This window comes from Melanerpes formicivorus, unplaced genomic scaffold, assembly GCF_026170545.1.
Source record: "Melanerpes formicivorus ecotype bairdi unplaced genomic scaffold, bMelFor1.0.p_v2 SCAF_133, whole genome shotgun sequence".
In the NCBI taxonomy this organism is placed as follows: Eukaryota; Metazoa; Chordata; class Aves; order Piciformes; family Picidae; genus Melanerpes; species Melanerpes formicivorus.
This window is the reverse complement of record NW_027142485.1, coordinates 757,711-1,046,068: the sequence shown is the minus strand read 5'-3', so window position 1 is coordinate 1,046,068 and position 288,358 is coordinate 757,711. Positions and strand designations below refer to the sequence as shown.

The following is a 288,358-nucleotide window of genomic DNA, read 5'->3' as shown; positions in this document are numbered from 1 at the left end:
TCTCCTGATGCAGCCCAGGATCTGATTGGCTTTGCGGGCTGCAAGTGCACATTGAGAGCTCATGTTGAGCTTTTTGTCCACCAGCACCCCCAAGTCTCTCTCCTCAGGGCTACTTTCCAGCCAGTCACTGCCCAGCCTGTATTTGTGCCTGGGATTGCCTCGACCCAGATGCAGGACCCTGCACTTGCCCCCATTGAACTTCATGAGGTTGGCCTGTGCCCACCTCTCCAGCCTGTCAAGGTCCCTCTGGATGGCCTCCCTTCCCTCCAGCGTGTCTGCTGCACCACACAGCTTGGTGTCATCAGCAAACTTGCTGAGGGTGCACTCAATGCCACTGTCCATGTCACCCACAAAGATGTTGAACAAGACAGGTCCCAGGACTGATCCTTGAGGGACTCCGCTTGTCACTGGCCTCCACTGGGACATGGAGCCATTGACAGCCACTCTTTGGGTGCGACCATCAAGCCAGTTCCTTATCCATCTAGTGGTCCACCAATCAAACCCATGTGTCACCAGTTTGGAGACCAGGATGTGGTGCGGGACAGTGTCGAAGGCTTTGCTCAGGTCCAGGTAAACAACATCAGTTGCTCGCCCCTCATCTATTAATTTTGTCACCTGCTCATAGAAAGCAACCAGGTTGGTCAGGCAGGATTTGCCCTTGGCTAAGCCATGCTGACTGTTCCAAATCACCTCTTCACTATTCTTTTGAGCGAGTAGTGACTCCAGGAGGATCTGCTCCATGATCTTTCCAGGCACAGAGGTGAGACTGACTGGCCTGTAGTTCCCTGGTTCCTCCTTCTTACCCTTTTTGAAGACGGGGGCAATGTTTCCCCTTTTCCAGTCTGTGGGGACTTCACCAGATTGCCATGACTTTTGAAATATAATAGAGAGGGGTTTAGCAACCTCATCTGCCAGTTCTCTCAGTACCCGTGGGTGTATCCCGTCGGGTCCCATGGACTTGAACACTTTCAGGTTCTTCAGATGATCACAAACCTGATCTGCACTTACAATGGGCAGTTCTTCCTCCCCGTCCCTGGCTTTGACTTCCATAACATCAGGAGTGTGGCTAGAGGCCCTTGCAGTGAAGACTGAGGTAAAGAAGTTATTAAGTACCTCAGCCTTTTCCTCATCACTTGTGACCATGTCACCATTTTCCTTTCTGAGGGGGCCCACACCTTCCCTAGTCTTCTTCTTCCCATTAATATACCTGTAGAAGTTCTTAGTGTTCCCTTTAATCTCCCTGGCTAGATTCAATTCAAACTCTGCTTTGGCTTTCCTAACCAGGACTCTTGCTGCTCGGGCAGCTTCCTTATATTCCCCCTGTTCTACCTGTCCTTCCCTCCACTTCCTGTAGAGTTTCCTTTTAAGTAATAGTGTGTCCAGTAGCTCCTTGCTCATCCATGCAGGCCTCCTAGCATTCTTACCTGCTTTTCTCTTTGTTGGTATACAGAGCTCCTGGACACAGAGGAGGTGGTCCTTGAATACTGACCAGCTGTCCTGGGTCCCTCTTCCCTCCAGGGCTTTGTTCCACGACACTTTGGCTAGCAGATCCCTGAAGCTATCAAAATCTACATTTCAAAATCATCATATGCAATGATATGACTTGGTGTCATGCGGAGAGAAAGAGCTGAATTGGAAGGATTTTATAAATTATTAATCTTGCTTTTTAAATAGCCTCAGTGTGGTTACCTCTTCGATCAATCAGTTGTCTCTTTAGGGGCTTGGGTAGATAGAGTGAAGGATGTGCTTTCTCTTTCATAGTTTCATAGTTTCATAGTTTCATTCAGGGTTGGAAGGGACCACAAGGATCATCTAGTTCCAACCCCCCTGCCATGGGCAGGGACACCCCACACTAGATCAGGCTGGACAGAGCCTCATCCAGCCTGCTCTTAAACACCCCCAGGGACGGGGCCTCGACCACCTCCCTGGACAACCCATTCCAGGGTTTCACCACTCTCATGGTGAAGAACCTCCTCCTCACATCTAGCCTGAATCTCCCCACCTCCAGCTTCATTCCATTCCCCCTAGTCCTATCACTACCTGAGATCCTGAGAAGTCCTTCCCCAGCCTTCCTGTAGGCCCCCTTCAGATACTGGAAGGCCACAATTAGGTCACCTCGGAGCCTTCTCTTCTGCAGACTGAACAGCCCCAACTCCTTCAGTCTGTCCTCATAGGAGAGGTGCTCCAGCCCTCTGATCATCCTCGTGGCCCTTCTCTGGACACGTTCCAGCACCTCCACATCCCTCTTGTAATAGGGGCTCCAGAACTGGACACAGTACTCCAGGTGGGGTCTCACCAGGGCTGAGTAGAGGGGGAGGATCACCTCCCTCGACCTGCTAGCCACACTTCTCCTGATGCAGCCCAGAATCTGATTGGCTTTGCGGGCTGCAAGTGCACACTGAGAGCTCATGTTGAGCTTTTTGTCCACCAGCACCCCCAAGTCTCTCTCCTCAGGGCTATCCTCCAGCCAGTCACTGCCTAGCCTGTATTTGTGCCTGGGATTGCCTCGACCCAGATGCAGGACCCTGCACTTGCTCTTATTGAACTTCATGAGGTTGGCCTGTGCCCACCTCTCCAGCCTGTCAAGGTCCCTCTGGATGGCCTCCCTTCCCTCCAGCGTGTCTGCTGCACCACACAGCTTGGTGTCATCAGCAAACTTGCTGAGGGTGCACTCAATGCCACTGTCCATGTCCCCCACAAAGATGTTGAATAAGATAGGTCCCAGGACTGATCCCTGAGGGACTCCACTTGTCACTGGCCTCCACTGGGACATGGAGCCATTGACAGCCACTCTTTGGGTGCGGCCATCAAGCCAGTTCCTTATCCATCTAGTGGTCCACCCATCAAACCCATGTGTCACCAGTTTGGAGACCAGGATGTGGTGCGGGACAGTGTTGAAGGCTTTGCTCAGGTCCAGGTAAACGACATCAGTTGCTCGCCCCTCATCTATTAATTTTGTCACCTGCTCATAGAAGGCCACCAGGTTGGTCAGGCAGGATTTGCCCTTGGCAAAGCCATGCTGACTGTTCCCAATCACCTCTTCACTATTCTTTTGAGCGAGTAGTGACTCCAGGAGGATCTGTTCCATGATCTTTCCAGGCACAGAGGTGAGACTGACTGGCCTGTAGTTCCCTGGTTCCTCCTTCTTGCCCTTTTTGAAGATGGGGGCAATGTTTCCCCTTTTCCAGTCTGTGGGGACTTCACCAGACTGCCAGGACTTTTGAAATATAATAGAGAGGGGTTTAGCAACCTCATCTGCCAGTTCTCTCAGTACCCGTGGGTGTAACCCGTCGGGTCCCATGGACTTGAACACTTTCAGGTTCTTCAGATGATCACGAACCTGATCTGCACTTACAATGGGCAGTTCTTCCTCCCTGTCCCTGGCTTTGACTTCCATAACATCAGAAGTGTGGCTAGAGGCCCTTGCAGTGAAGACTGAGGTAAAGAAGTTATTAAGTACCTCAGCCTTTTCCTCATCACAGGTGACCATGTCACCATTTTCTTTTCTGAGGGGGCCCACACCTTCCCTAGTCTTCTTCTTCCCATTAATATACCTGTAAAAGTTCTTAGTATTCCCTTTAATCTCCCTGGCTAGATTCAACTCAAACTCTGCTTTGGCTTTCCTGACCAGGACTCTTGCTGCTCGGGCAGCTTCCTTGTATTCCCCCTGTTCTACCTGTCCTTCCCTCCACTTCCTGTAGAGTTTCCTTTTAAGTAATAGTGTGTCCAGTAGCTCCTTGCCCATCCAGGCAGGCCTCCTAGCATTCTTACCTGCTTTTCTCTTTGTTGGTACACAGAGCTCCTGGACACAGAGGAGGTGGTCCTTGAATACTGACCAGCTGTCCTGGGTCCCTCTTCCCTCCAGGGCTTTGTCCCATGACACTTTGGCTAGCAGATCCCTGAAGCGATCAAAATCTGCATGCCTAAAGTCTAGGGTCATGAGCTTGGAATACTTCCTCCTGATTGCCCTGAGGATGTTAAATTCAACTGCTTCATGGTCACTGCAGCCAAGGCCGTCTATGAGCCTCACATTGCTTACCAGCCCTTCCCTGTTGGTGAGAACAAGGTCCAGCATAGCACCATTTCTTGTTGGTTCCTCCGCCATTTGGAGGAGGAAGTTGTCTTCTATGCAGTCCAGGAACATCCTGGATTGCTGGTGCCTTGCTGTGTTGTCCCTCCAGCAGATGTCCGGGTGGTTGAAATCACCCATGAGGACCAGGGCTTGTGACCTGGAAGCTGCTTCTATTTGCCTATGGAGGGCCTCATCTGCTTGGATCTGCTGGTCAGGTGGCCTGTAGGAGACCCCCACAGTAATATCTTCTTCCCCTGTCCTGCCTTTAATTTTGACCCATATGCTCTCAACTAGCTCATCATCCCTCCCCAGTTGGAGCTCCACTGATTCCAACTGGCTATTGACATAGAGGGCAACACCTCCTCCTCTCCTTCCCTGCCTATCCTTCCTAAAGAGTTTATACCCATCTATGCCTACATCCCAGTCATGGGATTCATCCCACCAAGTTTCAGTAACAGCCACTATGTCGTGGCATCCCAGCAGCACAGTGGCACTTAACTCATCCTGTTTATTGCCCAAGCTGCATGCATTCGCATAGAAGCACTTCAGCTGGGCTGGCCCTGTCCTCCTCTTGTGCCAAATCCCCTCGGTTTCCACAGAATGTCCTGGTGGATCATTCGTGGCTTGCCTCAGGGTAGCAAGTTGAGAGCCCTTACCAGCTCTCCTTCTCTCTACTGCTGGTGAGCTGCCCCTCTGTTTGTCACCAGCCAGCAGGAGACTATTAACCCCTTCCCCCTTCAAATCTAGTTTAAAGCCCTATCAATGAGCCCTGCCAATTCCTGCCCCAGGATTCTTATCCCACTCTGGGACAAGTGTGTCCCATGAGTTGTTTTCAGCTCAGGTGCCTTGAAAACCAATCCATGATTGTGGAACCCAAAGCCCTGTCGATGGCACCAGCCCCTGAGCCATGAATTGATCTGTTGGCCCTTCCTCAGTGTGTCCTCATCCATTGCTGACGTTAGAGGGATGGCAGAGAACACGACTTGAGCCCCTGATCCCTTTAGCATTTGCCCTAAGGTTCTGAAGTCTTTCTTAATAGATTGTGAGCCTCTCATTGTTACATCGTCACTGCCCACCTGAAAGACCAGCAGTGGGTAGTAGTCTGAAGGACTCACGAGGTTGGGAATTCTATCTACAACATCTTTTACTTGGGCACCAGGGAGGCAGCTGACCGCTCTATGAAATGGGTCTGGTCTGCATATTGGGCCCTCTGTTCCCCTCAGTAGGGAGTCTCCTATGACGATGACCCTGCGAGGTTTCTTTTCTGGGTAAGTTTTGGTGGCTGGCCTGAGGCAACCTGTCATTGGTGCAGCTTCTGACCTTCTTGGGTCCTCGACCTTACCAATGACCTGTTCCTCCTGCAGAGCCTCATACCTGTTCTGTAACTGCACTGGAGGCAGCGTGCTGCTCACAGGAGCAGACTTCCTTTGTTTGCATTTCTTCCGTCGGGCAGAGACCTGTTCCCATTGGCCCTGCTCATGGGGGTTACTACAGGGAGGTTGAGAGGCTTGCTGCTGGGAAGGTATCAAACTTCCTGTTCCCCTAAGTGTTACCCCCTGTTCTGGTTTAGAAGAGATTACATTATGGGAATCGTCAATTTTCTGCTCGCCATCTCTTCTATCTCTTAGCCTTTCTACCTCTTCTTTTAGTTTGACCACCATGCTCATCAGATCACTGACCTGCTCACACCTGAAACAGGAGCTGCTCCCTCCAGCCTCCATGTCGAGTGCCAGGTTCCAGCACTCACTGCAGCCACCTGCCTGAACATCTGCATGCTTGTGTGTGGTCTCTGTTTGGGTGCCCACTGTCCTTCTGCTAGCCTTTGCTCTAGTGGTGACCATCTTGCAGTAACCACCCTCTCCACACGGCTTTTTTTTTTTTTTTTTTTCCCTGTCAGTGAGAAGGTGAGCTGCGCTCCTCAAGCTGCCTCCTCTCTCCTCAGCCACGCGCTGGGTTCTGTTTGGTTTGCGCGCGGTCTCCGCGGCAACCCCTCCCCCAGCTACGTCACTGCCCTCCGGCAGGTAGGCAATCCGAGCCCGCTGCCCCTCCTCCTCTCTTTGGAAAGTCCCAAGCCACCAGCCCCTTACCGCCTGAAAAGCAAGGGAATCAAAGCCAAAAGCCAAACTCCCAGAGCTGCGCTGCTCAAGCTGCCTCCTCTCTCCTCAGCCACGCGCTGAGGCAGGCCTCCTAGCATTCTTACCTGCTTTTCTCTTTGTTGGTATACAGAGCTCCTGGACACAGAGGAGGTGGTCCTTGAATACTGACCAGCTGTCCTGGGTCCCTCTTCCCTCCAGGGCTTTGTTCCACGACACTTTGGCTAGCAGATCCCTGAAGCTATCAAAATCTGCATTTCAAAATCATCATATGCAATGATATGACTTGGTGTCATGCGGAGAGAAAGAGCTGAATTGGAAGGATTTTATAAATTATTAATCTTGCTTTTTAAATAGCCTCAGTGTGGTTACCTCTTCGATCAATCAGTTGTCTCTTTAGGGGCTTGGGTAGATAGAGTGAAGGATGTGCTTTCTCTTAGTCTTGCTGTTCTGGAAAAAAAAAATCATTCATCTTCTTTCATTGCTCATGAGCATCTAAAGACTGCATAGGCACAAACAGAACTTTTCCAAGCCTTCCTCTTACTTTACAGAGTATTTTTAGGTGTAGGAGCAGAAAGCCAAAAGATTTTAAAAAGCCTTTACTTAAATAACCCCACTGAAAACCTGTCTGGATGGAAGACATGTAAAAATGAGCTAAGTGGTACATTCAGATTGTGATGGAACTATTTTGAGACTCCCCTTGATTTTTTTTTCTTTTTTTCTTTTTTCTTTTTCTTTTTTTTTGAGCTCAAGTTCAAAGATGGCTGCACAGTAGCTCCTCTGAGAAGAAATGAAATATGTGGATGACTTTGAAAACTGAACCTATTCTTTCCTATGGTTACCCTATAAGGGGAAAAAGCTAAATATGACTAAGCCCTTCCATAGCAAAATATAAAGTAACCAAAAAGGAACAAACTTGGAGCAGATAGTCCCTCTGAAAACAAATAATCTGCAAAGAGGGCTTACGCTTGGGTGTGTTTGGTCAGTAACAGTGGTCAAAACACACACAGAACATGAATGCTTGTCTAGCACAGGGAAACCTGGGACTGCTGCAAATTGCTGCGACTTTCCAAAATCAATTGCTTAATGTAAGTCTGCAAAACAATCAGGAAAGTACTGAGTTGTACCTGGGCTGCAGCAATCAAACCCCTGCACCGGGAACAGCTCTAAAATAAGCATAGAATCATAGCCAGCCAATCTGGCTATGAACACTTCCAGGGTTAGAACTTCCACAGTTTCTCTGGGCAACCTGCTCCAGTGCTTCACCATCCTCACAGGGAAAAACTTCATCCCAATGACAAATCTAAATCTAACATCTTCCAGTTTAAATCCATTATAACTCATCCTGTGGCTACATGCCTTAGTAAAAAGTCCCTCTGCAACTATTCTGTAGGCCCCTTTCAAATACTGGAAAGCTGCTGTAAGGTTTCCCTGATGCCTTCTCTTCTGCAGGTTGAAGAATCCCAAATCTCTGAATCTGTCTTCATAGGAGAGGTCATCCAGTACTCTGATCCAGCGGATCCTCTGGACCCATTCTGAGTTTCATGTCCCTCTGGTGCTGGTTGTTACAGAGCTGGACACAATACTTGAGGTGGCATCTCACAAGTGTGGAATAGAGGGAGAGAATACAATAGAATACAGTACAATAGAATACAATAAACCAGGTTGGAAGAGACCTTCAAGATCATCGCATCCAACCCATCAACCAATCCAACCCACCTAAACAACTAAACCATGGCACCAAGCACCCCATCAAGTCTCCTCCTGAACACCTTCAATGACGGTGACTCCACCACCTCCCTGGGCAGCCCATTCCAATGGGCAATCACTCTTTCTGTATAGAACTTCTTCCTAACATCCAACCTGAACCTCCCCTGGCGCAGCCTGAGAGTGTGTCCTCTTGTTCTGGTACTGGGTGCCTGGGAGAAGAGACCATCATCCGCCTGTCTACAATCTCCCTTCAGGTAGTTGTAGGGAGCAAGAAGGACACCCCTGAGTCTCCTCATTGCATGGGCAATTGCCCATTGCCTTTCATTGTGCATAAACATTGTCCAAGATGACTCTTTCAGATGCAGACATCTACACTACAGACATATAAACCCAGAAAGATGGAATCCAATTACTGAATAAGTTGAGATGAATCTCATCAGTGTAAGTCTGTGCCCAGTTAATTCAATTTTCTGCCCTTGGCAACTGTAAATTTCTAGAATGCAAAGACCAAATTCAGTTCAACTGTTATATTACTGACTTCAGATTGCTTTTCCAATTAATGAACCATTTGCAGGAAGTTGTGACTTTTTCATTCTTATGAGTTTTAAATATCCCCCAAATAGTTTCTAGTAACTGTGTGATTTTCAAAGTATCTGTTTCAATCAATCATAGACAGAGGATCACACATCTATATTCCTTTGTTCAGTGTTTGAAACAGTGGCCTGGTTTAAATCCTAACCAAGATAGTGAATACTATTCATTGAATTAAATAGGTTTTGCAGTTTGATCGAGAAGATTATCAAAATATTATTATCAGGGTAGAAACTTTCTAGTATTGCTCAGATGAAAAATGCTCCTCCGGGAATCACCAATGCCTCCTTTGGAGATGTTAGGCAACTATGAAGGCCAGCAAATTGACCATGACATTTTTCTTCAAGAAAATAATATCACTCTCTAAGCCCAGTCCCTCTATTGTTAAAAATATGCAATATCTTCAAATGTTGGATTTTATCAGCAGTGCTACAAAGAAAAAGGAGATCTCCTATAACCCTGGAGATACCTATTCCATAATGGGAACCATGAAATTTGTTCTAATTCAGTTGGGCTGAATAGTCACAATTTTCACTCCAAATATGATCTTTTAAAGACAGTTTTTGTTTCGCACTGTAATGTGACATGAACTGCTGCCAGACCATTGGCTACCTAATTAAAAAGGCAATATTTCTTCTTATCTCTTTCTTTGTCAAATATCCTGTCAGCCCCCTTATCTAACATGTCTAATCTCTTGATATAGCAATCAAACTCTCCATATAGCAACCATCCTTCTGATGTGATACTGTCCATGAAATTACTGAGAGTGAACTGCCCCATCCTCTGGATTATTAATAAAGACATCAAACGGTATCTTCTCCAGTAATTTACCTTCAGGGCTACCTCTAAAATAAACTGCCATTTGGACTTTGCACTTCTGAACATCACTATCCAAAACCTGTAGTCCAGACAGTTCTTCACACCCTTTATCATCCATTTGTGAAGCCTTTATCTCCCACATTTGACCATAAGCTTACATGGGAGATTGTGCCGAAGGCCTTGCTCAACTGAAGGGAAACAACATTGTCTGCTCTTCATATCACAGAAGGTAATCAGTTATTAAGCATCATGCTCTACTGGTATTAAAAATGTATTGTTTTGTTAGATAATTTGTGGAGAGAAGACAGTGCGAATAGCAGTCACAGAAATCTAAGCACCTGAAAACCACTGCAATGTCACTGAAAGCACAAACGGCCTTTTCTCCTGCCTGTTGATAACACTATGTTGTATCAAATGCATATAACACTGGTGAGAAGAGACTTTTGGTGTTCTCTTTTCACTGCCTTAGAGCTGCAAGTGACACTAAGGCACTCCAGCACAATTTCTTAGCACTTCAAATTCTGCATTCCCATCTTGAAATGAAATGAGCAACCTGGATTGCAGGACTCAGCTAATTCAGTGAACACTGGACTATGACGTTCACTTTGTAGTTTCTTTTCAGTGTTGCTACTGATGAAGAAAGAGAACTTTTCTGAGGTGCTGAGCACTAGGTATTAAATACTGATTCACTCAGTCTTGAGGAGAAAAATAAATAAATATTTGTGCTTTTGCTCCTGCACCCTGGGAATGTTATGAGATTAGATCCCTTCTGGACTCTGATCTTCTTTCTTCAGTTACCGCTATTTCTGTACCAGTAAATTTAACACCACCAGGGCACCAGTGCAGGAATTCAGCATCCGTGCTGTTAAATAGATAAATAGCCCTTAGCTGATTTTGGCCTAGAAAATCCAGTAGTCTCCCAAACGTTTTGAGGAGCCAGTTCAGACCAGGGGCCTTTCCTGTCAAGTTCTGGATATTGGAGAAATATTGGCACAGCACAACCTTCTTGTGCCATTTGGTTCCACAGCAGCTCTGTAGCAATGGCCAGTTTGCTACTAGGGATGCAAGAATAAACACTTTCCTGATCAAATCAAAAGCAAATCCAACTTCTTGGTCATAGAATCATAGCATCACTGTGGTTGGAAGAGAGCTTAAAGGTTATTGAGTCTAACTATTAACCCAGCATTGCCAAGTCATTGCTAAATCATCTTCCCCATATTGTAATTAAAACGTCTTCACTCTTCCATTTCCAAGGATGTATAGGACTCCTCCACTGTAACTGAGAGGCCAAGATATTTTTTCCCTACATTTGGGTCTCTCAGTACCTGCACTCAATGTTTCCTCTCTGTGTCAAGCAGAGATTGCTGCTGGTTTTGAAGAAATTCAGTGCACTGGCAGGAAGTGACAAGCTCAGAGGATCAAAGACAGGAACATAAATCTAACAACTTCCAGCTTAGGAACTACCTCCTGCCTCTCCACTGATAAGGAGGCAAGACTGAAAAGAGGTGGGATGATTTATTTGGAACAGAAAATAATGTATGAGGAATGAAGGAATAAGGTCAACTACTTAAAAAAACTTAAGAAATCAAGATGTTTCCCTGTACCTTAATATGCACAGATGACTTTTCAGTCCCTCTGAACCCCTCTATGGTGATTGCTGTGACACTTGACAGGCTAAATAAGGTTACCTTCTCCCTCTACGGTGCATGAACCCTGGGAGCCCTGAGTCAACTAAGAGACCCTCGGAGTCCCTTTTTCCCTTTTCGTCACTTTGTCAGCGAAGAAATAAACTGTTTTCTGTTTTTCTCATTTTCTGATTTTCTTGGACTTTTGAATCATCTACATCTGAGTGTAGCCGGAATGGACTATGAACTTTACTTACGAACTGTAAATATTGCCTTGGATTGGATGGACAGTATGACCAGCCAATGAAATTGTTTAGAAGGAGTGGACTATGACCGTTTGAGGCTGTGCCTTTAAGAAGAGGGACATTGTGACTGAATGTTTTATAAACCAAAGACAGGTCTAAACTAATTTCATTGGTGGATTGGTAGAAAGCAACTTTAAGTTCTGAGTCCGGCAGAGATTTTGGGCAGTTTTTGCACTTTCTCCTCCTTTCGCAGCTTACAGCTTCTGGGCTTTCGGCCAGACTGACCTTGGACAGATAAGGCCTCTACTAACATATTCTGCTTTAATTAACAATTGCTCTTTTTCTCTCTTTCTAACCCTCTTTGGGGAAAAAGGGGAGAAAAGGGGGGGTACAGGGGGGGGAACCCTCCTCAGCAGAGGAGGGAATTTCGTTCCTGTATTACTTTGCTGTATATATTTTTGTGTATATATGTTGTAAATACTGTAAATTGTGTATATATTCCCCTGCATTTCCTAAACTGCTTTGTAAATATAGCACATTCTCTTGCTCATCCGGCTGTGCTTAGCTGTGGTTTCTTTTTCCCTTCACTTACAGGGGGGGAGAAGGCTGAGGCCTTCCCCTCAACCCTCGACAGTTCCTTTAATTTATCAGCCCTACATCTGCCCCATATCTGCTGCAATCAGGCTTTAGTTTTACGTTTCCACCTTAGCTGTAGGACACTGTTACTGGCAAATTTCCTGTGAAACTGGATGTACCTCTGTCTTAGAGTAAATACCTGGGAGGTACTCTCCAGAATTAACCTGTATATGAGTTTCCAAAGATAAATTTGATTTCAAAGTAACTTTGCCACCGAGATGAGTCCACCTATTTGGGGCTCCCTTCTATGAGCTGCTATGAAAGAGTTCTCCCCTTCCAACTACAAAACAAATAGTCTTGTTAATTGTCTTGTATTTTGTTCTTCACTTCATTTCTGCAAACTGGCCAAAAAATTTGCCTGGAAGAGAGGCTGTCAGGCTGAACCTCAGTTTTAGACTAATGGTGAAACAGTTATGCTGGAAGTAAAGATCTCGGTTTCTTGAGTAGCCATTGTCTTGCAGGAGCTGCCTTTGAAGTCTTCCAAAGGGAAATCCTATCTGATATTTTTTGGTACTGATTACTTAGGGAGGTGCAATGTTTCACTGGACATCTGTCAGAAAGATTGGCTTGCCAGGTGCCAGAGAGCAATTAATTTGTATTCCAGGGTAGGACAAATTATCCTCTGCTTCTTAAATTTCATTGAGAGCATCAGGATCTAAATTCTCAATCTAGAGAGATTTATATACCAAATGAGGTCAGAGTAATCTACATCTCCACTGTAGCAGGAGGCAGGTTTAATACCTTCCTTCCTTTTCCATTTCGGTTTCACGAGGCTTATGTGATGATTGTTCCTTCCAAGCAACTCTGAAACCATCTTAACTGCTCCTGTGTATGTGGGAACTACTTGGGTTGCTTGATGTTGTTCCTTTCTACTCTTAGAGTCTGAATCAGATACCTCATTCAGTGCAAATAAGTTGGCTAGTTCTTGTCCAGTAACAGGCACAAACTTGAACATACGAACTGCCATCTAAACACAAAGAGGAACAACTTTTATTTGAGGATGGCAGAAGACTGGAGCAGGCTGCCCACAGAAGTTGTGGAGGCTGCTGTCAGAGACTCACCCACAAAACAAATAACAACAGCCACCTGAAAATGTGTATTTATTGTAGTTACTTGGCACTCCTGATGCAGTAAATTTACAGGTACAGATGACAGTCAGGAGTATGCTGTTCCACATCCAACTAAGCTGTCTAGAGAGAGGTGAACCAAAATGTGCATTCACCCACTCATAAAGGGAGCATCTCCCACTCAGGTACCCAAAAACATATACACTCACCAAAAAGGGGGTGAGAACTCCTTAGATGACATCACAGTCAGACTACTTTGAGGCCTGTAGAGCATTGGAAAAGGCTGCCCAGAGAGGTGGTGGAGTCTCAGTCTCTGCAGTCTTCAATACCTGCATGGATGCCTTCCTGTGCAACTTGTTCTAGTTGGACCTCCTTTGGCAGGGGAGTTGGACTGGATGATCTCTAGGAGTCCCTTCCAATCCCTACCATTCTGTGATTGTGTAATTGCACAAGTGTCCCGTAGGCTTCTTGGTTTTTTTTACTGTCCTAGCTCATATGAGAAATAACTGTCAGTAAATAAAAAGCTGAATAAGAAGAGGATGGCTGCATGGCTCAGATCCTTTTGTGTGTAAGAAACTTTTTATGGTTTACTTTGTGAATGTTCATGTTTTCACTAACTTCAGGTTTGCTCAGGTGTCATAGGGTTGGGGGAAAGGCTGGGCCTTCTCCCCGCCCTGTAAGTAAAGGGAAGGAAAAAAAAATTGAAAGGGAAAAAAAACCACACAGCCGGAATAGCAAAGGAGTGGGTGCTGTATATTTACAAAGCAGTTTAGGGAACACAGGAAAATATATACAGAATTTACAGCATTTACAATATATACAGAAATATACAACAGATTGACACAGAAATGAGATTTCCCTCCTCTGATGAGGAGGGCTCCCCACCCCTGTATCCCCCTTCTCTCCCCTTTTCCCCAGAGAGGGTTAGAAAGAGAGAGAAAAAAGCAAATGTGAAGAATGTTAAAAGCAGTTAGCCGGTTATGTGTTAGAAGAGGCCTTATCTTATTGGTCAGTCTGGCCGAAAGCCCAGAAAGCTGCAATCTGCAAGCCACCGAAGGAGGGGAAGAAAAACAGAGATTAGTCCCACTGGGAATCAAACGTAAGGCAGTGCTTCTGCCTCTCCAGCAATGAAATTAGTTTAGACCTGTCCTTTGTTTATAAACATTCGGCCCCAATGTCCCCTTCCTTAAAGGGACAGCCTCAAACGGTCACAGTCCACTAATGGGGCGACGGAGATTGGGAATCAATACGGCTGACCAATGTGATCGAGCATTGTCCCTTTATTGTTCCAGTGTTGCAGGCCGATGGCGCAGGCCTGAGGTGCAGGCCTATGGAGCAGGCCTGTAGTGCAAGTATAGCACTGTAAAGTGTAGAAGAAACAGGAGACAGGAAAGGCAGAAGAAGAAGTGCGAAGCAAGGCAACTGCTACGACTTATATAAACTCGGAGTGCCTCGTTGGCACAGCTCCATTGGTTCCCTATGAGTGACCACACATTGCACTATTACAGATTATTGGTCCAACTACTAATAACACAACGAGGTTGTTGATGCAGGTGCATATCCTGTTGTCCCAAGATAACTGTCCATGTTTATAGCTACCAGTGTCTTGTTTTAGTTACATGCTGCAGGCACAGCACTGTTTTGCTACACTGCTAGCTAACTCTGCATTTATGGCCTACCACCATGTCAGGCTCTAGGCCTGCACTGCCAGATTGGTCACACTGCTCGTCGCTGGCATTGCCACAGTCCACCCCTTCTAAACAATTTCATTAGCTGCTCATACTGTCCATCCAATCCAAGATGATATTTACAGTTCGTGAGTAAAGTTCATAGTCCATTCCGGCTACCCTCAGATGTAGATGATTCAAAAGTCCAAGAAAATCAGAAAATGAGAAAAATGGAAAACAGTTTATTTCTTCGCCGACAAAGCGAAGAAAAGAGAAACAGGGATTCTCAGGGTCTCTTAGATGACTCAGGGCTCTCAGGGTTCGTGCACCGTAGATTCCTCGTTGATTCTTCCTTTGGACGCGATGTAGTTGTACAACAGTTTGATATTAAACTCTTTCAGCTAAAGTTAAATTTCTCTGTGGAATACACTGGATTTCACTATTCTCTTGCATTACCCAATAAGTGTGACCCGGACCTTCAGCTGAAACCACCCCTCGGACAGCTTTAGCCTCTCCTGAGGCTGAAAATACCCAAACAGTTTTACCTAACAGATTCTTTTCTCTAACAACAGGAACTCATATCGCCTTGTACTTTCTGTAGCAGATCTGAATGTGCAGGTCCAGCTCGGTTCACTGAAACTCTACTATTTACCAGCCAGGTTGCTTGTGCTAAATGTTTTTCCCAGTTTTTCAAAGATCCAGCCCCATGGCTTTAAGAGTGGTCTTCAAAAAACCGTTGTAGCGTTCAATCTCCCCTGAAGCTGGTGCGTAGTAAGGAATATGGAATATCCACTCAATACCGTGCTTTTTTGCCCAGTTCTTTACAAGGTTGTTTTTGAAATGAGTTCCGTTGTCTGACTCAATCCTCTCTGGAGTTCCGTGTCTCCACAGGATCTGTCTCTCCAGACCAAGAATGGTGTTGTGTGCAGTTGCATGTGGAACTGGAAAAGTTTCCAACCATCCAGTGTTTGTCTCTACCATAGTAAGCACGTATTGCTTACCAGAACGAGAACATGGTAGAGTGATGTAGTCAATCTGCCAAGCTTCACCATACTTGTACTTGGACCATCTGTCACCATACCACAAGGGCTTAAGTCGTTTTGCCTGCTTAATAGCAGCACAAATGTCACAGTCATGGATGACTTGTGTGATAGCATCCATAGAAATGTTTATGGATCTGTCACGAGCCCATTGGTATGTTGCATCTCTGCCTTGATGTCCTGACGAATCATGAGCCCACCGAGCTAAGAATATCTCACCTCGGTGTTTCCAGTCGATATCAAGATTAGAGTCCATGTCTACTTGAGAAACTCTTGCAGCTAGATCTGCCTGATGGTTGTGTTGCTGTTCCTCAGTAGCTTTGCTCTTAGGAATGTGAGCATCAATGTGTCTCACTTTCACTGGGATTCTCTCGATTCGATCAGCAATGTCCTGCCACAGGTTGGCTGCCCAAATGGGTTTTCCTTTCCTCTGTGTGACCGTTTGAGGCAGTGCCTTTAACAAAGGGGCACTATGGCAGAATGTTTATTAATAAAGGACAGGTCTAAAGTAATTTCATTGGTGGAGAGGCGGAAGCACTGCCTTAAGTTTTGATTCCCAGTGGGACTAGTTTCAGTTCTTCCTTGCAGCAGCTTGCAGCTTTCTGGGCTTTTGGCCAAACTGACCTTTAAACTGATAAACTGCAAGGCCTGTATTAACTGCTTTCCAATTAACAACTGCTCGTTATTTTTCTCTCTCTTTCTAACCCTCTCTGGGGAAAAGGGGAGAGAAGGGGGATACAGGGGTGGGGAACCCTCCTCATTAGAGGAGGAAAATCTCATTTCTGTGTCAATCTTGTGGTGAAGAGGTTATTAAATTTATTAATATGAAATATGAATTATGAAAAATATAATTTTATTAATTATCAAACTATTAATAACCGATGAATCACCAACTTATATACATGTTCTAGTGCACGTTCGTGAAATAGATTCCCCAACTGGCTTAGTGTTATGATTATAACGTAATTGAACTATCTATAAACCCTTTCGGTATTTATATAACGAAGTGTGCAGTTCCGCCGCTTGGCCACTAGATGGAGACTCGGCGGGACGCGGGCGGCTTCTGGCTATACACAGCAATATTACAATCTTTCTATGCGTCAGCGCTTACTCTGCTAGACGCGGATACTTTGAACTGAGTGCTAGTGGATGGAAAGCACGTGGAAGATATTCAATTCCCTTCAGACAACAGGGATCGGTCCTGGTCGGGGTCGGCTCACACGGCAGGGCGGGATGACAGTGGCTGGTAGGTGGGCTCGGACGACGCAGCAGCAGGCAAAGCTACGGGGGTCGGCCCAACCACGGTGGTTCTCAGGGCTGATGCAAACAGCCTTGGGGAGAGAATGCGGCTGCATTAGGCGGCGGATTCTTGTTTACTGAGCTTAAAGGAGCAGCGGGAGTCTCGGAGTGGTCCCGGGTTCGGTGCAGTATAGGCACGAACAATGCTTTAGTCTTCCCTGAGATTCACAGGGCTCAGAGCGGCACTCGGTGGCTCCTCTCCCTGTCGGTACGACTGGCTGTAGCGAAGCTGGATTCCTCAGAAACATCGAAGGTCCTCCCTCTGGGCTTCTTAATGATGCAGAGGCTTTCAGTATGTGTGCATGTATAACAGAAGCTAACAACAATAAACTCAATGGCAAAGGATGTAGCTTGAGAGTTACTCTCTCGAGCAAGCACAGAGACAAAGTAAAAGAGGGGGCAACTTGTTTACCAACTGGGGTGATACTTATAGATTCCTCGAGGCTCGGCTTGACCAATAGGCACTCTCATAAACAACTGGCTTCAGCCTATAGAAAGCGTGAAGCGAGAATTATGCCCATACTTGGTGTCAGTACGAGCACTGCATGCGCTGGGTGCGTGCAAGCCCGGCTAATGCCTTGGCTTTTGTCTTTCTCCTGGAGGAGGGGGAACTTGTCCACATGCTGGTACAAGATTCAGTATTGGGGCATAATGTGCCTTCACTACAAATGTGTTGTATATTTCTGTATATATTGTAAATACTGTAAATTCTGTATATATTTCCCTGCGTTCCCTAAACTGCTTTGTAAATATACAGCACATACTCCTTTGCTAATCCGGCTGTGTGTTTTTTTCCCTTTCAATTTTCTTCCCTTTACTTACAGGTGGGGGAGAAGGGCCGGGGCTTTTTTGGTTTTATTGGTTTAGTGTTTTATAGCTGGAATAGCAAACATGAAGGTGTTGTGGTTCTTAGAACGGTTATTCTTTTCAATTTTTGGGGCTCTGGTTTACAGATATTGTTTGGGTTCGATTTTGGATTACCTGGGAAAATATTTGGTGAGGACAATTTATTTGTGGAGAGAGTAACTTTAGGTGATGGCTGGGATCCAAAGGTGATTTATTTGGTGTCTGTAATTCTGCTGCTGGTGATAAATATCGTGTACCTGCTGACTTCTCTGTGGTGGGAGAGGAAGATATCCAGACCGTGTTTTGTTCTTAAAACTAGATCAAAGAGAAAACGCCGTGGCTCTGGGACAGTCCCAGAGACTTCTAGTGATGAGGAGTGTGGAGAATCTGTCTGAGTTAAAAAGAAAGCTAAAAAGTCAATTGGAAAAGCTGCTCTGAATGGTTTTGCCGCTGATTCCGGCAAGCTGCCAGGGGCAGCAGCAGATATCAACATGGCGCCTATTCCTTCTCCTCCTCCTTCTTCTCCGTCAGCCATTAAGAGAGCAATGTGAGTTCCGCACACTCTCTCGGTGGGAACAGAAGTCACTGCCCCAGCAGCTGATTTATCTCAGGACCTGTCAGCTTCTATTAAGGTGGCTGTAAATTCAAACACAGTTCCAGTTAAGGTGGCTGTTTTAAAGACTTGAAGTGGAAAGACCAAAGCTGATGGAGAGGAAGAGCAGGGGATTGATCCTGGTGAGGGGCCCTCTACTAAGAAAGATACTGCTGAGGAGGAAAAAAATATTTGTTTTAAAGATCTAGCTGACCTAGTGAGAGCAAAGCAGGATAGAGATGCAGCTAGGACAGGAGCAGGCGAAGGTGGTTCTCAGCTTAAAGAGATCCTTGAAAAAATGGCAGCAGGATTATTACGGCAACAAGCTGAGGGAGAAGAAGATGATGATATTTTAGAATGTTCCTCACCACATGAGGAATTAAGAAATGTCCATAAGGATTATACCAGGGCAGATAAGAAGCCAGTTCTAGCTTGGCTTAGTAGATGTTATGATACAGGTGCTCCAGCTCTAACAGTTGGAGACAAGTCAGCAGCTCAGTTAGGAACTCTCTCGAGGGATAATGGAATAGATAGACATCTAGGCCGGGTTCTCAGTAAGGTTAATCTGTGGATACGCCTTTTAATGGCGGTTGCCCTGAGATACCCTTCCCGAGATGATCTTCCATGGAATCCTAAACCCTGGACTGCCATAGATGAGGGAATTAAGCGCTTGAGAGAATTTGCTGTTAGAGAGCTACTCTATGGTGAACATGAAGCTCTGAATCCTGATGACATTCCTGTGGGTATTGGTCTTGCTAAAAAGATCATCAAACTTGCTCCTTCTAATTATGCAACCATTCTGGCAAGCAGAATTGTGTCAAGAAATTATGGTGGAGCTCCTATGGTTGGCCAATTCAGTGATCAAATGAGACAATTGGAGGATAGCATGACACGTGTTTCTTTGGTTTCGGCCATTAAAACTATGTCTGGTGATATACAGAATTGCATGAAAGAGCTGAAATATTCCATATACCAATTGGCACAGAAGGATAATTTCAATTCTTCCTCCAGGTGGATACAAGTTTCATCTGTGAGGAATACACGTCCTCCAAGCAGGTCATTCCAAAACAGATCAAATCTAAACAGATCACCAAGGCAGTCAAGTAGGACTATTTGGATAACTCTGCATGATCAGTTTGGTGAGAACATGAACCGCTGGGATGGCCAACCAACTTCTAATCTTTTCAGGAGACTGAGAGAACTGCAAAATGGCAGAACCTGAGGTAGCAATACCAGAAGGGTAGCTGTTACTTCCACAGTTCCCCAGAACAACTCTAGTAGCTCCAACAGTGTCTCCAGTTATAACATGCAAAGCAATAACACTGCACACTGTGTGCAATGCACATGCGGGCATGTTCCCCATAACTAGGGGTGCCCTGCCTCCCGCCAGGGGGAGGAGAGGGATAACAGAGGTAATAGAATCTATTGGGATGTGTACATCCAGTGGCCTGGCACTTCACAATTTCGGAAGTACAGGGCCTTGGTTGACACAGGAGCTCAGTGCACCATAATGCCATCAAATTATCAGGGATCAGAGTCTATAACTACTCTGGGAGTCACTGGTGGATCTCAAGAGTTAAGTAAGGTAGAGGTTAATATTAGTTTGACTGGTAAACAATGGAGGAAGCATACAGTTGTGACCGGACCTGATGCACCTTCTATTTTGGGAATTGGTTTTCTGAGAGAAGGGCGTTTCAAAGGCCCTAGAGGTAGCAAATGGGCTTTTGGAGTAGCTTCTATAGAAATTGATGGACAAAAACTAAAGCTGTCTGCTAGGCCTGAGCTTTCTGATGAATCTGCAGTTGAGGACACCATAAGATACAGGACATTAAATTGCCGGTTGCTTCTCAGACTGTGCATCACAGACAATACAGAACCAACCGTGACTCTTTGTTGCCCATTCAGAATCTGATTCGTCAGTTGGAGAGTCAGAAAGTCGTCAGCAAAACTCATTCACCTTTCAACAGTCCAGTGTGGCCTGTGCGGAAGCAGAATGGAGACTGGCATCTGACAGTCGACTACCGAGCCCTGAATGAAGTAACTCCACCCATGACTGCAGCAGTGCCAGACATGATGGAACTTCAGTATGAGCTGGAATCCAAAGAGGCCAAATGGTATGCTACCATAGACATTGCTAATGCATTTTTCTCTATTCCCATAGCAGAGGAATGCAGGCCTCAGTTTGCTTTCACCTGGAGAGGAATCCAGTACACTTTCAACAGACTGCCAATGGGCTGGATCCACAGCTCAAGCATCTGTTCCGGCAGTAATCCAAGATGCTCTGGAGAAAGGCGGTGCTCCAGAACACATCCAGTTCATTGATGATATCATCGTCTGGGGTAAAACTGCTGAAGAAGTCTTTGAGAAAGGTAACAAAATCATTGACATTCATCTGAATGCAGGTTTTGCCATCAAGCGAGACAAGGTGAAAGGACCTACCACAGAAATTCAGTTTCTGGGAGCATGGTGGCAGGATGGACGCCGACACATTCCAGTGGATGTGGTCAATAGAGTCTCTACCATAGCAAATCCCACAAACAAGCAAGAGACCTTACGTTTCTTGGGGATAGTGGGATTTTGGAGACTGCACATTCCTGGATACAGTCAGATTGGGAAACCTCTGGATGATGTGACTCGAAAGAGAAACCATTTCCACTGGGGACCTGAACAACAAGCAGCCTTTGACCAGATAAAGCACGAGGTAGTTCAAGTAATGGGTCTGGGACCTGTCCAAGATGGTCCAGACATTAAGAACATTTTGTACATGGCTGCAAGTGGCAATGGTCCAACCTGATGCTTGTGGCAAAAAGCTCCAGGTGAGACATGTGGATGACCTCTTGGTTTCTGGAGTCGAGGTTACAGAGGTTCAGAGGCTAATTATACTCCAACAGAGAAAGAAATTCTAGCTGCCTATGAAGGAGTAAAAGCAGCTTCTGAAGTGATTGGATCTGAATCACAACTACTCTTAGCTCCCAGATTACCAGTTTTGAATTGGATGTTCAAAGGCAAAGGCTCCACACCACATCATGCCACAGACTAAACATGGTACTAGTGGATGGCTCTGATAACACAGAGAGCTCGAATGGGAAGTCTCAAGAGACCCGGTCTAGTGGAGGTGATCTCAAGTTGGCCTGAAGGCATCAACTGTGCTAAACCTCCAGAGGAGAAAGTAACTCGTGCTGAGGAAGCTCCTCCTTACAACGACCTTTCTGATGATGAAAAGAAATATGCTTTGTTCACAGAGGGTTCCTGTCATCTTGTTGGAAACAAGCGAAGGTGGAAGACTGCAGTATGGAGTCCAACATGCCGAGTTGCAGAGGCGAAGGATGGAGAAGGAGAATACAGTCAGTTCGCAGAGGTAAAAGCTGTCCAGCTAGCTCTCGACGTGGCTGAACGTGAGAGATGGCCAAAGCTTTATCTCTACACCGACTCATGGATGGTAGCCAATGCTCTATGGGGTTGGCTAAAGAACTGGAAGAAGAGTGGTTGGCAGAGGAAAGGAAAACCCATTTGGGCAGCCAACCTGTGGCAGGACATTGCTGATCGAATCGAGAGAATTCCAGTGAAAGTGCGACACATGGATGCTCACATTCCTAAGAGCAAAGCTACTGAGGAACAGCAACACAACCATCAGGCAGATCTAGCTGCAAGAGTTTCTCAAGTAGACATGGACTCTAATCTTGATCTCGACTGGAAACACCGAGGTGAGATATTCTTAGCTCGGTTGGCTCATGATTCATCAGGACATCAAGGCAGAGATGCAACATACCAATGGGCTCGTGACAGATCCATAGACATTTCCATGGATGCTATCGCACAAGTCATCCATGACTGTGACATTTGTGCTGCTATTAAGCAGGCAAAGCGACTTAAGCCCTTGTGGTATGGTTACAGATGGTCCAAATATAAGTTTGCAGTCAAAAGAATTTTAGTTGTTTTGATATTGGGAAACTTTCTACTGCACCAGGCCAGCTGGCAACAGATGGAGTACATCTGTCCCAGAGAAGGGGAAAGATCACTGTATATGAGAACGGCCTGTCCCCCACAGGTAAAAAGATCCTGGGAAGGGAGTTGGCTGGGCTCATCGACAGGGCTTTAAAATAGTTTCGAAGGGGGAAGGGGCTGAAACTAGTCCCCTGAGACAAGAGTCTGGGGGCGACAAGCTAGAGTCGGCGGTGAAACTAGCAGCCCAGCTGAAGTGCATGTACACTAATGCACGAAGCATGGGTAACAAACAGGAGGAGCTGGAAGCCTTGATGCAGCAGGAAAGTTATGATGTAGTTGCCATCACAGAGACGTGGTGGGACGACTCACATGACTGGAGTGCTGCAGTTGACGGTTACAAGGTCTTCAGGAGAGACAGGCAAGGAAGAGGGGGTGGAGGGGTGGCCCTGTACATCAGGGAGGCACTAGATGCCATTGAGATGGAGATTAGGGACGATTGGGTTGAATGTTTGTGGGTAAGAATTAGAGGGAAGACCGGCAGGGCAGACACCCTGGTTGGAGTCTGTTATAGACCACCCAACCAGGAGGAAGATGTTGATGAAGCATTCTATAGGCAGCTTAGGGCTGTCTCAAGGTCTCCGGACCTTGTTCTCATGGGCGACTTCAACCTGCCCGACATCTGCTGGGATCTCAACACAGCAGAGGGGAGACAGTCTAGGAGGTTCTTAGGATGCATGGAGGATAGCTTCTTATCCCAGGTGCTGCGAGAGCCTACCAGGAGCAAGGCTATGCTTGACCTCCTCTTCACCAACAGGGAAGGGCTGGTGGGCGATGTGGTGGTCGGAGGGTGTTTGGGGTCCAGTGACCACGAGATAATTGAATTCTCGGTTTTTGGTCAAGCCAAGAGGGTCAGCAAGAAGACCTCCACTCTGGACTTCCAGAGGGCAGACTTCGGGTTACTCAAGGAACTAACTCAGAGGGCTCCTTGGGATAAAGCCCTTAATGATAAAGGGGTCCAGGAGAGCTGGTCCTACTTCAAGGAAGAACTGTTGAAGGCTCAGGGACAGGCTGTGCCAATGTGCCGGAAGATGAGCTGCCGGGGCAGACGGCCAGCCTGGATGGTTAATGAATTTTTGAATAGAACTAAGGGAAAAAAAGAGTGTGTATCACCTTTGGAAGAGAGGGGACGCAATCCACGGAATGTTTAAGGTTGTTACTAGGTCTTGTGGGAAGAAAATTAGGGAGGCAAAAGCACACTTGGAGCTTAAACTGGCCTCTACTGTGAAGGACAACAAAAAGTCCTTCTATAAATACATTAATAGTAAGAGGAAGGGAAAGGACAACCTCCACTCCTTGGTGGACACGCAGGGGAACATTGTAACAAAGGATGAAGTAAAGGCAGAGATACTTAAGACCTTCTTTGCCTCAATTTTTGCTAGAAGGACAGAATGTCTTCCTGACAGCTGGACTGCAGAGCTGGCAGAAGGAACCAGGGAGCTGCACAGTTTCCCTGCGTTCCATGAGGAGGTGGTTGGAACTCTCCTTAGCAGCTTGGATCCCCACAAGTCCATGGGACCAGATGGGATTCATCCTAGGGTGCTGAGAGAGCTGGCAGATGAGCTGGCCAAGCCACTCTCCATAATTTTCCAGCAGTCCTGGCTCACTGGCAAGGTCCCAGAGGCCTGGAAGCTGGCCAACGTGGTGCCCATCCACAAGAAGGGCCGGTTGGATGAGCCAGGGAATTATAGGCCTGTCAGCCTGACCTCAGTGCCAGGCAAGATCATGGAACAGGTCATATTGAGTGCAATAACACAGCACTTAGAGGATGGCCAAGGGATCAGGCCTAGCCAACATGGATTTAGGAAGGGCAGGTCCTGCCTGACCAACCTGATCTCCTTCTATAATCAGGTGACCCGCCTGGTGGATGTGGGGAGGCCTGTGGATGTAGTTTACCTGGACCTCAGCAAGGCCTTTGACACCGTCCCCCATAGCAAACTGTTGGCCAAGCTGTCAGCCCATGGCTTGGACGGGAGCACACTGCGATGGGTTAGGAACAGGCTGGTTGACCGAGCCCAGAGAGTGGTGGTGAATGGTGCCACATCCAGCTGTCATCCAGTCAGTAGTGGAGTCCCCCAGGGATCAGTGCTGGGCCCCATCCTCTTTAACATCTTTATTGATGATCTGGATGAGGGCATTGAGTCCATCATCAGTAAATTTGCTGACGACACCAAGCTGGGGGCAGGAGTTGATCTGCTGGAGGGTAGAGAGGCTCTGCAGAGGGACCTCGACAGGCTGGACAGGTGGGCAGAATCCAAAGGCATGAGATTTAACACATCCAAGTGCCAGGTTCAGCACATTGGCCACAACAACCCCATGCTGTGCTACAGGCTGGGGTCAGAGTGGCTGGAGAGCAGCCAGGCAGAGAGGGACCTGGGGGTACTGGTCGATGGCAGGCTGAACATGAGCCTGCAGTGTGCCCAGGCAGCCAAGAGGGCCAATGGCATCCTGGCCTGCATCAAGAACAGTGTGGCCAGCAGGAGCAGGGAGGTCATTCTGCCCCTGTACACTGCACTGGTTAGGCCACACCTCGAGTACTGTGTCCAGTTCTGGGCCCCTCAGTTTAGGAAGGATGTTGACTTGCTGGAACGAGTCCAGAGAAGAGCAACAAAGTTGGTGAGGGGTTTGGAACACAAGCCCTATGAGGAAAGACTGAGGGAGCTGGGGCTGCTTAGCCTGGAGAAGAGAAGACTCAGGGGTGACCTTATCACTCTCTACAACTACCTGAAGGGAGGTTGTAGACAGGCAGAGGTTGGTCTCTTCTCCCAGGCACCCAGTACCAGAACAAGAGGACACAGTCTCAGGCTGCACCAGGGGAGGTTCAGGTTGGATGTTAGGAAGAAGTTCTATACAGAAAGAGTGATTCCCCAATGGAATGAGCTGCCCAGGGAGGTGGTCGAGTCGCCGTCATTGGAGGTGTGCAGGAGGAGACTTGATGGGGTGCCTGGTGCCATGGGTTAGCTGTTTGGGTGGATTGGATTGGTTGATGGGTTGGACACGACGATCTTGAAGGTCTCTTCCAGCGTGGTTTGGTTTATTCTAAATTCTAAATATATTTATTCTATGGTGAAGCTTGGCAGATTGACTACATCACTCTACCACGTTCTTGTGCTGGTAAGCTGTCACCGGTTGAGGCTTTCCCCTTAAGAAAGGGAATATGGTGGTCGGATGTTGGTAAACGAAAAGAAGGATCTAAACTAATTTCATTGGTAGAGTGGGAGGAAGCACCTTCTGAACTGGGAGTGCGGGAGGGTATCCTGGGCATTCCGGCACTTTTATCTTCAGTCTTTCTTCTGCTCCTCCGCTGAGCAGCAGCTCTCTCTGTGCTGGGCTTTCGGCCAAGGCTTGACCTTGAAAAACTGATGAACTGCAAGGCCTGTATTAACTGCTTTCCAATTAACACATAACTGCTTCTAACTTTTTCCTCTTTTCTCTCTTTTCTAACCAGCTCTGGGGAAAGGGGGAGAGAGGGGAGAGCGGAGGTGGGGAACCCCCTCAGCAGAGGGGGGAACTCTCATTTCTGTGCTACTTTGTTGTATATTTCTGTATATACTGTAAATATTGTAAATTTGTATATATTTCCCCTGCGTATCCCTGCTTTGTAAATATACAGCGCCCATTGCTTTGCTAATTCAGCTGTGAGTTTTTTTTCTTTTTCCCTTCAATTTTCCTTCCCTTTACTTTACAGGGGGGAGGGAGGAGGCTTTTGGGCCTTACCCTTCCAACGCTCGACATAAGCAATACGTGCTTACTATGGTAGAGGCAAACACTGGATGGTTGGAAACTTATCCAGTTCCACATGCAACTGCACGCAACACCATTCTCGGTCTGGAGAGACAGATCCTGTGGAGACACGGAACTCCAGAGAGGATTGAGTCAGACAACGGAACTCATTTCAAGAACAACCTTGTAATGAACTGGGCAAAAGAGCACTGTATTGAGTGGATATTCCATATTCCTTACTATGTACCAGCTTCAGGGAAGATTGAACACTACAACGGTTTTTTGAAGACCACTCTTAAAGCCATGGGGGGCAGATCTTTGAACAACTGGGAAAAACATTTAGCACAAGCAACCTGGCTAGTAAATAGTAGAGGTTCAGTGAACCGAGCAGGACCTGCACATTCAGATCTGCTACAGAAAGTGGAAGGCGATTGAATTCCTGTTGTTGGAGAAAAGAATCTGTTAGGTAAAACTGTTTGGGTATTTTCACAGTATCACACAGTATCACAGTTTAACTTAGGTTGGAAAGGACCTCGAGGATCATCAAGTCCAACCTATCAACACAGACCCCATGACTAGACCATGGCACCAAGTGCCACGTCCAATCTCCTCTTGAATGCCTCCAGGGACGATGACTCAACCACCTCCCTGGGCAACCCGTTCCAATGACGAATGACTCGCTCGGTGAAGAACTTCCTCCTCACCTTGAGTCTAAACCTCCCCTGGTGCAGCTTGAGACTGTGTCCCCTTGTTCTGGTGCTGGTTGCCTGGGAGAAGAGGCCAACCCCTTTCTGGCTACAACCACCTTTCAGGTAGTTGTAGAGGGCAATGAGGTCACCCCTGAGCCTCCTCTTCTCCAGGCTAAACAATCCCAGCTCCCTCAGCCTCTCCTCATAGGGCTTGTGTTCAAGGCCTCTCACCAGCCTTGTTGCCCTTCTCTGGACACGTTCAAGTGTCTTGATGTCCTTCTTAAACTGAGGGGCCCAGAACTGGGCACAGTACTCAAGGTGCAGCCTAACCAAAGCAGAGTACAGGGGCACAATGACTTCCCTGCTCCTGCTGGCCACACTATTCCTAATGCAGGCCAGGATGCCATTGGCCCTCCTGGCCACTGGGCACACTGCTGGCTCATATTCAGGTGGATGTCGATCAGCACCCCCAGGTCCCTCTCTGTTTTGGAACTCTCCAGCCACTCCGACCCCAGCCTGTAGCTCAGCATGGGATTGCCGTAGCCAAAGTGCAGCACTCGGCACTTGGACTTGTTGAATGCCATCCCACACATATAACACAATAACAGGAAAGGTTCACAAGGGCAAGGAACAAGAATGGATGGGAGTGGAACAGAAAAGAATAATACAAAACCAGTCTTTCTCTGAGGAGGTGCGGAGGCAGCAGGGAAAAGGATCAGCTCCGGCCAAGTGGCTGTTGCAGTTTGAGCTGGGTGCCCCCCTGCAATGCTTACTTCCTGTGTCCAGAAGTCCAGCCCAGAGGGGTGGACACAGGAAATTTTGTAGTATTTCCTACCACAATCCTTTGCACCACTATAAGATCCAGTGCGGAGTCTAGCACACTCTCTTTTCTTCCTCCTCCGTCAGCCAGTAACTGGGGGACATGTCTCCTGGCTTTGGGCCTGGATTGGCCCAAGGCCATGGGGGGATGGGCAGTCTCAGACCTGGCCAGCTGAGACTAGCCTAGCAGTGGGAGGGGGAAGAAGGAGCCCTGGGGGTCTTGGGTGTACCCTCAGGTGGGGATGGGATCTCTCTGGGTCTGTTTTGGGATCTTTCTTTGTCACTGCGCTTTTGGCTTTCTGTAAAAGTTCACTGCTTTCTATTTAAACTTTCCATCATTTTTGCAATCCGTTTGTCTGAGTGTTTATTGTTGCCAGGGGTGGGGAAGGGGGCTGCCTCAACCCAGCACAGTGGCTGAGGAGCAGGAGGGCAGCTGCAGTAGCTCTCATCCAGCAGAGGCAGGAGCCAAAAGGAGATCCAACAGCTATGATGTCCTGCTTTTTATACCCTAGCTGGGCAGGGAGGGAGGAGTGGAACAGACTCAGCTTCCCAGGGGAAAATGCCCTGCAGGGAGGGTAAAGTACCCGCAAGCCCTCCACCCTGCTTTGTTTTTTTGTTTTCAGAAAACGGCGTTAACCCACCACAATAGCATTTTAGCTTGTGAGTTTTTTTTCCCTTTCCCTTCAATTTTCTTTCCCTTTTACCTTACAAGGGGGAAGGGAAGAGGCTTCTTGGCCTTACCCTTCCAACCCACCACAGAAATGCATCTGGTAAATCCTCCATCTGGTCTGGCAATTTTGTTCCATACTTTTTTCTTTTTTTCAGTAGTAACTGAAAAATCAAATTGTCAAGAAGCTGCATTTCCTCCACTTTAGACACCATACATCAATCCATTGAATATTACAAGCTAAGGAGACACAGAAGATGCAGATGCCATAGTAAGGCATCTGTCAAACGATGCTCCTGCTTCTTGGCAGATTGTCAAACCCAGAGGGTGCAAGAGTAAATAAATCTGAACAATCATTTCCTTCCCCCACATTAGATGTGTGCTACTGCCAAAAAAAAAAAATCCTAAATACTGCATTAACAGGTGGAAAATCTATTTATTCTGTTAGAATAAGGCAGACATGGAACAAGTGAGGTCATAAAGAGTTTGGACAAGGGGTTTGTAATAGGTGGTTATCAATTACTAAGCAAATATATATCTCACTGTCTCAAAGTAGAACAGCTCCAACCAGAGAAATAATTCTCTGAGGTAGAGTCTGTACCTTCATTACTTCCTAATCCAGAAAGCTATTTCCTTGTCTTTTAAAGCATTGCTGCTCCTGTTTCCCAAACCCAAGCAGAGGTCTTCCCAGGCTTCAGTGTGCGATATCATGGGAGTAGTCTCCATCTACAGCTGCTCAACCCATGTGCTGGAGAGTCTAGAGAGCAGTTCAGAACAGTAGACACTTCATCAGTAGAAATTAGGACTTGTGCATGTGTCTGGCCTGTTCTGCATCATCTGCTCCTGATGATGATGTGCTTAGAACAGATGGAAGCATGGGCAGCTTGAGGCAAAGCTGGAGTAAAGCAGCCAATTAAATCAATCTTGCTCCCTCTATACATTGATTACACCGGCAGCTGATCTATCATTCAGCTCTGTCTGTTGACACAGGCATAAGCTGTATTTGTTTGGTGAGGTATCACTTTTTTAATAACTCAATCATTTAAAAAAAACCCAACAAGCAAATAAACCAAATCAAACCAACAACAAAACCCCACAACTAAATAGCTTGGCTTTCCACTGCCCTGCACCTTCAGCCTGTTTTTGACAACTACATAAAGCAGATGTGAAGTGGCACCACTTGGGACACAGAGGATGGGAAGGACCATAGCCAGATCCTGAGCAATGGAGGCTGGCATGCTTCAGCTGAAATCAGCATGCAATTCCAACAATGGAGACCATGCCAGCTTACATAAGTTGAGGGTCTCTCTGCAGTCCTAATAGCCAAATTGCTCTGCACATTTCTTATCTGAAAGTGTCTATCCCTAGAGCACTCATCACATGGAATTGCCTTGTGACACAGGTGTAGCTTCTGGTGACACACTAAGAGAGATTTGCTCTCAGCAGGTGGAAACAGGCACCTGACAGGTCCTTTCTCATGGCCATCTTTGGCATCTGGTCATCTTTGTTGATCCTTACACTGGAGATGTTCCACTCGGAATGTGGTATTGTGTAACCCTCTTGAGTGACATTCTCAGGTGATAGCTGACCCTGCTCAGGCCTCTGTGAATAAAGATCATAGCACCTGTTGAAAAGAAAGACCTTATGAGTGTCTCATTGACCTCACTTCTGCTCACTTTTAAGAGCTCCAAGGGGGCACAGACCCCATTGATACCTTCCTCACATGCATAGACAGAACAGCTACCAGGCTAGAGACACTTTGCAGCACCAAGGGAACCTCAGTGAATCTACCTGGGCATTAGCCTCCACAAAGTGATGTGGTTGGCTTTATCCTCTTCAGCTGACAGTGGCAGTTTTAGCAGGTAAGTAAAATTTTAGCTCTTACCAGAGCCTGTAACAGCCTTCACAGGGGTAAGGTGTGAGCCTCAGCATCCTGGTCTGCTCAATCCTGCAGTTTCAGTCATTAAGACAAGAAAATTTCAATAGCTGAAAAAAAAAATAATAATCTCCTAACAGTGTGCAAAAAGAAGGTAAATTCCACAGCAGTTAACTGCTCTGTCCTTATATGGATTTTGTTTCTGTAGCACCATTCCTAGTCATTTGTACCTTGTGTCTTGGTCTGGAGAGGGAAAGAGACTCAGTTCTTATGAATATTCCCGTGTTGTGAAATTAGAGGCACAAACGAGGCCAAAATGTCAACAGCTAGACTATTTATTACATAAATAAAGTAGACATAAGAAGGGGGGAGGGAGAAAATAGAGAGGGAGAGAGAGAAGAGAGAGAGAAGAGGAAAGGAATTATATTACCACACCCCTCACCCCCCCAAGACAGTTTGAGCCTGTGGAGGAAAGGTGCTGCAGGAGATGTTGGGTTGGTACAGGAATGGTGCTGAGGCTTTGGCTGGAGAAGAGATGTGGTCCTCTGGGCAGCTCCACGGCCTCTTTTCTCTGGAGCAGCATTGTCCCGGGCTTTTCCTTCTCAGCGGCATGGCCCGTCTCCTGTGTTTTACTTAATCTCCTGCGCTTTTCTTCTCTTAATCATCCAGTCCGGGGGACACAGTCCCCCACATTTTTCTTCTGTGTTTTTCTTCTAAGTAGCCAGTAGTGGCTCCAGTCTTTTATACAATTTTTAGTCCTTAGGTATGTGTCCAAGTATTGTCCCTCAGGAATTCAGGGGCCAGGAAATCATCCTTAGGTAAATGTCCAGGTATCGTTCCCCGGAAATCTTTCTGTGCATTTCTGTGTGTTTGGATGGGGGGGGGGGGCCTCCGCTTCCTCCATCCTCATCCAGACAAGCCCCCACACTCATTACACATCAGGAAACAGGTGGTGAATCCATTGTGTCACCCTTCCCAGGGTACTTGATGGGTGGAGATTATCTTGCCCTGAAGGTGTGATGGCTGGGTCCTTGGGTCCATTGTTGTAGTCCAGTGTTATCATGATGCATTCGCAAGGTGATTTGCATCCAGGATTGGTAGACAGGATTCCTACATGATCTTTGCACCTTCCTTCCAGTGGCTCTGCCCAACACATATCAGCTATTGTCTGGGCAAGCAGCAAGTGATTTTATCTTTGTTGAGTCACACCAAGAGAGACAAAGTTTTAGTCTCTCACACCTTGGAGCTACAGACCACACTAGGCATGGCTGGCCAGGGCACTCACAGTGGGGATGCAGTGAAGGAATGCAGGCAGTAATAACATTGGCCATGTCCCAGCATAACATCCTAGCATCATTGCTTACATGTCTAGCAGCCAGGCCAGGCCCCTTCTGTGTTACTAAATACTTCGTGAAACCCAAAGGAAAAGACAAACTTTGCTTCATAGCTGCATCTCCACTACCAGTGGTTATCCCAGAAGGTTTGGACACACCAGCATGGGAGCATGAGTGTGGTAATTGTGGCAACGAGCAGTGTGAGCAATCTGGCAGTGTAGGCCTAGAGCCTGACATGGTGGTAGTCCGTGTCCAGCATGGGTGCGGAAGTGGCTAGCAGTGTAGCAGAATAGTGCTGTGCCTGCACCGTGTAACCAAAGCAGGGCACTGGTAGCTATAAACACAGAGAGTTATCTTGGAATAACAGGACGCACACGTGCATCAACAATCTTGTGTGTTATTACTAGTTTAACCAATAATCAGTGTGTGGTCACTCATGAGGGTCCAATGAAGCCATACCAGCAATGCCCTCTGAGTTTATATAAGTTATAAAGGTTTTCTTAATACGCACTTCTTCTACACACTTCTTACTAGCCTGTCAGCTCTACTGTCTGCTCTGTACTATGCTTGCATAATAATAGAACAACGCTGAAGCAATAAAGGAACAACACTAGATCATATTGATCAGTGTCGTAGTTTGGGCTGGGTGCCCTCTGCTACAGGGGTGTTTCCTGTGTCCAGAAGTCCAGCCCAGTGGGTGGACACAGGAAATTAGGTTATTTCCTACCATGATCCCTTGCACCACTATAAGTCTTACAGCGGGGTCTGGCACTTCCTCTTTCCTTCCTCCTCGCCACCTGGTAACTGGGGGAGAGATCTCCCGGCCATGGGCCTGGTTAGGCCCAAGGCCACGGGGGGATGGGCAGTCTCAGATCTGGCCAGCTGAGACTAGCCTAGCAGTGGGGGGGGGGGGGGGGAAGGAGGAGCCCTGGGGGTTTGGGTGCACCCCCAGGTGGGAATGGGATTTCTCTGGGTCTGTTTTGGGTTCTTTTCTCTTGTCACTGTATTTCTAGTTCTCTGCACGCACTCACCGTTCTATTTAAACTTTTCATCACTTTTGCAATCCGTTTGTCTGAGTTGTTATTTCTGCGCGTGGTGGGGAGGGGGTCTGCCCCAAGCCATTACATTTTGGCGCACCAACGTGGGGCTAGCTGTTGTGCCCACTCTGCAGATCGATTGCAAAGGATGGAGAGTTTAAATTTAGTTCTGGGCGTCGGTTTGGGTTTGGCAGTTGGGGGCTCAAGTGATGTTGCCGGGGCGACCGTGTGAGTTCTTGTGGATTGTGGGGGGATAACTGGTGCGCTGCCGGTGGCGCAGACCCTCTCCTGCTATTTCAGGCAGGGGTGGTTCTCGACCATCAGCATCGGGGGACCGCTTGAGAACGCGGAACCTGCCCCTCCTCTGCGGCGGGAAGCAAAGTGGGGGAGGGGCAGTGGCGAGCAGATCAGAGTCAGGTCCGTTCTCGCTGCGGGGATAGAGCCAGCCACTGCGAGCGGGCGAGCTAGCTCCCGACACCCTGAGGGGCCGACGGGGACTCCAGCTGGAAAGCCGTTTTCAAGGGCTCTGAGAACGCGTGCATGGCTTTCACTGGAGAAGCCGTTTGAGTGTCCGAGGGGTGGAGGTGATTTTGATTCTGTGCCGCGGCGGCAGAGGTGGGCGGAGCCCTGCTGCGTGGCGAGCGGCGGCGGCGGCGGACCCGGCCGTGTGCTCGGGCTGCAGCGGGGCCGGCCCTAGTCTCTTCCCCGACTTTTTCGGACGAGTTCCGAAAATGGCGCCGAGCACCTGGCTCCACCTCCCTTCTTCTCAGTGAGCTGTGGTGCAGCCCCTCCCTTTCTAGGGGGGGGTGTGCAGCCGGATGCTGTCTTGCTTTGGTATGGGTACGCCTAGTGGGGGGGCGGAGTACCTCGGACATGCATCCGTGTAGTTTGGACCGCAGTTGGAAGCGGTTGATTGCGGCACCCTGGATGGATTGAAAAAAGCAGTCGTGGGTTGGATTGTTTCGACTGGCCTGCCCCAGGGGTGGAGAATATGCCGCCGAGTGATTATACGTGAAAAGTAGAGGCTTGGCTGAGAAGTCGTGAGGCTTTTCCAGGTGACCAGGATGCCCAACGGATCCATGGAGAACTTGCACCGCAGGAGAATGAGCTCTGCATCGCCGGGAGGTTCCACTGGATGAAGGAGGAAGAACTGGAATGGATAGACACTTGAGCATGACTGAGAGACTGAGTGGACGCCCAGATGAAGACACGGACTTCGCCGGACATGTCATCAGTTTTCTGATTTGATGATGTGTTTGGGTGCAGGGATCATGATATGAAATAAGGGGTGGCTCCTGTCGTAGTTTGGGCTGGGTGCCCTCTGCTACAGGGGTGTTTCCTGTGTCCAGAAGTCCAGCCCAGTGGGTGGACACAGGAAATTAGGTTATTTCCTACCATGATCCCTTGCACCACTATAAGTTTCACAGCGGGGTCTGGCACTTCCTCTTTCCTTCCTCTCTGCCACCTGGTAACTGGGGGAGAGATCTCCCGGCCATGGGCCTGGTTAGGCCCAAGGCCATGGGGGGATGGGCAGTCTCAGATCTGGCCAGCTGAGACTAGCCTAGCAGTGGGGGGGGGGGGGGGGAAGGAGGAGCCCTGGGGGTTTGGGTGCACCCCCAGGTGGGGATGGGATTTCTCTGGGTCTGTTTTTGGGTCTCTCTCTCTCTTGTCACTGTGTTTCTAGTTTTTCTGCACGCACTCACCGTTCTATTTAAACTTTTCATCACTTTTGCAATCCGTTTGTCTGAGTTGTTATTTCTGCGCGTGGTGGGGAGGGGGTCTGCCCCAACCCATTACCATCAGCTGTATTGATTCCAATCTCCGTTGTCCATACATGAGAGTGCTGCTCACAGACCAATATCACAGTACATTAGAGGTTGGAAGGGACCTCCAGAGATCATCAAGTCCAAGTCCCCTGCCAAAGCAGAATCACCAAGGGTAGTCCACACAGGAATGCATCCAGGTGGGTGTTGAAAGTCTCCAAAGAAGGAGACTCTCTGGGCAGCCTGTCCCAGTGGTCCATCACCCTCACTGTAAAGAAGTTTCTCCTCATGTTGAGGCAAAATCTTCTATAGTCAAGTCCGGAGACTCAAAACAACCCATCAAGGTTATCTTCCCTTGGAAATGGGCTGATTCTTGATGGTTCAAGCAGGGAGAGGCTCTCTGTGACTTTAGGAGCTCATTGTATCACATTAACAAAACAAAAGTATCAGAGACTAAAATACCCTGTGCAAGGAGAAGATTTTTGGTACAGAAGGGCTTTCTAGTATCACTGCTGAATGGCTAATCAAATCTCATAGATGGATCTCAGACTTGGAATTTCAAAATGCAAACAACCATATTTTTTATAGTTGACTCAAGTAGAAGCAGTTAACAGGGAAATACATTGAGGTCTCTCCTAGTTAGGGTCCTTAACCTAGGTTCAATTCTGGATTCTCAAGTCACAGATACCATGTCAGATTTTGGACTTATAGACACTTATACTGGCTAATCATCTATCCTTACACATCTTATTAAAGGCTATGCTCTATTTAATCCATAACCTATGGGATTTGACACAGGAATTCCTTGGACGAAAGTCTATGGCCTATGTTGTCAGACTGGATGAACAATCCAAACTTTTCTAGCCTTAAAATATCTGTGGGGCACTTAGTTTAAGTCTGCATGTCTTTACTAAAGTCACTGGAATTAGATGGACTTACACCAGCTGAGAACATATCCTGGGTTCAAACCAGCATGATAAAACTGGTATAAGCAGAGAGTGAGTCAGCTCTGTTGCATCCTGTGGGGCTACTGAGGATCAGCCCTTTCTGATTCAGGTCAAATTCAGCCCGTTTTAGAAGCAGTGGATTTTTTTTCTCTCCCACTTTGATTTAGAATTTGTCAGTCATTGTGGGGAGGACAAGGCTGTGAGGTGGGTGCTTAGAGAACCATATTAAATTATGCACAGCAGAAAGTCTGCAAAATGCACATCAAGAGCTAGAAGCTTACCATGTGTGACTGAAAATTGCAGAGACAGAATCCTAGTTTCCAGATTAACTATTTCATCAATTAAAGCTGCATTTGCAATCCTGTCTGGCAGTCTGCAACTACCGCTGATACAATAATAGAAAACAAGGTGGATGTTTGATGCCATGTGCATATGTGAACCTCCATATTTTTTTTCCAAGCATAGTAGTTCCAGTTAATTAGTTTTTAAATGTATTTGCATTAGTTTGTGTAATTCCATAGTTCCTGTTGAGACAGATAATAAAATGGGAAAATTGAGTCTTGCTGTGTGGTGTGTGTTTACAAAGATGAGATGGCAAGGTTTGCTGTTAAGATAATGTTGTAGCTGCTTAGATAAGAACAAAACATCTCCTGCTGATCCACACAATTCTGAACATATTTTGCAAATGTTCTTCAACTCCCAAATCCCTCATGATTCCAGCTGCCTCCTAAGTGTGCTTTGTAAGATCTGTATGCTCTGTAAGATCTCAGCTTTGTTGTTGCTGTGCTAATCTGTGGCATATTTTAGAATAGAATAGAATAGAATAGAATAGAATAGAATAGAATAGAATAGACCAGGTTGGAAGAGACCTTCAAGATCATCGCGTCCAACCTATCATCCAACACCACCTAATCAACTAACCCATGCAACCAAGCACCCTGTCAAGTCTCCTCCTGAACACCTCCAGTGATGGCGATTCCACCACCTCCCCGGGCAGTCCATTCCAATGGGCAATCACTCTCTCTGTGTAAAACTTCCTCCTGACCTCCAGCCTGAACCTCCCCTGGCACAGCTTGAGACTGTGTCCCCAGCTCCCTCAGCCTCTCCTCATAGGGCTTGTGTTCCAAACCCCTCACCAACTTCATTGCCCTTCTCTGGACTCGTTCCAGCAAGTCAACGTCCTTCCTAAACTGAGGGGCCCAGAACTGGACACAGTACTCGAGGTGTGGCCTAACCAGTGCAGTGTACAGGGGCACAATGACCTCCCTGCTCCTGCTGGTCACACTGTTCTTAATGCAGGCCAGGATGCCATTGGCCCTCCTGGCCACCTGGGCACACTGCAGGCTCATGTTCAGCCTACCATCAACCAGCACCCCCAGGTCCCTCTCTGCCTGGCTGCTCTCCAGCCACTCTGACCCCAGCCTGTAGCTCTGCATGGGGTTGTTGTGGCCGATGTGCAGAACCCGGCACTTGGATGTGTTAAATCTCATGCCGTTGGACTCTGCCCATCTGTCCAGCCTGTCGAGGTCTCTCTGCAGAGCCTCTCTACCCTCCAGCAGATCAACCCCTGCCCCCAGCTTGGTGTCGTCAGCAAATTTACTGATGATCGACTCAATGCCCTCATCCAGATCATCAATAAAGATGTTAAAGAGGATGGGGCCCAGCACTGATCCCTGGGGGACTCCACTACTGACTGGCCGCCAGCTGGATGTGGCACCAATCACCACCAGTCTCTGGGCTCGGCCATCCAGCCAGTTCCTAACCCATCGCAATGTGCTCCCGTCCAAGCCATGGGCTGACAGCTTGGCCAGGAGTTTGCTATGGGGGACGGTGTCAAAGGCCTTGCTGAAGTCCAGGTAGACTACATCCACAGGCCTCCCCACATCCACCAGGCGGGTCACCTGCTCGTAGAAGGAGATCAGGTTGGTCGGGCAGGACCTGCCCTTCCTAAATCCATGCTGGCTGAGCCTGATCCCTTGGCCATCCTCTAAGTGCTGTGTGATTGCACTCAGGATGACCTGTTCCATGATCTTGCCTGGCACTGAGGTCAGGCTGACAGGCCTATAATTCCCTGGCTCATCCAACCGGCCCTTCTTGTGGATGGGCACCACGTTGGCCAGCTTCCAGGCCTCTGGGACATCTTGCTTCAATCTAAGCTACATTTTGCAGGCCCTCAGCTTTTCTGAGGAAGGCCAGTGGCATCAAACAAACTCTAGCAAAGGAGATGTATGATTGTATGCAAAAAACAAGTCTGCAAAGACTGTGAGAGAAGTGAGACTGAGAACAGGACCAACGGTGCAGACTTGTAATCCTGAAAAGCACACCCAGTCCTGCCCTGCTTCCTAATTCAATTACAGTAGCATTTCTGCATCTCTTTAGAGTCATGTCACTGAAATTGTGGCCAGAATTGCATCCTTCATCTCAGGACTGAGCATTTCTGCATCTCACTCATGCTGCAGCCCATTGCCTGAGTGATGGAGCTGTGCTTCACCCTGCTGCAGATACATCTGCAGTATTTCATTCCCAATACAGCCTTTTCCTCAAGGAGGGAAGCAGTGAAAGCAGAACATGTAGTCAGTGCTAGGGGACACTTCCAATATTCATTTGCAATTGGTTTACAGCCCACTTGTACCTGCTGGAAGGCACAGAGATGTCAATCCCAGCTTGTGAAGTCTCCCCAGTGCACACCAAGCCAGACACCATCCAGCAAAAAAGTACAATACTGACAGTAGATCCTGTGAGGCTTTGCACATGCTGACAGTCCAGGCAAAGCTTTAAACCAGACTTCAGTGCCTGGCCAGGGCTGCTGCCCATCAACACCCCCATTGGCAACAACTCCCGGCCTCCCAGCCAGAAGTGAGAATCTTGAAGCATCTCCCAGGGTAGTGTGCTACTATCAATCTGAAGATCAAACCCAAGATTGTGGGAAGGATAGAGGGAGAACTACAGCCAGCTTCTACTGGTAGATGAATATATCATCATCTGTGACACTGAGCTTCTGCTAATTCATCACCCAAGGCTGCCTCTCAGTTCCTTGTGAAGTGCTCTTCCTGATACTTTCTTGAGGCACAGAGTTTTACTCCCATTTTAGCAAATTATTACTTGATTCTAAAATAATCTTCTCTATCCACACTTGTACATGTCTCCCTTTAAACTGATTAATTTTTTTGTTTGGCTCTTGATTTTGATTAACTTCTTTTGAACCTTTTACATATCCTGATCTCCATATGTAGAGAGTTTCTATCTTTGAAGTTAGCATTACATATTCTAATATTACATATTCTACCTTTTTAAAAAGTACATGCTCTTTGGCTACAAGCTAGCAATACTGAAATCTCTGACCTTCTGCCTTCTTCTTAAAGTTAATAAAAAGCATATTGCCTGGAATGGCTATTTTAGGGCTATATATCTAAAAAATTATTTGCAGCTCCAACACGGTGAGGTTTGTTAAGGTTTGGCAGGGGTGGAGGAAAAGTGAGGTTGAATTATTGTCAGAACATCTATGAGAACGGAGTCCAAAATGAACAAAACACTCCCATAAATCTAACCATTTTATATGGTGCATTTGGGAATTTTTATTGTCATTATTGTGATGGGCAGTGTATATAGTACATGGTCTTTTTAATTTCTAGAACAGAATCAGATGACTTGTTTCTTTCTAAGCAAGTAAATCACATATTACATTATTTGAGCTACTCAATACCCCACAGGCTCCTACTGAGATTAAGCCCTTATTGTACAGTCAAGTTGCAAGAGATCATACACATTCTTATGAATTTATGATTTGCATGAGCAAAATGTTAAAGGCTATCAACAGTGAAACTATTCCCATTTTTCATATAGAAATCTATGGCAGTGGCAGCTGAGAGGGTTTGATTTAATTCTCTCTCTGAAGTTTATCCTTATCTTTAAAAACATTCAGTTTTATGTGACCTCATCAGAAGCCATCCAGGGTGCTCTTAGGAGGATTGGGAAATAATCCTGTCTCCTGGATATTATGGAAATGCAGTTGCTGCACTTCTCAGTTCCCTAGCTGAGGTGGTAGTCCTGGTAAACACCAGTTGCAGATGTGACTTATCAGGACTCATTCACTAAGGTCCAGAAAGTATATTGATAACATTTATGGATAGGACCTGTAGAGCAGGGACACTGTCCATTGGTAATCACATTTCTATATTTATTCATCCAAGCTGGCCTATGTGCCCATTCTCTTTCTCAGTAACACCCCACTTACTTCAGAGAAAGTTTAAGAGCAGCCTCAGCTCACCAAGAGCCTGATTTCTGAAATTAATTCACTACTTAATGTGGAATCCGTATCTATAGAGATCTACATTAGAAGTCTCTAAATGCTATCTAGTGATGAAAGCTGTCTTCAGAGTCAGTAGGGAAAAGCAGGCATCAGTCCTGGATGATTCACATGATCTGTTTTTCACCTCATCTATTTTGCAGTCAGACAAATCTTTCTTTAAAAGCATCAGCTGAAGAAACTCTGGAACCCCACCAGGCAATGTGATTCATGTTCTTCCTATCACCTCCTTCTTCTTCACAGAGGAGAAGTGAGCTTCATCTTAGTGAAATGAAACCTGGAGCAAGAAGTCAGGAGAGAGTGTGAGGGATAAAAGTCCAGGGACAGCAGGGAAACAACAGTGCTGCAGTGGTGAGTCTGCTTCAGGTCTGGATGTGAAGAAAGGCTAAGAGAGAAAGGCTCACTGGTGAAGCCTTGAGGGAAGCTGAATATCTCAGAGCAGTAATCATGATTGCAAACAGATGAGGGATGAGCGATTAATGCCCTCTGCCATCATAAACTCTGTCAGGAAGTGCGTTTCTGTACTAACTCACTACAACATTCACTGTACCCACAATCTTTAGCTGTGCGCCCTGGAAAATCTCCTGCTCTGGGTCAGCAGGAGGCTCCCCAAAGGCACTGGGGCTGGTTGGTCACTGAAATGTGTATACAGTGGAGGAGGTATTCATCATCCTGACACTCCAATATGAACTTTGCCATTGATCTCCTATGTGTCTCAGTACCCAAGCAATAATGGAAGGATTGGATTTGTTTTTTTCATGCTTTGTTTGCCTGGGTGATTTAGTTCAGAAGACTTTCAGGATGGTGCTTCCCTTACTTTAATCATTCATACAGCAGCTAACAATGTAAGACCATGGTCTCAGCAGACAGCTTCAGTAATACAAAAAAATCACAATAAACCATAAGGAAGAATTAAGATCAATTTTAGGATGTACAGTCATAGATTTAATATAGAAAAATTGGTTGAAAGCTGTGAGAGACTAAAAGTTGGCTCTCCTGGTGTGACTCAACAAAGATAAAATCACTTGCTTCTTGCCCAGACAATAGCTGATATGTGTTGGGCAGAGCCACTGGAACGACTCTTGGAAGGTGCAAAGATAACATTGCTCGCTGGGCCACAGCTGGCCTGACAACAATGGACCGAGGCCACCTTCAGGAATATGCATGAGACAAGATAATCTCCACCCATCAAGTACCCTGGGAAGGGAGGATGGCGAGACAAGGGATTCACCACCTGTTTCCTGATGTGTAATAAGTGTGGGAGCATGTAGATGGAGATGGAGGAGGTGGAGGCACACCCCCCCCCATCCAGATCCTTGCCTATGGGTGACAGAGATTGGAATCAATATGGCTGACCAATATGATTGAGTATTGTTCCTTTATTGTTCCAGAGTTGCAGGCCTATGGTGCAGGACTGTAGTGCGAGTATAGCACAGTAAAGTGTAGAAGAAGAAGAGACAGGAAAGGCAGAAGTGCGTAGCAAGGGAACTTCTACAACTTATATAAACTCAGAGTGCCTTGTTGGCATGGCTTCTTTAGAATAAACCTTTAGAATAAACCAAACCAGGTTGGAAGAGACCTTCAAGATCATTGTGTCCAACCCATCAACCAATCCAACCCACCCAAACAGCTAACCCATGGCACCAAGCACCCCGTCAAGTCTCCTTCTGAACACCTTCAATGACGGCGACTCCACCACCTCCCCAGGCAACCCATTCCATAGCGCAATCACTCTTTCTGTATAGAACTTCTTCCTAACATCCAACCTGAACCTCCCCTGGCGCAGCCTGAGACTGTGTCCTCTTGTTCTGGTACTGGGTGCCTGGGAGAAGAGACCATCATCAGCCTGTCTACAACCTCCCTTCAGGTAGTTGTAGAGAGTGATAAGGTCACCCCTGAGTCTCCTCTTCTCCAGGCTAAGCAGCCCCAGCTCCCTCAGCCTCTCCTCATAGGGCTTGTGTTCCAAACCCCTCACCAACTTTGTTGCTCTTCTCTGGACTCGTTCCAGCAAGTCAACATCCTTCCTAAACTGAGGGGCCCAGAACTGGACACAGTACTCGAGGTGTGGCCTAACCAGTGCAGTGTACAGGGGCACAATGACCTCCCTGCTCCTGCTGGCCACACTGTTCTTGATGCAGGCCAGGATGCCATTGGCCCTCTTGGCTGCCTGGGCACACTGCAGGCTCATGTTCAGCCTACCATCAACCAGCACCCCCAGGTCCCTCTCTGCCTGGCTGCTCTCCAGCCACTCTGACCCCAGCCTGTAGCACTGCATGGGGTTGTTGTGGCCAATGTGCAGAACCCGGCACTTGGATGTGTTAAATTAGGAGGGCTTTAAACTAGGTCTGAAGGGGGTGGGTGAGGCAATCGGTCCCTCTGCAGAGGTAAGAGTAGGGCGCAAGGTAGGGTCAGTTGAGAAGTCAGGAACCCAGCTGCGATGCATGTACACCAATGCACGCAGCCTGGGCAACAAGCAAGAGGAGTTGGAGGTCCTAATCCATCAGGGCGACTATGATGTAGTCGCCATCTCAGAAACTTGGTGGGACAGCACCCACGATTGGAGTGCTACAATGGGGGGTTACAGGCTCTTTAGGAGGGACAGGCGAGGGAGAAGAGGAGGAGGGGTGGCTCTGTATATTAGAGAGTCAATCTCTGCCACACAACTTGTGGTGGAAGATGAGGTAGTTGAGAGCCTGTGGGTCAAAATCAGAGGACAACCTAACAAGTCTGACATCCTGATTGGAATCTGTTACAGACCACCCAACCAGGATGAGGCGGCTGATGAGTTGTTCTACAAGCAACTGGAGGCTGTCTCAAGATCATCTGATCTTGTCCTTGTTGGTGACTTCAACCTCCCAGATATCTGCTGGGAACTTAATTCAGCAGGGAGGAGGCAGTCCAGAAGATTCCTGGAGCGAATGGAGGACTGCTTCCTGACACAGCTGTTAAGCAAGCCTACCAGGGGACAGGCTCTGCTTGACCTGCTGTTCTGCAATAGGGAAGCGCTGGTGGGAGATGTGATCGTGGGAGGCTGCCTAGGGTGCAGTGACCACGAGATAGTGAAGTTTTCAATATGCAGGGAGATTGGGAGAAGCACCAACAGAACCTCCACCTTGGACTTCCGAAGGGCGAACTTCAGCCTATTTAAAAAACTTGTCTGCAAAGTCCCCTGGGTACCAGCCCTCATGAACCAAGGGGTTCAGGAGGGTTGGACCTACTTCAAACAGGAGCTCTTGAAGGCACAGGAATTGGCGGTTCCCATGTGCCGGAAGGCAAGCCGGCGGGGAAGGCGACCAGCCTGGATGAGCAAGCAGCTCCTGGAGGATTTAAGGGGGAAGAGGAGGCTGTATCACCTTTGGAAGGAGGGGAAGGCTTCTCGAGGTATGTTCAAGGAAGCTGTTAGATTATGTAGGAATAAAATTAGGGAGGCTAAGGCCCAGCTGGAACTGAAGCTGGCCACCTCAGTCAAAGATAATAAAAAGCATTTTTATAAATATATTAACAATAAGAAGAAGGGCAGGAGGAACCTGCACTCCCTAGTGGACCTGGAGGGGAACACAGTTACTGAGGATGAGGATAAAGCTGAGGTCCTGAACACCTTCTTTACCTCAATGTTTAACAGCAAGGCAGGAGTTCAGGACGAGTGGTCTCCGGAGCTGGGCGTTGGGGTCGGGGAGCAGAGTAATACCCTGGAAATCCATGAGGAGTTAGTTCGGGACCTGCTGAGCCACTTGGATATCCACAAGTCCATGGGACCAGATGGGATCCATCCTAGGGTGCTGAGAGAGCTGGCGGATGTGCTAGCTAGGCCACTCTCCATCATTTTCCTCCAGTCCTGGCTCACTGGTGAGGTCCCAGATGACTGGAAACTGGCCAACGTGGTCCCCATCCACAAGAAGGGTCGGATGGAGGAACCTGGAAACTACAGGCCAGTCAGCCTGACCTCAGTGCCAGGGAAAGTGATGGAGCAGATTATCCTGGCAGCAATAACTGCGCACCTGAAGGATGGCCAAGGGCTCAGGTCCAGCCAACATGGATTCAGGAAGGGCAGATCCTGCCTCTCCAACCTGATCTCTTTCTATGATCAGGTGACCCGCCTGGTGGATGTGGGGAGGCCTGTGGATGTGGTCTACCTAGACTTCAGCAAGGCCTTTGACACCGTCCCCCACAGCAAACTGCTGACTAAGCTGTCAGCCTGTGGATTGGACCACTACACTCTGTGCTGGGTTAGGAACTGGCTGGAGGGCCGGGCCCAGAGAGTGGTCGTGAACAGTGCCGCATCCAGCTGGAGGCCAGTCACCAGTGGTGTCCCCCAGGGATCAGTGCTGGGCCCTGTCCTCTTCAACATATTCGTTGATGATCTGGATGAAGGGGTAGAGTCAGTCATCAGCAAGTTTGCAGATGACACAAAGTTAGGGGCAGATGTTAGTCAATTAGAGGGTAGAAAGGCTCTGCAGAGGGACCTCGACCGACTGGAAAGATGGGCAGAGTCCAATGGGATGGCTTTCAACAAGTCCAAGTGCCGAGTGCTGCACTTTGGCTATGGCAATCCCATGCAGAGCTATAGGCTGGGGTCGGAGTGGCTGGAGAGCTCCCAGACAGAGAGGGACCTGGGTGTGCTGATCGACAGCCACCTGAATATGAGCCAGCAGTGTGCTCAGGTGGCCAGGAGGGCCAATAGCATTCTGGCCTGCATTAGGAATAGTGTGGCCAGCAGGAGGAGGGAGGTCATAGTGCCCCTGTACTCTGCTCTGGTTAGGCCGCACCTTGAGTACTGTGTCCAGTTCTGGGCTCCTCAGTTTAAGAAGGACATTGAGACACTTGAGCGTGTCCAGAGAAGGGCAACAAGGCTGGTGAGAGGCCTTGAACACAAGCCCTATGAGGAGAGGCTGAGGGAGCTGGGATTGTTTAGCCTGGAGAAGAGGAGGCTCAGGGGTGACCTTATTGCCCTCTACAACTACCTGAAGGGTGGTTGTAGCCAGGAGGGAGTTGGCCTCTTCTCCCAGGCAACCAGCACCAGAACAAGGGGACACAGTCTCAAGCTGCGCCAGGGGAGGTTCAGACTCGAGGTGAGGAGGAAGTTCTTCACCGAGCGAGTCATTCGGCATTGGAATGGGTTACCCAGGGAGGTGGTTGAGTCATCGACCCTGGAGGCGTTCAAGGGGAGATTGGACGTGGCACTTGGTGCCATGGTCTAGTCATGGGGTCTGCGGTGTCAGGTTGGACTCGATGATCCTCGAGGTCCTTTCCAACCTGGGTGATACTGTGATACTGTGATACTGTGAAATCTCATGCCGTTGGATTCTGCCCATCTGTCCAGCCTGTCGAGGTCTCTCTGCAGAGCCTCTCTACCCTCCAGCAGATCAACTCTTGCCCCCAGCTTGGTGTCGTCAGCAAATTTACTGATGATGGACTCAATGCCCTCATCCAGATCATCAATAAAGATGTTAAAGAGCACAGGGCCCAGCACTGATCCTTGGGGCACACCACTAGTGACTGGCTGCCAGCTGGATGTGGCACCATTCACCACCACTCTCTGGGCTCGGCCCTCCAGCCAGTTCCTAACCCATCGCAGTGTGCTCCCGTCCAAGCCATGGGCTGACAGCTTGGCCAGCAGTTTGCTATGGGGGACGGTGTCAAAGGCCTTGCTGAGGTCCAGGTAGACTACATCAACAGGCCTCCCCACATCCACCAGGCGGGTCACCTGATTATAGAAGGAGATCAGGTTGGTCAGGCAGGACCTGCCCTTCCTAAATCCATGCTGGCTAGGCCTGATCCCTTGGCCATCCTGTAAGTGTTGTGTTCTTGAACTCAGGATGACCTGTTCCATGATCTTGCCTGGCACTGAGGTCAGGCTGACAGGCCTGTAATTCCCTGGCTCATCCAACCGGCCCTTCTTATGGATGGGCACCACGTTGGCCAGCTTCCAGTCCTCTGGGACCTTGCCAGTGAGCCAGGACTGCTGGAAAATTATGGAGAGTGGCTTGGCCAGCTCATCTGCCAGCTCTCTCAGCACCCTAGGATGAATCCCATCTGGTCCCATGGACTTGTGGGGATCCAAGCTGCTAAGGAGAGTTCCAACCACCGCCTCATGGAACATAGGGAAACTGTGCAGCTCCCTGGCTCCTTCTGCTAGCTCTGCAGGCCAGCTGTCAGGAAGACGTTCTGCCCTTCTAGTAAAAATTGAGGCAAAGAAGGTGTTAAGTATCTCTGCCTTTTCCTTATCCTTGGTTACAATGTTCCCCTCCGTATCCACCAAGGAGTGGAGGTTTTCCTTCCCCTTCCTCTTACTATTAATGTATTTATAGAAGGACTTTTTGTTGTCCTTCACAGTAGAGGCCAGTTTAAGCTCCAAGTGTGCTTTTGCCTCCCTAATTCTCTTCCTACAAGACCTAGCAACATCCTTAAACATTCTGTGGGTTGCCTCCCCTCTCTTCCAAAGGTGATACACCCTCTTTTTTTCCCTCAGTTCCATTAAAAGTTCACGAACCATCCAGGCTGGCCGTCTGCCCCGGCGGCTCATCTTCTGGCACATTGGCACAGCCTGTCCCTGAGCCTTCAACAATTCTTCATTGAAGTAGGTCCAGCTCTCCTGGCCCCCTTTGTTTTTAAGGGCTTTATCCCTTTGGTTCCCATCGCACTATTACAGATTATTGGTCCAACTACTAATGACACGCAAGGTTTGTTGATGCAGGTGCATGTCCTGTTGTCCCAAGATAACTTTCCATGTTTATAGCTACCAGTGCCTTGTTTTAGTTACATGCTGCAGGCACAGCACTGTTTTGCTACACTGCTAGCTGGCTCTGCATTTATGCTGAGCATGGCCTACCACCATGTCAGGCTCTAGGCCTACACTGCCAGATTGCTCACACTGCTCGTCGCTGGCATTGCGACACTTGCCCAAACACACAGAAATGCACAGAAAGATTTCCGGGGGAACGATACCTGGACATTTACCTAAGGATGATTTCCTGGCCCCTGAATTCCTGAGGGACAGTACTTGGACTCATACCTAAGGACCAAAAACTGTATAAAAGACTGGAGCCACTACTGGCTACTTAGAAGACAAACGCAGAAGAAAAATGTGGGGCACTGTGTCCCCTGGACTGGATGATTAAGAGAAGAAAAGCGCAGGAGAAAACCGAAAACACAGGAGAAGGACCATGCCACTGAGAAGGAAAAGCCCAGGACAATGCTGCTCCGGGGAAAAGAGGCCGTGGAGCCTGGGAGAAGCAGACTGAACCCTTTCTCTGTGTCCTAGGTTCTGCCTGCTGCAACTCATGGAGCTGAAGAGGCTGCCCAGAGGACCACATCTCTTCTCTAGCCAAAGCCTCAGCACCCTTTCTCTACAGACCCAGGCTGCCCAGAGGACCACATCTCTTCTCCAGCCAAAGCCCCAGAACCATTTCTCTACAAACCCAACATCTCCTCCAGCACCTTTCCTCCACAGACTCAAACTGTCTTGGGGGGGTGAGGGGTGTGGTAATGTAATTCCTTTCCTCTTCTCTCTCTCTTCTCTCTCTCCCTCTCCCCTTCTTATTTCCACTTTATGTAATAAATAGTCTAGCTGTTGATATTTTGGCCTCATTTGTGCCTATAATTTCACAACACGGGAATATTCAAAAGAACTGAGTCTCTTTCCCTCTCCGGACCGAGACAAAAGCAAGTTCAGTTTCTGTACTAACCTTAAAAAATAGAATAAATATCAGGCTTGGAAGCAGAGGCCAAACTTTGCTCACATGCCAATGGGTAACGTGCTCTCAACTTCCCTATGGCAACACATACTGGAGCAGATTCAAGGAAGATGTTGGATCAAAGGATTCAGCCTGAAATAAGTAAAAATTACAAGAGTGTGACCGTTTGAGGCTGTGCCTTTAAGAAAGGGACAGTGCTGGGACACTCTGGCTGGATATTTTGTAAACAAAAGACAGGTCTAAATGAATCTCATTGGTAGATTGGTAGAATGCAACTTTAAGTTTTGAGTTCAGTTGGAACTTTTCTCAGTTCTTCCCTTTCCTTCTCTCTTCCAGCTTGCCTGCTTCTGGGCTCCTTGCCAGAGCGACCTTGAACAGATAAGCAACTAATCCTACTAATAGGCCTACTAGAATTCTGCTTTATTAATAACTGCCTTTTTCTCTCTTTCTAACCCTCTTTGGGAAAAAAGGGAGGTAGGGGGAGAGAAGGGGGTACAGGGGGGGAACCCTCCTCTGGAGGAGGGGATTTCATTCCTGTATTCTTGGTTTATTTTACTTTGCTGTATATTTCTGTATATATATTGTAAATATTGTATAAATTGTATATCTAACCTGCTTTTCCACATTGCTTGTAAATATAGCATTCCTTTTGCTTCTCCGGCTGTGTTAGCTGTGGTTTTTTTCCTCTTTGTGGGGGAGAGAAAGCTGGGCCTTCTCTCTCAACCCACCACAACGAGCCTGTTCTCCTCTGTAAAATGGCAACTCAAATATTTTCTGAATGAAAACACCTTTTGATCTCTGCTATTTGCCTGGATTTGAAGTGGTACTTTCTATGAAGAGTTTGCAACTAAGATCTGTAGTGATGTTTTCAGACTAATGGGAGCACATGCAGTACCTAGTACAGAAAATATCTATATATAGCAATTATAGGAAATGCTACAGGTCCATTGCTTCCTGATGGAGAAGTTAATACAAGCCATTAAGCAACACATTGATCTAATGTTAGCAGAGAGTTCTCATTTTCAGTATGCTGTAGGAATTTGGAACAAAAAATTACTAAGAGATGTCACACCACTGAAACATTATTATAAGGTGCTTTTAACACAGACTTTTGCCAGAAATTATTTTTAACATGAGACACATTGCATATATTTCTTTACATTGATTTCACCTGTCTGCTGGTTTTATGTCAATTCCAAGATACTGTGCATATAAACCATATATTTTAACTTCCTTGTCTGTGATCGCTGTGCACAGATTCATGAAGGACATTATAAATATATATTAACTGGTGCCTGTGTGGTTCTCTTAGTAGTCAATTTTTAAAGCACTGTGTTATTGGGCTATAAATTCTCCCATAACAGAAATTACAGGTTCTGAAAGATTTCCTGTGGGACACTTCTAGCTCTTGTCTGATTAAGTTAATAAATTAGGTAAGTAATAGTCAAATAAGGTAAGTAGTAGTCAAGAAGAGAATACATTGCTGTGTGTAATGGGTTGGGGCAGACCCCCTCCCCACCACGCGCAGAAATAACAACTGAAACAAAGAGACTGCAAGAAGTGATGGAAAGTTTAAATAGAGAACAGTGAGTGCATGCAGAAAGCTAGGAACAGAGTGACAAGAAGAACCCCAAAACAGACCCAGAAAGATCCCATCCCCACCTGAGGGTGTACCTAAAACCCCCAGGGCTCCTCCTTCCCCCCCCACTGCTAGGCTAGTCTCAGCTGGCCAGATCTGAGACTGCCCATCCCCCCCATGGCCTTGGGCCTAGCCAGGCCCATGGCCGGGAGATCTCTTCCCCAGTTACCAGGTGTCAGAGAGGAAAGGAAAGAGGAAGTGCCAGACCCCGCCGTAAAACTGATAGTGGTGCAAGGGATTGTGGTAGAAATACATAATTTCTTGTGTCCACCCACTGGGCTGGACTTGTGGACACAGGAAACACCCCCGTAGCAAAGGGCACCCAGCCCAAACTACGACAGGAGCCACCCCTTATTTCATACCACAATCCCTGAACCCAAACACATCATCGAATCAGAAAACTTCTGATGACATGTCCAGTGGAATCCATATCTTCATCTGGGCATCCATCCAAACAGTCTCTCATTCAGGCTCAAGTGTCTATCCATTCCAGTTCTTTTTCCTTCATCCAATGGAACCTCCCAGCAATGCAGAGTTCACTCTCCGGCGGTGCAAGTTCTCCATGGATTCGTTGGACATCCTGGTCACTTGGAAAATCCTCACAACTTCTCAGCCAAGCCTTTACTCTCATCTATATTTACTCGGCAGCATATTCTCCACCCCTGGGGCAGGCCAGTCGGAACAATCCGGCTCCATGACTGCCTTTTTTCAATCCATCCAGGGTGCCACAACCGACCGCTTCCATCCACGGTCCAAAACTACACGGATGCATGTCTGAGGCACTCCACCCCCCCACTGGGCATTCGTGTACCAAGGCATGACAGCATCCAGCTGTACAACACCCCACACCCCCCCCCCCCCCCGAAAAGGGAGGGGCTGCACCACAGCCCACTGAGAAGAAGGGAGGTGGAACCAGGCGCTTGGCACCATTTTCAGAACTCATCCGAAGATCAGGGAAAGAGATTAGAGCCGGCCCTACCGCAGCCCGAGTGCACGTCCGGGGCCGCCACCGCTGCTCCTCCAAGTGCATGGCTGGGCCTGCCGCCGCTGCCACTCGGCATACAGCAGGGCTCCACCCACCTCTACCACCGCGGCACAGAATCAAAATCACCTCCACCCCTCGAACACTCCAACGGCTTCTCCAGCGAAAGCCATAAACGCGTTCTCAGAGCCCTTGAAAATGGCTTTCCAGCTGGGGCCCCTGTCGGCCCTCCAGGGTTTCAGGAGCTGGCTCGCCCACTCACAGCGGCTGGGTCTATCCCCACAGTGAGAACGGACCTGACTCTGATCTGTTTGCTGCTGCCCCTCCCCCAATTCACTCCCCGCTGTGGAGGAAGGGCAGGTTCCGCGTTCTCAAGCGGTACCCCGATGCTGATGGTTGAGAACCACCCCTACTTGAAACAGCAGGAGGGTCTCCGTACCACCGGCCGTGTACCAGGTGTCCCCCCGCAATCCACAAGAACTCACATGATCGCTCCGGCAACAAAACATGAGCCCCAACTGCCAAACCCAAACCGATGCCCAGAACTAAATTTAAACTCTCCATCTTTTGCAATCGATCTGCAGAGTGGGCAAAACAGCTAGCCCCACGTTGGTGTGCCAAAATGTAATGGGTTCGGGCAGACCCCCCCCGCCCCTGCTAGGCTAGTCTCAGCTGGCCAGATCTGAGACTGCCCATCACCCCGTGGCCTTGGGCCTAGCCAGGCCCATGGCCGGGAGATCTCTCCCCCAGTTACCGGGTGTCGGAGAGGAAAGGAAAGAGGAAGTGCCAGACCCCACCGTAAAATTGATAGTGGTGCAAGGGATTGTGGTAAAAATACATAATTTCCTGTGTCTACCCACTGGGCCGGACTTCTGGACACAGGAAACACCCCCGTAGCAAAGGGCACCCAGCCCAAACTATGACAGTGTGGAAGCCTTGTGCTAATAGACTTCTCATTGAACTACAGAGAACCCTTAGATGTTACAGGCTTCATTCATGCTTGCTTACAGGTGCAAATGTAACTTTTTTTCAGCTTGTCAATCTCCAGCTGCAGCTTGTTCATAGTATCATAGTATCATTCAGGGTTGGAAGGGACCACAAGGATCATCTAGTTCCAACCCCCCTGCCATGGGCAGGGACACCCCACACTAGAGCAGGCTGGACAGAGCCTCATCCAGCCTGGTCTTAAACACCTCCAGGGACGGAGCCTCAACCACCTCCCTGGACAACCCATTCCAGGGTTTCACCACTCTCATGGTGAAGAACCTCCTCCTCACATCTAGCCTGAATCTCCCCACCTCCAGCTTCATTCCATTCCCCCTAGTCCTATCACTACCTGAGATCCTGAGATCCTGTTCCTTATGTACTGCTTCAGCATTTGACCAAAGACACCAGGAGAGTCTCTGCCCAGCAAGAAAATGTATGTTTTTGAACAACAAGACATCTGGATCTCTTTAGGCCACAAGATCAGTACTTACCTGGCCACCACCCTGAATGCTCCTTCAAGTGGTTAAGAAGGACATGGTTGGGCAGGTACTACAGCTCATGACTTTCCATGCAGCCCAGAGCTCTCAATAGCCACAGGAGAGCAGCAGGTCCAATGCTCTAAATCAACCTATGAAATATTGCATTCTAAGCCAATTTGGTGTGCTTGCAGGATCTTTGTATTTAAAAGTCAGCTGCCAACATAGATTGAGAAAATGCTTGTGTCACCACTATGTATTATGAGTACTTCTTATGGTCACATCCAACTGTTCACACTAAGGTGGGCTCACAGACTCCTATTCTACCTTGAGGGAGCCCACAATAACATTGTCCCCACCGCCTTCACTCTGCTGAGGTCTGTAGTCCAGGAACAGTTAGCCCCAGTGCTTTTACTCCTGTAGTGTGGGCACTGCACAGCTGTCCAGACTGCACAGTCCATCCCATGAGCTGTGAGACAGAAGTGGCACCTCCATTAGGATTCTCTGGTGTCTGATAAGGTTCAAGCCTTCACTGGTTTCTCTTGTGATGAAAGGATGTTGTGTGAGAAATAAAACATTTAAATTATTTTCTATTATGAAACATTTCTGCTTCTATTTATTTGAAATTTCTTTCAGACATTTCCAAACCAATATCATCCAAAGTCATGCTAAGTGCAAATGAAACAAATCAAGCAAAATATTCTCATCAAATGTCATATTGTTTTGATTTTTTACAATTTATGGATTTTTTTTTTCACATAAAAACTACTATTCACTCCTTACATTTTTATTAGGTTTTCTGGCTAACAACCCCAAGTATCACAATACCAATTCACAGATACGATTCAGCTTTCTAAAGGAAAAACACCAACAATTTACACCAAATAACATCAAATAAAACATACACTTTGTCACTTTGTCAGAATATACATTTTAATATTTTTAACCCTCAAGTCAATTCACTCTGCTGGTATCAAAAGGCTTAATTCCACTCGAGAATAAATGTTTGGAAATGCTGTAGTATTGCATCGGCTACTGTTGAGTACATGACCTGGACATTAATTTTGCTATGTACAACCAAAAATAGATGCCGGGAGCAACATTATGACCCCAGTCTATGGAGAAAAGCTGAAATCAAAATGAAGGACCTCTGGAGTAACTAACTTTGGAATATCCCACTCACTTGATATTCTTTTTTTTTTTTTTTACCCCATGAACTATTTGCATTTAGCAGTTGTGACCATTTGAGGCCGTGCCTTTAAGAAAGGGACAGTGCTGGGACACTCTGGCTGAATGTTTTGGAATAATAACGAAAAAAAATCAGATATTCTAAACTAATTTCATTGGTAGATTTGTAGAATGCAACTTTAAGTTTTGAGTTCAGTTGGAATTTTTTTCAGTTTCTCTCTGTCCTGCTTGGTTGACACAGGAGCTCAGTGCACCATAATGCCATCAAATTATCAGGGATCAGAGTCTATAACTATTTTGGGAGTCACTGGTGGATCTCAAGAGTTAAGTAAGGTGGAGGTTAATATTAGTTTGACTGGTAAACAATGGAGGAAGCATACAGTTGTGACCGGACCTGACGCACCTTGTATTTTGGGAATTGATTTTCTGAGAGAAGGGCATTTCAAAGACCCTAGAGGTAAACAAATGGGCTTTTGGAGTAGCTTCTGTAGAGATTGATGGACAAAAACTGAAGCTATCTCTTAGACCACAGCTTTCTGATGAATCTGCAGTTGTGGGACAACACAAGATACAGGATATTAAATTGCCGGTTGCTTCTCAGACTGTGCATCACAGACAATACAGAACCAACCGTGACTCTTTGTGGCCCATTCAGAATCTGATTCATCAGTTGGAGAGTCAGAAAATCATCAGCAAAACTCATTCACCTTTCTACAGTCCAGTGTGGCCTGTGCGGAAGCAGAATGGAGACTGGCATCTGAGAGTCGACTACTGAGCCCTGAATGAAGTAACTCCACCCATGAGTGCAGCAGTACCGGACATGATGGAACTGCAGTATGAGCTGGAATACAGAGGCCAAATGGTATGCTACCATAGACATTGCTAATGCATTTTTCTCTATTCCCATAGCAGAGGAATGCAGGCCTCAGTTTGCTTTCACGTGGAGAGGAATCCAGTACACTTTCAGCAGATTGCCAATGGGCTGGATCCACAGCTCAAGCATCTGTCATGCAGTAATGCTCTGGAGAAAGGAGGTGCTCCAGAACACATCCAGTTCATCGATGATATCATCGTCTGGGGTAAAACTGCTGAGGAAGTCGGGACGATCGGGTTGAGTGCCTGTGGGTAAGAATTAGAGGGAAGGCCAACAGGGCTGACATCCTGGTTGGAGCCTGTTATAGACCACCCAACCAGGAGGAGGATGTTGATGAGTCATTCTATAGGCAGCTTAAGGCTGTCTCAAGATCGCCTGACCTTGTTCTCATGGGTGACTTCAACTTGCCTGATATCTGCTGGGATCTTAACATAGCAGAGAAGTGGCAATCTAGGAGGTTCTTAGAATGCATGGAGGACAGCTTCTTATCCCAGGTGCTGCGAGAGCCTACCAGGGGCAAGGCTATGCTTGACCTCCTCTTCACCAATAGGGAAGGGTTGGTGGGTGATGTGGTGGTCGGAGGGTGCTTAGGGGCCAGTGACCACGAGATAATTGAATTCTCATTATTTGGTCAAGCTAAGAGGGGTAGCAAGAAGACCTCCACTCTGGATTTCCGGAGGGCGGACTTCAGGCTACTCAAGGAACTAATTCAGAGGGTTCCTTGGGATAAAGCCCTTAAAAACAAAGGGGTCCAGGAGAGCTGGTCCTACTTCAAGGAAGAACTGTTGAAGGCTCAGGGACAGGCTGTGCCAATGTGCCGGAAGATGAGCCGCCGGGGCAGATGGCCAGCCTGGATGGTTAAAGAACTTTTAATGGAACTAAGGGAAAAAAAGAGGGTGTATCACCTTTGGAAGAGAGGGGAGGCAACCCGTGAAAAATTTAAGGATGTTGCTAGGTCTTGCAGGAAGAAAATTAGGGAGGCAAAAGCGCATTAGGAGCTTAGTCTGGCCTCTGCTGTGAAGGACAACAAAAAGTCCTTCTATAAATACATTAATAGTAAGAGGAAGGGCAGAGACAACCTCCACTCCTTGGTGGACACGGAGGGGAACGTTGTGATAAGGGATGAGGAAAAGGCAGAGATACTTAACACCTTCTTTGCCTCAATTTTTACTAGCAGGACAGAATGTCTTCCAGACAGCTGGCCTGCAGAGCTGGCAGAAGGAGCCAGGGAGCAGCATAGTTTTCCACTGTTCCAAAATGGGGTAGTTGGTGATCTGCTCAGCCGCCTGGATCCCCACAAGTCCATGGGACCAGATGGGATCCATCCTAGGGTGCTGAGGGAGCTGTCAGAGGAGCTGGCCAAGCCGCTCTCCATCATTTTTCAGCAGTCCTGGCTCACTGGAGATGTCCCAGAGGACTGGAAGCTGGCCAACGTGGTGCCCATCCATAAGAAGGGCCGGTTGGATGAGCCAGGGAATTACAGGCCTGTCAGCCTGACCTCAGTGCCAGGCAAGATCATGGAACAGGTCATCCTGAGTGCAATAACACAACACTTACAGGATGGCCAAGGGATCAGGCTCAGCCAACATGGATTTAGGAAGGGCAGGTCCTGCCTGACCAACCTGATCTCCTTCTATGATCAGGTGACCCGCCTGGTGGATGTGGGGAGGCCTGTGGATGTAGTTTGCCTGGACTTCAGCAAGGCCTTTGACACCGTCCCCCATAGCAAACTGCTGGCCAAGCTGTCAGCCCATGGCTTGGACAGCAGCACTCTGAGCTGGGTTAGGAACTGGCTGGATGGCCGAACCCAGAGAGTGGTGGTGAATGGTGTCACATCCAGCTGGCGGCCAGTCAGTAGCGGAGTCCCCCAGGGATCAGTGCTGGGCCCCATCCTCTTTAACATCTTTATTGACGATCTGGATGAGGGCATTGAGTCTATCATCAGTAAATTTGCTGATGACACCAAGCTGGGGAAAGGAGTTGATCTGCTAGAGGGTAGAGAGGCTTTGCAGAGAGACCTCAACAGGCTGGACAGATGGGCAGAGTCCAACGGCATGAGATTTAACACATCCAAGTGCCGGGTTCTGCACATTGGCCACAACAACCCCATGCAGTGCTACAGGCTGGGGTCAGAGTGGCTGGAGAGCAGCCAGGCAGAGAGGGACCTGGGGGTGCTGGTCGATGGTAGGCTGAACATGAGCCTGCAGTGTGCCCAGGCAGCCAAGAGGGCCAATGGCATCCTGGCCTGCATTAAGAACAGTGTGGCCAGCAGGAGCAGGGAGGTCATTCTGCCCCTGTACACTGCACTGGTTAGGCCACACCTCGAGTACTGTGTCCAGTTCTGGGCCCCTCAGTTTAGGAAGGATGTTGACTTGCTGGAACGAGTCCAGAGAAGGGCAATGAAGTTAGTGAGGGGCTTGGAACACAAGCCCTATGAGGAGAGGCTGAGGGAGCTGGGGCTGCTTAGCCTGGAGAGGAGGAGACTCGGGGTGACCTTATTGCTCTCTACAACTACCTGAAGGGGGGTTGTAAACAGGCAGAGGTTGGTCTCTTCTCCCAGGCAGCCAGCGCCAGAACAAGAGGACACAGTCTCAGGCTGCGCCAGGGGAAGTTCAGGCTGGAGGTCAGGAGGAAGTTTTACACGGAGAGAGTGATTGCCCATTGGAATGGGCTGCCTGGGGAGGTGGTGGAGTCGCTGTCACTGGAGGCGTTCAGGAGGAGACTTGACAGGGTGCTTGGTTACATGGGTTAGTTGATTGGGTGGTGTTGGGTGATAGGTTGGACGTGATGATCATGAAGGTCTCTTCCAACCTGGTTTATTCTATTCTAAGTCTTCGAGAAAGGTAACAAAATCATTGACATTCTTCTGAATGCAGGTTTTGCCATCAAGCGAGACAAGGTGAAAGGACCTACCACAGAGATTCAGTTTCTGGGAGTGCGGTGGCAGGATGGATGCCGACACATTCCAGTGGATGTGGTAAATAGAGTCTCTACCATGGCAAATCTCACGAACAAGCAAGACACCCTACACTTCTTGGGGATAGTGGGATTTTGGAGACTGCACATTCCTGGATACAGTCAGATTGTGAATCCTCTGTATGATGTGACTCAAAAGAGAAACCATTTCCACTGGGGACCTGAACAACAAGCAGCCTTTGACCAGATAAAGCAAGAGGTAGTTCAAGCAGTGGGTCTAGGACCTGTCCGAGATGGTCCAGATCTTAAGAACATTTTGTACATGGCTGCAAGTGACAATGGTCCAACCAGGTTGCACTGGGATGAGGCAACCCCCTTCCCCACCCCTGGCAACAATAAACACTCAGACAAACGGATTGCAAAAGTGATGGAAAGTTTAAATAGAAAGCAGTGAACTTTTACAGAAAAGCAAAAGCACAGTGACAAAGAAAGATCCCAAAACAGACCCAGAGTGATCCCATCCCCACCTGAGGATACACCCAAGACCCCCAGGGCTCCTTCTTCCCCCTCCCACTGCTAGGCTAGTCTCAGCTGGCCAGATAGTATAGAATAGAATCTGAGACTGCCCATCCCCCCGTGGCCTTGGGCCTAGCCAGGCCCAAAGCCGGGAGACATCTTCCCCAGTTACCGGCTGACGGAGGAGGAAGAAAAGAGAGCGTGCTAGACTCCGCACTGGATCTTATAGTGGTGCAAAGGATTGTGGTAGGAAATACTACAAAATTTCCTGTGTCCACCCCTCTGGGCTGGACTTCTGGACACAGGAAGTAAACATTGCAGGGGGGCACCCAGCTAAAACTGTAACACTGGTGCTTGTGGCAACCTGGTGCTTGTGGCTCCAGGTGAGAAACGTGGATGACCTCTTGATTTCTGGAGTCGAGGTTACAGAGGTTCAGAGGCAAATTATACTCCAACAGAAAAAGAGATTCTTGCTGCCTATGAAGGAGTAAAAGCAGCTTCTGAAGTAATTGGAACTGAATCACAACTTCTCTTAGCTCCCAGATTACCAGTTTTGAATTGGATGTTCAAAGGCAAAGGCTCCACACCACATCATGCCACAGACTCAACATGGTCCTAGTGGATGGCTCTGATAACACAGAGGGCTCAAATGGGAAATCTTGAAAGACCTGGTCTAGTGGAGGTGATCTCAATTTGGCCTGAAGGTAGCAACTGTGCTAAACCTCCAGAGGAGAAAGTAACTCGTGCTGAGGAAGCTCCTCCTTACAATGACCTCTCTGATGATGAAAAGAAATATGCTTTGTTCACAGACGGTTCCTGTCGTCTTGTTGGAAACAAGCGAAGGTGGAAGTCTGCAGTGTGGAGTCCAACACGCCGAGTTGCAGAGGCGAAAGTTGGAGAAGGAGAATCCAGTCCGTTCGCAGAGGTAAAAGCTGTCCAGCTAGCTCTCAACGTAGCTTAACATGAGAGATGGCCAAAGCTTTATATCTACACCGACTCATGGATGGTAGCCAACCCTCTATGGGGTTGGCTATAGTACTGGAAGAAGAATGGTTGGCAGAGGAAAGGAAAACCTATTTCGGCAGCTGAACTTTGGCAGGACATTGCTGATCGAGTCAAGAGAATTCCAGTGAAAGTGAGACACATTGATGCTCACATTCCTAAGAGCAAAGCTACTGAGGAACAGCAACACAACCATCAGGCAGATCTAGCTGCAAGAGTTTCTCAAGTAGACATGGACTCTAATCTTGATATCGCGTGGAAACACCGAGGTGAGATATTCTTAGCTCGATGGGCTCATTATTTGTCAGGACATCAAGGCAGAGACGCAACATACCAATGGGCTCGTGTCCGATCCATAAACATTTCCATGGATGCTATCACACAAGTCATCCATGATTGCAACATTTGTGCTGCTATTAAGCAGGCAAAACGGATTAAGCCCTTGTGGTATGGTGACAGATGGTCCAAGTACAAGTATGGTGAAGCTTGGCACATTGACTACATCACTCTACCACGTTCTCGTGCTGGTAAGCAATACGTGCTTACTATGGTAGAGGCAAACACTGGATGGTTGGAAAATTATCCAGTTTCACATGCAACTGCATGCAACACCATTCTCAGTTTTGAGAGACAAATCCTGTGGAGACATGGAACTCCAGAGAGGATTGAGTCGGACAACGGAACTCATTTCACAAAAATTCTTGGAAAGAACTGGGCAAAAGAGCACGGTATTGAGTGGATATTCCATATCCCCTACTCTGCGCCAGCTGCAGGGAAGATTGAATGCTACAACTGTTTGTTGAAGACCACTCTTAAAGCCTTGGGGGGTGGATCTTTGAAAAAACTGGGAAAAGCATTTAGCACAAGCAACCTGGCTGGTAAATAGTAGAGGTTCAGTGAACTGAGCTGGACCTGCACATTCAGAATTGCTACAGAAAGTAGAAGGTGATAGAGTTCCTGTTGTTAGAGAAAAGAATCTGTTAGGTAAAACTGTTTGGGTGTTTTCTCCCTCAGGAGAGGCTAAACCTGTCCTAGGGGTGGTTTCAGCTGAAGGTCCAGGTCACACTTATTGGGTAATGCAAGAGAATAGTGAAATTCAGTGTATTCCACAAAGAAATTTAACTTTAGCTGAAAGAGTTTAATTTCAAACTGTTGTGCAGCTACATCGCGTCCAAAGGAAGAATCTACGAGGTATCTACGGTGTGCAAACCCTGAGAACCCTGAGAGCCCTGAGTCAACTAAGAGACCCTGAGAATCCCTGTTTCCTTTTCTTCGCTTCGTCTGCAAAGAGATAAACTGTTTTCCATTTTTCTCATTTCCTGATTTTCTTGGACATTTGAATCATCTACATCTGAGGATAGCTGGAATGGACTATGAACTTTACTTACAAACTGTAAATATTGTTTTGATTTGGATGGACAATATGAACAGCCAATGAAATTGTTTAGAAGGGGTGGACTGTGACCTTTTGAGGCTGTGCCTTTAAGAAATGGACAGTGCTGGGACACTCTGGCTGAATGTTTTGGAATAATAATGAAAACAATCAGATATTCTAAACGAATTTCATTGGTATATTGGTAGAATGCAACTTTAAGTTTTGAGTTCAGTTGGAATTTTTCTCAGTTTCTCTCTGTCCTGCTTTTCCAGCCTGTCTGCTTCTGAGCAGCTGGAGGTCTGACCCTGGATTAAGGTAAGCACTAATCCTGCACTAATAGGCATACTAAAATTCTTCTTTCTTAATAACTACCTTTTTCTCTCTCTAACCCTCTTTGGGAAAAAAAAGAGGTAGGGGGAGAGAAGGGGTTACAGGGGGGGAACCCTCCTCTGTCCAGAGGAGGGAATTTCGTTCCTGTATTCATTTTTTTTTTTTCCCTTGCTGTATATTTCTGTATATATATTGTAAATACTGTATATATTGTATATCTAACCTGGGTTTCCACATTGCTTGTAAAATATAGCATTCCTTCCGGTTCTCCGGCTGAGTTAGTTGTGTTTTTTTCCCTTTTGTGGGGAAGAGAAAGCTAGGCCTTCTGTCTCAACCCACCACGAATGATTGGCATTGCTGACAGCTTTGCTGGAAGAGATCAGCAGAAACAGGTGAGATAGCTGAGGAAAGATGAAAGACAATTTAAATTAAGAATTACACCTCTATGAGCAATAAAAACCTTTTATCTTTCCTCGCTGAATGGTTTTTTTTAAGATGTTAATATATCTTCACCAAAGAATTGTGGGTTTGAAGAAAATTCAGTATTATTGGGCTGATATTTGTAATAGTATCTTTGTGTTAATATCATCATTGCTCAAACTGAAAATTCTGTGACAGGTTGACCTGATAAATAACCAAATAGCTATATTAAAACATGAGCACAAATACTTGGGACACACTAATTTTCACTTCCACTTTCCAAGTCTATTATGCATATGCCAAGTTATCTGACTCCAGTGGAATCTGCCAAGACTGGGTATGTGTAGTGTGGTGGGGTAGAAAGAGCATGCAAATATCTGAACTGCAAAGAGACACAACTCACTAAGAAATGAGACAGCACATGAGATATAAACCTTGTCTGATTCAACACCTCCATAGCAGTTGTCTGTCTGATGAAGTGAAAGCTTCTAATTCAGGCAGGCAAAATTTCCCTCTGGCTGCTTTCCTATGTTTCTAAAAATTTAGGCACGTGTATGTGTCTGAGTGAGTGTTTTCTCTGCCAATTTTGCACATTTTCCCTCCTTAGATAAGCTCTTAATGAAACCTTAATATATATAAATTTATCTTGGGTGTTATTTGTGATAACAACTAGACAATACAATCCATTTCTGTGGCACCAAAGATTGGTTTGTTTAGAAGAAAATTGTATCCTTGTTATCTTTGTCAGCTGTCAGGTCTAAGGAGCTCCTTCTAATAGAGTGCTTCAATGCATGCTTAAGGGTCATTGACAAGGTATGGTGAAGGAAACTTTTTTATCACAGCATCTAGTGCATAAAACTTTGAGCTTAATGGTAGATTATGATCTTCATATCTTCAATTCAGGCCTCCTCAACAATATTTATTTCACTTCTAAATTAGAACTAAAGTATGAAAATAAACACTGCTATCACCTTAGCTCATGTTGGGGCTTGCCATGGACATAAAATTGCACTGAATTGTTATTATTAGATGTAATATGTATGGGATCAATATTTGCAAGATCTCTGGTCAGTGATGTCTTCACTTACTATCTTAATATCCTAATGGAAGTCTTAACAGCATGGATTTCATACTTCTGGTCTGAACCTGGCACACATTCATTCTATTGCAGAAATACAAGAAAAGAATCATGGTTTCCTAGATCAGTGGATAAGGACCTGGGCTGTGTATTAATTGAAATAGCAATTCTGCAAAGTCATCCTAAGAAATGCAGAGAAAAGCTTCTATCTTACTTGGCTTGATGCCTTGCTATTCACAAAAATGGATTTTGTGACTCTTTAAATACTTTCACTTCCTGCCTAAATCTTAAATCAATCCTGTTGCCTTTGAGTGTTGTACAGTTAATTCTTACATCTCCTCTAGAATTTTTCTTGAACCCTTCAACACTGCCTATACAAGCAACCTATTTCTATCTTAGTGTCTGAAAATAAGAGAAACACATTGTCTAGGACAGGTTTCTCTTCTCTGTATAGGGAAATCACTTTAGAGCTTTCCAGCCTGCCCTATGCTGCATGAAACCTCAGCTCGCAATAAATTCTAAGGCTTTTAGAATTACTATGCAGGAGTAGGGCACTTAATCAGTAATGAATCCAATCAGACTGGGAATTGTTTTAGCATATGGCTGCCATTGACCAGTAGCAATACTAAAATATACAGGTAAGGACTGTAAATTGTGGTTAAGTCCAGGGTAGTGAGCTTGCTCTGTGCCCTCCTCACTGTCCTAAAGATTTTGAACTCCACCATTTCATGGTTGTTGCAGCCAAGACTTGCCTTGGGCTTCACATTCCCTCCAATCCTTCCTTGCTGGTGAGAACAAGATCCAGCATGTCACCTCTCTTTGTTGGCTCCTCTATCACTTGGAGAAGGAAGCTATTATCAACACATTCCTGGAATCTCCTGGATTGCTTATGCCCTACTGTGTTGTCCCTCCAACAGATATTGGGGTGGTTGAGGTCCCCCTTGAGGACCAGGGCTTGTGAGGCTGTTTGAGTCTGTCTATAGAGGAGCCCATCAGCTTGTTCTTCCCAGTCAGGTGGCCTGTAGCAGACATCCACTATAATGCCATTGGTGCCTGTCCTCCCTTTAATCTTGACCCATAAGCTCTCGGTCATCTACTCACCCATCTCTAGGCAGAGCACCGCGCATTGCAGCTGGACATTGACATAGAGAGAGGGCAATACCTCCTCATCTCCCCTGCCTGACAGAGAGAACTGAAGCCATTTGCAAATGAAAAGTGGTCCCAGTTTTAGAAACCAACAGAGTTTGAACAAGAGATTGAAAAAATGAAGCAGCAGATGCATAGGGATCAGTGTTGAAGTGGTAGGTGAAAGGAATGATTTTTGCCTGGCATTTAGACTAAAATAACCCTCATCCTGGAAAGACAGGGATTATAGGAGGGAGGCAGACAGAGAAGAGAGAGGGAATGAGGGAGTCAGGAAAGAAAACTATATAATCATTACTCAAAAGTTTTATGAACCAAAAGCCAGAAAACCAAATTAGCTAAGACAAAGTCAGGCCATAAGATGTGCAGCACCCTTCACAGCAGGAAGGATTTAAATCTGGGAATAAGAGATACAGAAATGCACCCAAAAAAGCTGGAGGAGGAAGAGGCAAATATAGGCAAACCAGTGAAAAGGAGTTTTATTGTCACTCTTGAACTAGAATGGAGAATGTGGGCCACAGAGGAAGAAGAAGTGTGTGTGTATGTGTGAGTAAAATAACAAGCATTTCCCCTTTTCAGATCCATTCTTACAGACAAGTAAAAACTGATCTTTTCTACACGGTGCTCATACCTAGCATCAGACTTGATATGGCCCTGGGCAGCCTGATCTAGTTGGAGGTGTTCCTGCTCACTGCAGGGATGTTGGACAAAATGACCTTTGAGGGTCCCTTTCAACCCAATGCAATCTGAATCTGTGTAGCTTCCCTCTACTCAGTGCTGTGTTATCATTACGTGAATGATGCTTTCTCTGTCTTGGGACAGTAGTGATTGTGAGCAGGCTGGGCTCAGCAGCCTGCTGTTATCAGCAAGACTCTTAAGGAAGTAATGGTCATGGGCTGTAAATTAGAGATTTGGTCCAGCTAGGCACCAGTGGATGGATTTTTTCCTTTTTTGTAGTTCATTGCCTTTACAGTTCAGCTGTGGATCCTACACTTCTGTTACCCATATCTCTGTCTGAGGAAGAAATTATTAATACCAAGTGTCTCTTTTCTTCATAAAAGTAAAACTTTTTTCCTGTGCAAGGAGAAACTAAGATGATCCATTGAAGATATATAAAAAGCAGTTAAATCTTCATCTCTTTGGAAAAGTGTTGTGATTCTGCATAGTGACTAACATACTAGCACTCCAAATTCAAGAATGACCTCTGCATTAGCTCTGCATTGAAGCAACAGGTAACCAGAAGGAAGACGAAGAACTGTGAGCTATCCAGTTGCTTGGTTAGCTATCTCAATTTCTTCTGCTCTTTTTTTGTTTCTTTGTTTAAACTGAAAGCTAGGAGTTTCATTTTAGCGACAAATAGCTTTCATGTATTTTCCTTCCCACTGGAATCATTTAAATACCTTGGCATTGCTTGGTTAAGCAACAGGAATGATATGGCTTGTTCTGCAGAAGTGCCCTCCAAACAAAGGAGTCCTTGATAGCTCACTGAGCAGACAAATTGGCATTGTTGTATCTGCAGATCAGCAAAGGGAAGCTCAGCTTCCCCACAGTGAACTAGATGAGACAGGGAGCTCTACAAAGGCCAGGGCAGTGCCCTGTCTTCTGTAAATTTCCTGGAAGGAACTGAAAACACATTAACTTTTTGCTGCCATGGAGAGCTGTCTTTCCTGAAGTTCTTGTAATCCAGTTGTTTCGTTGTCCTGAGCATAACATGCAACAGAATTCTCCTGCTCAGAACTGCTCTGCATCACAAAGGCCACACCCTCACAAGGTCATCATTCCTCACATTTTTAGCCCATGATTTCCCCATGCCTTCTCTGAGCAGTTGCCCCCAGTCATGCCCCCATCCCTGTGTCTATTCCCTGCTCACTGGCCTCGTGTATTGAGGTATCTTTGCTGCACATTGGCTACGGCAATCCCATGCAGAGCTACAGGCTGGGGTCGGAGTGGCTGGAGAGCTCCCAAACAGAGAGGGACCTGGGGGTGCTGATCGACATCTTCAGTGGTCCTGTTGAACCGATGGTCTTTTTCATACATGACATGGTGTGGCATCTCCGGATGTAAGGACAGGTGCTGCAGAGGGGCAGAAGACACAGTATCACAGTGTCACAGTATAACTTAGGTTGGAAAGGACCTCGAGGATCATCGAGTCCAACCTATCAACACAGCCATGACTAGACCATGGCACCAAGTGCCACGTCCAATCTCCTCTTGAACGCCTCCAGGGACGATGACTCAACCACCTCCCTGGGCAACCCGTTCCAATGACGAATTACTCGCTCGGTGAAGAACTTCCTCCTCACCTCGAGTCTAAACCTCCCCTGGCGCAGCCTGAGACTGTGTCCCCTTGTTCTGATGCTGGTTGCCTGGGAGAAGAGGCCAACCCCTTTCTGGCTACAACCACCTTTCAGGTAGTTGTAGAGGGCAATGAGGTCACCCCTGAGCCTCCTCTTCTCCAGGCTAAACAATCCCAGCTCCCTCAGCCTCCCCTCATAGGGCTTGTTTTCAAGGCCTCTCACCAGCCTTGTTGCCCTTCTCTGGACACGTTCAAGTGTTTTGATGTCCTTCTTAAACTGAGGGGCCCAGAACTGGACACAGTACTCAAGGATGTGGCCTCACCAAAGCAGAGTACAGGGGCACAATGACCTCCCTCCTCCTGCTGGCCACACTATTCCTAATGCAGGCCAGGATGCCATTGGCCCTCCTGGCCACCTGGGCACACTGCTGGCTCATATTCAGGTGGCTGTCGATCAGCACACCCAGGTCCCTCTCTGTTTGGGAGCTCTCCAGCCACTCTGACCCCAGCCTGTAGCTCAGCATGGGATTGCCGTAGCCAAAGTGCAGCACTCGGCACTTGGACTTGTTGAATGCCATCCCATTGGACTCTGCCCATCTGTCCAGTCGGTCGAGGTCCCTCTGCAGCGCCTTTCTACCCTCTAACTGACTAACATCTGCCCCTAACTTGGTGTCATCTGCAAACTTGATGACTGACTCGACCCCCTCATCCAGATCATCGATGAAGATTTTGAAGAGGACGGGGCCCAGCACTGATCCCTGGGGGACACCACTGGTGACTGGCTGCCAGCTGGATGTGGCACCATTCACTACCACTCTCTGGGCCCGGCCCTCCAGTCAATTCCTAACCCAACACAGAGTGTAGTGGTCCAATCCACAGGCTGACAGCTTAGCCAGCAGTTTGCTGTGGGGGATGGTGTCAAAGGCCTTGCTGAAGTCCAGGTAGACCACATCCACAGGCCTCCCCACGTCCACCAGATGAGTCACCTGATCATAGAAGGAGATCAGGTTGGAGAGGCAGGATCTGCCCCTCCTAAATCCATGCTGGCTGGACCTGATCCCTTGGCCATCCTTCAGGTGCGCAGTTATTGCCGCCAGGATAATCTGCTCCATCACTTTCCCTGGCACTGAGGTCAGGCTGACTGGCCTGTAGTTTCCAGGTTCCTCCATCCAACCCTTCTTGTGGATGGGGACCCCACTGGCCAGTTTCCAGTCATCTGGGACCTCACCGGTGAGCCAGGACTGGAGGAAAATGATGGAGAGTGGCCTAGCTAGCACATCTGCCAGCTCTCTCAGCATCCTAGGATGGATCCCATCTGGTCCCATGGACTTGTGAGTATCCAAGTGGCTCAGCAGGTCCCGAACTAATTCCTCATGGATTACTGGGGCATTACACTGCTCCCCGACCCCATCGCCCAGCTCAGGAGGCCACTCGTCCTGAACTCCTGCCTTGCTGTTAAAAATTGAGGCAAAGAAGGTGTTCAGGACCTCAGCCTTTTCCTCATCTTCGGTCACCATGTTCCCCTCCAGGTCCAATAGGGAGTGCAGGTTCTTCCTGCCCTTCTTCTTATTGTTAATATATTTATAAAAATGCTTCTTATTATCTTTGACTGAGGTGGCCAGCTTCAGTTCCAGCTGGGCCTTTGCCCCTCTAATTTTATTCCTACATAATCTAACAGCTTCCTTGAACATACCTCGAGAAGCCTTCCTCTCCTTCCAAAGGTGATACAGCCTCTTCTTCCCCCTTAAATCCTCCAGGAGCTGCCTGCTCATCCAGGCCGGTCGCCTTCCCCGCCAGCTTGCCTTTCGGCACGTGGGAACCGCCAGTTCCTGTGCCTTCAAGAGCTCCTGTTTGAAGTAGGTCCAACCCTCCTGAACCCCTTGGTTCATGAGGGCTGGTACCCAGGGGACTTTACAAACAAGTTTCTTAAATAGGCTGAAGTTCGCCCTTTGGAAGTCCAGGGTGAAGGTTCTGTTGGTGCTCCTCCCTATCTCCCTGCATATTGAAAACTTCACTATCTCGTGGTCACTGCACCCTAGGCAGCCTCCCACGATCACGTCTCCCACCAGCCCTTCTCTATTGGAGAACAGCAGGTCAAGCAGAGCCTGTCCCCTGGTAGACTCGCTTAACAGCTGTGACAGGAAGCAGTCCTCCATTCGCTCCAGGAATCTTCTGGACTGCCTCCTCCCTGCTGAATTAAGTTCCCAGCAGATATCTGGGAGGTTGAAGTCACCAACAAGGACAAGATCTGATGATCTTGAGACAGCCTCCAGTTGCTTGTAGAACACTTCATCAGCCTCCTCATCCTGGTTGGGTGGTCTGTAACAGATTCCAACCAGGATGTCAGATTTGTTGGGCTGCCCTCTGATTTTAACCTACAGGCTCTCAACTCCCTCATCTTCCACCTCAAGTTGTGTGGCAGAGAGTGACTCCCTAATATACAGAGCCACCCCTCCTCCTCTTCTCCCTCGCCTGTCCCTCCTAAAGAGCCTGTAACCCCCCATTGTAGCACTCCAATCGTGGGTGTTGTCCCACCAAGTTTCTGAGATGGCGACTACATCATAGTTGCCCTGATGGATTAGGACCTCCAACTCCTCTTGCTTATTGCCCAGGCTGCGTGCATTGGTGTACATGCATCGCAGCTGGGTTCCTGACTTCTCAACTGACCCTACCTTGTGCCCTACTCTTTCCTCTGCAGAGGGACCGATTGCCTCACCCACCCCCTTCAGACCTAGTTTAAAGCCCTCCTAATGAGCCCTGCCAACTCCAGTGCCAGGACTCTCTTACCCCTTCTAGATAGATGCACCCCATCGGGACCCAGCAGGTCAGGTGCAGTGAAAGTTGTCCCATGGTCAAAGAACCCAAAGTTCTGCCTCTGGCACCATCCCCTGAGCCAAGTGTTGATGGTGTGGGTTCTCCCATTCCTCTCAGTGTACACCCCTGCCCCTGAGGGAACTGAGCAGAACACCACTTGAGCTCCTGCCCCATCAATCAATTGTCCAAGGGCCCTGAATTCCTTCTTAATCACCCTGGTGCCCTTCCTGTCAATCTCATCACTGCCTGTATCACCAGCAGAGGGTAATAGTCAGAGGGCTGGATTAATTCAGGGAGTCTCTTTGCAATGTCCCTAACCCGTGCCCCTGGTAGGGAGCAGACCTACTCCTAGTTCTTGAGGAACCAGACAGCTTGGCTGTAATTTGCATTGTGTTGTTCTATGTATCTTTACGACTCATCAAACTTAGATGGCTTCCATAAAGAACCACAGTGAAGTGAATACACAACTTATAAACATCCTAATGGAAAACAAATCACTCACTATGTAACTTGCTTATCTACTCCTCACATATATGTAAAATACTAAGTGTAAGAGTAAGACTGGTAATGATACTTCTACTACTAATATGTGTGTGGTGTTTTATTGCTTTTTTATGATGCATTTTTTAATTTTAAAATGAAAAAAATATTCTACATTCAGACAATGGATATGCATAACACAGATTTCAACAATCTATCCCAGTGGGTAATCCAATGTATCTTGCAGATATATCATTGGAGACTTCTGACTGTCTGAAGTGTGTGTGGGGAGAGGTTGTTTTCGGATAGCTTTAGAAGGCTATAGGGAAGGTTTGCCTTTGTTCAAATTAGAGAAAGCTATGTTTTGTCTTTGACTCTGGGGGTAATGTAAACACCTTGTAACCAAAGGAGAGAAACTAGGCAGAATTTGGTTGGATATGCTAAAATATTGTTTTATTATTTTGACCTATTGTATGCCTTAATTACACGTATGCCAGTAGAAAATGACCAATTGAGATGTGACACATGTGCCCTCTGATAAACTAAATAACTTTGCTGTATAATGTAATAAACATCTTTGCCTGGTTACACCTTGTCCTGAAAGCATTGCTTGAGGTAATTAAAACATCTATACTATTACAAAGATAGTATATGTGTTCTACAAAGATGTTCACATCTGAGATGAAGAATATTCTACTTCATTTAGTAACTCTTCCAAAGGTCAGTCAATCTCACTTCTCAAAACCTAGTGTTGATTTCTAATTTAAATTTCTGAGTTTAATTTCAAGCTGTTGATCTTCAGAAGCAATCTTCTATATTCTACATGCGGCTTTATTGCATTATTCTGAAGAAGTTTAATTTTATCTCTCTGCATATTTTATCTCATACATTATCTGAATTGACACAGTTTAAGCAGGTAATCTAGGGTACTGCACATAACTTTTCACCATAGAGGTTGCATCTACCTTGTCACAGTCAGGAAAAAAGGAACCATATCCAGAGGAAAGTAAGGTGTGTTTTTTTTACTTACAGTGAGTTACAGATAACTTGAATCGGAAAGTGCAGACCATTTTTAATAATCCTCAATGAGTATTTACAGACACAGGCCAAAGAAGAGAGATTCTGTGGAATAATGTTTGTAAAGGTCATCCTGATTTTACATTTTTGGAAATGAAGATTGAAAGTACATTAATTTTTGTGTTCTAAAAAAAATTATTAGTTAGTCATCACAGATTTAAAGTTGCCTTCCCACGTAACGAAGCTGTGTGGAGAGAGCATCCTGAACACTAAACAAGTAAACACTTCTAGTCAAAAGCCAAAATGGAATACAGTGATTGAACCAAGTGCCACAGAAGGAGCAGGAGGAAAGAATAATTTTTTACAATCCCCAATTCCTGAATGAAGCCCTGAATTAGAATTTCACAGTATTGACCTAATTAAACATGGTGTAATGGGTTGAGAGAAGGCCTAGCTCTCCCTCCCCCACAAAGAGGAAAAAAAAACCACAGCTAACTCAGATGGAAAAGCAAAAGGAATGCTATATTTACAAGCAAAAATGAAATGCAGGTTATATATATACACAATATACAGTATTTACAATATATATACAGAAATATACAGCAAAGAAAAATACAGGAACAAAACTCCCTCCTCCGGACAGAGGAGGGTTCCCCCTCTGTACCCCCCTCTCTCCCCCTACCTCCCTTTTTTCCCAAAAAGGGCTAGAGAGAGAGAAAAGGTAACTAATAAGGATGAAATTTTGTTAGGCCTCAAATGCACATGCAGGATTAGTTCTAATCTGGTATCCAAGGTCAAACTCCAGCTGCTCAGAAGCAGACAGGCTGGAAAAGCAGGACAGAGAGACACTAAGAAAAATTCCAACTGAACTCAAACTTAAAGTTGCATTCTACCAATCTACCAAAGAAATTCATTCAGAATATCTGGTTGTTTTCATTACTATTCCAAAACATTCAGCCAGAGTGTTCCAGCACTGTCCCTCTCTTAAAGGCACAGCCTCAAATGGTCACAGTCCACCCCTTCTAAAGGATTTCATTGGCTGTTTGTACTGTCCATCCAATCTAAAACAATGTCTACAGTTTGTAAGTAAAGTTCATAGTCCATTCTGGCTATCCTCAGATGTAGATGATTCAAAAGTACGAGAAAATCAAGAAACAAGAAAATGGAAAAGAGTCTGACTCTTCACAGACGAAGCGAAGAAAATGGAAACAGGGATTCTCAGTTCATTCAGGGCTCTCAGGGTTCTCAGGGTTCGTGCACCATAGATTCCTTGTAGATTCATCCTTTGGACGCAGTGTAGCTGCACAACAGTCTGAAGTTAAACTCTTTCAGCTAACGTTAAATAGAAAAAACTTTTCAATCAATTGTCCAAGGGCCCTGAATTCCTTCTTAATCACCCTGGTGCCCTTCCTGTCAATCTCATCACTGCCTGTATCACCAGCAGAGGGTAATAGTCAGAGGGCTGGATTAATTTAGGGAGTCTCTTTGCAATGTCCCTAACCCGTGCCCCTGGTAGGGAGCAGACCTCCCTGTGGGATGGGTCGGGATGACATATGGGTCCCTCAGTACCCCCCAGGAGAGAGTCCCCAACAACTATAACCCTTCTCCTTTTCTTAGTGGAGCTGGTCGTTATAGCTGGTGGGGAACGCTTGGCCTTAGGCTCCCCTCTGGATGGCTGCTCCTCAGCCTCAGCCCTCTCATCCTTACTGCCCTCAGCCTGCAGGGCCTCATACTTATTATGCAAGGGCAGCGGAGGAGGAGGAGAAGGTCGGGGTGGATTTCTCCTGCAACCCCTGGCAGGGACCTGTATCCATCCCTCTCTGTTTCCAGGGACCCTTCCCTCAGCAGGGGAGATCTGCAGAGCCTTCTCCCACAAATCTAACTCCCTTTCACTTTCCCTTATTGTCCTTAGCCTATCTACCTCCTCCTTCAGCTCAGCCACTTTGTCCTTCAGCTCTGCCACCAGGCTGAGGAGAAAATTCACCTGGTCACACCTGACACAGCTGTCCTCTCCCACCCCCTCTATTCCAAGTGCCAGGCTGAAGCACTCTCTGCAGCTGGCAGCCTGGACTCCAGCATGTTGGTAAAACAGCTCTGTCTGGGCAGATGCTGCTTTTTTACCCTTCGTCCGAGTGACGACCATGGTGCACCGTTTGAGGTTTGGTTTTTGTGTTTGGGTGGGTTGGTTTTTTTTTGTTTTTGTTTTTATTTTTGTCAACCAGCCACTAGGCAGCTACTGAACCAAACTGGCGCTGCGCGCACAGCCCGGGCGGTATTTAAAAGTGCTGCGGCTGATGTCAGGCTCCCCTACCCGTGCAGGCTCGCGTGAGCACGATCCTGCCGGCTCCTCCCCCTACCAGGAGTCCTCCCGACCCGCAAAACCCCGAAAGGAAGGTAAAAAAACCCCGAGAAACTCACAGCTCAAGCGGAGCGGTTCCGAACAAGCGGTCCTGATCGGCTACTGAACCAAAATGGCAGAGTTAGCAGCGCCTGTCTTAGTGGGGAGATACAGGAGGGGGCTATGGATCCAGTGGTGACAGATGCACTTCCTGGGTCTCAAAGGACAGTAAGTCCTCCTGATGGACAAAGTCTGCAGACAGAAGAGAAAAACTGAGCTGAGGCATCCCTGGATGATCTGGTGAGAATGTGGGGCCAGAGGTGTCCCTGCAATGCACCTGCCCTTACCAGGAGCTGCTCTTCTCTGGCATCCCTTGTTGCCTCTTGTGTCAAAGCTTCTCTCTTCCTTTCTATACAGACAGAGAAAGGAGTGGGTGAGAGGGGAACAGTGCCTGCTTCTTCAGTTGCAGCAGAAAAAACCAGACCTCAACCAGTGCCAGGCCTATGCTTGCCCCAAGCCTCCTGGCTCATGTTGGCAGGCAGTGTCCCTTCAGCCAGCCCCTGGGGCTTCTCCTGACATTCATAGTAGAGGTCTGTGTTGCCTGCTCAGTGAGCTATCAAGGACTCCTTTGTTTGGAGGGCACTTCTGCAGAACAAGCCATATCTTTCCTGTTGCTTAACCAAGCAATGCCAAGGTATTTAAATGATTCCAGTGGGAAGGAAAATACGTGAAAGCTATTTGTCACTAAAATGAAACTCCTAGCTTTCACTTTAAACAAAGAAACAAAAAAAGAGCAGAAGAAATTGAGATAGCTAGCCAACCAACTGGATAACTCACAGCTCTTCTTCTTCCTTCTGGTTACTGGTTGCTTCGCTGCAGAACCAATGCTGAGGTTATACAGAATCCACTGCAGTGAGAAATTGATTCTTGAAATTAGAGTGCTAGCATAATGCTAATTACTAACCAAAATAGAAAAAACTTTTCCAAAGAGACTAGCATTTCTTACTGCTTTTCATGTATCTTCATTGGATCTTCTTATTTTATTCTTGCACTGAACTTACATGGAAATAGTTTTATGAAGAATAGAGACACATAGTGTTAATAAATTCTTAGGCAGGGACGTGGGTAATAGAAGCATAAGATCCACAGTTGAATCGCCAGAGTCAATGGTGCCTAGCTGGACCATTTCTCTGATTTATAGCCCATGGCCATTACTGCCTAAGAGTCTTGCTGATCAGAGCTGGCTGCTGAACCCAGCTTGCTCAGAATCACTACTGTCCCCAGACAAAGCATCATTCATGTGATTAGAATAGAATAAACCTTTATTAGAATAAACCAAACCAGGTTGGAAGAGACCTTCAAGATCATCGTGTCCAACCCATCAACCAATCCAACCCACCCAAACAGCTAACCCATGGCACCAAGCACCCCGTCAAGTCTCCTTCTGAACACCTTCAATGACGGCAACTCCACCACCTCCCCGGGCAACCCGTTCCATAGCGCAATCACTCTTTCTGTATAGAACTTCTTCCTAACATCCAACCTGAACCTCCCCTGGCGCAGCTTGAGACTGTGTCCTCTTGTTCTGGTACTGGGTGCCTGAGAGAAGAGACCATCATCAGCCTGTCTACAACCTCCCTTCAGGTAGTTGTAGAGAGTGATAAGGTCACCCCTAAGTCTCCTCTTCTCCAGGCTAAGCAGCCCCAGCTCCCTCAGCCTCTCCTCATAGGGCTTGTGTTCCAAACCCCTCACCAACTTTGTTGCTCTTCTCTGGACTCGTTCCAGCAAGTCAACATCCTTCCTAAACTGAGGGGCCCAGAACTGGACACAGTACTCGAGGTGTGGCCTAACCAGTGCAGTGTACAGGGGCAGAATGACCTCCCTGCTCCTGCTGGCCACACTGTTCTTGATGCAGGCCAGGATGCCATTGGCCCTCTTGGCTGCCTGGGCACACTGCAGGCTCATGTTAAGCCTACCATCAACCAGCACCCCCAGATCCCTCTCTGCCTGGCTGCTCTCTAGCCACTCTGACCCCAGCCTGTAGCACTGCATGGGGTTGTTGTGGCCAATGTGCAGAACCCGGCATTTGGATGTGTTAAATCTCATGCCGTTGGATTCTGCCCATCTGTCCAGCCTGTCCAGGTCTCTCTGCAGAGCCTCTCTACCCTCCAGCAGATCAACTCTTGCCCCCAGCTTGGTGTCGTCAGCAAATTTACTGATGATGGACTCAATGCCCTCATCCAGATCATCAATAAAGATGTTAAAGAGCACAGGGCCCAGCACTGATCCTTGGGGCACACCACTAGTGACTGGTTGCCAGCTGGATGTGGCACCATTCACCACCACTCTCTGGGCTCGGCCCTCCAGCCAGTTCCTAACCCATCACAGTGTGCTCCCGTCCAAGCCATGGGCTGACAGCTTGGCCAGCAGTTTGCTATGGGGGACGGTGTCAAAGGCCTTGCTGAGGTCCAGGTAGACTACATCAACAGGCCTCCCCACATCCACCAGGCGGGTCACCTGATCATAGAAGGAGATCAGGTTGGTCAGGCAGGACCTGCCCTTCCTAAATCCATGCTGGCTAGGCCTGATCCCTTGGCCATCCTGTAAGTGTTGTGTTATTGAACTCAGGATGACCTGTTCCATGATCTTGCCTGGCACTGAGGTCAGGCTGACAGGCCTGTAATTCCCTGGCTCATCCAACCGGCCCTTCTTATGGATGGGCACCACGTTGGCCAGCTTCCAGTCCTCTGGGACCTCGCCAGTGAGCCAGGACTGCTGGAAAATTATGGAGAGTGACTTGGCCAGCTCATCTGCCAGCTCTCTCAGCACCCTAGGATGAATCCCATCTGGTCCCATGGACTTGTGGGGATCCAAGCTGCTAAGGAGAGTTCCAACTACCGCCTCATGGAACATAGGGAAACTGTGCAGCTCCCTGGCTCCTTCTGCTAGCTCTGCAGACCAGCTGTCAGGAAGACGTTCTGCCCTTCTAGTAAAAATTGAGGCAAAGAAGGTGTTAAGTATCTCTGCCTTTTCCTTATCCTTGGTTACAATGTTCCCCTCCGTATCCACCAAGGAGTGGAGGTTTTCCTTCCCCTTCCTCTTACTATTAATGTATTTATAGAAGGACTTTTTGTTGTCCTTCACAGCAGAGGCCAGTTTAAGCTCCAAGTGTGCTTTTGCCTCCCTAATTCTCTTCCTACAAGACCTAGCAACATCCTTAAACATTCTGTGGGTTGCCTCCCCTCGCTTCCAAAGGTGATACACCCTCTTTTTTTCCCTCAGTTCCATTAAAAGTTCATGAACCATCCAGGCTGGCTGTCTGCCCCGGCGGCTCATCTTCTGGCACATTGGCACAGCCTGTCCCTGAGCCTTCAACAATTCTTCATTGAAGTAGGTCCAGCTCTCCTGGACCCCTTTGTTTTTAAGGACTTTATCCCAAGGAACCCTCTGAATTAGTTCCTTGAGTAACCCAAAGTCTGCCCTCCGGAAGTCCAGAGTGGAGGTCTTCTTGCCGCCCCTCTTGGCTTGACCAAAAACCGAGAATTCAATTATCTCGTGGTCACTGGACCCCAAACACCCTCCAACCACCACATCACCCACCAGTCCTTCCCTGTTGGTGAAGAGGAGGTCAAGCATAGCCTTGCCCCTGGTAGGCTCTCGCAGCACTTGGGATAAGAAGCTGTCCTCCATGCATTCTAAGAACCTTCTAGACTGTCTCCTCTCTGCCGTGTTGAGTTCCCAGCAGATGTCAGGCAGGTTGAAGTCACCCATGAGAACAAGGTCCGGAGATCTTGAGACAGCCCTAAGCTGCCTATAGAATGCTTCGTCAACATCTTCCTCCTGGTTGGGTGGTCTATAACAGACTCCAACCAGGGTGTCTGCCCTGCTGGTCTTCCCTCTAATTCTTATCCACAAGCATTCAACCCGATCGTCCCTAATCTCCATCTCAATGGCATCTAGTGTCTTTCTGATGTACAGGGCCACCCCTCCACCCCTTCTTCCTCGCCTGTCTCTCCTGAAGAGCTTGTAACCGTCAATTGCAGCGCTCCAGTCGTGTGAGTCGTCCCACCACGTCTCTGTGATGGCAACTATATCATAATTTTCCTGCTGCATCAAGGCTTCCAGCTCCTCCTGTTTGTTACCCATGCTTCGTGCATTAGTGTACATGCACTTCAGCTGGGCTGCTGGTTTCACCTCCAACTCTAGCTTGTCGCCCCCAGACTCTTGTCTGAGAGGACTCTCTTCAGCCCCTTCCCCCTTCGAAACTAGTTTAAAGCCCTGTCGATGAGACCCGCCAATTCCCTACCCAGGATTTTTTTATCTTTGGGGGACAGTCCGTTCTCATATACAGTGATCTTTCCCCTTCTCTGGGACAGATGTACTCTATCTGTTGCCAGCTGGCCTGGTGCAGTGGAAAGTTTCCCAATATCAAAAAACCCAAAATTCTTTTGACTGCACCAGCCTCTAAGCCACTTGTTAACTATAGCTGCTGACCTGTTCCTTACTGTATTCCCTCCTGCAGTTAAAGGTATTGATGAAAAAATTATTTGTGCCCCTGACCCCTCAACCAGGTCTCCCAGGGCCCTGAAGTCATCTTTGATAGCCCTGGGAGTTCTGGTTGCAACATCATCATTCCCTAACTGCATAACTAGTAAGGGGTAGTAGTCAGAGGGCTGTACCAGTTTAGGCAGCCTACTGGTAACATCATTAACTTGGGCTCCTGGCAGACAACAGAGTTCCCTATGAGATGGGTCAGGCCGACATATAGGGCCCTCCATTCCCCTCAGAAGGGAATCACCAATAACAACTACCCTCCTCTTTTTATTGAGGGAACAGGTCCTGATGCCAGCAGAAGACTGTTTGACCTTAGGCTGCTTTGCCTTAGGCTGTTTAATCTTAGGCTGCTTAGCTTTAGGGAGAACCCCAGATGGTGTGTCCTCCGGCATCAGGACCACCTCACCCTCAATTTCCAGTGCTCCATATCTGTTTTCTAAGAGCAGTGGGGAAGGTGAGGGGAGGCAAGGAGGTTTAACTTTGTATTATAATACAGCACTGAGTAATGAGCACTGTGTAGAAAAGATTGGTTGTAGCTCACAGTAGATATCAAGACCATGGAGTCTAGAGATAGAATTTTGTTTCTGTTCAACAAATCTGTATATACTGAGAAGTGCAGTGCGCTATTTGACCAGCACTGTAGGGGGTTAAAGAGGTGTTTTACCTGTAAGGTGCACAGTAAGTCACCATGGGCTCCTATATAGACATGACATGTATTTGCTACCTGCTGATATCTCTTTGTAACAATAGCTCTTACTGTGCTCCTTAGGCAAAGATCTATTGCTCTCACTGCTTACCTGTTTATGAAGCCCTGGGGAATAAAAATCTTCCTTTTCATAATGTGTTAATGGCTCATTAACTGTCAAATCACTGCAGTTCCTTAACAAAGAATGATGTCATCCAGCAATAAAGGAAAATAAGTTTATAGACAAAGTGTAATTAGAACTGGCAAAGCTGCTCTTTGCTGTTCAGGAATATATACTTTCTTGCTGTTTATTTGTGGTTATTTGTCTGTAAGAATGGATCTGAATAGGGAAAAGGCACAATATTTTACTCAGAAGAAAAAGGGGGTGGGGGAGGTAGGATAACAACAAAAACAGCCTCTCATGGTCACACTGAAATGGAACAAACTGAAATTGCTCTTGAACTCTGCCTGGGGAGCTGAACTGAACTGGAGTAAGATCTGTAACATCTTGGCTTCAGCATTATTTTATTGATTGATGCTCACAAGATGGATCTTTTGGTAGACCCAAGCTCCTTGTCGAAGCCTCATCTACAACCTGAAAGGAGGTTGTAGACAGGTGAGGGTTGGTCTTTTTTCCCAGGCAACCAGCACCAGAACAAGAGGACACAGTCTCAAGCTGTGCCAGGGGAAGTTTAGGCTCGAGGTGAGGAGGAAGTTCATCACAGAAAGAGTAATTTGCCATTGGAATGAGCTGCCCAGGGAGGTGGTAGAGTCACCATCCCTGGAGGTGTTCAAAAAAGGATTGGACATGGCAGTTGAAGCCATGGTTTAGTAGTCATGAGGTGTTAGGTAATAGGTTGGACTTGATGATCTCTGAGGTCTTTTCCAACCTTATTGATTCTATGATCCCTGGAAGCATTCCAGGTCAGCCTGGATGAGACTCTGAGTGACCTGATCTAGTTGCTTACTGCAGGGTGGTTGGACTAGATGACATTTAAAGATCCCTTACAAACCAAAGTGTTCTGTGTTCTGTGGTAAAGATGTAGTAACAGGACTGTGTTATCTGTGAGGCATCAGAAACTGCAGTTTGCTCTCTTCGTTGCTAATCATCACCATCCCTCAGCACATTTGAAAGTCTTAATTCTTCCTGTGGTGAAATAAAAGTAACTGGTAACATCATGGACAATTTACAGAAATTTAGTGTGATGTTAAATATTTCAAGTCAAGATCTGTCATATGCATACTTTTTGACAATGCATTGAGCTGTTAGCCTCCCTAGAGCTTGAACCCTGATGGTATTCTTCTTAGAAAAAGCATTCAGATTTATACATGTTGATTTAGATCTCTATAATGTATGTGTCTACATGTGTGCTAGGTGGCTAATCTCCCTAATGGTCAGTAGAAAAGAGGTATTTGATAAGACAAATCTGTTTCTACACCTCCTACAGTGTCTTAATTGCTTTCAGTTACAGTTGGATCAGGGAGCTGCTAATGACCTGTGAAATCATTAGAATAGAAGTTTCATTTTATCCAAGGGCTGCCTGATGCCCTACCTGAGCAACTGGATTTTAAGGGTGAGCTTAGACATCATTTGGTGTGAGCAGATCCTTTTTGTCTCTCAGCAGACTGCTGGTCACTGAGGTTGCTTGTAAGCATTTTCAGGCATTTGATATACTTTAGCATATCTGAGCCATCTATATGAGAGTGGCAGATATGAGCACATGAGCACAGGATATATATGAGACCTGTGTTTCTATGCAGTCCTCTGGAGGCCAGGTGGGACACTACTATGTCTCAAATGTCTTTGACATGCTATGCATGGGCAGCTGATAACAATCTCCAGCAGAGGTCGTCTACAAATCAGCTGTTCCTGGGGCAATAGGGAACCAAGGTAATTTTTACATCCTTCTTCAGTGTTGTTTATAGACACAGTGAATAATTCTTGCATGGTGAGAATGTTTTGACTGCAGATTAGGTCATAAAGGAAATGGTAGATGCTCTGTCAAATAGACAGTGGATAAGGACTGAATAAAACATCATGAAGAGGGAGGAGTGCTGAGGTTTGCATTGATGAGGAAGAAATTATCTGACCAAGCAGATAACTTCATTTGTCTTGTAACTTTTGTATAATCCTTTCACCTTGTCTTGGTCCTTAGCAATAAAAGAAAGAACATTTTCCCTATTTCACATGCAGCCATCACAGTTTAAGCCAAAAAAAGACTAGACTGATGAAATTCTTCCAGAAAGGCTTCCTGAGTTCAGTGAGACAGCTTCATCAACTGTCATTGTATCTCTCTTGTATCTGTATTCACATTGCACTGGTACAGAACTAATCTTTTCTTCCCCTGGTTTATACACTCACAATCATGTAAATGAATTAGTTAATGATAGGCCAAGGGGTCTTGTTTTTTCAGAAGAAAGAGGGTAGGTTTAGATTGGACATAAGGATGATGTGGGTGGTGAGCCACTGGAACAGGTTTGCCAGAGAAGCTATGGATGCCCATCTCTGGAAACATTCGAGGTCAGATGGGATGGGGCTCTGAACAACTTGCTCTAGTGAAAGATATCCCTGCATGTGGCAGGAGGATTGCACTAGATGATCCTTAAATGTCCCTTTTAGCCCAATGATTCTATGAAAATTAATGTCCTGTGCTGTTGTGCAGTACAAGATCTGTTTCAGTGTGGCAATGCCAGCGACAAGCAGTGTGAGCAATCTGGCAGTGCAGGCCTAGAGTCTGACATGGTGGTAGGCCATGCTCAGCATAAATGCAGAGCCAGCTAGCAGTGTAGCAAAACAGTGCTGTGCCTGCAGCATGTAACTAAAACAAGGCATTGGTAGCTATAAACATGGAAAGTTATCTTGGGACAACAGGACATGCACCTGCATCAACAAACCTTGTGTGTCGTTAGTAGTTGGACCAATAATCTATAATAGTGCGATGTGTGGTCACTCCTAAGGAACCAATGAAGCCATGCCAACAAGGCACTCCGAGTTTATAAAAGCTGTAGAAGTTCCCTTGCTACGCACTTCTGCCTTTCCTGTCTCTTCTTCTTCTACAATTTACTTTACTGTGCTATACTCTCACTACAGGCCTGCACCACAGACCTGCAACACTGGAACAATAAAGGAACAATACTCAATCATATTGGTCAGCCGTATTGATTCCAAACTCCGTCGCCCATATCTGGCACCCGAACATACATGGATTCTCGGGAGCCTTGGACTACAATACTGCTCGACACAGCATAAAGAGGTACGTACGAGCGATACGGAAAGCCGGTCAAAATAGCACTACCCCATTGCTGAAAAAATTAGCAGCGCGCGCGCTCAAAAAGGAAGTGAATCTCACCCTGGCCCGGTTAGCGACCGGAGGACGGGCAAGGGGAAGCACGGCAAGAAACAGAAGAGGCTGTGCTAAACGCCCTCTATCTATCCTCTCTGTGAGAGGTATTACTGGCAATTCTGGGATCTTAAAGGGCTATTAGCCTGAGCCCGGAGTCATCCCCATGGCAAATAAGCTTTTACTTCTGAAGCACGGGATGAAATTGCAGCCCAGCTGTGGGATGAGGTGCAACATACTGTCGAGGGTTGAGGGGAAGTCCAGGCCTTCTCCCCCACCCCTGTAAAGTGAAGGGAAAGAAAAATGAAAGAAAGGAAAAAAAAACCCACAGCTGGATTAGCAAGGGAATGTGCTATATTTACAAACAGGGCTGCAGGAGATATATATATATATATGTACACAATTTACAGTATTTACAATATATACAGAAATATACAACAAAGAAACACAGGAATGAGATTCCCTTCCCCCGCCAGGAGGAAGGGTTTCCCCCTGTACCCTCTTCTCTCCCCTTTTTCCCCAAAGAGGGTTAGAAAGAGAGAAAAGAAATAATTGTTAATTAAAACAGAATATGGTTAGAGCAAATGTGTTAGTAGAGGCCTTATCTGTTTCAAGGTCAGTCTGGCCGAAAGCCCAGAAGCTGTGAGCTGCAGGAAGGACGGGGAAAAGTGCAAGACTGAGTGAGACCAGTCTCACTGGGAATCAAAACCTAAGGCAGTGCTTCTACTTCTCCACCAATGAAATTAGTTTAGACCTGTCTTGTTTAAAAAACATTCGGCCATGGTGTCCCTTTCTTAAAGGCACAGCCTCAAACGGTCACAGTCCACCCCTTCTAAACAATTTCATTGCCTGTTCATACTGTCTATCCAATCCAAGACGATATTTACAGTTCGTAAGTAAACTTCATAGTCCATTCCGGCTATACTCAGATAGAGATGATTCAAAAGTCCAAGAAAATCAGAAAATGAGAAAAATGGAAAACAGTTTACTTCTTCACCGACGAAGCGAAGAAAAGGGAAACAGGGATTCTCAAAGTCTCCTAGTTGACTCAGGGCTCTCAGGGATCTCAGGGTTCATGCACTGTAGATTCCTTGTAGATTCATCCTTTGGACGCAGTGTAGCTGCACAACAGTTTGAAATTAAACTCTCTCAGCTAACATTAAATTTCTTTGTGGCATACACTGAATTTCACTACTCTCTTGCATTACCCAATAAGTGTGACCTGGACCTTCAGCTGAAACCACCCCTCGGACAGGTTTAGCCTCTCCTGAGGGAGAAAATACCCAAACGGTTTTACCTAACAGATTCTTTTCTCTAACAACAGGAATTCTTTCACCTTCTACTTTCCATAGCAGTTCTGAATGTGCAGGTCCAGCTCGGTTCACTGAACCTCTACTATTTACCAGCCAGTTTGCTTGTGCTAAATGTTTTCCCCAGTTTTTCAAAGATCCACCCCCCATGACTTTAAGAGTGGTCTTCAACAAACCGTTGTAGCGTTCAATCTTCCCTGAAGCTGGTGCATAGTAGGGAATATGGAATATCAACGCTATACCGTGCTCTTTTGCCCAGTTCTTTACAACGTTGTTCTTGAAATGAGTTCCGTTGTCCGACTCAATCCTCTCTGGAGTTCCATGTCTCCACAGGATTTGTCTCTGCAGACTGAGAATGGTGTTGCATGCAGTTGCATGTGGAACTGGATAAGTTTCCAACCATCCAGTGTTTGCCTCTACCATAGTAAGCACATATTGCTTACCAGCACGAGAACGTGGTAGAGTGATGTAGTCAATCTGCCAAGCTTCACCATACTTGTACTTGGACCATCTGTCACCATACCTCAAGGGCTTAAGTTGTTTTGCCTGCTTAATAGCAGCACAAATGTCACAGTCATGGATGACTTGTGTGATAGCATCCATGGAAATGTCTATGGATCAGTCACAAGCCCATTGGTATGTTGCATCTCTGCCTTGACGTCCTGACGAATCATGAGCCCACCGAGCTAAGAATATCTCACCTCGGTGTTTCCACGCGATATCAAGATTAGAGTCCATGTCTACTTGAGAAACTCTTGCAGCTAGATCTGCCTGATGGTTGTGTTGCTGTTCCTCAGTAGCTTTGCTCTTAGGAATGTGAGCATCAATGTGTCTCACTTTCACTGGAATTCTCTCGACTCAATCAACAATGTCTTGCCACAGGTCGGCTGCCCAAATGGGTTTTCCTTTCCTCTGCCAACCACTCTTCGTCCAGTTCTTTAGCCAAACCCATAGAGGGTTGGCTACCATCCATGAGTTGGTGTAGAGATAAAGCTTTGGCCATCTCTCACGTTCAGCTACGTCAAGAGCTAGCTGGACAGCTTTTACCTCTGCGAACGGACTGGATTCTCCTTCTCCATCCTTCGCCTCTGCAACTCGGCGTGTTGGACTCCACACTGCAGACTTCCACCTTCGCTTGTTTCCAACAAGATGACAGGAACCCTCTGTGAACAAAGCATATTTCTTTTCATCATCAGAAAGGTCGTTGTAAGGAGGAGCTTCCTCAGCACGAGTTACTTTCTCCTCTGGAGGTTTAGCACAGTTGGTACCTTCAGGCCAACTTGAGATCACCTCCACTAGACCAGGTCTTTCGAGATTTCCCATTCGAGCTCTCTGTGTTATCAGAGCTATCCACTTGGACCAGGCTGAGTCTGTGGCATGATGTGGTGTGGAGCCTTTGCCTTTGAACATCCAATTCAAAACCGGTAATCTGGGAGCTAAGAGAAGTTGTGATTCAGTTCCAATCACTTCAGAAGATGCTTTTACTCCTTCATAGGCAGCTAGAATTTCTTTCTCTGTTGGAGTATAATTAGCCTCTGAACCTCTGTAACCTCGACTCCAAAAACCAAGAGGTCGTCCACGTGTCTCACCTGGAGCATTTTGCCACAAGCACCAGGTTGGACCATTGTCACTTGCAGCCGTGTACAAAATGTTCTTAATGTCTGGACCATCTCGGACAGGTCCCAGACCCATTGCTTGAACTACCTCGTGCTTTATCTGGTCAAAGGCTGCTTGTTGTTCAGGTCCCCAGTGGAAACGGTTTCTCTTTCGAGTCACATCATACAGAGGTTTCACAATCTGACTGTATCCAGGAATGTGCAGTCTCCAAAATCCCACTATCCCCAAGAAACGTAAGGTCTCTTGCTTGTTTGTGGGATTTGCCATGGTAGAGACTCTATTTACCACATCCACTGGAATGTGTCAGCGTCCATCCTGCCACCGCACTCCCAGAAACTGAATCTCTGTGTTAGGTCCTTTTACCTTGTCTCGCTTGATGGCAAAACCTGCATCCAGAAGAATGTCAATGATTTTGTTACTTTTCTCGAAGACTTCCTCAGCAGTTTTACCCCAGACGATGATATCATCGATGAACTGGATGTGTTCTGGAGCACCACCTTTCTCCAGAGCATCTTGGATTACTGCATGACAGATGCTTGAACTGTGGATCCAGCCCATTGGCAATCTGTTGAAAGTGTACTGGATTCCTCTCCAGGTGAAAGCAAACTGAGGCCTGCATTCCTCTGCTATGGGAATAGAGAAAAAGGCACTAGCAATGTCTATGGTAGCATACCATTTGGCCTCTTTGGATTCCAGCTCATACTGAAGTTCCATCATGTCCAGTACTGTTGCACTCATAGGTGGTGTTATTTCATTCAGGGCTCGGTAGTCTACCGTCAGACGCCAGTCTCCACTCTGCTTCTGCACAGGCCACACTGGACTGTTGAAAGGTGAATGAGTTTTGCTGATGACTTTCTGACTCTCCAACTGACGAATCAGATTCTGAATGGGCAACAGAGAGTCACGGTTGGTTCCGTATCGTCTGTGATGCACAGTCTGAGAAGCAACCAGCAATTTAATGTCCTGTATCTTATGTTGTCCCACAACTGCAGATTCATCAGAAAGCTGAGATCTAGCAGACTGCTTCAGATTTTGTCCATCAATTTCTGCAGAAGCTACTCCAAAAGCCCATTTGTAACCTCTAGGGTCCTTGAAACGCTCTTCTCTCAGAAAATCAATTCCCAAAATACAAGGTGCGTCAGGTCTGGTCACAACCGTATGCTTCCTCCACTGTTTACCGGATAAACTTATATTAACCTCCACCTTACTTAACTCTTGAGATCCACCAGTGTCTCCCAAAATAGTTATAGACTCTGCTCCCTGATAATTTGATGGTATTATGGTACACTGAGCTCCTCTGTCAACCAAGGCCCTGTACTTCCGAAATTGTGAAGTGCCAGGCCACTGGATGTACACATCCCAATAGATTCTATTATCTCTGTTATCCCTCTCCTCCCCCTGGCGGGAGGCAGGGCACCCCTAGGTATGGGGAACATGCCCACATGTGCATTGAGCTGGAGCCACTGTTGGAGCTACTAGAGTTGTTCTGGGGAACTGTGGAAGTAACAGCTACCCTTCTGGTATTGCTACCTCAGGTTCTGCCACTTTGCAATTCACGCAGTCTCCTGAAAAGATTAGAAGTTGGTTGGCCATCCCAGCGGTTCATGTTCTCACCAAACTGATCACGCAGAGTTATCCAAATAGTTCTACGTGATTGCCTTGGTGGTCTGTTTTGATTTGATCTCTTTTGGAATTACTTCCTTGGAGGATGTGTATTCCTCTGTGACCGGTTGAGGCTGTGCCTTTAAGAAAGGGAATATGGTGGACGGAAGTTGGTAAACAAAAAGAAGGATCCAAACTAATTTCATTTGTAGAGTGGGAGGAAGCACCTTCTGAACTGGGAGTGCAGGAGGGTATCCTGGGCATTCCAGTACTTTTATCTTCAGTCTTTCTTCCGCTCCTCTGCCGAGCAGCAGCTCTCTCTGTGCTGGGCTTTCGGCCAAGGCTTTGACCTTGAAAAACTGGTAGACTGCAAGGCCTGTATTAACTGCTTTCCAATTAACACATAACTGCTTCTAACTTTTTTTCCTCTTTTCTCTCTCTTTCTAACCCGCTCTGGGGAAAGGGGGAGAATGGGGGGAGCGAAGGTGGGGAACCCCCTCAGCAGAGGGGGGAACTCTCATTTCTGTGCTACTTTATTGTATATCTTTGTATATATTGTAAATTTTGTAAATTCTATAAATTCCCCTGCATATCCTGTATTGCTTTTGTAAATATACAGCTCCACTGCTTTGCTAATTCAGCTGTGAGTTTTTTTTCCCTTTCCCTTCAATTTTTTTTCCCTTTACTTTACAGGGGGGAGGGTGGAGGCTTTTTGGCCTTACCCTTCCAACCCTACGACAGATGAAACTTGTATCCACCTGGAGGAAGAATTGTAATTACCCCTTTGTGCCAATTGGGATATGGAATTTATAAATTCATCCTTTAACTCTCTCATGCAATTCTGTATATCCCCAGACATAGTTTTAATGGCCGAAACCAAAGAAACACGTGTCCTCCAATTGCCTCATTTGATCACTGAATTGGCCAACCGTGGGAGAAGCTCCACCATAATTTCTTGACACAATTCTGCTTGCCAGAATGTTTGCATAATTAGAAGGAGCAAGTTTGATGATCTTTTTAGCAAGACCAATACCCACAGGAATGTCATCAGGATTCAGAGCTTCATGTTCACCATAGAGTAGCTCTCTAACAGCAAATTCTCTCAAGCGCTTAATTCCCTCATCTATGGTAGACCAGGGTTTAGGATTCCATGGAAGATCATCTCGGGAAGGGTATCTCAGGGCACCCACCATTAAAAGGCGTATCCACAGATTAACCTTATCGAGAGCCCTGCCTAGATAGAATAGAATAGAATAAACCAGGTTGGAAGACACCTTCAAGATCATCACGTCCAACCTATCACCCAAGACCACCCAATCAACTAACCCATGTAACCAAGCACCCTGTCAAGTCTCCTCCTGAACACCTCCTGTGACGGCGACTCCACCACCTCCCCGGGCAGCCCATTCCAATGGGCAATCACTCTCTCCGTGTAAAACTTCCTCCTGACCTCCAGCCTGAACTTCCCCTGGCGCAGCCTGAGACTGTGTCCTCTTGTTCTGGTGCTGGCTGCCTGGGAGAAGAGACCAACCTCTGCCTGTTTACAACCCCCCTTCAGGTAGTTGTAGAGAGCAATAAGGTCACCCCTGAGTTTCCTCCTCTCCAGGCTAAGCAGCCCCAGCTCCCTCAGCCTCTCCTCATAGGGCTTGTGTTCCAAGCCCCTCACTAACTTCATTGCCCTTCTCTGGACTCGTTCCAGCAAGTCAACATCCTTCCTAAACTGAGGGGCCCAGAACTGGACACAGTACTCGAGGTGTGGCCTAACCAGTGCAGTGTACAGGGGCAGAATGACCTCCCTGCTCCTGCTGGCCACACTGTTCTTAATGCAGGCCAGGATGCCATTGGCCCTCTTGGCTGCCTGGGCACACTGCAGGCTCATGTTCAGCCTACCATCAACCAGCACCCCCAGGTCCCTCTCTGCCTGGCTGCTCTCCAGCCACTCTGACCCCAGCCTGTAGCACTGCATGGGGTTGTTGTGGCCAATGTGCAGAACCCGGCACTTGGATGTGTTAAATCTCATGCCGTTGGACTCTGCCCATCTGTCCAGCCTGTCGAGGTCTCTCTGCAAAGCCTCTCTACCCTCTAGCAGATCAACTCCTGTCCCCAGCTTGGTGTCATCAGCAAATTTACTGATGATAGACTCAATGCCCTCATCCAGATCATCAATAAAGATGTTAAAGAGGATGGGGCCCAGCACTGATCCCTGGGGGACTCCGCTACTGACTGGCTGCCTGCCAGCCAGTCTATCTATTCCATTATCCTTCGAGAGAGTTCCTAACTGAGCTGCTGACTTGTCTCCAACTGTTAGAGCTGGAGCAACTGTATCATAACACCTACTAAGCCAAGCTAGATCTGGCTCCTTATCTGCCCTGGCGTAATCTTTACGGACATTTCGCAATTCTTCCCTTGGAGAGATACAGTCCGAAATGTCATCTTCTTCCTCTTCCTCAACTTGTTGTCCTAATAATCCTGCTGCCATTTTCTCAAGGACCTCTTTAAGATGAGAACCACCTTTGCCAGCTCCTGTCCTAGGTGCATCTCTATCCTGTTTTGCTCTCACTAACTCAGCTAGATCTTTAAAACAAATCTTCTCTTCCTCCTCAGCAGGATCTTTTCTAGTAGAGGGTCCCTCACCAGGATCAGTCTCCTGCTCTTCTCCTCCATTAGCTCCTGGATCAGCATTGGTCTTTCCACTACTAGTCTTTAAAGGAGCCACCTTAACTGGAGCTGTGTTTGAATTTACAGCCACCTTAACAGAAGCTGACAGGTCCTGAGATAAATCAGCTGCTGGGGCAGTGGCTTCCGGTCCCACCGTGCAAGAAGACGAAATTGATGTTGCCCCGTTAATGGCCGGAGGAGAAACAGGAGGAGGAGAAGGAGGAGACGCCATATTGATATCTGCCACCACCCCTGGCAGCTTGCCAGAATCAGCGGCAAAACCGTTCAGGGCAGCTTTTCCAATTAACTTTTTAGCTTTCTTTTTAACTGACACAGATTCTCCACACACCTCATAACTAGACGTCTCTGGGACTGACCCAGAGCCACGCCGCCTCCTCTTTGATCTATTTTTAATAATAAATCACACTCTGGATATCTTCCTCTCCCGACGCAAAGAAAACAGTAAATATGCAATCACCATCACCAGCAGCAGATTTACACACATCACATAAATCACCTTTGGATCCCAGCCATGATTTAAAGTTACTCTCTCCTCCACTGGGATCTTAAACCCTTTTATCTCAATCGGGAGCGTGCTAGAGGTCACATTTCAGTATCTCGCTGGCAACAAGAAGTCCACACATTTTGCATACCAGAGTCTGAGTCTATACATAAACCACAAATAAATTGTCCGTACCAAATATTTACCCAGGTAATCCAGAATCAAACCCAAACAATATCTGTAAACCTGAGCCCCAAAAATTGAAAAAAATACATGCTCCAATATCCACAGCACCTTCATGGTTGCTAATCTGGCTATAAAACACTAAATCAATAAAGCAATAAATTAAGCTAATTATCCGCCACACATTGGGAAGCCAAGAAAAAAAAAAGTCGTATGGTTGAGGGGAAGGCCAGGCCTTCTCCCCCCCCGTAAAGTGAAGGGAAAGAAAAATGAAAGAAAGGAAAAAAAAACCACAGCCGGATTAGCAAGGGAATGTGCTATATTTACAAGTGGAGCTGCAGGATATATATATCTCTCTCTCTACACAATTTACAGTATTTACAATATATACAGAAATATACAACAAAGTAACACAGGAATGAGATTCCCTTCCCCCGCCAGGAGGAAGGGTTTCCCCCTGTACCCCCTTCTCTCCCCTTTTTCCCCAAAGAGGGTTAGAAAGAGAGAAAAGAAATAATTGTTAATTAAAACAGAATATGGTTAGAGCAAATGTGTTAGTAGAGGCCTTATCTGTTCCAAGGTCAATCTGGCCGAAAGCCCAGAAGCTGTGAGCTGTAGAAGGAGGGGGAAAAAGTGCAAGACTGAGTGAGACCAGTCTCACTGTGAATCAAAACCTAAGGCAGTGCTTCTGCTTCTCCACCAATGAAATTAGTTTTGACCTGTCTTGTTTATAAAACATTCGGCCATGGTGTCCCTTTGTTAAAGGCACCACCTCAAACGGTCACACATACTTACAAAAGAAGCTTTTCGCTATAGCACCATGTGACGGATCGTCACGTGCATCGTAATCGAAAAAAGCAGAGCAGACTACTACCGATTCAGTTTCTGCAGCGTTTAGTTCTAACCGAGATGAAAAAGGGAGACTCGGAAGGCACCCCCCGCCCTCCGCCCCCCCCTCCTCTCTCCCTGCACATTGTCTGCTGCTCCGTCAGCATCCTCCTCACAATTTCAATTGCCCGCTACTCCTTCTACACGAATCGCGGCTCTCTTATTGCTGTCCTTTTGCGCGGAAAAATCTGCTCCTGCCACATCAATAGTGGCAGAAGTGAATCCCAATCGAACAGATAAGGTGCGCGAAATCAAAGTGGAGGTCGCTACGCATTAAGAATGAAGAAGACGGCACGTCCGCCATCTTGGCGAGCACACCATGTTTATTAGACACCACCACAGCTGTCCGCACCCAGCAGAGAAACCCATAAAAAAAAGGCAACACCTGTGGCTCGGCGTTTTCGATCCCCTTCATCAACATCTTCCTCTGATACCGCCAGCAACAGCTTGGACTTGGAAGATGAGAGGACCGATGCTGGGAGGCTGCACAGTGCTGACTCTACTCTGCAACTCCTCTTGGAAAAGATGGAGCACTTGCAGGCTCGCAATCACGGCACTTTTGCACCCCCACCCCGCCCGCGAGCCCCGGCCGCTCCGATGCTGGTCCCACCCTGGCAGTTCTCGTGGCGATGCCTCCCGCAACCCCCCATGGCCCCTGCGAGTATCTGCGGCTCCGATCAAGGCGGCATCGACTGACGCACCGCCGATAACAGCACTGACACCAGCAGCAGCCACCCCCATGGCGGCGGCAGAAACGACCCCCCGGCAGTTTCAGCTGCGCTACACGCCTCCCGCCTCCTACATTCCAGACATTATCAGCAGAGTATAGCACTCCGACGGACGGAGGCTCCAACTGAGTCCCGACAGGGTGATCAGGAGGTGGGAGGGACATGGAACTGTCCCGCTGCGCTGGTGGAAAGGTATTGTGGGAAAAGTAGTCACAGATGGCAGATGAGGTTGCTAAACCCCTCTCTATTATATTTCAAAAGTCCTGGCAGTCTGGTGAAGTCCCCACAGACTGGAAAAGGGGAAACATTGCCCCCATCTTCAAAAAGGGCAAGAAGGAGGAACCAGGGAACTACAGGCCAGTCAGTCTCACCTCTGTGCCTGGAAAGATCATGGAACAGATCCTCCTGGAGTCACTACTCGCTCAAAAGAATAGTGAAGAGGTGATTGGGAACAGTCAGCATGGCTTTGCCAAGGGCAAATCCTGCCTGACCAACCTGGTGGCCTTCTATGAGCAGGTGACAAAATTAATAGATGAGGGGCGAGCAACTGATGTCGTTTACCTGGACCTGAGCAAAGCCTTCGACACTGTCCCACACCACATCCTGGTCTCCAAACTGGTGACACATGGGTTTGATTGGTGGACCACTAGATGGATAAGGAACTGGCTTGATGGCCGCACCCAAAGAGTGGCTGTCAATGGCTCCATGTCCCAGTGGAGGCCAGTGACAAGTGGAGTCCCTCAGGGATCAGTCCTGGGACCTGTCTTATTCAACATCTTTGTGGGGGACATGGACAGTGGCATTGAGTGCACCCTCAGCAAGTTTGCTGATGACACCAAGCTGTGTGGTGCAGCAGACACGCTGGAGGGAAGGGAGGCCATCCAGAGGGACCTTGACAGGCTGGAGAGGTGGGCACAGGCCAACCTCATGAAGTTCAATAAGAGCAAGTGCAGGGTCCTGCATCTGGGTCGAGGCAATCCCAGGCACAAATACAGGCTGGGCAGTGACTGGCTGGAGGGTAGCCCTGAGGAGAGAGACTTGGGGGTGCTGGTGGACAAAAAGCTCAACATGAGCTCTCAATGTGCACTTGCAGCCCGCAAAGCCAATCAGATCCTGGGCTGCATCAGGAGAAGTGTGGCTAGCAGGTCGAGGGAGGTGATCCTCCCCCTCTACTCAGCCCTGGTGAGACCCCACCTGGAGTACTGTGTCCAGTTCTGGAGCCCCTATTACAAGAGGGATGTGGAGGTGCTGGAACGTGTCCAGAGAAGGGCCACGAGGATGATCAGAGGGCTGGAGCACCTCTCCTATGAGGACAGACTGAAGGAGTTGGGGCTGTACAGTCTGCAGAAGAGAAGGCTCCGAGGAGACCTAATTGTCGCCTTCCAGTATCTGAAGGGGGCCTACAGGAAGGCTGGGGAAGGACTTCTCAGGATCTCAGGTAGTGATAGGACTAGGGGGAATGGAATGAAGCTGGAGGTGGGGAGATTCAGGCTGGATGTGAGGAGGAGGTTCTTCACCATGAGAGTGGTGAAACCCTGGAATGGGTTGTCCAGGGAGGTGGTCGAGGCCCCGTCCCTGGGGGTGTTTAAGAGCAGGCTGGATGAGGCTCTGTCCAGCCTGATCTAGTGTGGGGTGTCCCTGCCCATGGCAGGGGGGTTGGAACTAGATGATCCTTGTGGTCCCTTCCAACCCTGAATGAAACTATGAAACTATGAAACTATGGAGAATCTGTAGAAGGTTAATAATGACTAATCTCTGGACTGACAATATTAAGGGAAGCTAGACAAGCCATAGCTACCTATGGGCTACAGTCAGGATACACAACTGCTGTAATCAATCAGTTGTTTTCAACACATTTGTTAATCCCTTTTGACACACGTATGTCAGCAAATGGTGTTTATTACGTGGTCTGAGAGCAATCGATCATGGAGGAGATGGGTGCCGTACAACTTGGCCTCCCAACTCCCAGTCCCCACAAACTGGGACCTGATTATTATTCATTTGAAGGATTGTTTTCTTTACAATTTGCTCACACCTGGAGGATTCAAAAAAGTCTGCATCTACTGAGTCATCGATTAAGGCAGACTCCACCCACCGATATCAATGGGTAGCCTCAAGGCATGCCAGAATTCTCTGGCACTCTCTTCCCACTTAGATAGACCCATTGTGACTTTCTCATCTATAAGTCTATGGATGATATTCTGAGTGCAACAAAAAGTTACATCGTAAAACAGTGCTCTCTGAGTTTCAGCCCCTGTCAGCAAGCAGAGACTTGAAAGTCACACCGCCTCAGACCTTGCAACTTCTCAATTAAGTGGCAATTCACTTGCAAATGCCTTGGAAGCCACGCCCTGGCAGCCAGCAAACTCTTTAAAAGGTGTCACCACTAACCATCTCATTGGGGCGAGATCTTTGCTAGATCATATCAGCAATTGCAGCTTCCTGATAAGGCTTTGCAATTAAGTCAGGATTTAGTGATCAAAGAATGGTCCAGAATCCAGGACAATAACTCTGATCCTGTGCTTTTCACTACTCAGCAGGGTCAAACAGGGCCACTTGGTTCCTTTGTCAATACCATCCCTTACATACGGCATTCAATACATTCAGACCTGACTCATGATATGAAGGTAAAAATGCTGGATATTTTGTCATTTGACAATGCTAATGAAGAAACTAAACAGGTTCTCAGCATTTTATCAACAGGTGCCACTGTCTCATGACTGCTGGACGCCACAACGAATGAATCATCGACAAGCAGTAATGTATCTAGCCATGGCCATAGAAGCAGTCCTGAAACCACCAGTACAACCACCGCACAAAGGAAACAACCTGGGTGGAAGTCATCGTGCCTCTGAGAAACCTATGTACCTTAAATCAAAGTGCCTGAATGTTGGACAGACTCGAAAGTGTCACAGACCTAATCATTTTACTCGAGATTGTTGCAGAAGCTGCTCCCGCAGCACAAGTACACCCCGTGCGATGACACCAAACCAGGGTGCTTGGACCGCACCCCCTTCCCCCCCCCCCCCCGCCCCCCGCAGCCCCCTCTGGCAGCGCATAGCGGACCTGACAACAGCTGCATATAACTTTTAATCCACAAAGCGTTGTCGAGCTCAATTGGTATGGTCCTTTGGGTCACGGTCCCTGTGCTCTGTTAATTGGCAGATTGTCTACCTCTAGACAGGGCATCCTTATAATTCCTGGTTCAATACATTCTGATTATGACTGGGCTATGAAAATTATGCTCTATACCATTGCCTCTCCTGTTAGCACTCTTGTTGGGACAGAAATTGCTCAGCTAATACCATCTGAGTCCCGAGTGCCTAAAACTTCCAACAGGATCCGAGGGCAAGAAGGCTCGGGTTCCACCGATACGCCTAATACCTTATTAGCCCTAGAAATCCAAAAGGGAAAACTGGAACAGATTTTATCTGTCAGACACCCTTGTGGACAAATTATACAATTTTCAATTATTATGGATACTGGAGACGATGTCATCATTATACCTAGTCATAAATGGAATGGTCACTAGCCATTGCTCATGGCAAATGTTGAAGTCATGGGTTTAAAAGGTATCCAAACAACCTGGGTTAGCAAAGAGCCAGTGCAATTAGCTTTTAACTACAGCAAATCAATCACTGTAAGACCGTACGTGTTAACCCTTCCAGTTGCTCTGTTGAGCTGAGATGCCTTAAGTCAGCTAGGGGCAAAACTCGTTACTGCTCCTTCTCTGTAGCGGCTACTAGTCAGCAACCAACCCTCAAATCAAAATGGAAAACAGATAATCCAGTATGGGTGGAACAATGGTCGCTCAGACACGATAGGCTGCAAATCGTTAAGACCCCAATACAGAAACAATAGCAACTAAGAAACACCTTGCTAGCCACCCTCAACCCACCCCTACCCCCACCCACAGAAAAGTGAGGATTTTCTGGTACGACTCTTGCCGACCAAAGCTCTGCTCTGATTTAAAGCTACAGTGCTAATTTCTTCATTTCTGATTGCAATGTCCTTAACAGATTTGTTATTTAGAGATTTGCTAAGTTTTCCTGGTAAGCATGACGAATGGTAAGCATTTGGTATTTACAGATACCTAGTACATAGTAATTGTAGTAAGGTGTAAGTACTTAGTAATGAGTTCACATTGTAAGATTTTCTTTTGCTTCGAACCTTCTTAGTTGTGTGCCTTGGCATTTCAAAGGAGCTCCATGTAATATAGTTAAGATTTGTAGTAAATAGGTATTAATTTTAAAAAGTATTCCTTAGCTAAGGTAATTTCCTTCCTAGACATAGACTAGAAAAAATACAAAAAATGCAAAAAAAAAAGGTAAACAAAAAGGTAACATGTGCAAAGATAAAATGTAAATGTAGAAATGTATAACAAAAGTACAAAAACTCTGGATACAAAACATAGAGTACTAAATAACGGAATAGTAATAAAAAAGAAGAGCAACAATAAAAACAAAATGTTAAAAACAAAATATGACAAACTAAAAAATCATAAAGATTACTAACAAAAAATAGTTATTAACAAAAAAAAAACATAAGAATTGTTAGCAAAAAATAAAAATGAGGATTATCAAGACTACTAGATTAAAACAAACAAAAAATTATACAAAGAAAAAATCAATAAAATTTAAAATGAAAAATTATAATAAACAAGAATTAATATAAAATAAGATGGTTAAAAATATAATAAAAAAGCAAAAATGAAAATTAAAATGGAAAATAGATTAAACAAACATGCAAAATAAAAAATAATTACAATAAAGAATATAAGATAAAAAAAAATTAAACTCTAGATAAAAGAAAAAACAATAGAAGTTACCAAAAAAAAATTGAAAATAAAAAATTGATTATAATTACAAATTAAAATACAGATTAAAAAAATTGCAATAACAAAATAAAAATTATAATAAAGAAGGTAAAAAAGAAATGAAATTTAGAATGGCGAAAAGTTAGTTAATAATAATAATAAAAATGTAAAGAACAAAGAAAAAATAAAACACAAAAATAACAAAAAATAATTGGAAAAAAAAATATCAAAATTAGATTAAAATTAACAAAACAAAAAAGTTAACAAAAAATAATAAAAAGTGCAGATAAAAAAAAATAATAAAATGCAATGAATAAAAAAAACCCACCACATTAAAACAGTATAAAAATAATTTAAAAACAAAAATTAAAATGAATTAAAGATTAAACAAAAGAACTAGATTAAAAGTCAAAATATTAAACATATCAAAATAATAAATTCACAATAGAAAATAATAACTAAAAATGAAATAAAATAACAAATAGAAAAAAAAATAAATACATTCAAAATAAAATATGAAACAACTCAAGTTAGAATTAAAAAGAAAAAAAAATAAAAATAATTTACCAAAAAATGAAATTAAAAGAAATTACAAAATTAAACAAAAACAATTGCAATCTGTAGGAAAGCAGAAAGTGTCTATGGAAGGTTTCAGGAAAAGAAAGAACAACAGGCCACTGATACTGGAAGGATAGCTTGATGATAAAGAAGAGATGACCTGCTAAACAACCTGAAGTGCCAGACAGGAGGACACTTGCCTCCATGCTGAAGAAGATCAATCTGATATGGGATGAAGATAATGGACAGCTGCATATCAAAGGAGAAAACCCAATTAGCAGCAGTGGTGCAAGAATGTCAGGGAATTGCTTACCCTGCTCGATTTTTCCTATATAAGCTTCTTGTTCTGTACCAATAAACGATTCCTGCTTTCCAAAAAAATGGCGCCCGTATCGGGAATTTCAGTGAGGTCTTTCTCCAGACTCACCCTCGGATCGCACCCCCAGTGAGCCGAACGGGAGAAGTGAGCAAATGACGCGTCCATCCCCTACATTTGCAGGTCAGGTACGGGGACTGAGGCCGAGGAAGAATATGGGCCAGGAAGCCACAAGATCACAGCAACTGCACCATGATGTGCTTATGCGAATTATGAAAGAGCAAGGGTACAGACTGAGCTCTCAAAAACTTACCCTTCTTTTGCTGTGGATAAATCGCAGTTGTCCCTGGTATCCTGAATCAGGGACATATGAATTAACAGAGTGGAACAGGGTTGGAGAGATTTGTGCTCTCAGAAGCACAAAAATCCGGGGATGATTTTTCACCGGACATTTTAATAACGTGGCGCATACTATGGCTAGCGCTGACCACGCTAATGAGTAAACCTAACAGCACTTCACCCTCGGGGACTCTAAACACTCCCATTACCTGTGCGGGCCCTCAGAAGCAGGATGAGCTTCCTACAAACAATACAACACAGGCAGAAATAAGAGGAGTGGCTGCAGGGCACACGGGGGGGAGGAAAGAATAGGCACTGATGACCCGCTAATGAGAGCACAGTCACAAAAGCTCCTAGTTCAACAGCGAAAGAGGCCGTTTGACGTGCCCCTTAAGAAGTCTAAGACACTGCCTGATGCAAATGCAAAATACGCGGACAGCAGCTCTGAGTCAGACCCAGAGCCGCATGACCCTTTCGATCAGGGCTCCACCGCTACAGAAAAGCAGCCAGGTTTATATCCACAGGTACCTCCGCTTAAGGCAGCCGTCGCAGCTACAGAAGGAGCAAATCCTCAAGCGGAGCAGAAGAAACAAAGAAAACCAGATGCAAAGTTAAAACCACCAACTCAAGTAACTGATGAAAAACTAATTTCTTTTGATTCTGACAGTTCCGTTACTCAAGAATCGCTCGACAAATCAAACCAGCCACTTTTCCAACCCACAGCACCAAGTTTATCTTCCTCTCTTCCCTTAAATACCACTACTGAAGTTCTTAACTCTGTTCCCTATCCCTTTCCTTTTCCAGCAGGTTTTTACCCTCAGCCTCATTCGGTTCCTATACCCCAGCAGGCGGGGGCTTTGTCTAGCCCCCTGCCACCTTATGGAGGTGTTTGTATACCTCCTGCCGCTACTGTAAGTAATATGGGGGTGAGGGATAACGGGATGCTTTATCGAGGAGGCAATGTGCAGGATGGTGTTAAAATGTCTAATGCATTGTTGATTAATGAACATGTTCCAAGTGTAGCTACACGATTGCAGATTTCATTTTCTGATTTTTTGATGCATAAAGATGATAAGGGTTTTATAAATACAGAAATGTTACAGATGCGTGCGATGCCAGTAGTGGTGGAAAACAGACCGGGAGGTGGGACTGCTCCCGTGTATCAGTCTCTGTCCTATGATATCTTAAGAGAACTAAAACATAATTTTGAATCCCCCCTTTGTCTCCTGGTGGGTCAGAAGAAAGGTATTCCAACAGAAGCGATAGATGGACTATCCACAAGGCAATTAGAAGTGATTGTGAGTTGCTGGCCTGAGCCCAAGGAGAGGGCTGAACCCACAGCTCCCCTCTTGGTAGGACCATTAGGTGAGGGGAGTGGTGTGCCTCCCAGAGCAGCTAAGGGCTTCTCCCCTAGGTGGTGAGTGGGGGGTGAAGCGTGATCCAGCAGCTCACCAAAAAATTGTAAAAGGACCCAGGTGAAATCATTAAGGACAGAAAAAAAACAAACAAAAGAAAAAAAAAAACCACAAACACAACAAAGAAAAAAAGCTGTGTGTGTGAAACCTGGCAGTACCAGTTTTGTATGTTTTGAGGTTGTGTTTCTCATTTAAACTCTAATGTTGAAGATTCCTTGATGTATTGTCAGAAGGACTTGCCTTGTCACAATATAAAAGACCTCTCATGTAAAGGCATTTTAGTAGAACGTGTACTATGTAGCTCCTTTGCTACTGTGTGTACTACCCACCCATATGTATTAGGAATAGGCATTGATTCAAGCACATATCATCAATCAAGCATATATCATCTTAGTTGTAGCAATATTACTTTTAAGACTTGTATTATTGATAAAGACATTGATCAGCGGAGCATGATTATTCCCTTCCGAAGAAGGGCAGAGGTATGGATTCCAGTGAATATGACAAGAGGATGGGAGAGTGAGAATGGATTGGACCATGTTATCAGGCTATTAGACCAGGGACTAAAAGATTCTAGAAAAAGGGCAAAAAGATTTGTGGGATGGTTAATTTTTGCTATAATATCAGCTGTCATAATATTAGCATCTGCTGCTGCTTCAGTTACAGCTTTGACAAAGGGCATACAAACTGCAGACACAGTGAGAACTTTATTAACCAATGTGACAAATGATTTGCAGCTGCAGGAAGCTATAGATGAGGAAATAATGGCAAGGCTATATGCACTTGAAGCCAGCGTTGTTTGGTTAGGAGACCGACAAGCTGCCTTGCATACCCATATGATGCTGCAGTGTGATTGGGAATATCATAAGAAGGACATGTGTGTAACATCCCTGTCTTGGAATGACTCTCAGCATGATTGGAACTCAGTAAGATCACATTTACAAGGGGCCTTCGATAGCTCCTTGAAATATAATGTCCAAATATTGAAGCATCAGCTGGAACTGCAATTAGCAAATATACAACAGGTGCGGATTGATTCAGCATGGCAAGCACTGAACAAAGATCTTAGCTGGTTGAATCCAAAAATTGGTTCTCAGGTCTGAATCTACGAGTGTGGGTTATAGGTGGAATCCTGGTAGTGATTGGTATTGTAATTGTAGTATTAATGGTATTTGTAATCATAGCTTTTAGGAATACGAGGATGGTCAGGACACAAGTAATGGCTGCTGTTTTAAACAATATAAAAATGGGTAGTTGTAGGAAAGCAGAAAGTGTCTATGGAAGGTTTCAGGAAAAGAAAGAACAACAGGCCACTGATACTGGAAGGATAGCTTGATGATAAAGAAGAGCTGACCTGCTAAACAACCTGAAGTGCCAGACAGGAAGACACTTGCCTCCATGCTGAAGAAGATCAACCTGATATGGGATGAAGATAACAATGGACAGCTGCATATCAAAGGAGAAAACCCAATTAGCAGCAGTGGTGCAAGAATGTCAGGGAATTGCTTACCCTGCTCGATTTTTCCTATATAAGCTGCTTGTTCCGTACCAATAAATGATTACTGCTCCACCACCAAGGAGTCCATGCATGCTTTCCGAAAGCAAACATGTAAAAATAATGAAAAAAACTTAAACTTAGAAAAAAAATATATACATCTAATGAAATCAAACAAAAATGAAATAGATTTATTGAAAGTAGATTTCAAAATATTAAAGAAATGAAGCAAGCATTAATTAAAAATGTAAAAATAGTTTACATTAAAAACAAACAAAAAACTGTCAAAATTAGTTACAAAATATGTGGAATCATAGACTCACGGAATGAGTCAGGGTTGGAAAGGACCACAAGGATTATTTAGTTCCAACCATTGCCATGGGCAGGGACACCTCACACTGGATCAGGCAGGCTAGAGCCTCATCCAGCCTGGTCTTAAACACTTCCAGGCATGGGGCCTCGGCCACCTCCCTGGACAACCCATTCCAGGGCTTCAGCACTTTCATGGTGAGGAATTTCTTCCTCACATCCAGCCTGAATCTTCCCATCCTCAGCCTTGTTCCATTCTCCCTAGTCCTGTCATTTCCTGCCATGCTAGGATGTCCCTCCCCAGCATTCTTGCAGGCTCTCTTCAGATACTGGATGGCCACGATCAGGTCACCTCGAGCCTTCTTTTCTGCTAACTGCAATCATTGCAATAAACAACAGCAAAAGAATCAAGACCATGAGGAAACAGCATTTCCCATGCAGTCGAACATCGATCACAACAACTGCTATGATAATCTGGGATCAAACAGCATCACTCAGAAGAATGTACCACAGCATCATGCGAATTAGGACTGAATATTGTGGTTGCTTGATAACTTTGTATTCTCTCTTGTTAACTAAGTGTGCCTCTGAATGTAGACATCCTAGAGGATAAAGTTTCATCTTTACATTTTGCTTAGTAGAGATTATTAAAAAAAAAAAAAAAAAAAAGGGGAAAAGAGAGAATACCCCATAGCAAAAAATTAGCTCATGGCAACCCTAGAAATGCTGTAACCCTAGGGACATCAACTTTGCAAAGTGCTGTAACCCTCTCACCACAAAACAGCACGAACACGGCACAACTGTCATGAAAATGACAATCAGCAAACCTGTTTAGCACTGACCTCAACAACAGTCATGATAAACCAAGATGTCAACAGAAAGCATCTAACTTATAATTGAGTGTCGTGACTGCTTAACTGTTGTGTGAACATTAAGAGATCAGAATCACTAGGATGAGCAAAAACACATTATTCTGTGTAATTTTATATTGGGCAAAGCAATGAAACTCTTTTTGCTCTTGCTGCTTGCCTGCAAGTTTTCTGTCTGTGAAGCTAGAGCCTGGCCGGATCTACCTTTACAGATTAAAGAAATCTTGCTACCATTAAACAATTCATGATTTTTGACCATCCTAGAGAAAATAAAGATGCAACATAATCCTAAAGCAGATTGCAAAAGACAGTGCTAAGGATTGCATTTGTGCCTCAATCTCTGTGTGCAATGCGTTCAGGCATAATCAAGTCTTCTCTGTCAATAAGAGGAGTGAAATGTAAAGATTGGAACTGTTAAGATCTAAGTTCTTCTTTACAATGTTTGTTATCTTTGACCATGTATTATGCCAGCTCTGTAGAGCATTGTAACTAGTTCAACTTAAGCTTTGTGCCTTGTATGGGTTACATCAGTCTGTTAGACATGCTGCACTACAGAACTCTTGCTTTTGCTATACAGCTTAGCTTTACCTTGCTTGCTTCTGTGTTTGCAGTAGCATCTTGTATGGGATGAGAACAACTCCCATGACCAGATTGCTCACAAAAACAAAAAGGGGGATTTGTGGCAATGCCAGCGACGAGCAGTGTGAGCAATCTGGCAGTGCAGGCCTAGAGCCTGACATGATGGTAAGCCATGCTCAGCATAAATGCAGAGCCAGCTAGCAGTGTAGCAAAACAGTGCTGTGCCTGCAGCATGTAACTAAGACAAGGCACTGGTAGCTATAAACATGGAAAGTTATCTTGGGACAACAGGACATGCACCTGCATCAACAAACCTCGCGTGGCGTTAGTAGTTGGACCAATAATCTATAGTAGTGCGATGTGTGGTCACTCATAGGGAACCAATGAAGCCATGCCAACAAGGCACTCCTAGTTTATATAAGTTGTAGACTTGCACAGCAGAATCTTGGACCATGCCAGAACCTCGCTGATGACTTGTGATTATGGTCTGAACCAAGACTTCAGCATCTGCTGTACCTTGTGTTGGTCCTCCTGGGCTTCCACAGCACAAAGGCTTAACCAAGATGAATTGCTCCCATCATGTGGAGCTTGATCAGTGGCAACTACTGCAATCTCTAGTTGAGAATTTCAGGCCAGTGCAAAATCTTCAGGTTGTGTCATGCTGGTGTTTAACACTTTTTTTATCACTGCTGTGGTGGTTTGAGGCAGATCCTCCTTTGCCTTCCACCAGGGCAAAAAAATCTGCTTTGAGCTGAGAATGCATGAGACACCCTCTCCCACAAAGTATGGCTAAAAAGATAACTGGCTCTTATGTCAGCAAACTTCCAGTAGGAGAGCTTTCTAGTGATGTGGGCAATGAGAAGCCCAGAGCTGAGATCATACCATGAACTTTACTTTCTTTACTGGAAAAAGAACTAAAGAAAACTTTTTAGAGAATCTCACATGACAGCACCTTTATCTCTGTGGGTTACTAAAAACATAAGATTATACCATGAAGGGCACATGTTATGAGGTGATCTTGAGACAGACTTTACAAATATAAACCCTACCTGCTGATGTGCATGTCTGAGGGGTGGAAAATCTCTTTGAATATGCTGAATTCAAAAGTACTTTGAGTGAGAATCAGATATCTGATATTCAGATCTGGAAACCCAGCTTCAGTTATATTTTAAAGCACAAATACAAGCCTACTTAAATGCCTCATTCTCACTCCCCCTTTCCAGATCCTGGCCCAATGTTACAGAAGAAATAAAGGAAAAACATCTTAAACTAGACATTTTTTGGACTCTCTCCAGCTAACAAATGGCCAAGCTCATTAAAAAACAGTGTGTGCTGGAGGGAAGTGAGGGATGCTTCAGGGTAGAGAAATTGCTTCAAAATGCCAAATTTGAGATTAAAAGAGGGAAAACTGATTAATTACCTCTTTAAAAGGAGGAATTTTCAGTTGGAAGTGTTAAGTGTTAAGTTAAATGTGTCTGATGTGTGCAGTGCCTTGTCATTATTGAGCACCATGCGAGTGGAAGCTTCTGATAGGTAAGAACACAGCAGCACCTTGCATTCAAATGCTGGCCTTAGTTAAGCCTCCAAACTGCTTAGCTGAAAGTTAACCTCAAAACCATGCTAACCCAAAAATCTTGCAACATCACACTTAGAACTGTCTGATTCTCAGTTGTTTCTTTTCTTGCCTTTGATAAAACATTATCACAGCATTTCAGTACTTTGGCTACTGGTCCCCAGAGAAACCCGGAAGAGCAGAGACGATTGAAAATTAAGGAGATGTTTGCCAACATAAAACATAATTAAAAAAGAAAAAAGCACCCTTTCCTATGTCATTACTGAAACTTTAGATTGTAAGAGCTTAAATGATTCCTGTGGATCTACTCTACTCCTCACTTTTTATTCTCTACTGTTTGTTTTTTAACATTTCCTTTAGATGGAGTTATAAAGTCAGGCAAATCCAATTCCTTTTGCTTCCTGGTAGGTTTCCTTCCTCATGTCTGTGTGTATTGGACTTAAAGCAGTGTAAGGAAAACAATTAGAAAAGGTACACAGTGGGATGCACAGAAAAGAAGAGGGCCTACAAATAGAATCATAGAATTGTTAGGGTTGGAAGGGACCTCAAGGATCATCTAGTTCCAACCCCCCTGCCATGGGCAAGGACCCCTCACATTAGATCACATCGCCCAGAGCCATGTCCAGCCTGGCCTTAAAATCCTCCAGGGATGGGACTTTAACCATCCTCCCTGGGCAACTTGTTCCAGTGTGTCACATGGTGAGGAACTTCTTCCTTATGTCCAATCTGAATATACCCATTCAGATATATATAAATACAACACTGAGAACTTGTGATCTCATACTTGTCCTCCCAAACTTCTTCACCTTGGGTATATGAAGTGTGTGGTGAAATTTGGCAAATACTTTTGTGGCTATGGAAAGAAGACAAGAATGGAGCTTTTCTTGATTTTTAGTGTTTTCTGATGTCTTTTTTATTTTATTTCATGAATCAGGTTCTTTAGTCTTTAACTCCATGGACTTCAAGAAATCTTTAAGATTAGATGTTCTCAAGAGACAGAAAGCATACTGGTGAAATATTGCCCTGTTTACTCTCATTTGGAGAAAGCCAAGACCTTCTTGAACTGACAAAAGTGTCTTGGATTTCACTGGGGCTTTAATTCATTAATGTTACTTACTTTTTGTTGCAAATTTTATTAAAATCCCTGCATTTGGGAGAAGGATTTTTTTTGTTCAAAAAATGAAAAGTTGAATTCTTTCTCTCCCTTCCCAGCAGCTCATAGTTTCATAGTTTCATAGTTTCATTCAGGGTTGGAAGGGACCACAAGGATCATCTAGTTCCAACCCCCCTGCCATGGGCAGGGACACCCCACACTAGATCAGGCTGGACAGAGCCTCATCCAGCCTGCTCTTAAACACCCCCAGGGACGGGGCCTCGACCACCTCCCTGGACAACCCATTCCAGGGTTTCACCACTCTCATGGTGAAGAACCTCCTCCTCACATCCAGCCTGAATCTCCCCACCTCCAGCTTCATTCCATTCCCCCTAGTCCTATCACTACCTGAGATCCTGAGAAGTTGTGGTGGGTGGAAGGGCAAGGCCAAGAAGCCTCCTCCCTTCCCCCTTGTAAGGTAAAAGGGAAAAAAATTGAAGGGAAAGGAAAAAAAACTCGCAAGCTGAATTAGCAAAGCAGTGGAGCTATATTTACAAAGCAGTGTAGGATTTGCAGGGAAATATTTACAAATTTACAATATCTACAATATATACAAAGATATACAACAGAGTAACACAGAAATGAGAGTGACCCCCCTCAAGGCAGAGGGGTCCCCCACCTCTGCTCTCCCCTCTCTCCCCCCCTTTCCCCAGAATGGGATAGAAAGAGAAAGAAAAGAGAGGAAAAAAAAATGTTAGAAGCAGTTCGTGTTAATTGGAAGGGAGTTAATATACCGGCCTTTATCTATCTTCAAGGCCGAGGCCTTGGCAGAAAGCCCAGCACAGAGACAGAGAGCGGCCGCACCGTGGAAAGGCGGAAGCAAGACTGACAGAAAAGTCGTGCAAATGTCCACTTCACTCCCAGTTCAGAAGGTGCTTCCTCCCACTTTACCAATGAAATAGTTTAGACTATTCCTTCCATTTACCAACTTCCGTCCACCATATTCCCTTTCTTAAGGGGGCAACGTCAACCGGCCACAGAAGTCCTTCCCCAGCCTTCCTGTAGGCCCCCTTCAGATACTGGAAGGCGACAATTAGGTCTCCTCGGAGCCTTCTCTTCTGCAGACTGTACAGCCCCAACTCCTTCAGTCTGTCCTCATAGGAGAGGTGCTCCAGCCCTCTGATCATCCTCGTGGCCCTTCTCTGGACACGTTCCAGCACCTCCACATCCCTCTTGTAATAGGGGCTCCAGAACTGGACACAGTACTCCAGGTGGGGTCTCACCAGGGCTGAGTAGAGGGGGAGGATCACCTCCCTCGACCTGCTAGCCACACTTCTCCTGATGCAGCCCAGGATCTGATTGGCTTTGCGGGCTGCAAGTGCACACTGAGAGCTCATGTTGAGCTTTTTGTCCACCAGCACCCCCAAGTCTCTCTCCTCAGGGCTACTTTCCAGCCAGTCACTGCCCAGCCTGTATTTGTGCCTGGGATTGCCTCGACCCAGATGCAGGACCCTGCACTTGCCCCCATTGAACTTCATGAGGTTGGCCTGTGCCCACCTCTCCAGCCTGTCAAGGTCCCTCTGGATGGCCTCCCTTCCCTCCAGCGTGTCTGCTGCACCACACAGCTTGGTGTCATCAGCAAACTTGCTGAGGGTGCACTCAATGCAGCTCATTTCACTTTCTTATTTGTTGAAGAGATGAAAAATCATAATAAGTATGAGACTCCCATAACTATCTTCCAGCCTTGTTATGAAAGACATTGTCTTGGTCTGTCATGGTTTAGAAATGCACAGAGACTGAAAATTTGGCTAGATGGACTATGGACCTCCACTGAAAAGTATTTTTTGTCTTTTTATGCTCTGTAACTTTCTTCCTTTTCACACTGAATTTGAGCTGTGGATGAAATCAGAATTAATATGGAGTATTCATTAATATAAAGTCTCGGTGCTATAGATTCCCAGAGTATGGCAGATATGAGAAATGGTAAATGTGTTCTTCATACACATGCCTGCTTATGTGAGCATGAGTGTTTAACTGTATATATCCAAATATTGGTGTTTGGTGCATCTGTCTTGAGATATGTCTGTCTCCTCAGTGATTCATTCCTACATTTCTCCTTGGCACAAAATGCTTTGGGTTGAAGAGTGGCTGTGCATAAGACCACAGAGACAAACACAGGTTTTCTAAATCACATCTGGGTGATCTAAAGCACTTGGCAGAGGCCTCGATGTTTTCTCTGTTTCCATCTGTGGAGGACCACAGCTGCAGCATAAGTGTAGGATTTCCCCTTCTAAAGCTATGTGGCAACTCCTTGCGAAAGTCTATCATGAAGCATGAATTGACTATATGAAAAATGGGTGCTCTCCTGCTTGGTGATGGGATAGAAAAACATTTTTTGAGGAAATTCCCACACCTCAGTGCAGAGTTCCTGGTTAGCTGAAGCAATCCACTATGATCTGGAGCTGGCCTGCAAACAGCACAGGTAGGAGAATATGGCCTTGTTCAGAAAACTCCAGTAATCATGGCATTTCCTATAAACAGAGTAAGCCAGTGGCCTGTAGACCAAGTCCCTGCCTTCTCCCTCTTCCTCTGCTGCTCACTCTTTACATGTTAATTTGTTAGAGGCCACTGGGAAGCACCCACAGATGGGGATAGGATGTAAACCCTCCTGCCCTGTACAAGTCCCTACACACAGGTCTAGGGCAGCAGAGTACAGTTGTGCAGGGCTTGCCCAGGACTAAAGAGATGCCAACAGGAAGAAATAATGCATGTGCTACCCAGCCTGAAGTGTGACTTTTAGGGTGGAAATGCTTGACATTTCCTGTTCTCTTAGAGTGTTGTGAGAAGGTCCATTTAGGGTGGCTAAGCCCAGCCCTGTGTTGCTGCTCTGCTCCCTGCTGCCACATGGCCAGGGTCCTGTGGGGAGGAAGGTAGGATGCTGGAGAGGGATGGGAAGGCTGTGAGCAATGAAGCAGTGCCAGGTGTACTTGTCTGCTGTCTCTGTCTCTGACACAGTGGCACAAGGCACAGGAGACACAACTCTGCTGTTTGAAGCAGGATTCAAAGTAATTCTGATCCACCTGCTTTCTCCTGCTCTCTTTATGGATGATCAATGTGCAGTGAGAACTGCTTTTATTACTGCTCACCCCATGTATTTTTCCTCTGCTGGCTCCCTTTTTTTCATACTTTGAGATACTTTAGGGGAACCTCACTCCATAGCCCCACTTTTATTTTGCAATCACAACAAACTCCACTTCTTTTGCACTGTTGCAACTTTCTTGCTACACAAATCTACACTCAAAGCACACTTCCCACTTGATTAGTCTGTCCACAAGCATGCACTGGACAAGAACCCTTTCATGGATAGGCAGGGGAAACTTCTGGTCTGTGGTGATTCATTTTAACATCATCCTTCATCTTGGAGCCATGGTGCCAAGACACATCCTGACATTTTGCTCTGTGATACCAAGGAAATTCCACGGTCAGAGCCACGGTGTAGAAAAGCAGAGTGCTAAGCCCATTCTTACTGCTTTTAGGGCTTTTGATCCTGGACAGGACAGAGCACAAACTCAAAGGACAATATATGGTGGGGAGGTAGCTGTGGTTCTGGGTCGGCTGGAAACAAGAGGGCAGCAGTATTTTAAGATCTGACCTGGTAGATTTACACACCCAGGCTTACCTATGACTTGAGAGGTACTGCTGACATGAATCTCCTGTGGAAAATGAACTGTCACCATCAGCAAATTTTGCTGAGCCACACACTGCAGAGATTCTTCTGTCATCTCACCAGTCCCTAGGTCACTGAGCACCAAATGCCGTCTTCACCCTTCATCCTTGGATCTATGTCACAGGACTGGGGTGCATACACAAATTCACCTGCTGCTGCCTGAACTGTAAATGGCAAAACTATTTCACTGCTGTGCCTGTGTGACGGTTTGAGGCTGCGCCTTTAAGAAAGGGACACTATGGCTGAATGTTTTATAAACAAAAGACAGGTCTAAACTTATTTCATTGGTGGATTGGTAGAGTGCAGCTTTAAGTTTTGAGTCCAGCTGAGACTTTCCTCAGTTCACTTTCCCTCCTCCCTTTTAGCTTCTAGGCTCTCTGCCAGACTGACCTTGGACTGATAAGCGTGAGGCCTGCAAACCTAGTAACATTTTGCTCTAATTTATAACTGCTTTTAATTAACAACTGCTCCTTTCCTCTCTCTCTAACCCTCTCTGGGGAAAAAGGGGAGAGAAGGGGGTACCCATTACATTTTGGCACCCAACGTGGGGCTGGCTGTTGTGCCCACTCTGCAGATCGATTGCAAATGATGGAGAGTTTAAATTTAGTTCTGGACGTCAGTTTGGGTTTGGCAGTTGGGGGCTCAAGTGATGTTACCGGGGCGACCGTATAAGTTCTTGTGGATTGTGGGGGGATAACTGGTGCGCTGCCGGTGGCACGGACCCTCTCCTGCTATTTCAAGCAGGGGTGGCTCTCGACCATCAGCATTGGGGTACTGCTTGAGAATGCGGAACCTGCCCTTCCTCCACGGCGGGAAGCAAAGTGGGGGAGGGGCAGCAGCAAGCAGATCAGAGTCAGGTCCGTTCTCGCTGCAGGGATAGAGCCAGCCGCTGCGAGCGGGCGAGCCAGCTCCCAACACCCTGGGGGGCCGATGGGGACTCCAGCTGGAAAGACGTTTTCAAGGGCTCTGAGAACGCGTGCATGGCTTTCGCTGGAGAAGCTGTTTGAGTGCCCGAGGGGTGGAGGTGATTTTGATTCTGTGCCGTGGCGGTTGAGGTGGGCGGACTCCTGCTGTTTGCCGAGCGGCGGCGGCGGCCCCGGCCGTTTGCTTGGGCTGCAGTAGGACCGGCTCCGATCTCTTTCCCTAATTTTTTTTTGGATGAGTTCCGAAAATGGCACCGAGCGCCTGATTCCACCTCCCTTCTTCTCAGTGAGCTGTGGTGCAGCCCCTCCCTTTTCGGGGGTGCGTGTGTGCAGCCGGATGCCGTCATGCCTCGGTACGGGTACGCCTAGTGGGGGGGCAGAGTACCTCGGACATGCATCCGTGTAGTTTTGGACCGCAGTTGGAAGCAGTTGGTTGTGGCACCCTGGATGGATTGAAAAAGGCAGTTGTGGAGTTGGATTGTTTCGACTGGCCTGCCCCAGGGGTGGAGAATATGCCGCCGAGTAAATATAGGTGAGAATAAAGGCTTGGCTGAGAAGTTGTGAGGCTTTTCCAGGTGTCCAGGATGTCCAACCAATCCATGGAGAACTTGCACCGCAGGAGAATGAGCTCTGCATTGCTGGGAGGTTCCATTGGATGAAGGAAGAAGAACTGGAATGGACAGACACTTGAGCCTGAATGAGAGACTGTTTGGGTGGTGTGGTGAAGAGGTTATTAAATTTATGAATATGAAATATGAATTATGAAAATATTATTTTTATTAATTATAAAACTATTAATAACCGATGAATCACCAACTTATATACATGTTCTAGTGCACGTTCGTGAAATACATTCCACAAGTGGCTTAGTGTTATGATTAGGATTTAATTGAACTATCTATAAACCATTTCTATATTTATATAACGAAGGGTGCGGTTCTGCCGCTTGGCCACTAGATGGAGACTCGGCGGGACGCGGGCGGCTCCTGGCTATACACAGCAATATTACAATCTTTCTATGCGTCAGCGCTTACTCTGCTAGACGCGGATACTTTGAACTGAGTACTAGTAGATGGAAAACACGTGAACGATATTCTATTCCCTCCAGACAACAGGGATCAGTCCTGGGCAGGGTCAGCCCATGGGGACGGCCCTCAAAGTCGGCTCACATGGCAGGGCGGGACAACGGTGGCCGGTAGGTGGGCTTGGACGACGCGGCAGCAGGCAAAGCTACGGGGGTCGGCCCAACCTCGGCGATTCTCGGGGCTGATGCAAACAGCCTCGGGGAGAGAATGAGGCTGCGTTAGGCGGCAGATTCTCGTTTACTGAGCTTAAAGGAGCAGCGGGACTCTCGGAGTGGTCCTGGGTTCGGTGCAGTATAGGAACGAACAATGCCTTAGTCCTCCCTGAGATTCACAGGGCTCAGAGCGGCACACGTGGTGGCTCCTCTCCCGCTACGGTGGGGCTCGACATACGTGGACTCGATATCGATCAAGTCCCTTCTCCCCGGCAACTGGGCAGATCTTACCCTCGAGGGTCGGCCCAGTCCTCCGGTGGCATGGTGGGCTCTCCCGTTCGGTACGACTGGCTGTAGTGACGCTGGATTCCTCAGAAACAGCGAAGGTCCTCCCTCTGGGCTTCTTCACGATGCAGAGGCTTTCAGTGTGCGTGCATGTATAACAGAAGCTAACAACAATAAGCTCAATGGCAAAGGCTGCAGCTCGAGAGTTACTCTCTCGAGCAAGCACAGAGACAAAGTAAATGAGGAGGCAACTTATTTACCAACTGGGGTGATACTTATAGATTCCTCGAGGCTGGGCTTGACCAATGGGCACTCTCATAAACAACTGGCTTCAGCCTAGAGAAAGCGTGAAGCGAGAATTATGCCCATACTTGGAGTCAGCACGAGCACTGCATGCGCTGCGTGCGTGCAAGCCTGGCTAATGCCTTGGCTTTTGTCTTCCTCCTGGAGGAGGGGGAACTTGTCCACACGATGGGACAAGATTCAGTATCAGGTCATAATGTGCCTCCACTACAGGTGGATGCCCAGATGAAGACATGGACTTCGCCGGACATGTCATCAGAAGTTTTCTGATTTGATGATGTGTTTGGGAGCAGGGATTATGGTATGAAATAAGGGGTGGCTCCTGTTGTAGTTTGGGCTGAGTACCCTCTGCTACAGGGGTGTTTCCTGTGTCCAGAAGTCCAGCCCAGTGGGTGCACACAGGAAATTAGGTTATTTCCTACCATGATCCCTTGCACCACGATAAGTTTCACGGTGGGGTCTGGCACTCCCTCTTTCCTTCCTCTCCGCCACCTGGTAACTGGGGGAGAGATCACCCGTCCATGGGCCTGGCTAGGCCCAAGGCCACGGGGGGATGGGGAGTCTCAGATCTGGCCAGCTGAGACTAGCCTAGAAGTGGGGGGGGGAAGGAGGAGCCCTGGGGGTTTTGGGTGCACCCTCAGGTGGGGATGGGATCTCTCTGGGTCTGTTTTGGGGTTCTTCTTGTCACTGTGTTTCTAGTTCTCTTCACGCACTCACTGTTCTCTATTTAAACTTTCCATCACTTTTGCAAACTGTTTGTCTGAGTCGTCATTTCTGCGCGTGGTGGGAAGGGGGTTTGCCCAACCCATTACAGGGATAATGGAATAGATAGACATCTAGGCAAGGTTCTCGGTAAGGTTAATCTGTGGGTACGCCTTTTAATGGCAGTCGCCCTGAGATACCCTTCCCGAGATGATCTTCCATGGAATCCTAAACCCTGGACTATCATAGATGAGGAAATTAAGTGCCTCAGAGAATTTGCTGTTAGAGAGATACTCTATGGTGAACATGAAACTCTGAATCCTGATGACATTCCTGTGGGTATTGGTCTTGCTAAAAAGATCATCAAACTTGCTCCTTCTAATTATGCAACCATTCTGGCAAGCAGAATTGTGTCAAGAAATTATACTGGTGATGCCGAATTTTGCCCCAAAAGGCGAGAATAACTGCCTAAGAGACTCAGTTTAAGTCAGATAGACAGGAGGTATTTTTATTAGCAACGCGTTGGAGAAATCACTAAATGGATTTCTGCCTTTCCCGTAACAAAAGCATGCCTTTTATACAGTTTTGGATGTAGTATTACATCAGATCATATACATAATCATATGGGGCGTGGTGTAGGCGGAGCGTGGGCGGGGACATCTCTTTTGAGGATCTCCCTGGTGGTCATTCCGGTGGCCTTCATCATGGGCAGGGGTCTCCTGATGAGTCTTCCTCCTTAAACTTTTGAACTCCTTTCCTAATTTGGTCAATTCCCGGTGTGCCTGGCTTGGTTCCGCTGACTTGACAAGGCTCTTAGGGTCAGTTTGACCTTGTTGGCTCTGAATCATGCTTGCCCTGATAGTTCTTATCAGTCTTTATTCCTTATCTCCTTTTTCTGTCACAGTGTCCCATGCCTTAGCCGATTTATTGCTCTATCTGGTTTATGCTTTCTTCAATTGCTTCACATTCTATGTTTTAACCCATTATTTCTCGAAAGCTATCTGTTTTGGGGCTTCATTTCCCCCCTTTTTCTTATAACTTACGAATTCTTTCGTCAAATTCTAATCCTATAGGGCGCTGATACGTTCGTACCATAGCTCAAACCATTTGGGTCCTTTTCATTATGATTCTTAGTCTCCACCACATACAAATATTTGTGAGAGTTAATAGTAACAGAACTACAATTACTATTAGCATTGGGTGCACCAGATAGTTGAAGACCTGTATAGCTGTTGGGGAGTATCCTGTAAAGAGGTCCCACCAATGATGCTGGCCTACTTGTTCTACTTCGGTCAGGACATCTTTTATTTTTTCTGTATTATGTTCTACCTGCCATACCATTCGTTTAGTCGTTTGATTCACCTGTTGCACCAATTTCTTCACTTTAGGATGTGCGAGCATCGCTTTAAGAATTTTGACGTCCATCCCTATTTGTAATTTCGGTATCTCTTGATATAGGTTAAAATCTGCGTTAATTAGCTGTTGAGTAGTTATTGGGACAGTATAATGAAAATCACAACCCACTATCTTGGTGAAGTTGCACACACAGAAGTTAGTATTGTTAGTCTCCTCTTGGCAATTATCTATAGTGACGTTGTCACAAGCTGTCCTCACGCAAGCACACCCATTCCCTATATAGTAAACTTGTGATTGTGTTCTATTATGTGAGAGCATTTCAAAGGTACATACACTATTTTCGACATCTAGGCATAAATCTTCTGCTTCTACTACAGCGTTGTCGCAAACATAGCCTAATTGTCCTCTAGGAATCATGCCTCTGTGCTAACTGATTGCCACCTATTTTTGGTATAATCATAACTGGCCCAGACATTGTGGTCTATTGGTCTGACAATGACATCTTGATGTATTGTCCCTAGAGTGAGGATAGATACACTGGTGTGCATGAGACCATGGGTCTATTGGGGCAGAGCCTTGGGGAAGAGCTATACTTATCGAGAGTCCAATGATCAGAGTTGTAAAGGTTTGAGGTGGAGTCAGGATCATGAGTCTGCTCCTCTTGTTTGTTCTCCGGAGCTTTCTTGACTCGTGAATAATGGATCCACGTAGGTCGCTCCTTGATCCGAACCGCGGTGAAGGTAGTCAGCAGCACTTGGAAAGGTCCTTCCCACTTCTCTTGTAGGGGTTTTGCTAAAAGATTCTTAACATACACCCAATCACCGGGATTAAACGGATGCAATTTGCAATCAGGTTGTTTAGGTTGGTGCTCTATCACCACAGTAGCATTCCTGTCGAATTGTTTCCCCACCGTAATTACATAATCATAAATGTACTGATCACCGATTTGGCCTATAGCGTCCCCATTCACGTCTTGCATAGCATAAGGTCTACCATACAAAATTTCAAATGGGCTTAACTTTTCTTTTGATCTTGGTTTGACTCTCAGCCTCAGTAGAGCAATAGGCAGAGCTTGATACCACTGCAAATTAGTCTCCTGACATATTTTGGCAATTTGCTGTTTAATAAGATGATTCATCTTTTCCACTTGCCCACTGGCCTGTGGACGGTAAGGCGTGTGTAATTGCCATTTGATTTGTAATGCTTTGCTTATTGCTCTCACCGCTTTTGCACAGAAATGTGTACCCCTATCTGAAGAAATGCTCTTCGGTACCCCAAACCGTGGAATAATTTCATTCAACAGTACTTTAGTTACTTCTCTTTCCTTATTTGTCCTGCAAGGGAATGCTTCAGGCCACCCAGAAAACGTATCAGTTAATACCAACAAATACCGAAACCCCCCTTTTCTTGGGAGTTCAGAAAAATCAATTTGCCATACTTCACCTGGGAATTTACCTCGATTTATGGCTCCTTGGTGTACCTTGGTTCCTGTATTTGGGTTGTTTTTCAGACACCACTCGCACTGGGATGTAACGTGTTTTATAGTAGTAAATAATTTCGGTCCTGCTATCCTGGTTTGCAAATATTGGTAAAGCGGATCTAGACCCCAATGGGCCTTCTCATGTTCTGCCTTTACAAACTGCCACATCACGTTTCCTGGTATTACTAACTGTCCTGTTTCCAATTGACCCCAACCATTTTCTAATATTTTGCCCTTCTTTCTCCGTATCCACCTATGATCTGATTCCTGGTAATCTGGCTGGATGTTGGTATCCAGCTCTCCTGGTATTAGGGCCGTTATTTTCACTTCCCTAGTCCTCGTGGCAGCCAATTTAGCTTCTGTATCTGCCTTCCTGTTTCCTATTTCTGGAATAGTGTTACCTTTCAAATGTCCCTTACAATGCATTATGGCCACTTGTGCTGGGAGTTGGACCGCCTCTAGCAATCGCAGAACCTCCTCTGCATGTTTGACCGTTTTTCCTTGTGTAGTCAACAGTCCTCTTTCTTTCCAAATGGCTCCATGAGCATGTACAATGGAAAAGGCATATTTAGAGTCTGTCCATATATTAATTTGCATGTTCTCCGCCAATTCCAGGGCTCGAGTCAGAGCTATCAGTTCTGCCTTTTGAGCTGAGGTCCCTGCAGGCAAGGGGTTTGACTCAATTACCCTTTCTGTAGTAGTGACTGCATAGCCAGCCATTCTTACTCCTCGCTTCACGAAGCTGCTGCCATCTGAGAACCAGTTATCCGCATCTTCGAACGGCTCTTCTTTGAGATCCGGGCGACTGGAGTAGACTGCTTCAATTGTTTCCAGGCAGTCGTGTTCGATGGGTTCTGCTGGGTCTCTTCCTTCTAGAAATGAAGCTGGGTTCACAATGTTAGTTACCTGAATGGTTATGTCATCTGATTCAGCCAGGATGGCCTGGTATTTTAGGAATCTGGAAGGCGACAGCCAATGGTTGCCTTTCTGTTCCAGCACAGCTGACACAGTGTGAGACACTAACACAGTCATCTTTTGACCCAACGTGAGCTTCCTGGCCTCTTCTATGTTAATTATTACTGCGGCCACTGCCCTCAGACAGCCTGGCCATCCTTTACTTACTTCATCCAATCGCTTGGAAAAGTAGGCCACAGCTCTCTTGTGTGGTCCCAATTGCTGTGCTAGGACTCCTAGGGCCATCCCTTGTCGCTCATGGGAGAACAGCCAGAATGGTTTTGATACATCTTGGAGACCTAAGGCCGGTGCTCTCATTAGCTCCAGCTTCAACTTCTTGAAGGCCCCTTCTGCCTCGGGAGTCCAAACTAGGACGTTCTTAGCTTCCTTCAACAAATCATACAGTGGTTTAGCGAGTATCCCGTACTGGTAGATCCATAGCCGACACCAACCTGTCATCCCCAGAAAGGTGCGCAGATCTCTCACGGTCTCTGGTTTAGGTATCTGGCAGATGGCCTCTTTCCTAGCTGCTCCCAGGGATTGCTGTCCTCTGGAGACTTCGTATCCCAGGTACACCACCTCTTTTTGCACCAGCTATGCTTTCTGTTGAGAAACTCGATATCCACTTAAACCCAGGAAATTTAACAAGGAAATAGTCCATTCAATGCATTCTTCCTCTGTCATTGTTGCTATTAGGAGGTCATCTACGTACTGCAGAAGGGTGCCATCTCCCAGCGGCCTTTCCCACTGTTCTAATTCTTTGGCTAACTGGTTCCCAAAAATCGTGGGGGAATTGCACCATCCTTGGGGCAATACCGTCCAGGTAAGTTGAGTCTTTCTTCCTCTATCTACAGATTCCCACTCAAAGGCAAAAATCTTTTGACTCTCGGGAGCTAAGGGAAGGCAGAAGAATGCGTCTTTTAAATCTAATACGGTGAACCAGGCCAAATTATCCTTCAGTCTAGTTAAAAGTGTGTATGGATTAGCAACTACCGGATGTAATGTCTTGGTTATTTCGTTTACTGCTCTCAGATCCTGAACTAGTCTATAGGCTCCATTAGGTTTCTTTACTGGCAGGATTGGTGTATTAAAATCTGATTCGCATTCTACCAATAACCCCAGTTCCAAAAACCTTTTGATTATGGGCTCAATCCCCTTCCTGTCTTCTATCCTCAGAGGGTATTGTTTTCTTATCACCGGTTTTGCCCCAACTTTAAGTTCAGCAACAATCGGTACTGCTTGTTTTGATTTTCCAGGTATATCAGTAGCCCACACTAATGGGTACGTCTTGTTCAGGATTCGCTCGAAATTGTGATTCTCAGGTTTTGAGGTGGTCATTCCGGTGGCCTTCATCATGGGCAGGGGTCTCCTGATGAGTCTTCCTCCTTAAACTTTTGAACTCCTTTCCTAATTTGGTCAATTCCCGGTGTGCCTGGCTTGGTTCCGCTGACTTGACAAGGCTCTTAGGGTCAGTTTGACCTTGTTGGCTCTGAATCATGCTTGCCCTGATAGTTCTTATCAGTCTTTATTCCTTATCTCCTTTTTCTGTCACAGTGTCCCATGCCTTAGCCGATTTATTGCTCTATCTGGTTTATGCTTTCTTCAATTGCTTCACATTCTATGTTTTAACCCATTATTTCTCGAAAGCTATCTGTTTTGGGGCTTCACTGGAGCTCCTCCTACGGTTAGCCAATTCACTGATCAAATGAGACAATTGGAGGATAGCATGACACGTGTTTCTTTGGTTTCAGCCATTGAAACTCTGTCTGGAAAACATGAGAACTGCATGAAAGAGCTGAAAGATTCCCCATCCCAAATGGCACCAAGAGATAATTCTAATTCTTCCTCCAGGTGGATACAAGTTTCATCTGTGAGGAATACACGTCCTCCAAAAAGGTCATTCCAAAACAGATCAAATCAAAACAGACCACCAAGGCAGTCACGTAGAACTATTTGGATAACTCTGCGTGATCTGTTTGGTGAGAACATGAACTGCTGGGATAGCCAAACAACTTCCAAACTTTTCAGGAGACTGAGGGAATTGCAAAGTGGCAGAACCCGAATTAGCAATACCAGGAGGGTAGCTGTTACTTCCACAGTTCCCCAGAACAACTCTAGTAGCTCCAACAGTGGCTCCAGTTGTAACATGCAAAGCTATAACACTGCACACTGTGCACAATGCACATGCGGGCATGTTCCCCATACCTAGGGATGCCCTGCCTCCTGCCAGGGGGAGTAGAGGGGTAACAGAGATAATAGAATCTATTGGGATGTGTACATCCAGTGGCCTGGCACTTCACAATTTTGAAAGTACAGGGCCTTGGTTGACACAGGAGCTCAGTGCACCATAATGCCATCAAATTATCAGGGATCAGAGTCTATAACTATTCTGGGAGTCACTGGTGGAGCTCAAGAGTTAAGTAAGGTGGAGGTTAATAGAAGTTTAACTGGCAAACAATGGAGGAAGCATACAGTTGTGACCGGACCTGATGCACCTTGTATTTTGGGAATTGATTTTCTGAGAGAAGGGCGTTTCAAAGACCCTAGAGCTTACAAATGGGCTTTTGGAGTAGCTTCTATAGAAATTGATGGAAGCTGTCTGCTAGACCTGAGCTTTCTGATGAATCTGCAGTTGTGTGACATCATAAGATACAGGACATTAAATTGCCAGTTGCTTCTGAGACTGTGCATCACAGATAATACAGAACCAACCGTGACTCTTTGTTGCCCATTCAGAATCTGATTCGTCAGTTGGAGAGTCAGAAAATCGTCAGCAAAGCTCATTCACCTTTCAACAGTCCAGTGTGCCCTGTGCGAAAGCAGAATGGAGACTGGGGTATGACGGTCGACTACCGAGCCCTAAATGAAGTAACGCCACCTATGAGTGCAGCAGTACCAGACATGATGGAGCTCCAGTATGAGCTGGAATCCAAAGAGGCCAAATAGTATGCTACCATAGACGTTGCTAATGCATTTTTCTCTATTCCCATAGCAGAGGAATGCAGGCCTCATTTTGCTTTCACCTGGAGAGGAATCCAGTACACTTTCAACAGACTGCCAATGGTCTGGATCCAAAGCTCAAGCATCTGTCATGCAGTGATCCACGATGCTCTGGAGAAAGGCGGTGCTCCAGAACACATCCAGTTCATCAATGATATCATCGTCTGGGGTAAAACGAGGAGAAAGCTGAGGTCCTGAACAACTTCTTTGCCTCAATTTTTAACAGCAAGGCAGGAGTTTAGGACGAGTGGCCTCCTGAGCTGGGCGATGGGGTCGGGGAGCAGGGTAATGCCCCGGAAACCCATGAGGATTTAGTTCGGGACCTGCTGAGCCACTTGGATATTCACAAGTCCATGGGACCGGATGGGATCCATCTTAGGGTGCTGAGAGAGCTGGCAGATGTGCTAGCTAGGCCACTCTCCATCATTTTCCTCCAGTCCTGGCTCACAGGTGAGGTCCCAGATGACTGGAAACTGGCCAACGTGGTCCCCATCCACAAGAAGGGTCGGATGGAGGAACCTGGAAACTACAGGCCGGTCAGCCTGACCTCAGTGCCAGGGAAAGTGTTGGAGCAGATTATCCTGGTGGCAATAACTGCGCACCTGAAGGATGGCCAAGGGATCAGGCCGAGCCAACATGGATTTAGGAAGGGCAGATCCTGCCTCTCCAACCTGATCTCTTTCTATGATCAGGTGACCCGTCTGGTGGATGTGGGGAGGCCTGTGGATGTGGTCTACCTGGACTTCAGCAAGGCCTTTGACACCGTCCCCCACAGCAAACTGCTGGCTAAGCTGTCAGCCCATGGATTGGACCATTACACTCTGTGCTGGGTTAGGAACCGGCTGGAGGGCCGGGCCCAGAGAGTGGTAGTGAACGGTGCCACATCCAGCTGGCGGCCAGTCACCAGTGGTGTCCCCCAGGGATCAGTGCTGGGCCCTGTCCTCTTCAACATATTCATTGATGATCTGGATGAAGTTTGCAGATGACACCAAGTTAGGGGCAGATGTTAGTCAATTAGAGGGTAGAAAGGCGCTGCAGAGGGACCTCGACCGACTGGACAGATGGGCAGAGTCCAATGGGATGGCATTCAACAAGTCCAAGTGCCGAGTGCTGCACTTTGGCTACGGCAATCCCATGCAGAGCTACAGGCTGGGGTCGGAGTGGCTGGAGAGCTCCCAAACAGAGAGGGACCTGGGTGTGCTGATCGACATCCACCTGAATATGAGCCAGCAGTGTGCCCAGGTGGCCAGGAGGGCCAATGGCATCCTGGCCTGCATTAGGAATAGTGTGGCCAGCAGGAGCAGGGAGGTCATTGTGCCCCTGTACTCTGCTTTGGTTAGGCCGCACCTTGAGTACTGTGTCCAGTTCTGGGCCCCTCAGTTTAAGAAGGACATCGAAACACTTGAGCGTGTCCAGAGAAGGGCAACAAGGCTGGTGAGAGGCCTTGAACACAAGCCCTATGAGGAGAGGCTGAGGGAGCTGGGATTGTTTAGCCTGGAGAAGAGGAGGCTCAGGGGTGACCTCATTGCCCTCTACAACTACCTGAAGGGTGGTTGTAGCCAGGAAGGGGTTGGACTCTTCTCCCAGGCACCCAGCACCAGAACAAGGGGACACAGTCTCATGCTGCACCAGGGGAGGTTTAGACTCAAGGTGAGGAGGAAGTTCTTCACTGAGCGAGTAATTCGTCATTGGAACGGGTTGCCCAGGGAGGAATCCAGTACATTTTCAACAGATTGCCAATGGGCTGGATCCACAGCTCAAGCATCTGTCATGCAGTGATCCACGATGCTCTGGAGAAAGGTGGTGCTCCAGATCACATCCAGTTCATTGATGATATCATCGTCTGGGGTAAAACTGCTGAAGAAGTCTTCGAGAAAGGTAACAAAATCGTTGACATTCTTCTGAATGCAGGTTTTGCCATCAAGTGAGACAAGGTGAAAGGACCTACTACACAGATTCAGTTTCTGGGAGTGCGTTGGCAGGATGGACGCTGACACATTCCAGTGGATGTGGTAAATAGAGTCTCTACCATGGCAAATCCCACGAACAAGCAAGAAACCCTACGTTTCTTGGGGATAGTGGGATTTTGGAGACTGCACATTCCTGGATACAGTCAGATTGTGAAACCTTTGTATGATGTGTCTCGAAAGAGAAACCATTTCCACTGGGGACCTGAACAGCAAGCAGCCTTTGACCAAATAAAGCAAGAGGTAATTCAAGCAATGGGTCTGGGACCAGTCCGAGATGTCCAGACACGGCTGCATGTGACAATGGTCCAACCTGGTGCTTGTGGTAAAAATCTCCAGGTGAGACACGTGGACGACCTCTTGGTTTCTGGAGTGGAGGTTACAGTGGTTCAGAGGCTAATTATACTCCAACAGAGAAAGAAATTTTAGCTGCCTATGGAGGAGTAAAAGCATCTTCTGAAGTGATTGGAATTGAATCACAACTTCTCTTAGCTCCCAGATTACCAGTTTTGAATTGGATGTTCAAAGGCAAAGGCTCCACACCACATCATGCTACAGACTCAACATGGTCTAAGTGGATGGCTCTGATAACACAGAGAGCTCGAATGGGATATATTGAAAGACCTGGTCTAGTGGAGGTGATCTCAAGTTGGCCTGAAGGTACCAACAGTGTTAAACCTCCAGAGGAGAAAGTAACTCGTGCTGAGGAAGCTCCTCCTTACAATGACCTTTCTGATGATGAAAAGAAATATGCTTTGTTCACAGACGGTTCCTGTCGTCTTGTTGGAAACAAGCAAAGGTGGAAGTCTGCAGTGTGGAGTCCAGCACGCCTAGTTGCAGAGGCAAAGGATGGAGAAGGAGAATCCAGTCAGTTTGCAGAGGTAAAAGCTGTCCAGCTAGTTCTCGACATGGCTGAACGTGAGAGATGGCGAAAGCTTTATCTCTACACCGACTCATGGATGGTAGCCAATGCTCTATGGGGTTGGCTAAAGAACAGGAAGAAGAATGTTTGGCAGAGGAAAGGAAATCCCATTTGGGCAGCCAACCTGTGGCAGGATATTACTGATCGAGTCGAGAGAATTCCAGTGAAGGTGAGACACATTGATGCTCCCATTCCTAAGAGCAAAGCTACTGAGGAACAGCAACACAACCATCAGGCAGATCTAGCTGCAAGATTTTCTCAAGTAGACATGGACTCTGATCTTGATCTCGACTGGAAACACCGAGGTGAAATATTCTTAGCTCAGTGGGCTCATGATTCATCGGGACATCAAGGCAGAGATGCAACATACCAGTGGGCTCGTGACAGATCCATAGACATTTCCATGAATGCTATCACCCAAGTCATCCATGACTGTGACATCTGTGCTGCTATTAAGCAGGCAAAGAGAATTAATCCTTTGTGATATGGTGACAGATGGTCCAAGTACACCAAGTATGGTGAAGCTTGGCAGATTGACTACATCACTCTACCATGTTCTCGTTCTGGTAAGCAATACGTGCTTTCTATGGTAGAGGCAAACACTGGATGGTTGGAAACTTATCCAGTTCCACATGGAACTGTGCGCAACACCATTCTCGGTCTGGAGAGACAGATCCTGTGGAGACACGGAACTCCAGAGAGGATTGAGTCAGACAACAGAACTCATTTCAAGGACAACCTTGTAAAGAACTGGGCAAAAGAGCACGGTATTGAGTGGATATTCCATATTCCCTACTATGCACCAGCTGCAGGCAAGATTGAATGCTACAACGGTTTGTTGAAGACCACTCTTAAAGCCATGGGGGTTGGATCTTTGAAAAACTGGGAAAAACATTGAGCACAAGCAACCTGGCTGGTAAATAGTAGAGGTTCAGTGAACCGAGCTGGCCCTCCACATTTGGATCTGCTACGGAAAGTAGAAGGTGATAGAGTTCCTGTTGTTAGAGAGAAGAATCTGTTAGGTAAAACTGTTTGGGTATTTTCACCATCAGGAGAGGCTAAACCTGTCCAAGGGGTGGTTTCAGCTGAAGGTCCGGGTCACACTTATTGGGTAATGCAAGAGAATGGTGAAATTCAGTGTATTCCACAATTAAATTTAACTTTAGATGAAAGAGTTTAATTTCAGACTGTTGTACAGCTACATTGCGTCCAAAGGAATAATCTGCGAGGAATCTATGGTGCACGAACCCTGTGTACCCTGAGAGCCCTGAGTCAACTAAGAGACCCTGAGAATCCCTGTTTCCCTTTTCTTCACTTGGTTGTTGAAAAAATATACTGTTTTCCATTTTTCTCATTTCCTGATTTTCTTGGACTTTTGAATCATCTACATCTCAGTATAGCCGGAATGGACTGTGAACTTTACTTACGGAATGTAAATATTGTCTTGTATTGGATGGACAGTATGAACAGCCAATGAAATTGTTTAGAAGGGCTGGACTGTGACCGTTTGAGGCTGTGCCTTTAAGAAAGGGACACTATGGCTGAATGTTTTGTAAACAAATGACAGGTCTAAACGGATTTCATTGGTGGATTGGTAGAGTGCAGCTTTAAGTTTTGAGTCCAGCTGAGACTTTCCTCAGTTTGCACTTTCCCTCCTCCCTTTTCACAGCTTGTGGCTTCTAGGCTCTCTGCCAGACTGACCTTGGACTGATAAGCGTGAGGCCTGCAAACCTAGTAACATTTTGCTCTAATTTATAACTGCTTTTAATTAACAACTGCTCCTTTCCTTTCTTTCTAACCCTCTCTGGGGAAAAAGGGGAGAGAAGTGGGTACAGGGGGGGAACCCTCCTCCAGCAGGGGGAGGGGAATTTCGTTCCTGTATTACTTTGCTGTATATTTCTGTGTATATATTGTAAATACTGTAAATTGTGTATATATACCCTGCAGTCCCTAAAACTGCTTGTAAATACAGCATTCCTTTGCTCATCTGGCTGTGGTTAGCTGTGGTCAATTTTTTCCTTCACTTTGTGGGGGGAGAAGGCTGGGCCTTCCTCTCAAACCCACGACGGCCTGCGATCCAGCTCCTGGTTGAGCAGAGAGAAGAAAAAAATATAGACCATCTGTGCCCCAGAATTACTTCTTGCAGTCTTTTGTTCTGTTTGTAAATCTCTGTCTTCTGGAAGTACCCTTCCTCATGTAGAGTAGTTCTGTAATCACAGCCAACATGGACATTACTTAGCAGCTTCAAGGTCACCACTGTGTCCTTGGGTGCATGAATGCAGTTCAGGACAATCAGGGCCAAAACTTGGGTGACAGTGAACTATGAAATACATTCATTCTTTTCCCAGAAGAATGGGAATGGAATCTGAGATGGCCTGAACAGGAGTCTGACCTTGAGAGTGAGGGATTCAGTTTAATGATGAAAAGCTTAATGATAGGACAAAGAATACAGGAGGTTTGATAAGGGTGTAAAAGTGAAATACATATTATCAGCAAAGGTTTGGTGTGGAATGAAACTGCTCTGGAAGGAAGGGGGCTTATCTTGTGTTTTCATTTCTGAGAAATATGTAGGAGAAGCAGTAGGTGGAGAGACAGCCTTTTCTGCTTTCCCTCTGGCCTTTACCTCTCTTGACAGCTGAAAACCTAACAGGGTGATGCTAAAGGAACAAAATGGGGAGAATCACTTCTAAATACAGCATGTCCAGCACCAGAAGTTGCTCTACAGGGAAGAGCTCTCTAACAGCAATTATACTTTTCTATTGCACCCTTATGAATTCCTCCATAATTTTATTTACTTGGAAATAATAAATGTGTTAGAGGGATCTCTGTTATTCCTTGTTATTAATCCTAGAGTGTCTTGAAATAAGTTCCTCCTGTTCTTGTCTTTTCTCAAATTAACTGATCAAAACGTAGAAACTGAAAACCGTCTAGGCTGTAGCACAATTTCAGACTCATCAGGGAAGGGTGCCAGATGGTTTTAGTTACCTTTTGGATGTTCTGGGTGCACATGTCCTGCACTTAAAAACTATATTGGCAATCCAGACCCCCCTGAAAGGGGACTCAAGGTCTGTGTGTTTGCTAACCTGCATGCCTGAGAAGTGGCCAGTAATGACAAAACAGGTCAGCTAGTTTTGTGTTTGCATCTATCACTGAAAGTGGGTTACTGTCTCCTAAATTTTTAGCCTGATAAAAGCTAGAATCAAGTCTCCAGTAGTTTTGCACATTTACTGCATGCTGAGAGACAGGCAACTGCAAAGGACAAGTATGATTTTGAACTGTACCTTAGGATAGGGCAGATCATCCCTTTGGTGTGTCTGGCTCTTGCCTCTTACTACAAAACAAATTTGACTAGCTGGTGAGCTGAATCTCATCATTGTCAGATAGCTGAAAATTGCTCTTTATTGCAGCAGAGACCTAGAGGATTATTTCCTGAATAGCTTCCTGTGGATAGTTTCATACATTTAATTTTTGCTGAGTGAACAGACCACATGGCCAGTATTTGTCCCTGTCCCCAGCAGCCAAGGTGCAGTTTTACCTTGAATGTGTTGCCCTCAGGGCTCATTTGCCTTGGACTCTCTCTCACTCTCCATTGCTGAGCTGTACAAAATAGCTTCAGAGGGACCAATATAGCAAGCAGTCTGATGGGTATGCAGGAGCATTGTGACCATTTGAGGCTGTGCCTTTAAGAAAAGGGACAGTGCTGGGACACTCTGGCTGAATGTTTTGGAATAATAATGAAAACAATCAGATATTCTAAACTAATTTCATTGGTAGATTGGTAGAATTCAGTTTTAAGTTTTGTGCAGCTGGGATTTTCTCTCAGTTTGCTCCTTTCCTTCTCCCTTTCTAGCTCGTCTGCTTCTGGGCTCCCTGCCAGAGTGACCCTGAACAGATAAGCAACTAATTCGCATGAGGCCTAACTAAGATTATGCTTTATTAATTCCCTGCCTTTTTCTCTCTTTCTAACCCTCTTTGGGAAAAAGGGAGGTAGGGGGAGAGAAGGGGGGGGTACAGGGGTGAACCCTCCTCTGCCACAGAGGAGGGAATTTTCATTCCTGTATTCTTGGGTTTTTTACTTTGCCGTATATTTCTGTATATATTGTAAATACTGTATATTTTGTGTACATATCTTGTGTTTTCCACATTGCTTGTAAAATATAGCATTTCCCTTGCTTCTCCAGCTGGGTTAGCTGTGGGTTTTTCTTCCTGTTTGTGGGGGAGAGAAAGCTTAGGCCTTCTCTCAACCCACCACATCTACATCTACATCAGAGCATCTACACAGCTCTGAGGGCAATAAAACTGCTACACTGACATAAATTGGCACTATGTGTGACAGTTTGAAAGGGATGCTTCAGGAACTGTTGATAATTGGTGGCTGTCTAACAGGAATTGACTGGTATATGGTGAAGGAAAAACTACACTAGGAATAGGCACAGAGATATTAGTTTGTTCAGGGAGAAAAAACTTCCTCCAAAATTTTACAGTAAGGGTAACTGGAGATGGGAACAACCCAAAAGAGAATACATAGAATAAACCAGGTTGGAAGAGACCTTCAAGATCATCGCATCAACCAATCCAACCCACCTAAATGTTAAACCTTAAATGAATGTACTTTAAAAACTTTGTGTGACCTAAGGAATTGACTGTGTCCTAACATCTATGACTTTAAATGTAACGCTTTCTATGACCAACATTTGGTAGAGTAGGAATGTCTTTATCACAGGCAGGAACAATTGCATTGATTTCATTAGGATATTTATCACACAACATATTTCAATGAACATCCCTGGTCACCTTCTGCTGAGTATTTTTAAGCTCTTAAGAGTTTAATCAGTATTGCATGCTTCATCCTAACTTTTCTGTAATGTAGCTTGATAATTATCCATCACTTCAGCTGATAAGAAATAACAGTAAAGAAAAATAAAAACAGAGATAAAATTGCTGGCAAAGGTCCTGTGAGTGTACTTGAATGAGAGTGATCTGGCACTAGGGTGCAAAGTCTCCTCTCTCCTTGTTAGGGATCTAAAATTGTTTTTAAACCACTTGTCAGACCTAACCTCCACTGAGCAGGGCACAGGGAAGCCATGCTATCTCAAAAATACGTTAAACCATCCATTTTTTCTGTGAGAGGGAAGTCAGTGGAAGTTGAATCCATTCAAAACAGAGAGGAAAAGACAACCTGCCCAGGGCTGGTGTGACAGTAGGCAGTGCACACATTGTGGTGGGTTGAAACCTCGGGATGGGAATTGGGACTGCAGCAACTGCACTGAAGTTATTGATGAAGCAAAAATCATCCCAGATGATTTAATAGCAAGGGAGTATTGTTAGTATCCCTCTGGACTCTATGCAAAGAGGATCTATGCCTGTGCTAAAACCAGCAAAAGGTGTTTAGCTCAGTAGAAGCATATGGTTTTGTTTAAATAAGTGGTCCTGCACTTGGATCTGGAGCATACTCATGCCATTTACAATCAGTAATGAAAAATATCCCTGCTGCAGTGACACTGGAAATACAGATAGTGAGTACTCCCAAGAGTCCTTGAGAAATGGACAGTGAGTTTGGATTTTTAACCACATGCAAGACCAGGTCTACGCAAATGTAAGTGGCAAAGTCCATCATGCTGGGGAGAATGAAGGATGATGCTGCCTACATCTGTCACCTCTCACTCCTCTGAGAGTCCTTACCTTTTGTCCTCATCCCTTTCAGAATCTAAATCTACCAAAAGGCTTTGGGACATCTAGAAAAACAGAACAGAGTACACAGAAAAAAACCAACAATGTCATTGTGTCCATCAAAATAAATACTCTTGCTTGTCTCCAGTTTAATATCAAATAGCACATGTCCTGGCGAGTGATCTGTATTTCATGCCCTTTTTAAAGATGCTCAGATCTGGAGAGAATTGGCTGCCATCAGAATGGACAATGGCTCTTTTTGTAATCTTGGAAAACAGACACTTTGAGTTCTCATTAGAAGAGGAAAAAAAGGAAAAAAAAAAAAGATGCCTGGGAATCTGAAATTCAGGGTCCAACCATACTAGTGACCTTGCTAAAGACAATTATCATCCTGTAGTCATAGATCCTCTGGAGATACATGGCATGGATGTAAAATGGTATACAACCAAGAAGTATTATTACTAATCAATTTTCTGAGTTTGCTACACTCTTCTGTGTAGAAGATCAGAGAGTAGCAACATATGCATGTAAAATGTGTAAGGGATGTGTTGTCTGAAACAAGAAACTACTGCTATAAAATTAAAAATAGAATCATGCAGGCATATGTCAGGAAGGATGTGCTAATTAACAGCAGAAAGTGTTTGGTTGTTTGGGTGTTTTTTTTTTTCTTTTCCATTGAGGAACTAGGCAGAATGAGGGATCTTGTTCAAAACCTGCCTGGTCTTCAGGTCTCATTTATACAAGTCATTGTGGCCTCTTTTCCTTTCCCGAGCCTAAGGCTCAGACCAGAAGTTTAACATTGCCTTCTTTCATCAAGGTGGTCCTGGAGGTCAACAGACAACTTGGGGTGATAAATAATGCCCCTGAAGTGTCCATGAGACAGCAAAACATAGTTTCTTGGCCCAGACACCTCTGGGAGATACTGAAAGTCATCTTGTTAGCACGGGGTCTTCATTTTTCCACACTTCAATCCCCATCTGTAAAATGGGATGAAATGCAATATTTCCCCCCATATTTCTTCTGTCTTCCTTGCTGAGGTTGTAACCACTGCTGTGACTGCCTAGCACAACAGGACCTTTATTTATTCTAGAGCATTTGGCAAAGACAACATAGAAGCTGTATTAGAAAGAGGACCCCATTCTCCCAAATGCTGTTGTGACCATTTGAGGCTGTCCCCTTAAGAAAGGGAATATTGTAGTCGGATGTTGGAAAACTAAAAGATGGATCTAAACTAATTTCATTGGTAGATTGGGCAGAAGCACCTTCTGAACTGGGAGTGCAGGAGGGTTTCCTGGGAATTCCTGTACTTCTGCAGTCAGTCTTTCTTCCGCTCCTCTTTTGGGCAGCAGCCCTCTGTTCTGGGCTTTTGGCCAAGGCTTGACCTTGAAACTGATAAACTGCATGGCCTGTATTAACTGCTTTCCAATTAACACATAACTGCTTCTATCTTTTTTCTCTTTCTCTCTCTTTCTAACCCACTCTGGGGAAAGGGGGAGAGAGGGGGAAGCAGAGGTGGGGAACCCCCTCAGCAGAGGGGGGTACTCTCATTTCTGTTCTATTTTATTGTATATCTTTGTATATATTGTAAATATTGTAAATTGGTATATTCCCCTGCGTTTCCCTGCTTTGTAAATATACAGCACCCATTGCTTTGCTAATTCAGCTGTGAGTTTTTTTTTTCCTTTCCCTTCAATTTTTCCTTCCCTTTACTTTACAGGGGGGAGGGAGGAGGCTTTTTGGCCTTACCCTTCCAACCCTACGACAGCTGTGGTGGCAGGTTCGTGTGCACACACTATAAATGTAGCAAAGGCAAAGCCCTAGCACAGATAGGAAGCAATCTGCCTTTGGAAGGAAAGGGACAGTCAAAATGACCTCAAAGCAATTCAGCATCTGTGATTTCCTTGATTCCATCTGAAAGCTTGCTCTCCATTTTGCTGACATATGAGCTGGGTGCCCTCTTGCACATCACTGTTACAAATAGCTGTTATCTTCTGTTTCATGGGAGATATGGCAGGACATGATTTATTTGTGCCTGCTCTGTTGCCTTTCTTGAAATGTGGCCCTCGTACGGTGCACCTTTTGCAGAGGAAGGCAGATGGTCATCACAAAGTTTCCCATAACCTCGCAGTGTGTGCCGCATAGTGAATCAATGAAACCTGAGTTACAGTCTATTGTCTGAATTTGGAGCTGTGCTGCTAAAGTATCTTGCAGTGTCTGGAAGTGTCTGAATGTCAACACTGCATATATATTGAGGAAATATGACATTTCTCCCTAAAATTTCAAAGCAGTGCCAAACGGGATTTTTAACTGCGAAGTTGCATCTGATGTGAGCAGGGTTTGCATTGCTCAAACCTTAACTACCAGCCTCAAAAGGTACCTTTTCTTGAGTATGTGAATGTTAATGTGTGACCTCTCCTTCAAAACAAACAAACAACAAACAAACAAAGCAACCCTGAATCTAATAAAGATTTTAGGAAGAAATGCCAGACTAGGACTTTTTGGAGTCCAAACAGCAGCTGCTGCCCCTCTGTGCTAGCTGTCTCTGCTTATATGACATCTGCAATGAGGCTTCAGGTGATCTGAGAAGCTCGCATTAGGCTGCAAATCACCTTTCACGTCAATTTGTGCCAGGATGCCTCGCCAGAAACCGTTATTTCAATGGGAAATAGCAACTGGGAATAGGGAAAAAATGAACTTCAGAAAAGCACTTTGTCATGTTCCTTGGGCTCTGGCAGGCAAATGCTGAAAACAGTGTGAAGTCCTGCATGAGCACAGGCATAGGTAGTATATTCTCAGTGGGAGGATTACCTCCTTTATATACAAGAGACAAGGCAGGGTGAGTATACAAAACATTTTCAGTGCTGTCTCTTAATTTTTGATATTTATTTTCCCTCTGAGCAGACAGGCTGGAAGCCATCTATATTTCATAAAGCCTGGTACCTTGCTTCCTTGATTTTTCCTTGGGATGGGAATCATTACAAGGAGCAGGTCTGGCAATTCCAGATAATGACCTGCATGTAGCAGAAGCATTTCTAAAAATGGCTAATGTTGGATGTAATAGATGTTAAAAGTGTTTCCCTCAAGTACCTCTGACCTTTTGCAGATGACTTCTTCTGTGTGTGCATGTAGGTCAGAGCATCTCCCAAATTCAAGCTATCAGACGGTTCATTCCCATAGCACATCTAGGCAAAGAACATTATCTCATGTGAACTTGCTACTGCAAGATGTTTTATACATTAACTGGCTTGAGAATTTTATGGTTTACTAAATACAAGAGGAAAGAAATCTAAAAGTTGTGCTTCAATTTGCAGGCAGAAATAAGCAAAATGTTATTTGGTGTGCAACAGACATTTAATGCCTGGGTTAATGTTTTTTGGTGGTTTTTCATTTGTTTGTTTTTTATTGAAAGATTACTTCTTCTAGAACAGCTTTATCTGATCAACTGAGTCTTCTTCCTCAGTTTGCAGCTGGGTTTGGTCTTCTCAATTCACATTAGAACAGCCACAGTCTTAAAAGCAAGGATCTTCAATTTTTTAGATCCTAGTATACACTGAAATAAGTGAGACCAGAGTAAGGTTTAAATTCTTGAAGTGAAAAAAGAATAAATCCTGGGTAAATCAAGGTGTAAGGTATATTCTTTTCTCTGTGTCACTGATACAAATCCATGAAATCTTAAGCAATTCAAAAAAGTCTGATTTTAATTATGTTTTACTAGAGTCACAGTAGCTAATAAACTTTGTGAATCTGTCTACATTTATATCTATATACTGAGGAGTCAGATCTCATTTTCTGTACATTTCTGTACATTGGCTGAACATGAGCCTGCAGTGTGCCCAGGCGGCCAGGAGGGCCAATGGCATCCTGGCCTGCATCAGGAACAGTATGGCCAGCAGGAGCAGGGAGGTCATTCTGCCCCTGTACACTGCACTGGTTAGGCCACACCTCGAGTACTGTGTCCAGTTCTGGGCCCCTCAGTTTAGGAAGGATGTTGACTTGCTGGAACGTGTCCAGAGAAGGGCAACGAAGTTGGTGAGGGGCTTGGAACACAAGCCCTATGAGGAAAGACTGAGGGAGCTGGGGTTGCTTAGCCTGGAGAAGAGGAGACTCAGGGGTGACCTTATTGCTGTTTACAACTACCTGAAAGGGGGTTGTAGACAGGCAGAGGTTGGTCTCTTCTCCCAGGCAGCCAGTACTAGAACAAGAGGACACAGTTTCAGGCTGCACCAGGGGAGGTTTAGGCTGGAGGTCAGGAGGAAGTTTTACACAGAGAGAGTGATTACCCATTGGAATGGGCTGCCCAGGGAGGTGGTGGAATCGCCATCGCTGGAGGTGTTCAGGAGGAGACTTGACAGAGTGCTTGGTTGCATGGCTTAGTTGGTTGGGTGGTGTTGGGTGATAGGTTGGACTCAATGATCTTGAAGGTCTCTTCCAACCTGGTCTGGTCTATTCTATTCTATTCTATTCTATTCTATTCTATTCTATTCTATTCTATTCTATTCTATTCCAACTTTCTAAAAGCCTTTCCAAAGTGTCAAGAAATCATAAATCTCCCAGAAATTGATCTGCATCTCAAACATTTCATATGCCAGTAATTGGAGCTTTGTTGTTGTCTATCAGAGCTAAAATGTGAGAAAGTGATTGTCTTCTTCAGGACAAGGAGCTTGCATGCACATTTCTGTCCCCGAACATCTGGGACTGAAATGAATACCTGAGCAGGCCCTGAACTGCAGCATGGAATTGCAAATGAGTCTATAATGAGTAAGAAACAGTTGTGGCAGGGAACAGGGACACATCTCAAAGCCCACTGAAGTGAATATTGTGACTCTTATTGACTGCAGTGGCCTTTGAGGGGAGCTTGTGGCTTGTCTGTGAAAAGAAGGTATTCTTGACAGGGTGCTTGGTTGCATGGTTTAGTTGGTTGGGTGGTGTTGGATGATAGGTTGGACTCGATGATCTTGAAGGTCTCTTCCAACCTGGTCTATTCTATTCTATTCTATTCTATTCTATTCTATTCTATTCTATTCTATTCTATTCTATTCTATTCTATTCTATTCTAAACAGTACCACTGTATCACATCTTATGCAGGATAACCAAATGGTCATATTTTTTACTTTCTCTCCCAGGATGGAAGAAGCAGTTTTATTGGCCACCAGCTTGGAGGGGTCATGGAAGTACCAAACAGCAAGGACCAGAGAGTCAAATCAGCCCAAGCCATCCAAATCACTTACTACCTCCAAACATATGGCTCTGTCACCCAGGACCTCATTGGGGAGAAATGGGAGAGTGAGTTCTGTAAACTGATGCACAAGATGCAGCTGGATCACCAAGATCTGCAGCTCTACTCGCTAGCATCCTTTAGTCTCTGGAAGGACTTTCACCAGACAAGTCTCTTGGCCAGGGGCAAGATTTTGGTGAGCCTGATGTTGATTCTCCTGACTGCTACCCTCTCAAGCTCCATGAAGGACTGCTTGCACAGCAAACCTTTCCTGGGACTCTTGGGAGTACTCACTATCTGTATTTCCAGTGTCACTGCGGCAGGGATATTTTTCATTACTGATGGAAAATATAATTCTACTCTGTTGGGAATCCCTTTCTTCGCTATGGGTAATTATTTATCTTATAGTTTCATAGTTTCATAGTTTCATTCAGGGTTGGAAGGGACCACAAGGATTATCTAGTTCCAACCCCCCTGCCATGGGCAGGGACACCCCACACTAGATCAGGCTGGACAGAGCCTCATCCAGCCTGCTCTTAAACACCCCCAGGGACGGGGCCTCGACCACCTCCCTGGACAACCCATTCCAGGGTTTCACCACTCTCATGGTGAAGAACCTCCTCCTCACATCTAGCCTGAATCTCCCCACCTCCAGCTTCATTCCATTCCCCCTAGTCCTATCACTACCTGATATCCTGAGAAGTCCTTCCCCAGCCTTCCTGTAGGCCCCCTTCAGATACTGGAAGGCGACAATTAGGTCTCCTCGGAGCCTTCTCTTCTGCAGACTGAACAGCCCCAACTCCTTCAGTCTGTCCTCATAGGAGAGGTGCTCCAGCCCTCTGATCATCCTCGTGGCCCTTCTCTGGACACGTTCCAGCACCTCCACATCCCTCTTGTAATAGGGGCTCCAGAACTGGACACAGTACTCCAGGTGGGGTCTCACCAGGGCTGAGTAGAGGGGGAGGATCACCTCCCTCGACCTGCTAGCCACACTTCTCCTGATGCAGCCCAGGATCTGATTGGCTTTGCGGGCTGCAAGTGCACACTGAGAGCTCATGTTGAGCTTTTTGTCCACCAGCACCCCCAAGTCTCTCTCCTCAGGGCTACCCTCCAGCCAGTCACTGCCCAGCCTGTATTTTTGCCTGGGATTGCCTCGACCCAGATGCAGGACCCTGCACTAGCTCTTATTGAACTTCATGAGGTTGGCCTGTGCCCACCTCTCCAGCCTGTCAAGGTCCCTCTGGATGGCCTCCCTTCCCTCCAGCGTGTCTGCTGCACCACACAGCTTGGTGTCATCAGCAAACTTGCTGAGGGTGCACTCAATGCCACTGTCCATGTCCCCCACAAAGATGTTGAATAAGACAGGTCCCAGGACTGATCCCTGAGGGACTCCGCTTGTCACTGGCCTCCACTGGGACATGGAGCCATTGACAGCCACTCTTTGGGTGCGGCCATCAAGCCAGTTCCTTATCCATCTAGTGGTCCACCAATCAAACCCATGTGTCACCAGTTTGGAGACCAGGATGTGGTGTGGGACAGTGTCGAAGGCTTTGCTCAGGTCCAGGTAAATGACATCAGTTGCTCGCCCCTCGTCTATTAATTTTGTCACCTGCTCATAGAAGGCCACCAGGTTGGTCAGGCAGGATTTGCCCTTGGCAAAGCCATGCTGACTGTTCCCAATCACCTCTTCACTATTCTTTTGAGCGAGTAGTGACTCCAGGAGGATCTGTTCCATGATCTTTCCAGGCACAGAGGTGAGACTGACTGGCCTGTAGTTCCCTGGTTCCTCCTTCTTGCCCTTTTTGAAGATGGGGGCAATGTTTCCCCTTTTCCAGTCTGTGGGGACTTCACCAGACTGCCAGGACTTTTGAAATATAATAGAGAGGGGTTTAGCAACCTCATCTGCCAGTTCTCTCAGTACCCGTGGGTGTAACCCGTCGGGTCCCATGGACTTTAACACTTTCAGGTTCTTCAGATGATCACGAACCTGATCTGCACTTACAATGGGCAGTTCTTCCTCCCCGTCCCTGGCTTTGACTTCCATAACTTCTTCTTCATAATCTTCATAATAATAGGATTAACGGAGCTTAATGACAGGATTGTAAATTACATCCTGAGTTATAAAGTGCAGATTTTACCTTGAGTGAAAGTCTAAGTCATTTTCATCTTGTTAAATTGATCCATGCCTTGCCAAAAGGGAAAAAAAAAAAAAGGAAACAAACTAAAGCAGTAGCAACAATAAACTCCAGCAATAAAGTTGCTGGAACCTCATCCAATATGAAAGAGGGGCAGTTTTATTGATCTCTGTTACGGAATGAAGGAGTAATTGTTATTGAAAACCAGTCAGTTCAGCACAGAAAATGGATATGTGTTGATCTGACTTTGATGGGAGGCCAGCCGAAAGAGTAAGTTAAAAGAGGAGGGTGCCGAGGAAGGAAAGATTTTAGCATTCTTCTCAAGGAGGGCTTCTCTTCCAGCTCTAAGGGGCAGAGGGGAATGGGTTGGTGTAAGAATAAGATTGATGGACTTTATCTCTGAAAGGAGATTACTGTTGTGGTGTTTGCCAGGCTGTAAGCAAGGGGGCCTGTCACTATCTGTAATGCATAATCCCTCATTTTGTGAAGTCCCAGATCAGCTGCAGAGATTTCTTTTGTGTCACAGCCAGGCAGGGGAAGGTGCAGATGAAGAACAGGCATGAACACCAGCACTTTTAGCAGAATTGTTTTCATTCTTTCTGTTCTCATTTCTGTTCCAAGTGCTTCTAGTGCATCTATGTGGTTAATGACTTTGATGGGAAGGTATATTGGAAAGGAAGAGGGAAGCATGCCCAAAATAACTTGTTGAGACAGCACTCTTGGTGCAATCACATATCAGTTGTCAGAGTTTCTCTGTATCATGAGTCTGAACCCCAGAAATGACCCCCAGCAGTAGTAGCCCAGACCCCAAAACCTTCATTCTGTTTTTTTTTTGACCTGTGAACAGAGGTCTTAATCTTCAACAGTTAATTTTCTAATTCCATTCATATTTCTAGTACTCAAACTCAAATCCTGTGCGACAGTGAGAGATAACTAAATATGCAAAGCCACAAGATAAAGTCAAGGTTTGGAGAAGGATCTTACATTTTTCTTAAAAGCCTTAACCTTTAAAAAATGCCCCACATTTTCTTGCTCTTTCCCTCAGGGAAAGACCTTTAGTTATATACATCCCTCATTCCCCTGCCTTCTATTTTGTCTGTTCTCTGATAATGCATCCATGTCACTAATGAAGGAGGCCAAGCCATGGCTTCTTCAGTCCTGCACCCAGCATCTCTGGATGATATGGGAAGGAGTGGGGTGAGGTGGTTGGTCAAGATTCCAGAAGGAAAAGGGAGGTGTGAAGGAAAAGATGGGTTCATGGTGGGTTCAGCCTCATCAACGTCTCTAATTTAATCTGCACTGCTTAATTGTGACAATGGCCCCTGGCATGGTCTTCCCTGTGCCAACCCTGTCAATGTTATGCACAGCTCTGTAGTTTAAGAGGACTTAATGGAAAGGAAGTGCTGAGAGGGGGAACAGCAGCAGTAGGAGATTGTGACAGGGATGGACTCTGACCTCAGCAAGGGTAGGATTGATAAAAGGATGACAGTGAGGAAGGAGAGGCTGGTGCTGGTTAGTAAATTATGGCAACATACTCAGGAGCCCCAGCACGCAGAGACAAGAATGGGAGCTTCTGAAAGTAGAGTGGTTCACTTTCCCATCTAGGATGGTGGTAATCCAGAAGTTTGTTTTCTGTCTGCAAAAAAAGTCATGTTTGTAACTTTCTGCTGTGTTTTGTGCTGTCATTCTTGTCCCAGCCACTGCAAAGAGCAAAAGAAAAAAACAAACAAAAAAGGCAAACACAACCCCAAACCTGTCTTGAACTGAGATATTTGCACAACATCCTTATATAATTTTGAGTGATCTTCAGGTTAAAAAAGAAGACATTTAAGTAACTGTGACTGGTTGAGGCTGTCCCCTTAAGAAAGGGAATATGGTGGTCGGAAGTTGGTAAATTAAAAGAACAATCTAAACTAATTTCATTGGTAAAGTGGGAGGAAGCACCTTCTGAACTGGGAGTGCAGGAGGGTATTCTGGGCATTCTGGCACTTTTATCTTCAGTCTTTCTTCCGCTCCTTCCGTGGTTTGCAGCTCACAGCGTTCTGGGCTTTCGGCCAAGGCTTTGGCCTTGAAACCGATAAGCTACCAAGGCCTGTATTAACTGCTTTCCAATTAACACATAACTGCTTCTAACTTTTCTCTCTTTTCTCTCTTTTCTAACCCGCTCTGGGGAAAGGGGGAGAGAGGGGGAAGCAGAGGTGGGGAACCCCCTCAGCAGAGGGGGGAACTCTCATTTCTGTGCTACTTTGTTGTATATTTCTGTATATACTGTAAATATTGTAAATTTGCATATATTTCCCTGCGCTTCCCTGCTTTGTAAATATACAGCTCCCATTGCTTTGCTAATTCAGCTGTGAGGTTTTTTTTCCCTTTCCCTTCAATTTTCTTTCCCTTTACTTTACAGGGGGGAGGGAGGAGGCTTTTGGGCCTTACCCTTCCAACCCTCGACAGTAACCTTCTACACAAATTTAATTCAGAAATCTCAGACTGACTATTTTCTGACTTTTGTAAGTCCAAACCATGAAGGCCTTAAGATCTTCATGAGAATGTTTTTTTTTTCCATTGAGTCTATAGAGAAGACTAAGCTCAAAGCCCTACAACACATTGCATATTATTACTAATGTTACAAATAACAACACTGTTAGCATTAGTGTAGTAAGAGATACAAAAGCTTTAGGAAGCAATAGGCTACCTCTTCCCAGCACCAACCCCATACCTGATGTAAGAGTGCAAGACGGGTGACAGTGCAGAATTTTCTGTTAAAGCTCCCAGTTACTTTTTCCCTTCAATTATTCAAATAGAAGAAGGAAGGAAGGCAAAAAGCAGACAGGACTCCAGTATTAGTATTTCAGACAGAAGGAATCTGACCTCTTTCAAATGGCAGTTGTTAAAACAATGGCTAGTAATCTCCTTTAAGTAAATTTGAGATGTCACAGTATTGCCATTAGTGGTAGAGCTGTGGAAAACTACAGAAAAAAAAAAATCCTACTGCAGATGAGGAAATTATAAGTATTTTTTTTTAATCTTAGAAGACAAATGTGAGTGCTAAAGTGCATGCTATTGCTAGTTTACCTGCACATGAAGTATCACAGTATTTCCTATGTTTGCTTCAAGTAGTGGACTTTCTGATTACAACTGCAACTTAGTGTCGAGGGTTGGAAGGGTAAGGCCAAAAAGCCTTCTCCCTCCCCCCTGTAAAGTAAAGGGAAGGAAAATTGAAGGGAAAGGGAAAAAAAAACTCACAGCTGAATTAGCAAAGCAGTGGAGCTGTATATTTACAAAGCAATGTAGGATATGCAGGGGAATATATACAAATTTACAATATTTACAATATATACAAAGATATACAATAAAGTAGCACAGAAATGAGAGTTCCCCCCTCTGCTGAGGGGGTTCCCCACCTCCGCTCTCCCCCTCTCTCCCTCTTTTCCCCAGAGTGGGTTAGAAAGAGAGAGAAAGAGAAAAAAAAGGTTAGAAGCAGTTGTGTTAATTGGAAAGCAGTTAATACAGGCCTTGGTAGCTTATCGGTTTCAAGGCCAAAGCCTTGGCCGAAAGCCCAGCACAGAGAGCTGCTGCCCTGCGGAGGAGCGGAAGAAAAGACTGAAGATAAAAGTGCTGGAGTGCCCAGGATACCCTCCTGCACTCCCAGTTCAGATGGTGCTTCCTCCCACTTTACGAATGAAATTAGTTTAGATTGTTCTTTTCATTTACCAACTTCCATCCACCATATTCCCTTTCTTAAGGGGACAGTGTCAAATGGCCACACTTAGAAATATTTCAGAACTGACTGTGACTTTGGTTTTGTCCTTTTGATGCAGCAGTAAAGGAAATTCCATATGAATCTCATATTATATGATCATCTCCTACCTGTATGAGGAGCAAGACAATGACTCTTTAGAGCAAAGAGAACTACTGCTATAAACTGCCACCACTCCATGCCTTAGAAATAAAGTGAATCAGTCATTTTAGATATTATGGCAGTTCACGTTCCCCAGCGACTCAGTAGATCATTAAAGACTTGAAAATATCTTGACCTTACTGAGAAAATGTCCATTTTTTACTTTTATAGCGAGAAGTGAACATTAAAAAAACCCCAAAACACAAACAAACAACAACAAATCCCAAACAAAAAAACCCAAAACCTAACCAATCAAACAAAACCAAACAAAACCAAACCCCAAAACACCAAACACCTATGGAACAGAAGGAGAAAAAAATGGAGATGTAAAAATGTTTAAAAATTGGATGGACAGATAACATGGATAATCATATGCATGGTTTTAAACATTCTCCATAGTTGATTTCCCAATGACCTGGTATAGTCCCTAGTAAGTCTATTCCTACTTGCAGAGGGCTGGGTGTTTTTATTTCTCTATGAAAGGATAACATCCCCAGAATAGTCTTTACTGTATTTTGAGGAGAAGACAAAAGCATGTCTGGAATAGTCTGTTACACTCAGACCTGGCCCTGCAGCTGTGTCCTGGAGCTGCCATGTTTAAGAAAAGGCAACAGGGCTGAGGTTGTCTTCAAACACAGGTGAGGTGAAGATACTTCTGCCTGAGTCCTTTGGGCCTTCTCATGCCTGTCAGAAAGAGGTGCAAGAAGCACAGCCAGCCTCAGTCCTAACAACAATGTTTGTAGCACCTAACTTCTGGTGTCCAAATTCTCCTCTCTGAACTGAGGTGGCGCCATATCAATTTTATTTGCAAGCTGTAGAAAGAAATAGGCAACTCCAAAGTAATTCGGACCAACACTTAGTACATATTTATAATTAGTCATGTTAATCTCTGTAAGGTCCTACCCATCTCTGAAAACACAAGGGTGACTGCTTAGACTTTAACACATAAGGTTATAAACATAAGCCCTAAGTTTTATATGCATATATGTATAACAGCACATATGCATAAACTGGACTTGAATCTCTTACAGATTGACTTCTAACTCCTCTTTTCAGGTAGAGACTTGCAGAAAGTCTTTTATCAACTCAAATGTCCTCATCCCTTAAGGCAATTTCTCCAATTCAGGCAGTAGATCTGCAGGTCTGTAGGCCAGTGATTATGAGGCTCAGCTCAGGCTGAAGCATTCATCTTAGAATCATTGCCTAAACACTGACTATCAGTACCAGGTTCTCCACAACAGAGCAAATACAAAAGACATTGGATGGGTTTGAGAACAGTCAGCTAAACTCTTCCTCCCTCTGACTCCAGTGGGAACTCAACCCAATTGTCCAAAGTGGAGTCTCCAAATATAGTTGTCTTTAATTGTTATTGTTATTTAAATATCTTCCTCAGCTCTTCATCTGCAACTAACAAACTGGTGGCTGTCATTTGAGATGCTTATTTGCTGCAAGCATTCCTACACTCCTTTGGAAAAAATGATAGAGAAAAAGAGCATGTTTTGAGCAAAAAATGTCAAAGGCTAAAAGGAATGGTTTTCTTTTGCACTTAATTTGTGTTTAGTACTTTTAATCAATACACAAATTCTATTCAGATAGTAAAGGATGTTTCATTTTTAAGTGCCTCACGCATTTGTCTGAATGTCTTGTGCTTTCCTTTTTCTACCCATTCATGGCAGTGCTCATTCCTGTGACTGGGTTATTTAAGGTTCTTTATGGGATTCAACTTTTTTTTTGCGTGTTGATCAAATTCAGCAGGAGTTCTGTTCCCTGCACTTAGTATGTATCAATGCACACCACATTTACATCTGGCTCATTTGGGCTGGAAAGGAGCTACATCACGGCAGAAATGATTTAGCTCCATGTATATCATCCCTAATAGGGCAATGCCAAATCCAGCCTGAATAGCACTGTCGCTAGCAATTCCATAACCTGTCTCAACAGCTTGTTCTGGTGCTTAAACAGCCATACATTTATAAAGGTATTTCTTCATATTTTCACTGCTGCAGCTTATGCCTATAACTTCAGTCTGTCTGGCCTGACTGTAGAGTTTAATTTTTCACAGTATCTATGTATTTGCAAATACTTTTAGGTTACTTTCAGCTGGATATAATTTCCTACCAGATTTTTTCCCAGTTGTTTTGCTGTTGCTATTACTCTTTCCTGTGAGGTCCATCCATAGGGGGAAATTGAGGGCAGCTTCTGGTCTCTTCTGGAACACTATGGAACTATCTGCAGGAAGGAACAGATATGGGGTAGGTTGAGAATATGTCCTGTGGTCTTTGGTGTGGTGGGAAAATGCAGTCTTACATTGTCCTTTCTTTACTGCTTGGAAGCAAAGGTGGGCTCGACTATCGGAGGAAGCATAGAGTTAATGATCCTATGCTCTATTAAGCACATTGTTGACACACCTTAGGTATTGTAGAAAAACTAAATGTGACCGTTTGAGGCGGTGCCTTTAACAAAGGGATACTATGGCCGAATATTTGTAAATGAAAGACGGATCTAAACTAATTTAATTGGTAGATTGGGAGGAAGCACCTTTTGAACTGGGAGTACAGCAGCTTTCTGGTCAGTCTTTCTTCCCCTCCTTCGGTGGCTTGCAGCTCGCAGCTTTCTGGGCTTTCGGCCAGACTTGACCTTGAAGCCGATAAAAGCGTGAGGCCTCTTCTAGCATTCTAACACATAACTGCTTTTTAATTAACAGTTTCTCTTTTCCTCTCTTTCTAACCCTCTCTGGGGAAAGGGGGAGAGAAGGGGGAGCAGGGGTGGGGACCCCCCCTCAGCAGAGGAGGGAACTCTCATTTCTGTGTGACTTTGTTGTATATTTCTGTATATATTGTAAATACTGTAAATTCTGTACATAAACCTGCATTTCCTAAACTGCTTTGTAAATATACAGCACCCACTCCTTTGCTAATCCGGCTGTGCATTTTTTTTTTCCTTTCAATTTTCTTCCCTTTACTTACGAGGGGGGGGAGAAGGCCCCGGCCTTTCCCCCAACCCTACAACACTAAAAAACATGCCTGTGTTTTTAAAGCAAAAATGAAAGGCAGTAAATGCATTTACTTTCTCCTGGAATAGATTTTGTGTGCAAACAGCCCCTGGAACACACTTGCGAGATACGGTTGTGCCTCAGAATTCAATTTGATTCAGACAGGGCTGGACTTCACACCGCTAGCTAGAACAACTTTGTTATTTTGCATAACACTGCAACACTAAAACATAATAGTAAGGAAAGAGTACAAAAATTAATAACCATGGTCAAAAGCCCAGTTAAAAAATGGATACAGAGAGATTTTGCTGGTGAAGAAATTTTCCCATAGCTGCCCTCTTTCAGTCTGATAATTTTCCCCGGAAGAGGTAGGAAAAGGATACAGAACATTTGTCAAATGATCTAAATCAATATTTATCTGCTATATTAATCTACAATATCAAAAACTTTGCATAGAATTAAAGGCTTAAAGAGTCTATTGCAAATACAAAACCAACCAAAAAGACCTGACTCAATATTGTATCATTTATATGTCTTCCTCTGTAAAACTGCTAACCAACTGAGGCTTTAATAATTCCGTTTTATCCTTCCATTTCTGGTCCTTTTTTTCCACTCCATTTCTTTCCCATGAAGACACTTCTCTCTGGTGGGATAACTGCCTGCAGTAATATACAGCATGATGAAGCCACTCTGGCTTGGGGCTCATTACTCCATGAGTGGCAACAAATGATAGCAGCAACCTTCTAAATCTTCCATGTCTTCCATGTCATTGGCATATGCCTGTGTTACTGGCCTTCGGGCAAAGGTATACTGAGGTATTATAGCTGTGACTTTCCAGCTGAAGCAGGTTCTGTCTCATCCATGCTTGCCTAACTGAGAGATGAAGAAAGAAATGTTATTTTGGATGCACAAAGTGGTATCGAGAGATGCAGCCAGATTAGGTGTAGGCACAGGGCTGCAAGTGGGATGAAAACCTCAGGCCTTTGCAGCTTTGGATCACTAAAGGTACTCTTTTTGTTCTGCAAGAGTGGGCATGCTGTCTTCATTGTCTTGGATAAATTTCAGCGTGGATAATTGCATTTCTATCTTCTTCAAATTGTTCCTGCTTGCAGGTGTGGTGGGGTGGAAGGGTAAGGCCGAGAAGCCTCCTCCCTTCCCCCTTGTAAGGTAAAAGGGAAAAAAATTGAAGGGAAAGGAAAAAAAAAAACTCACAAGCTGAATTAGCAAAGCAGTGGAGCTATATTTACAAACCAATGTAGGGTATGCAGGGGAATATTTACAAATTTACAATATCTACAATATATACAAAGATATACAACAGAGTAACACAGAAATGAGAGTGACCCCCCTCGGCAGAGGGGGTTCCCCACCTCCGCTCTCCCCTCTCTCCCCCTCTTTCCCAGAATGGGATAGAAAGAGAAAGAAAAGAGAGGAAAAAAAAAATGTTAGAAGCAGTTCGTGTCAATTGGAAGGGAGTTAATACCGGCCTTTATCTGTCTTCAAGGCCGAGGCCTTGGCAGAAAGCCGAGGAGAGAAAGAGCTGCTGCACCGTGGAGAGGCGGAGGCAAGACTGAAGATAAGGTGCTGGAAAAACCCAGTATACCCTCCTGCTGTCCCAGTTCAGAAGGTGCTTCCTCCCACTTCAGCAATGAAATAGTTTAGATTATTCTTTCCGTTTACCAACTTCCGTCCACCATATTCCCTTTCTTAAGGGGGCAACGTCAACCGGCCACAGTCCACCCCTTCTAAACAATTTCATTGGCTGTTCACACTGTCCATCCAATCCAAAACAATATTTACAGTTCGTGAGCAAAGTTCATAGTCCATTCCGGCTATGCTCAGATGTAGATGATTCAAAAGTCCAAGAAAATCAGAAAATGAGAAAAATGGAAAACAGTTCATTTCTTCACCGACGAAGCGAAGAAAAGGGAAACAGGGAATCTCAGGGTCTCTTAGTTGACTCAGGGCTCTCAGGGATTTCAGGGTTCGTGCACCGTAGATTCCTCGTTGATTCTTCCTTTGGACGCGATGTAGCTGTACAACAGTTAGAAATTAACCTCTTTCAGCTAAAGTTAAATTTCTTTGTGGAATACACTGAATTTCACCATTCTCTTGCATTACCCAATAAGTGTGACCCGGACCTTCAGCTGAAACCACCCCTCGGACAGGTTTAGCCTCTCCTGAGGGTGAAAATACCCAAACAGATTTACCTAACAGGTTCTTTTCTCTAACAACAGGAACTCTATCACCTTCTACTTTCCGTAGCAAATCTGAATGTGCAGGTCCAGCTCGGTTCACTGAACCTCTACTATTTACCAGCCAGGTTGCTTGTGCTAAATGTTTTTCCCAGTTTTTCAAAGATCCACCTCCCATGGCTTTGAGAGTGGTCTTCAACAAACCGTTGTAGCGTTCAATCTTCCCTGAAGCTGGTGCATAGTAGGGAATGTGGAATATCCACTCAATACCGTGCTCTTTTGCCCAGTTCTTTACAAGGTTGTTCTTGAAATGAGTTCCTTTGTCCGACTCAATCCTCTCTGGAGTTCCGTGTCTCCACAGGATCTGTCTCTCCAGACCGAGAATGGTGTTGCGTGCAGTTGCATGTGGAACTGGATAAGTTTCCAACCATCCAGTGTTTGCCTCTACCATAGTAAGCACGTATTGCTTACCAGAACGAGAATGTGCTGATCGACAGCCACCTGAATATGAGCCAGCAGTGTGCTCAGGTGGCCAGGAGGGCCAATAGCATTCTGGCCTGCATTAGGAATAGTGTGGCCAGCAGGAGCAGGGAGGTCATAGTGCCCCTGTACTCTGCTCTGGTTAGGCCGCACCTTGAGTACTGTGTCCAGTTCTGGGCTCCTCAGTTTAAGAAGGACATTGAGACACTTGAGCGTGTCCAGAGAAGGGCAACAAGGCTGGTGAGAGGCCTTGAACACAAGCCCTATGAGGAGAGGCTGAGGGAGCTGGGATTGTTTAGCCTGGAGAAGAGGAGGCTCAGGGGTGACCTTATTGCCCTCTACAACTACCTGAAGGGTGGTTGTAGCCAGGAGGGAGTTGGCCTCTTCTCCCAGGCAACCAGCACCAGAACAAGGGGACACAGTCTCAAGCTGCGCCAGGGGAGGTTCAGACTCGAGGTGAGGAGGAAGTTCTTCACCGAGCGAGTCATTCGGCATTGGAATGGGTTGCCCAGGGAGGTGGTTGAGTCATCGACCCTGGAGGCGTTCAAGGGGAGATTGGACGTGGCACTTGGTGCCATGGTCTAGTCATGGGGTCTGCGGTGTCAGGTTGGACTCGATGATCCTCGAGGTCCTTTCCAACCTAAGTGATACTGTGATACTGTGATACTGTGATAATGTGGTAGAGTGATGTAGTCAATCTGCCAAGCCTCACCATACTTGTACTTGGACCATCTGTCACCATACCACAAGGGCTTAAGTTGTTTTGCTTCCTTAATAGCAGCACAAATGTCACAGTCATGGATGACTTGTGTGATGGCATCCATGGAAATGTCTATGGATCTGTCACGAGCCCATTGGTATGTTGCATCTCTGCCTTGATGTCCTGACGAATCATGAGCCCATCGAGCTAAGAATATCTCACCTCCGTGTTTCCAGTCGAGATCAAGATTAGAGTCCATGTCTACTTGAGAAACTCTTGCAGCCAGATCGGCCTGATGGTTGTGTTGCTCTTCCTCAGTAGCTTTGCTCTTAGGAATGTGAGCATCGATGTGTCTCACTTTCACTGGAATTCTCTCGATTCGATCAGCAATGTCCTGCCATAGGTTGGCTGCCCAAATGGGTTTTCCTTTCCTCTGCCAACCACTCTTTTTCCAGTTCTTTAGCCAACCCCATAGAGCATTGGCTGCCATCCATGAGTCGGTGTAGAGATAAAGCTCTGGCCATCTCTCATGTTCAGCCACGTCGAGAGCTTGCTGGACAGCTTTTACCTCTGCAAACTGACTGGATTCTCCTTCTCCATCTTTCGCCTCTGCAACTCGTCATGTTGGACTCCACACTGCAGACTTCCACCTTCGCTTGTTTCCAACAAGACGACAGGAACCCTCTGTGAACAAAGCATATTTCTTTTCATAATCAGAAAGATCATTATAAGGAGGAGCTTCCTCAGCACGAGTTACTTTCTCCTCTGGAGGCTTAGCACAGTTGATGCCTTCAGGCCAACTTGAGATCACCTCCACTAGACCAGGTCTTTCAAGATTTCCCATTCGAGCTCTCTGTGTTATCAGAGCCATCCACTTAGACCAGGTTGAGTCTGTGGCATGATGTGGTATGGATCCTTTGCCTTTGAACAACCAATTCAAAACTGGTAATCTGGGAGCTAAGAGAAGTTGTGATTCAGTTCCAATCACTTCAGAAGATGCTTTTACTCCTTCATAGGCAGCTAAAATTTCTTTCTCTGTTGGAGTATAATTAGCCTCTGAACCTCTGTAACCTCGACTCCAGAAACCAAGAGGTCGTCCACGTGTCTCACCTGGAGCTTTTTGCCACAAGCACCAGGTTGGACCACTGTCACTTGCAGCCGTGTACAAAATGTTCTTAATGTCTGGACCATCTCGGACAGGTCCCAGACCCATTGCTTGAATCACTTCTTGCTTTATCTGGTCAAAGGCTGCTTGTTGTTCAGGTCCCCAGTGGAAATGGTTTCTCTTTCGAGTCACATCATACAGAGGTTTCACAATCTGACTGTATCCAGGAATGTGCAGTCTCCAAAATCCCACTATCCCCAAGAAATGTAGGGTCTCTTGCTTGTTTGTGGGATTTGCCATGGTAGAGACTCTATTTACCACATCCACTGGAATGTGTCAGCGTCCATCCTGCCACCGCACTCCCAGAAATTGAATCTCTGTGGTAGGTCCTTTCACCTTGTCTCGCTTGATGGCAAAACCTGCATTCAGAAGAATGTCAATGATTTTGTTACCTTTCTCAAAGACTTCCTCAGCAGTTTTACCCCAGACGATGATATCATCAATGAACTGGATGTGTTCTGGAGCACCGCCTTTCTCCAGAGAATCATGGATCACTGCATGACAGATGCTTGAGCTGTGGATCCAGCCCATTGGCAGTCTGTTGAAAGTGTACTGGATTCCTCTCCAGGTGAAAGCAAACTGAGGCCTGCATTCCTCTGCTATGGGAATAGAGAAAAATGCATTAGCAATGTCTATGGTAGCATACCATTTGGCCTCTTTGGATTCCAGCTCATACTGTAGTTCCATCATGTCTGGTACTGCTGCACTCATAGGTTGTGTTACTTCATTCAGGGCTCGGTAGTCTACTGTCAGACGCCAGTCTCCATTCTGCTTCCGCACAGGCCACACTGGACTGTTGAAAGGTGAATGAGTTTTGCTGACGACTTTCTGACTCTCCAACTGACGAATCAGATTCTGAATGGGCAACAAAGAGTCACGGTTGGTTCTGTATTGTCTGTGGTGCACAGTCTGAGAAGCAACCGGCAATTTAATGTCCTGTATCTTATGTTGTCCCACAACTGCAGATTCATCAGAAAGCTCAGGTCTGGCAGACAGCTTCAATTTTTGTCCATCAATTTCTATAGAAGCTACTCCAAAAGCCCATTTGTAACCTCTAGGGTCCTTGAAACGCCCTTCTCTCAGAAAATCAATTCCCAAAATACAAGGTGCATCAGGTCCGGTCACAACTGTATGCTTCCTCCATTGTTTACCAGTTAAACTTATATTAACCTCTACCTTACTTAACTCTTGAGATCCACCAGTGACTCCCAGAATAGTTATAGACTCTGATCCCTGATAATTTGATGGTATTATGGTGCACTGAGCTCCTGTGTCAACCAAGGCCCTGTACTTCCGAAATTGTGAAGTGCCAGGCCACTGGATGTACACATCCCAATAGATTCTGTTATCTCTGTTATCCCTCTCCTCCCCCTGGCGGGAGGCAGGGCACCCCTAGTTATGGGGAACATGAGCGCATGTGCATTGCACATAGTTTGCAGGGTTATAACTTTGCATGTTATAACTGGAGCCACTGTTGGAGCCATAAGAGTCGTTCTGGGGAACTGTGGAAGTAACAGCTACCCTTCTGGTATTGCTACCTCGGGTTCTGCCACTTTGCAATTCCCTCAGCCTCCTGAAAAGATTAGAAGTTGGTTGGCCATCCCAGCGGTTCATGTTCTCACCAAACTGATCACGCAGAGTTATCCAAATAGTTCTACGTGATTGCCTTGGTGGTCTGTTTTGGAATGACCTGTTTTGGAATGTCCTGTTTTGGAATGACCTCCTTGGAGGACGTGTATTCCTCACAGATGAGACTTGTACCCACCTGGAGGAAGAATTGAAATTATCCCTTTGTGCCAATTGGGATATGGAATTTCTAAATTCATCCTTTAACTCTCTCATGCAATTCTCAATTTTTCCAGACAGAGTTTCAATGGCTGAAACCAAAGAACCACGTGTCATGCTATCCTCCAATTTTCTCATTTGATCACTGAATTGGCCAACCGTAGGAGAAGCTCCACCATAACTTCTTGACACAATTCTGCTTGCCAGAATGTTTGCATAATTAGAAGGAGCAAGTTTGATGATCTTTTTAGCAAGACCAATACCCACAGGAATGTCATCAGGATTCAGAGTTTCATGTTCACCATAGAGTAGCTCTCTAACAGCAAATTCTCTCAAGCGCTTAATTCCCTCATCTATGGTAGTCCAGGGTTTAGGGTTCCATGGAAGGTCATCTCGGGAAGGGTATCTCAGGGCAACCGCCATTAAAAGGCGTATCCACAGATTAACCTTACCGAGAGCTTCGCCTAGATGTCTATCTATTCCATTATCCCTTGAGAGAGTTCCTAACTGAGCTGCTGACTTGTCTCCAACTGTTAGAGCTGAAGCACCTGTATCATAACACCTACTAAGCCAAGCTAGAACTGGCTCCTTATCTGCCCTGGTGAAATCTCTACGGACATTTCGCAATTCCTCCCGGGGAGAAGAACATTCCAAAATATCATCTTCATCTTCATCTCCCTGAATTCTTTGCCCATAAAATCCTGCTGTCATTCTCCTAAGGATCTCTTTAAGCTGAGAACCACCTTTGCCAGCTGCCTTCCTAACTTCATCTCTATCCTGCTTTGATCTCACTAGATTAGCTAGATCTTTAAAACAAACCTTCTCTTCCTCCTCAGCAGGATCTTTTAGAGCAGAGGACCCCTCACCAGGATCAGTCTCCTCCTCTTCTTCTTGTCCATCTTTGGCCTTTGCACCTCTAGTCTTTAAAGGAGCCACCTTAACTGGAGCTGTGTTTGAATTTACAGCCACCTTAATGGAAGCTGACAGGTCCTGAGATAAATCAGCTGCTGGGGCAGTGACTCCCGGTCCCACCGAGGGAGTGGGTGGAAGTGACGTTGCTCCGTTAATGGCCGATGGAGAAGAAGAAGAAGGAGAAGGAGTAGGAGAAGGAGTAGGCGCCATGTTGATACCAGCCGATGCCCTTGGCTGCTTGCCAGAATCAGCAAAGTCATTTAGAGCTGCCTTACCAATTACCTTTTTAGCCTTCTTTTTGACTGACACGGGTTCTCCACAGTCCTCGTCACTAGATGACTCTGGGACTGATCGAGAGCCACGGCGTTTTCTTTTTGATCTAGTTTTAATAACAAAACAAGCTCTAGATATCTTTCTCTCTCGCCGTAAAGAAATCAGGAGATACATGTTAATTATCACCATCAGCAGAATTATAGACATGAAATAAATCACCTTTGGATCCCAGGCATTACCTAAAGTTACTCTCTCCTCAGGCGGAATCTTAAAACCCTTTATCTCAATTGGGAGAGTGGTGGAGGTAACATTTCTGTATCTCACTGGCCATAATAAATTAATACATTTTCCATACCATAATTTAACTCTATACATAACCCACATATAAATTGTCCGCACCAAATATTTACCCAGGTAATCCAAAATCAAACCCAAACAATATCTGTAAACCAGAGCCCCAAAAATTGAAAAGAATAATCGCTCCACAAGCCACAATACCTTCATGTTTGCTAATTCAGCTAGAAAACACTAAATCAATCAAGTAATAAATTAAACTAATTATCTGCCGCACGTTGGGTACGCCAATAACAAAAATGTGGTGGGTGGAAGGGTGAGGCCAAGAAGCCTCCTCCCTTCCCCCTTGTAAGGTAAAGGGAAAGAAACTTGAAGGAAAAGGAAAAAAAACTCACAAGCTGAATTAGCAAAGCAGTGGAGCTATATTTACAAAGCAATGTAGGGTATGCAGGGGAATATTTACAAATTTACAATATCTACAATATATACAAAGATATACAACAGAGTAACACAGAAATGAGAGTAACCTCCCTCAGACAGAGAGGGGTTCCCCACCTCCGCTCTCCCCTCTCTTCCCCCACTTTCCCCAGAATGGGATAGAAAGAGAAAGAAAAGAGAGGAAAAAAAATGTTAGAAGCAGTTCGTGTTAATTGGAAGGGAGTTAATACAGGCCTGTATCAGGACTTCAAGGCCAAGGCCTTGGCAGAAAGCCCAGCACAGAGACAGAGCTGCACTGTGCAGGAGTGGAAGCAAGACTGAAGATAAAGTACTGGAAAAACCCAGTATACCCTCCTGCTGTCCCAGTTCAGAGGGTGCTTCCTCCCACTTTAACAATGAAATTAGTTTAGATTGTTCTTTCCGTTTACCAACTTCCGTCCACCATATTCCCTTTCTTAAGGGGTCAACGTCAACCGGCCACAACCATCTGTCACCATACCACAAGGGCTTAATTCGTTTTGCCTGCTTAATAGCAGCACAAATGTCACAGTCATGGATGACTTGTGTGATAGCATCCATGGAAATGTCTATGGATCTGTCACGAGCCCATTGGTATGTTGCATCTCTGCCTTGATGTCCTGACGAATCATGAGCCCACCGAGCTAAGAATATTTCACCTCCGTGTTTCCAGTTGGGATCATGATCAGAGTCCATGTCTACTTGTGAAACTCTTGCAGCTAGATCTGCCTGATGGTTGTGTTGTTGTTCTTCAGTAACTTTGCTCTTAGGAATGTGAGCATCAATGTGTCTCACTTTCACTGGAATTCTCTCGACTCAATCAGCAATGTCCTGCCACAGGTTGGCTGCCCAAATGGGTTTTCCTTTCCTCAGCCAACCACTCTTCTTCCAGTTCTTTTGCCAACCCCATAGAGCATTGGCTACCATCCATGAGTCCGTGTAGAGATAAAGCTTTGGCCATCTCTCACGTTCAGCCACCTCAAGAGCTAGCTGGACAGCTTTTACCTCTGCAAACTGACTGGATTCTCCTTCTCCATCCCTCGCCTCTGCAACTCGGCGTGTTGGACTCCACACCGCAGACTTCCACCTTCGCTTGTTTCCAACAAGACGACAGGAACCGTCTGTGAACAAAGCATATTTCTTTTCATCATCAGAAAGGTCATTGTAAGGAGGAGCTTCCTCAGCACGAGTTACTTTCTCCTCTGGAGGTTTTGCACAGTTGGTACCTTCAGGCCAACTTGAGATCACCTCCACTAGACCAGGTCTTTCAAGATTTCCCATTCGAGCTCTCTGTGTTACCAGAGCCATCTACTTGGACCATGTTGAGTCTGTGGCATGATGTGGTGTGGAACCTTTGCCTTTGAACATCCAATTCAAAACTGGTAATCTGGGAGCTAAGAGAAGTTGTGATTCAGTTCCAATTACTTCAGAAGCTGCTTTCACTCCTTCATAGGCAGCTAGAATCTCTTTTTCTGTTGGAGTATAATTAGCCTCTGAACCTCTGTAACCTCGACTCCAGAAACCAAGAGGTCCTCCACATGTCTCACCTGGAGCTTTTTGCCACAAGCACCAGGTTGGACCATTGTCACTTGCAGCCGTGTACAAAATGTTCTTAATGTCTGGACCATCTCGGACAGGTCCCAGACCCATTGCTTGAACTACCTCTTGCTTTATCGGGTCAAAGGCTGCTTGTTGTTCAGGTCCCCAGTGGAAATGGTTTCTCTTTCGAGTCACATCATACAGAGGTTTCACAATCTGACTGTATCCAGGAATGTGCAGTCTCCAAAATCCCACTATCCCCAAGAAATGTAGGGTCTCTTGCTTGTTTGTGGGACTTGCCATGGTAGAGGCTCTATTTACCACATCCACTGGAATGTGTCAGCGTCCATCCTGCCAACGCACTCCCAGAAACTGAATCTCTGTGGTAGGTCCTTTCACCTTGTCTCGCTTGATGGCAAAACCTGCATTCAGAAGAATGTCAATGATTTTGTTACCTTTCTCAAAGACTTCCTCAGCAGTTTTACCCCAGACGATGATATCATCAATGAACTGGATGTGTTCTGGAGCACCGCCTTTCTCCAGAGCATCGTGGATCACTGCATGACAGATGCTTGAGCTGTGGATCCAGCCCATTGGCAGTCTGTTGAAAGTGTACTGGATTCCTCTCCAGGTGAAAGCAAACTGAGGCCTGCATTCCTCTGCTATGGGAATAGAGAAAAATGCATTAGCAATGTCTATGGTAGCATACCATTTGGCCTCTTTGGATTCCAGCACATACTGGAGTTCCATCATGTCTGGTACTGCTGCACTCATAGGCTGATTTACTTCATTTAGGGCTCAGTAGTCGAGTCTCAGATGCCAGTCTCCATTCTGCTTTCGCACAGGCCACAATGGACTGTTGAAAGGTGAATGAGTTTTGCTGCTGACTTTCTGACTCTCCAACTGACGAATCAGATTCTGAATGGGCAACAAAGAGTCATGGTTGGTTCTGTATTGTGTGTGATGCACAGTCTGAGAAGCAACTGGCAATTTAATGTCCTGTATCTTGTGTTGTCCCACAACTGCAGATTCATCAGAAAGCTCAGGTCTAGCAGACAGCATCAATTTTTGTCCATCAATTTCTAAAGAAGCTACTCCAAAAGCCCATTTGTAACCTCTAGGGTCTTTGAAATGCCCTTCTCTCAGAAAATCAATTCCCAAAATACAAGGTGCATCAGGTCGGGTCACAACTGTATGCTTCCTCCATTGTTTACCATCTAAACTTCTATTAAACTCTACCTTACTTAACTCTTGAGCTCCACCAGTGACTCCCGGAATAGTTATAGACTCTGATCCCAGATAATTTGATGGCATTATGGTGCACTGAGCTCCTGTGTCAACCAAGGCCCTGTACTTCCGAAATTGTGAAGTGCCAGGCCACTGGATGTACACATCCCAATAGATTCTATTATCTCCGTTGTCCCTCTCCTCCCCGTGGCGGAAGGCAGGGCTCCCCTAGTTATGGGGAACATGCCCACATGTGCATTGCGCACAGTGTGCAGTGTTATAACTTTGCATGTTACAACTGGAGCCACTGTTGGAGCTACTAGAGTTGTTCTGGGGAACTGTGGAAGTAAAAGCTACCCTTCTGGTATTGCTACCTCGGGTTCTGCCACTTTGCAGTTCTCTCAGTCTCCTGAAAAGATTAGAAGTTGGTTGGCCATCCCACCGGTTCATGTTCTCACCGATCTGATCACTTTGAGTTATCCAAATAGTTCTACGTGACTGCCTTGGCGGCCTGTTTTGATTTGATCTGTTTTGTAATGACCTCCTTGGAGGACGTGTATTCCTCACAGATGAAACTTGTATCCACCTGGAGGAAGAATTAGAATTATCTCTTTGTGCCAATTGGTATATGGAATCTTTCAGCTCTTTCATGCAATTCTCAGTTTTTACAGACAGAGTTTCAATGGCTGAAACCAAAGGAACACGTCATGCTATCCTCCAATCGTCTCATTTGATCAGTGAATTGGCCAACCGTAGGAGGAGCTCCACCATAATTTCTTGACACAATTCTACTTGCCAGAATGTTTGCATAATTAGATGGAGCAAGCTTTATGAGCTTTTAAGCAAGACCAGTTGTCTCTGTCCAGAGACACAGTTCTTTTAAATAGTCCTGTGTTGTGAAATTAGAGGCACAAACGAGGCCAAAATATCAACAGCTAGACTATATATTACATAAATAAAGTGGACATAAGAAGGGGAGAGGGAGAAAATATAGAAGGAGAGAGAGAAGAGAGAGAGAAGAGGAAAGGAATTATATTACCCCACCCGCCTCCCCCCCAAGACAGTTTGAGTCTGTGGAGGAAGGGTGCTGCAGGAGATATTGGTTTGGTACAGGAACGGTGCTGAGGCTCTGGCTGGAGAAGAGCTGTGGTCCTCTGGGCAGCCTGGGTCTGTTTTCTCTGGAGCAGCATTGTCCCGGGCTGTTCATTCTCAGCGCCATGATCCGTCTCCTTTGTTTTCCTTCATCTCTATTTTTGTCCTGCGTTTTCCTTCCTTTAATCATCCAGTCCGGGAGACACAGTCCCCCACATTGTTCTTCCGTGTTTTTCTTCTAAAGGAGCCAGTAGTGGCTCCAGTCTTTTATACAGTTTTTAGTCCTTAGGTATGTGTCCAAGTATTGTCCCTCAGGAATTCCAGGGCCCGGAAATCATCCTTAGGTGAATGTCCAGGTATTGTTCCCCCAGAAATCTTTCTGTGCATTCCTGTGTGTTTGGGCAAGGTTCTGGATGGAGGGGGGGCCCTCCACTTCCTCCGTCTCCATCCAGACAAGCCCCCACACTCCTTACACATCAGGAAACAGGTGGTGAATCCATTGTGTCACCCTTCCCAGGGTACTTGATGGGTGGAGATTATCTTGCCCTAAAGGCGTGATGGCTGGGTCCTTGGGTCCATTGTTGCAGTCCAGTGTTATCACGATGCAATCACATGCTGATTTGCATCCAGGATTGGTCTTTGCGCCTTCCTTCCAGTGGCTCTGCCCAACACATATCAGCAATTGTCTGGGCAAGCAGCAAGTGATTTTATCTTTGTTGAGTCACATCAAGGGAGACAAACTTTTAGTCTCTCACACCAGTACCCACAGGAATGTCATCAGGATTCAGAGTTTCATGTTCACCATAGAGTATCTCTCTAACAGCAAATTCTCTGAGGCGCTTAATTCCCTCATTTATGGTAGTCTAGGGGTTAGGATTCCATGGAAGACCATCTCGGGAAGGGTATCTCAGGGCGACTGCCATTAAAAGGCGTACCCACAGATTAACCTTATCGAGAACCTTGCCTAGATGTCTATCTATTCCATTATCCCTTGAGAGAGTTCCTAAGTGAGCTGCTGACTTGTCTCCAACCATTAGAGCTGGAGCACCTGTATTATAACATCTACTAAGCCAAGCTAGAACTGGCTCCTTATCTGCTCTGGTGTAATCTTTACGGACATTTTTTAACTCTTCCCTTGGTGAAGAACAGTCGGAAATATCATCTGACTCCTCCTTTGCCTCCTCTTCCTCAACTTGTTGTCCCCATAATCCTGCTGCCACTCTCCTAAGGATCTCTTTAAGCTGAGAACCACCACTGCTAGCTCCTGTCCTAGCTGCATCTTTATCCTGTTTTGATCTCACTAACTCAGCTAGATCTTTAAAACAAACCTTCTCTTCCTCCTTAGCAGGATCTTTTCTAGTAGAGGGTCCCTCACCCGGATCAGTCTCCTGCTCTTCTCCTCCATTAGCTCCTGGATCCTCTTTGGTCTTTCCACTTCTAGTCTTTAAAACTGCTACTTGCTGAATTGGAGCTGTGTTTGAATTTACAGCCACCTTAACAGAAGCTGACAGGTTTTGAGACAAATCAGCTGCTGTGGGAGTGGATTCCGGTCCTGCCGTGCACGGAGGCGGAAATGACCTTGCCCTGTTAATGGCCGAAGAAGAAGAAGGAGAAGAAGGAGGAGGAGCCGCTATGTTGGCATTGCCACCACCCCTGGCAGCTTGCCAGAATCAGCGGCAAAACTGTTCAAAGCAGCTTTTCCAATAGACTTTTTATCTTTCTCTTTAACTGACACAGATTCTCCACACTCCTCATCACTGGACGTCTCTGGGGCTGACCCAGAGGAAGGTCCAGCCTTTTCCCCCCACACAAAGAGAAAAAGGAATAAAATACACAGCTAGCCACAGCTGGAGAAGCAAAGGAATGCTGTATTTACAAGCAGTGTTAGGGAATTCAGGATATATATACACAATTTACAGTATTTACAATATATACACAGAAATATACAGCAAAGTAATACAGGAATGAAATTTCCCCCCCCCCCCTTTCTGGAGGAGGGTTCCCCCCCTGTACCCCCTTCTCTCCACTTTTTTCCCCAGAGAGGGTTAGAAAGAGAGAAAAAGAGCAATTGTTAATTAAAGCAGAGTGTTAGTAGGCCACGCTTATCTGTCCAAGGTCAGTCTGGCAGAGAGCCTAGAAGCGGACCAGCTGGAAAGGAGGAGGGAAGAATCAAAACTGAGCAAAATCTCAGTCGCACTCAAAACTTAGAGTTGCATTCTACCAATCTACCAATGAAATTCGTTTAGACCTGTCTTTTATTTACAAAACATTCAGCCATAGTGTCATAGTACTGTCCTTCTCTTAAAGGCACAGCCTCAAACAGTCACACCTCCTCAGCAGGATATTTTCTAGTAGAGGGTCCCTCACCAGGATCAGTCTCCTGCTCTTCTTCTCCATTAGCTCCTGGATCAGTTTTGGTCTTTCCACTTCTAGTCTTTAAAACTACTACTTGCTTAATTGGAGCTGTGTTTGAATTTACAGCCACCTTGACAGAAGCTGACAGGTTTTGAGACAGATCAGCTCCTGTGGAAGGGGCTTCCAGTCCTGCTGTGCAAGGAGGTGGAAATGACTGTGCCTCGTTAATGGTGGCTACAGCCGGAACCGGTGGAGCTGCCATGTTGGGAGCTGCCGCCGCCCCTGGCAGCTTGTCAGAATCAGCAACAGAACCGTTCAAAGCAGCCTTTCCAATAGACTTTTTAATTTTATCTTTAACTGACACAGATTCTCCATTCTCCTCATCACTGGACGTCTCTGGGGCTGACCCAGAGGTACGCCTCCTTCTCTTTGATCCATGCTTAACAATGAAGCATGCTTTAGACATCTTTCTCTCCCGACGCAAGGAAAATAGCAAATATGCAATCACTATCATCATCAGCAGATTCACACACAGAGAGGGTTAGAAAGAGAGAAAAAGAGCAATTATTAATAAAGGAGAATATGTTAGTAGGCCTTAGTTTGTTTATCTGTCCAAGGTCAGTCTGGCAGGGAGCCCAGAAGCGGACGAGCTGGAAAGGAGAAAGGAAAGGAGCGAACTGAGGAAAGTCCCAGCTGCACCTAAGCTTAAAAATGCCTTTTTACCAATCCACCAATGAAATTAGTTTAGAATATCTGATTGTTTTTGCTAACATTCCAAAACATTCAGCCATAGTGTCCCAGCACTGTCTTTTTCTTAAAGGAACAAACGGTCACAGTTTGGCAGATAAAAATAAGGAAAATGCAGGGCAAGCACATTGTCAGGCAGGCATTCGTTTTGTCAACATGTGCTTCATCACAGCTAAGTGCTAGATTATGCACTGAGAAACAAAGAATGTGTTCACATTTGCAAGACAAGCAATTGTGTTCCCGGAAAGCAAAACAATGTGATCGGGGTGGATAATGCGATGAATATGACTCCCTAGCGTGCTGCTCTTGTTAACATGGCAGGATGAAATTGCAAATGTGTGCTAGAGAAAGAACAGGAAGGTGACAACAATTAGGTAAATGAGTTTAGGAAAACACTAACTGGTATTTTGATTTGAATTCACCTGATAAAATGTAGATATCTGTCACACATGCAGTATCTCCATGGCACTGCTGAGCCCTTTCTGGATTATGCTTCAAAATGGACTGCAAAACCCGAGTCCTTCACTGGAAGGAGTACAATGTTCATGTTGTTTTCAACAGCAGGCAGTTTTATAGGGCACATGGAGATGACATAAAAGATCCATTGTCTGGAAGCTGCAGTTAAACTACTTCACACCAGAATAATGGTGCAATTCTTTTGCGCCAAAAGCAATTAACCACTATGATAATTTTTCTGGGTTTGATGGAATCTGCATGACTAGAAACTCTCAGGCTAAGACTGTATTTCTTGGTGTACAGGCTATACCTCACAGACTGGAGTTTGATACAGAAATGATAGGTTACAATCGCCTTTTGACCAGGTGATCATAGTAGTTTTCCTTAGTCTTATGTAACAGAAGAGCAGAAACTTTTCTCTCTGTGGGGGGAATAAGCTTTGCCTTCAATTACCCTAAATATTCATCTTCTCAACATTATCCCATTATTTGTTTTTTATGTCTATCTTTAGGCAACTTCAGATAATTTTCTTTACTCATCAGACTCGTACAAATATTCTTACAAAAAAATCACATATTCTTAATGTTCATAGCTCCATGTTATGTAACTTTTTTTTCCAAGACTGATAATTAAAAACCAATCTGTTACTTAATGTAATTTGGTAAGACTCTCACAATACTACCAACATATCAAAAATCCAAAGTCACATAAAAACATTCTTCTTAATACACTTTATTAGATGCCTGAGCTCCACCAATCCATTTCATAAATACAAAGGTGTTGCTGTTTTGCTTCATCTTTTCCAGAACATTTCTAGCTTTTAGGCTCTTTAGAGCAGCCGTTACTCATCTGGCAAATTCTTTCCAGGCCTGTATGTCTTTTTAATCACATAAATCCAATGCATGTAAAATCACTGGAAATCTATTATTGTTTATATGTCTCACTGGCTTTTAGTAACTCCTATAACAGTAAGACTGCATGAGATGTTGCATCACAAGGATTTTCTCTAGCCAAGACATGTTGTTTCTTTTCTGATAGTTTCATTTTCATATTACCTCTAGTTATATATCAGTCTTATCAACACTGTTCTTCCATAAACCCACCCAGTGTCTCTACCTTGCAGCTACTGTGGAGTCCCAACAAAAAGTCAGTGGAATGCTCACATCTATTAAACTGCTGTCGTAGTTTGGGCTGGCTGCCCTCTGCTACAGGGGTGTTTCCTGTATCCAGAAGTCCAGCCCAGTGGGTGGACACAGGAAATTAGGTTATTTCCTACCATGATCCCTTGCACCACTATAAGTTTCACAGCGGGGTCTGGCACTTCCTCTTTCCTTCCTCCTCGCCACCTGGTAACTGGGGGAGAGATCTCCCGGCCATGGGCCTGGTTAGGCCCAAGGCCACAAGGGGATGGGCAGTCTCAGATCTGACCAGCTGAAACTAGCCTAGCAGTGGGGGGGGGGGGGGGAACGAGGAGCCCTGGGGGTTTTGGGTGCACCCTCAGGTGGGGATGGGATCTCTCTGGGTCTGTTTTGGGGTTCTTGTCACTGTGTTTCTAGTTCTCTTCACGCACTCACTTTTCTCTATTTAAACTTTCCATCACTTTTGCAATCTGTTTGTCTGAGTCATCATTTCTGCGCGTGGTGGGGAGGAGGGTTTTCCCCAACCCATTACATTTTGGCGCACCAACGTGGGGCTGGCTGTTCTGCCCACTCTGCAGATCGATTGCAAAGGATGGAGAGCTTAAATTTAGTTCTGGGCGTCGGTTTGGGTTTGGCAGTTGGGGGCTCAAGTGATGTTACCGGGGCGACCGTGTGAGTTCTTGTGGATTATGGGGGGATAACTGGTGTGCTGCCGGTGGCACGGACCCTCTCCTGCTATTTCAGGCAGGGGTGGCTCTCGATCATCGGCATTGGGGTACCACTTGAGAATGCGGAACCTGCCCTTCCTCTGCGGCGGGGAGCAAAGTGGGGGAGGGGCAGCGGTGAGCAGATCAGAGTCAGGTCCATTCTTGCTGCAGGGATAGAGCCAGCCGCTGCGAGCGGGCGAGCCAGCTCCCGACACCCTGGGGGCCGACTGGGACGCCAGCTGGAAAGACGTTTTCAAGGGCTCTGAGAACGCGTGCATGGCTTTCGCTGGAGAAGCCGTTTGAGTGCCCTAGGGGTGGAGGTGATTTTGATTCTGTGCCATGGCGGTAGAGGTGGGCGGAGCCCTGCTGTGTGCCGAGCGGCGGCGGCGGCCCCGGCCGTGTGCTTGGGCTGCAGTAGGGCCGGCTCTGATCTCTTTCCCCGATTTTTTTTCGGATGAGTTCCGAAAATGGCGCCGAGCGCCTGGTTCCACCTCCCTTCTTCTCAGTGAGCTGTGGTGCAGCCCCTCCCTTTTCGGGGGGGGGTGTGCAGCCGGATGCTGTCATGCCTCGGTACGGGTACGCCTAGTGGGAGGGCAGAGTACCTCGGACATGCATCCGTGTAGTTTTGGACCGCAGTTGGAAGCGGTTGGTTGCGGCACCCTGGATGGATTGAAAAAGGCAGTCGTGGAGTTGGATTGTTTCGACTGGCCTGCCCCAGGGGTGGAGAATATGCCGCCGAGTGAATATAGGTGAAAAATAAAGGCTTGGCTGAGAAGTTGTGAGGCTTTTCCAGGTGACCAGGATGCCCAACGAATCCATGGAGAATTTGCACCGCAGGAGAATGAGCTCTGCATCGCTGGGAGGTTCCATTGGATGAAGGAAGAAGAACTGGAATGGACAGACACTTGAGCCTGAATGAGAGACTGTTTGGGTGGACACCCAGATGAAGACATGGACTTCACCGGACATGTCATCAGAAGTTCTTCTGATTTGATGATGTGTTTGGGTGCAGGGATTATGGTATGAAATAAGGGGTGGCTCCTGTCATAGTTTGGGCTGGGTGCCCTCTGCTACAGGGGTGTTTCCTGTGTCCAGAAGTCCAGCCCAGTGGGTGGACACAGGAAATTAGGTTATTTCCTACCATGATCCCTTGCACCACTATAAGTTTCACAGCGGGGTCTGGCACTTCCTCTTTCCTTCCTCTCCGCCACCTGGTAACTGGGGGAGAGATCTCCTGGCCATGGGCCTGGTTAGGCCAAAGGCCACGGGGGAATGGGCAGTCTCAGATCTGGCCAGCTGAGACTAGCCTAGCAGTGGGGGGGGGAGGAGGAGCCCTGGGGGTTTTGGGTGCACCCTCAGGTGGGGATGGGATCTCTCTGGGTCTGTTTTGGGGTTCTTCTTGTCACTGTGTTTCTAGTTCTCTGCACACACTCACTGTTCTCTATTTAAACTTTCCATCACTTTTGCAATCTGTTTGTCTGAGTCGTCATTTCTGCACGTGGTGGGGAGGGGGGTTTGCCCCAACCCATTACAACTGCACATTGCCTCTCAGCACAGAGATTAATTTCACTTAGTTCTCTTTAACACTTATCTGTCCTTTTGCCTAGACACAAAAGCTAGTTTCCATGGTTAACAGTTGCCATACTCTATCTCTTTTAAGATGAGCATCATGATTAGTTTTTCACTTTTTCAGTCCTTTGACACCCCTTTTTGTCTTTCCAGTACCAACTGGCAGCAATTAAGTGAAACTAGTCCCAGCCATCCTTCCCTTTACACTGGTATGGTAGAGACTGAGGCAGAGTATTTTGGCTTTATGAAATGCATTGAAGGAAGACATCTCAGTAAGAGTTGCAATTCAAGCTCTTCTTATCCAAGTCATAGCCCTTGCTCTTTAGCGCACCCACTGGTTCTGTGATAATCACAATGTGGATTTCACAACAGCATAAAGCCCATATGCAGTGTTTCACATTGTAAAATAGGGCAAAAATGGATGACTTAGAGTTTTCTGTCATCACCAGCTATCCCTTTATGGTTTTCTTTTTGTAGCTTGCATTCCTCAGATCATGGCTGGATACTGAATTTCCGGTATAGCCGTTTATAACCATTCCAGTATAACCATCCAAACCATTTGGGAACCTAGCACTTTCTGGAAATTGGAAATGCTGCTTCATGCAATCTGTGTTTAGAATTACCAGCAGAAGGGAGCAATTTTTAAGGAAAATGGAAATAAAGCAGTCATATTGCTTTTGCCTTTTTTTCTCTATTAAAGCAGTTTGACTTGCTGCTGGACATCTACAGATATTGTCATATGATTTCCTTGCTTCCACAGATTTATCTAATCATATATTTTTCTTCCACTCTATTTTTGCCTCATATACTCCAGGATTTCTGTGGTCTGTGTAGTTCAACCGTTTTTCTTTTTCCTGATTCTACACAGCCTTATATGACCTTACTGTGGTCTTTCTTGTTTCTCTGTTTCCAGTCACAGTATTTGATTCCTATTTTCATCAAACATGACATGTGACCACAAACTTCCTTTAACTGCATTTCAAATCTCTTCTTTGGTTCCTAAAGGATTCAGGATTACAGTATTCCCCCCCCTACCTTTTCTTCTTAGAGGCAGTATCACTGTAAATCCCTCTGTGCTAGCTGCATGCTGCATGCTCCAATAATCCCCAGACGAGATGACATTGTCAAACCATAATCCATAGTCTCCTTGTTGCCTTTTCATATTTGCTAACTCTGTTCTTTTGATAGTCAAACACAATAATCTTCCAACTGACAACGAAGGCCTCAGTTTATCTGCAGAGAGTGGCAGAGGATGCAAGCATCAAGTAAGGCTGCAAGGGAGATTTGCTCCAGATTCATCCCAGTAACCCTGCAATGTCTGCTACCTACTTGCCCAGGTACTGCTTTGTACTGTCTGCTCACACCAGATACTTGGATCAGGCTGATATAGTTCAGGAGTGTTGGGATGAAGCTGGGATTGGGACCATGATGAAGAGCACTCAAGGACCTGACTAGGTGGTACTTTGCTCTCAGCTTCCTGTCACCTTTTACCACATCTTTTGAAATTATCTCATTGCTCTTCAGAAAGTACATTAGTAAGATGACCTAGGTTGCACTGTTCATCTGTGCTTTACTTCTTGGATTTTGATGGATTAAAATCCACCATGGGCTGCAGTAGCTGTGTTGCTAATTGACTAGGTGAGGTCTTTTCATGCTTTATCAGGGAGAGTTCAGCTCTTAGGTTTTACTTCTCTCTCAGATCCTCATCTTTGTCATTCACAAATAGCCAAGTGCCTACAAGCAAGGACCTCCATTGACTAGAGGAGGCTCTGATAAGCCCTACAATGCCTGTGTCAGGAAGGACTTGTTGTTTTGGTTCTGGTATAAGCAGAGAATCAGAAGACTCAATAAAAAGGAAAGCTTCTTGTACCAGATACTGCCAAAGAAAGATGCTTGTAACTCTCTGTTTAAAAAAAAACACAAATAAAATATAGGCTTTATAGTGAGACAAAATATGTATGTAGTGTGCCAGAGAAGGGGCTTCTCTAATTCACCCTTTATCAGTCTTCCCTCTTCCCAAAATTCTTCTCAATAAATTAGTGTGGATATGGAAGAAACTGTTGGCTTTTCTCCCTGGTTTTTTGTTGTCATGGCTGAATTCACAGCATGAGTCTATCAAAGTCTCAGAATTGCCTCAGAAATTAATTTGTCTGGGATAGCTTGCAACAGATGTGCTGTTGGCTTCTACATTTATTATTTCCTCTGCTCATAGCAGGGGGGTTGGAACTAGCTGATCCTTGAGGTCCCTTCTGACCCTAACAATTCTATGATCACAGTATCACAGTATCACTTAGGTTGGAAAGGACCTCGAGGATCATTGAGTCCAACCTATCAACACAGACCCCATGCCTAGACCATGGCACCAAGTGCCACGTCCAATCTCCCCTTGAACGCCTCCAGGGTCGATGACTCAACCACCTCCCTGGGAAACCCGTTCCAATGACGAATGACTCGCTCGGTGAAGAACTTCCTCCTCACCTCAAGTCTAAACCTCCCCTGGCGCAGCTTGAGACTGTGTCCTCTTGTTCTGGTGCTGGTTGCCTGGGAGAAGAGGCCAACCCCTTCCTGGCTACAACCACCCTTCACCCCTGAGCCTCCTCTTCTCCAGGCTAAACAATCCCAGCTCCCTCAGCCTCTCCTCATAGGGATTCTATGACAGCATGGCCCTGTTGTGTATGATCCATTCCAGGCCCTGAGGAATTTGCAGCACAAACTCGCTATGGAGACCGAGAGAAAGTATAACAGAAAGATTTGATCAAATTCACAGAGAAGATCTAGCTTTAGAAATTTAATGTGACTGTTGTGTCTTCTTTGCATAGTCTGATTTTGCACCATGCCACCGAACAGATATAAAACATGGGTAGGGGTAACCATGGAAGAGACCAGATGTCTGCTTGGGAAGACATCCAGGACTTTCTATTACCACATGAAGAGAGAAGAATAAGCCACTCAAACTACTTTCTAATTCAATACTTGTGAATAAAACATTTTATCCCACTATAAAGCATTTATTTTTTGATAGATGCAACTGAACTCTGTTGGAATCGGGCCATGAGTTACTTGACTAAAGAGGGTGTTGCTGCATAGGTGGAGGTTCATTGTGCCAGTGGGATGTAGCTGTTTGCTTCATGTTTGGCCATAAGCCACCACAAAACTCTGTGAGAGGACTGAGACAGCTGCTGTAATGCTATATAACTCTATGCTATGCACTCTGGGACCTCCCTTCAAGTGCAGATTAGCATTTAAGGTGAAAGAGGATAAAGAAGGGAAGCCAGCTTGCTCATCTGCTGGTCTGCAACCAGACATACCACTCAAAGAGCTACAAGCAAGTAAGAATATCTATATCCTCTTAGGAGAGCCATAATGATATTGAGAAGGTCACAGTCTTTCTGAAAATCTCTCAAACATCCTAGATGTTTGGCTGATAAAGGAGTAAAGAGGAAAACTCTTTTGCTCAATGAAAAGATAAATGAACAAGTGTATCAGACACAGTGCCAACAGAATTGCTACAGGCGCCACCTTCACCAGAGAAATAGCATGAGCAATGACAAATAATTTTAATTATCCCTGACTGATATTGTCATTCTTCTGTTCAAGTATCTGGCTGAAGTCACAGCACAATTAACCTTGGCTGGGTTATAAGATCAGCAATGTCCTGAAGAGACACATGTGAGTAGGAAAATGATCTGAAAATCTTACCAGAAATTTTGCATATGGCATTTCACAGCTAAATACGAGCATTTATAAGAATAAAAAAAAAAAATTGCAGAAGGTGAGCTATAAGACCTGAGCCTTTGTAAGAGAACTTACTTTTGTATCGCAGAAGTACATCCAGAGTCATAAGCAGAACGAGGCTCAGGTACATACACGTTCATGGTTACAAAGTACTGGTGTATTATGTAATTAATCATGATTATAAAAATACTGTTGATTTGGTGCATTCTCCCTTAATGAACAGTTCAGCTATTGTATCCTTTCACATCTTTGCTTTCATGAAATCCTACTGGCAACCCAATACTGCTAGATCACCAAGAAACCATGTCCATAAGCACCACATCTATACGTCTTTTAAATGTATCCAGGGATGGTGGCCCCACCACTTCCCTAGACAGCCTGTTCCAGGGCTTGACAACCCTTTTGGTGAAAAAGTTTTACCCAGTGTCCAACCTTAACCTCCCCTGATGCAGCTTGAGGCCATTTCCTCTTGTCCTATTACTTGTTAATTGGGACAACAGACTGCCCCCACTTCATTATGACCTCCTTTAAGGGAGTTGTAGAGATCCGTAAGGTCTTCTCTCAGCCTCATTTTCTCCAGATGAAACAAGTCCACTTCTCTCAGCTGCTCTTCATAAGATTTATTCTTATACAAGCCAGAATGCTATTTGCCTTCTTGGCCACCTGGGCACTTGGCTGGCTCATGTTCAGATAGCTGTCAACCAACACTCCCAGGACTTTTTCTGCTGGGCAGCTTTCCAGCCACTCTTCCCCAAGCCTGTAGTGTCACATGGGGTTGTTGTGACATAAAGAAGACATTGCCCTCCCAGAAAACACCATCAGGAAGTTTTACACAGCTCTTCCTGCATTGCATAGTTATTTAATGAAAATACTCTCTCTCTTTTATCTGTCTTGGTGGCTGCCTGTCCCAGCAGACTGTTGATAAGGCTTTATCCAGTTTCATCCTTCTGCATTGCAATGTATTTAGGTGATGAAAAGCTTTAAAGTTACCTCTTAAACATGGATTGAAGCCAAATTTTCTCCTTTAAACATGTTTTGTTGAGTAGATAAGGTTAAAACCTGGAAAACTACTGATGAGGTTTTTGATCTGAGAACCAAGCCTGGAACAGAACAAGCAATCTTTATGTAGTTCTGCCAGTAGCAGCATCTTGCACAAAAATGGAACATCTAACTAATACAGAGGAAATGTGGGAAGAAATAATTTAGATGAATATGTGTCTTTGGATGGGTGAAGAGAATCAAGATTTTTTTCCTTCTTAGGACAGAAAAAAATAACAACCAACCACTGGTCCTAAATCTTTTATCCATTCTGATGAAGTTCTGATGACTTAAGTTTCTTCTTTGTGTTAGTTAAGATACTTTTAATATCTTTCCATAAAAATAAATTTCTACTCTGACAGGAGAAAAGGCATAAATGGTATATTCTATGGAGCAGCTACTATAATTACACTGAAGTTATGATGAGACTACAATATAAGCTGCATTGCAGTTAACATTGAGATACTTTTCATGCCCATTTTCCACATAACTGACAGTTCATCTGTGTGATGAAGTGATTGATTTTTTCTCCTCTATTTGTTTCTTTCTTAATAAGCACAGTTTGGGGCATAGGAGTAGTAACAAAAGCATTTTAGCCTACATATAGTTATACAGAAACAATGTCAGACTCACAGCATAAACAAAATGCTTTCACTCTCTACAAGCAGTTATACATAGCAAAGTGTATGACCATGAATGTATAACTGGTAAGTCTCATAGCAATCAGATACTACAGTGGCAGATGTCATAGGGAACCAACGTCAGAGAGCTTAAAAAAGATTAGTGAGTCTTCCTTCAGCTGGCATATCAGCTCCATGGAAGAGCCTGTGCTCAAAAGATGCAGTTCACTCATTCTGATTTGTTTTAAATAGAATACTCAAAAATGCAGATCACTATGCATCATATGGCCTCTTAGATCATCTGAGTATTTAACATAATTTCAACTTTAGCCTTCTGTCCTTCCAACACACCCTTAACTCCAGTTAAAGGAGCTGAGCAAGGAACAAGCTGAAAGCAGGAATCTTTGACTTGCAAATTATAAATTGAGTCTGATAATCGATGAATTACAGTATCAGCATTGCCCTCTACTTTGAACCAAAGGAAATAAAGATGCTAGGGTGGGCTTTTTTAATAACAATAAACATGGAGATCTAATTCTTTTTATGCTCTGTGATCACATACAAAACACCTAATAAAAATAATTGCATTAGACATTTTTGGAGAAATGCATAGCTAGTATTTAGGAAGAGTCTCATTGCTCTGATTTATCTATTAATGAAGCAAAACCTAGTTAATTACCTAATTTGCATGATATTTTGCATCTACATAGATGCTAGGATGAGCACTGGGGAGAGGTTTTTCATCAATCCATTTGTAATAAGTTAATGAAGTTGGCCAGGCTGATCAAGTTATCAGATGTTTTCCTCCTGTTGAATTGAGAATTTGCAAATCAAGGTGCAGATCAAACAAGCTTGTGGCCTGGGGAAGGCAAGAGCTTTCCTTTTCCAGTACCAAGGTGTTGTTGCTACACAGGAGCTGCAAATTGGCAACCTGCTTGGGGTCCCCAGTTATTGTTCCATTTGTCTTGAGTGGAGACAGTGAGAAGTAGCTTGTAGCTTCCTATCTCTTACCTTCTTCCTTGCCTACTCCACTGCACCATTGCTCTAAGGCAGGATATAAACTTGAAAACTGCAAATCAGAGCTAGGTCAGTAATACTAAGACAGAAGATGATAGGTCTACTGCTGCTTTTGTCTCCTTTTTACCTCACTCTTTCTGTGCTCCATGGCGTTTCCTACCACTCTTTGCCACTCTTTTGTTCCCTTGCACAGGGATGCCTTCTTTCAACCTACCTATCCTCCTGTCAGTATGTGCTTGATGTTTCTGTACCACATGTATCTGTCAGGAGATGTTGCCTCAAGAAAAAAAAATTATACAATTTTCCCTGAGGCTTTCCCAAGCCCTGTGCAGTGTGCTAAGGTAATTTGTACAAGAATGAGTCTTCCCTTGCATTAACTATTTAAGGTGTCCAGTCTAAGCCAGTTATCTGTCCAGGAAGTTGTTCTTCCTGTCTCAAAGTGTGAGCTGAAAATAGTTTTGAAAACCTGTTGATATTCTCCTCTCTTTGTGTTGACAGAAGAGGGAGCCAAGGACAACAAATTTAGCTGATACACAAAACTCTACATGGTTAAAGTTAAGAAAGATTAATTTCATCTTGAGGGTCTTCTGAAAAAATCCTGCAAGCCTTATGCCAGCACAGAAAAAGTGCTATTTAATACAAAAGCTCATTGAACAAACTAGATCTTAAAATGTAAGCATCTGCTATTGCAGAAATTAGGGGATTTGGCAGGATTTTTCCAAAGAAGAGTCCATAATCTTCCAATGTCTGCTGCTTCAAGTAACAGCTACAATGTATGGGCCATTTAATACTGAGAAGAGAGCAGGTTCTCATCTCCAGAGAACAGTGTGGCCAGCAGGAGCAGGGAGGTCATTCTGCCCCTGTACACTGCACTGGTTAGGCCACACCTCGAGTACTGTGTCCAGTTCTGGGCCCCTCAGTTTAGGAAAGATGTTGACTTGCTGGAGCATGTCCAGAGAAGGGCAACAAAGTTGGTGAGGGGCTTGGAACACAAGCCCTATGAGGAGAGGCTGAGGGAGCTGGGGCTGCTTAGCCTGGAGAAGAGGAGACTCAGGGGTGACCTTATTGCTGTCCACAACTACCTGAAGGGGGGTTGTAGACAGGCAGAGGTTGGTCTCTTCTCCCAGGCAGCCAGCACCAGAACAAGAAGACACAGTCTCAGGCTGCGCCAGGGGAGGTTCAGGCTGGAGGTCAGGAGAGTGATTGCCCATTGGAATGGGCTGCCCGGGGAGGTGGTGGAATTGCCATCACTGGAGGTGTTCAGGAGGAGACTTGACAGGGTGCTTGGTTGCATGGGTTAGTTGATTAGGTGGTGTTGGATGATAGGTTGGACGCGATGATCTTGAAGGTCTCCTCCAACCTGGTCTATTCTATTCTATTCTATTCTATTCTATTCTATTCTATTCTATTCTATTCTATTCTATTCCTAGATCTGGAGACAGCATAAAAGTAACAATCTACAGCATAAAAGTGAGAACCAAGTAAAAAGAAAAAACAACTATTATCCTAATTACACTGGTTCATATATTGTTGTATGGTAATTTGAGTGCTGAGTCACCAAGAGTGCTGAGGAAAAAGTTTCTGCTATAAAACAAAATTGGTGAAGTCTATGTTTTCTGTTTTTAAAGCCATTGTTAGGAATAAGATAAACCACATGGGATTTTGATCTAATCGGTGTAATTGTACTTGATTTTAATCCACCACTGAATTAGTAGATTTGGAGCTTTATTCAGATTATTTACTTTGTGTCTAACATTAACAACTAACATGACATCAAACTCAAAAAGCAATGTGTGGTCTTTATAATCCAGAGCACAAAGACTGTGGCTGGATCCAGTGGAGAGAGGTTCATCTTGTGTACATTAGCAATTCAAAATTCATGTTTATAGACTTGTGGTGGGTTTGGAAGGGTAAGGCCGAGAAGCCTCCTCCCTTCCCCCTTGTAAAGTAAAAGGGAAAAAAAATTGAAGGGAAAGGAAAAAAAACTCGCAAGCTGAATTAGCAAAGCAGTGGAGCTATATTTACAAAGCAACGTAGGGTTTGCAGGGGGAATATTTACAAATTTACAATATCTACAATATATACAAAGATATACAACAGAGTAACACAGAAATGAGAGTAAACCCCTCGGCAGAGAGGGGGTTCCCCACCTCCTCTTTCCCCTCTTTCCCCCCTTTCCCCAGATTAGGTTAGAAGAGAGAGAGAGCGAAAGAAAGAAGTTAAAAGCAGTTTTGTGTTAATTGGAAAAGAGTTAATATACAGGCCTGGTATCTTGTTTTCAAGGCCGGGGCCTTGGCAGAAAGCCCAGCACAGAGTTAGCTGCAGAGCTGCTGCACCATGCAAAGGCGGAAACAAGACTGACTGAGAAGTACTGGAAATGTCCAGTATAGTCCCAGCTCAGAAGGTGCTTCCTCCCACTTTACCAATGAAATAGTTTAGACTATTCCTTCCGTTTACCAACTTCCGTCCACCATATTCCCTTTCTTAAGGGGGCAACGTCAACCGGCCACAAGACTCTTTTTAAAAATTACTGGTGACAAGCAAGTAACTTAGGAAGTGACCAATTCTGCATATTTTGCCTACTTAGTGGTATGATGAGGTGCCTGTCTCCTGCCACTGACTGTAGATGGACTCTGACAGCTAGTTTAAACTAGATGCATAATTTTACAATGTCTAAAATTAGTGAATCAAATCCCACCTCTGCAGTAGATGATCTTTTTACATGCTCCTAAATTTAAAAACTCATTGCCTTTGGAGTAGGCAAATGATATATTTTTACCCCACTATTCTATGGCTCTCCATTTATTGCTGGGAGGGGAAGAGTGTGATTTGTTTGGCCTATTGTTGAGGGAAGTTACAAAATCACAAGTTGCTGAGATATTGACATTTCTAGCTCCTTGGGCATTAAATGTAAGTGCCATTAAAAAAATGATACCTGCCTCAAAGAAATCACAAAAATTACAGAGTAATACCAGTGGAAGCTGGTAGAAATCCTATTAACTTCAATTAAAATTTGCATAAAGATAGCCATAATTCAAGGTAACCTCTCTGTTTGTGGGAGTATTTAATACTGATGTTAGATATGACAAAAGTGAAGAGTGTGTCCAGCACATACATAGTGACTGAGATGAATCAAGGCATTCTGGATGACACCAGAAGATGGGAGATCTGTGAAATGATCATTCTTATGAAAAGCTGTTACAGTGTACCAAGGATATGCCTGAACTCCTACTCATCCAGACTTGCTTTTACATTCATCAGGAAGAAGCAGGGAGCTACAAAGGGAAATAATCCTGCATAGGATTTTGAAACGACACAGGGCATCTGCTTCTCCTTTGCTGCAAAATAGAAGTCTGTCCTCAGTGTAGACATCTCACCCAGGGGTGTCTGTGAGGGCAGAGGAGTGTCACCTCCAACTCTAAGTGCTTCTGGTAATGTCCATATCAGAAACATACAAACAATATTTTCCTGTTTGGATGAAGATGTCCTCCTTCAATATTTTTACCTGGATGTCTTTTCTGAGTTTCAACTCTGACAGAGTGTGGGCTAAATAGCCTGGTTTGTACCAGGTCTTTGTTCATCTGTGGCATCTCTGAGAGTAATGTGAGATCTGTGTAGCTCTCATGCTCATGGGATAATCCTCTCATGGCATGCCATGTAAATCTGATGGCACATAATTCATGAAAGATAAAGAAACTTCAAAATACAGGCTTTAAAAAGTACTTGGTTTCATGGAAAAATATCCTGGCAGTCTCAGTTTCCCTCAAATTGTGCAAGAGAGAACAAATTACATTTGATAACACAAAGAGTAAACAGGATGATAAAAGCATCCACTCAGTTCTGAGGGTAATCACTGATTTTTGCTGTTTCTAAATGCCACTCTGATCTTAGTCCAATAATTGCCTGTGGGCACCCCTGAGATCTTGATTTGAATTTCCTACTTGCCAAAAATTCAATGAAGTAAGGTTAGATAATGACAAAAAATGGAAATGCAACCCAGAGGATTTTAGTATCAGCCTGACCACTATTATCATGATATAGAAAACATAATACAACATTGGGACAAAATATTATGCAGAACTGTATCTATATTCTCCTACCCATTCTGATGCTCTTGAGGAACAATATAAAAATTTCCAGTTTGATTAGGCTAAAATTTCCACTTTCACATCCAATTGCACTCAGATGTATGGTAGAGATAACATAAATCAGTCTCGGTCCAGTGAAGCTTACAATTACTTGAGCTCTGCTGTTTTACACAAGCATTTTTCCTTGAGCGTTATTTTCATTCCTTGGTGATGCACCAATGGAATCCTTTGCTTTAGACAGCACAGGCTTACAGATACAAGCACATATATCAGCACTGTGTCCATATTTGAATCAGGGTGACATCACTACCAAGTATTGCTGGACTCCATTTCCTAGCCACAATGCTGGAAAATTACAAAGGAAAAACAGTTAGTAGAAAAACTGCCAGTTTCAGTATGTAATAAGAAATCATCTGGTGACTTAAGAAACCTACTTTCAGAAAACAGATATATGAGAATAAGAAAGAATAAATCATTAATTAAGTCTCCCCTCTTCTCCCTCTCCCTCTCCCCTTTTTTACAAAACTCTTCCTTATATCTTAAAAATCACTGTAAAAGGCACTCCTGAGCATAAGCTCTATTTGAGAGCAAAATAATGTGATTCCTCTCTAATTGCCATAAACTTAGCACACAGTATTCACACACATAGCACTTAGCACATAGCACATAACAGAGCACTAGATGTCAAAATTTTGAATTCCCTAATCAGGCTGTATTTAGTTACTCTATCCAATGAGCTGGGAAAATGATCTCGAAATAGAAGTAAGTATATAAATATATGTTTGTATTTTTGAGGATAGAATTAAAATATCTTGCAAATTTTTTTCAGATAAATCTGAGGTCTGTCACACTAAGAACATGATCCCTGGGCTGGTGAAAATGAATTTCACAGCCTTGGCAGATGAGACTTGAAAGTCTCCTGATACAGTAATCATGCACATTCCACTCCCAAGAGGTGGGAGAAGATTACTTGAGGTTTGCTGAGGGCTGTTTTTTTATGAAGGGTTTATTGCTACATTTCATTGGGCTGTACTAAAAGATCCTTCATGAGGAAAAGTGCTGGCAGTTTTTGAGTTAAATTCATTGTAGGATAGAATAACAACAGAGACTGTTGTGATTTTCTGGTGTGACCTTCCTTCCAGGATGGACAAATTATTGCATTTCTGGAATAAAGTTAATAAAGCATGAAAAGAAGAGGCTCTCATCCTCTCTGTGCTTTTACTTACTTTAACTCCCCTGATTTTGGTATGAGGTCTAGAATCATAGCCTTTCTGAAAATCACAAATGGAGATTTTTTTCAAGATGATACCACAAAGTTAGTGAAAATGTCTGACAATGTAGGCTACAATCTTATTTTTCCCCAAGTCCATTGCATTGGGTCAGCCAAAAGAAAAACAGGCACTAGACAGAGTATCTGGGAAGAAATATAACCAGTAATGACAGCCCAAAGGAAATTTGGCTTTTGCAAAGGGGGAAAAAAATGCAAAATGAAACAAAAAAAGAGAAGGAACTTGCATAAAAAAGGAAAGGGCCTATGCCAAAGGGAAAGCAAGAGTGAGTTTAAGGACTGGTCATGGTGCTCAAATAGATAGTGATGGAAACATTTTTCTAGTGAGATGAAGATGATGAAAAATGGGAATACACATTCCAGGCTTCTCAAACACTGCATCACCTGTAACAGTGACAATCATCAGCCTCATGTTGAAAAAAAAACATCACTGTCATTGCTGTTTGCATATTTTCCCACTTCCTGTTGGTACAAGCATCCCCCTGGCAGTCCATGAGCTGTAGAGTGTACGGCTGCATGTCAATGATATCCTAGTAGCTGCTGGGAAGTGAAATTATTCTTTCTGTTGTGATTTCATTTCTCATTAATTCCTACTTGCACAGAGTTACACCTCACTTCTCTAATAATTATACAGTCCTCACTCAAACAGAAAGCACCTCTTCAAAGAAATTCTTCCCTGCAGCACAGGGAAAATAATTGTGAGGTTAATTTACCAGAGCAAAGTTGATATGACCAGATGTTATTCCTTTCCTGATGTGCATGCCCTTCTGATATTTACTATTGCATTCCCTTCATCTCTTTTTTTTAGTTTTTCCTAAGAGCATGACATACAAACATCCTCCTCAACTGGGTTTTGAAGACAAAGTTGTCAGGAACTGCCTCTGAGTTAGATTCCCTTTCTTCAGATCACAGTTAGTTTTCTGGAAATCACAGTATCGCCAAGGTTGGAAGAGACCTCGAGGATCATCGAGTCCAACCTGTAACCACAGACCTCATGACTAGACCATGGCACCAAGTGCCACGACCAATCTCCTCTTGAACAGCTCGAGGGATGGTGACTCCACCACCTCCCTGGGCAGCCCATTCCAATGACTAATGACTCTCTCGGTGAAGAACTTTCTCCTCACTTCCAGCCTAAACCTGTTGCAAGAAGGGGCCGCTATACGATCAATGTGATCAGCGAAATCCAACTTTATTGAGCATCAGACACATCTTATATACAGTTCACTACAATTACGTCCACTTGGCAACATACTATTGGTTACTCTCTAAAAGGTTACATCATTGTTTTCACAACTGTGGAATTTTCTTCTGCTCAGTCTAATTGCTCTTTTTCCCAGATCTCGCCTCCTCCTTATCTTGCTTGCCTCCCTTCTCAGGGGCAGCTGGACTTCAGCATACCAAGCAATCAGCACTTTCTCACATCTCTTACTCCTCCACTATATTATCAACAGAGAATTCTTCAAGGCCTGAATTGTACAGGTGCTCCTGGGACCCACGTCCCTTCTTGCTCAAAACAAACCCCAACAAATTCCCCCGTTTTTCTTTTGTGCAAGTAAGGCCTTGGAGGTTATCCTTAGAACACTTTGCATAATACAATTATAAACAAGTTTAACAATAATCAAAATTAGTACAATAATACCTAAAAACCTTAAAGCTTACTACTATAATTAACAAACATATTTACATCAAATCTGGGTATCCCTATCAGACACGTCTGAAAAGGTTCACCCACAGTCTGAAGGCTCAATCAAAATTCATTATTGCCTGTTATGTTGCATCTTTATTCTCTCTAGGATGGTCAAAAATCATAATTTGTTTAATGGTAGCAAGATTTCTTTAATCTGTAAAGGTAGATCTGGCCAGGCTCTAGCTTCACAGACAGAAAACTTGCAGGCAAACAGCAAGAGCAAAAGAACTTCATTGCTTTGCCCAATAGCATTTTTGCTCATTCTAGTAATGCTAATCTCTTATTGGTACCATTATATATATATAATCCTTAAAAGCTATTACAAATACAAAATAAGACCAAAAATCTCATTCCATAATATACCTATAACAAACCCTTAACTTATGCTAATACCAAAAATCCTTAAAACCTTAAAAAACTATGTTAAAATTAATTCATCAAATCAGTGTCTAAAAAGAAATAAAATTGTTACATTAACTAAAAAACACTTTCCAAAATTAAAGCCTGTTCATATATTCCTTAACTATATTACATGGAGCTCCTTTAAAATGCCTATAGGCACACAATTAAAAAGGTTCGAACCAAAAGAAAATCATACAATGTAAACTCATTACAAAGTACTTACACCTTACTACAATTACTATGTACCAAGTACTTATAAATACCAAATGCTTACTTATTCATTATGCTTATTAGAAAAACTTAACAAAACTCTAAATAACAAATCTCTGAAAGACATTACAATCAGAAATGACAAAATGAGTACTGTTGCTTTAAATCAGAGCAGAATAGTGCAGCTGAAGCCGCTGCGGTGAAAAGAGGTGGGGGCTGCTGCCGTGGCAGCTGCTCCGCTGCTGCTCCGCTGCTACTGTCGGTGCTGTGTCAGCCGGTACCGCCTTGGTCGGAGCCATCGGTATCCACGGGGGCCGGCAGGGCTCGCGAGAGGAGTGTGGTGGTAGGAACGCTGTAATCGCGAGCCTCCAAGCGCTCCATTTTTTCTAAGAGGGGCTGTAAAGCAAAGTCGGCACTGTTTGAATTCCTCGCTGCTGGTGTTGTCTTCCGAATCCGAGCCGTCGCTGGCGATGTCAGAGGAAGGTGTTGATGAAAGGGGTCGAACACACTGAGCTGCCTTTTTTCGGCTTTTTCCCCGCTGTGTGCAAATGGCAGTGGTGACGGCTGGTAAACGCGGTGTGGTCGCCGCAAGATGTATAGGGGGCGGCCCCGGTCGATCGGTTGACAGTTCTCAAACACATCTTTCAGCTGCAACTCAGATACACCTGGCGCTGCATCTCGTCCTGACAAAGTTGCTCTAGCTGCAGCAGCCATTCGCTGTTCCAGTTCATAGGTTTTAACACAGTTCATGCATTCTCACCACGGCTTTTGCAGCTTGATGGTAACCCAGTCCCACAGTTTGTCAAAAAGTTTATCTCCTAACTTACACCATTCTCCTTCTTCAAAGACACTATTAGGGTCCTGAAAACACCCTTTAGCAATACCATAAGTAAACAATCCTGGTAATTCCTTACTAAGGTCTATATCATTAACACGTTGCTTTTCTAAGGGGGTCGACATATAGATCAATGTGATCAGAAGACCAGACAGTCCTGCAGGCCTTTTTCCTTTGCCCATTCTTCTACAATTCCCCCGTTTTCTTTAACAACTACAAATGCTTCCATGGTGCGATTAACTTGTTTCATAATACAGTGAAAAACAATTCTTGCTGCTATTAATATCAAAAGTCCAACTAACAAAAGGCGTAAGCATTCTTTAATCAAAGGCCCTATCCACCTAGACCACCCGCCGAACATTGATTGTAGCCAAGAATCAAAAACACTAGTATCTTTCTGAATTTGCTGTGAATGCTTTTCAAGCCAGCTCAATTTGGCGTGAATAGATTCACTGTGATCAGAAAGATTAAAACAACACATACCCTCAATATCGTTACATCCATGGCCTTGAGCTAATAATAAAAAGTCTATGGCGGCGCGGTTCTGTAACAAAGCATGTCTAAGGCTATTTTGATCCATTAACAACTGTTGTATAACTTCATCAGTTATGTTGGCCTGCTTAAGTGACCAACAAGCAAGTTTTTCTATTTGCCTTAATGCTTGAGCGGCAGCTACTCCTGGTGCTACAATTGAAGCAAATGCATTGGCTGCAATTGACCATAACTGTACATTATCATTACAACTATCAGTATCTAAAACAGTCAATGCTCTTTTCTGTCGTTTAGTAGGCTTTGATATAGCCAACCAATCCCGATATTTTGGCATCAACATTGTTAGTTTGCCTAGATAACATGGACCACCTCGTGGTGATACAGGAATGCCTTGCCAGGCCCTATCTCCACAAATTAAAAATATACCTTCAGGCAATGCTCTGGGCTTTTTATATTGGCGTAGGGCACTTTCTGACTCTTTTGTCAGATTGCCACAATAATATGTCCAATTATATTGATTCTTATTAATGGGAAAAACATGGTTTTTCGTCCGATTCCCAAAATTTATAAATTGAAAACAGGTTCCATTGCTACTTCGATTATTAATTTGCATTGAACCTAATAATTGCAGTTCTTGTGGGTCCCATGTCAGTGTCTTATTTAGACCTCTTATCAATTCTATTGAGCATTGTCCAATAGAATTGCCTTGACAGTTCTTAGTATAATTGGTAAAGCCTTTAAACCGACTTATTTCATACTTGGGAATTCCAATTAAACATGTCTTAAAGGGGTCGGTAGCTGATTGCAAGCTTAAACAAAAATCAGTATTACCCGTTTGATTTGCCCATGTTACCCACATGTTGACACGATCATTAATCTGATATACAAGTGACTCACAACTAAACATCATTAGCAACATCACTATCGTCAACAGAAAAGGCATCACTGGCATCATTGTTGTCCGCTTCCTTCTGCTCAACTGGAGGAGATGGTGCAGGCTTCGTCCAGCGGCTGGGCACCCAATGAGGTCCTTCAGAGGTAGAAACACAAATGTAACCTCGACCTATAAACAATACATCAACAGGCCCAACCCATTGTCCAGTTTTTGCGTCTTCATAAAATACTTTCATTCCTGCTTGTGGCTTCTCCTGCCTATTCTGATGCTTAGCAATAGGGGGTTTATCTTCAGATCCAAAAATACATAGATAGTTTAGTACAAAAAGTACCATATGCAGGCGTTCCCTGGGGTCTCCTTCTTTGTGTTTCTCTAAGTACAGTTTCAAAGACCAGTAGGAGAGTGGGCTATTCCAGTCACATGTTTTATGTCCCACTGGATACATAGCTGTTGCATACCCTTACTCACATACGCAGGTCCATTGTCTGTTTTCAACAGTTGAGGTACTCCCATAACTGCAAAGCATGACAATAGATGTTTTCTGACATCTTTCATCTTTTCCCCTGGCTGAGGGGTAGCCCATATCATGTGACTATATGTATCTATAGACACACGAACATATTTTAACCTCCCAAAACTGGGCACATGAGTCACATCCATTTGCCAAATCTGATTGCTAGTTAAACCTCTTGGGTTAACCCCTATTCCCAGTCCTTGACCTTTGTTATGAAAACTACAAACGGGACACGCTTGGACAATGGCTTTAGCGTCTGCAAAAGGTATGTTGAAGCCCTTAGCCAGTCCTTTTACATTTTGATGAAAAACGGCATGACTCTCCCTCGCCTTCGCCATGGCAGATACTGGTACACTCAAAGATACTAATTTGTCTGCTCGATCATTGCCTTCTCCCAAGCCTTGAACATATAAATGACTTCTAATATGTATGATACAATATTCAACAGACCTCAATTGTACTGCTCTTTGCAGCTGTAACAATAATTCCCACAATCTCTCATTCTCAATTCTTTTTATCATTGCACTTTCAATTCTTTGCACTACTCCTACAACATACAATGAATCAGACACTATGTTGAGTGGCGTCTCTATCCATTCTTGTAGAGCCCAAACTACTGCTCTCAACTCCAGTGTCTGCAAAGAGTCCTTGTCCTGTGCATATAACAATCTATGCTTCCAGGTTCCCGTTTCTTGCCAGGTGACCACAGCTTTTCTTGACTTTTTTCCAGCATTTGTATAGACAGTCAACACATCTTTCAAAGGCTGAAGGGAAAGTTTTGGCTTATATAACCAATGTCGGTTTTGCATCCACATAAGTCTTTTGTCTTTTAACGGTGTTGTTACTATTCAAGCACCATTAGCTAAACATGCATCAGCTAAGGCCTCGCAATTTTGCAAATACCACTCCAAGTCATTTTTTCTTATTGGCAAATATATCACGCCGGGCTCTTGCCCCGCAATACTCCACAACCATTGTCTACACGCCTTTATCAAATCTGCCAAAATTAAATTTTTTTGTTGTATAGTTGTTTTTGGTTGTAATGATGGGACAAGTGTGGCTCAGTTGGTAGCACACAAAACCCCTAATAAGAAGGTTGTGAGTTCAAGCCTGCAGTGGGCAGTATTGTCTTCCCTACTCTAGTCCTGAGGTCTGTGGTGACAGGTTGGACTCGATGATCTTTGAGGTCTCTTCCAACGTTAGTGATACTGAATACTGAATACTGAGTAATGGTGGAAATACCCATTCTAACACTCTGGTGTTCTCCCCCGTTTCCTTTAAAACTTGAGTAAGTGCCCCCAAAAAGTGTTGTGAACCACATAACACAGTAATGTCTATGGGCACATCAAAGTTTCTTCGAGAGACACATCCTTGTGTTACTTGCTCTGCAATTCGCTGAATGGCTAGGTGTTGGTCAGACAATACTTTCACAGGCCGGGCCGGATCGGATCCCTTCAACAATGGCTTCAAGGGATCTATCATGTCATTAGTGATTCCTGTCACAGATCGTACCCACTGTAAGTCTCCCATAAACTTCTGAACATCATTTAAATTTTTTAAGTCCTCTTTCAGCTGTAACTTCTGGGGACATATCTGACTTTCTGTAATTTTCCAACCAAGGTATTTTATTGGTGGGCAATTTTGAATCTTTTCTTCAGCAATTTCCAGTCCCTTTTGTTGTAGTTGTAACTGCAGTTTTTGTATCTGTGCGACACTAAATGGTAGTCTTTGACATAACAAAATGTCATCCATATAATGATATATTATTGTCTTAGGCCATTGTTCTCGTATAGGCTTTAGGGCTGCAGTCACATAGAGCTGGCACAATGCTGGAGAATTTTTCATGCCCTGAGGTAACACTGTCCATTCATATCTATCTGCAGGTGCCTGTCGGTTAATAGATGGGACTGTAAACGCAAAGCGACGGGTATCACGAGGATGTATTTGTATAGTAAAAAAACAATCCTTAAGGTCAATTACTAATAAATTCCATCCCTCAGGCAACATTGCTGCTGCTGGTGAACCTGGTTGTAAAGCTCCCATTGCTATCATTTGGTCGTTCACTGCCCTAAGATCGTGTAACAGCCTATATTTCCCAGATTTTTTCTTAATTACAAAGATAGGAGTGTTCCATGGGCTTGTTGATGGCTGCAAATGTCCTTGTTGTAACTGTTCCTGTACTAATTTTCTTGCAGCTAACAGACTTTCCTCTTTCAGCGGCCATTGCTCAATCCAGATTGGGCTGTTATTATGCCATTGCAGCTGGATTGGGAAAGTCCATGCAGTGACCGCTACTACCTGTTTTTTGTAGTCAGTACTGCTCCTATTTGTGCGAGAACGTCTCTGCCTATCAACATCTGAACTGGAGGTGGCAAGGGCAAAATTGAACATCTCAAGTAACAGCAACCGGGGGTGAAGTTTCAGCCACCCTCATGCCTCCAACACCAGCTAGGGAAGATGCCTCTGCAGATGTCGGCCAATTGGTCGGCCATACAGCTTTTGAGATCACTGTCACATCCGCACCGGTGTCCAACAGTGCCTTCACACTGATGGACTGCCCTTGGAAAGTGACAATTACTTGTGTCTGCGGCCGTTCTTCCAGACTGGCTGTGAGCAGTGTCAAAGGAGCCGTGGAGGAACCAAAGCCCCCATCCCCTCTGAACTGTCTGTTGTGAGGCATCATTCCCTCCTCTAGATGGGGCAAAGGGATTAACTGTGCTATTTTGCTCCCCTTTGGCACCGTTACTGGAGGTAACAATGCCTGCACCATTATCTGAATTTCTCCTGTAAAGTCTTTGTCAATAAGCCCTGTTACCACCAACAGCCCGGACATAGAGGCAGAGGATCTACCTATTAAGAGACACCCTACTGCTTGACCATTGATCTTTACGGGTCCCAGGACCCCCGTGGGTACCCTTTTTACTTGTTTATCCAACAAGGTCACTTCTACTGTGGCTGCCAGGTCCAGTCCGAGGCTCCCTGCTGTGGCTGGCTGTAGTCGTGGCTCTCGCCCTGCGTGGTTGCTACTTGTGTCATCACGCGGCGACCATTCGCGCTCCGCTTGCCATTTCCCAAATCCTGGTCTCTGCAGGCTGAGCTGTTGTGGCCATCGCTGCGACAACTTTGACACCACACCTTTACCGCTCTACAGTTCCTCTTTATGTGTCCTCTGTTGCCACATCTATAACATTGTGGTCCACCCGAAGGTCGTCTTGGTCAGGCTCTGGGCTGGTGCAAAGGTACTAAGGCAGCCATAACCTGCTGGTTTTGATTAGCTAGGGCTGCTGTCTGTTTTGACATAGTCTCTGATAATACCTGAACCTGCTGTTGTAACCCTTTATCAATGGTCCTAACTGCCTCTGCTAACATTGCCATGGGGCCAATTGGCAGGTCTTGAGCCTTTTGTAATAGGTCTGCTATGGTCCACCTTGAATCTGCAGATGTAATAAGTTGCTGTGTCTGCTGGTTTCCATTCTGAATCAAACACTGCTTTAATATTGCCTCCTTGATGTGCTCTCCCACTTGGGCAGCTCTTAACGCAGCTAATAATTTATCTACAAGGTCACCAAGGGGCTCATTTCGTCCCTGCTTAATTCCCATATAGTGAGGATTTGCAGACCCATCTTTCTATTTATCAAATGCTGCTCTAGCTATTTGTCTGGCAGCCTGAACTATAGCTGGAGCCATGACTGCCTGGATATCTACCCTGTTATATGCTCCTGTTCCACATAGGTGGTCTACCGTTACACCTTGCAGTGGATCATTAGGGGGTCTCGGCACAGCAGCTGCTTGTCTGGCTAAGTGTTCCCACTCATTCAAAAATGTTATAAACTGCGATGATGACAATATTAGCTTCATAATATTATATGAATCTCTTGGCAACATATTATAATTCATATAAATAAATTCAACCATTTGTCTAACGGGCTCAGACTGGATTCCAAACTGAGACGCAGTCTGTCTTAGTTGAGATAACAACTTCCACGGCAGATGCGTAACTTCAGCCTGTACCCTATTCGGCTGACTGGGTAGCTGGGTATAAATTACAGGGAGGGCTACTCTGTCAGACGCTGCCAGCCGACTAAAACCTTCTTCATCTCCCTCCTCGTGTAAATACTCTGCAACCCTTCTCCAATAATCTCTGTTTCTTTGTCCTAAATCATTGTTAACCTCTTCCCTCTTTACTTCCTCTGTCTCCACAACTTCTTCACCCTTCGGCAACTCAGAAGAGTGAGGCGACGGAGGAAATTCCCCCTCTTTGCTAATGACACCGCTACTTTCACTCGTACCTGCCACCATGCCACCCAAACCTCTAATACATGCAGCCTTCTCCGTTAACAGTTGTTCTTGAACTTCCTCCGATAACTGCAACCCACTATGCGTTATTCCTGCACCATTGGGGTCTGAATATTCCAAACGTAATCTAGCTTGCCGCGCTGCTACCCGCTCAGCATGGTGCCTATCTAAACACTCCATTACTGCCTTCCAATACTTCCCACATTTTCGTGCTTGCTTATCTTCATCTAGCCCGCGCAACCATAAATCTTGGCCAAACTTCTTCCACTCGCTCCTTTCAAATACCTCATTAGGATCCTTCAAATACCCTAATTCCTCTGCACATTCTAATAATGGCATTAGTTCCCTTTTAAAATCTAACTTACATCCTCGCTTTTCTAAAAAGCACTTAAATAAATCATACGCCGCCTGCCTATCCATTACTATCTATTATGCGTTAATACCTGTGCGCACAGACTCAGAGCAGTATCGGCTTACGGCGTCCTCGGTCTCTGCTGCTTCCTCCGCCTCTCTGTGGGTCGGTAAACACAGCACCAGTACTGCTATCCTGGACCGGAAAACTTCTTGCTTTCCACGCTCTCGAACCCTGATAGTCCTCTTCGGAACGGCACGGCTTCCTTCTTCACCGCGACTCCTTTCGGAGATTTGCAGAACCCTCCTTTTTGGGTTCAGGACCCACTCTGTGGGGTCCCTCATTTGGGCACCACTGTTGCAAGAAGGGGCCGCTATACGATCAATGTGATCAGCGAAATCCAACTTTATTGAGCATCAGACACATCTTATATACAGTTCACTACAATTATGTCCACTTGGCAACATACTATTGGTTACTCTCTAAAAGGTTACATCATTGTTTTCACAACTGTGGAATTTTCTTCTGCTCAGTCTAATTGCTCTTTTTCCCAGATCTCGCCTCCTCCTTATCTTGCTTGCCTCCCTTCTCAGGGGCAGCTGGACTTCAGCATACCAGGCAATCAGCACTTTCTCACATCTCTTACTCCTCCACTATATTATCAACAGAGAATTCTTCAAGGCCTGAATTGCACAGGTGCTCCTGGGACCCACGTCCCTTCTTGCTCAAAACAAACCCCAACATAAACCTCCCCTGGCGCAGCTTGAGACTGTGTCCCCTTGTTCTGGTGCTGGTTGCCTGGGAGAAGAGGCCAACCCCTTCCTGGCTACAACCACCCTTCAGGTAGTTGTAGAGGGCAATGAGGTCACCCCTGAGCCTCTTCTTCTCCAGGCTAAACAATCCTAGCGCCCTCAGCCTCTCCTCATAGGGCTTGTGCTCAAGGCATCTCACCAGCCTTGTTGCCCTTCTCTGGACACGTTCAAGTGTCTCAATGTCCTTCTTGAACTGAGGGGCCCAGAACTGGACACAGTACTCAAGGTGCGGCCTAACCAATGCAGAGTACAGGAGCACAATGACCTCCCTGCTCCTGCTGGCCACACTATTCCTAATGCAAGCCAGGATGCCATTGGCCCTCTTGGCCACCTGGGCACACTGCTGGCTCATGTTTAGGCAGCTGTCACTCAGCACCCCCATGTCCCTCTCCATTTGGCATCTCTCCAGCCACTCTGACCCCAGCCTGCAGCTCTGCATGGGGTTGCCATGGCCAAAGTGCAGCACCCAGCACTTGGACTTGTTGAATGACATCCCGTTGGACTCCACCCATCTGTCCAGTCAGTCGAGGTCCCTCTGCAGAGCCCTTCTACCCTCTAACTGACTAACATCTGCTCCTAACTTGGTGTCATCTGCAAATTTGCTGATGACTGACTCAATCCCCTCATCCAGATCATCAATGAAGATGTTAAAGAGGATGGGGCCCAGCACTGATGCATCATGTCATCTGTTTGGCACCTTTTTCTGACACACCTTGAGGCTCCCTCTGCTCTCTCCTAATTTCAGGCGTTTTGTTTTGTTTTTGTTTTTTTAATAAAGAAATGGTACACTTATACCTGGTTGCAGAGAGGGAGTGTGGAAAGAGCAGGTTATGATGTCTTTGGTTTTAGCATTTAAGTGTCAAACACCGCTTATTTTGTGGCTTGGTTTTTGGTAATTTATAGTTTTGCCAAACTTGAGCTGCTTGAGTTGAAATTTCCTCTGTTATCTCTTTGCTATAGTGAATTTTCTGAGAAACCACTGAGCAGTTTCAGGCCAGTAGTACTTGCAGGATACCAACAGATATTTCCTACCTTCAGAAGAGCCTGTAATGAAAGAGAAACAGTTCAGATATGTTGGGAAGAGCAAATCCTGTTCTAGTTGCAGTGAGTAGGGAAAGCCTTCTGTGTTCATGCAGGACCCAAGACAGGCTCATGGTGCCTACTGGTGGATGCAGAAGTAGACTACAACACATAGAAACTTGTGTGGTAGACATTTCTCTGAGTAACAAATGAATGTGTTACTGGCAATGAACTGCAAATGAACAAAGCATTTTAGTCCAAAACTTAGAGATGGTATTTACTTGAGGGAATTTGCTGTAAGGGTAGGAGTGCAGTTTGGTTTCGGGTTTTTTATTGGTACTAATTCAGGCACTAAAGGCATGTGCTTTGAAGCATGTGCTCCTACTCAACATATGAGGAGAGGTTAGGTTGCTTCTTTCCAGATTAGTCATACATTTTGTTAGAGTGGTAAAGCCAACTGTCCTCAGTAATCACGTAAAATCCACAAGGAAGCAGATAAACCCATCAACCTGTTTGTCCCTTGCTGAGTCCTTTAGTAAAAGTGTTGGTGGCTTGAGCAATGAAAGTTCCCCTATTGCCTTCATCAAAGACAGGAGGTCACTCTAACAGTTCATTAAACAAGGGACTGCTTTTGTCTTTGTGGCGCAGCCAGGCAGTGAGGGAAATCCACCTTTTGAATGGGGGTCTGTTCAGGCAAGTCATGCATTTCTGGCTGTGAATCTGGTTTAATATCTCAGTGCCTGGAGTTTGCTTTCTGTGGTAAATCCTAACATGGGAAAATGAAGCATGTTTTGCTTCTTCAGAGAAGCAGCTGAACTCTGGAATGTCATGTGAGGTGAAATTAAGACCCCAAAAAATTTGCATCACTCGCATTTTCTGTTTCAGTTTTGTTTTCTTACTTCTTTCATTCATTTTTTCCAGTGGGTTGGATTGAGAAAGTTCCCAAGAGCTTTTTCTGGTTGGTGATGGTGTATTAATAGTCTGTTGACAACTCTGTTTTAACTAGTTCTTGAAAACTGGTATTTGGATTCCCATAGACATCAGCCCCTAATTATATTTTTAAGGGTGAGATTGAAGTAACTCCAGGAGAGCACATGGAAAACTGAAAGGCTCCAAGCTGTTTTCAATTGAAAATCAAGTTTTAAGGCAAATAACTGAAAGTCATGATGCTACACTTGGTCTTAGATCATACCAGGTTGGAAGAGACCTTCAAGATCATTGCATCCAACCCATCATCCAACACCATCCAATCAACTAAACCATGGCCACCAAAGCACCCCATCAAGTCTCCTCCTAAACACCCCCAATGATGGCAACTCCATCACCTCCCCAGGCAGCCCATTCCAATGGGCAATGTAAGTCCAGTCCAAAAGGTCACAGACATGGTGCTCAAACAAAATGGCCCCTAATATGCATTTTGGGGTCAGTTCACTTCTGTGATGAACCCTTTCATTAAACTCTGAGGTACCAAAACTTCTTGCTGCATCTAATGAGCCAGTGGCCTAAAGAAAACAAGGTAAGACAGGTAAATGGGGGTTGAAGGTCATCAAAAATTCCTGATACATGGCAGAGGGATCTGAAACAGTCCCTGTACTGTAAAAATGCAGTCCCCTCCAGATGCATAATCTGTTTCTCATGAAAGACGTGGCCCAATATAGAAGTTTTAGGTCAACTGATTCAGTTGAAGATTAGCCTCAATAATCTGAAAGGGAAGACTGTAGTTACTTAAGGACTTTAATTCTTTCTAAAGGATTATACTGGGCACCACACTACTGCTACAGTGTCAAATCTTTTTTGGGAGTTTGCTAAATTAACCTTCATAATAGAAAGGCTTCTTAAGCGCTTGCAGTCAAAAGAGATAGTTTTGAGCCTGGAGAAACTTTAAATGCCAGTGATTTGGATCCTTATCTAGTTTTTTTCCCCCCCTCTATTCTTCTTAAATCATGTTCTTACTGTTTTGCAAATGAGTTACAGCAATGTGGGTTGCTCTGATTTAACATTGTGTGTTGGACACTTTTAATGGAAAGCTCCATCAGAGGGGCAGAAATAAGTGCAGGTGAGGGGGAAGATACTGCAATTAGAGGCAAACTCATTTATAATTTGGAAAAGTGACTTTAATGGATGTGATGTAAATCTTACAACTATACATAGTGCGAGGAAAGGCTTCAGTTTTAGGTAACAGCAAGATGTTTTCATGCAGTAAGTGTGCATTTTAGGCTGTATTGACAGCTGCACACATTCTTCTGTGAGGGGAAAATCATGGTCTGTAAATGAGGCACAAAAGCAGAGACTTGTTGAATGATGAGAGCAGACTCAAGGGGCATCCATGTAAAAAGAGTGTAATGAGCATAATATCATATGACTAAACAGCTTCTGCTTCACCACCACCATTTTTGCACCCATCCCAGAGCCAGGAGCAAGACCCTCACAAGCCAAGCTACCACACAGAGGAACTCAGCTCCAGTAAGGAAGCCCAGCAACCACCCGTGGATGATACTGGAAGAGTCATCAATCATCGCCCTACCTAACCAGGGGGCCACCAGGCCCCCCCAGCCTTTGTTGCCGCCACCACCACCATCAGCCAGTGTGCACCATGGGCACTCACCAGCAATAAGAGGAAGACCCCTCAGCCCAGAAGGGCTCAGCTTGGAGCTTCTGCCCTTCATGGGGGGGGGGGGGGGGGGGGGGGGGGGGGATTAAAAAGGGGAGTGGGTGGGGAGGGCCAAGTGGCCACACCTGGGGTGGGAGGAGACTCCAATAGAGCCCAGGTGCTCTGGGATTTGAGGGGAAAAAGGGGGGAAATAAGGCAGGTGAGGGACGTTTAGAATGTCAGGTAATGATAGGACTAGGGGGAATGGAAAAAAAAAAATAGAAATGGGTACTTGAAACAAAACAAACTCCAACCATTTAAAATGTGCTCTAGAATAATATTGGTCTCCTCTAGGATGTGTCTCATGAGTGTTTTACCTCCAGTTTCCACCATAGGCATGTCTGAAGAATTCTATACAGAATTAGTAAAAATGACAGCGTGTTTTTATATCCTAAGGGCTGTGACAGAAAAAAAACCACCCCTTCCCTAATTTCCATTAGGATAGCCTCATTCTTGGTGCAGATTCTTAGATGATTAGAGATTTACTGTGAATAAAATGAAGCTGAGCCAACAGAGCTCATTTATACAGGAGTGAATCCAAAGCTATTTAAAAAATTTTAGCAGATATGTTTGGGTTTAAGGCAATATAATGAAGATAGCAATTCAGACAAGTATTTAAGCACAGACATAACTCCATCTCCATTCATTCACAGATTTCAACATGCATTTAAATCAAACCATTTAAGTACATGCTTAAGTGTTTTCCTGAATGGGATGCTTTCCTGAATCACAGCCTAGACTCTAGGGTGATGTTCACATTTTATGATGTGCAGTATATTTAGGTAATGTCACACTTCACAGGCCTCAGAATGGGAAGTCTAAAGTGACAGTGATGTTTTAAAATAACCTTACTCTTTATTATGCAGACTTGGCTTGTGACTCTGTGTTTAAGATTATTTTGACTTCTTTTTCTACTAAACCAAATAATTTTGTTTCCTTTGAAACATGCAATCATTTGGGTTGAAAAGAACCTTTAAAGATCACCTAGTCCAACTGCCCTGCAATGAGCAGGGATGTCTTCAACTAGATCAGGTTGCTCAGAGACCCATTCAACCTGACCTGGAACGTTTCCCAGGGACATAACCTCCAGCACCTCTCTGTTCAACCCTCATTTTAAAAAAATTCTTCCTAGTCTAAACTGACCCTCTTTTAGACTTTTTTCTTTCCAGAGAGCTTCAGTTGCTTCCTTTAGGAAGCAGGTCTGGACAGCACCATAAAAGATGGTGAGGAAAATCAGGCGATACGTGTTATATGGCAAATAATGTATGTGAAATTTCAAAGCTCCATTGGAGTAGTTTGAGAAGTGAAAAAATGTTAACTATTGAGATACCTACATTTGTTTCACTTCCAGGCAGTTACAAAGCTCTTGAAACACACACTATACCTAATTATTTTTTCTCAGACTCTGAATGACTAGATTTATAATACTTAAAAATTTTAGATCTTGCCCACACATCAGCCTTCATAAAGACTCCTTTGAGAGTTTAATCTCTTTAAGATCAATCATTACAGGGAAGAGGATGAGGAACTTTAAAAGTCTCTTTATATCCTATGTATTATCTAGCACAATTAAATTGTCGAGGGTTGAGGGGAAGGCCTCAGCCTTCTTCCCCCCCGTGAGTGAAGGGGAAAAAAAATGAAAGAAAACCACAGCCGGATTAGCAAAGGAAATGTGCTGTATTTACAAGCGGTTTAGGAAATGCAGGTTTATATACACAATTTACAGTATTTACAATATATACACAGAAATACACAACAGAGTAATACAGGAACGAAATTCCCTCCTCTGCTGAGGAGGGTTCCCCCCCCGTACCTCCCTTTTCTCCCCTTTTTCCCCAAAGAGGGTTAGAAAGAGAGAAAAAGAGAGCAATTGTTAATTAAAGCAGAATATATTAGTAGAGGCCTTATCTGTCCAAGGTCAGTCTGGCCGAAAGCCCAGAAGCCGCAAGATGCGAAAGGAGGGGGAAAAAGTGCAAGACTGAAGACAAGTCTCTGCTGGACTCAGAATTCAAAGCCATAATCTACCAATGCACCAATGAAATTAGTTTAGACCTGTCTTTTGTTTATAAAACATTCGGCCATGGTGTCCCTTTCTTAAAGGCACAGCCTCAAACGGTCACATAAATATATATTATTTTAAAAGAAATTAACCATAATTACTATCATCAAATCACTTAATATTTCTCAGTATAAAGAGGTACCTATTTCAGGGACCTGGAGGGTCTCTTTTCTCCATGCAGTGACCAAACAGGAAGAAGTGATAATTTTGGACTAGATTCCTTTCCTATTGGCTGAAGATAGCGAAAATTATTCCCAAACACCCTTGCTGTCCATAATGTTATTTTCTTTATGGACCGATCCATTACTGCAGTAGGGGAATCTCTATTTCCAGATACTCCTGGATTCTGTGAGGCCACAAGACAGTGGCTGAGGAGGAGTGTTATAAAGTCATACTTCATTATGGCATTTATACAAAGCAGTCTGGGATATCTGCATTTATGTTTCCTGACTTTTTCTTTCTCAAGCATAACTGATCAGAAAATAATTTGTTGAAAGCATTTTCAACCAAAGAATTTCTATGTGAAAGCATATGCTTTCACCCTGTGATAATGCTTGTTTGACAAAAAAACTAAAGAAAATCGTTGACTGCTTTCAGCAAACACTTGGTTTCAGGCAAAATGCAGCACAGTTTGATCATTAGACATCTGCTGGTTTCTAGTTATCTGAAATTAGTTAAAAGTTCCAGCTACCTCAAACTGAAAACAGTAAAAAAAAAAATAAGACATCCTTTTAAAAACTTAACCAAAAGATGAGCTTTCTGACAGAAAATTACTTGTTTTTTTAAATCACTATTATTCTGAACTGTTATTTATAAGCACAGCTTCTTGAAATACTGTACAGTCTTATTCTGATTGAGATTTTCTGTGAGTGTGCAGATGATTTTTTTTTTTTAAATATACCTACTGTGTTCACCTACATCTGTTTAGATATCTTGCCTATGAAAAGTAAGTGGGCTGATTTTTTTTCACCCTTCAGACTCTTTGTGTTCTCTACACCTCCACATTTCTGAACTGATATCATTACTGATGACACTACTGCAACACTACAGCTAGATACTCTTGGCTGTTTCTGCAATTAGATTTTTGTTTAATGTCATAGAACACACTTCCTTCCCCCACATTTGAATCTCTTGAAATAACACATATTATAGTCTTCAAGCTGTAAAGAATCTATGCTAATGCATTTCTAATTCTGGCAGATGCCTCTGGACAATATTTTAGTAACATATATTTATGCCAAGTGGCTATCAAAAATTAATGGTCCATTGTTAAAAATGGTATCTCATGGTAATGAGAATTCTTTCTGAATTCAAGATACTTCACTGTGCAAGAATGTAACCCCAACAAAAGGGAAAATTCATTTATATGAGTGGTATCCTGCTTTAATCTCTGATTTATGCCTTCTCATCCAGTACAACTAGATCTGTTTTGCAGAAGAAATGAACAGTGAAAGAAAAAGATGTTTAAATCCAAATCCTATGTTTTCCAAGCTCATTTTTATTAAAACTTGCAATATGTTTGATGGCATTATATCTGAAAGAGAAATGGTTTGTGGCTTCCTCATCACCTGTGGTATAAAAAATACTGGCAATCTGATCCAACAGAGTGGCAAAAGGGAAAAGCACAAGAGCGGCTACAATGCTTTGCCTGCCTCATGTAACACAATGCGTACAGCAGGTTATACCATGGTGTTGGTAGGACATCCTTGGTCACCTCTCCTCTTCTCAAACTGCACTCTCTGTAGTAACTTTGTGACCTTTTGTGATTTGAAATCACACTAAAGCAGACTACCAGTATAATGTGCTGTAAATTCACCTCCAGTCTGAACCATAAGTTTAGATCAAAGTAAATTCTTGTAGAAGATGTGAAAAAATCATATTCACATATCCATCTCATCTTTGGAATGATACGAAGGAGAAAAATATTCTTTGATCACTTGTTTTCCACAGTTACACATCATGCAAAACCTGAGTTTCCTGAATTAAAGTTTTCCATTTATATTTACTTTTATTTTTTGTTCCTCCTGATGTGTGGAAGACTCTGCCACTGTTTGCTGACCTCACAAAAAATGTTTACTGAACACTGATTGAAAAGCTTGACTCACAAACATCTTAGTTAAGATAGTTTTATTACAAGTTATATGATTTTGGGTAGTTTTTAAGTCACCTTGGGAGACTGTCACACTGCAAGAACTTATTCTTGCAGCTTATCCTGATACCGTTTATTTCTAAGAGCATACTGCAGTAAGTAAAATTAAATATTTAAGATGAAGGGCAAAATCCAGGGGGAGGACAGTGGAGGAAGACATTCTTTCCTAACTTTTGGGGAAAACGATGGGCCAAATTTATTGATTTTCCCTGAGCAGCAATGGAAAAGAAAGGTGAGTAGTGATGGATAGATTGCTGTGACCATTTGAGGCTGTGCCTTTAAGAAAGGGACAGTGCTGGGACACTGTGGCTGAGTGTTTTGGAATAATAATGAAAACAATCAGATATTCTAAATGAATTTCATTGGTAGATTGGTAGAACGCAGTTTTAAGTTTTAGTGCAGCTGGAATTTTTTCTCAGTTTGTTCCTTTCCCTCTCCCTTCCAGCTTGCCTGCTTCAGGGCTCCTAGCCAGAGCGACCTTGGATAAAGATAAGCACTAATACTGCAGGCGCTTTTAAGGCTTAACCAAATTTCATCCTTATTAATTACCTTTTCTCTCTCTCTAGCCCTTTTTGGGAAAAAAGGGAGGTAGGGGGAGAGAGGGGGGTACAGGGGGGGAACCCTCCTCTGTACAGAGGGAATTTCATTCCTGTATTCTTTTTTTTCCTTGCTGTATATTTCTGTACATATATTGTAAATACTGTATATATTGTGTATATCTAACCTGCCTTTCCACATTGCTTGTAAAATATAGCATTCCATCTGCTTCTCCGACTGAGTTAGCTGTGTTTTTTTTTCCCCTCTTTGTGGGAGAGAGAAAGCTAGGCCTTCTCTCTCAACCTACTACATTTTTTAATTGGCGCCCAAGGTGGGGCACGAAAATAGCTTGATTTATTGCTTGCTCGAGTCGGACTGGCAAACATGAAGTTGTTTTGGATTTTAGAGCATTTGTTATTTTCAGTTTTTGGGTTTCTGATTTACAAATATTGTCTGGGCCTCCTTGTTGATCACATAGGTAAGTATTTAATGCAGAAAATGTATGTATGGTTTATGTATAAAATCCAGCTTCTATATGACTGCTGTCTGGGATTTTTTCGGCTTAGTAAATATGGAAACATACCTTTGAGCACTCTCCCAATTGAGATAAGGGAGTTTAAGATTCCAGTAGGTGAAAGAGTAATTTTAAGTGATGGCTAGGATCCAAAGCTGATTTTTTCGATGCGTGTAATCCTGCTATAGGTGATAATTAATGTGTATTTGTTATATTCTTTGCATCGGGAGAGAAAGGTATCTAAGGCCTGCTTCATTATTAAGCATAGATCAAAGAAGAGGCGGCATACTTCGGGCTCAGCCCCAGAGACGTCCAGTGATGAGGAGAATGGAGAATATATATCAGTTAAAGATAAAGTTAAAAAGTCTATTGGAAAGGCTGCTTTCAACGGTGCTGTTGCTGATTCTGGCAAGCAGCCAGGGGCGGCGGCAGCTTCCAAAATGGCGGCTCCCCCGTCTTCGGCCGCCATTAACAAGGCAAAGTCATTTCCACCCTCCTTCTTGGCAGGACCGGAAACCCACTCCAAAGCATCTGATATGTCTCAAAACCTGTCAGCTTCTGTTAAGGTGGCTGTAAATTCAAACATAGCTGCGATTAAGCAAGTAGCACTATTAAAGATTAGAAGTGGAAAAGCCAAAGCTGATCCAGGAGATGATGGGGGAGAGGACCAAGATGCTGATGCAGGTGAGGCACCTTCTGCCAGAAAAGATCCTGCTGAGGAGGAAGAGAAGGTTTGTTTTAAAGATATAGCAGAGTTAGTGAGATCAACACAGGATGGAGATGCAGCTAGAACAGCAGCTAGCAGTTGTGCTTCTCAACTTAAATACCTCTTTAGGAGAGTGACAGCAGGATTATTGGGGCTACAAGTTCAGGAAGATGTGATAGAAGGGCCAAAGGAGGAAGGAGATGATATTTCTGAATGTTCTTCACCTCGCGAAGAACTTAGTCACGTCCGTAAAGATTACATCAGAGCAGATAAGGAGCCAGTTCTAGCTTGGCTTAGTAGATGTTATCATACAGGTGCTCCAGCTCTAATGCTTGGAGACAAGTCAGCAGCTCAGCTAGGAAGTCTCTCGAGGGATACTGGAATAGATAGACATCTAGCCAAGACTCTCGGTAAGGTTAATCTGTGGATACGCCTTTTATTTGCAGTTGCCCTGAGATACCCTTCCCGAGATGATCTTCCATGGAATCCTAAACCCTGGACTATCATAGATGAGGAAATTAAGCGCCTCAGAGAATTTGCTGTTAGAGAGGTACTCTATGGTGAACACGAAACTCTGAATCCTGATGACATTCCTGTAGGAACTGGTCTTGCTAAAAAGCTCATCAAGCTAGCTCCTTCTAATTATGCAAATATTCTGGAAACCAGAATTGTGTCAAGAAATTATGGGGGAGCTCCTCCTACGGTTGGCCAATTCACTGATCAAATGAGACAATTGGAGGATACCATGACATGTGTTCCTTTGGTTTCAGCCATTGAAAATCTGTCTGGTGAAATAAAGAACTGCATGAAAGAGCTGAAGGATGAATTAAAAAACACCATATCCCAATTGGCGCAAAGGGATAATTCCAATTCTTCCTCCAGGTGGATACAAGTTTCAGTTGTGAGGAATACATGTCCTCCAAGGAGGTCATTCCAAAACAGATCAAACCAAAACAGACCACCAAGGCAATCACACAGGACTATTTGTATAACTCTGCGTGATCAGTTTGGTGAGAACATGAACAGATGGGATGGCCAACCAACTTCTAATCTTTTCAGGAGGCTGAGGGAACTGCAAAGTGGCAGAACCCGAGGTAGCAATACCAGAAGGGTAGCTGTTACTTCCACAGTTCCCCAGAACAACTATAATAGCTCCAACAGTGGCTCCAGCTCTAACACTGCACACTGTGCTCAATGCACATGTGGGCATGTTCCCCATAACTAGGGGTGCCCTGCCTCCCGCCAGGGGGAGGAAAGGGATAATAGAGATAACAGAATCTATTGGGATGTGTACATCCAGTGGCCTGGCACTTCACAATTTTGGAAGTACAGGGCCTTGGTTGACACAGGAGCTCAGTGCATCATAATACCATCCAGTTATCAGGGATCGGAGTCTATAACTATTTTGGGAGTCACTGGTGGATCTCAAGAGTTAAGTAAGGTGGAGGTTAATATAAGTTTAACTGGTAAACAATGGAGGAAGCATACAGTTGTGACCGGACCTGATACACCCTGTATTTTGGGAATTGATTTTCTGAGAGAAGGGCGTTTCAAAGACCCTAGAGGTTACAAATGGGCTTTTGGAGTAGCTTCTATAGAAATTGATGGACAAAAATTGAAGCTGTCTGTTAGACCTGAGCCTTCTGATGAATCTGCAGTTGTGGGACAACACAAGATACAGGACATTAAATTGCCGGTTGCTTCTCAGACTGTGCATCACAGACAATACAGAACCAACCGTGACTCTTTGTTGCCCATTCAGAATCTGATTTGTCAGTTGGAGAGTCAGAAAGTCGTCAGCAAAACTCATTCACCTTTCAACAGTCCAGTGTGGCCTGTGCGGAAGCAGAATGGAGACTGGTGTCTGACAGTCAACTACCGAGCCCTGAATGAAGTGACACCACCTATGAGTGCAGCAGTACCAGACATGATGGAGCTCCAGTATGAGCTGGAATCCAAAGAGGCCAAATGGTATGCTACCATAGACATTGCTAATGCCTTTTTCTCTATTCCCATAGCAGAGGAATGCAGGCCTCAGTTTGCTTTCACCTGGAGAGGAATCCAGTACACTTTCAACAGGCTGCCAATGGGCTGGATCCACAGCTCAAGCATCTGTCATGCAGTAATCCACGATGCTCTGGAGAAAGGCGGTGCTCCAGAACACATCCAGTTCATCGATGATATCATCGTCTGGGGTAAAACTGCTGAGGAAGTCTTTGAGAAAGGTAACAAAATCATTGACATTCTTCTGGATGCAGGTTTTGCCATCAAGCGAGACAAGGTGAAAGGACCTACCACAGAGATTCAGTTTCTGGGAGTGCGGTGGCAGGATGGACGCCGACACATTCCAGTGGATGTGGTCAATAGAGTCTCTACCATGGCAAATCCCACAAACAAGCAAGAGACCCTACATTTCTTAGGGATAGTGGGATTTTGGAGACTGCACATTCCTGGATATAGTCAGATTGTGAAACCTCTGTATGATGTGACTTGAAAGAGAACAACAAGCAGCCTTTGACCAGATAAAGCAAGAGGTAGTTCAAGCGCTGGGTCTGGGACCTGTCCAAGATGGTCCAGACATTAAGAACATTTTGTACACAGCTGCAAGTGACAATGGTCCCACCTGGTGCTTGTGGCAAAAAGCTCCAGGTGAGACACGTGGATGACCTCTTGGTTTCTGGAGTCGAGGTTACAGTGGTTCAGAGGCTAACTATACTCCAACAGAGAAAGAAATCTTAGCTGCCTATGAAGGAGTGAAAGCATCTTCTGAAGTTATTGGAACTGAATCACAACTTCTTCTAGCTCCCAGATTACCAGTTTTGAATTGGATGTTCAAAGGCAAAGGCTCCACACCACATCATGCCAGAGACTCAACATGGTCCAAGTGGATGGCTCTGATAACACAGAGAGCTCGAATGGGAAATCTTGAAAGACCTGGTCTAGTGGAGGTGATCTCAAGTTGGCCTGAAGGTACCAACTCTGCTAAACCTCCAGAGGAGAAAGTAACTCGTGCTGAGGAAGCTCCTCCTTACAATGACCTTTCTGATGATGAAAAGAAATATGCTTTGTTCACAGACGGTTCCTGTTGTCTTGTTGGAAACAAGCGAAGGTGGAAGTCTGCAGTGTGGAGTCCAACACGCCGAGTTGCAGAGGCAAAGAACGGAGAAGGAGAATCCAGTCAGTTCGCAGAGGTAAAAGCTGTCCAGCTAGCTCTTGACGTAGCTGAACGTGAGACATGGCCAATGCTTTATCTCTACACCGACTCATGGATTGTAGCCAATGCTCTAAGGGGTTGGCTAAAGAACAGGAAGGAGAATGGTTGGCAGAGGAAAGGAAAACCCATTTGGGCAGCCGACCTGTGGCAGGACATTGCTGATCTAGTCGAGAGAATTCCAGTGAAGGTGCGACACGTCGATGCTCACATTCCTAAGAGCAAAGTTACTGAGGAACAGCAACACAAGCATCAGGACGATCTAGCTGCAAGAGTTTCTCAAGTACACATGGACTCTAATCTTGATCTCGACTGGAAACACCGAGGTGTGATATTCTAAGCTCAGTGGGCCCATGATTCGTCAGGACATCAAGGCTGAGATGCAATATACCAATGGGCTCGTGACGGATCCATAGACATTTCCATGGATGCTATCACACAAGTCATCCATGACTGTGACATTTGTACTGCTATTTAGTAGGCAAAGCGAATTAAGCCCTTGTGGTATGGTGACAGATGGTCCAAGTACAAGTATGGCGAAGCTTGGCAGAATGACTACATCACTCTACCAAGTTCTCGTTCTGGTAAGCAATACGTGCTTACTATGGTGGGGGCAAACACTGGATGGTTGGAAACTTATCCAGTTCCACATGCAACTGCACACACCATTCTTGGTCTGGAGAGACAAATCCTGTGGAGACACGGAACTCCAGAGAGGATTGAGTCAGACAACGGAACTCATTTGAAGAACAACCTTGTAAATAGCTGGGCCAAAGAGCACGGCATTGAGTGGATTTTCCATATCTCCTACTATGCGCCAGCTGCAGGGAAGATTGAACGCTACAACGGTTTGTTGAAGACCACTCTTGAAGCCATGGGAGGTGGATCTTTGAAAAACAGGGAAAAACATTTAGCACAAGCTACCTGGCTGGTTAATAGTAGAGGTTCATTGAACCGAGCTGGACCTGCACATTCAGATTTGCTACGCAAAGTAGAAGGTGATAGAGTTCCTGTTGTTAGAGAAAAGAATCTTTTAGGTAAAACTGTTTGTGTGTTTTCTCCCTCAGGTGAGGCTAGACCTGTCCGAGGGGTGGTTTCAGCTGAAGGTCCGGGTCACACTTATTTGGTAATGCAAGAGAATGGTGAAATTCAGTGTATTCCACAAAGAAACTTAACTTTAGATGAAAGAGTTTAATTTCAGACTGTTGTACAGCTACATCGCATTTAAAGGAAGGATCTATGGGGAATCTACGGTGCACGAACCCTGAGAACCCTGAGAGCCCTGAGTCAACTAAGATACCCTGAGAATCCCTGTTTCCCTCTTCTTCGCTTTGTCTGTGAAGAGACAAACTGTTTTCCATTTTCTTGTTTCATGATTTTCTTGGACTTTTGAATCATCTATATCTGAGTATAGCCGGAATGGACTATGAACTTTACTTACGAACTGTAATTATTGTTTTAGATTGGATGGACAGTATGAAGAGCCAATGAAATTGTTTAGAAGGGGTGGACTGTGACCGTTTGAGGCTGTGCCTTTAAGAAAGGGACAGTGCTGGGACACTGTGGCTGAGTGTTTTGGAATAATAATGAAAACAATCAGATATTCTAAACTAATTTCATTGGTAGATTGGTAGAACGCAGTTTTAAGTTTTAGTGCAGCTGGAATTTTTTCTCAGTTCGTTCCTTTCCCTCTCCCTTCCAGCTTGCCTGCTTCTGGGCTCCTAGCCAGAGCGACCTTGGATAAAGATAAGCACTAATCCTGCTTGTGCTTTTAAGGCCTAACCAAATTTCATACTTATTAATTACTTTTTCTCTCTCTCTAGCCCTTTTTGCGAATAAAGGCAGGTAGGGGGAGACAGGGGGTACAGGGGGGGAACCCTCCTCTGTCCAGAGGAGGGAATTTCATTCCTGTATTCTTTTTTTTCCTTGCTGTATATTTCTGTACATTTATTGTAAATACTGTATATATTGTGTATATCTAACCTGCTTTTCCACATTGCTTGTAAAATATAACATTCCATGCGCTTCTCCGACTGAGTTAGCTGTGTTTTTTTTTCCCCTCTTTGTGGGGGAGAGAAAGCTAGGCCTTCTCTCTCAACCCACTACAATTGCATGTGAGTGAGTAGTGGTGGATACATTGCCTTTGAGTGGGGAGGCTAAAGAAACATCACTTATGAAACCTAGTCCTTGCTAGTGCTGTTGAGAGTGGCTTTCAAACATGTTCAGATAAAAAAGAAAGAAGCAAACAAGCACCAAAATAAAACAGAAAGCAAGTAGCTCACTTACCTGTATTTCCTGGTTGAGAACTGATGCTGTTGATATTATCTACTTTATCTACATCTGCGTCTGTTCTTGACACTTTATCTAGTCATTGTTATACATTTTTCTCTTACATATTTTCCTGACCCTAAGTATTAAATTTAAACATGGAGATTATATAAATTCCTCCTCAATATCAAGTTTGTCATGATAGCCCTGATAAGGAAACTTGTACTCCAGCTGGGAGGAAGGCTTTTAGTTCTGTGATTTCTTCCTGATGGCAAACAATCCAAATAATTCAACAGTTTCTGAAACTCCCCAGTCTGGGATTGAAATCATTCCAGGAGTCCTAATTCTAGCCTGATAAATGTTGTAATATATGGTGTATAAATTCGAAAGTTTCAAGCAACAGGCAAAGAACTCCATACAGGGCTTTTTCCATAGAGGAGTACCTGATATTGGAGACCTGGAGAGGGGTTGTGAGGTTGTTTGGCTATTAACCAGCCAGGTTGCTTGTGCTAAATGTTTTTCCCAGTTTTTCAAAGATCCACCCCCCATGGCTTTAAGGGTTGTCTTCAACAAACCATTGTAGCGTTCAATCTACCCTGAAGCTGGTGCATAGTAGGGAATATGGAATATCCACTCAATGCCGTGCTCTTCGGCCCAGCTATTTACAAGGTTATTCTTGAAATGACTTCCGTTGTCTGACTCAATCCTCTCTGGAGTTCCGTGTCTCCACAGGATCTGTCTCTTCAGACCGAGAATGGTGTTGCGTGCAGTTGCATGTGGAACTGGATAAGTTTCCAACCATCCAGTGTTTGCCTCTACCATAGTAAGCACGTATTGCTTACCAGAACGAGAACTTGGCAGAGTGATATAGTCAATCTGCCAAGCTTCTCTGTACTTGTATTTGGAACATCTGTCACCATACCACAAGGGCTTAATTCGTTTTGCCGGCTTAATGGCAGCACAAATGTCACAGTCATGGATGACTTGTGTGATAGCATCCATGGAAATGTCTATGGATCTTGTTGCAAGAAGGGGCCGCTACAACGACCAGTGTGATCAGCGGAATCCAACTTTATTGAGCATCAGACACATCTTATATACAGTTTACTATAACTATGCCTACTTGGTAACATACTATTGGTAACAGATTACATGTCAACCCCACCTCTTGCAGTTTTAACATCCTACTTCAGCAGGCCACACACATCTTGTTTGGATAAGCCCCCTACTTGTTTTACGACCCTCACGATTACACGACTACAGTGCCCTTGTGACACTTCGTGATAATTCAGCTACATCCATCATGTTCTGTGGCATTCCTTATCTTGGCAGGGTGCCAGGCAGTCCTGCAGGCATCCCTTATCTTATCAGAAGACCAAATGGTCCTGCAGGCCTCTTTCCTTTGCCCATTGTTCCACAATTCCCCCGTTCTCTTTAACAACTACAAATGCTTCTATGGTGTGATTAACTTGTTTCATAATACAGTGAAAAATAATTCTTGCTGCTATTAATATCAAAAGCCCAACTAACAAAAAGCGTAAGCATTCTTTAATCAAAGGCCCTATCCAACTAGACCACCCGCCAAACATTGATTGTAGCCAAGAATCAAAAGCACTAGTATCTTTCTGAATTTGCTGTGAATGTTTTTCAAGCCAGCTCAATCTGGCGTGAATAGATTCACTGTGATCAGAAAGATTAAAACAACACATACCCTCAACATCGTTACATCCATGGCCTTGAGCTAATAATAAAAAGTCTATGGCGGCGCGGTTCTGTAACAAAGCATGTCTAAGGCTATTTTGATCCATTAACAACTGTTGTATAACTTCATCAGTTATGTTGGCCTGCTTAAGTGACCAACAAGCAAGTTTTTCTATTTGCCTTAATGCTTGAGCGGCAGCTACTCCTGGTGCTACAATTGAAGCAAATGCATTGGCTGCAATTGACCATAACTGTACATTATCATTACAACTATCAGTATCTAAAACAGTCAATGCTCTTTTCTGACGTTGAGTAGGCTTTGATATAGCCAACCAATCCCGATATTTTGGCATCAACATTGTTAGTTTGCCTAGATAACATGGACCTCCTCGTGGTGATACAGGAATGCCTTGCCAGGCCCTATCTCCACAAATTAAGAATATACCTTCTGGCAATGCTCTGGGTTTTTTATATCGGCGTAGGGCACTTTCTGACTCTTTTGTCAGATTGCCACAATAATATGTCCAATTATATTGATTCTTATTAATGGGAAAAACATGATTCTTCGTTCGATTCCTAAAATTTATAAATTGAAAACAGGTTCCATTGCTACTTCGATTATTAATTTGCATTGAACCTAATAATTGCAGTTCTTGTGGGTCCCACGTCAATGTCTTATTTAGGCCTCTTATCAATTCTATTGAGCATTGTCCAATAGAATTGCCTTGACAGTTCTTAGTATAATTGGTAAAGCCTTTAAACCGACTTATTTCATACTCGGGAATTCCAATCAAACATGTCTTAAAGGGGTCGGTAGCTGATTGCAAGCTTAGACAAAAATCAGTATTACCCGTTTGATTTGCCCATGTTACCCACATGTTGACACGATCATTAATCTGATATACAAGTGACTCACAACTAAACATCATTAGCATCATCATTATTATCAACAGAAAAGGCATCACTGGCATCATTGTTGTCCGCTTCCTTCTGCTCAACTGGAGGAGATGGTGCAGGCTTCGTCCAGCGGCTGGGCACCCAATGAGGTCTTTCAGAGGTAGAAACACAAATGTAACCTCGACCTATAAACAATACATCGACAGGCCCAACCCATTGTCCAGTTTTTACATCTTTGTAAAATACTTTCATTCCTGCCTGTGGCTTCTCCTGGCTATTCTGATGTTTAGCAATAGGGGGTTTATCTTCAGATCTAAAAATACATAGGTAGTTTAGTACAAAAAGTACCATATGCAGGCGTTCCCTGGGGTCTCCTTCTTTGTGTTTCTCTAAGTACAGTTTCAAAGTCTGATTAGCTCTCTCCACTATAGCTTGACCAGTAGGAGAGTGGGCTATTCCAGTCACATGTTTTATGTCCCACTGGTTACATAGCTGTTGCATACCCTTACTCACATACGCAGGTCCATTGTCTGTTTTCAACAGTTGAGGTACTCCCATAACTGCAAAGCATGACAATAGATGTTTTCTGACATCTTTCAATTTTTCCCCTGGCTGGGGGGTAGCCCATATCATGTGACTATATGTATCTATAGACACATGAACATATTTTAACCTCCCAAAACTGGGCACATGAGTCACATCCATTTGCCAAATCTGATTGCTGGTTAAACCTCTTGGGTTAACCCCTATTCCCAGTCCTTGACCTTTGTTATGAAAACTACAAACGGGACATGCTTGGACAATGGCTTTAGCGTCTGCAAAAGGTATGTTGAAGCCCTTAGCCAGTCCTTTTACATTTTGATGAAAAACGGCATGACTCTCCCTCGCCTTCGCCATGGCAGATACTGGTACACTCAAAGATACTAATTTGTCTGCTCGATCATTGCCTTCTCCCAAGCCTTGAACATATAAATGACTTCTAATATGTATGATACAATATTCAACAGACCTCAATTGTACTGCTCTTTGCAGCTGTAACAATAATTCCCACAATCTCTCATTCTCAATTCTTTTTATCATTGCACTTTCAATTCTTTGCACTACTCCTACAACATACAATGAATCAGACACTATGTTGAGTGGCGTCTCTATCCATTCTTGTAGAGCCCAAACTACTGCTCTCAACTCCAGTGTCTGCAAAGAGTCCTTGTCCTGTGCATATAACAATCTATGCTTCCAGGTTCCCGTTTCTTGCCAGGTGACCACAGCTTTTCTTGACTTTTTTCCAGCATTTGTATAGACAGTCAACGCATCTTTCAAAGGCTGAAGGGAAAGTTTTGGCTTATATAACCAATGTCGGTTTTGCATCCACATAAGTCTTTTGTCTTTTAACGGTGTTGTTACTATTCAAGCACCATTAGCTAAACATGCATCAGCTAAGGCCTCGCAATTTTGCAAATACCACTCCAAGTCATTTTTTCTTATTGGCAAATATATCACGCCGGGCTCTTGCCCCGCAATACTCCACAACCATTGTCTACACGCCTTTATCAAATCTGCCAAAATTAAAATTTTTTGTTGTATAGTTGTTTTTGGTTGTAATGGTGGAAATACCCATTCTAACACTCTGGTGTTCTCCCCCGTTTCTTTTAAAACTTGAGTAAGTGCCCCCAAAAAGTGTTGTGAACCACATAACACAGTAATGTCTATGGGCACATCAAAGTTTCTTCGAGAGACACATCCTTGTGTTAATTGCTCTGCAATTTGCTGAATGGCTAGGTGTTGGTCAGGCAATATTTCCACAGGCCGAGCCGGATCAGATCCCTTCAACAATGGTTTCAAGGGGTCTATCATGTCATTAGTGATTCCTGTCACAGATCGTACCCACTGTAAGTCTCCCATAAACTTCTGAACATCATTTAAATTTTTTAAGTCCTCTTTCAACTGTAATTTCTGGGGACATATCTGACTGTCTGTAATTTTCCAACCAAGGTATTTTATTGGTGGGCAATTTTGAACCTTTTCTTCAGCAATTTCCAGTCCCTTTTTTTGTAGTTGTAACTGCAGTTTTTGTATCTGTGCGACACTAAATGGTTGTTTTTGACATAACAAAATGTCATCCATATAATGATATATTATTGTCTCGGGCCATTGTTCTCGTATAGGTTTTAGAGCTGTAGCCACATAGAGCTGGCACAGCGCTGGAGAATTTTTCATGCCCTGAGGTAACACTGTCCATTCATATCTATCTGCAGGTGCCTGTCGGTTAATAGATGGGACTGTAAACGCAAAGCGACAGGTATCATGAGGATGTATTTGTATGGTGAAAAAACAATCCTTAAGGTCAATTACTAGTAAATTCCATCCCTCAGGCAACATTGATGGTGCTGGTAAACCTGGTTGTAAAGCTCCCATTGCTATCATTTGGTTGTTCACTGCTCTAAGATCGTGTAACAGCCTATATTTCCCAGATTTTTTCTTAATTACAAAGATAGGAGTGTTCCATGGGCTTGTTGATGGCTGCAAATGTCCTTGTTGTAACTGTTCCTGTACTAATTTTCTTGCAGCTAACAGACTTTCCTCTTTTAGCGGCCATTGCTCAATCCAGATTGGGTTATTATTATGCCATTGCAGCTGGATTGGGAAAGTCCATGCAGTGACCGCTACTACTCGTTTTTTGTCGTTAAGATAGCGCCTAGTTGACCCAAAATATCTCTGCCCAGCAGCATTTGTACAGGTGAGGGCAAGGGCAAAACAGAACAAACCACAGTCATTGTTTTCCCATCACAAGTCACCCGCAATGGGGGTGAAGTTGCTGCTACTTTTACACCTCCAACACCTGCCAACGAGGCCGTTGCAGTAGTTGTAGGCCACCTAGATGGCCAACAAGAATGTGATATCACTGACACATCAGCTCCCGTGTCCATCAGTGCCATAAGGTGTATTGTTTCATCACCATAGGCAACTTTTGCTTTTATCTGTGGCCTTTCGTCCATAGCTGCGGTGAAAAGAGTCAAAGGAGCCGTGGAGGATCCAAAACCCCCATCTCCTCTATTCTGGCAATTATAGGGCTGCAATCCTGCTGCCAGGTGGGGCAATGGAATTAATTGTGCTATTTTACTTTGTGATGGGACAACAAGAGGCAGAAATATTGTCTGTATCATAATTTGAATTTCTCCAGTAAAGTCTGCATCAATCAGTCCTGTTAATACAATAATTCCAGCCATAGAGGCTGATGATCTTCCAATCAATAAACACCCACACGGCTGTCCATTAATCATGATAGGTCCAAAAACCCCTGTTGCCACTCTTTGCGGCTCTTTGCTGGTTAATGTCACATCTACTGCGGTTGCCAGGTCCAAGCTGAGGCTCCCTCCTGTGGCTGGTCGGAGCTGTAGTTGCTGTTGTTGCCTCCTCCGGAGCTGGTCACCATTTGTGTCATAGCGCGGCGGCCTCTCGCGCTCCGCTGGGAGTTTCCCGATCTCCGACAGACCACCGTGTTGTGATTGTTGGCTTGGCATTTCTGGCACCACACAGAGCGAATTTTACATCTTCTCCGTACATGTCCCATTTCGCCGCAACGATGACACTGTATTTCGTCTGATGACTGCTTATAGGGTCGGCCTTGCCCTTCCGAGTTTGTGCGCAAAGGTACTAAGGCTGCCATAACCTGTTGACTATGCTCAAGCTGTTTTGTCATTGTCATTGACAACACCTCAGCCTGTTTTTGTAATCCCTTATCAATCACCTCCGTCAACATGGCCATCGGATTGCTTGGCAAGTCCTGAGCCCTCTGCAACAATTCGGCTATCGTCCATCTAGGATCTGCTGATGTAATAAGCTGCTGCGTCTGCTGGTTCCCATTCTGCATTAAACACTGCCTTAAAATTGCCTCTCGGATACCTTCTCCTACGCTTGCTGCTCTAAGTGCGGCAAGCAACTTATCTACAAATTCACCAAGAGGTTCCTGTCTACCTTGCTTAATTCCCATATAGTGAGGATTTGCATTTCCATCCTTCTGCCTTTCAAAAGCCCTCCTTACTATCTGGGCTGATGCTTGCAAAACAGGCGGCTGTAAAAGTGCCTGTAACTCTGGTCTCTCATACTGTCCCGTTCCACACAACTGATCTACTGTTACATCAAATAATGGATCGTTCTGCTGTCTTTGTACTCCAGCTGCTTGTCTAGCTAGGTGTTCCCACTCATTCAAAAATGTCATAAATTGAGATGCTGTTAGGATCAGCTTCATAACATTATAAGAATCTCTAGGCAACATATTATAGTTCATGTAAATAAAATCAATCATCTGTCTAGCTGGCTCAGATTGAATCCCAAACTGACTCGCAGTCTGTCTTAATTGAGATAACAATTTCCATGGCAATTGGGTTACATCAGCCTGAACAACATTTTGCTCCCCAGGGACCTGTGTATACATTACTGGAAAAGCTTGATGTGAAGCAGCCAGCCGGCTAAACCCTTCCTGATCTCCTTCGGCATTTAAGTGTTCTGCAACCTTTCGCCAATACTCTGCGTGCTTTCTTGCATGATCTTTAACACCACCTCCAGGATCTACTGCCCTGTCTGTTTCCTCTCCCTCACCTACTTTCTTCTCCTGTACAATTTGCTCAGCTAAAAGAGACGGGGAAGGCTCCTCACCAGAGTCCTGTGTTACAGATTGTAATTCAACTCTGCCACCTAGCCCTTTTACACACGCAGCCTTCTCCTTTCTTAAATAATCCTGAACCTCTTCTGACAAAGGCAACCCAGCATGTGTAACACTTGCTCCATTTGGGTCCGTAAGATCTAATCGTACCCTGGCTTGATAAGCTGCCATTTGATCAGCATGATGCTGATCCAGTGCTGTCATAACCATCTTCCACCATTTTCCACACTCCTTTGCTCGTTTCTCATCATCTAACCCATGCAGCCACAAGTCTTGTCCAAACTTTTTCCACTGCAATCTTTCAAACACCTCATTTGGATCCTTAAAATATCCTAACTCTTCTGCATAGCTTAACAGCGGCACCAACTCCTTTTTAAAATTTAACTTACACTCTCGCTTTTCTAAAAAGCATTTAAATAAATCATACGCCGCCTGCCTATCCATAACCATATTTAAATGTTAATACCTGTGCGCACAGTCCTCGTTTATTAGAATAAACCTTTATTAGAATAAACCAAACCAGGTTGGAAGAGACCTTCAAGATCATCGTGTCCAACCCATCAACCAATCCAACCCACCCAAACAGCTAACCCATGGCACCAAGCACCCCGTCAAGTCTCCTTCTGAACACCTTCAATGACGGCGACTCCACCACCTCCCCGGGCAACCCGTTCCATAGCGCAATCACTCTTTCTGTATAGAACTTCTTCCTAACATCCAACCTGAACCTCCCCTGGCGCAGCTTGAGACTGTGTCCTCTTGTTCTGGTACTGGGTGCCTGGGAGAAGAGACCATCATCAGCCTGTCTACAACCTCCCTTCAGGTAGTTGTAGAGAGTGATAAGGTCACCCCTAAGTCTCCTCTTCTCCAGGCTAAGCAGCCCCAGCTCCCTCAGCCTCTCCTCATAGGGCTTGTGTTCCAAACCCCTCACCAACTTTGTTGCTCTTCTCTGGACTCGTTCCAGCAAGTCAACATCCTTCCTAAACTGAGGGGCTGTTGAAACTTTTGAAAGGTGAATGAATTTTGCTGATGACTTTCTGACTCTCCAACTGACGAATCAGATTCTGAATGGGCAACAAAGAGTCACGGTTGGTTCTGTATTGTCTGTGGTGCACAGTCTGAGAAGCAACCGGCAATTTAATGTCCTGTATCTTATGTTGTCCCACAACTGCAGATTCATCAGAAAGCTCAGGTCTAACAGACAGCTTCAGTTTTTGTCCATCAATCTCTACAGAAGCTACTCCAAAAGCCCATTTGTAACCTCTAGGGTCTTTGAAACACCCTTCTCTCAGAAAATCAACTCCCAAAATACAAGGTGCGTCAGTTCCAGTCCCAACTGTATGCTTCCTCCATTGTTTACCAGTTAAACTTATATTAACCTCCACCTTTACTTAACTCTTGAGATCCACCAGTTACTCCCAAAATAGTTATAGACTCTGATCCCTGATAATTTGAGTGCAGTATGGTTCACTGAGCCCCTGTGTCAACCAAGGCCCTGTACTTCCGAAATTGTGAAGTGCCAGGCCAATGGATGTACACATCCCAATAGATTCTATTATCTCTGTTATCCCTCTCCTCCCCGTGGCGGAAGGCAGGGCACCCCTAGTTATGGGGAACATGCCCACATGTGCATTGAGCACAGTGTGCAGTGTTAGAAGTGGAGGCACTGCTGGAGCTATTAGAGTCGTTCTGGGGAACTGTGGAAGTAACAGCTACCCTTCTGGTATTGCTACCTCGGGTTCTGCCACTTGGCAATTTTCTCAGCCGCCTGAAATGATTAGAAGTTGGTTGGCCATCCCACCTGTTCATGTTCTGACCAAACAGATCACGCAGAATTATCCAAATAGTCCTACGTGACTGCCGTGGTGGCCTGTTGATTTGATCTGTTTTGGAATGACCTCCTTGGAGGACGTGTATTCCTCACAGATGAAACTTGTATCCACCTGGAGGAAGAATTAGAATTATCCTTCTGTGCCAATTGGTATATGGAATCTTTCAGATCCTTCATGCAACTCTCAATTTTTCCAGACAGGGTTTCAATGGCTGAAACCAAAGGAACACGTCATGCTATCCTCCAATCGTCTCATTTGATCAGTGAATTGGCCAACCGTAGGAGGAGCTCCCCCATAATTTCTTGACACAATTGTGCTTTCCAGAATGTTTGCATAATTATAAGGAGCAAGCTTGATGAGCTTTTTAGCAAGACCAGTACCCACAGGAATGTCATCAGGATTCAGAGTTTCATGTTCACCATAGAGTAGCTCTCTAACAGCAAATTCTCTGAGGAGCTTAATTCCCTCATCTATGGTAGTCCAGGGTTTAGGATTCCATGGAAGATCATCTCAGGAAGGGTATCTCAGGGCAACTGCAAATAAAAGGCGTATCCACAGATTAACCTTACCGAGAACCCTGCCTAGATGTCTGTCTATTCCATTATCCCTCGAGAGAGTTCCTAACTGAGCTGCTGACTTGTCTCCAACCATTAGAGCTGGAGCACCTGTATCATAACATATACCAAGCCAAGTTAGAACAGGATCCTTATCTTCTCTAGCTTAATCTTTATGGACATTTGTTAATTCTTCCCTTGGTGAAGAACGGTCGGAAATATCATCCCCCTGTCCATCTACCACATCTTCCTCAACTTGTTGTCCAAATAATCCTGCTGCCACTCTCTTAAGGATCTCTTTAAGCCAAGAACCACCACTGCTAGCTCCTGTCCTAGCTGCATCTTTATCCTGTTTTGGCCTCACTAATCCAGCTAGATCTTTAAAACAAATCTTCTCTTCCTCCTCAGCAGGATCTTTTCTAGCAGAGCGTCCCTCACCCGGATCAGTCTCCTGCTCTTCTCCTCCATTAGCTCCTGGATCCTCTTTGGTCTTTCCAATTCTAGTCTTTAAAACTGATATTTGCTTAATTGGAGCTGTGTTTGAATTTACAGAATAAACCTTTATTAGAATAAACCAAACCAGGTTGGAAGAGACCTTCAAGATCATCGTGTCCAACCCATCAACCAATCCAACCCACCCAAACAGCTAACCCATGGCACCAAGCACCCCATCAAGTCTCCTTCTGAACACCTTCAATGACGGCGACTCCACCACCTCCCCGGGCGACCCATTCCATAGCGCAATCACTCTTCCTGTATAGAACTTCTTCCTAACATCCAACCTGAACCTCCCCTGGTGCAGCCTGAGACTGTGTCCTCTTGTTCTGGTACTGGGTGCCTGGGAGAAGAGACCATCATCCGCCTGTCTACAACCTCCCTTCAGGTAGTTGTAGAGAGTGATAAGGTCACCCCTGAGTCTCCTCTTCTCCAGGCTAAGCAGCCCCAGCTCCCTCAGCCTCTCCTCATAGGGCTTGTGTTCCAAACCCCTCACCAACTTTGTTGCTCTTCTCTGGACTCGTTCCAGCAAGTCAACCTCCTTCCTAAACTGAGGGGCCCAGAACTGGACACAGTACTCGAGGTGTGGCCTAACCAGTGCAGTATACAGGGGCAGAATGACCTCCCTGCTCCTGCTGGCCACACTGTTCTTGATGCAGGCCAGGATGCCATTGGCCCTCTTGGCTGCCTGGGCACACTGCAGGCTCATGTTCAGCCTACCATCAACCAGCACCCCCAGGTCCCTCTCTGCCTGGCTGCTCTCCAGCCACTCTGACCCCAGCCTGTAGCACTGCATGGGGTTGTTGTGGCCAATGTGCAGAACCCGGCACTTGGATGTGTTAAATCTCATGCCGTTGGATTCTGCCCATCTGTCCAGCCTGTCGAGGTCCCTCTGCAGAGCCTTTCTACCCTCCAGCAGATCAACTCTTGCGCCCAGCTTGGTGTCGTCAGCAAATTTACTGATGATGGACTCAATGCCCTCATCCAGATCATCAATGAAGATGTTGAAGAGCACAGGGCCCAGCACTGATTCTCGGGGCACACCACTAGTGACTGGCTGCCAGCTGGATGTGGCACCATTCACCACCACTCTCTGGGCTCGGCCCTCCAGCCAGTTCCTAACCCATCGCAGTGTGCTCCCGTCCAAGCCATGGGCTGACAGCTTGGCCAGCAGTTTGCTATGGGGGACGGTGTCAAAGGCCTTGCTGAGGTCCAGGTAGACTACATCCACAGGCCTCCCCACATCCACCAGACGGGTCACCTGATCATAGAAGGAGATCAGGTTGGTCAGGCAGGACCTGCCCTTCCTAAATCCATGCTGGCTAGGCCTGATCCCTTGGCCATCCTGTAAGTGTTGTGTTATTGCACTCAGGATGACCTGTTCCATGATCTTGCCTGGCACTGAGGTCAGGCTGACAGGCCTGTAATTCCCTGGCTCATCCAACCGGCCCTTCTTATGGATGGGCACCACGTTGGCCAGCTTCCAGTCCTCTGGGACCTCGCCAGTGAGCCACCTTAACAGAAGCTGACAGGTTTTGAGACAAATCAGCGGTTGTGGGAGTGGCTTCCGGTCCTGCCGTGCATGGAGGCGGAAATGACCTTGCCCCGTTAATGGCCGAAGAAGAAGAAGGAGGTGAAGGAGGATCCGCCATGTTGGCAGTTGCCGCTGCCCCTGGCAGCTTGCCAGAATCAGTGGGAAAAGCATTCAAGGCAGCTTTTCCAATAGACTTTTTAGCTTTCTTTTTAATTGACACAGATTCTCCACACTCTTCATGACTAGATGTCTCTGGGGCTGACCCAGAGGTACGACGCCTCTTTTTTGATCTAGGCTTAATAACAAAACACGCTCTGGACACCCTTTTCTCCCGACTCCAAGAATACAGGGAATACACATTAGTTATCACCAGTAGCAGGATTACACACATCAAATAAATCACCTTTGGTTCCCAGCCATCACTTAAAGTTACTCTTTCTCCTACTGGGATCTTAAACTCCCTTATCTCAATCGGGAGGGTGCTAGAGGTCACATTCCTGTATCTCGCTGGCCAGAAAAAATCCACGCAGCGTCCATACAGAAGCCTGACCCTGTACATAAACCACAAATAAATTTTGTGCATCAAATATTTACCCAGATGATCGATAAGGAGGCCCAGACAATACCTCTAGACCAGAACCGAACATATTGAAAATAGCAATTGCTTAAAAATCCAATGCACCTTCATGTTTGCTAGTCTGGCTCGAGCAAGCAATAAAGCAATAAAGCAATAAATCAAGCTAATTATCCTCAAGCCCCGAGTTGGGCCGCCAAGAAATGTCGCGGGTTTGGTATAAAGGCCTAGCTTTCTCCCTCCACAAAGTGAAGGGGGAAAAAAAAAAAAAATTACCACAGCTAACCACAGCCGGATGAGCAAAGGAACGCTGTATTTACAAGCAGGTTTAGGGACTGCAGGGTATATATACACAATTTACAGTATTTACAATATATACACAGAAATATACAGCAAAGTAACACAGGAATGAGATTCCTCTTCCCCTGCTGGAGGAGGGTTCCCCCCCTGTACCCACTTCTCTCCCCTTTTTCCCCAGAGAGGGTTAGAAAGAGAGGAAAGGAGCAGTTGTTAATTAAATGCAGTTATAAATTAGAGCAAAATGTTACTAGGTTTGCAGGCCTCACGCTTATCAGTCCAAGGTCAGTCTGGCAGAGAGCCTAGAAGCCACAAGCTGCGAAAAGGGAGGAGGGAAAGTGCACACTGAGGAAAGTCTCAGCTGGACTCAAAACTTAAAGCTGCACTCTACCAATCCACAAATGAAATTAGTTTAGACCTGTCATTTGTTTTCTTAAAGGCACAGCCTCAAACGGTCACAGTACTGAAAATGACTTTAGCGGACAGATTTAAGAATTTGGGCTTTGATAGCCTATAGCACACTTCAATAGAGAGTATACCGCAGTGCATATTGAATCCAGTTCCAAGTTATCTTGTCTCTATTTTCAATAAAATATAAAAAGAAATTTAAAAGCTATAAAAAAAGGTGGTAATACAGTGAAAATGAAAGACAGCTGGTGCTAATAAATGGGAATATTTGCTGAGTAACCTAAGTATATCTGGATATAGGAAATATGGTGAATGGGAGAGTGGCATTAAAGTGATCAATGGCAAATAACTGATGTCAAAGCAAATCAAAAGAACAGAAAATTACTGCCTGGTTTATTTCTGATCACTTCATATAGGAACATGAAACAATCACAACATAGAGTTAAACTTACAGCTTGTCTTTTAAGCCAAGAAAAAGATAAATCTGGAGTTCCACAATATTACATATCAGTAAATGAGTAGCAAGTGGTCCAGTCTAACAATGAGTACATCCTGACAACTCACACTTGATCTCAGTGGAAACAGGTAGAATAACAATGTCACCAGCCATAACACTGACAAAATATAGAAGTCAGCCTGAAAATACAGGCTTTCAAAGGGAGTGCCAGCTTCAGCTTTTGGGGAAGAATAGAGAAGATATGTATGGTTACCAGCAGGCTTCACCTAGCATCACCATAATTTTAAGTAAGTGATGCAGTAGGAATATTGCAAAAGATAAACTTTCTCTGTGAAGGAATAGTATTACAGTGAAAATGGTATTTCAAGATTCAAAACAGGAGAAAAAAAATTTACCTAGAAATAGTAGATGTTTGCATGTCTTCTGTAATACGAGTTGATTCAGTTAAGCAAATGAGGTCTACAACTACTTGAATCATGCTAAGCAACATTACTTTAGATATCTATGGGTGTCACATGCTTTTGTAGAATCACAAGTAGAAATCATTAGGTTTTTATACTCTATGACATCTTTAATGGCATGACATGCCTATCTAGGGGCACTTGAATCAAGATAAGGCTCCCCTGGATCTCACTGTGTGGCCGGTTGACGTTGCCCCCTTAAGAAAGGGAACATGGTGGACGGAAGTTGGTAAACGGAAGGAATAGTCTAAACTAATTTCATTGGACGAGTGGGAGGAAGCACTTTTCGGAACTGGGAGTGAACTGGACATTTCCAGCACTTCTCAGTCAGTCTTGCTTCCGCCTCTTCTTCAGGCAACAGCTTTCTGTCCTGGGCTTTCTGCCAAGGCCCCGGCCTTGAAAACAAGATACCAGGCCTGTATACTAACTCCCTTCCAATTAACACGAACTGCTTCTAATTTTTTTTCCTCTCTTCCCTTTCTCTTTCTATCCCATTCTGGGGAAAGGGGGGGAGAGAGGGGAAAGAGGAGGTGGGGAACCCCCCTCTCTGTCGAGAGGGGTTCACTCTCATTTCTGTGTTACTCTGTTGTATATCTTTGTATATATTGTAGATATTGTAAATTTGTAAATATCTCCCTGCAAACCCTACATCACTTTGTAAATATAGCTCCACTGCTTTGCTAATTCAGCTTGCGAGTTTTTTTTTCCTTTCCCTTCAATTTTTTTTTCCCTTTTACTTTACAAGGGGGAAGGGAGGAGGCTTCTCAGCCTTATCCTTCCAAACCCACCACATTTTTTTTTATTGGCGTACCCAACGTGCGGCAGATAATTAGTTTAATTTATTATTTGATTGATTTAGTGTTTTTCTAGCTGAATTAGCAAACATGAAGGTATTGTGGTTTGTGGAGCGATTATTCTTTTCAATTTTTGGGGCTCTGGTTTACAGATATTGTTTGGGTTTGATTTTGGATTACCTGGGTAAATATTTGGTGCGGACAATTTATATGTGGGTTATGTATAGAGTTAAATTATGGTATGGAAAATGTATTAATTTATTATGGCCAGTGAGATACAGGAATGTTACCTCCACCACTCTCCCAATTGAGATAAAGGGTTTTAAGATTCCGCCTGAGGAGACAGTAACTTTAGGTGATGCCTGGGATCCAAAAGTGATTTATTTCATATGTATAATCCTGCTCTCAGTGATAATTAACGTGTATCTGCTGGTCTCTTTGCGGCGAGAGAGAAAGGTGTCCAGAGCTTGTTTTGTTATTAAAACTAGATCAAAAAGAAAACGCCGTGGCTCTCGATCAGTCCCAGAGTCATCTAGTGACGAGGACTGTGGAGAACCCGTGTCAGTTAAAAAGAAGGCTAAAAAGTTAATTGGTAAGGCAGCTCTAAATGACTTTGCTGATTCTGGCAAGCAGCCAAGGGCATCGGCTGGTATCAACATGGCACCTACTCCTTCTCCCACTCCTTCTCCTTCTTCTTCTTCTCCGTCGGCCAGTAATGGAGCAACGTCACTTCCACCCACTCCCTCAGTGGGACCGGAAGTCACTGCCCCAGCAGCTGATTTATCTCAGGACCTGTCAGCTTCCATTAAGGTGGCTGTAAATTCAAACACAGCTCCAGTTAAGGTGGCTCCTTTAAAGACTAGAGCTGCAAAGGCCCAAGATGGAGAAGAAGAGGTGGAGACTGATCCTGGTGAGGGGCCCTCTACTCTAAAAGATCCTGCTCAGGAGGAAGAGAAGGTTTGTTTTAAAGATCTAGCTAACCTAGTGAGATCAAAGCAGGATAGAGATGAAGCTAGGAAGGCAGCTGGCAAAGGTGGTTCTCAGCTTAAAGAGATCCTTAGGAGAATGACAGCAGGATTTTATGGGCAAAGAATTCAGGGAGATGAAGATGAAGATGATATTACGGACTGTTCTTCGCCAAGGGAGGAATTGAGAAATGTCCGTAAAGATTTCACCAGGGCAGATAAGGAGCCAGTTCTAGCTTGGCTTAGTAGGTGTTATGATACAGGTGCTTCAGCTCTAACAGTTGGAGACAAGTCAGCAGCTCAATTAGGAACTCTCTCAAGGGACAATGGAATAGATAGACATCTAGGCGAAGCTCTCGGTAAGGTTAATCTGTGGATACGCCTTTTAATAGCGGTTGCCCTGAGATACCCTTCCCGAGATGATCTTCCATGGAATCCTAAACCCTGGACTACCATAGATGAGGGAATTAAGCGCTTGAGAGAATTTGCTGTTAGAGAGCTACTCTATGGTGAACATGAAACTCTGAATCCTGATGACGTTCCTGTGGGTATTGGTCTTGCTAAAAAGATCATCAAGCTTGCTCCTTCTAATTATGCAAACATTCTGGCAAGCAGAATTGTGTCAAGAAGTTATGGTGGAGCTTCTCCCACGGTTGGCCAATTCAGTGATCAAATGAGACAATTGGAGGATAGCATGACACGTGGTTCTTTGGTTTCGGCCATTAAAACTATGTCTGGTGATATACAAAATTGTATAAGAGAGTTAAAAGATTCCATATACCAATTGGCACAGAAGGATAATTTCAATTCTTCCTCCAGATGGGTACAAGTTTCATCTGTGAGGAATACACGTCCTCCAAGGAGGTCATTCCAAAACAGGACATTCCAAAACAGGTCAGTCCAAAACAGACCACCAAGGCAATCACGTAGAACTATTTGGATAACTCTGCGTGATCAGTTTGGTGAGAACATGAACCGCTGGGATGGCCAACCAACTTCTAATCTTTTCAGGAGACTGAGGGAATTACAAAGTGGCAGAACCCGAGGTAGCAATACCAGAAGGGTAGCTGTTACTTCCACAGTTCCCCAGAACAACTCTTATGGCTCCAACAGTGGCTCCAGTTATAACATGCAAAGTTATAACCCTGCACAATATGTGCAATGCACATGTGCACATGTTCCCCATAACTAGGGGTGCCCTGCCTCCCGCCAGGGGGAGGAGAGGGATAACAGAGATAATAGAATCTATTGGGATGTGTACATCCAGTGGCCTGGCACTTCACAATTTCGGAAGTACAGGGCCTTGGTTGACACAGGAGCTCAGTGCACCATAATACCATCAAATTATCAGGGATCAGAGTCCATAACTATTCTGGGAGTCACTGGTGGATCTCAAGAGTTAAGTAAGGTAGAGGTTAACATAAGTTTAACTGGTAAACAATGGAGGAAGCATACAGTTGTGACCGGACCTGACGCACCTTGTATTTTGGGAATTGATTTTCTGAGAGAAGGGCGTTTCAAAGACCCTAGAGGTTACAAATGGGCTTTTGGAGTAGCTTCAATAGAAATTGATGGACAAAAATTGAAGCTGTCTGCCAGACCTGAACTTTCTGATGAATCTGCAGTTGTGGGACAACATAAGATACAGGACATTAAATTGCCGGTTGCTTCTCAGACTGTGCATCACAGACAATACAGAACCAACCGTGACTCTTTGTTGCCCATTCAGAATCTGATTCGTCAGTTGGAGAGTCAGAAAGTCGTCAGCAAAACTCATTCGCCTTTCAACAGTCCAGTGTGGCCTGTGCGGAAGCAGAATGGAGACTGGCGTCTGACAGTAGACTACCGAGCCCTAAATGAAGTGACACCACCTATGAGTGCAGCAGTGCCAGACATGATGGAGCTACAGTATGAGCTGGAATCCAAAGAGGCCAAATGGTATGCTACCATAGACATTGCTAATGCATTTTTCTCTATTCCCATAGCAGAGGAATGCAGGCCTCAATTTGCTTTCACCTGGCGAGGAATCCAGTACACTTTCAACAGGCTGCCAATGGGCTGGATCCACAGCTCAAGCATCTGTCATGCAGTGATCCACGATGCTCTGGAGAAAGGAGGTGCTCCAGAACACATCCAGTTCATCGATGATATCATCGTCTGGGGTAAAACTGCTGAGGAAGTCTTCAAGAAAGGTAACAAAATCATTGACATTCTTCTGAATGCAGGTTTTGCCATCAAGCGAGACAAGGTGAAAGGGCCTACCACAGAGATTCAATTTCTGGGAGTGCGCTGGCAGGATGGACGCCGACACATTCCAGTGGATGTGGTAAATAGAGTCTCTACCATGGCAAGTCCCACAAACAAACAAGAGACCCTACGTTTCTTGGGGATAGTGGGATTTTGGAGACTGCACATTCCTGGATACAGTCAGATTGTGAAACCTCTGTATGATGTGACTCGGAAGAGAAACCATTTCCACTGGGGACCTGAACAACAAGCAGCCTTTGACCAGATAAAGCAAGAGGTAATTCAAGCAATGGGTCTGGGACCTGTCCGAGATGGTCCAGACATTAAGAACATTTTGTACACGGCTGCAAGTGACAATGGTCCAACCTGGTGCTTGTGGCAAAAAGCTCCAGGTGAGACACGTGGACGACCTCTTGGTTTCTGGAGTCGAGGTTACAGAGGTTCAGAGGCTAACTATACTCCAACAGAGAAAGAAATTTTAGCTGCCTATGAAGGAGTAAAGGCATCTTCTGAAGTGATTGGAACTGAATCACAACTTCTTCTAGCTCCCAGATTACCAGTTTTGAATTGGATGTTCAAAGGCAAAGGATCCACACCACATCATGCCACAGACTCAACCTGGTCTAAGTGGATGGCTCTGATAACACAGAGAGCTCGAATGGGAAATCTTGAAAGACCTGGTCTAGTGGAGGTGATCTCAAGTTGGCCTGAAGGCATCAACTGTGCTAAACCTCCAGAGGAGAAAGTAACTCGTGCTGAGGAAGCTCCTCCTTACAATGACCTTTCTGATGATGAAAAGAAATATGCTTTGTTCACAGACGGTTCCTGTCGTCTTGTTGGAAACAAGCGAAGGTGGAAGTCTGCAGTGTGGAGTCCAACACGCCGAGTTGCAGAGGCGAAAGATGGAGAAGGAGAATCCAGTCAGTTCGCAGAGGTAAAAGCTGTCCAGCTAGCTCTCGACGTAGCTGAACGTGAGAGATGGCCAAAGCTTTATCTCTACACCGACTCATGGATGGTAGCCAATGCTCTATGGGGTTGGCTAAAGAACTGGAAGAAGAGTGGTTGGCAGAGGAAAGGAAAACCCATTTGGGCAGCCAACCTATGGCAGGACATTGCTGATCGAATCGAGAGAATTCCAGTGAAAGTGAGACACATTGATGCTCACATTCCTAAGAGCAAAGCTACTGAGGAACAGCAACACAACCATCAGGCAGATCTAGCTGCCAGAGTTTCTCAAGTAGACATGGACTCTAATCTTGATCTCGACTGGAAACACCGAGGTGAGATATTCTTAGCTCGGTGGGCTCACGATTCGTCAGGACATCAAGGCACAGATGCAACATACCAATGGGCTCGTGACAGATCCATAGACATTTCCATGGATGCTATCACGCAAGTCATCCATGACTGTGACATTTGTGCTGCTATTAAGCAGGCAAAACGACTTAAGCCCTTGTGGTATGGTAACAGATGGTCCAAGTACAAGTATGGTGAAGCTTGGCAGATTGACTACATCACTCTACCACGTTCTCGTTCTGGTAAGCAGTACGTGCTTACTATGGTAGAGGCAAACACTGGATGGTTGGAAACTTATCCAGTTCCACATGCAACTGCACGCAACACCATTCTTGGTCTGGAGAGACAGATCCTGTGGAGACATGGAACTCCAGAGAGGATTGAGTCAGACAACGGAACTCATTTCAAGAACAACCTTGTAAAGAACTGGGCAAAAGAGCACGGTATTGAGTGGATATTCCACATTCCCTACTATGCACCAGCTTCAGGGAAGATTGAACGCTACAACGGTTTGTTGAAGACCACTCTCAAGGCCATGGGAGGTGGATCTTTGAAAAACTGGGAAAAACATTTAGCACAAGCAACCTGGCTGGTAAATAGTAGAGGTTCAGTGAACCGAGCTGGACCTGCACATTCAGATTTGCTACGGAAAGTAGAAGGTGATAGAATTCCTGTTGTTAGAGAAAAGAATCTGTTAGGTAAAACTGTTTGGGTATTTTCACCCTCAGGAGAGGCTAAACCTGTCCGAGGGGTGGTTTCAGCTGAAGGTCCGGGTCACACTTATTGGGTAATGCAAGAGAATGGTGAAATTCAGTGTATTCCACAAAGAAATTTAACTTTAGCTGAAAGAGGTTAATTTCAAACTGTTGTATAGCTACATCGCGTCCAGAGGAAGAATCAACAAGGAATCTACGGTGCACGAACCCTGAGATCCCTGAGAGCCCTGAGTCAACTAAGAGACCCTGAGATTTCCCTGTTTCCCTTTTCTTCGCTTCATCGGTGAAGAAATGAACTGTTTTCCATTTTTCTCATTTTCTGATTTTCTTGGACTTTTGAATCATCTACATCTGAGCATAGCCGGAATGGACTATGAACTTTACTCACGAACTGTAAATATCGTTTTGGATTAGATGGACAGTATGAACAGCCAATGAAATTGTTTAGAAGGGGTGGACTGTGGCCGGTTGACGTTGCCCCCTTAAGAAAGGGAACATGGTGGACGGAAGTTGGTAAACGGAAGGAATAGTCTAAACTAATTTCATTGGACGAGTGGGAGGAAGCACTTTTCGGAACTGGGAGTGAACTGGACATTTCCAGCACTTCTCAGTCAGTCTTGCTTCCGCCTCTTCTTCAGGCAACAGCTTTCTGTCCTGGGCTTTCTGCCAAGGCCCCGGCCTTGAAAACAAGATACCAGGCCTGTATACTAACTCCCTTCCAATTAACACGAACTGCTTCTAATTTTTTTTCCTCTCTTCCCTTTCTCTTTCTATCCCATTCTGGGGAAAGGGGGGGAGAGAGGGGAAAGAGGAGGTGGGGAACCCCCCTCTCTGTCGAGAGGGGTTCACTCTCATTTCTGTGTTACTCTGTTGTATATCTTTGTATATATTGTAGATATTGTAAATTTGTAAATATCTCCCTGCAAACCCTACATCACTTTGTAAATATAGCTCCACTGCTTTGCTAATTCAGCTTGCGAGTTTTTTTTTCCTTTCCCTTCAATTTTTTTTTCCCTTTTACTTTACAAGGGGGAAGGGAGGAGGCTTCTCAGCCTTATCCTTCCAAACCCACCACACACTGTATCAACAGAGATCAAAGGGAAGATTAGAACATTTAAGGACATGAAGAGACTCTGTGTCATTCTGCCCTACATTTATCTGTGCCAGATGCTCAGAGGTATCTGAAATGTCAGTGAATGCCTGTGTTTCCACAAGTGGATTTCATCACTAGCAAACAAACATAGTCAAGAGAGATTTTCAGTTATCAAATATATTTATGTGCTTCAGGATGTGCTGAATACTCTCATAGATTTCATTGACTATTGAAAGGGCTTCCACTGACTATGATGAGATTATTCATACTAACATCCACAATGCGTACCTGCTCTGCAAATACCGAAATTTATGTGCACAAATCTGCATCTGAAACCTTACTCTTTCTGTGGGCATCTCAACCAACAAGTAAACCCCACTTTCAGGGCTCCATTCCATTTTCTAAGAGTATGAATCCTCTCAGCCATGTTTGAATATCTTGAATGGGAGTCTCTACTGATTTGAGGTAACCTTACATTGTCAATTACGACAGATGTCTCCAAGCCAGCAGACTCTGATGGATATTTTTTCCCAAAGGTTTAAGAGGCTTCCAGAAATAACCTTGTAAACTTTAGCAATCACTTTCTTAGAACTTGTTGAGGCCAGGGCAGGCCCCAGAGGATGGGGTTGGGAAACATAATACTTATCTTTAAACAGCAATCAAAACAAAGAAACCAGAAACTTACAGACTGGACAATCTAACTGTGAAAATCAGAAAGATAGAGAAGAGAATTATTGAGCAATGGCTTTACAAATACTGGCAGGATAATGAAGTGATAAGAAACAGCTAACTTATTTGTCAGGAAAAGGTCACATCCAACCAAACTGATATACTTCCCTGATGGAGTTGAATCATGAAGTTTAATGTAAAGACATATAAAGCAATTTATTTCAGTGATACTTGTATCTATTTTAATTTTCCCATACATAATGGATGCCAGATCATCAGTCTCTCTCCATGTGCTTTTTATGTCTTGCCCATGATGAGTGCCTCTGTTTAATGTGTGGTACATTTCCTAGGAAAATGTCATATTGTTAACTGACATTCTGCAGTAATTGCCATACCTTGGCAAGAATGATATCAGGCATATGTACAAGAATTTTTGATGGAAGTATTGCCACCATGAGAAATTACTCATGTCCTTGAGGGATTCCCTTTCTTTAATCACAGTTCTGTACCTCTGTCTTTCATAGTCAATATTTCTCAGTTAATCACATTCTTCATTGATGCTATCAGCCCGATTTCCACAACACTTGCACTAGTACTCACAATGTCATGATCATTAAACCACACTGATGTAAAAGAGATATGGATTAAGTTCTTGATTTACAGAAACAACACTAAGTTCAAAAGCCCTTTTGGAGCAAAAAGAAACTCTCTGTAAAATGACTTAGAAAGATCAAAAGTCCTTAGGATTTATTATAAGCTTTGTTGACCAGTATTTTTAAAAATCCAAGGCTTCACTCTTAGTGACTTTTGGTAAAGTGTGATGTGGTAAATGTCTATAGGATTATCTTTTTTCTTTCTTTCTATTCTCTCCACTACTACCATGGTGGACTTTTCAGTATGGGCTCCTGTTCATAGTATTTTGTTATGTGAAACCTGCACTGAATTATAAGTTAGCTTCCAGTAAAAAGTTGAGCAGCTAGAAAGCTGTATAAATAGTAAATAAGCTTGTACAGTACTTTCTCAGGGTTTTTTGTTTAGTTTAAAATAGTTCTCAGGAAATTTGTCAGGGTGACATTTGTGAAGTTGAGCACAAATCAAATCTCAAAAGTGTCTAAGGGGAAACTGACAAATGTTAGTCTGTCTACACACGTATACATATCAGGATTTTCAAAAATGCCTTTGAAGTAGATGGAGAAATTACTTAGGTGCCTACCAACCAGTTTAGATGCCTGCATACATTTTTAATTGCCTTTTTTTAAATGGTATGAGTGCCTAAATTATCTTTTTTATCTCATGCACAGTTAGGTTCAAGGTGGGGAGTCTCAGTCTGAAAAAAACTTGCATCTAACTCTTTATCCTTTTCTTGCCAAAATGATGAAAAAAATCTACTTTGACATAAAATATTCACTCTAGCTTGAATCAAAGCACTTTTTAAAGGCCTATTGGGAAAGGAAAAAGAAGGCAAAGGGAAAAAACTACCCCTGTATTCATAGAATCATAGAATTTTTAGGGTTGGAAGGGTCCTCAAGGATCGTCTAGTTCCAACCCCCCTGCCATGGGCAGGGACCCCTCACACTAGATCAGGTTGCCCAGAGCCACATCCAGCCTGGCTTTTAAAACCTCCAGGAAAATGGTGAAAAGTATCCCACTGCCCCTCCTGTCAGCAGATGAAGTGGAAAAGGGACCTACACTTGCTTAGATACAGAACCAGGGTTAAAATCCCCTGTCTACCTAAAAGCACAAATGCCCACTTGGTTAAATAGTTCAGCACAGTCTCTGCATCACCATGCAGTAGGAGCACTGTGGGTGTAGCAGTGCCTATCTAGGCACCATTAGACTGCCTGGACAATATTTGTTGAATCAGTGATTGAATTAAGATGTTCCTGGATTCAGTCCCAGATAAGTGACATAATCCTCAAATAAGACAGTCATTCTCTGTTCTCTCATTTTGTCTCATCTCACTTTGTTTATATATTTAAAAGGCACTTTTAAAGCCAACTCCTAAGAGCAGGGTAGGAAAGAACTCTGTGGGGTTTTTAACAAAAGAAAAAAAATAGTTGGTAACATTTATACTGTATAGTAAGTCAACCCCAAAATTTATGATACAAAACAGTAAATAATGTGAGATATAATGTCAGCAATTCAGTTCTGAAAGAGTAAGAATCAGAAAAAAAAAAAAATCCAGCTGAGATTCCTCTTGTTCCAATAGACTTTCAAATAAACCTGAAACACTCCTATGCAGCCAAAGAGGCTGAAGTGCTGAAGAAGAAGAAAATAACAGGCATATAGAAAGGATCATTGAGATATGATGGGATACTTCAAGAGCAGTGATAAAAATTACTAAGTATAACCACAACAATTTTGATTTTGCTCATTAGCTGCATCTTCAAGTAGATATTCAAGTCAAACTGTGCCTGTGCAGATCAGAATGTCTCCAAGATCCTTCTTCAAGAGGGATTGTTTGTGCAGTAAATTACTTTGTGAACAAGTTCCCTGTGTAACAAACCTGAAACAATACCTGAAAGAGGATCCCTGCCTTAACTCCTATATCCATATTTTTCAGTTTAGATTCTTCACCAAAGTAGCCAAATAACTTAAAGTTGTTGTTTTCTTTGAACAAAATCTTGTGAATTCCATCAGTTTGTCAGGATTAACTGACCAGTATCAAGCTTATTGCATTTTCAAGACAAAACTAGGAGCTGACAGAAGTGTAATCATTCACAGCAAGGCTGGGGTTTCAGCACAGCTGCAAGAATCACTGCAATGGGAGTCACCAAGTGCCACAGCACACCAAGCACCCTTCTACCAGTGAGAAGACACTGGAGAAGATTTTCTACCTGAATAATCTGTGAAGAATAATAGGAGAATGAGCATTTTGTTTTCTGATCTACTTAGCTCATATTTGAAAGCCCAGAAGGCAGACAGAGAGAAGATACATGAGCACAACCTGCCTGGACTGCTGTCAAGTCTGCTTGGACACACCTCTTCTGATTCTGCTGTTCCAGAAGTAATAAAATCTGACATCATCGTTCTGCTAGTGCCAAAGGCAAAGAGTTTTCTGCAGGATGGTCTATAACCCTACGGTTGGCCAATTCAGTGATCAAATGAGACAATTGGAGGATAGCATGACACGTGGTTCTTTGGTTTCGGCCATCAAAACTATGTCTGGTGATATTCAGAATTGCATAAGAGAGTTAAAAGATGAATTTAGAAATTCCATATCCCAATTGGCACAAAGGGATAATTTCAATTCTCCCTCCAGATGGATACAAGTTTCATCTGTGAGGAATACACGTCCTCCAAGGAGGTCATTCCAAAACAGGACATTCCAAAACAGGTCATTCCAAAACAGACCACCAAGGCAATCACGTAGAACTATTTGGATAACTCTGCGTGATCAGTTTGGTGAGAACATGAACCGCTGGGATGGCCAACCAACTTCTAATCTTTTCAGGAGGCTGAGGGAATTGCAAAGTGGCAGAACCCGAGGTAGCAATACCAGAAGGGTAGCTGTTACTTCCACAGTTCCCCAGAACGACTCTTATGGCTCCAACAGTGGCTCCAGTTATAACATGCAAAGTTATAACCCTGCACAATATGTGCAATGCACATGTACGCATGTTCCCCATAACTAGGGGTGCCCTGCCTCCTGCCAGGGGGAGGAGAGGGATAACAGAGATAATAGAATCTATTGGGATGTGTACATCCAGTGGCCCGGCACTTCACAATTTCAGAAGTACAGGGCCTTGGTTGACACAGGAGCTCAGTGCACCATAATGCCATCAAATTATCAGGGATCAGAGTCTATAACTATTCTGGGAGTCACTGGTGGAGCTCAAGAGTTAAGTAAGGTAGAGGTTAATATAAGTTTAACTGGTAAACAATGGAGGAAGCATACAGTTGTGACCGGACCTGACGCACCTTGTATTTTGGGAATTGATTTTCTGAGAGAAGGGCGTTTCAAAGACCCTAGAGGTTACAAATGGGCTTTCGGAGTAGCTTCTATAGAAATTGATGGACAAAAATTGAAGCTGTCTGCTAGACCTGAGCTTTCTGATGAATCTGCAGTTGTGGGACAACATAAGATACAGGACACTAAATTGCCGGTTGCTTCTCAGACTGTGCATCTTAGACAATATAGAACCAACTGTGACTCTTTGTTGCCCATTCAGAATCTGATTCGTCAGTTGGAGAGTCAGAAAGTCGTCAGCAAAACTCATTCACCTTTCAACAGTCCAGTGTGGCCTGTGCGGAAGCAGAATGGAGACAGGCATCTGACAGTAGACTACCGAGCCCTAAATGAAGTAACACCACCTATGAGTGCAGCAGTACCAGACATGATGGAACTACAGTATGAGCTGGAATCCAAAGAGGCCAAATGGTATGCTACCATAGACATTGCTAATGCATTTTTCTCTATTCCCATAGCAGAGGAGTGCAGGCCTCAGTTTGCTTTCACCTGGAGAGGAATCCAGTACACTTTCAACAGGCTGCCAATGGGCTGGATCCACAGCTCAAGCATCTGTCATGCAGTGATCCACGATGCTCTGGAGAAAGGCGGTGCTCCAGAACACATCCAGTTCATCGATGATATCATCGCCTGGGGTAAAACTGCTGAGGAAGTCTTCGAGAAAGGTAACAAAATCATTGACATTCTTCTGAATGCAGGTTTTGCCATCAAACGAGACAAAGTGAAAGCACCTACCACAGAGATTCAGTTTCTGGGAGTGCGGTGGCAGGATGGACGCCGACACATTCCAGTGGATGTGGTAAATAGAGCCTCTACCATGGCAAGTCCCACAAACAAGCAAGAGACCCTACGTTTCTTAGGGATAGTGGGATTTTGGAGACTACACGTTCCTGGATACAGTCAGATTGTGAAACCTCTGTATGATGTGACTCGAAAGAGAAACCATTTCCACTGGGGACCTGAACAACAAGCAGCCTTTGACCAGATAAAGCAAGAGGTAATTCAAGCAATGGGTCTGGGACCTGTCCGAGATGGTCCAGACATTAAGAACATTTTGTACACGGCTGCAAGTGACAATGGTCCAACCTGGTGCTTGTGGCAAAAAGCTCCAGGTGAGACACGTGGACGACCTCTTGGTTTCTGGAGTCAAGGTTACAGAGGTTCAGAGGCTAACTATACTCCAACAGAGAAAGAAATTTTAGCTGCCTATGAAGGAGTAAAAGCATCTTCTGAAGTGATTGGAACTGAATCACAACTTCTCTTAGCTCCCAGATTACCAGTTTTGAATTGGATGTTCAAAGGCAAAGGTTCCACACCACATCGTGCCACAGACTCAACATGGTCTAAGTGGATGGCTCTGATAACACAGAGAGCTCGAATGGGAAATCTTGAAAGACCTGGTCTAGTGGAGGTGATCTCAAGTTGGCCTGAAGGTATCAACTGTGCCAAACCTCCAGAGGAGAAAGCAACTCGTGCTGAGGAAGCTCCTCCTTACAATGACCTTTCTGATGATGAAAAGAAATATGCTTTGTTCACAGACGGTTCCTGTCGTCTTGTTGGAAACAAGCGAAGGTGGAAGTCTGCAGTGTGGAGTCCAACACGCCGAGTTGCAGAGGCGAAAGATGGAGAAGGAGAATCCAGTCCGTTCGCAGAGGTAAAAGCTGTCCAGCTAGCTCTTGACGTAGCTGAACGTGAGAGATGGCCAAAGCTTTATCTCTACACCGACTCATGGATGGTAGCCAATGCTCTATGGGGTTGGCTAAAGAACTGGAAGAAGAGTGGTTGGCAGAGGAAAGGAAAACCCATTTGGGCAGCCAACCTATGGCAGGACATTGCTGATCGAATCGAGAGAATTCCAGTGAAAGTGAGACACATCGATGCTCACATTCCTAAGAGCAAAGCTACTGAGGAACAGCAACACAACCATCAGGCAGATCTAGCTGCAAGAGTTTCTCAAGTAGACATGGACTCTAATCTTGATCTTGACTGGAAACAGCGAGGTGAGATATTCTTAGCTCGGTGGGCTCACGATTCGTCAGGACATCAGGGCAGAGATGCGACATACCAATGGGCTCGTGACAGATCCATAGACATTTCCATGGATGCTATCACACAAGTCATCCATGACTGTGACATTTGTGCTGCTATTAAGCAGGCAAAACGACTTAAGCCCTTGTGGTATGGTGACAGATGGTCCAAGTATAAGTATGGTGAAGCTTGGCAGATTGACTACATCACTCTACCACATTCTCGTTCTGGTAAGCAGTATGTGCTTACTATGGTAGAGGCAAACACCGGATGGTTGGAAACTTATCCAGTTCCACATGCAACTGCACGCAACACCATTCTCGGTCTGGAGAGACAGATCCTGTGGAGACATGGAACTCCAGAGAGGATTGAGTCAGACAATGGAACTCATTTCAAGAACAACCTTGTAAAGAGCTGGGCAAAAGAGCACGGTATTGAGTGGATATTCCACATTCCCTCCTATGCACCAGCTTCAGGGAAGATTGAACGCTACAATGGTTTGTTGAAGACCACTCTCAAAGCCATGGGAGGTGGATCTTTGAAAAACTGGGAAAAACATTTAGCACAAGCAACCTGGCTGGTAAATAGTAGAGGTTCAGTGAACCAAGCTGGACCTGCACATTCAGATTTGCTACGGAAAGTAGAAGGTGATAGAGTTCCTGTTGTTAGAGAAAAGAATCTTTTAGGTAAAACTGTTTGGGTGTTTTCACCCTCAGGAGAGGCTAAACCTGTCCGAGGGGTGGTTTCAGCTGAAGGTCCGGGTCACACTTATTGGGTAATGCAAGAGAATGGTGAAATTCAGTGTATTCCACAAAGAAATTTAACTTTAGCTGAAAGAGGTTGATTTCGAACTGTTGTACAGCTACATCGCGTCCAAAGGAAGAATCAACGAGGAAATCTACGGTGCACGAACCCTGAGATCCCTGAGAGCCCTGAGTCAACTAAGAGACCCTGAGATTCCCTGTTTCCCTTTTCTTCGCTTCGTCGGTGAAGAAATGAACTGTTTTCCATTTTTCTCATTTTCTGATTTTCTTGGACTTTTGAATCATCTACATCTGAGCATAGCCGGAATGGACTATGAACTTTACTCACGAACTGTAAATATCGTCTTGGATTGTATGGACAGTGTGAACAGCCAATGAAATTGTTTAGAAGGGGTGGACTGTGGCCGGTTGACGTTGCCCCCTTAAGAAAGGGAATATGGTGGACGGAAGTTGGTAAACTGAAAGAATAATCTAAACTAATTTCATTGGAAGAGTGGGAGGAAGCACCTTCTGAACTGGGAGTGAACTGGGCATTTCCAGCACTTCTCTGTCAGTCTTGCCTCCGCCTCTCCACGGTGCAGCAGCTCTCTCTCTGCTCGGCTTTCTGCCAAAGCCTCGGCCTTGAAGACCAGATACAGGCCGGTATTAACTCCCTTCCAATTAACACGAACTGCTTCTAACATTTTTTTTCCTCTCTTTTCTTTCTCTTTCTATCCCATTCTGGGGAAAGGGGGGGAGAGAGGGGAGAGCGGAGGTGGGGAACCCCCTCTGCCGAGGGGGGTTACTCTCATTTCTGTGTTACTCTGTTGTATATCTTTGTATATATTGTAGATATTGTAAATTTGTAAATATTCCCCTGCAAATCTTACACTGCTTTGTAAATATAGCTCCACTGCCTTGCTAATTCAGCTTGTGAGTTTTTTTTTTCCTTTCCCTTCAATTTTTCTTTCCCTTTACTTTACAAGGGGGAAGGGAGGAGGCTTCTTAGCCTTACCCTTCCACCCCACCACACTCCCACAGTTATTCTCTCCATATATCTGCATGCATAATGTCAGTCTACAAATACTGGGCCCAATTCATTCATACCTAGGAGAGGGATACAGATCTCAGAAACTACTGCAATCCTAAATGCTTTGTGAAAATTGATGTTTAGAGAGAAGAAAAACAAAAATCCAGGTTAGTACTTCCTAAAAGAGACAGGAGGCAGAACTCAGATACTTTATATTTTATTGGTAGCATCCAGGTCAAATTAGCACATGCACCTTGAACAACTAGCACAGTAGTATACACCTAGCTGTGAACCTGGGGTCAAGGAGAAGTGTCAGAAGGATGAGGGACACTGGGACTATTCACATAGGAGATCCCAGAAGCAAAGGAAAAATGCATAGAACAAATTTCATTAAAGATGCTACTCATGGACAAACAGTTTCACATTTTGCTTACTTCAGCCATTAAATGTTATTGGCAAGAGTCTGAAACAAACAAAAGCAAGTCCTTCTTTCATTCAGCAAGTAGTGAAGTTAAAAAGCTCCTGGTAGCAGGAAGCTGTGGTGGCCAAAAGTATGAGTGCATTTAGAAATGGATTAGACAGGTGACTAATGGTCCCTCAGAGCCTCCAAACATGAAGTTCCAAACAGAGCCTCTGGTTTTGGCAGGCTTTTGGGCGGAAGTAAGAAATCTCAGAGATTAAAACTGAAAAAAAATTACTCTATATGTGTCTTGCTTCCAACATTCTTTTCTTGAAATTCTGTCCCATGCTTTTTCAGGGGTAGTTGTAGAATAATCCCTAGTTTTGTCCCAGTGTGGCAACTGTCATGCCACATATTAAAGGCAGGTGAGACAAGTTAGAGATGAAAGATGGTCTCAAATTCCCAGCTAGATCCTAAATGAGCGTTCCCAATGTGAGTTTTGTGGACCAAAGACTCCCTTTATCATAAATCACAGCAAGGTACCTGGGAAAGTAGAGGTAAAGAGAGGAAACCGAGGTAGAAAACATCATCTCCAGCTCTGTAAGAGCTATGAAACTCTGCCCTCAGTGGAAGAATCTTGATGGGATGAGGAGATAGGAGGAATGATACCAGCAATAGGAACAGAAATCCTGTACTACTTACTCATCCCTTCAGCCTTCTTATAAGAGAAGAAAGCAAAAAGCTAAAGAAGAGAGATGCCTAAAGCAGCAAGAACAAGGTCAGGAGCTGATTCTGAATAAGAGGACATAAGGGATGGACATATGGGATATTAGCAAGTTTTAAGTGGTAAAGTCATACATTAAAGAGACCTTTTTCAGAAATATCCAGAAAAGAATAATCCAAAATCAATTGGTATATAGGGAGCAGAGATATCTGAGGAGATCACTGTGCTCTACTCTTTCCAAAACAGAATGAACCACCATCACTGAACATGTCCAGAGAAGGGTAATTAAGCTGTTGAAGGGTCCAAAGCACCAGTCTTCTAAGGAGCAGCTGAGGGAATTGTGGTTTAGTCTGGAGAAAAGGAGGCTGAGGAGAGACCTTCTAGCTCTCTACAACTACCTGAAAGGAGGTTGTAGTGAGATGGTGATCAATCTGTTCTCCCAAGAAACAAGAGATAGGACAAGAGGAAATGGCCTCAAGTAGCACCAGGGGAGGTTTTAGATCGGATATTAGGGACAATGTCTTCACTGAAAGCATTGGAACGGGCTGCCCAGAGAATTGAGAATTGGTTGAGTCAACATCCCTGGAGGTATTTAAAAGACACAGATGTGGTGCTTAGGGGCATGGTTTAGTGGTGGACTTGGCAGTGCTAGATTAATGGTTAGAGTCCACGATCTTAAAGATCCTTTCCAACCTAAGTGATTCAATGATTTCTATACCATTAAATTAAGCCAAGATAGGACATGGGCACTGGAAGTGTTGACAAGCCAGGCTGTCCATGCTCTGCATGGTACTTACTCACTTTAAGCATAATAAAAAATTGCATCAAAGTCACTGGCTTCTGCAGCTTTACTCAGCCCAAGGAGCCAATTCTTTGTGCTTGATGGTTCAAAAGTGACAGTGTGCCTTGAGAATTTGAACGGAACTGCCCTAAACCTACAAGATCCTCCTGAGCCAAGATGCTCATTCATAAGATAACAGCATTTCCACACAAGTTTTTTGCTAATTGCAAGACTTCCATAATGCTGTATGTTTATCTTTCACTAGGGACACCAACTTGCAGTAAAACAGGTAACATACACAGAACTTGACAATTTGACAATTGCATTAGGAATGGTGTGGCCAGCAGGAGCAGGGAGGTCATAGTGCCCCTGTACTCTGCTCTGGTTAGGCCGCACCTTGAGTACTGTGTCCAGTTCTGGGCTCCTCAGTTTAAGAAGGACATTGAAACACTTGAGCGTGTCCAGAGAAGGGCAACAAGGCTGGTGAGAGGCCTTGAACACAAGCCCTATGAGGAGAGGCTGAGGGAGCTGGGATTGTTTAGCCTGGAGAAGAGGAGGCTCAGGGGTGACCTTATTGCCCTCTACAACTACCTGAAGGGTGGTTGTAGCCAGGAGGGCGTTGGCCTCTTCTCCCAGGCAACCAGCACCAGAACAAGGGGACACAGTCTCAAGCTGCACCAGGGGAGGTTCAGACTCGAGGTGAGGAGGAAGTTCTTCACCGAGCGAGTTGCCCAGGGAGGTGGTTGAGTCATCGACCCTGGAGGCGTTCAAGGGGAGATTGGACGTGGCACTTGGTGCCATGGTCTAGTCATGGGGTCTGTGTTGATAGGTTGGACTCGATGATCCTCGAGGTCCTTTCCAACCTAAGTGATACTGTGATACTGTGATACTGTAATTTATGCTGTGATTTCCCCTGTTTAGAACAGTTGTCAGGGGTCTGCTCTGGGCAATATAAGCATCTGTATGAGTCCAAACAATTGTAATCCAACAACAAATCCAGCAACAAACTCAGCAGACTTCTTGTTCACCATTGCACAGCTGATTATTTGCAAATCTGTTGTCATATTTCTAGTTTTGTTTCAAGAAAATAATCTTTGTACATGCTTTGCTGCATTTAATTCTTCTGCAGAGAGTGAAGGCACACAACCAAGGCAGGAGCATCTGCAATCTGCTTCTACTTCTTTTTCTGCCCAGCAGTGTATTTTCTTGCATTGTCCAAAGTTATGTCTAAGGCCTGATCTAAAATGAAGATAATTTTCCATTTTTTCATCCAAACCCATTTTTTGACCAAAATTTTAATTGAAAGACAGGCTCTTTTGGCTGTGTTTTTTAATGTAATTTTTTTATGTTTTCCCCCAATTCTCTAATAGAAAATAAAGAAACATGAATGTGTATGTGTATATATGTACACATAAAGTATAAATTGTATTAATAAATATATATAATGCTAGTTAAAACTTTTCCACTAGAAATAGCTTCAACATTAACATTCTGTGCCAAAGTTTAATAGCTATAGACTTCCTGGACTGTGAGTGTAATGAGTAAAATGGAAGTCTGTATTCAGCTTTAATTTATTGCAAAATAATACCTCTAAAATATCTCTCTGGATGGAATAAAGTAAGAACCTGTCATGGAACACTGATGATGTCTGACTTTTTCCTGAATATCCTTGCACATGAGCTAAGGGAATTCTTTTTCACCAGAAGGAGCCCTGGGTAGCTGAGACAGAAAGAGAGAGACACACAGAGGGAGATATAATAGTGAAAAAAACTTTCTGGACAATTAATGTGGACCACTGATTAAGTCAATACTGTACTCTCTCTCCATCATTGCCACCAGCAACATTCTTATAGTGTAGAAAATTGTGTAATAACTCTGAGAAGTTCCAATTTCACTTAGCTGGTAGAGACTATTGTACAAATTTTACTTTGGTGATTTGTACCTAATGTCAGTATATTTTTTCCTTTGTCCAGCATGAAGAATCGATATGTCACTTGATCACACCTAGTCATTTCTCAAACAATGACTCTAATATACACTCTCTGGAAGAAAATGTTATTTGCATTTGTGTTTCAAACTGAATCCTTTAAATCTTGAAAGATGTAACAGGATGCCACAATGAATTTCCAAGATGAAACCCAGACTTGATCTAAACCTTACATTCTCCTTTGTCCTATATATGAAGTCCATTTGAGAATTAATTCCATTAATTCTCAGTTCTCCATTCTCAATTGATTCCAAAATCAGTGTGTGTCTTTTAAAGAGTATTTCTGATCATGGAGAATCACAGAATGTCATGCTGTTTATTTTATCAGCTACATATGAATTATGGTTTCTAGCTTTAGATAGAATTTTCTATTTGTTTAACTGGTAAAAAAAAATGTAGCAAAACTTCTCTGACAAAATGTTTTCACTGCTGGAGGAAGAAAAATCTGGGGAATGACATGACCCCCTTTATATATGCACATGTATATACTTTGTTTTCTCATTTCAGGTCATGGAACCAAAGGAGTGTTTGAACTTCTTTCAGGATGGCGTCGAACCAGAGAGAATCTGCCATTCAAAGACAGAGTAGCCGATGCCTACTCAGATGTCATGGTCTCCTACACAATTACAAGCTCTTTGTACTTCATAGCCTTTGGCATGGGTGCAAGTCCTTTCACCAACATTGAAGATGTAAAAGTGTTTTGTCAGAACATGTGTGTCTTTATCCTGTTGAACTACTTCTATATCTTCTCATTCTTTGGCTCCTGCCTGGTCTTTGCTGGCCAGTTGGAGCAGAATCGTTATCACAGCATCTTCTGCTGTAAAATCCCTTCAGCAGAATACCTGGACCGGAAACCGGTGTGGTTCCAGACCATGATGAACGATGGCCATCAACACACTTCCCATCATGAGACCAACCCATACCAGCATCACTTTATCCAGCACTTCCTCCGAGAACATTACAATGAGTGGATTACCAACATCTATGTTAAGCCATTTGTGGTGATACTGTATCTCATCTATGCCTCTTTCTCCTTTATGGGGTGCTTACAGATTAATGATGGAGCCAACATTATCAACCTTCTTGCCAGTGAATCTCCAAGCGTTGCCTATGCCCTCATACAACAAAAGTATTTCAGCAACTACAGCCCAGTGATAGGTTTCTATATTTATGAACCTCTGGAGTACTGGAATGGCACTGTGCAAGAAGACCTAAAGACATTAAGCCAAGGGTTCAATACAGTGTCCTGGATTGAACAGTACTACCAGTACCTTCGAGGGTGCAACATCAGTGCAACCAACAAAAGTGACTTTATCAGCATCCTCCAGAGTTCATTTTTAAAAAAGCCAGAATTTCAGCACTTCAAAAATGACATAATTTTCTCCAAAGCTGGGGATGAGAACAATATAATTGCTTCTCATTTGTACCTGGTGGCCAGGACTAGTGAAAACACACAGAGGGAGGCAATAGAATTGTTGGAAAAGCTGAGATTGCTCTCTCTTATACAGAGCATCAAGTTCATTGTGTTCAATCCTACTTTTGTTTTCATGGACCACTATGGTTTGTCAGTCACTATGCCTGTCCTGATTTCTGGTTTTGGCATCCTGCTGGTGTTAATACTGACTTTTTTCCTGGTTATCCATCCTCTGGGAAATTTCTGGTTAATACTCAGTGTCACCTCAATAGAGCTGGGTGTCCTTGGCTTGATGACCTTATGGAATGTAGACATGGATTGCATTTCTATACTGTGCCTTATCTACACTTTGAATTTTGCCATAGATCACTGTGCACCCCTGCTTTATACATTTGTACTAGCTACTGAGCACACCCGAACTCAGTGTATAAAGAACTCCCTTCAAGAGCATGGGACAGCCATTTTGCAGAATGTTTCTTCTTTTCTTATTGGGTTGGTTCCCCTTCTCTTTGTGCCTTCAAACTTGACCTTCACACTGTTCAAATGCTTGCTGCTTGCTGGCAGTTGCACACTTCTGCACTGTTTTGTTATTTTGCCCGCCTTTCTAACCTTTTTTCCACCTTCCAAAAAGCACCACAAGAAAAAGAAATGGGCCAAAAGGAAGGAACAAGAAGAGATTGAATGCATAGAGATACAGGAGAATCCCGATCATGTTACAGCAGTCTGAAAGGCTTAGAAAAAATAGTATATTCTCTTTTTAAAAAAGTGTTGCACAGAGATGCAGGGAAAATAGAGCAAAGATCTCAGCTGCTTGTGCTGGCCAGGTCTGACAAGGCAAAAGAAGATCAAGAAGGGGTATTCATGACACATCAAGGTGCAATTTATCTTTTTTTTAAACAAAAATTATGAAAGTAAAAATATTCTCAGATGTTTCTATTGAATCCTCAGTACTCCACCAGGAAAGAGTCTGTTGGCCATTAGATGTTTCTGAATCTCAAACTGTAGCTCTAATGGGAATTTCTTGTTCTGACATATGTAGGAGTGAAGCAAAGGTGGGAAAAAAAAGCTACCATTAACTAAGTGGTAGGGGGAAAGGCAGATTTATTTGATAAAACTGTCATGGGGGGACAAAACAAACCCAAACCCACCACATCTCAAATAAGAAAAAAAAAGAACAAGACTAAGAGATATGAAACAATGTCATGGTATTTTTGTCTTATTTTCTTGAGCAAGTTAGTTAGGATGCAACCTATGCACTTGGGAAGTAGATGTTTAAAACCATCTAATCCAAAGCACTTCCCAATTCTAGTATCATGTATAACTTTAATACTATAATTAGAGTGTTATTATGAATGTGAATGGCAAAGCTATACTGATAAGGGATAAAGGTATTGTCTATGTAGAGGAAGAAATAATCATACCTAATTGGAAGCTTGACATTTAGTTTCTGTCAATGTGACACATGATCTTTCTCCCAAGAGGTCATAGCTGGTAGCTAATAGCATGTACACATTTTGGTGTTTCAGAATCTTAACATTCCCTTCAAACCAACCAGTTGCATGGCACTAACCCATGCCATCACCACTGCAGCAGTATTTACAGTTCCTGCAGTGTAACACTTCTGAATTCTGAATTAGTGCTGACAAGAAATACTGAGTCAAGCAGGCACTTTAAATGTAATGATGGACTGCATATCACAGACATAAGGTGATTGTGTAACAGTCACTTCTGGAGCACCTGCACAGTATTATCTTTATACATTTGGTCCAACGGATGAAGGGTTATGTTTCCTGGTCCCTGCAATATATGCTGCAGGAGGTGGGATTTTCCTCTTCTTTAAGAAAAACAGCAGCCAAATACCCACACACACACACAAAAGATTGTTAACGTTTTCATGGGGCTGAATCAACAGCTAGTTGTAAAAAGACAAACCAGACCCTGTGGGAAGGGAGGGTGAAATACATTATAATTATTTTTTTAATTCTGAACTATTTGACTGTTGATCATCTGCAAGGTAAAGCTTTGTTAGGGCAGCTGAAATTTTACAGGGGAGAGCACTAAATCTGCAGTTACTATGTGATACTAGAAATTGTACTGTAAAGAACTGTGAGTTACTTTCTCTGCTTTGCAAACTACACAGCTTAGTAGCCCAAAAGAAGGGACAAAAGCAGACCTAGCCATTTCAGTTTGCTCTTGGTCCAATTCTGCACTGAAGCTTGCCATGTCCATTTCCCCTTTTAGTAGTTTAAAAGGGCTTGCTTTCTACTCTCTTGAATATGGCATAGTATCACCTACATGAGTAATGTCTTCTGAAAATATAGTATCCATGAGGACACTATGTAAAGATATCACTATATGGACTGTTTATATCTACTTTGTAGTACTTGTGGGTATCTTTAAAAGATATCTGGAATCTGTTTATCTTCCAAAATGTTTATACATATCTATTTGTGGCTGATTAACTCAGCCTCAAACCTGCAGAGCCTGCTGACAAGGGTGTGTACATATATTTCACTAAAAAGCTCTCTGCAAGAAATAGATCCTTTGTTATGTGACATCTCTCTCCTCTTCCTACTGCGTCATGGCTAAGGTGAGCCAAAGAAAATACACTTGCAGCACAAAAAGGCATTTGAATGCCAGTTGTAATGTTCATTAGCTGCTTCTGTTCCCAAAGAACGCAGCTTCACTTCTCTATACTTTCTGTAGTTTGCAATTACCATTTGCCAAAAAAATGACCTCTATGCTTTGGGAGTTTTGTGTGCTTAGGTTAAAGTTCTTGATTGTTAAAGAAACCTTTCACCTGCAATGGGTTTATAGAAAGATAAACTCTATACATAAGTAAACTTTCCAAAATTTGAATCCAGATCTAAACTTCAGGTGTAGCCAGATCAAGGCTACTGGTTTGACCCAAGATCATAGTATCATAGTATCATAGTATCATTCAGGGTTGGAAGGGACCACAAGGATCATCTAGTTCCAACACCCCTGCCATGGGCAGGGACACCCCACACTAGATCAGGCCGGCCAGAGCCTCGTCCAGCCTGGTCTTAAACACCTCCAGGGACGGGGCCTCGACCACCTCCCTGGACAACCCATTCCAGGGTTTCACCACTCTCATGGTGAAGAACCTCCTCCTCACATCCAGCCTGAATCTCCCCACCTCCAGCTTCATTCCATTCCCCCTAGTCCTATCACTACCTGAGATCCTGAGAAGTCCTTCCCCAGCCTTCCTGTAGGCCCCCTTCAGATACTGGAAGGCCACAATTAGGTCACCTCGGAGCCTTCTCTTCTGCAGACTGAACAGCCCCAACTCCTTCAGTCTGTCCTCATAGGAGAGGTGCTCCAGCCCTCTAATCATCCTTGTGGCCCTTCTCTGGACACGTTCCAGCACCTCCACATCCCTCTTGTAATAGGGGCTCCAGAACTGGACACAGTACTCCAGGTGGGGTCTCACCAGGGCTGAGTAGAGGGGGAGGATCACCTCCCTTGACCTGCTAGCCACACTTCTCCTGATGCAGCCCAGGATCTGATTGGCTTTGCGGGCTGCAAGTGCACATTGAGAGCTCATGTTGAGCTTTTTGTCCACCAGCACCCCCAAGTCTCTCTCCTCAGGGCTACTTTCCAGCCAGTCACTGCCCAGCCTGTATTTGTGCCTGGGATTGCCTCGACCCAGATGCAGGACCCTGCACTTGCTCTTATTGAACTTCATGAGGTTGGCTTGTGCCCACCTCTCCAGCCTGTCAGGTCCAGGTCCAGGTAAATGACATCAGTTGCTCACCCCTCATCTATTAATTTTGTCACCTGCTCATAGAAGGCCACCAGGTTGGTCAGGCAGGATTTGCCCTTGGCAAAGCCATGCTGACTGTTCCCAATCACATCTTCACTATTCTTTTGAGCGAGTAGTGACTCCAGGAGGATCTGCCCCATGATCTTTCCAGGCACAGAGGTGAGACTGACTGGCCTGTAGTTCCCTGGTTCCTCCTTTTTACCCTTTTTGAAGATGGGGGCAATGTTTCCCCTTTTCCAGTCTGTGGGGACTTCACCAGACTGCCAGGACTTTTGAAATATAATAGAGAGGGGTTTAGCAACCTCATCTGCCAGTTCTCTCAGTACCTGTGGGTGTAACCCGTCGGGTCCCATGGACTTGAACACTTTCAGGTTCTTCAGGTGATCACGAACCTGATCTTCACTTACAATGGGCAGTTATTCCTCCCCGTCCCAGGCATTGTCTTCCATAACATCAGGAGTGTGGCTAGAGGCCCTTGCAGTGAAGACTGAGGTAAAGAAGTTATTGAGTACCTCAGCCTTTTCCTCAACACTTGTGACCATGTCACCATTTTCCTTTCTGAGGGGGCCCACACCTTCCCTAGTCTTCTTTTTCCCATTAATATACCTGTAGAAGTTCTTAGTGTTCCCTTTAACCTCCCTGGCTAGATTCAATTCGAACTCTGCTTTGGCTTTCCTAACCAGGTCTCTTGCTGCCCGGGCTGCTTCCTTATATACCCCCTGTTCTAGCTGTCCTTCTCTCCACTTCCTGTAGTGTTTCTTTTTAAGTAATAGTGTGTCCAGTAGCTCCTTGCTCATCCAGGCAGGCCTCCTAGCATTCTTACCTGCTTTTCTCTTTGTTGGTATACAGAGCTCCTGGACACAGAGGAGGTGGTCCTTGAATACTGACCAGCTGTCCTAGGTCCCTCTTCCCTCCAGGGCTTTGTCCCACTTTATTCAAGGGCCAGCTGCAAAACTGAGACCTAAACAGTTTAGTAAGGACTAGGATCAGGGCATGGTTTAATGCTAGGTTACGGTTCAGATGCATCTCTACTTGGGAAGTATTTACTTACCTTGATTTGCATCCTGAAGACATTGTGCAATATCCCTCCCTCTCAGAACAATCAGTCATGAATGTCAGGCTTTCCATACCTGTTACATTCCCTCCACTGCCCATGGAAAACCTGGACTGCTACATCAAAACTGTGACTCTTGGATGTGCTATGGGTGAAGTTGCTTGTCTTCTCATGTACTGCTCAGATGTATCCCAAGGATCTTTGTCATGCATTGTGTTGAAGGAAGTTAAGTTTTCCAAAGCTATCAAAAACAGGATTCTTCTCATCTAACTTTGAATGTTGACAATGTAGAAATATATAGGAATTTCCTTTATGGCAACAGGGGAGGGACAGACAGTTCTGAACCGTTTTACAGTTGCAGATCAGGGGCAAATGAATGGCACCTTACAAAAAATAATAATATTTCTGTCCATTGGTGGTAAAGGAAACTCAGCAACAATTACTTCAGACACAGACATCAGCAAAGCAGACTTGTCAAGATTTGGTGAGAATAAGCCCACTTAAAATCACCAAGAGGAAAACAAACAAACAAACAACTTAGAAACGTTCCTCCTAAGCAAGGCACGCACAAACAGACTGGAGTTTGATGAGATGTCAAACCAGCTTCTCTCTCAATATTATGCATCTCAGCGGTAAGCTCCACCGGGAACACACCGAGACCAGGAGCCTCGGAAAAGCCTTTTCAACCTGAGGGACCAGCGCGGAATCTCTACGCTCGGCAAGGATCAGTTCTCACCGATCTCCACGTGTTCGGGATCGTTCGGGCTCCACTGCGTGCCGCGGCACTTTAAAAGCCCGTGGCAGCTCGCGGCAGCTTCCGTTTCAGCCCGGCTTCTCGCTTGGATGCGCGCGCAGCCACACTTTTTTTTAAAACTTTCTCCAGTAGGTCCCGTGGGCAGGGCTAGCCATGGTGGTAACTCGCCGCAATAACTCCTTTAAAAAGTCAGTCTCGATTCAGACTGAGGGGGAGTATAAGCAGGTAGGTAGGTGTCATAAGCAAGAGGTAGGTGTCCAGGCATCTAGCTGCAGACGGTGCTGGAGCCTGGCACTTGAGATGCAGGGTAGAGGGGACGGCTCCTGCATTAGGTGTGAGCAGATAGACTATCTGCTTAGCCTGGTGGCCGGACTGAAGGACAAGGTTGCTAGATTTAGAGATGTAAGCAATTGCAGAACGGTGACGAACCTGAGTAACCAGGCTCTGCAGGCCCCCCCAGCACAGGCCAGTTATACAAAAAGCAGAGGGGAATGGACGCAGGTTCCTCTCAAAAGACGCAAGGTTAAACCTCCTTGCCTCCCCTCACCCCCCCCCCCCCCCACTGCCCTTGGAAAACAAGTACGGGGCATTGGAGGTTGAGGGTGAGGTGATTCTGATATCGGAGGACACACCATCTGGGGTTTTCCCTGTGGCAAAACAGCCTAAGGTTAAACAGCCTAACGTTAAACAGCCTTTCCCCGGCATCAGGACTTGCTCCCTTAAAAAAAAGAGGAGGGTAATTATTATTGGCGATTCCCTCCTGAAGGGAACAGAGGGCCCCATATGTCGGCCAGACCCTACTCACAGGGAGGTTTGTTGCCTTCCAGGAGCTATGGTTGGAGATGTTACCAGAAGACTGCCTGGTATGGTGCAGCCCTCTGACTATTATCCCTTGATAGTTATGCAGTTAGGGAATGATGATGTTGCAACCAGAACTCCCAGGGCTATCAAAGATGACTTCAGAGCCCTGGGATATCTGGTTGAGGGGTCAGGTGCACAAATAATTTTTTCGTCTATACACTCAGTTGCAGGAGGGAATACCATAAGGAAAAGGTCAGCAGCTGCAGTCAACAAGTGGCTTAGAGGCTGGTGCAGTCAAAAGAATTTTGGGTTTTTTGATCATGAAAAATTTTCTACTGCACCAGGCCAGCTGGCAACAGATGGAGTACATCTGACCCAGAGGAGGGGTAAGATCAGAGTGTACGAGAATGGCCTATCCCTCAAAGGGAAAAAGATTCTAGGAAGGGAATTGGCAGGTCTCATAGATAGGGCTTTAAACTAGTTTCGAAGGGGGAAGGGGCTGAAACCAGTCCCCCCAGGCTAGGGTCTGGGGGTGATAAGCCAGAGCCAGAGGTGAAACCAGCAGCCCGGATGAAGTGCATGTACACTAATGCACAAAGCATGGGCAACAAACAAGAGGAGCTGGAAGCCTTGTTGCAGCAGGAAAGTTATGATGTAGTTGCCATCACAGAGACGTGGTGGGACGACTCACATGACTGGAACGCTGCAATTGACAGCTACAGGCTCTGCAGGAGAGATAGGCAAGGAAGAAGGGGTGGACGGGTGGCCCTTTATATCAGGAAGGCACTAGATGCCATTGAGCTGGAGATCAGGGACGATCGGGTTGAGTGCCTGTGGGTGAGAATTAGAGGGAAGGCCAACAGGGCTGACATCCTGGTTGGAGTCTGTTATAGACCACCCAACCAGGAGGAAGATGTTGATGAGTCATTCTATAGGCAGCTTAAGGCTGTCTCAAGATTGCCTGACCTTGTTCTCATGGGTGACGTCAACTTGCCTGATATCTGCTGGGATCTTAACATAGCAGAGAAGAGGCAATCTAGGAGGTTCTTAGAGTGTATGGAGGACAGCTTCTTATCCCAGGTGCTGCATGAGCCTACCAGGGGTAAGGCTATGCTTGACCTCCTCTTCACCAATAGGGAAGGGCTGGTGGGCGATGTGGTGGTCGGAGGGTGCTTAGGGGCCAGTGACCACGAGATAATTGAATTCTCATTATTTGGTCAAGCTAAGAGGGGCAGCAAGAAGACCTCCACTCTGGATTTCCGGAGGGCGGACTTCAGGCTACTCAAGGAACTAATTCAGAGGGTTCCTTGGGATAAAGACCTTAAAAAAAAAGGGGTCCAGGAGAGCTAGACCTACTTCAAGGAAGAATTGTTGAAGGCTCAGGGACAGGCTGTGCCAATGTGCCGGAAGATGAGCCGTCGGGGCAGACGTCCAACCTGGATGGTTAATGAACTTTTAATAGAACTAAGGGAAAAAAAGAGGGTGTATCATCTTTGGAAGAAAGGTGAGGCAACCCATGAAAAATTTAAGGATGTTGCTAGGTCTTGTAGGAAGAAAATTAGGGAGGCAAAAGCGCACTTGGAGCTTAGACTGGCCTCTGCAGTGAAGGACAACAAAAAGTCCTTCTATAAATACATTAATAGCAAGAGGAAGGGCAAGGACAACCTCCACTCCTTGGTGGACACAGAGGGGAACATTGTAACAAAGGATGAGCAAAAGGAAGAGATACTTAACACCTTCTTTCCATCAATTTTTACTAGCAGGACAGAATGTCTTCCAGACAGCTGGCCTGCAGAGCTGGCAGAAGGAGCCAGGGAGCAGCATAGTTTTCCTCTGTTCCAGAATGGGGTAGTTGGTGATCTGCTCAGCTGCTTGGATCCCCACAAGTCCATGGGACAAGACGGGATCCATCCTAGGGTGCTAAGAGAGCTGTCAGAGGAGCTGGCCAAGCAGCTCTCCATCATTTTTCAGCACTCCTGGCTCACTGGAGAGGTCCCAGAGGACTGGAAGCTGGCCAACGTGGAGCCCATCCACAAGAAGGGCCAGTTGGATGAGCCAGGGAATCATAGGCCTGTCAGCCTGACCTCAGTGCCAGGCAAGATTATGGAACAGGTCACAGTATCACAGAATCACAGTATCACTTAGGTTGGAAGAGACCTCGAGGATCATCGAGTCCAACCTATCAGCACAGACCCCACGACTAGACCATGGCACCAAGTGCCACGTCCAATCTCCTCTTGAACGCCTCCAGGGACGATGACTCAACCACCTCCCTGGGCAACCTGTTCCAATGACGAATGACTCACTCGGTGAAGAATTTCCTCCTCACCTCCAGTCTAAACCTCCCCTGGTGCAGCTTGAGACTGTGTCCTCTTGTTCTGGTGCTGGTTGCCTGGGAGAAGAAACCAACCCCTTCCCGGATACAACCACCTTTCAGGTAGTTGTAGAGGGCAATGAGGTCACCCCTGAGCCTCCTCTTCTCCAGGCTAAACAATCCCAGCTCCCTCAGCCTCTCCTCATAGGGCTTGTGTTCAAGGCCTCTCACCAGCCTTGTTGCCCTTCTCTGGACATGTTCAAGTGTTTTGATGTCCTTCTTAAACTGAGGGGCCCAGAACTGGACACAGTACTCAAGGTGCGGCCTAACCAAAGCAGAGTACAGGGGCACAATGACCTCCCTGCTCCTGCTGGCCACACTATTCCTAATGCAGGCCAGGATGCCAATGGCCCTCCTGGCCGCCTGGGCACACTGCTGGCTCATATTCAGGTGGCTGTCAACCAGCACCCCCAGGTCCCTCTCTGTATGGGAGCTCTCCAGCCACTCCGACCCCAGCCTGTAGCTCTGCATGGGATTGCCGTAGCCAAAGTGCAGCACTTGGACTTGTTGAATGCCATCCCATTGGACTCTGCCCATCTGTCCAGTCGGTCGAGGTCCCTCTGCAGCGCCTTTCTACCCTCTAACTGACTAACATCTGCCCCTAACTTGGTGTCATCTGCAAACTTGCTGATGACTGACTCGACCCCCTCATCCAGATCATCAATGAAGATGTTGAAGAGGACAGGGCCCAGCACTGATCCCTGGGGGACACCACTAGTGACTGGCCGCCAGCTGGATGTGGCACCGTTCACTACCACTCTCTGGGCCCGGCCCTCCAGCCAGTTCCTAACCCAGCACAGAGTGTAATGGTCCAATCCACGGGCTGACAGCTTAGCCAGCAGTTTGCTGTGGGGGACGGTGTCAAAGGCCTTGCTGAAGTCCAGGTAGACCACATCCACAGGCCTCCCCACGTCCACCAGATGGGTTCACCTGATCATAGAAGAAGATCAGGTTGGAGAGGCAGGACCTGCCCTTCCTGAATCCATGCTGGCTCGGCCTGATCCCTTGGCCATCCTTCAGGTGCGCAGTTATTGCCGCCAGGATAATCTGCTCCATCACTTTCCCTGGCACTGAGGTCAGGCTGACTGGCCTGTAGTTTCCAGGTTCCTCCATCTGACCTTTCTTATGGATGGGGACCAAATTGGCCAGTTTCCAGTCATCTGGGACCTCACCTGTGAGCCAGGACTGGAGGAAAATGATGGAGAGTGGCCTAGCCAGCACATCTGCCAGCTCTCTCAGCACCCTAGGATGGATCACATCTGGTCCCATGGACTTGTGAATATCCAAGTGGCTCAGCAGGTCCCGAACTAATTCCTCATGGATTACCAGGGCACCACTCTGCTCCCCGACCCCATCGCCCAGCTCAGGAGGCCACTCGTCCTGAACTCCTGCCTTGCTGTTAAAAATTGAGGCAAAGAAGGTGTTCAGGACCTCAGCCTTTTCCTCATCTTCAGTCACCATGTTCCCCTCCAGGTCCAATAAGGAGTGGAGGTTCTTCCTGCCCTTCTTCTTATTGTTAATATATTTGTAAAAATGCTTTTTATTGTCTTTGACAGAGGTGGCCAGCTTCAGTACCAGCTGGGCCTTTGCCTCCCTAATTTTATTCCTACATAATCTAACAGCTTCCTTGAACATACCTCGAGAAGCCTTTCCCTCCTTCCAAAGGTGATACAGCCTCTTTTTCCCCCTTAAATCCTCGAGGAGCTGCTTGCTCATCCAGGCCGGTCGCCTTCCCCGCCGGCTTGCCTTTTGGCACGTGGGAACCGCCAGTTCCTGTGCCTTCAAGAGCTCCTGTTTGAAGTAGGTCCAGCCCTCCTGAACCCCTTGGTTCATGAGGGCTGGTACCCAGGGGACTTTACAAACAAATTTCTTAAATAGGCTGAAGCTTGCCCTCCAGAAGTCCAAGGTGAAGGTTCTGTTGGTAGTCCTCCCTATCTCCCTGCATATTGAAAACTTCACTATCTCATGGTCACTGCACCCTAGGCAGCCTCCCACGATCACGTCTCCCACCAGCCCTTCCCTATTGGAGAACAGCAGGTCAAGCAGAGCCTGTCCCCTGGTAGGCTCTCTTAACAGCTGTGTCAGGAAGCAGTCCTCCATTCGCTCCAGGAATCTTCTGGACTGCCTCCTCTCTGCTGAATTAAGTTCCCAGCAGATATCTGGGAGGTTGAAGTCGCCAACAAGGACAAGATCTGATGATCTTGAGACGGCCTCCAGCTGCTTGTAGAACACTTCATCAGCCTCCTCATCCTGGTTGGGTGGTCTGTAACAGATTCCAATCAGGATGTCAGATTTGTTGGGCTGCCCTCTGATTTTAACCCACAGGCTCTCAACTCCCTCATCTTCCACCTCAAGTTGTGTGGCAGAGAGTGACTCCCTAATATACAGAGCCACCCCTCCTCCTCTTCTCCCTCGCCTGTCTCTCCTAAAGAGCCTGTAACCCCCCAGTGTAGCACTCTAATCATGGATGTTGTCCCACCAAGTTTCCCTAACCCGTGCCCCTGGTAGGGAGCAGACCTCCCTGTGGGATGGGTCGGGATGACATATGGGTCCCTCAGTACCCCCCAGGAGAGAGTCCCCAACAACTATAACCCTTCTTTTCTTAGTGGAGCTGGTTGTTATAGTTGGTGGGGACCGCTTTGCCTTAGGCTCCCCTCTGGATGGCTGCTCCTCAGCCTCAGCCCTCTCATCTTTACTGCCCTCAGCTTGGAGGGCCTCATACTTATTATGCAAGGGCAGCGGAGGAGGAGGAGTGGGTCGGGGTGGATTTCTCTTGCCACCCCTGGCAGGGACCCGTATCCATCCCTCTCCGTTTCCAGGGACCCCTCCCTCAGCAGGGGAGATCTGCAGAGCACTCTCCCACAAATCTAACTCCCTTTCACTTTCCCTTATTGTCCCTAGCCTAGCTACCTCCTCCTTCAGTTCGGCCACTTCATCCTTCAGCTCTGCCACCAGGCTGAGGAGAAAATTCACCTGCTCACACCTGACACAGCTGTCCTCTCCCACCCCCTCTATTCCAAGTGCCAGGCTGAAGCACTCTCTGCAGCTGGCAGCCTGGACTCCAGCATGTTGGTAAAACAGCTCTGTCTGGGCAGATGCTGCTTTTTTACCCTTCGTCCGAGTGACGACCATGGTGCAACGTTTGAGGGTATTTTTTTTTTGTTTTGTTTTGTTGGGGTTTTTTTGTCAACCAGCCGCTAGGCTAGCTACTGAACCAAAATGGTGCCGCGCGCACAGCCCGGGCGGTACAGGGGTCATCCTGAGTGCAATCACACAGCACTTAGAGGATGGCCAAGGGATCAGGCCGAGCCAGCATGGATTCAGGAAGAGCAGGTCCTGCCTGACCAACCTGATCTCCTTCTACGAGCAGGTGACCCGCCTGGTGGATGTGGGGAGGCCTGTGGATGTAGTCTACCTGGACCTCAGCAAGGCCTTTGACACCGTCCCCCATAGCAAACTCCTGGCCAAGCTGTCAGCCCATGGCTTGGACAGCAGCACTCTGAGCTGGGTTAGGAACTGGCTGGATGGCTGAGCCCAGAGAGTGGTGGTGAATGGTGTCACATCCAGCTGGTGACCAGTCACTAGTGGAGACCCCCAGGGATCAGTGCTGAGACCCATGCTCTTTAACATCTTTATTGATGATCTGGATGAGGGCATTGAGTCCATCATCAGTAAATTTGCTGATGACACCAAGCTGGGGACAGGAGTTAGAATAAACCTTTATTAGAATAAACCAAACCAGGTTGGAAGAGACCTTCAAGATCATCGTGTCCAACCCATCAACCAATCCAACCCACCCAAACAGCTAACCCATGGCACCAAGCACCCCATCAAGTCTCCTTCTGAACACCCTCAATGACGGCGACTCCACCACCTCCCCGGGCAACCCATTCCATAGCGCAATCACTCTTTCTGTATAGAACTTCTTCCTAACATCCAACCTGAACCTCCCCTGGCGCAGCCTGAGACTGTGTCCTCTTGTTCTGGTACTGGGTGCCTGGGAGAAGAGACCATCATCAGCCTGTCTACAACCTCCCTTCAGGTAGTTGTAGAGAGTGATAAGGTCACCCCTGAGTCTCCTCTTCTCCAGGCTAAGCAGCCCCAGCTCCCTCAGCCTCTCCTCATAGGGCTTGTGTTCCAAACCCCTCACCAACTTTGTTGCTCTTCTCTGGACTCGTTCCAGCAAGTCAACCTCCTTCCTAAACTGAGGGGCCCAGAACTGGACACAGTACTCGAGGTGTGGCCTAACCAGTGCAGTGTACAGAGGCAGAATGACCTCCCTGCTCCTGCTGGCCACACTGTTCTTGATGCAGGCCAGGATGCCATTGGCCCTCCTGGCTGCCTGGGCACACTGCAGGCTCATGTTAAACCTACCATCAACCAGCACCCCCAGGTCCCTCTCTGCCTGGCTGCTCTCCAGCCACTCTGACCCCAGCCTGTAGCACTGCATGGGGTTGTTGTGGCCAATGTGCAGAACCCGGCACTTGGATGTGTTAAATCTCATGCCGTTGGATTCTGCCCATCTGTCCAGCCTGTCGAGGTCCCTCTGCAGAGCCTCTCTACCCTCCAGCAGATCAACTCTTGCCCCCAGCTTGGTGTCGTCAGCAAATTTACTGATGATGGACTCAATGCCCATATCCAGATCATCAATAAAGATGTTAAAGAGCACAGGGCCCAGCACTGATCCTTGGGGCACACCACTAGTGACTGGCTGCCAGCTGGATGTGGCACCATTCACCACCACTCTCTGGGCTCGGCCATCCAGCCAGTTCCTAACCCATCGCAGTGTGCTCCCGTCAGTTGATCTGCTGGAGGGTAGAGAGGCTCTGCAGAGAGACCTCGACAGGCTGGACAGATGAGTGGAGTCCAACGGCATGAGATTTAACACATCCAAGTGCCGGGTTCTGCACATCGGCCACAACAACCCCATGCAGTGCTACAGGCTGGGGTCAGAGTGGCTGGAGAGCAGCCAGGCAGAGAGGGACCTGGGGGGTACTGGTTGATGGTAGGATGAACATGAGCCTGCAGTGTGCCCAGGCAGCCAAGAGGGCCAATGGCATCCTGGCCTGCATCAAGAACAGTGTGGCCAGCAGGAGCAGGGAGGTCATTCTGCCCCTGTACACTGCACTGGTTAGGCCACACCTCGAGTACTGTGTCCAGTTCTGGGCCCCTCAGTTTAGGAAGGACGTTGACTTGCTGGAACGAGTCCAGAGAAGGGCAACAAAGTTGGTGAGGGGCTTGGAACACAAGCCCTACGAGGAGAGGCTGAGGGAGCTGGGGCTGCTTAGCCTGGAGAAGAGGAGACTCAGGGGTGACCTTATTGCTGTCTACAACTACCTGAAGGGGGGTTGTAGACAGGCAGAGGTTGGTCTCTTCTCCCAGGCAGCCAGTACCAGAACAAGAGGACACAGTCTCAGGCTGCACCAGGGGAGGTTCAGGCTGGAGGTCAGGAGGAAGTTTTACACAGAGAGATTGCCCATTGGAATGGGCTGCCCGGGTAGGTGGTGGAATCACCATCACTGGAGGTGTTCAGGAGGAGACTTGACAGGGTGCTTGGTTGCATGGGTTAGTTGATTAGATGGTGTTGGATGATAGGTTGGACACGATGATCTTGAAGGTCTCTTCCAACCTGGTCTATTCTATTCTATGTCCATCCAGCTACCTAAACACAGGTGTCTAGTGCCATTTAAGATACACAAATATATCCAAAATACCCACACAGTCTGGTAGGTACAAAGATTGGGAGATTACCTCCCTTCTGCAGGAGAGAATGGATTTGAACTGGCCACAGGCACCTGTGTTTTAAGCAGCTGATCCACATCTTCCATTCTTTAGCAACACTACACTTCTTTCAGAAGGTCATTTTGTCCTCACTGACAGGGTAAGGTAGAGTGTTCTGTGTAGCTGTGCTCTTAGCACTGATCATGGGAACGCTTGACTATGACCTGACTGACAGAGCTTTTAAAGGCCTCAATTATACCACCCCAGGAAAATTGTGGAATACTGATGTTATAATTGATGATCACATTGTTGCTATGTTCATTATTTTTAGCTTCTTATTGACTACCGCATTCGCAGTGGCCATCTTCTCCGCCCTGCTCCTCCTCTTTTCTCTCTGGAGAAAAACGCAGGATGCAGACAAACTCAATGAGTAACCTCAGCATGGATGCCCACATCAAAGCCATAACAATCTCTTTTGTCTTTCATCTTCATTTACAGAATTAATGTTACTGAATTCATCTTGACAATGATTTATGCCTCAAAGAAAGAAATTCTTCCAATGTTTCTCACTTCAATATTTCACTATGCTCTTCCTGTTGTTCATTACCTTATTCTGAATTTCCACAATCCAAAACTAGAAAAGATGTTTCTCAGGATTTTCACAAGGGATAGGAGCTATAATAAAAGCTGAAGCCCACTGAAGCTGTTGATATTTATTATTAAAAAAGTCAAGTAATTTGCTTTGTAATTCATAACTCCAGTCACCAGTGTAGCTGATACAGGGGTGAAATCTTTATTTAAATTCCTTGAACTTAATCACTTCATGGGTTAGCTGCAAAAGGGCAATAACACCACTGCAGAGCTTCTAGAAATGCTTTGGTATTTGTTAGCTGAAAATACTTCACATGAATAACATGTTTTTAACTCGCCTGGTTTCCATTGGTTTTCTGCTGTGGCTGTGTCCTTCATAAGGTTGTGAGTTCTGTCACTGTCTTGCTTTATAACTCATGTGGCCATGTGTTGATGACTATTATTCACCAGAGATGGTGACTGACTTGTAAAGACAAATGGAGAATTGGCCTTTGGATGGACAGGTGGTGTTGAGAGCCAACCTCTTACATCAACTTTGAGCCCTCACTCTTCCTTACTCCACACAAAACACAATATCCCCCGCTCTGTCTCACTGTTCTCCTGGTCTGATTTGACTTCCCCCCCCAAGGTGTGCTTTTACCAGTGGACTCTGTCTCCATAAAACACCAGGGAGGTGGTGTTTCTGCAAAGTGTGGTGTGGAATAATGCCATGCTTTCATCTCACAGGGACCCATGGGCAGCTGTATGGGCTGTGTGTGCAAACTTCAGTGATACCAATAGGTCAAGGGGGATCTTCATGGAACAAACTCAATGCTGCTCTGCATCAGGAAGAGTCAGTTCCAACCATCACCATTATACCCACCACAGGACACAGCTCAGCCCATCACTTTCTGTGGTGCCTCCTTAGGAAAACTGATTTAGAAAGGAAGAAGCCCTGACTGGCAGTAAGGAAAACTGTGAGAAAGAATCACAGAATCACCAATCACCAAGAGTCCTGCAACAAATAGTGTCACAGAAGGAAGGGGAGGAGGTGGTGCTCCAGATGCCAGAGTAGAAATTCACCTGCAGCCCATTGAGAGAGAGTGGTGGAGGAAATACCCACCTTAGACTCTGTGAAACATCACATGAGAACAATTAGACTAGACCTGAAGGACTGTATCCCATGCAGACCCCACACTACATCAAACCTGTCCTGAAAGGACTGTCTCCCATCAGAACAATACCGTATTGGAGTGGGAGAAGCACATATGGAGAAAGCAGTGGCATAGACAACATGGCATAGACTGACTATGCCCTTAAAGATACTCAATTGGTCTAGGGGAAGGTGTCCCTGCCTGTGGCAAGGCAGTTGAAACTAGATCATAGAGTCACCAGAGTTGGAAGTGGCCTCTGAAGGTCATCCAGTCTAACCCTCCCCCCTGCGTCCCCCACCCTCCCCCCACTTCATCTTCCCAAAGCAGCTCCCACTCCCCTACACCACCCTCCACCCTGCCTAAACAGCTCTTCCTCCACCACCACCATTTTTGCACCCATCTCAGAACTAGAGGCAAAACCCTCACCAGCCAAGTTACCACACAGAGGCGCTCAACCCCAATGAGGAGGCCCAGCCAGCACCCATAGATGATATTGGAATGGTCATCAATGCTCTTCCTACCTAACTGGGGGGCCACCAGGCCCCCCAGCCTTCGTTGTCACCATCACCCAGTGCGCACCACATAGGACACACCAGTAACAACAGGAGAATTAACCCCAGATAGGCTCAGCTTAGGACTTCTGCCTTTCCTGGGAGGGCTTATAAAGGGGAGTGGGTGGGGAACCACATGGTGGCCACACCTGGGCTGGGAGGAGACTCCAACAGAGCTCAGGTGCTCTGGGATTTGAGAGGGGAAAAGGAGGAAATGGGGTGGAATAGGGGCAGACTGTGAAACCAGTGTTCTTGAGAAAGAATGGATATTAAAATAATATTCAAATATGAATTATTGACTTTTAGTGATTGCTAGATGCATAATATGTCTAGTTTCAGGATGTTCCACCACTATTGGACTGTAGAGAGCATCACATGAGAACAACTAGACTGGACCTGAAGGATTGTACCCCATGCAGACCCCACAGTATATTACTCTCAAGAGAAATTTAATGTCACTCAGTATCATAGTATCACAGTATAACTAAGGTTGGAAGACACCTCAAGGATCATCGAGTCCAACCTATCAACACAGACCCCATGACTAGACCGTGGCACCAAATGCCACATCTAATCTCCTCTTGAATGCCTCCAGGGACGGTGACTCCATTCCAATGACGAACTACTCGCTCGGTGGAGAACTTTCTCCTCAACTCAAGTATAAACCTCCCCTGGCGCAGCCTGAGACTGTGTCCCTTTGTTCTGGTGCTGGTTGCCTGGGAGAAGAAACCAACCCCTTCCCATCTACAACCACCCTTCAGGTAGTTGTAGAGGGCAATGAGGTCACCCCTGAGCCTCCTCTTCTCCAGGCTAAACAATCCCAGCACCCTCAGCCTCTCCTCATAGGGCTTGTGTTCAAGGCCTCTCACCAGCCTTGTTGCCCTTCTCTGGACACGTTCAAGTGTTTCGATGTCCTTCTTAAACTGAGGGGCCCAGAACTGGACACAGTACTCAAGGTGCGGCCTAACCAATGCAGAGTACAGGGGCACAATGACTTCCCTGCTCCTGCTGCCCACACTATTCCTAATGCAGGCCAGGATGCCATTGGCCCTCTTGGCCACCTGGGCACACTGCTGGCTCATATTCAGGTGGCTGTTGATCAGTACCCCCAGGTCCCTCTCTGTTTGGGAGCTCTCCAGCCACTCTGACCCCAGCCTGTAGCTCTGCATGGGATTGCCGTGTCCAAAGTGCAGCACCCGGCACTTGGACTTGTTAAATGCCATTCCATAGGATTCTGCCCATCTGTCCAGTCAGTCGAGGTCCCTCTGCAGAGCCTTTCTACCCTCTAACTGACTAACATCTGCTCCTAACTTGGTGTCATCTGCAAACTTGCTGATGACTGACTCAACCCCCTCATCCAGATCATCAATGAAGATGAGTGCTTGAGACATTGAGAGTTGTTCAAAGCTATTGGTAGACAAAATACTTTCAGAGTCTCAGCTCAGGGAATCTCTTAGAGGTGTACTAAACCCCATTGTTTTCACTGGAACTTGAGTTAAAGCATGACTACTGCATAGAGACTTTCTCTTCTGAATCTGTTTATTTCTTATCCAAGCTGTGCATGGTGTGCACAACACCAGAAGTATGCATTATTAGGCCATGTGACTTTCCCTTTGTAACCCTGCATCAAATCAGGGATTGTATGACTGCAGGAAACTTTGGTAAGGCAAAGCGATGAGAGCTGCCAAACAGAGAGGGACCTGGGGGTGCTGATTGACAGCTGCCTAAACATGAGCCAGCAGTGTGCCCAGGTGGCCAAGAAGGCCAATGGCATCCTGGCCTGCATTAGGAATAGTGTGGCCAGCAGAAGCAGGGAGGTCATTGTACCCCTGTACTCTGCTTTGGTTAGGCCGCACCTTGAGTCCTGTGTCCAGTTCTGGGCCCCTCAGTTTAGGAAGGACATCGAGACACTTGAACGTGTCCAGAGAAGGGCAACAAGGCTGGGGAAGGGTCTGGAGCACAGCCCTATGAGGAGAGACTGAGGGATCTGGGGATGCTTAGCCTGGAGAAGAGGAGGCTCAGGGGTGACCTCATTGCTCTCTACAACCACCTGAAGGGAGGTTGTGGCCAGGAAAGGGTTGGTCTGTTCTCCCAGGCAAGCAGCACCAGAACAAGGGGACACAGTCTCAAGTTGTGCCAGGGGAAGTTTAGGCTGGAGGTGAGGAGAAAGTTCTTCACTGAGAGAGTCATTCATCATTGGAATGTGCTGCCCAGGGAGGTGGTGGAGTCACCATCCCTGGAGGTATTCAAGAGGGGATTGGATGTGGCACTTGGTGCCATGGTCTAGTCATGAGGTCTGTGGTGACAGGTTGGACTCGATGATCTTTGAGGTCTCTTCCAACCTCGGTGATACTGTGATACTTTCCTGAATATAAAGAGGACACGGCCCAGCACTGCTCCCTGGGGGACGCCACTGGTGACTGGCCGCCAGCTGGATGTGGCACCATTCACCACCACTCTCTGGGCTCGGCCCTCCAGCCAGTACCTAACTGTGGTGGGTTGGAAGGGTAAGGCCAAGAAGCCTCCTCCCTTCCCCCTTGTAAGGTAAAGGGAAAGAAAATTGAAGGGAAAGGAAAAAAAAACTCACAAGCTGAATTAGCAAAGCAGTGGAGCTTTATATTTACAAAGCAATGTAGGGTATGCAGGGGAATATTTACAAATTTACAATATCTACAATATATACAAAGATATACAACAGAGTAACACAGAAATGAGAGTAACCCCCCCCGGCAGAGGGGGTTCCCCACCTCCGCTCTCCCCTCTCTCCCCCCCTTTCCCCAGAATGGGATAGAAGGAGAAAGAAAAGAGAGGAAAAAAAAGGTAGAAGCAGTTTGTGTTAATCGGAAAGGAGTTAATACAGGCCTTTATCGGTTCTCCAGGCCAAAGCCTTGGCAGAAAGCCCAGCACAGACAGAGCTGCTGCACTGTGGAGAGGCGGAAGCAAGACTGACAGAGAAGTGCTGGAAATGCCCAGTTCACTCCCAGTTCAGAAGGTGCTTCCTCCCACTTCACCAATGAAATTAGTTTAGATTATTCTTTCCGTTTACCAACTTCCGTCCACCATATTCCCTTTCATAAGGGGACAGCCTCAGCCGGTGACAGTCCACCCCTTCTAAACAATTTCATTGGCCGTTCATACTGTCCATCCAATCCAAAACGATAGTTACAGTTCGTGAGTAAAGTTCATAGTCCATTCCGGCTATGCTCAGATGTAGATGATTCAAAAGTCCAAGAAAATCAGAAAATGAGAAAAATGGAAAACAGTTAATTTCTTCACCGACGAAGCGAAGAAAAGGGAAACAGGGAATCTCAGGGTCTCTTAGTTGACTCAGGGCTCTCAGGGATCTCAGGGTTCGTGCACCGTAGATTCCTCGTTGATTCTTCCTTTGGACGCGATGTAGCTGTACAACAGTTCAAAATCAACCTCTTTCAGCTAAAGTTAAATTTCTTTGTGGAATACACTGAATTTCACCATTCTCTTGCATTACCCAATAAGTGTGACCCGGACCTTCAGCTGAAACCACCCCTCAGACAGGTTTAGCCTCTCCTGAGGGTGAAAATACCCAAACAGTTTTACCTAACAGATTCTTTTCTCTGACAACAGGAACTCTATCACCTTCTACTTTCCGTAGCAAATCTGAATGTGCAGGTCCAGCTTGGTTCACTGAACCTCTACTATTTACCAGCCAGGTTGCTTGTGCTAAATGTTTTTCCCTGTTTTTCAAAGATCCACCTCCCATGGCTTTAAGAGTGGTCTTCAACAAACCGTTGTAGCATTCAATCTTCCCTGAAGCTGGTGCAGAGTAGGGAATATGGAATATCCACTCAATACCGTGCTCTTTTGCCCAGCTCTTTACAAGGTTGTTCTTGAAATGAGTTCCGTTGTCTGACTCAATCCTCTCTGGAGGTCCGTGTCTCCACAGGATCTGTCTCTCCAGACCAAGAATGGTGTTGCGTGCAGTTGCATGTGGAACTGGATAAGTTTCCAAACATCCAGTGTTTGCCTCTACCATAGTAAGCACATATTGCCTACCAGAACGAGAACGTGGTAGAGTGATGTAGTCAATCTGCCAAGCTTCACCATACTTGTACTTGGACCATCTGTCACCATACCACAAGGGCTTAAGTCGTTTTGCCTGCTTAATAGCAGCACAAATGTCACAGTCATGGATGACTTGTGTGATAGCATCCATGGAAATGTCTATGGATCTGTCACGAGCCCATTGGTATGTTGCATCTCTGCCTTGATGTCCTGACGAATCGTGAGCCCACCGAGCTAAGAATATCTCACCTCGGTGTTTCCAGTCGAGATCAAGATTAGAGTCCATGTCTACTTGAGAAACTCTTGCAGCTAGATCTGCCTGATGGTTGTGTTGCTGTTCCTCAGTAGCTTTGCTCTTAGGAATGTGAGCATCGATGTGTCTCACTTTCACTGGAATTCTCTCGATTCGATCAGCAATGTCCTGCCATAGGTTGGCTGCCCAAATGGGTTTTCCTTTCCTCTGCCAACAACTCTTCTTCCAGTTCTTTAGCCAACCCCATAGAGCATTGGCTGCCATCCATGAGTCGGTGTAGAGATAAAGCTTTGGCCATCTCTCACGTTCAGCTACGTCAAGAGCTAGCTGGACAGCTTTTACCTCTGCAAACTGACTGGATTCTCCTTCTCCATCCCTCGCCTCTGCAACTCGGCGTGTTGGACTCCACACTGCAGACTTCCACCTTCGCTTGTTCCCAACAAGACGACAGGAACCGTCTGTGAACAAAGCATATTTCTTTTCATCATCAGAAAGGTCATTGTAAGGAGGAGCTTCCTCAGCACGAGTTACTTTCTCCTCTGGAGGTTTAGCAGAGTTGGTACCTTCAGGCCAACTTGAGATCACCTCCACTAGACCAGGTCTTTCAAGATTTCCCATTCGAGCTCTCTGTGTTATCAGAGCCATCCACTTGGACCATGTTGAGTCTCTGGCATGATGTGGTGTGGAGCCTTTGCCTTTGAACATCCAATTCAAAACTGGTAATCTGGGAGCTAGAAGAAGTTGTGATTCAGTTCCAATAACTTCAGAAGATGCTTTCACTCCTTCATAGGCAGCTAAGATTTCTTTCTCTGTTGGAGTATAGTTAGCCTCTGAACCACTGTAACCTCGACTCCAGAAACCAAGAGGTCGTCCACGTGTCTCACCTGGAGCTTTTTGCCACAAGCACCAGGTTGGACCATTGTCACTTGCAGCCGTGTACAAAATGTTCTTAATGTCTGGACCATCTCGGACAGGTCCCAGACCCATTGCTTGAATTACCTCTTGCTTTATCTGGTCAAAGGCTGCTTGTTGTTCAGGTCCCCAGTGGAAATGGTTTCTCTTTCGAGTCACATCATACAGAGGTTTCACAATCTGACTGTATCCAGGAATGTGCAGTCTCCAAAATCCCACTATCCCTAAGAAACGTAGGGTCTCTTGCTTGTTTGTGGGACTTGCCATGGTAGAGACTCTATTTACCACATCCACTGGAATGTGTCGGCGTCCATCCTGCCACCGCACTCCCAGAAATTGAATCTCTGTGGTAGGTTCTTTCACCTTGTCTCGCTTGATGGCAAAACCTGCATCCAGAAGAATGTCAATGATTTTGCTACCTTTCTCGAAGACTTCCTCAGCAGTTTTACCCCAGACGATGATATCATCGATGAACTGGATGTGTTCTGGAGCACCGCCTTTCTCCAGAGCATCGTGGATCACTGCATGACAGATGCTTGAGCTGTGGATCCAGCCCATTGGCAGCCTGTTGAAAGTGTACTGGATTCCTCTCCAGGTGAAAGCAAACTGAGGCCTGCATTCCTCTGCTATGGGAATAGAGAAAAATGCATTAGCAATGTCTATGGTAGCATACCATTTGGCCTCTTTGGATTCCAGCTCATACTGCAGCTCCATCATGTCTGGTACTGCTGCACTCATAGGTGGTGTCACTTCATTTAGGGCTCGGTAGTCTACCGTTAGATGCCAGTCTCCATTCTGCTTCCGCACAGGCCACACTGGACTGTTGAAAGGTGAATGAGTTTTGCTGATGACTTTCTGACTCTCCAACTGACGAATCAGATTCTGAATGGGCAACAAAGAGTCACGGTTGGTTCTGCATTGTCTGTGATGCACAGTCTGAGAAGCAACCGGCAATTTAATGTCCTGTATCTTATGTTGTCCCACAACTGCAGATTCATCAGAAAGCTCAGGTCTGGCAGATAGCTTCAATTTTTGTCCATCAATTTCTATAGAAGCTACTCCAAAAGCCCATTTGTAACCTCTAGGGTCTTTGAAACGCCCTTCTCTCAGAAAATCAGTTCCCAAAATACAAGGTGCATCAGGTCCGGTCACAACTGTATGTTTCCTCCATTGTTTACCAGTTAAACTTAGATTAACCGCCATCTTACTTAACTCTTGAGATCCACCAGTGACTCCCAGAATAGTTATAGACTCTGATCCCTGATAATTTGATGGCATTATGGTGCACTGAGCTCCTGTGTCAACCAAGGCCCTGTACTTCCAAAATTGTGAAGTGCCAGGCCAATGGATGTACACATCCCAATAGATTCTATTATCTCTGTTATCTCTCTCCTCCCCCTGGCGGGAGGCAGGGCACCCCTAGTTATGGGGAACATGCCCACATGTGCATTGCACATAGTTTGCAGGGTTATAACTTTGCATGTTATAACTGGAGCCACTGTTGGAGCCATAAGAGTCGTTCTGGGGAACTGTGGAAGTAACAGCTACCCTTCTGGTATTGCTACCTCAGGTTCTGCCACTTTGCAATTCCCTCAGTCTCCTGAAAAGATTAGAAGTTGGTTGGCCATCCCAGCGGTTCATGTTCTCACCAAACTGATCACGCAGAGTTATCCAAATAGTTCTACGTGATTGCCTTGGTGGTCTGTTTTGGAATGACCTGTTTTGGAATGTCCTGTTTTGGAATGACCTCCTTGGAGGACGTGTATTCCTCACTGATGAAACTTGTACCCACCTGGAGGAAGAATTGAAATTATCCTTCTGTGCCAATTGGTATATGGAATCTTTTAACTCTCTTATGCAATTCTGTATATCACCAGACATGGTTTTAATGGCTGAAACCAAAGAACCACGTGTCATGCTATCCTCCAATTGTCTCATTTGATCACTGAATTGGCCAACCGTAGGAGAAGCTCCACCATAACTTCTTGACACAATTCTGCTTGCCAGAATGTTTGCATAATTGGAAGGAGCAAGTTTGATGATCTTTTTAGCAAGACCAATACCCACAGGAATGTCATCAGGACTCAGAGTTTCATGTTCACCATAGAGTAGCTCTCTAACAGCAAATTCTCTCAAGCGCTTAATTCCCTCATCTATGGTAGTCCAGGGTTTAGGATTCCATGGAAGATCATCTCGGGAAGGGTATCTGAGGGAAACCACCATTAAAAGGCGTATCCACAGATTAACCTTACCGAGAGCCCTTCCTAGATGTCTATCTATTCCATTATCCCTCGATAGAGTTCCTAACTGAGCTGCTGACTTGTCTCCAACTGTCAGAGCCAGAGCACCTGTATCATAACACCTACTAAGCCAAGCTAGAACTGGCTCCTTATCTGCCCTGGTGAAATCTTTACGGACATAACGCCATTCCTCCCGTGGTGACGAGCATTCTGAAATATCATCTTGTTCCTCGTCTCCCTGAATTCTTTGTCCATATAATCCTGCTGTCATTCTCCTAAGGGTCTCTTTAAGCTGAGAATCACCTTTGCCAGCTGCTTTCCTAACTTCATCTGTATCCTGCTTTGATCTCAGTAGGTTAGCTAGATCTTTAAACAAAGCTTCTCTTCCTCCTGAGCAGGATCTTTTAGAGTAGAGGGCCCCTCACCAGGATCAGTCTCCAGCTCCTCTTCTTCACCATCTTTGGCCTTTGCACCTCTAGTCTTTAAAGGAGCCACCTTAACTGGAGCTGTGTTTGAATTTACAGCCACCTTAATAGAAGCTGACAGGTCCTGAGATAAATCAGCTGCTGGGGCAGTGACTTCCCGTCCCACCGAGGGAGTGGGCAGAAGTGACGTTGCTCTGTTAATGGCCGACGGAGAAGAAGAAGGAGGAGAAGGAGTAGGCGCCATGTTGATACCAGCCGATGCCCTTGGCTGCTTGCCAGAATCAGCAAAGTCATTTAGAGCTGCTTTACCAATTAACTTTTTAGCCCTCTTTTTAACTGACACAGATTCTGCACACTCTTCATCACTAGATGTCTCTGGGACTGACCTAGAGCCACGGCGTTTTCTTTTTGATCTAGTTTTAATAACAAAACACGCCCTGGACACCTTTCTCTCTCGCCGCAGAGAGAACAGTAAATATGCGATTACCATCACCAGCAACAGATTTACGCACATCAAATAAATCACTTTTGGATCCCAGGCATCACCTAAAGTTACTGTCTCCTCAGGCGGAATCTTAAAACCCTTTATCTCAATTGGGAGAGTGGTGGAGGTAACATTCCTGTATCTCACTGGCTATAAGAAATTAATACATTTTCCATACCATAGTCTAACTCTATACATAACCCACATATAAATTGTCCGCACCAAATATTTACCCAGGTAATCCAAAATCAAACCCAAACAATATCTGTAAACCAGAGCCCCAAAAATTGAAAAGAATAATCGCTCCACAAAACACAATACCTTCATGTTTGCTAATTCAGCTGGAAAACACTAAATCAATCAAATAATAAATTAAACTAATTATCTGTCGCACGTTGGGTACGCCAATAAAAAAAATGTGGTGGGTTGGAAGGGTAAGGCCAAGAAGCCTCCTCCCTTCCCCCTTGTAAGGTAAAGGGAAAGAAAATTGAAGGGAAAGGAAAAAAAACTCACAAGCTGAATTAGCAAAGCAGTGGAGCTTTATATTTACAAAGCAATGTAGGGTATGCAGGGGAATATTTACAAATTTACAATATCTACAATATATACAAAGATATACAATAGAGTAACACAGAAATGAGAGTAACCCCCCTCGGCAGAGGGGGTTCCCCACCTCCGCTCTCCCCTCTCTCCCCCCCTTTCCCCAGAATGGGATAGAAGGAGAAAGAAAAGAGAGGAAAAAAAAGGTAGAAGCAGTTTGTGTTAATCGGAAAGGAGTTAATACAGGCCTTTATCGGTTCTCCAGGCCAAAGCCTTGGCAGAAAGCCCAGCACAGACAGAGCTGCTGCACTGTGGAGAGGCGGAAGCAAGACTGACAGAGAAGTGCTGGAAATGCCCAGTTCACTCCCAGTTCAGAAGGTGCTTCCTCCCACAGTATCACACAGTATCACAGTATCACCTAGGTTGGAAAGGACCTCGAGGATCATCGAGTCCAACCTGACACCGCAGACCCCATGACTAGACCATGGCACCAAGTGCCACGTCCAATCTCCCCTTGAACGCCTCCAGGGTCGATGACTCAACCACCTCCCTGGGCAACCCATTCCAATGCCGAATGACTCGCTCGGTGAAGAACTTCCTCCTCACCTCGAGTCTGAACCTCCCCTGGCGCAGCTTGAGACTTCATTCTCACTTCACCAATGAAATTAGTTTAGATTATTCTTTCCGTTTACCAACTTCCGTCCACCATATTCCCTTTCATAAGGGGACAGCCTCAGCCGGTGACACTAACCCAGCACAGAGTGTAGTGGTCCAATCCACGGGCTGACAGCTTAGCCAGCAGTTTGCTGTGGGGGACGGTGTCAAAGGCCTTGCTGAAGTCCAGGTAGACCACATCCACAGACCTCCCCATGCCCACCAGATGGGTTCGCCTGATTATAGAAGTAGATCAGGTTGGAGAGGCAGGACCTGCCCTTCCTAAATCCATGCTGGCTGGACCTGAGCCCTTGGCCATCCTTCAGGTGCGCAGTTATTGCCGCCAGGATAATCTGCTCCATCACTTTCCCTGGCACTGAGGTCAGGCTGACCGGCCTGTAGTTTCCAGGTTCCTCCATCCGACCCTTCTTGTGGATGGGGACCAAATTGGCCAGTTTCCAGTCATCTGGGACCTCACCTGTGAGCCAGGACTGGAGGAAAATGATGGAGAGTGGCTTGGCCAGCTCATCTGCCAGCTCTCTCAGCACCCTAGGATGGATCACATCCGGTCCCATGGAATTGTGAGTGTCCAAGTGGCTCAGCAGGTCCCGAACTTATTCCTCATGGATTACCAGGGCACTACACTGCTCCCCGACCCCGTCGCCCAGCTCAGGAGGCCACTTGTCCTGAACTCCTGCCTTGCTGTTCAAAATTGAGGCAAAGAAGGTGTTCAGGACCTCAGCCTTTTCCTTGTCTTCAGTCACCGTGTTCCCCTCCAGGTCCAATAGGGAGTTCAGGTTCTTCCTGCCCTTCTTCTTATTGTTAATATATTTGTAAAAATGCTTTTTATTGTCTTTGACAGAGGTGGCCAGCTTCAGTACCAGCTGGGCCTTTGCCTCCCTAATTTTATTCCTACATAATCTAACAACTTCCTTGAACATACTTCGAGAAGCCTTCCCCTCCTTCCAAAGGTGATACAGCCTCTTTTTCCCCCTTAAATCCTCGAGGAGCTGCTTGCTCATCCAGGCCGGTCACCTTCCCCGCCGGCTCGTCTTTTGGCACGTGGGAACCGCCAGTTCCTGTGCCTTCAAGAGCTCCTGTTTGAAGTAGGTCCAACCCTCCTGGACCCCTTGGTTCATGAGGGCTGGTACCCAGGGGACTTTACAAATAAGTTTCTTAAACAGGCTGAAGCTTGCCCTCCAGAAGTCCAAGGTGAAGGTTCTGTTGGTAGTCCTCCCTATCTCCCTGCATATTGAAAACTTCACTATCTCATGGTCACTGCACCCTAGGCAGCCTCCCACGATCACGTCTCCCACCAGCCCTTCCCTATTGGAGAACAGCAGGTCAAGCAGAGCCTGTCCCCTGGTAGGCTCGCTTAACAGCTGTGTCAGGAAGCAGACCTCCATTCGCTCCAGGAATCTTCTGGACTGCCTCCTCTCTGCTGAATTAAGTTCCCAGCAGATATCTGGGAGGCTGAAGTCACCGACAAGGACAAGATCTGATGATCTTGAGACAGCCTCCAGTTCTTTGTAGAACAGTTCATCAGCCTCCTCATCCTGGTTGGGTGGTCTGTAACCGACTCCAACCAGGATGTCAGATTTGTTAGGCTGTCCTCTGATTTTAACCCACAGGCTCTCAATTCCCACATCTTCCACCTCAAGTTCTGTGGCAGAGAGTGACTCCCTAATATACAGAGCCACCCCTCCTCCTCTTCTCCCTCGCCTGTCTCTCCTAAAGAGCCTGTAGCCCCCCAGTGTAGCACACGAATCGTGCGTGTTGTCCCACCAAGTTTCTGAGATGGCGACTATATCATAGTCACCCTGATGGATCAGGACCTCCAGCTCCTCTTGCTTATTGCCCAGGCTGCATGCATTGGTGTACGTGCATCGCAGCTGGGTTCCTGACTTCTCAACTGACCCTACCTTGTGCCCTACTCTTTCCTCTGCAGAGGGACCGATATCCTCACCCACCCCATTCAGACCTAGTTTAAAGCCCTCCGAATGAGCCCTGCCAACTCTAGTGCTAGGACTCTCTTACCCCTTCTAGATAAATGCTCCCCATCAGGACCCAGCAGGTCGGGTGCAGTGAAAGTTGTCCCATGATCGAAGAAACCAAAGTTCCGCTGCTGGCACCATCCCCTTAGCCAATTGTTGATGGTATGGGTTCTCCCATTCCTCTCAGTGTACACCATACAATCCATACAATGCTATGGCTTTTGTCATCATCACACTTCAGACATTTGCTGGCTTGTGGATAAATGGTTTCATTGTTTCTGTGCTGTGCGTTGCTTGGGTGAAAAAGAAAATCTCTAGCTCTAATAATAAGATCTTGCTCTTTCTGGGATGCTGAAGGTTTGGGGATTTGTGCATCACATGGGTATTTTCATTTCTTTCAATTATATATCCTCAGTGCTTTTATGTTCACCCCATGCCCCAAATATTTTCAGGTATTAGAACCTTTCTATACTTTTGCAACCTGTGGGTTTCTGCCTGTCTTTGTGGGGTTTATTGTATAAAAATTGCTAATTTCATGCTCACCTTCTTCATCTACCTGAAGGTAAAAATTGACAGGATGGTACCTTGGCTCTTCTTGGTTTCAGTGCTTTTTGCACTGGTCATGGGAATCCTTGACTATGAGATCACTTACACAGCAATTGTTAAAAATCTCAATTCCACCACCCTGAAAAATTTCTGGGCAGCAAGTGTCAAAACAGATGAACATCTCTATACAATGTTTTTAATCATTGGCTTCACATTAACCACCGTGTTCACAGTGGTCATTTTTTTTGCCCTCCTCCTCCTCATTTCTCTCTGGAGACACAAATGCAGGATGCAAGCAAACTCAATGAGGAACCTCAGCATGGATGTCCATATCAAAGCCATAAAATTTATCCTGTCATTCATCTTTCTTTACAGCATCAGCTTCACAGGATCCATCTTGTCACTGATTCATGCCAATAAGATGGAAAATCTTCCAATGTTTTTCATTTTAATATTTCAATATGCTCATCCAGTCACTCATTCTCTTATCCTGATTTTTAGCAATCCCAAACTGGAAAAGACACTTCTAAGGACTCTGCTCTGTGTGAAGTGGTAGTTTCAGAAGGGGTAAGAGCTATACAAAGAGCTGGAACCCATCATAATGCATGATATTTTTATAGAAAAAAGATCAGCTTAACCTCTAATGCAGCTGTAGAGTTTCCAGTAGCTTAGGAATTCTTCCTTAACATTCCTTTAAGTAAATCACTATGAATACATTACTGCTGAGATTATTTCATTTAGATCATTCTTGGAGTTCAGTTAAAGCAAATAACAAAGTCATTCAGACCTGGTACATGGGCTAACTGCAAAAGGGCAATAACAATACTGCAAACCTTCTAGAACTCCTTTGGTATTTGCTGCCTGAAAATACTTCACTGCACAACATTATCCTATCTTGCCTGATTTCCACTGGTTTTCTGTTCTGGCTGTGTCCTTTCTAAAGCTATGAGCTCTGTCACTGCCTTGCCTTGCTGTATAAGTCACGTGCCAATGTCTTCATTGCTATTATTCACAAGAGCTGGTGACTGACCTGTAAGGACAAAAAGAGAAATGGCCTTGAGGAGAACAGGTGGTGGTGTTAGCCCACATCCCACAGGAGCTTTATGAGCCCCCACTCTCTCCACTTCATGCAAAAACATGACATCCCCCACCTATCTATAGTGGTGTGAAACATCATTGATTAACCAAGAGGCTGAAGTGAGTTGTGTGTTTTCAGGCTAAACACAGGGATCCAGCCTTCTTGCCCAGATGGCAAATGTGGAGCAGTTCTGAACATCATCTTTCCTTGCTTCCTTTGTTTTCTTTCTCACAGACCAATGTGCTCACATCACTATTCTCATTTTCTTCCTTCTTTCTCATTAAAGAAAATTAAGTTTCTTTTTCCTGCTCCCTGAAGCTATCTTTCTTCTGCAGCTCAACTTATTTTGTGCTTTAATCTTCTGTGTGTGCTCTCAGCCTCTTCAAAATTTTCCTATTTATTTTAGAAAGCTCTGAGAACATAGCCATGTTGAAATAAATGGAAGATGCTCAGATGCATCAAAGTGTAGACTCTGCTACAGAACCCAAATAGCTGAAAACTTTCTTCAGACAGAATAGTATCTGTAAGAAAACTTGGAAAATAATTAACCCTAAATTTTCTTTTTTTTTTCTGTGCTTTTTATCTCACAAACTTCTACTCTTTTTGTTTCTTTTCACTGTAGTAATTTCTTTCATTTGGCAGACTTTTATCATAGAAGTGCCTAGGGTTTTGCTGGTTTTCTATCTCAGCAACAAAAATTAATGGACATTTCTTCATGCCCTCAAGAAAGAAAACATTGCCCTGCTTGGAGAATTTTGTGCCAAGTTTCTGTTCAGAATACATTTTCCAGGCTGAATTATACAAACCTCTGGAAACAAGTATTGTACTGGAAATGCTGATGTGGCCTTACCTAGAGAAAAAATACTGAATTTTCAACAATATCCTGCTTAATTTCAACCCTGTGTCATCAGCCTGAGGGATACTCCGGACAGTACTATTAACACAGGTTCATAATGGTCTCCCCTTTACTTGCAACATCACTATTTCATCAATATCAGCTGTATAGTTCTCCTGAGCACATATCAGATCAGAGTCTACTCATTTTATCTACTAAAATCATGAACAGATTAGTGCTCTTTTTACTGGAGAAAGGGTATATCCCAAGGCAAGGCAGTGTGGCAGCCCTCTGCTGTAAGGCTGCTTCTCATTTTCCTATCTGTATGTTAGGTCTTGTACTGAGATCCTCTGTAAAGAACAAAAAGCATGAAGATCTTAATCTAGAAAAGTACTCAAGTAGATGACTTAGTTTAGTCAGATTCTCATGGACTTGGGACATCTTTACATTTAAGTATGTGTTTAAAGTACTGAGCTAAATAAGGATGCACTTATCTCTGTGTTTCAAGTTAAATGTGAGCTTTGCATAAAAAGAGGCCTTAAAAGAAAAGGCCTTTTACCCATAACATACTACATCCTACAATTATTGCAGCAATTTCACAATATGTAGAAAGACTGTGCCAAGCTGTGACCGTTTGAGGCTGTGCCTTTAAGAAGAGGGACATTGTGGCTGTGGTTTTCTTCTTTCAATTTTTTTTTCCTCCCTCCACTTACGGGGGGGGGAGAAGGCTGCGGCCTTCCCCTCAACCCTCAACACAAGCACATACATTTTTCAGAGTTTTAATTTCACTGATGTGCGACATCTCAGGGACATTGTAGTGATTTGTTACAGTCATATGACACTCAGGCAAGAACAAAGCCTGGGAAAAATAACAAGATATTTGACTCATAAAAATGCATATAGTATTTTACTATGTTAAAGCTCATTTCTAAAGGAAAAAAATGAAACTTTTCATTTAATGTAATTCATCATTTCTTTCAAGTGATACACTTGAGAAGTGCTAGATATGCCTCTATTATGGGCAAGAGAGGAGTTGCTTCATGAAGCTAACTTCAGCTTTGCCCATAAAATAAAAAGAAAGAAAAAAAAAAGAAAAAAAAAATCAAAAGCTGGCATTGTGCCTAGTGTAAAAATCACCATGGCATCATCTGTTCCCTGTTCCTTCTTAATTACATTAAGTGTGAATTGTAACATGAATGGGAGAGAAGTGGAGAATCACACTACACATGTCCTTGGACTGCATCTGATGAGGAACACATATGTATAATGGGAAAAGGAATTAAGTCAGCACTCCTGCAAAACCAGATGCAACTGACAAGTCATAAACATTGTGAATAATCCCATTGGCTTCAGTGGAGGCATCAGGATGTGTATAAAGATACACCCTCAAGCCTTTGCCAGTTTGAGGACAGGGATAAGCAGATATTCTAATCTGAAAATGAGGCAGAGTCTTAAATCAGGCATTTCCTCAACATCCTTGAAAATCTTCCATGTATCTGATCTCTGTCTCTTACAAGAAAGTGCTTTTTTCAAAAAATTTGCCATAAAACATAAGCTCCATAGAAACACAGACACTCTAAGCATTGCCATGAGGAAAACAGTATCTTTTCATTAACTAAGTCTTCCCCTGTGATGTCTGTAGCTAATATTTCATGGAAGCACATGACCAGATGGAAAAGGAGATGTAAAAATCAGATATCAAAAACCTCCCTTCCTAGGTGAAGCCAAAGGTGAGAAACAGGTACTGCAATTTTTCTAGCTCAGATATCTACTTTAGGACAAAGGTGCTTGCATGCATAGGACATCAGCTACCAGAGCTGGTGAACGGCTTAGGACAGCTAGTACATATGCTGAAAACATCTCTCTAAAGTGAGATCAGATTAATCCCTCTTAGACACCTCTGTTCATTGTAATTGCAATATAAATGTCGAGAAATAATTTTTGGGTGATGGACAATAATCAGTTTGACTCTTCATATTGGTTTTTGGAGAGCAGCTGAGTGACTGGAGCAATGCAAACAAGGCAGCTGTGAGCAGCCAAAAGTCTGTATATGAAGGACAGAAGTAGAAATAAGCAATTACTGTAGGGAAGATGAAGGTCTTTCCACCCACCCCAGCTATTATTTCTGTCCACTTGCATCCTATTTCAATGTAATGCTTCTTCTTTTTGATAGCCCATAATGACCAGCTTTTGTATCTCCCGTCCAGTAGCAGAATTTGCTTACTTTGTGTAATTATTAGAATCTTTCAGGTGTAGGCACTTTTACTATGCTATGAACACCAGAAGTCAATATTGATCTTATTCCCTCATAAAGCTCCCTTGTTGCTGAAAACTGTTTACAAGAATACAGAATTAACCAGGTTGGAAAAGACCTTCAAGAACATCAAGTCCAACCTATCATCCAACACCATCTAATCAACTAAACCAGGGCACCAAGCGCCTCATCCAGTCTCAAACACTTCCAGTGATGGTGACTCCACCACCTCCCTGGGCAGCCCATTCCAATGGGCAATCACTTTCTGTGAAGAATTTCTTTCTAACATCCAGCCTAAACCACCCCTGGTGCAGCTTGAGACTGTGTCCTCTTGTTCTGTCACAGGTTGCCTGGGAGAAGAGACCAACCCCCACCTGGCTACAACCTCCCTTCAGGTAGTTGTAGAGAGCGATAAGGTCTCCTCTGAACCTCCTCTTCTCCAGGCTAAGCAACCCCAGCTCCCTCAGCCTCCCCTCATATGACTTGTGCTCCAAACTCCTCACCAGCTTTGTAGCCCTTCTCTGGACATGTTCCAGCAACTCAACATCTTTCCTAAACTGAGGGGCCCAGAACTGGACACAGGACTCAAGGTGTGGCCTAACCAGTGCTGAGTACAGGGGCAGAATGACCTCCCTTCTCCTGCTGGCCATACTGTTCCTGATACAGGCCAGGATGTCATTGGCCTTTTTGGCCACCTCTTAATATTTTTTCAAGATTATACCATGACCATATTTGTATGTACCCTTTTACTGAGCTTGAAATTCTATACCAAATACTTATGTCTTTCAAAGACTGACATCTACAATAAAATATATTACTTTTCAATATTAGAATTTTCCCTTTCTTCAATAGAAAGGTATTCAGTATAAAGGATGTCCTGGTTTCAGGCCAGACAGATCCTCTCTTGCCCCTGAGAGGGGCAAAAGAATGAGACTCACACAAATGGATTGCAGAAGTGATGTGACCGTTTGAGGCTGTCCCCTTAAGAAAGGGAATATTGTGGTCGGATGTTTGTAAACGAAAGACAGATCTAAACTAATTTCATTGGTAGATTGGGGGGAAGCACCTTTTGAACTGGGAGTACAGCAGTTTTCTAGTCAGTCTGTCTTCCCCTCCTTCGGTGGCTTGCAGCTCACAGCTTTCTGGGCTTTCAGCCAGGTTTGACCTTGAAACTGATAAACTGCAAGGCCTGTTGTGGTGGGGTGGAAGGGTAAGGCCAAGAAGCCTCCTCCCTTCCCCCTTGTAAAGTAAAGGGAAAGAAAAAATTGAAGGGAAAGGAAAAAAAAAAAACAACTCACAAGCTGAATTAGCAAAGCAGTGGAGCTTTATATTTACAAAGCAATGAAGGATATGCAGGGGAATATTTACAAATTTACAATATCTACAATATATACAAAGATATACAACGGAGTAACACAGAAATGAGAGTAACCCCCCTCGGCAGAGGGGGTTCCCCACCTCCGCTCTCCCCTCTCTCCCCCCCTTTCCCCAGAGTGGGATAGAAAGAGAGAGAAAAGAGAGAAAAAAAAATGTTAGAAGCAGTTTGTGTTAATTGGAAGGGAGTTAATACCGGCCTTTATCTGGTCTTCAAGGCCGAGGCCTTGGCAGAAAGCCGAGCAGAGAGAGAGCTGCTGCACCGTGGAGAGGCGGAAGCAAGACTGACAGAGAAGTGCTGGAAATGCCCAGTTCACTCCCAGTTCAGAAGGTGCTTCCTCCCACTTCACCAATGAAATAGTTTAGATCATTCTTTCCGTTTACCAACTTCCGTCCACCAAATTCCCTTTCTTAAGGGGACAACGTCAACCGGCCACACCTGTATTAACTGCTTTCCAATTAACAACTGCTTTTTCTTTTCCTCTCTTTCTAACCCTCTGTGGGGAAAGGGGGAGAGAAGGGGGAGCAGGGGTGGGGAACACCCCTCAGCAGAGGAGGGAACCCTCGTTTCTGTGCTACTTTGTTGCATATTTCTGTATATATTGTAAATACTGTAAATTCTGTATATATTCCCCTGCGTTCCCTAAACTGCTTTGTAAATATAGCAACCCCTTTGCTAATCTGGCTGTGAATTTTTTTTTCCCTTTACTTTACTGGGGGAGGAGAAGGCCCGGCCTTTCCCTCAACCCTATGACATTATACCATGATCATATTTGTATGCAGCCTTTTACTGAGCTTGAAATTCTATACCAAATACTTATGTCTTTCAAAGACTGACATCTACAATAATATATATTACTTTTCAATATTAGAATTTTCCCTTTCTTCAATAGAAAGGTATTCAGTATAAAGGATGCCCTGGTTTCAGGCCAGACAGATCCTCTCTTGCCCCTGAGAGGGGCAAAAGAATGAGACTCACACAAATGGATTGCAGAAGTGATGGAAAGTTTAAATGGAAAGCAGTAAGTGTTTTACAGAAACTACAAGCATAGTGACAAAAGAAACCCAAAGCAAATAGTGTCCCTTACACCACACCCAAAAGCCTCCCAACACTTCCTTTCTCCGCACCTGAGGGTATACCCAAGACCCCCAGGGCTCTTTCTTCCCCCCCCCCCCCCCCCCCCCCCCACTGTTAGGCTGGTCTCAGCTGGCCAGGTCTGAGACTGCGCCTCCCCCTTTTCCTCCTGGCATTAGACATAGCCAGGCCTTAGAGGCATTGAGATACTCCCCCACCACTATCCGATAGGGAGCATCTCCCATGGGAGCAGAGAGGGAAGAAAGAGGAAGAGAAAGACTTTGCCAATAGATTTATAGGGTGCAGAATATTATGGGTATGAAATACACTATTTCCTGTGTCCACCTACTGGGCTGGGCACTCCGGATGCCGGAGGTGTATCTTGTGTGGCAGCAGCAGGAGGCACCCAGCCTAAACTGCTACAAGCATATTACAAGATCATTTGTTCAGGTGTCTGTTCCTTGAATTAAGTTTTAGAGGCAATGAGGAATTTAAAGGGTGGGTTTTTTGGTTTTTTTGAAGAGCAAGTTTGGAGCTAAGATATTGGGCAGAACCAGGACATGCAGGGCATCTCAGAGCTTGGAAAGAGTGGGTCAGGGTCAGGGATCTGGCAACTCTGAGCTGGCATATGGTCCCTCACAGGCTATCACCAGATAAACAATCTACAGCTGCCCAGAAGCTATGCTAAGTGCAACCAAATGTTTAAATTTCCCAGACAAAGCTGACTAGAGAGTAGTCTCTGTAGGATATAATACAGTACCTTTCTTCACCAGCTGCTCAAACCAACAGCTCCTTCCTCACCAAGTTCTCTCTTGCTCTCTCAGCTCATCTTCCCACAATGGCAGTAGAGTTGGAAGTTCAAGCTCTTCCAATGCAAATGCACAGGGCACAGTTTTCTCAGATTTTCTCTGACCATCTCTGGGAAGTCCATAGGAAACTGTCTACATTGTGCTCACTGTTGCCCCATAGCTACAACATCTGCCCCTGCCTTTGTGCTATCAGTTGTCTTGCATTTGATAAAGGACATACCAGCATGGCCATCTTTCAGGCCCTTGAGTAAACACTGAGGTTAGAAGAACATATTAAATTGTACATTTCTGTCACTCACATATACCCCATCAAGTACAAATGGCAACCTTTAGATTTTATCTTGAATGCACCAGCAGTATCCTGAGGCCCTGGTGATCTGTACATTGTCTGGAGGGAACATACTGGACTAAGATTTTTTTCTTTACCCATGGACCTGGTTTCCTTTCAAATAAAAAGGAGGGGAATGGTGCAGGATCAGAGGACATGACCTCATTGGTCATATTGGAGAGGGCACCTGATCCAGGATGTAATCCTGTCCATCTTTTTCAGGTTATTTTCCACAAATAAACTTATTTTCCATTTCTATGTCAATCACCATTTCCCTAAGTAAGTCTTCCAGGTAGTACCCCAAAAAGGCACTGGGGAAAAAAAACAAAAAAGAAAGAAAGAAAGAAGACACTGCTAGAAAACTACCTCTGCTAATTTTTGCTGAAGAAAGTGGCCAGTGGTCATCTCATATGAAGTGGTAACTCTGTTGTGTCTTTGAGCTGCAAAACTACTCCACTGCCAAACATGAGTAATAATTGAGTGCAAAAAAGCCACATGCCATCAGAATAGTACTGTGGGTGTTCAGATGAACTGCAAGAAGCTATGAAATTGCTTCAGTTGAAATACTACTTGTCATCCAAATTGCACAGCTCATACTGCAAATCATGAGTCATATTACAACAATTTTACAAAGTTTCTGCCTAAAATTTCAGAACTACCAGGTACTGCGACCTATACAATAGACACTTAGCTGTAGCAACACAGCTTGTCTTATGTCAAATGCCTTCTTGCACAGACTCTCCTGGAAATCAAGATAGTTAGTTTATCAGAAAGGTTCCTGCACATAAAGCCAAGAATCTCAGCTACCATGTCAGCCTGAATTGCATGGCTGCAAAAGAAGCACACCTCCTTTGAATTCTTTGTCATCAAGTTTCTGTGTCTGACTGAAGGCTGTTGTATCAGAAATGATTAGCTAACCAATTTACTAACACCGCCATGAGTTTCTTTCTTTCTTTAATTTTCCATGTTATGTTCTTATCTGACTTAACTGATTTGATGCAAAGCACAGAGTTTCTGCATTCTCCTTCTTCTAACAGATTTATTTAAAGGGGAAACATAAAATAATTTTCATTGATTATATCATAGCTACTTACTCATTACCGGATGTTCACACTAGCCAGGATAATCGAAGCTTAGAGCTACTGTTATGTCAGAGGCTCTGAATGTGCAGGAAACCAGGGTTCAGCACTATTTCTCCTGACCTGAACAATGTGCTGCCATTCCTACTTGTCTTGGGTCTGTGTTAGTTTCATTTTCATGACAGCGGATGCAGATTTGGCCCAATATATCAGAGCAACCTACAAAAATTAAAGTGCTGTTTGCAGTGTTTTCTACAGAGTACCTAGTCCAGAAATTGAATATGTTGATGCAATTAAGAAAAAGTAGCCCAGAACTGTGTGTGCCATGGAACTCTCCTCTTCATTGCCAAGGACATCAAAAAGTTTGTCAAAGTTTTCTGTGCATGTTGCAAATAAAGTAATTAATCACCCTGCAAGCCTTAGAAATCTGCTGAGCTCCAAGAAACAAGGGTACTATGTGCCTGGTTAAGAGATTTACCACAAAGGCTTGGGAGCAGCAAGAGTCCTGGATAGGAAAGCCAAAGCAGAGTTTGAGTTGAATCTAGCCAGGGAGATTAAAGGGAACACTAAGAACTTCTACAGGTATATTAATGGGAAGAAGACTAGGGAAGGTGTGGGCCCCTCAGAAAGGAAAATGGTGACATGGTCACAAGTGATGAGGAAAAGGCTGAGGTACTTAATAACTTCTTTACCTCAGTCTTCACTGCAAGGGCCTCTAGCCACACTCCTGATGTTATGGAAGACAATGCCAGGGACGGGGAGGAAGAACTGCCCATTGCAAGTGAAGATCAGGTTCGTGATCACCTGAAGAACCTGAAAGTGTTCAAGTCCATGGGACCCAACAGGATACACCCACGGGTACTGAGACAACTGGCAGATGAGGTTGCTAAACCCCTCTCTATTATATTTCAAAAGTCATGGCAATCTGGTGAAGTCCCCACAGACTGGAAAAGGGGAAACATTGCCCCATCTTCAAAAAGGGTAAGAAGGAGGAACCAGGGAACTACAGGCCAGTCAGTCTCACCTCTGTGCCTGGAAAGATCATGGAGCAGATCCTCCTGGAGTCACTACTCGCTCAAAAGAATAGTGAAGAGGTGATTGGGAACAGTCAGCATGGCTTTGCCAAGGGCAAATCTTGCCTGACCAAACTGGTGGCCTTCTATGAGCAGGTGACAAAATTAATAGATGAGGGGTGAGCAACTGATGTCATTTACCTGGACCTGAGCAAAGCCTTCAACACTGTCCCGCACCACATCCTGGTCTCCAAACTGGTGGCACATGGGTTTGATGGGTGGACCACTAGATGGATAAGGAACTGGCTTGATGGCCGCACCCAAAGAGTGGCTGTCAATGGCTCCATGTCCCAGTGGAGGCCAGTGACAAGCGGAATCCCTCAGGGATCAGTCCTGGGACCTGTCTTGTTCAACATCTTTGTGGGGGACATGGACAGTGGCATTGAGTGCACCCTCAGCAAGTTTGCTGATGACACCAAGCTGTGTGGTGCAGCAGACACGCTGGAGGGAAGGGAGGCCATCCAGAGGGACCTTGACAGGCTGGAGAGGTGGGCACAGGCCAACCTCATGAAGTTCAATGGGGGCAAGTGCAGGGTCCTGCATCTGGGTCGAGGCAATCCCAGGCACAAATACAGGCTGGGCAGTGACTGGCTGGAAAGTAGCCCTGAGGAGAGAGACTTGGGGGTGCTGGTGGACAAAAAGCTCAACATGAGCTCTCAATGTGCTCTTGCAGCCCGCAAAGCCAATCAGATCCTGGGCTGCATCAGGAGAAGTGTGGCTAGCAGGTCGAGGGAGGTGATCCTCCCCCTCTACTCAGCCCTGGTGAGACCCCACCTGGAGTACTGTGTCCAGTTCTGGAGCCCCTATTACAAGAGGGATGTGGAGGTGCTGGAACGTGTCCAGAGAAGGGCCACAAGGATGATCAGAGGGCTGGAGCACCTCTCCTATGAGGACAGACTGAAGGAGTTGGGGCTGTTCAGTCTGCAGAAGAGAAGGCTCTGAGGTGACCTAATTGTGGCCTTCCAATATCTGAAGGGGGCCTACAGGAAGGCTGGGGAGGGACTTCTCAGGATCTCAGGTAGTGATAGGACTAGGGGGAATGGAATGAAGCTGGAGGTGGGCAGATTCAGGCTGGATGTGAGGAGGAGGTTCTTCACCATGAGAGTGGTGAAACCCTGGAATGTGTTGTCCAGGGAGGTGGTCGAGGCCCTGTCCCTGGGGGTGTTTAAGAGCAGGCTGGATGAGGCTCTGTCCAGCCTGCTCTAGTGTGGGGTGTCCCTGCCGATGGCAGGGGGGTTGGAACTAGATGATCCTTGTGATCCCTTCCAACCCTGAATGAAACTATGAAACTATAACTTTGGTAGTAGACGTAGCATCAGGGCTTTTGTATTTATATTTGCTACTAAAATTAGGGAGAAGCTCAATATGAATTTTGCAAAAAAATTTCACTTCCAGAACCCTGGTGTGGCCTGGGAAATATTAATGACAAAGAAATATAAATGCCAAGAAAATTGTCTTTCTATCTGTCAGTGGCAGGTCTGACCTGCTGTCTGCCAGATCTCTTGTTTGCAGCTGGCCACTATAAAGAAGCAGCAATTACTGTGCTGGTGAATAAAGTTACTTAGATGAGGATACTGGGCTTTTGCTATTTTAACTTATATTGGTACTTATACTGCCCTCCAGGGATAAAGAGTGTTGTTCAAATATGTATTTGTGACCGTTTGAGGCTGTGCCTTTAAGAAAGGGACATTATGGCTGAATGTATTCTAGTCTGCTGTAGCAGCTTGTTTCTAGTCTTTGCTCAAATTGTACTGAAAATTGCAGATCTTAATCCAGAATTTTAGGCAATTCTAATCTACAAATGATAATACAGTTCTAGTTATTTTTATCTGTAATTTCTGATTTGATTCTGGATTACCTAGGCAAATATTTGATGCAGAATATATATTTGTGGCTTGTGTACAAAATCCCGCTATTGTATGATCACTGTCTGGGATTCTTTTGGCTTACCAGATACAGGAATGTGACCTCTAGCACTCTCCCGATTGAGATAAGGCAGTTTAAGATTCCAGTAGGTGAAAGAGTAATTTTAAGTGATGGCTGGGATCCAAAGGTGATTTATTTTATGTGTGTAATCCTGATGATGATGATAGTGATTGCTTATTTTTTACTTTCATTGCGCCGGGAGAAAAAGGTGTGCAGGGCATGTTTCATTATTAAGCACAGATCAAAGAGGAGGAGACGTACCTCTGGGTCAGCCCCAGAGACGCCCAGTGATGAGGAGAATGGAGAATCTGTGTCAGTTAAACTTAAAAAGCCTATTGGAAAGGCTGCTTTGAATGGTTCTGTTGCTGATTCTGGCAAGCAGCCACGGGCGGCGGCAGCTCCCAACATGGTGGCTTCCCCAGCTCCGGCTGTAGCCACCATTAACGAGGCAAGGTCATTTCCACCCACCTTCTCGGCAGGACCGGAAGCCCCTTCCACAGCAGCTGATCTGTCTCAAAACCTGTCAGCTTCTGTCAAGGTGGCTGTAAATTCAAACACAGCTCCAATTAAGCAAGTAGTAGTTTTAAAGACTAGAAGTGGAAAGACCAAAGCTGATCCAGGAGCTAATGGAGAAGAAGAGCAGGAGACTGATCCTGGTGAGGGACCTTCTACTAGAAAAGATCCTGCTGAGGAGGAAGAGAAGGTTTGTTTTAAAGATCTAGCAGAGTTACTGAGATGAAAACAGGATAGAGAAGCAGCTAGGACAGCAGCTAGCAGTGGTGGTTCTCAGCTTAAAGAGATCCTTAGGAGAGTGACAGCAGGATTATTTGGACAACAAGTTGAGGAAGAGGAGGAAAAGGAGGAGAGAGATGATATGTCCAAATGGTCTTCACCTCACGAAGTATTGAGAAATGTTCGTAGAGATTACACCACGGCAGATAAGGAGCCTGTTCTAGCTTGGCTTAGTAGATGATATGATACAGGTGCTCCAGCTCCAATGGTTGGAGACAAGTCAGCAGCTCAGTTAGGAACTCTCTCAAGGGATAATGGAATAGATAGACATCTAGGCAAGGTTCTCAGTAAGGTTAATTTGTGGGTACACATTTTAATGGCAGTTTTCCTGAGATACCCTTCCCGAGATGATCTTCCATGGAATCCTAAGCCCTGGACTACCATAGATGAGGGAATTAAGCGCCTGACAGAATTTGCTGTTAGAGAGATACTCTATGGCGACCATGAAACTCTGAATCCTGATGACATTCCTGTGGGAACTGGTCTTGCTAAAAATCTCATCAAGCTTGCCCCTTCTAATTGTGCAAACATTCTGGCAAGCAGAATTGTGTCAAGAAATTATGGTGGAGCTCCTCCTACAGTTGGCCAATTCAGTGATCAAATGAGACAATTGGAGGATAGCATGACACGTGTTTCTTTGGTTTCAGCCATTGAAACTCTGTCTGGAAAAATTGAGAATTGCATGAAAGAGCTGAAAGATTCCATATACCAATTGGCACAAAAAGATAACTCCAATTCTTCCTCCACGTGGATAGAGGTTTCATCTGTGAGGAATACACATCCTCCACGGACGTCATTCCAAAACAGATCAAATCAAAACAGACCACCAAGGAAGTCATGTAGAACCATTTGGATAACTCTGCGTGATCAGTTTGGTGAGAACATGAACCGCTGGGATGGCCAACCAACTTCTAATCTTTTCAGGAGACTGAGGGAATTGCAAAGTGGCAGAACCTGAGGTAGCAATACCAGAAGGGTAGCTGTTGCTTCCACAGTCCCTCAGAGCAACTCTAGTAGCTGCAACAGTGGCTCCAGTTATAACATGCAAAGTTATAACACTGCGCACTGTGCGCAATGCACATGTGGGCATGTTCCCCATAACTAGGGGTGCCCTGCCTCCCGCCAGGGGGAGGACAGGGATAACAGAGATAATAGAATCTATTGGGATGTGTACATCCAGTGGCGTGGCACTTCACAATTTCGGAAGTACAGGGCCTTGGTTGACACAGGAGCTCAGTGCACCATAATGCCATCAAATTATCAGGGATCAGAGTCTATAACTATTCTGGGAGTCACTGGTGCAGCTCAAGAGCTAAGTAAGGTGGAGGTTAATATAAGTTTAACTGGTAAACAATGGAGGAAGCATACAGTTGTGACCGGACCTGACGCACCTTGTATTTTAGGAATTGATTTTCTGAGAGAAGGGCATTTCAAAGACCCTGGACGTTATAAATGGGCTTTTGGAGTAGCTTCTATAGAAATTGATGGACAAAAATTGAAGCTGTCTGCCAGACCTGAGCTTTCTGATGAATCTGCAGCTAAAGTTAATTTTCTTTGCGGAATACACTGAATTTCACGTTTAGCTGAACGTGAGAGATGGCCAAAGCTTTATCTCTACACCGACTCATGGATGGTAGCCAATGCTCTATGGGGTTGGCTAAAGAACTGGAAGAAGAGTGGTTGGCAGAGGAAAGGAAAACCCATTTGGGCAGCCAGCCTGTGGCAGGACATTGCTGATCGAATCGAGAGAATTCCAGTGAAAGTGAGACACATCGATGCTCACATTCCTAAGAGCAAAGCTACTGAGGAACAGCAACACAACCATCAGGCAGATCTAGCTGCAAGAGTTTCTCAAGTAGACATGGACTCTAATCTTGATCTCGACTGGAAACACTGAGGTGAGATATTCTTAGCTCGGTGGGCTCACGATTCGTCAGGACATCAAGGCAGAGATGCAACATACCAATGGGCTCGTGACAGATCCATAGACATTTCCATGGATGCTATCACACAAGTCATCCATGACTGTGACATTTGTGCTGCTATTAAGCAGGCAAAACGACTTAAGCCCTTGTGGTATGGTGACAGATGGTCCAAGTACAAATATGGTGAAGCTTAGCAGATTGACTACATCACTCTACCACGTTCTCGTTCTGGTAAGTAATACGTGCTTACTATGGTAGAGGCGAACACTGGGTGGTTGGAAACTTATCCAGTTCCACATGCAACTGCACGCAACACCATTCTCGGTCTGGAGAGACAGATCCTGTGGAGACACGGAACTCCAGAGAGGATTGAGTCAGACAACGGAACTCATTTCAAGAACAACCTTGTAAAGAGCTGGGCAAAAGAGCACGGTATTGAGTGGATATTCCATATTCCCTACTATGCACCAGCTTCAGGGAAGATTGAATGCTACAACGGTTTGTTGAAGACCACTCTCAAAGCCATGGGAGGTGGATCTTTGAAAAACTGGGAAAAACATTTAGCACAAGCAACCTGGCTGGTAAATAGTAGAGGTTCAGTGAACCAAGCTGGACCTGCACATTCAGATTTGCTACGGAAAGTAGAAGGTGATAGAGTTCCTGTTGTTAGAGAAAAGAATCTGTTAGGTAAAACTGTGTGGGTATTTTCACCCTCAGGAGAGGCTAAACCTATCCGAGGGGTGGTTTCAGCTGAAGGTCCGGGTCGCACTTATTGGGTAATGCAAGAGAATGGTGAAATTCAGTGTATTCCACAAAGAAATTTAACTTTAGCTGAAAGAGGTTAATTTCGAACTGCTGTACAGCTACATCGCGTCCAAAGGAAGAATCAACGAGGAATCTACGGTGCACGAACCCTGAGATCCCTGAGAGCCCTGAGTCAACTAAGAGACCCTGAGATTTCCCTGTTTCCCTTTTCTTCGCTTTGTCGGCGAAGAAATGAACTATTTTCCATTTTTCTCATTTTCTGATTTTCTTGGACTTTTGAATCATCTACATCTGAGCATAGCCGGAATGGACTATGAACTTTACTCACGAACTGTAAATATCGTTTTGGATTGGATGGACAGTATGAACAGCCAATGAAATTGTTTAGAAGGGGTGGACCGTGGCCAGTTGACGTTGCCCCCTTAAGAAAGGGAATATGGTGGACGGAAGTTGGTAAACGGAAGGAATAATCTAAACTATTTCATTGGTGAAGTGGGAGGAAGCACCTTCGGAACTGGGAGTGAACTGGACATTTCCAGCACTTCTCTGTCAGTCTTGCTTCTGCCTTTCCACGGTGCAGCAGCTCTGCAGCTCTGTCTCTGTGCTGGGCTTTCTGCCAAGGCCTCGGCCTTGAAAACAAGATACCAGGCCTATATATTAACTCCTTTCCAATTAACACAAACTGCTTCTAACATTTTTTTTTCCCTCTCTTTTCTTTCTCTTTCTATCCCATTCTGGGGAAAGGGGGGAGAGAGGGGAGAGCGGAGGTGGGGAACCCCTCTCTGCCGAGGGGGTCACTCTCATTTCTGTGTTACTCTGTTGTATATCTTTGTATATATTGTAGATATTGTAAATTTGTAAATATTCCCCTGCAAACCCTACATTGCTTTGTAAATATAGCTCCACTGCTTTGCTAATTCAGCTTGCGAGTTTTTTTTCCTTTCCCTTCAATTTTTTTTTCCCTTTTTCTTTACAAGAGGGAAGGGAGGAGGCTTCTTGGCCTTACCCCTTCCAAACCCACCACACACATACACTGCAGCACTCTGGTTTTGTACAGGGATTGGCAGGACAGGACAGGTCAGTACTCCTGTGGTCTGAATCTGAAGGAGATAGCATGATTTTCCCTTGCTGAAGTCAATGAGAAGCAGACATATGTGGGGTGTAACATTAGTTTGGGCTATGCAGCTTTTCAACTACAAAGCAATGGTCAGAGATCCAGTGTGAGGTGCTGCGTCCACAAGATGTCAGTACATGGAGAGAAATGTTTTCTTCCTTTTTTTGTATTAAGCTGGTAATTTTACCAATTGTTTTGGTCTAGACTTTCCTAGAATACTATTGAACATGAGCTTGAACAGGACTGTGCAACATCCATGCAGAAAAACTGGTGTACAGATCATACTTACTGATAGAATTAATATCCAAAAAGGGCTACAGAATATTGTCAGAGCAGGCTGAACTGAGGTTTGGTTTTCAGCAGCCAGTTCAGGAAACAATTTTATGTTAACAGATGGTGTGCCTGAAGGTAGCACTAAAAAACACACCCAAGGATGGAAAAATACAAGACCTAGTACCACAACAGCAGTTTGCCATGGGCTAATTGTAATGACTGAGTGATGGCTTTAGAATTTCATGTCTGTGATGACATTTTATCACATTAAATTGGAATCTCATGATGCTTCTTGATCTGTGATAGACAAGGAGGTCATTTCTATTCTGGATGTCATCCACTTTGTAAGTTTGTGCTCATATTTGACATCTATTACACTTCATTCTGAATCAGTGCAATCTCTTCTGCTCTTCAGTTGAAGAGACTGGAAACCCAGATGATTCCTGAAAGAGGAATACTGAGTTCAAATCCAGGTCACAAGCTATCTATAGATAGTTTCAACATATAGATACTTTTGCTTTTTGTAATGTGGGAGAACTGGATACCAGAGTACTGAGATGCTGAAAAGAAGGAGCCAAGGCAAAATACTCCTTGCATCATTGTTCCTCCATTTCCAAATCCTTGGCATTTTGAGGATTTAGTCAGTGATACTGTGTGGAAATTCTTCAGTTTCCTTGAGCAGAAAGAGCAAGTAGAGGAGCTCAGCCTCACAACACACTTCTTGCTTCTTGCAACCAGTGCTGTATCACAGTTTACAGCAGGTTTTCCCCTGCACTCTGTGATAGAAGCTGCTCTCAAGGCCTTCTAGCAATGTTGCTTCCCTGGAGTAACTCTTAATAGTACTCAAAACTGGATGCCAAGATCCTGAAACATCATGTTTGCTACATGGCCAATAGTTTTGCTGTTTTAGCTGCAATAACTTGGCCTTTGATCCAAGTTTACAACACTGGACATAACTAAGGGCATAAAATAGAAGGAACATTGATGACTAATAGAAGCATTGTTTAGTTAGACTCATCCTTCAGTATGCAAGGTAATACATTTCCTGAATTCAAATTCTGTGCAAACTGATAGCTTTGGAGTGTCTTTCCAAACTGTTGTTGCAATGTGAAGGCAAGGCAGCTTTGCAAGCATAGATGCAAAGCTGTGTCATCATGGCACTGCGCTAGACTCCTGCTCAGAAACAAGGGTATCATGTGAGTAACATCACACCACCAGGATATTTTCAATTCCAAACTAGGACCTTTACATAGGTCCTCTATAACTATCACTGATATCTCTAACCCAGCATAGCTTTGAGAGCATAAATATTCTCCCTTTTGCTCATATCTTTCAAGCACAGGATTACATCTCATGGGTGTCTGTGGGAAAGAAATCTGCTTATGAGCTTTGTTCATTTTGCTCACATGGGATGTGAGGAGTTTATTGAACTGTAAGTAGCGGGATATTTAATTCCTTCTAAGGCAGCAATGAAGACCAATTGAAAAGGGGATTTGCTTTGTTCTTGGATGAGGAGAAAAAAAGCTAAAATTGAAGTTCAGCAATGCAAAGAAACAGCCATATCATAACTATGCTACTGTTTCTTCATGGCTTCTTGGTAGAAGACAAACTGCTTCTGGGTGCAGATGACAAAGGAAATAACTCAGAGCAAATCAGAATTTGTTGAAGTGCCTCCTTTTCATTTTATGTGATGCTGGAGCCTGTTTTACTAGATTTTCAGATAGACTTGAAAATTTGTATTGTTTTGTTTTGTTGTGGAAGAAATAGTGTCAAAGATAAGGTCTGAGTAACTATGACTAATTTTGAAACTAATGTCATATGACTGATTATATGCATAAGGCTTGTATTTCTTCAGTTTGTAAGTAAATATGACTCTGTCTCAGTTCTGTTGTACTGTACAGATCACAGTCTGTAATTCCTTGAGTGCGTGTGGGCCAGCTCAAATTTTACTTGACTTGTTTTAGTTCCTTCTGTGCCAAAGGGCCATGAGATTTGGGGAAAAAAAAAAAAAACCTTTCTTCTGTCAGCTCACAGTCATTTAAGTCACTTCAGGAACAAAGAGTTATGTTTGAAGGTAAACAGTGTCAGCAGAGGTCAGAAGAAAGAGATTTGAACAAATCCCTTAAAAAAATTGCTAAGCATCTGCTTTCTTAAGACTACTCAATAAAATGTGCACCCATGGCAAAACAGAACTGTTGTTCCAGAACACCTCTCCAGGCTCAAGCATTATCAGAAGAGAGAGTTCCAGAGTTATACTGCATTTTCTTTTAAAAGATGCTTGAAAATATCTCTCAACAAAAGGATGGAAATTTGCAGTCCTAACCATTTTCTCAGAGTATATCCAAAAGAGAGTGTCTCCAAAGGAGCCCACAGCCCTTGGCATATTAGTCAATCTACAACTGCAGAAGGCAAGGGAAAACTCACTCCCTTCCTAATTTCTAAAACCAGCGAAGAAAAAGATTAATAGGAATTGAGAGGAGTAGATCTATTTTTAGAGCTTTAATTATTTTTTTTCTTTCCCTTCCTGGAAATTATCCATGTTTTAGAGGTTGCAGTCATTTCTGTTGGCAGGCAAAAATCAATAAAGAATTCAGCTATTTCTTCACTGCCCTCCTCTCTCACCTCTGAGCCATGCATAAAGCCCCTGGTTCACAGGAATTCCCTCTTTTCTCCTGTTTCAAACTATGAAATTTCTCATAAGCATTTTCTAGAGCCACACTCCCAGTCTGGCTGAAATGTTTGTTATTTTTATGTCTCTGCTTTCCTGGTGTCCTAGCTGGCTTTCTGTCGTAGGGTTGGAAGGGTAAGGCCAAAAAGCCTCCTCCCTCCCCCCTGTAAAGTAAAGGGAAAGAAAATTGAAGGGAAAGGGAAAAAAAAACCAAACTCACAGCTGAATTAGCAAAGCAATGGGTGCTGTATATTTACAAAGCAGGGAAATGCAGGGAAATATATACAAATTTACAATATTTACAGTATATACAGAAATATACAACAAAGTAGCACAGAAATGAGAGTTCCCCCCTCTGCTGAGGGGGTTCCCCACCTCCGCTTCCCCCCTCTCTCCCCCTTTCCCCAGAGCGGGTTAGAAAGAGAGAGTAAGAGAAAAAAGTTAGAAGCAGTTATGTGTTAATTGGAAAGCAGTTAATACAGGCCTTGCAGTTTATCAGTTTCAAGGTCAAGCCTTGGCCGAAAGCCCAGAAACAGCGAGCTGCTGCTGAAGGAGGGGAAGACAGAACAGAACTAGAAAAGTGCAGGAATGCCCAGGATACCCTCCTGCACTCCCAGTTCAGAAGGTGCTTCCTCCCAATCTACCAATGAAATTAGTTTAGATCCATCTTTTTCATTTACAAACATCCATCCACCATATTCCCTTTCTTAAGGGGACAGCCTCAAACAGTCACACTTTCCTTCCTACACAGAGGTTCAAACACCCCAACCAGTCAAGTCACCCTTTCCCACATAGGCCCCATATGCCCTCTGGATAATGTCACAGGCTTGTGATGGATGGAGATGTATGGGTTGATACAACTCCTTGGCTCAGCAGGTGAACTGCATACTTCATTTTATTGTCTGAGCTTCCTTTTTCCCTTTCCCTCAAGGCATATCCTGTGTGATTGGTTATGAAATATGGATGAGGTTAAGAAAGGTAGTACCAACAGCATCTCTTACAGTACGTGATGTGATTAGTAATGGTTCCGTTTATTGACAGCATTGTCCTTGGCTCTTAGGTTAGCAGAGAGCAGGGCTTGACCTCTGAGAACTCAAAGCTAAATTCAAGGTTTGATATTTACAGGTCGGAGTTGCATCTGGGAGGTAGTGTGTTATGTGCAGCAGGCAAAATGATTAGTCTTTCATTGAAATCCTTTTTCCTGCTATCAGCAATGGTTTGGCTATTACTGTAAATTAGGGTTATAATTGTGATCATAAAAATGCAGTTACACTGGCACACATATCCCATCCATATTCAGCCACGGATATGGCAGACATCTTTCTATATGAAAAGGTACTCATTTTGATCTAGAATGCACTGTAACACTAAAACGCTTCTCCAAATCAATTTGTACATGGTTGGAATACAGAATAGGGTGACCTCATCATCATTGTTTCTGACATCCTTATAATGGAAATGTGTCCCTTTAAAGAGATTATAATTGGTAACAACTGACAGCTTAGTAGCATATGATTTTTTGGTGTACATCTGTATGCTATTATTCTCTCATTTTTCAAGCATACCATTCACTCCTTGGCATCCAAATATTGGTGGACCTTCATTAAGTCTTCATTGGAACATTTTACAGCAATGGCCTCTAAACAGCACAATTTTTCCGTGTCATCTTGGCCATCCTGTTATAAATAGCTCATCTCCTTTGCATAATTTTAAATGCATGTTCACAGTTAGCCAAGTTTCTATTTTTAATGCTTCTGAAGAATTAACAGAGGAACAAATCTCTTAAGACTGCAGAAGTATAAGGGATCTCCTACTCATGAAGTCTAACAAGCAGTCTCTCAACAGCTGGTTCTTGAAAATGTGATTCATGTGTTCATTTGCTAAAATTAGATGTAGCTGAACCAAAACAGAACTTCTAGTATATCAGAAGTCCCCTTGAAATGCTGTCAAAAGTATAAGCAACAATGACCCAAGGTGGCCAAAGTCTACAAAAGTCAGGAAATGAAGATTTTTTAAAGAGATATCTAAAGATGGTGCCATTGAGGCTCACTGCTTAGGAGCTTATAAAATTCTATCAGGAATGTGCTTTTATCATTCTAAAGTCTTTGAAAGGTGTAGCTGTACAGCACCTTTGAGATTACCTCGTTAGTGGAGCTGCCTAGACCGAGAGCTTCAAGAGGCCCATTTCTCAGAGCTTGTATTTTCATCACTTCTGTACACTGTAAGGGATATCTAATCAAGGCCTTAAAAATCCTTAGATGTGCTCAAAGATCCTGGCCATCCTAGTGTTAATGGAAGAGCCAAAAAAACTGAAACCACCTAGTCATAAATCTGAAACAGACCAAATACATTTCATTGCTTTTGAAGAGTGTGTTGCAGAAGGAAATGAGAAGTAAGGATGGTTAAAAAAAAAAAAAGTACTAATCCTTTAAAAAGTAATTCATTTTTAATAATGTAAGGCATAGGTTCCACTACTGATGCAGATAAAGTCAGCTTAAAGAAACTTTTAATAAAATCTTGCCACAATTCCTTTGATGTCTCAACCCTCTACCTGCACTTAATGGGCAGGAAAAGATCAATCCTGTTCCCTAGATCCAGACATAGACTCACTGAGATCAATCACATTGCACAGAGCTCTACCCAAGCTGACCCACTTGCATGATTAGCTACTCAAAACCATTAAGTCTGTACTCTGGAAGATAAATCCAGGGGAAGAAAAAGTAGTTATTGTTACAACACATTTTAAGTATTCAAAAGGAAAAGGCTTTGGAAAATGGACAGGATGCATCAGTGAAAATTGCATGTAAGTGAAGGCAAGGTATATATATGGTTGAGAAGTAATTAAATTCCTTTACAAATGAGGGTTTTTTCTATCCAGGAAACACATTGTCCTCCTTCCTTCTGTTCTGCAGGTGGCCTGCACTGTCCTGACACATCAGGTCATCGGGAATTGTTTCAGAGATTTCACTGATGACTTAAGAATGCTCAGCATGCCTCCATAATCTTTGGATTGCACCCAAAAATTGCAGAATTGCTTGTCAGAGAGAAAAAAAAAATAAATGCATCCATATTGCCATTTAGGTTATTCCCAAGAGTCAATCTGGACCCAGGAATCTGGTTTCCCACATGTAAAAATGTGCCCTCACACGATCTGTGATTTTGACTTCGGTCTTGAAGTTTGGCAGCAACTAGGTCAGAATGCTTGATAACAGCAGCTAAAAGCCTTACAAATAAGAGCAGAACAAGGAATGTCAAGTCACTGAGTACCTTTCAGCTGAGTAAGGCAAGAAAGAGAGTAAATTTTTCACGGTGACCTGAAACTCAATAAAGTTTAAGCAGAGCAAGCAAAATATCTTATTTTTTAATTAGATAAAGCAGACAGGAGAGAGAAATGAGCTCTACACCAACAGCCACTATCAAGAACGTATTTTTACAGAAATGTCTGACATAATTACCATCACAAGAACATTTGAAAAATGAGGGGACTGTGCAGACTGCAGGGATCTGAGAAACTTGATGACACAGTAAATACATCTGCAGGGTTGCAGAGAGAAGACTTAGGACATGGTATATTGCCCTAGGTTTACTATGTGCAGACAGCATTAATTTCACTAAGACCAGTAAGAAAAGGAAAAAAAAAAGAATAAAAAAATTCTGGAGTGTGTGAACAGACAGATCTGTATGCATAAGAGCATATAAAAAATTTCTTTCTTTTAATATAATCTAAGTAGCAGTGATACAGGAATGTGACCTCTAGCACTCTCCTGATTGAGATAAGGCAGTTTAAGAACCCAGTAGGCGAAAGGGTGATTTTAAGTGATGGCTGGGATCCAAATGTGGCAATGCCAGCGACAAGCAGTGTGAGCAATCTGGCAGTGCAGGCCTAGAGCCTGACATGGTGGTAGGCCATGCTCAGCATAAATGCAGAGCCAGCTAGCAGTGGAGCAAAACAGTGCTGTGCCTGCAGCATGTAACTAAAACAAGACACTGGTAGCTATAAACATGGACAGTTATCTTGGGACAACAGGACATGCACCTGCATCAACAAACCTCGTTGTGTCATTAGTAGTTGGACCAATAATCTGTAATAGTGCAATGTGTGGTCACTCAGAGGGAACCAATGGAGCTATGCCAACAGGGCACTCCGAGTTTATATAAGTTGCAGCAGTTGCCTTGCTACGCACTTCTGCCTTTCCTGTCTCCTGTTTCTTCTACACTTTACAGTGCTATACTTGCACTACAGGCCTGCTCCATGGGCCTGCACCTCAGGCCTGCACCATCGGCCTGCAACACTGGAACAATAAAGGAACAATACTCGATCATTTCAAACGATGTCAAGTACCCAGAAGAAAACTGCTGATTGATAGCATCAAGTCAAGACTGTCTTTCTAAGCAGAAATGGAGGATGTTGCAACTTGGAATACTAGGGTGGTTTGATTAAAAGTGCAAGTTTGTAACCTGGGCATTGTTTTACGTCTGCATTAAATGATATGATCATGACTTAACTCAATCAGGCACTGACGTACATGGGTATGGTTTTGGTTGAATGGACAAGGAAATAGTATTGCATCATGGAGATATATGCAAACTGGTCTAGACAAGATGGAGCCTGAAGAAACATCTATTGGATATAATGTAAAAGTGGCAACTGAATTTGTTTTCAGAAGTAAGGAGATCAAGAAGGTGGAGACTATTTTCCCTGTAGAAACCTTACACTTGTAAAAACTGTGAGTGGATACACAGCAAAAACTTAACGTATGTGGATTCACTTTCTTATATTCTTGCCATACATTTCTGCCCTGGCCACCTTTTTTTGAATAAGGTATGTTGTTAGATGCAAGTTTGTTGTAGGCCAGTGCTGTGACTTCATGTTCTTCTGCTGTTAGCAATAACATACACAAACAGAACGAACGAGCTTTTGCCTTAGACAAGATTTGTTTGTATTGTAGGCTGAATTTTTTTGTTTCCATGGCATTTCAGAGAAGAGGATGTGTTGGTTTAGGCCTGGTTTAATAGAATTCACATTAAAGTGTCGATTTTATTTAGTACAATGACACACAGATATTATCTAGTTTATGAGTGAAGAAGAACCTAGAGCAGAGCCAAGAGCAGAATTCTTTAGGATTTGTTTGATCATCTTAGCAAAGTATTGCACAATGAATGACCTTCCTTGTATTCAGAGAATGTGGGTAGCATTTTCTTATAGATTTTGATCAGTGTAATGGAAAAAGTTGAATGTTTCTTACCTTACAAATACAATGTCTTTGAAGAGGAATGGCATAATAGTTAAAAAAGCATTATTCATAGTTTCATAGTTTCATAGTTTCATTCAGGGTTGGAAGGGACCACAAGGATCATCTAGTTCCAACCCCCCTGCCATGGGCAGGGACACCCCACACTAGATCAGGCTGGACAGAGCCTCATCCAGCCTGCTCTTAAACACCCCCAGGGATGGGGCCTCGACCACCTCCCTGGACAACGCATTCCAGGGTTTCACCACTCTCATGGTGAAGAACCTCCTCCTCACATCCAGCCTGAATCTCCCCACCTCCAGCTTCATTCCATTCCCCCTAGTCCTGTCACTACCTGATATCCTGAGAAGTCCTTCCCCAGCCTTCCTGTAGGCCCCTTTCAGATACTGGAAGGCGACAATTAGGTCACCTCGGAGCCTTCTCTTCTGCAGACTGAACAGCCCCAACTCCTTCAGTCTGTCCTCATAGGAGAGGTGCTCCAGCCCTCTGATCATCCTTGTGGCCCTTCTCTGGACACGTTCCAGCACCTCCACATCCCTCTTGTAATAGGGGCTCCAGAACTGGACACAGTACTCCAGGTGGGGTCTCACCAGGGCTGAGTAGAGGGGGAGGATCACCTCCCTCGACCTGCTAGCCACACTTCTCCTGATGCAGCCCAGGATCTGATTGGCTTTGCGGGCTGCAAGTGCACACTGAGAGCTCATGTTGAGCTTTTTGTCCACCAGCACCCCCAAGTCTCTCTCTTCAGGGCTACTTTCCAGCCAGTCACTGCCCAGCCTGTATTTGTGCCTGGGATTGCCTCGACCCAGATGCAGGACCCTGCACTTGCTCTTATTGAACTTCATGAGGTTGGCCTGTGCCCACCTCTCCAGCCTGTCAAGGTCCCTCTGGATGGCCTCCCTTCCCTCCAGCGTGTCTGCTGCACCACACAGCTTGGTGTCATCAGCAAACTTGCTGAGGGTGCACTCAATGCCACTGTCCATGTCACCCACAAAGATGTTGAACAAGACAGGTCCCAGGACTGATCCCTGAGGGACTCCGCTTGTCACTGGCCTCCACTGGGACATGGACCCATTGACAGCCACTCTTTGGGTGCGGCCATCAAGCCAGTTCCTTATCCATCTAGTGGTCCACCCATCAAACCCATGTGTCACCAGTTTGGAGACCAGGATGTGGTGTGGGACAGTGTCGAAGGCTTTGCTCAGGTCCAGGTAAACGACATCAGTTGCTCGCCCCTCATCTATTAATTTTGTCACCTGCTCATAGAAGGCCACCAGGTTGGTCAGGCAGGATTTGCCCTTGGCAAAGCCATGCTGACTGCTCCCAATCACCTCTTCACTATTCTTTTGAGCGAGTAGTGACTCCAGGAGGATCTGCTCCATGATCTTTCCCGGCACAGAGGTGAGACTCACTGGCCTGTAGTTCCCTTGTTCCTCCTTTTTGCCCTTTTTGAAGATGGGGGCAATGTTTCCCCTTTTCCAGTCTGTGGGGACTTCACCAGATTGCCATGACTTTTGAAATATAATAGAGAGGGGTTTAGCAACCTCATCTGCCAGTTCTCTCAGTACCCGTGGGTGTAACCCGTCGGGTCCCATGGACTTGAACACTTTCAGGTTCTTCAGATGATCACGAACCTGATCTGCACTTACAATGGGCAGTTCTTCCTCCCCGTCCCTGGCTTTGACTTCCATAACATCAGGAGTGTGGCTAGAGGCCCTTGCAGTGAAGACTGAGGTAAAGAAGTTATTAAGTACCTCAGCCTTTTCCTCATCACTTGTGACCATGTCACCATTTTCCTTTCTGAGGGGGCCCACACCTTCCCTAGTCTTCTTCTTCCCATTAATATACCTGTAAAAGTTCTTAGTATTCCCTTTAATCTCCCTGGCTAGATTCAACTCAAACTCTGCTTTGGCTTTCCTAACCAAGATTCTTGCTGCTCGGGCAGCTTCCTTCTATTCCCCCTGTTCTACCTGTCCTTCCCTCCACTTCCTGTAGAGTTTCCTTTTAAGTAATAGTGTGTCCAGTAGCTCCTTGCCCATCCAGGCAGGCCTCCTAGCATTCTTACCTGCTTTTCTCTTTGTTGGTACACAGAGCTCCTGGACACAGAGGAGGTGGTCCTTGAATACTGACCAGCTGTCCTGGGTCATGTTCAAATGGATGGAAATTTTGAGCCCAGAATTTTTGAGAGTTGGGGGGGGAAAGAGATCTTGAGAGTTAAAAATATCATCATCCTTCTGTGTATGTTCCTTGTCTCAGCAAGTTCAAAATCTTCTGCTTAACTCCATTTAACTTATCACATGCAGCTAATATTCCTTTCTGTTGTGGCTAAGAAGATGTGGAGAGAAAACCACGGAAGGATAATTCTGTATTTCTAACCAATTATGTTTGCTGAAATTGAAGTCCAGAGCAGCTTTCCTTTGCCTGTTAACAGAAGAGCAAAATTAATATTCATATTTTCCTTTCCTCGTTTTTGTTGCAATCTACCATTGCACAGTATCGTTTCCCTTTTCCTGCAGGTCTGAAAAAGAATTTCTGCTCATTACTACTGACAGTCTCAAGACTCCAAAGTCCTAAGGCTACAATTATTCACAAATCCCTTCACTACAACCTCTAATAGGATCTTAGATATTGTAATGGGTTGGGGCAAGCCCCCCTCCCCACCACGCGCAGAAATAACGACTCAAACAAACAGATTGCAAAAGTGATGGAAAGTTTAAATAGAACGGTGAGTGCATGCAGAGAACTAGAAATACAGTGACAAGAGAAAAGAACCCAAAACAGACCCAGAGAAATCCCATCCCTACCTGAGGGTACACCCGAGACCCCCAGGGCTCCCTCTTCCCCCTCCCATTGCTAGGCTAGTCTCAGCTGGCCAGATCTGAGACTGCCCATCCCCCCATGGCCTTGGGCCTAGCAAGGCCCAAAGCCAGGAGATCTCTCCCCCATGTTACCGACTGACGGAGGAGGAAGAAAAGAGGAAGAGCCAGACCCCGCCGCGAAACTTATAGTGGTGCAAGGGATCATGGTAGGAAATAACCTAATTTCCTGTGTCCACCCACTGGGCTGGACTTCTGGACACAGGAAACACCCCTGTAGCAGAGGGCAGCCAGCCCAAACTACGACAGGGGCCACCCCTTATTTCAAACCATGATCCCTGCACCCAAACACATCATCAAATCAGAAAACTGATGACATGTCCGGCGAAGTCCATGTCTTCATCTGGGCGTCCACTCAAACAGTCTCTCAGTCAGGCTCTAGTGTCTGTCCATTCCAGTTCTTCTTCCTTCATCCAATGGAACCTCCCGGCGATGCAGAACTCATTCTCCTGCGGTGCAAGTTCTCCATGGATCCGTTGGGCATCCTGGTCACCTGGAACAGCCTCACGACTTCTCAGCCAAGCCTCTACTTTTCACAGATAATCACTCGGCGGCATATTCTCCACCCCTGGGGCAGGCCAGTCGAAACCATCCAACCCACGACTGCCTTTTTCAATCCATCCAGGGTGCCGCAACCAACCGCTTCCAACTGCGGTCCAGAACCACACGGATGCTTGTCCGAGGTACTCCGCCCCCCCACTAGGCGTACCAGTGCCAAAGCAAGACAGCATCCGGCTGCACACCCCGCCCCCGGAAAGGGAGGGGCTGCACCACAGCTCACTGAGAAGAAGGGAGGTGGAGCCAGGTGCTCGGCGCCATTTTCGGAACTCGTCCGAAAAAGTCGGGGAAGAGACTAGGGCCGGCCCTGCCGCAGCCCGAGCGCACGGCCGGGTCCGCCTCCGCCGCTCGCCACGCAGCAGGGCTCCGCCCACCTCTGCCGCCGCGGCACAGAATCAAAATCACCTCCACCCCTCGGACACTCAAACGGCTTCTCCAGCGAAAGCCATGCACGCGTTCTCAGAGCCCTTGAAAACGGCTTTCCAGCTGGAGTCCCCGTCGGCCCCCCGGGGCTTCGGGAGCTGGCTCGCCCGCTCGCAGCGGCTGGCTCTATCCCCGCAGCGAGAGCGGACCTGACTCTGATCTGCTCGCCGCTGCCCCTCCCCCACTTCGCTTCCCGCCGCGGAGGAAGGGCAGGTTCCGCGTTCTTAAGCGGTACCCCGATGCCGATGGTCGAGAACCACCCCTGCCTGAAATAGCAGGAGAGGGTCCGCGCCACCGGCAGCGCACCAGTCATCCCCCCACAATCCACAAGAACTCACACGGCCGCCCCGGCAACATCACTTGAGCCCCCAACTGCCAAACCCAAACCGACGCCCAGAACTGAATTTAAACTCTCCATCCTTTGCAATCGATCTGCAGAGTGGGCAGAACAGCCAGCCCCACGTTGGTGCGCCAAAATGTAATGGGTTGGGGCAAGCCCCCCTCCCCACCACGCGCAGAAATAACGACTCAAACAAACAGATTGCAAAAGTGATGGAAAGTTTAAATAGAACAGTGAGTG

At 45.1% G+C, this 288,358-nt stretch overlaps 2 protein-coding genes and 1 long non-coding RNA gene across 3 annotated transcripts; all 3 read left to right on the top strand.

Annotated features, from left to right (window-relative positions):
* Positions 1-59,269: 59,269 nt before the first annotated feature.
* Positions 59,270-88,772, top strand: LOC137456614 (uncharacterized). Its single transcript, XR_010991059.1, has 3 exons — positions 59,270-59,429; positions 79,361-79,523; positions 86,885-88,772. It is a non-coding gene; the product is annotated as an uncharacterized lncRNA (long non-coding RNA).
* A 26,847-nt stretch (positions 88,773-115,619) lies between these two features.
* Positions 115,620-231,419, top strand: PTCHD4 (patched domain containing 4). The gene is made up of 5 exons (XM_068168149.1): positions 115,620-115,670; positions 116,164-116,342; positions 118,541-118,733; positions 130,111-130,591; positions 229,540-231,419. The coding sequence occupies exons 1-5, from the start codon at positions 115,620-115,622 to the stop codon at positions 231,171-231,173; spliced, it is 2,538 nt and encodes an 845-aa protein (XP_068024250.1). The 3' UTR covers positions 231,174-231,419.
* Positions 231,420-258,969: 27,550 nt separating this feature from the next.
* Positions 258,970-259,925, top strand: LOC137456615 (taste receptor type 2 member 8-like). The gene is given in 1 exon segment (XM_068168141.1): positions 258,970-259,925. A coding segment is annotated over 1 exon segment (888 nt). The 3' UTR covers positions 259,858-259,925.
* Positions 259,926-288,358: the final 28,433 nt, after the last annotated feature.

Bases quoted from the DNA above. Each gene is read 5' to 3' on its own strand.
- PTCHD4 (XM_068168149.1), top strand. From the start codon at position 115,620: ATGTTCCCCATACCTAGGGATGCCCTGCCTCCTGCCAGGGGGAGTAGA. The intron at 115,671-116,163 runs GTAACAGAGATA...TTGCCCATTCAG, and splicing joins CTGCCAGGGGGAGTAGAGGG to AATCTGATTCGTCAGTTGGA. The intron at 130,592-229,539 runs GTAATTATTTAT...TTCTCATTTCAG, and splicing joins AATCCCTTTCTTCGCTATGG to GTCATGGAACCAAAGGAGTG.